This window comes from Schistocerca nitens, chromosome 1 (genome assembly GCF_023898315.1).
Source record: "Schistocerca nitens isolate TAMUIC-IGC-003100 chromosome 1, iqSchNite1.1, whole genome shotgun sequence".
Classification (NCBI taxonomy): Eukaryota; Metazoa; Arthropoda; class Insecta; order Orthoptera; family Acrididae; genus Schistocerca; species Schistocerca nitens.
The window spans coordinates 528561997-528832696 of NC_064614.1; the positions used below are offsets into that span (position 1 = coordinate 528561997).

Below are 270700 nucleotides of genomic sequence, written 5' to 3' on the forward strand. Positions count from 1 at the left end.
GAAAATTGTAGCGAAATGCAGGAAGATCTGCAGCGGATAGGCACTTGGTGCAGGGAGTGGCAACTGTCCCTTAACATAGACAAATGTAATGTATTGCGAATACATAGAAAGAAGGATCCTTTATTGTATGATTATATGATAGCGGAACAAACACTGGTAGCAGTTTCTTCTGTAAAATATCTGGGAGTATGTGTGCGGAACGATTTGAAGTGGAATGATCATATAAAATTAATTGTTGGTAAGGCGGGTACCAGGTTGAGATTCATTGGGAGAGTGCTTAGAAAATGTAGTCCATCAACAAAGGAGGTGGCTTACAAAACACTCGTTCGACCTATACTTGAGTATTGCTCATCAGTGTGGGATCCGTACCAGATCTGGTTGACGGAGGAGATAGAGAAGATCCAAACAAGAGCGGCGCGTTTCGTCACATGGTTATTTGGTAACCGTGATAGCGTTACGGAGATGTTTAATACACTCAAGTGGCAGACTCTGCAAGGGAGGCGCTCTGCATCGCGGTGCAGCTTGCTCGCCAGGTTTCGAGAGGGTGCGTTTCTGGATGAGGTATCGAATATATTGCTTCCCCCTACTTATACCTCCCGAGGAGATCACGAATGTAAAATTAGAGAGATTAGAGCGCGCACGGAGGCTTTCAGACAGTCGTTCTTCCCGCGAACCATACACGACTGGAACAGGAAAGGGGGGTAATGACAGTGGCACGTAAAGTGCCCTCCACCACACACCGTTGGGTGGCTTGCGGTGTATAAATGTAGATGTAGATGTACATGTATTGGTCGCTCAGCCTCATAACGCATCGTGAACGATAGTAAAAGTTGTCGCTTAAATGAAGAATAGCGTTCAATTATTCAAAAAATTGAATTTTTTGTCTCAGTGTCTTACTTTACATGAGGATTATTCAGCATGAGTCATTCAAATGGAAAGGGAATATCAAGTAAATTAGCGAGTCAATTCAGTACCATACGCGGAAGTGATTTCACTGTCACAGTGTTGTCAAATGTTTGTGACGATGTTGCCAATTCTCAACTGTGCTAGGAACAGCTCTGTAGCGCTATAGGAGGAGAATACCGTGCTTGTGTCATAGGATGATATGGTGAGGAGGCGCGGGGTTTGGTTAATATGCTGCGTTTTCTCCTACCAGTTGTGTCAAACATTCAGGTGTGTAATCTTCCATCACGATTACAGTTTCCCACAAAATATGTACCAATAAAACACTTACCTTGTTAGTTTGTGACAAAAGATTATTTCAGTACAATAAAAAGTCTTTGGAGTTCAACTTTGCTCAGCTGTCACGAAAAGTAAGATAACAAATATTTTGCACCTCGAAATCGATTGCATCTATGTGCAGTTTTGTTATCATACAAGTAGAATTTCATGAAATGCACGAGAATGTAGAAAAATGTTGGTGCGAGTGGAAGCTGTTAGAAACACAGTTAACTGATTATTCTATACTACGTAATAATCAATTCATTTGAAAATTCAGAAGAGAAGAAACTAAAAATTATGCCCATTAAGACAGAAACTAAAGTGCAGATGCGGGCACTGTGCAGATCTGGGCTTTTTCATCTTCAGATCTATTCAAATAATGTATACTAACCAGCGTATTCATTGCTTTCGTAATGTTTCCCTCTTGTTTAGTCTTCTAATGATGAACTGGATCCACACCCATGAGTCTGATTGTTTCTTTGTATCCTTCCATCTACTATCTTTGTGTGTTATTGTTCGGTGTTCAAAAAGCAAAACATTAGGCCTGCTCCCACGAGGTATTAAAACGAGATCGCAAGAAGGCTAACTAATTATAATCAGAATACAGTGAGACGCCAATTTGTCTGTCGGCATGGTGTTGAGTCGACAGAAATAGTTGGGTGTTATTGCCTGCATCACCGGCATCCCATTGTCGCCTTCTCTTAATGAGAGTTTCATATTACCCTGAACACAAGACGCCGAGATAAAAGTGTATATTATCCGTGACGAAACATTCCATTTATCCTGATCCATTCGTTACGTGCATCTGCGGTTTTGAGTGATAGGAAAGCTGTTGTGAGGTGACGAATAACAATAACAATGGTAGTAATAACAAATCAATACTCAAGGATGTTTACTGCATTACAGACGATTAACAAAATAACCAAGAAAGGCTGAGTGTTTAATTGGCCCACTGCATAGGTGTTCTTACCACGTTGTTGCTGAATTCTGATCTGGTTGTTTGCAGAGAGAAAAGAAAGAAGCCTGTAGCCATACATATCGCTAGTACAATGAGATATTACCTATCAACTATCCTTGCTTTACATCACGAGACGAAAATGGCGTCACTGAGCTGATATTTGAAATACATTCCTGTTTTCTCTCTCTGTCTCTCTCTCTCTCTCTTTTTATTTTTACTTTTGTTTTTTGAGGAAAGCATCGAGAAGCGCGAATAATAAGCAACTGGGCATATAACCTGTTTACAGTTATTTTCATCAGGATACATGATGCAAAGCCCGCATCTCGTGGTCGTGCGGTAGCGATCTCGCTTCCCACGCCCGGGTTCCCGGGTTCGATTCCCGGCGGGGTCAGGGATTTTCTCTGCCTCGTGATGGCTGGGTGTTGTGTGCTGTCCTTAGGTTAGTTAGGTTTAAGTAGTTCTAAGTTCTAGGGGACTTATGACCACAGCAGTTGAGTCCCATAGTGCTCAGAGCCATTTGAACCATGATGCAAAAATACAACTTTTAAGTGTATTATTGCAAAATACCAGTTGTTGACAGTCTATTCGTGCGTTTGCTCGCATTCAGTGGGGCGAAACCTATCATAGAAGCAAGCAAAAGACAAATATTTATTGCACCATGTGCAACACACAAACGAAATCTCGCTGCACTGACGTGTTGTCCGATATATTGCACGGGAAACATATCTGGTTCATGTTGCTGAATATAGCTCTATCAGATATCAATTTGGATGCGTACCAAGTGTATAAAAGTATATCTTGAAATACGCAGAAAGGCACATAGAGGTATTCGACTGAAACATAGCCATGACCAAGATTGTAACTGGGGTCGACAGCATCGACGTCCACCACCTTGACAACTCGAACGGTGACAGTGCTCGGCCGGTTACCTACGTTCACTGTTATCAAAGCTCAGCATGAAAACACAAAAATGTTAATAACCTGAAGTTCATTAATTTTGGACCTCTTAGAAAGTAAAGCAGTCATCAGTCGGAAGAGTTGTTTGAACACCACAGTGCTTTAATAGACACGGTCTTGTTGGAGGCGGTATGCCGTTGCTTTCCTCCGACCTTTGAGTTGACTTACCTAGCCAGTTAATAGGGGAACCTACAGTTTAACGTGGCTTTCGGACCACAGTGTAACTCGGCATTTTTCACATCAAAAAACACTGCCCGAGGGGAAATAAGTGTAAAATGGCACATAAAAAACGTGGGAGTGACGAGGGATCGAACCTGGGACCTTTATATATGTATTCTTGCTCTTTATCACCTTGCCACCATGCAGCCAACACTGTGGTTTCCGCTTGGCATTAATATTAGGATCTCCGTTTGTGCCTGCGTTGCCACTTGCGTGTCCCTTAGGAGACCTTATTTTTGGGATTACCCTCGTATACGTGTGTGTAAACGCCTTCCAATGCCCGCTCAAGGAAGACAAGGATACACAGTCTATCTTCAATATTACAAATACGCCTCAGTTTGTGGATGAACGCAGACTTAGGTTGATAATCATTCTGAATATTTAGCAGTACTGTACCCATTGGTGTTAAACTCGTTTACAACCAATGATTCCTACAGCTACAGGAACACTACTTGTGATACCTCTCAAACAAAATACTTACACACTGCTGTCAGACGAAAAGATCAACCTGATACTGTGAGAAGTTTGTTTTACAACTTTCGTACCTGGATAAGGAGCTTTTCCTATTTGAGGTATCTGTGAACATAGCTGCATAAGACGACTTAAGAAGAAACTAAATTCCTTCAGCTACGCCAATGTTTTAAAGAAATCGTCTGGTTTGTGAATCGTTTACCGGTCGTACTCTGCCGCATTTCGCTGGTTGGAAGGCCAAAAGCTTACTGACAAATTTCACAGAAGGAAAAGGGGAACGAAATGTCTCCCACTGGAAGGTCATGTTGTTTTAATTAAATGATTACAAAATCAGGTAAAACGAACAGCGAAGTTGTCAGTATAAGCACATTACTGTTGTCAGTATGATGTTGCACCGACCAAGGCCTGTAATGATAAAGGTCCCGTTTAGGTCAGGCTGTGAAATACTTTCCTACATTATAGAAGCGAATATTAAATTTCAACTAATATTTCCAAAATTTTGGATTTGGATAGCTTAGAATGAAAATCGTTCTGTTTATTGCAAAGGGAAACATTCTCTGTTATACACAACATTAAACAGGCCACGTCGACCAAATCATGTCGAAGAACTGACAGCGACGTATGTCGGAAGGCAGTAACATCACTTGGCTTTTGGTTAGGCAGTATTCGACAGCCATTTCTAGGCGCAAGTAAATGAAGAGAGGCAGCGCGTTTTTGTTATCAAGTAACGTCTTCATCAATTACTTTAGTTTTAATGTGATCTACGAGTAATTGCTGATGTTTGATATTAACATGAAAAGGATTCCGTAGACAGGGAAAGAACCTGTTCTTGGGCAACTACTTCTATAATGACCAAAAGGCATTAAATGATCTTCAAGCACATGGGTTAAAGCAGCGGTATGAAGAAAATGATAGTAACAATGACGGTAATAATCGAATTATCCGGTAACTTCACAATTCACAGTGGATTTTCTCGAACTAAGAAATTTCCTGAATTAGTGAAAATTTCCAAATGGCTTCACATCGAGGCTATGATGCCTAGAAGAGTCTTTACATCCTGCTGACATGAGAATAGCGTAATCTCCACGTCAGAAGCTTGCTTGTAATTAACCATTTAATAGAATCGCATTTTTTCCACCGTGACTAATTTCGTAAGCTAAGCACATCATCCGTTTCAGCAAGCGCCTGGGGTTGGGAAATGTGGCCACAATGGTCTGGTGGAACGAACTATCACAAGAAAAATGCGTGAGTTCAGGCATTTACTTTTAAGAGGCACAAACAGATTTACTTTACCTCTGGTAACCTCAAGAGAAAGATGTTATAATCCAGAATACGCATTACACATAACATTCCTTCATTACCAAATGGGCAGAGCCGGTTTACGTTGGGAAATGACCTAGGTGGAGGTCATGATCAACAGAAATACTGTCGCCAGTAAACTTACTTACATTTGAAAATTTTTACTTTATTTGATGAACCGATAGCCATTTAAAGGAACAGGGCTCTTATTTTACTTGTACTTGATTGAACTAGAGACGTTGAAAAATTTGGTGCTGGACTATGATTCGAATTCGTATCTCCTCTTTCGAGGATTTGAATCTCTCGGAAAAGTATAGTTCAATCATTTCGTTCCTTTTCCCAAGACTGCAATATTCTCTGGGTCTTCTCCAAAGGTAACTATGTGGCTCCGAATCCTGATCCAGTACAAAGTTATTCATAATTTCATTTCAAGCCCTAACACGCGCACACCCGCCTGCTAGTGAAAATTAACGTGCATTTTTAATGTCTGTTCATGTGTTGCCAACAATTTCTGGTCAAACACGCACACATCTTACTGTTGGTGAGTAAGCAGTTCATACTTAAGCTATATTCGTGGACGATAAAGAATAACGATAGCAGTGCGGTTCGATTGCGCTCAGGCACAAAAAATTGTATCCTTATTTTAGACCTAGCAGCTGGCATGAAAAACCGATACGTAACATTTGATTTTACTTAGTTAACAATCCGATTACGTGTTGGGTTTGTATCTCCGTCACAGAATTTCATATCATGTGCTTCATCTTTAAGTGCATACACACTTTGTTACTTCTGAATTGAGGTGTATCAGACATCTTTTGTGGATAGTTAACAAGGATGAAAGGGTCTTGATAGGAGTACCAGTTTATAACAAAAACTGTCGTCTTTTATTTTCAAGTTTAGATTTAGTTATTGATATAGGCGAAAATTTCGGTAATTCTTGACTGTTCATGGCTAGTCAGCAATATGATATGATTATATTAGATTAGATTAATACTTGTTCCATAGATCATGAATACGACAGTTCGTAGTGATGTGGAACGTGTCATTTTAATGAAAGATTTCTTTACATACCAGTATTCAATTTCTGTACAACAGTTTTTTATCCTCTCTCTCATTCTTTTATATTTTTATCTCTCTCTCTCTCTCTCTCTCTCTCTCACACACACACACACACACACACACACTCTTTTTATTTTTGTTTGTTGTGCTCGACTATCGGCGAGGCACGAAAACGTCCGTGAATGAGTTTCTTAGTTTTGCGTACAGTTACGAAAGAAACATAAAAACAACAATTAGAGTTACTGATTTATGATAGTTAGCGGTCAGTTCTGAGTATTATTAGTAACTACGCTCTAGTCCCTAAACCTATTTACAGAAATGCGAATCAGACGCATTACAAATTCCAGGCCGCAGCAGCTGCGTCTTTGAGACGCCAGCTATGGTCATTTCCCAGCCCGCTGGAGGATAACATCGGTTCGTCTTCTTCCTGCTGGAACTGTAACTGTGATTTGGCAACAAGGCAAGGCATGTTTCGCAACACTGTGATCGACGAGTTACTTCCTGGTGTGCGCGGAATTAAGCCTCAAAGTTCACTTGATATTTCCTGTCATTTCCATTGAATAATCTGAGTTGTTATCGCTTGTGGTGTAACAGAAGATTGTAAATTTACCGTTTTCAGCCCAGGAAAGTCGTTGCACTTGGAAATCGCAACTAATCTCGTCCTTTAAATAGCGGATTACGAGTTCTAGCCCTTATTGGCCTTGTAAGAGGAAGGCACAACACATACTTCTTCGCTGGCCTTGTGGTGGCGTGCTGACCCGTGGAAAAGCGTCTGTTATGGTTCGCGGTTCCAGTGTCGCTGAATATAACGTTTTTATCCCATCTGTGAAAGAGATACAAGCAGTCAGATCAAACATCGATAAGCAAATTGCAAGAAATACTTTCAGCTCATAGTGCAACAGTGAAAAACTTACAATGCTGCACAACAGGTAACGCCTCTTGCCGCTGCTGACAAGCAAATTTTAGGTTTCTAGAAATACATAACTTTATTTATGAAATGACACATTTGCGTACCTGTTGAGTATGACACAGCATACCAATTAAAAACAGACCCAATCGAAATCTAAGTGTGTAGTATTTTACTAATTCGTGCCGACAGAGTCACACTTGTGTACAGATACTCAGTTTTATTAAAACAGACTTTCGTCATAAGGTTATCGTGGGTAGTTTTGTTTCATTTCTTATAATACAGTGCACAATTTTCGTAAGGTTTCTTTTAGTGTTGTTAAAACAATACTAAACATGAGAGAGAAATTAATCATCAACGATATATGCGAATTCTCTGATGTTATCTACAACAGTCTGACAATGGACATGCAGTTTATTGATTACATGCATGTAGAAAACTTGTTCTGAGTTAAAGCTGTCAAACAAGGTTTGAAGAAGAATAAAATGCCACTACCAGACGACAGCTAATGTAGAAAATACTTTTCTGACTATTTTGGCATGATTCGCTCTCCCCAGACATAATACAATAGCTTCGAGATGCATCTGCTGCCTGGCCGTCTATTAAACCTGAAAAGAACTAAATGTCGCAGAAGTTAGTCCTTTTTCCACATGCGTCTATTTTGGGTTGAGAAGTGAAGGGAATTATGTTCAAAGTTCCATTAAATTGATAACTTCAGCAGGCAGCAGAACTGCGTTTTAAAAAATGTAGCAGCGGCTGTAACAGAACTCGCGACGCTTACCGTTACGCCAGTAGCTAGCAGCTCCAGAATTCGACAACACTTCCTCCAGATCTTACGCATTCCACAGTGCTGTGAGGTAATGCATAAGGCCGGATGCAGAGACTTCTGAGAGGCAGACAGTTACAGCTTTTCTTTTGCACTGCACGAAGGTTTCAACAAACAGATAGTGCAATAGAGTAGCTCAAATGGAAAGAAACACTTCCTGGCAGTTATGTTATTTTATTTCGGTGATTACAAAAGAGAATCGAATGTATGCACTGGATAGCAGAGGCAGCTAGTTCATGGCGATTCGGTCAAGCAAGTAATTGACTGTACTGAACATGCTGCAAACCACTGTGTGTCAGAGTTCTCATCGAGTGTGCCCCATCGGTGTTATGATAGGAAAATGAGTAACGGAGAAGACGATTTGGTGGTCTGTTGGATCGGTGATAGCTTCAAACACTGACGGTCTAAGTTCGATTCCGCGTTCGGCCGATGTTTTTGGTAGGGAGAGACAGATTCTATTCGTTTCGGGCTACGCCAAGTGAAGAAGGTATAATGGAACTGTGGTCTGAAATTCACATTAAACATGATATTCATTCTCTACCAAGTAGCCGTTGCGTTGAACCGCAATAACGTTAGGGCTGGCGAAATGTAGAAACTCTACACTCTACACTCTTTCTTATACTAGTTATTCATTTCTAGTGACGAAACAAACGAAATGTAGGGTCACAGGACACTTATTCCATCGTCTATTTGAGCTTCTGTATGCCGATAAAATTGGTTCTGAACTGGGAATGCAACACAGACTACCCTTAACGTGGAATTTGATCCCTTCGTGACAATACAGCTCGACTACAATTTGTTGTTTGTTCAAAACTGCAGATTCCTTAACATCTCCACATACTGCACGTGAATGGGCTCGAATCTTGGCCGGGCACTAAGGTTTTCATTGTGAATTATCAAGCTCTAGCATGAGAACACCTATCTGCTGGTGGATAATAATTTTGATTTTTAATGCATTTTCATTCGTTGTCAACACTAACGATGTCTGACGTTTTTTACTCCCAGTGAGACATATAAATATTTGCGAAATCACTAAGTTCAAGGATGTTATTCCGAGCTGCTGGTGGAGAAAAATTCGGTAGCTGACGTCTGTTTGTGTGTAGTCAAAACGATATGTGTGGGGTTCGATTCCCAGTCAGCACTGAACTCTTCGTCATATTATTTCTAGTTCAAACATGCTCACATGTCGCTGCTGGTGTAACAGACCCGTATTTAACGTTCGTTTTCTCTAGAATATAACAGCGATAGGTTCCAGGATGGAGTCCTGGAGAGTAAAAAATTAATGTTTCGTCTCGTCATTTCAGTTAAAACATCTAGCTACTGCCGAGAAAATCCGATATGTCACAGTTGATTGTGTTTCGATAACAATCCGATTAGGTTCTGGGTTCGAATCCCTGTCCAACACAAAGCTTTACCTTACGGCATTTCAAGTAAGTTACTTATGAAGAAACAATATTTAGCATCTCTCGTAGTTCTTTAACAGGGACAATAGATGCTGGGTAGGAATTCGCGTCCGTTAAAAATGTTTACGTTATGTTATTTAAAGTTGATATTTGCTAACTGATACTGTCTAAACTCGAGGTATATCCCTCTCTGTATGCCTAGTCAGGAATGACTGTTAGTCACGAGTCTTAGTCTGCATGTCCTGTGCTTGAATCCATATGCAGAACGAGACGGTTCGTCGTGTCATTTGAAGTTCATACATATTCTCAACTAGCTACTCGTGAATAACTTAAAATTTTAATGTCACTTTGTCTTAAATAACAAGTACAGTATGTTACTTTGAAGAGGAAATCATGAATACGACGAACGTACTACGTGCATTACCTATCAGACGTAATAATGAGAGTGGTAACATTTCAGGTATGTCATTTATTGCAATAAATGTGAGTTTACAAGTCATCAGGACAGTCTTATCTGTGATAAGGTGTTCCCTGATATTTCTAGTATCGTGGTATTACTTTACATCTTGAGTTATTGCTATACAGAGCAGTGTTTTCTAGTGGTGACTTGTTGGAACAATTTTCAATAGTCAAACGACTGTACCAAGGAGCGATTAGAGGATCTGCTAGACAGCTGCGTTATGTGGGTTGCATGCGAATCAGGCGAAATGCAATTCAGGTCGTTCGGATACTTTTGAGGATGACTACATTTGACAATTTTATGGTAGAAATTGGGATTCAACAATCCCAAGTTAACAGATATTCCTATGGCAAAAGCAGTGATGATTGTAATACTTGCTTGTTACTGAATGTGGATGATGTTCTAATTTCTGGGAATCATAAAAGCAGAATCATTGATATTAAGAAGAAGTTAAAATCGAAATTTCAATTGCAAAAACTCGGAGAACCAAAATTATTCCAAGGACTAAACTTACAGAGGACCAATGGCAAATCGTTTCTTAGTCAATGTGGTCAGTGTGAAAACTTATTGAAAATAATTAACATGGAAGACTGTAGTCCCCCATAAAACAACAATGGAACTCAAACCTAGTGGAGATGCTTGTGGTGATGTGGTTGGAAATAAATCAACAGAGAATTAATAAGAGTTTTTGATGTATGTAATAATGGCTACAACACCATACAAGTTCATCAGTTAACTATTTTAGTATCATCAAAATAAACCAACAAAATTCTACTGCAAAGGTTTGGAATGAATTCTTCAGTATATTAAAGGAACATCTCATGTTGGTCTGCGTTACCATAAGGGGAATTCAAATGTTCTTGTCTGCTATGTTGATTCTCACTGTGGAAGTGAAGACGACAGAAGACGTAGGTTTACAACAGGATACATACTCGAGGGTTTTGAAAATTCTGTTTGTTGGGCTAAGAGAAGCCCTGTGGCTGAAGTTTAATCTTGTTGAAGAATATAAAATAACAATGAAAACTCAACAGTTTATGAAGATAATCAGTCATGCATATGTGTAATAGTACAAAAGTGGGAACATAATATCAACTTGCTTTTGTTGTCTAAGTAAAATTTCATGTCAGCTGTACAATGAAGGCCATCTGAACATTCAATACATTAGCTTCAAGAAACAAGTGGAAGATATATTGACAAAAGCAATTACGTGTGTACAGTTCAACAAGGTAGGATTTGTGAAATATGCAGATAGTTACTGAAATTATTAAATTACTTTGACTTATTTTTTCTTCCTTTTTATATGTGTATTCTTCCCTTTTGTCAGTATCTTGTCTTTGTGGTTGTAATTACGATAAGAAATAAATTGAAATTACATACCTGAGTGCCTGGTGCTTTCTATTGAAACGCGTATGTATTCATGTATTCAGTACCAGCGATGGCGAGGCATGACAGAATCTCTGACCAGAGAGTTATTTATCGTTGCTAGTCTGCGCTTGACTGTGCGACAGTTGTAGTTGCTAGTAGCACCCAGTCAGTGCTAGTAGCGCGCGCGAGACAGTCGCAGTTGTGTGTGAGGAGTCGGCGGGCGTCGACATGGGCATCTGGTCAAGATTCGGGATAAGGTATATTTTTAAATAAGGTAATGAAGCAGCATTGCGCACATGTGATAATGTAATGTATATTAACTGTAATTAATTTGTTCAAGAATCGCCCCAATAATAATTTTGTTCTCAAAACAATTTTTTTAAAAAAGATAATCATTACAATTGAATGTTCATTTCTCAATTTTTGTATCGAGTTTACATTGGGTCATTATTTTTCAATATTTTTGTAGCGAAGGTACAGTCGCTTTTATTTCAATTTAACGATGTTTTGTGGGAGGTCAACAACATTTGCGTCATTGTTATTCAGTAATCTAGTGGGGAAATAACTTTTGGCACGTTCTCATTATCATAGACTTTTCTTTTATTTTTGCTGGGAGGTTGCGTTGAGCAGGATTCCCATTAACATTTAATTATTGTCATTTTCCAAATTTCTCTGGGAAGGTTACACTATCTTCAACAGCGACACATTTTTCACAAGTTGTGTTGAAGGATGAAAATATACAATTTGCTATAGAATTTCAGCACTCACTATCTGCGGAAGAACAAACAATTAATCGCACAGAGGTCATTTCCGCAACACGTAACATAGACTGTAATTCCACATTGTTCACAGATACGTATGTGCATAACTATAATGCTCCAGACGAAGCTGACTACCACGTAATGCAGATGATTTCTGATAAAGTTAAACAGAGTTGTGCAAATACAGACGACGAACGCACGCAACTACACAAAATTCTCTTACAGCAAGCTCCAGTTTTCGACAACATTCCTGGTACTATGTCCGGCTTTATGTATGAATTTCAAGTCAAACAGCACGACACATTTAAAGCCAAGCATTATCCCATTCCATATATTCATAGAGAACAAGTTAAGAAAGAATTGCAAGATATGCTTGACCAAGGAATTATTGAACCAGCAGTTAGTCCGTACATAAACCCGCTACATATTGTTAAGAAAAAAGATGGCTCACTTCGCCTTGTACTTGATTCGCGTCATATTAATGACATTATTATTAATGAAACAGATCGACCACAGACATTAGAGGAACTCCTACAGAAATTTCATGGTACTGCTATTTATTCTACATTAGATCTAAAATCGGGATTCTGGCAAATTCAACTTCATCCGAATTGCAGAAAGTATACAACCTTTCTCTGTTTTGGTGACTGTTATCAATTTTGCAAATTACCATTCGGCTTAACTATTTCTTCAGCAGCTTTTATTCGCGGTTTGAACACAATACTTCCGATAGAACTTAAAGACAGAATTACGACGTACGTAGACGATATTGTTGTTGCAGAAGCTAACTGGACTGAACACAATCTGATTCTTCAAGAACTGTTACAAACTTTTCATGCACAAGGACTCACAGTTAATCTTAGTAAATCGCACTTTGGCAAAACTTCTATAAAATTTCTTGCTCTACGTGACATTACTGTTCCTACGACAAAAAAACAACTACGCAACTTTTTGGGATTAATTAACTTTTTTCGTAAATTTATTCATCATTCTGCTTTAGACACACCTAGATTATGCCAATTAACAGGTAAAAACACTATTTGGTCTTGGGATAAGCAAGCATATTCTGAATTTATGAACCTGAAACATGCTTTGTTGAATGCACCACTTTTATCGCACCCAGATCTTACCAGAAATTTTTCCATTGCCACCGACAGTTCTAACACCGCTTTAGGCGTACATATTTTCCAGGAAATTGAAGAAGATGGCTCTACAGTAATCAAAAACATCGCATTGGCAAGCCGCATTCTGTCACCTGCTGAACGAAATTATTCCGTGACAGAACTGGAAACGTTATGTGTTGTTTGGGCTTTTACGAGATTTCGGCACTTTCTTTATGAAAGACATACCACCGTTTACACAGACCATAGAGCAATACAATTTTTACTTTCGGCTAAATTTACACACGACAGATTAAGCAGATGGAAACTTTATTTACAGGAATTTAATTTTACAATTGTTCACATTCCCGGCACACAAAATGTTATAGCAGACGCACTATCTCGTTCTCTCAGCAACAATCAGCATGACATCGAAACCAACTTCTGCAAAGCAAATTTCAGCGTTATGTACATTCAACAAGTTGCATTTGAAAATTTTATTTCGTCGTCAGTACAGGACATAGCAAAAGAGCAAAATAAAGACAACGTGTGGAAAGAAATTAAACACCTTTGGCAAGATAAGAATAATGTTACGATTAGAAACCACTACACTGTACGCAATGACATTCTGTTTCGCCGCTCTCATCCTGACAGCAACTCACTTCAAAATTTGTTACCTTCACTCCGTTACGCAAAGCTACTGCTAAAACCGTTTCGAAAGCATTTGTAAAACATTTTCTATTTCATGTAGGGCATGTGATGAAAGTAATTTCCGACAATGGACCACAATTTCGATCTGCTATATGGACACGTATGTTACGAGCTAGAAACATTTCTCCGATATATATATCCAAGTACCATGCTTCTTCGAACCCTTGTGAACGATTAATGAAAGAAATTGGTAAACTGTGTAGAATATACTGCCACATAAGACATATTGACTGGGACACACACATACACTCATTGCAAGATGTAATTAATTCCATACCAAATGAATCCACTATGCTATCTCCGTCTGTTATACTGAAAAATGTCGAACCACCTAACAAAATTAAAGAATTAGTTAACTTTCCTACATCTCGTCGATTACGACACCACGAAATAGTCGACATTGCGCTGAACAACATCAAACGTGCCGCAGAGCGCCGGAGAAGACAGCAAAAACAGGTTTGTACACGCCGAGACTTTCACGTGGGACAGAAGATATTAGTATGTACACACTATTTATCCAACAAAATAAAAGGTAGGTGCAGTAAATTTGAACTTCTATACGCAGGTCCATATCGGATTCGCAGCATTCCTCACCCCAATGTTGTACACGTCGAAACTTTGAGAACCAGGAAAAGTAAGGGCAACCACCATGTGTCGAACATTAAACCCTTTATTGAATGAAACCACTTTATGATTTAACATGCTATGATGCCATTTACTAATTTTTATGACCACTTATGCAATTATATTCACATGACTAATTATTGATGATGATCGTATTTTTTCTTGGCAAGTGCCCGGTAAGGTAAGGTTAGCAGGTCGCTCTTCTTGTCGTTACACATCAGACCGTGCATATTTTTCCAGATGAATTTACACATTTTATGACCACTTATGCAATTATATTCACATGACTAATTATTGATGATTATCGTATTTTTTCTTGGCAAGTGCCCAGCAAGGTAAGGTTAGCAGGTCGCTCTTCTTGTCGTTACATATCAGACTGTGCACATTTTTTTTCCAGAGACACTTACGTATCTTATGAATAATTATGCAATGTTATCTAGTGACATGTTAATTGTGTTACATTTTCTCTCCATTAAAGTCTTTAATTCTCGCCTCTATTAACTACACAACATACAAGCTGAACACAAAGAAGGTCACATTTCTTGTCATCATTTTTTTGTGTATGTACGATTGTTTTCCTGTTTTGTTTGTATGCACTATGAAATGGTTAAGCTATAGCAAACACCAGTTGACTTTAACATTTTTTGCCCTATGATATCTCAACATCGTGACTGTTTTCCATTTTTTTTTTGCTGCTGCTGCATTGTGATATTCTGAGTACATTTTTGCCTTTGAACACTGTCTATGCTTTTGACATATTATGTTTTCTGTCATGTTATGCTGTATGCTTAATTATGTTACCATAAACCAGTCATTATTTAGTGAGTATATGATGTAAATGCAAGACATTAATCTTTGTTCATCATTTTCAGAAAGATATAACGTGTAAAGGAAATAAATTAAACAGAAATGGGAATTTCACCTACGGAATAGACGAAAGAAGATACAAAAACCTTATGAGGAAGAGTAAATGGATCAGAATTAACAAGCGTTAACAAGAATATACTATACACATCCTAGAATAGCAGTCTTAACTAATGTTTTCTTTCAGAATACAAGGCGATTGATGCAGGCTGTCAGACAGAACTACACATCTTAGTTTTAGTGATGAAATATGCTAGAGATAAGCAATAGTTGTGTAATGAGTAATGAAGTGATTTTTTGCAGATGATAATGAATGCTGATGAATAATGATGAAGAATATGCTACTATGGATAATGAAGTTTTCTTTACAGGTGATGATAATAATGGAGTTATGATATGATATAATCCATTATGATAATTATGATAATGAAGTGATGGATAATGAAGTTTTTTTTTCTTTACAGATGAGGATGATGTTGAAGTTTATGTATTGATGCTATGTAGTTATTTAAGTATTTGTTGCAGTTTGTTTTGACAGTATGTTTTATATCGTATGGTATGATGACTGAAGGTTTTGGAAAGGACAGCTAGAGAACACATATTTTTATACACATTTCACTACCTGTTAATTCGAAGTTCACTACTTTTCAGCACAAAATGCATTTCTTCTTTCAGCTTAATAATCCATTTTTATATATTTTTGCAGGAGAAATTATTTATGAAATTAATGTGCTATAAGCAGTTATTCATTAAATCTATGTTATTACATATACTCTACTTGTTTCATAACCTTGTTACCGCTGACTCAGGACGAATGACGTTACAGATTTTCATTTACAGGAACAACCCAGAAGCAAAATTTTTTTTTCTTTTTCTTTTCTTGCTTTCCCTTATAATTACCCAAAGCAATGCATTGCTAACAAAAAAAAAAGTATCACCAGTTCCAAATAATGCTACCCATTTAAGAGAGTTCTGAATAATACTGAATGATGAACAATGTTTTGTACTATTCAATACTTGCTGGCCAATGAGTGCCAATAATTAGTATAACTAAATGAATTATGTTAATACTATGCCATTCATTAGCTCCTGTTTTCAATGATGATTCTGATGTTATGTAACTGGCCAATGAGTGCCAATAATTAGTTTAACTAAATGAATTATGTTAATACTATGCCATTCATTAGCTCCTGTTTTCAATGATGACTTCTGATGTTTTGTAACTGGCCAATGACTGCCAATCATTAAAAATGTTGTACTATTCAATACTTGCTGGCCAATGAGTGCCAATAATTAGTATAACTAAATGAATTATGTTAATGCTATGCCAATAATTGACTCTCCTTTTCAATGATGGCTTCTGATGGTTTATAACTGGCCAATAAGTGCCAATGTTCACTATAATCAGTTAATTTTATGAACATTATTCTGTCATACTAAATATGCTTTGTAACTGGCCAAGGAATGCCACTGTTTATTGTAATACGATTACCCATGATGCCAATAATTGCTATATTCAGTTAATTTTATGAACATTATTCTGTAATACTAAATACATGGTACAGAAATGTTCAATAACTGGGCTATGAATGCCGCAAACTACTAATGTAATTCTCAATGAAGACTGCTATGTGACTTAATGTCCTTCACCTTCTGATCTAACTACCTGGAATTACTGTAATATCCATTTGTCCTGTCTATCCTCATGATCATGGAGCACCATATTTGGTTTTTGCACTGATTCCACGTTGGTGTGCCTTGTAAGAGCGTGGTGTTGACACGACATGCTGTCCACCACCGTGAGCGATGGAGACGTTATTATGGTCCCACTGTTTGGTGTACCTGATGTACTGCCAAATTGATAACATGGAATATTACTACGACATTTCAGTGTCTTGGCTACGCTGATAAATACTTCCAGGAAAAGAACTTCAGATTGTCTCATTTGGTGTTGTACTTCTGTGGAAAGATTTGGACTTTCAGTGCAGCTGCGTGCAACCTAAGTGCTACAACCATGACGCAATCCTTCCTATTCCTTTCCTAATTGTTGTAAAATGAAAAAGTCATATACAGTGCGTGTGCACTTCCTTTCATTTGTTAATAAGACCAGTTGTCCTGAAATTACTAAAGACTCCTATAGTGCATGTGCACCTTATTACACTCCTTGATTTGTTTGTTTGTTGTAAAAAAATACTAGGGAGTATTACAGTGCGTGTGCACTCTATGCCATTTGTTAATATGATTTGTACTCATTTTGTGATTTAGTGATATGTTCTGAACTACAGTGCGTGTGCACTTTTGCCATTTGTTAATATGTTTTGTACTTAACTTGAGTGTGTGTGCACTTTATGCCATTTGTACTCATTAAATATACATTTTGTGATTTGATGATATATTCTGAACTACAGTGCATGTGCATTTTTGTCATTTTGTTAACATGATTTCTACTCATTGTATATATATATTTTGTCATTACCTGATACGTTCTGTACTACTGTGCGTGTGCACTTTTGCCAATTGTGAATATATTTGTATATATTTTGTCTTTGCCTGATATGTTCTGTACTCAGTGCATGTGCACCACATTTAATTCATGTTCTACATCTGATTATTCTGTGAATTGTAAAAGTTAATTAATTAAGAAAAAAATTGTTGCTCATGGCAAGTCCAAATGACTCACCATCGCTGCCAAATTTTTGCTCCCCCCCCCCCTCCCCCCAGTGGAGGGTTATGAAACGCGTATGTATTCATGTATTCAGTACCAGCGATAGCGAGGCATGACAGAATCTCTGACCAGAGAGTTATTTATCGTTGCTAGTCTGCGCTTGACCGCGCCACAGTTGTAGTTGCTAGTAGCACTCAGTCAGTGCTAGTAGCGCGCGCGAGACAGTCGCAGTTGTGTGTGAGGAGTCGGCGGGCGTCGACATGGGCCTCTGGTCAAGATTTGGGATAAGGTATATTTTTAAAGAAGGTAATGAAGCAGTATTGCGCACATGTGATAATGTAATGTATATTAACTGTAATTAATTTGTTCAAGAATCGCCCCAATAATAATTTTGTTCTCAAAACAATTTTTTTAAAAAAGATAATCATTACAATTGAATGTTCATTTCTCAATTTTTGTATCGAGTTTACATTGGGTCATTATTTTTCAATATTTTTGTAGCGAAGGCACAGTCGCTTTTATTTCAATTTAACGATGTTTTGTGGGAGCTCAACAACATTTGCGTCATTGTTATTCAGTAATCTAGTGGGAAAATAACTTTTGGCACGTTCTCATTATCATAGACTTTTCTTTTATTTTTGCTGGGAGGTTGCGTTGAGCAGGATTCCCATTAACATTTAATTATTGTCATTTTCCAAATTTCTCTGGGAAGGTTACACTATCTTCAACAGCAACACATTTTTCACAAGTTGTGTTTATACCGGTAGAACACAGTCAAGTAAGTATGCTTCCGCAATATATTTTTATCATTGCCATTTTAAAATATTTACCGAAGCCACAAAGAGGACAGAAATTCAAAGGTTTCAACAAGGCACACTACAACCACTGTATATCCAAGGTTTTAATAACTTAAACAATAGAAAACCAAAATCAGCCTGCATACACAAAATATTAAATTTCATGGCGAGTCTTAGTCAGAAGCTAATTTCCTGTTGATTTCCACCGAACGTTCTCATTGGTTCATAGTAACCCCATTGTCATTGGTTGACTGCACTGTGCAGACTTTACTTTGGGATGGAATGCATTGTTGATCGAGGAAATAGATGTATGTCCAACAAGCATATCATCCATATGCAGCACCTCATGAGTATAGTGAGAACCGTAATTTCGGAAGCAACTGAAGAAACGGTAACAGAGGCCGGCAGGGGGTACAATCAAAGAAATCGCGGTTCTCAACACTGTAACAACCAGAATGGATGGAACAATGGGTATGGCCTGAACAGCAAGCACAACAAAATTTTGGTAATAGTACTAATCAACCACTGAGTAACTAAATAATGTCAGTTACGAGTAGGGGAGAAATCCAGAACAGGGTCATGCCATCCCCGGTTAAGTACAAGGCCGTATGTGGAACAATTCTAAAGCCACGGCACGCACGATTAACTCCCCAACTCCACCACAGGGAAATAACGATCGGTCGGGCCAAGCCCCTGCCAACGACTGTGAATGGAAATCGGGGCATAAGGCTTTTGAATAGCTGGAAAATGACATGAGGGATGACCTTTAAACAGATCAGAGGACGAAGTACGAGCTATTATAAATGCCAAAATTGGCAACAGACTTACAGGTTCTGCTAGGCTCTGGCGCAGTGGCAAATTTAATTTTGCAAAGTCTGTTTGATGAGCTGTGGAATGAACTCAATTTGTCCACTTTACCAGTACAAAGTTGTCACTTTATAACTGCACTGGGCTATAAATCAAAGGTTGTCAGGCTGTAAACTTGTTTACCTATTAACATAAATGAGAACATGTATTTACTAGCACATTTGTAGTAATCGAAAATTTAATAGTTAACTATCTGTTAGCTTGATATAGGCAAAGCTAAGTGCCATTTGTATATTGACAAAAATCCTATTTCAGTTGATTTGTTGAAAACAAAGGCAAATGTCTACACTCATTTGATAAACAAGGTTAATATATTCAGTTGATGTATCTTGACATTTTATATAGACACGAAACATTTAAAGATGTAAATTTGGAGCAAGTGATCACCCCATTCAATATACATCAAAAAGTTGAAGAGTCATTCCACGGACGTATATAAGATGGGTGGGGGGGGGGGGATTCAGGGGATACGCCCCCCCCCTTTCCTTAGTTTACACCCCCCCATTCCTTAGTCTACACAAAAAACGCCAATATTAGAAGAATACCCGCTTTTGAAAACCCGTGCCACAAAATAGTCGCACTGCACTTGGTTGACGTAGTGACAAGCCATGGACGAATAAGGCTGCAAAAAAATAGCTGTACCCTGCGGCGGGGTGTCTACCCCCACCCTCACTATGTGTGCAACGAAGTGAGTGCAATTTTGCCAACCGTAGCGGAATTCCGCTACGCGTATTGGAGTTTTTTGGCCTTCGTGGCGTAGCGGCGAAATTCTGAAATTGTAAAAAATGTAGCGGAATTCAACTTTCTTTGACGAAATGTAAAACCCACGTAAATTTTCACTGCCAAGTACAAAACATGTAATATATGCACGGGAATGCAGATACCGAACAGTCTTTCTCCATGATGACAGACATTAAAACTAAAAGACTTATTAAGCTAATTGCAGAAACGTTAAGTGACTTGTTGAAGGTATGACTAGACATCCAAAACAAGAACCTTTATTGATCATGATTATATTTCGTACACAATTACGGAGGAACATTTCCGTAAGTTTGAAAAACGTATCAATTATTATCTGAGAACTGAAGGTGATCAAAATATTGCTGCATCAACAAATTCATACATTTCACTGTGATTTTAATAAACATTGAAACGTTTCACACGCACAATGCTAAAAAAAACCTTGTAAATTAATTCCTTACGCCTTAGCCAGTCCAGATTCCATATAAAGAGGAAAATTACCTGTCGCATCAAACTACAATTACTATATTAAAAGCAACTATTTGAATGAAGCACTATATTCAGGTCCATCACTGGACACGGTCGTCCTAGCTGTCGCTGATCGTTAAATGCCCCAGCTGGAAAGATATGGAATATATTTGTTTATAGCTTAAATTATTTATTTAGCCTGTATATCGTCAGGAATTATGTAGACTATATTACATTTGGAACTGTAGTGGAATTTGGATGTGCTCGTAGCAGAATTAACTTATTTTTGGCTGGCAACACTGGACGGAACCAATCCAGTGTGTTCTGTCGCTTCCCTTGGCAGTCACTAGAGATGGGTCGAACTCGTTCATTCCCGTGAACTACTTCATTCATTTCACTCTTTGCCGTGAAGCGTTCAAATGAAGTAGTTCATTCATGAAGGACGGAAGCCTGGCGAAGTTGCCCAGTTCGCCCCTCAGCCGCGGCTACTCTCGCTTCGCCTTGCTCGTACAATAAAGCTTCGTAATACTTCATAATTTTACCAACAGATGACCGAACGTGCACGCAACGTTTTACGCTCTTACAGCGCCTGAGTTAACTTAAATAGAGCATGGTCGAAGGGGACAAAGGAAAGATAAACAGAGAAGCCTGTCACATAGAAAGAAGGTATTACATTTAATCTTGCTCGACATTTTCTCATGAAGCGCCCAAAAAGTCTTTATCTGCCAAGTGAAACCTTATTTGTTGTATTCATGGACTGAAAACTACGGCTACCAACGAAATGCCGTCCAATTTTATGTTCCTTTTAAAATTTAATCCAAAATAGAATGAGTATGTTTATCACTGTCACGAAGTCTATTACCTACGCTAAGTAATTATTCAGAAATTTTCCTGTTGATTTTATTTTTGTTGAGAATAATAACCCTCCAAATTCAAAACGTAAAGTGTCATTGGTACGATTTCAGGTAAAATCCCTCTTTATTTTATTGGGAAAGCAGTTTTTGTGTCTGTTCACTCTTATACAATGGCTAGCAACTCGCGATCGCGTAAAAGTAGTGAAATTTGGGGTTTCTTCGCCGATTTAGGTGATGGGAAAGCAAAGTGCAACTGTTGTTCTATGTGTATTTCATATAAAGGAGGAAATACAATTAATCTAGCTCGTCATGTTCGAGTGCTGGATCCAACAGTGTCATTGTCAGTCAGGCGTTTAGCGCCCCCTGCTCATGCATCTTCCGGTATTTCTTGGACAAATAACCCGACAATCCGGAACCAACATCAGCAATTGCCAGAAGCGAACAGCAGTCGGTGCCAGAAAATAACAGTATCACTTCATTATCAGACAGCAGACATCAATGTCACGGAACATTACCTATGTATTTTCCGAAACCTCTTTCGAACAAAAGAAATCAGGAAATAGATTTCGCACTTCTGCAGACTGTTGTAAAGGATTATTTGCCCTTCAACGTAGTGGAAAGCAAACATTTCCAAAGTTTTGCAGGCGAACTGAATGGTGCTTACAGAACGCCAGCTCGGAAGACCATTTCCAATACACTAATACAACAACATTATGCCACGATGAAAGAAATTGCGGAAGACCATTTCCAATACACTAGTACAACGACAGTACGCTACGATGAAAGAAATTGCGGAAGCGGTTGTGCTGACAATGGATGGGTGGACCTCAACCACAAATGAGAGTTATTTGTCGGTGACAGCACACTACGTTAAAGACCTAGAGCTGGCGTGTTCCCTCCTAGAGTGCTTTAAATACGACGAAAGGCACACGTCAGAAAAACTCTCCGAAGAACTGCGACGTGTCACAAGGGAATGGGGCATTCAAGAAAAAGTCGTGTGTGTTGTTAGCGACAATGCTGCTAATATTGTGGCAGCTATGACTCACAGCCTGTAAACACATCCCCTGCTTTGCACACACACTCAATTTAATTGTTCAGAATGGGCTTCCGCACATCCAACCCATTCTGAATAAAGTAAAAAAAAAATTGTTGAATTTTTTTAAAGAAGTTCGCAGTCCTGCACGAAACTGAAAAACATGCAGGAACAATTAAAAGAGCCAGTTCTGACAATGAAACAGGACACTGTTATAAGATGGAATTCAACCTATGATATGCTGCGAAGAATAATCGAGGTTAAGAATTCCCTAATGAGAGTTATCACTCTGAATTATTCCGGATCTTCCAAATAAGACTGCAGAGGACATTGCAAGTGTAACACAAGCCTGTGACCTGTTGAAAGTTTTCAAAGACTGCACCGAGGAAATGTCAAGAGAAAATGTTGTCACTGCTTCAAAGTTATACTCCTTAGTCGCTCGTTGAAAAAACGGTGTTGCAGATTTGTTAATAACACTGAAATTCATGTAGACGTGCAACAGATGGCAGAAAAGTTAGCTGATGACCTAAAACGACGATTTCGAAATATAGAGTAAAATTCCATTTTCGCAGAAGCAACTTGATTGGACCCCCGGTTCAAATTACATGGTTTTTCTGATAAAAATTCTGCTGAGAAGGTGAGAACTGATACGAAATTAGCAGCTACAAGTGCCATCATTCAACATGAAACTATCAATTCCGCAAAACCTGCAAGCTTTTGTACACAAATGACAAATGTAGTGTTAACACTTCATGCCGAAAGAGCGGCTTCTTCCTCCCGTACCGCCCCTGACACCTCGCTCGGCTAGGAGGTGGTAAGCGGAACTTACTTCCCCTTTTGTTTTCTTTGTGAACAAACTTTATTTTAGGTTCTAAAAAGGAGACCACATGGGTAGTGGATTTTAGAATTTTTTGATATTTATGTACGTGAAGTTCACAACTCAAATAACAATCAGCCAAAGCCATTCGATGCAACCCTCAAAAATTATCGAGGAAATCGACTTTGGAGTTTTGCAATTATATGTAAGTACCAATAATTAACACCGCTCTCTCAGCTTTAAGTGTAGCTGAGGTGGTAGTGTACTGGCCTCACAACCATAGAGTCGGAGTTTCGAATCCTGCTGTGATAGTTTTTTTTCCGTTGTGTTCAAATACTTCAACAATTTTAATATCTAATGGCAAGTTTTACGAAAAATGCACACATTTTTTGGAATGAGATTTTCACTCTGCAGCGGAGTGTGCGCTGATATGAAACTTCCTGGCAGATTAAAACTGTGTGCCCGACCGAGACTAGAACTCGGGACCTTTGCCTTTCGCGGGCAAGTGCTCTACCATCTGAGCTACCGAGATACTGGCAGAAGTAAAGCTGTGAGTACCGGGCGTGAGTCGTGCTTCGGTAGCTCAGATGGTAGTCGGCTCTCAGACGTGGCAGCGTGCGGACGGCCCCGCGCGCCGGCCAGTGCTCCGCTGCAGGCGTTGTTTACTTCCGCGTCGTAGCTTTAAGGCTTGTGTCCGTCCACCGTGAACAACATGTCGAGCGCTTACCGCCGTGCGACCCTTGAAGTTTCCTTCCCGGCTGAACATGCGCGACCTCGTGCACATGAAGTTGAAACGTTCATACGTGAAGAAGTTCGTTTAGATCCTAACCACGTTATCGGAATCCATTTTTCGATCACGAGTAGTGTCGTTCATATTAAAATGACTAACACCGAGGTGTGTGAAGATGTTATTCGCCGCCATGCCAATGGACTTAAGTTCAAATACTCTGATGGTCACGTCGGAGCTGTAACACTTGAACTCGCAGAGTACGGTCAACGCACGATCAGGGTGTTTGAACTACCTTTTGAAGTGCCGAAGGACGAAGTTGTCTCTGCGTTACAACCATACGGTAACGTCATCGGTTAGGTAGAGGAAAAATGGCAAACCTTCACGACCTACCATGTCCTTAATGGTGTGCGTCAGGTCAAAATTGAACTGAAAAAACATATACCATCATACCTGACAATTGACGGGGTGCGAGCCATTGTCATGTACGACGGCCAACCCCGAACATGTGCGGGATGTGGACAAGAAGGCCACGTCAGATCCGCCTGCATGCGACGCCGCCTGATCCAGACGCCGGTCGGCGAGGAAGCATCCCCAGCGGTGATCACTCAGATTCCTGTCACATATGCCAAGGTCGCCCAGGAAGGTAGCACCTCTACACCGGGACTTCCTGCTTCGTTGACGTCGTCTGATCAGGTAGATGCAACCGCTCCTGAAATTCCTTCTGAGGTGCCACCGACACCAGATCCTGGCCTGCCGAATCATCGCAGCACTGTGAATGAAAATGCTACTGAGATGGACATTGATCCGGGAGTGGTACCTACTTCTGCTTTCCTTCAGACTGGTCCGGAGTCAGACGAAAGCCACCCGCAATCGGACACTGAACGACCTGTTCGAAAACAAGGGTCGACACGAATGAGAAAGAAACGTAGCCGTACACCCCCTGATGAATCCTTTCTACAGATGGATACCAGGGATGCAGACCCGAAGATGGACGACAAACCGCACTTTGGTGATCAAAAGTCTGATGCGAAAGACCCGCCACAGGCGACCACTGGCAACGAACACCCCTCCTTACTGGCGCCGTCGCCCCCACAGGTCGACGTTGAAGAGAGCCTATCCGATGAGACGAAAACTACGTCTCCTCTCCACGTGGATGATGTGCACAGCTGATGCCCTACCGCAGTATCAGTCTCCTGGGCAGATGACGTGGAGATCGAAGGGACTGGGGTGGACGGTGCTGATGATGGGGCACCCCCATCGGTTTCGCCCGCGCCCGCAAACTCTCCACAATAGCAGCCTCTTCGGCGGACCGGCAAGATCGACGACCTGTGCCTGTGGGACTCCAACACCAGCATTATCGTGTCGCAACGATTAACCTCGCGACCATTCGTGCAACCCACAAACTAGCGCTGCTCCGCGATATGATCTATGATGCGGACATAGATATTGCGCTTTTTCAGGAAGTGCATGTCGCCGATTTTTCACCACCACATGGCTTCACGGCGCATCTTTCTCCCGCTTCGGACACCGGTAGTGGTGTTGCCATCATCTTACGCGAAGGGCTTCCTGCCGAAGATGTCCTATACCTCCCCAACGGCAGAGGTATGCCCCTTACTCTCTTTGGTGTACGCATCGTCAACATTTATGCACCGTCGGGCTCCAGCTACCGTCGTGAACGCAATGCCTTCTTCGCGAATGAAGTTACACCCCTTTTTATGGGACCACACGATGACTGGGTCATGGGTGGAGACTTCAACTGCACCCAGCGACCTCAGGATCAATTGCCATGTCACTCACCATGCGCAGCTCTCGAAACAGTAGTCACGCGGCTACAATTTGTCGACACGTGGAGACATGTTCACGGTGATCTTTTGGGCTTTACGTACTACACTGCGCACTCCTCTAGCCGACTTGATCGCATCTACATATCGCGATCCCTAATTCAACACACTCGACAGGCTGAAATCTGGCCTGTTGCTTTCTCAGATCATGAGGCTTACTTCTGTGATGTTGTTCTCACAAGACAGGCAGTATGGCACGGACGTGGTTTATGGAAACTGAACACAGCACTTCTTAATTCACCTGACTGTCGACTTCTAATAGAAGACACTTGGATCACATGTAATAGACGCCGACCCACGTATCCGTCTACCATATCCTGGTGGATCCAGTGTGCAAAACCTGCACTTCGAAAAACTTTAATCCGGTATGGCAAAGATGTTGTCGCCTGGAGGAAGAGCACTATGGACTTTTACTACAGGATCCTACGAGAATGCTCCACGATGCCAGCCTCACCGGATCGCCATACAAGGATGAACCATGCTAAGGCCCAACTCTCCAATCTCATGCGAAGGCATTTGGAAGGAGCGATAGTACGATCTCGTACTGCTGATCGCATGCCTCATGAACATCCGTCGATGTACCATATCATCCAAGAACGCCAAAATCGACGCCGAAAATTGATTCACGTCCTAACAGATCAAGAAGGGCGTCGCTACATAACCCAATCTGCAATAGGGAATGTGCTTCACGACCACTACCAGCAGCTATACGCCGCAATTCCACATTCCCCAGAGTTGATCGAGGAAGTCACACAGCTCAACTTCGGTGGTATCCCAGGAGATGCGGCGATTGACTTGATGTCAGAGGTGACTGATGAGGAAGTCCGCGATGCGATCCGGGCAGGAACCATCAATCGCTCCCCAGGACCCGACGGTCTTCCCCTCGAATTTTATCGCACCTTCCGTGATTTGTTAGAGTCCACCTTCACCTCCATATGTCGGGAACTGATGTCTCCGGAAGTACCTGTGCCGGACGCTTTCATGGAAGGAATTATTATTCCTGTACATAAACCGCATGGTGGCAACAATATCAGTGATTATCGGCCCCTCACCCTCCTTAACAGTGATATGAAAATCTTCACTCGCCTTTTGGCAGCACGACTTAAAAATGTTGCCCGATATGCTGTGTCGCCAGACCAAGCATCTTTGGGAGGGGATAATAATATCCGCACGGCTTTATGCCGCTACAGGGATATGATCGCCGTTACCCAGGCACAACGCCTCTCTGGGGCACTTGCGTCTTTGGACTTTAGTCAAGCTTTCGATAGGGTTGACCATTCGTTCCTTACGGCCATTCTCCACCATATGGGTTTCCCAGTCGCCGTTATCACGGTAGTGATGCGCCTTCTGCGGGGTGCCTCATCCAGGATTATGTACAATGGCAGACTCACTCCACCGATAAAAATAGGTCGATCCGTACGTCAAGGTTGCCCTCTATCAGCAATTTTGTACGCCTTTTCCTTGGAATCCTTGCTATGTGGACTAAGACAACGTTTGGTAGGGTTGTCCATAGATCGCTACCGATTCTGTTGCACGGCCTATGCTGATGATGTAGTCATCTGTTTACGTAACGCCGACGAGGTTCGAGCTGTTTTGACGTGGGTAGCGACTTATGGTGAGGCGTCGGGTAGCTCTTTAAACGTACGTAAGTCACAAGTTATGTTCATTGGCATGGGACTTCCCGTGGGGTGCGTTACACCTCTCACCACCGTTGATACCATTCGTTGTTTGGGAATCGATTATTCATCTGATCTCCGGCGTTCAGCCACCATCAACTGCCGACGACTCCTTTTAATGATCCGAGCAGGTCTCATGGACCATCGCCTTCGATCCCTAGATATTCTCCAACGATCTCGATATGTCAATATATATATCGCATCCCGAGTTCCCCATGTAGCACAAGTTCTACCTTTCCCGCTTGCTGTGGCACGTCGCATGTTGGCAGCGAAGGCATCTTTCGTCAGCTCTGGGCTGTTGTTCAAAGTTAACTATGCAACCCTTACTCTTCCCCGTGAACGAGGTGTGATAGGTCTGTTTCACGTGCCGGGTAGAGCTCGTGCCCTGTTTGTCGGCTCCCAGATGACGGTATGGACACGTTGCCCAACGAGCCTCACTGGTCTCCTCCTGTCGGCATATACGTCGGTCTCACTGTCAGCCCCAGTGATGATCTCGGATGTTCCGGCCCAGTTCCATTATATACGATACTTCTTTCTGGAACTCAGTTATCTACGCCTCACCTTACCAAGTCAGCTTTTACTCAAGACAAAGGCAGTATACAATGTCCTCCAATTAGGTCGTCCACCTAACCCGATTGAACAAAAGTTCCCCCAGGTTGATTGGCGTCATGTATGGCGCGCGGTGTTCGCCTGTTACCTTGACACGAATGTTCAATCTGTCTGGTACCTAACTGTCAATGGTAAGCAAATCAACCAATTTCGCCTTCATCGTATCCACCTCGCCCAATCACCTCTATGTTCCACGTGTGGAGTGCCAGACAACGATGAACATCGGTTTGTTTGCGGACCAGCGGCGGAGGTTTGGCACTTGGTTCGACATATTGTGGCTTTTCTAACGCGAGACATTCCGGATCGGATTACTCCCCTTTCATTATTATTTCCGGAACGTGACTATTTTCCTCGGACAAAGACCAATGCTGTGAATTGGATTCGCGGATATGCCATTCACTACTTATTTGGACAAACTGTAAACTCTGTACTCGACTTTTGGACATACCTCAATGACCGTCATTATGTCGTTGTCCGTCACCCAAAATACAGACAATTTTTCTCGAACTTCCTTGGGAGTGCTTTCCACGAGCCGCCTCGCAGCTGGAATGTGTTAAGCCAAGAGAGAAGAACCAATGATCATTTCTGAACAATTGAACGGAACACATCAATTTCGAGAAGACGTGACTCAACATATTATCAGCGGGGCGCAGAAGGCCTCTGATCAATTACACGACAAAACTAAACAAAGAAAATAAAAAAAAGATGGTAGAGCACTTGCCCGCGAAAGGCAAAGGTCCCGAGTTCGAGTCTCGGTCGGGCACACAGTTTTAATCTGCCAGGAAGTTCCACACATTTTTTGTTTATTCGTAACCTTCTATATTTTATAAATTGCCCTCATACGCTTCCAGCATCACAGTCGTTTTTCCTCTTGTCAGAAGGGGATCTAGCGCACGCCTCGTCAAAACACAATCTGCTTCGGGAACGTTCCGTAGAGCGCATAAGCCACCACCTTCTTAAACACACAGGCCTTACAAGAGCCGTGCGACGTCACGCCGTTTGCCGAGTGGCTGGCCGCTATGAGAGCCACCCAACAGCCAGCAGCTACGCGAGTGGCGGCCTAAAGGCGTGACGTGGCACGGCTGGTAGGGAGGCCTGTATATAGGAAACTAAAAATAACCAAAAATATGTGCATTTTTCGTAAAAATTACCATTAGATATTAAAATTGTTGAAGTATTTGAACACAGCGAAAAACATTGAACTATCGCGGCAGAATTCGAAACACCGACTCTATGGCTGTGAGGCCAGTACACTACCACCTCAGCTACACTTAAAGCTGAGAGAACGGTGTTAATTATTGGTACTTACATATAATTGCAAAACTTCAAAGTCGATTTTCTCGAGAATTTTTTAGAGTTGCATCGAATGGCTTTGGCTGATTGTTATTTGAGTTGTGTTCTTCGCGTACCATAAATATCAAAAAATTGTAAAACCCACTACCCTTGTGGTCTCCTTGTAAGACCTGGGCAGACAGAACGCGGCATGGCGACGACTCAAGTCACGGCGTATGGATGCGGCGTTCATTGGCAAGGGACAGCTAGGCCACACAGCAACAACAGCTGGCCGCAACGTCTGCTGTTGCTGAGAAAGGTCAGCTGTCACACAGTGGAAGTAGCCGAACGATACCACAAATCTACTGCCTCACAACCGCCAGTGTCAAAACACAGCAGCAGTCATATGGGCCCGCACAAGTGCAGCGAATTTCTGTTCTGAAACAACCTGCCGATGGTCGCTGCGTCAGAGTCGCCCTCTACTCCGTGTTGTTGTATACCGTACCACTGTATTTGTTTAATCTTAAGCTACATATAAAGAAATCTCACGAATTGGTTAGATGAAGTTGAGTCATTCCATGTCAAATCAACACACCTACTTTACCTCACCCTCTTAGATTTTGCTGAAAGTTTGTATTCCTATAGTGGGCACTGAGACTAAGAAAAATACCAAATTTCAATTTTTATCTGAAACCATTCCTGAAATATGGCTATGTAAACTTTTCAAAAACCAGCCAAAAATGTGTGAACGGACTTTTTTTAAATTGTCCTAGGAGCTGCCCTAATTGAGCTAGAGAACTGGGAAAAGTGTCATTTTGCAGCATTTTACATGATCTTTCCAGGGATATACAACAAAACATAGCTTCTAATTAATAACCTTTTTCAAAATACTAATTAATATTTTGATTTAATTTTATTTTTTTACAAAAAGTACATAACTGAAAATTTTCAAAATATTTCCATAACTATTTCATACTATTGTAAATCACATGGCAAAATATAAATGTGGGATGATGATGGGTTCATTGTTAAAAAAAATTATAATGGCCCTAGTTTGACCAAATTGACCTTTAACATACAGGAATTTCTTTAAAATATACTGAAAGGTAAGTAAAAAAAGTATTAGAAATATCAAAACATCATCTTATTAAACCAAAACTAATCAGCATATTTTATAATTAAGTTGATTGCTTATTTTAATTTCATACAGCTTCACTAACAGTATATTAACTGATATAACAAAAACAAGAAATTGAGCATTTAACTACAAACTGAAATAAAGTATGAATAAGTGCAAGTATTTACATAATAGTTCTGGTCCATGATTTTTGAAATGTAACTATTAAACAAATTAAATACGTAATGCTTGTTTTTGAGTAACAGGTATCTGTACATAGCTAAATTTAACACAATAGGTACTAACAATAATTTTGAAACAACATTAACACTAACCTGAGACAAAAATTAAGTTTTGAGTTGAAAGCAGTTTCCCAATAAATTGTCTTGGAACTTCACATATTACATTTTAATAAAACTGACTGGGTTTGGTTTACATCACTTTCATTAAGGAGCTCCGGAAAGGCTCAAAATCATGAAAAGTTCAATTTTTACTTTTTTGCGTTTTCTGAATCTGCAGACTATTACCTTTTAATAGATATATAATTTATTCAATTCCAAAGACTACAACTATTATTAATTTTTTTTTGAAATGTGTTCTACATGGGCGTGACCCACTGTGGCGCTGTTAAACTGCTGTCAAATGGTGTTATTATTAACGTCCGTGTTCATCAGGTACATTTTAGTGATGTGAGATAAAGTATGTGTTGTGGCTAACCTGTGATGGTTCAATATATATCGCTGGTGTGATTGTCGATTGTTTCATGTTTATTTACTCTGTCGTTATCTCGAAAATATTCGTAATTAATTCTGTTTCTTGAGTCTCTGTTTTGTTGAAGTATAATAATGAGTAAAAGTAAAGTTATTAGAAATCCTCTGAAGGCTTTTAAGAAAAGGAGAAATGTTGGAAAGCCAAAGGTATGTGTTATTACTGTAAACAATAAAGACGATGAAAATCCCCAACATAGCTTGTGTCCCAAAGAAGAAGACAGTTGGTGTAAATATAACAAAGGATTGCTAACTGGTGAAGTGTACACTCATAAGCATAGTCAGCCTCATGCAATAATGGAGGTGATAAAACCTATTTTCAGAGACTTAGCAGCACCTGAACTGTTGAAAAAGTGTATTCACGGAAAAACTCAAAACCCCAATGAAAGTGTAAATAGTGTTATATGGTCGAGAATCCCCAAGACTGTATTTGTTGGAATAGAAACACTTCACTTTGGTGTGTATGATGCTGTTGCGACTTTCAATGATGGCAACATTGTAAGGTGCAAGGTATTTAGAAATATGGGAATGAAGATAGGTTCTAACATGGTACGAGCGATGCTTGCTTTAGACAAGGAACGCCTTCGGGCTGCAGACAGGGCTGTAAAGAGTCTAGAAATACAAGCAAGAGTAAACAGGAGGAGGAACAAGAGGAAGCTGGAGGAGGAGTTTGCAGAGGATGAAGATAATCCATCCTATGGACCTGGAATGCACTAAAAAGTTAATCCAATCTTTGTCGCTCGATTCCCAAAACTTTTATTTTCTCATACTAATTACATGTTTTCTAAGGATCTTCCAAACATATTTGTTTCAAACTTTCAGTAAATGTTACACAGTACCTTCTGCATAATTTAACACAGCCTCTTTCCAAAAAACTGTATATTTTTGAATATATAAATAAAAAATTGCAAAAAAAATGTTGTGAATTTTCATTACAATTGAAAAAAATCATCTTTAATAACTGAACTAAAATTTTGTAAAATCCCTGTGTTAAGTTGTAGCCCATATTCCAATAAATAATCTGTAAAAAGTTCAACTTCCTACCTCAAATACTTTGTGAGGAAAGATGTTATTTATAAGCGTTATTTTAACATTGCAACTATAGGGCGTTCTGGAGCCCCTTAAGAATGTATGTTCTCACTGTTGGAGTAAATGGATTCACTTTTGTGAGAACATCCACAACTGACACCCACAGGACATCTGCATGTGCAGGATAAGAGAATGATTGAGCTGGTCCACATGGATGAAGAAAAGTTATTTTCACTTCATCAAGTTCTTCGTTTTTTTCTAAAATGTACCCAAGCCACCAGTTTCTTCCATATACAGTGGTGACAGCCTGATACATCTTGTAACTTAAGTTTGTCTGGTGATGTAGTTACTTCCCTCTCCCAACTCTGCATATCACCTCAGAAGTATTTGACTATTAATGTTGTGTAGTGTTGGGAATGAAAGTGTGAAATTGCTGTGTTCCTTTGATTGTCAATCTGAACCCCCTACTCCATCACAAGGCCCTTTCCCATGTGCTGCGGCTGAAAAGTGCCACTCAGCTATTATGTTGAAGTCTTCCTCATGAAGGCAAAGGTTCAGGAAGTATTTCTTATTTTTATACTGAGCGGCAGAACCGTCAGAATAATAGTATATCTTTTTTGGAATATTTTGAAATTTATTTGTTAGATATGAAATTAGCTTCTTTTGAAAGGTGTAAACCGCAGTTGTATTGTGCTCCAGGCAATCAGAAACAGTGACAAAGCTCATATGCTCAATTTTGTCTTCCTGTTTGTGATATATAACAAAAGGATGAATGGTAATCTGTTGTCTTGTCCAGTGGAAACTCTGAGCTTCTTCCTGTATAACTATACTATAATTTTCTGAAAAATCACATATGACAACAAATTCAGATTCCATAAGGTTTTCTCTTGTGGAGTTACGGAATGTTCGTTATTGCTTGTCAATGAAGTCATGCCGAATCAAAGTCGACATCTTACTACAAAATAAATCTATGAATTCTTCAGAAGTTTTCTGAACAATTTCCAGATTACATCGGTCAACTGACATTCACTGTCGGAACTGAACTTGTTCAATTAAGTTTTTATGAAAAGAGTCTTAAAATTTTACGTATGGCAGTTTCTCCTGGGCAGTATTCACAGTTTCCCCATGTCGCAATCAACTGATGATGGGTTGCAAAGCATTTTTGCAACGCACTGCTTATAATTGTTTAAGCTGCTGTTTGTTACTGTATTTAGTTTGGCATTTTCTATCATTAATTTTATGTTTTGCTGAATTGTGCATAAGCAGACAGTGTGTGTGCCACTTCGGCCAGCTAATACACAATGTTTTGGTCTCAACTCAGCAAATTTAGAGAAACCTATTTTTATGTTAGGAAACTTGTCTTTAAAATGTTTGTAAGCTTCTTTAAGGTTACACAAAATAAGTCTTTTTGATATTTTTGTTTTATTTCCACTTGTTTCTGTAATTGTCACACAATCTTTCATACCTGGCATTGCCCTGCTAATTTCATCATTTTCATAAAATGAATGTACCGTTTTGACAGTTTCTGTTGGTATACACTTCCCTGGTTTTGGGTTTGGACTGCCGAACAATGTAATTAGGAGCATTAAATTCCCTCATTATTTTCCTGACACTCCACTTTTCAGGTAAACGTGTAAGAATCATTAGTTTTGTTGCTCTACTTATAGAATTTTTAAAGTTTCTTTTAAGATTTTCAAGAACGGATTCATCAGTATCAGTATCTGACGAAGAAGTTTCAGGAGCAACAGAAAGTTTACGTGTCATTGATGAGATTTTCTTCACTTTTGATTTGGTGTAAAACCTAGATGTTAGTTTTCTCTTGTCAATTGGGGACTCACCTAGTTCTTGAAGTGTTGTGTTAAATGTTTCAACAGCTACTGAAGTTGGAGTGAAGTCAGGGTCTTAGTCTCAGATGATTATCTCTGATCCAGAAGATTCTTCTTCAACACTTTCATCACTGATGGGCTCTGGTGTATTTTTCAATTTGGTTACATCTTTCCTACATTTATCACAAATCTTGGCACCACTTGGTATTTGAGGAAATAATTTGGGCATCCATGTTGTGACATTTCTCAGTTTTTTTCTGTCTCTAATAAAATGATTTGACTTCTTCAATGGATTACAATACTGCACTCTTACAGCACTGCACTTTTTCCTTGGTTCCATATTTATACAAAAACCACTTATAAACTGTCCTTCAATGTATTTACTTGAAAATGAACTATTAAATATAATAGATACAGACTGGTCAACACAGAGCTAACAATTGATTTGTACTAAAACCACAGTGCACAACAATGCTGTAGGCACAGAAAGCCTTAGAAGGTAACAATGCAGACTACATCATCTCAACAATGGCTCCAGTCTCTGAATTGTTGTACAGACATCAAGCCCTATGTATACGGTCCTCTACTGACGTACTACCTTAAAGGTCAGTTTGGTCAAACTAGGGCCGTTAGTGAAAAACAAGAGTCCAGAATAATTTTTTTAACAATGAACCCATCATCATCCCACATTTATATTTTGTCAAGTGATTTACAACAGTATGAAGTAGTTATGGAAATATTTTGAAAATTTTCAATTATGTACTTTTTGTAAAAAAATTAAATCAATATATTAATTACCATTTTGAAAAAGGTTATTAATTAGAAGCTATGTTTTTGTCTATCACTGGAAAGAGCAAGGAAAATGCTGCAAAATGACAACTTTCCCAGTTCTCTAACTCAATTAGGGCAGCTCCTAGGGCAATTTAAAAAAGCCCATACACACATTTTTGGCCAGTTTTTGAAAAGTTTACATGACCATATTTCAGGAATGGTTTGAGGTAAAAAATTGAAATTTGGTATTTTTCTTAGTTTCAGCACCCACTATAAGTATACCAACTTTCAGGAAAATCTAAGACGGTGAGGTAAATTTTTTATTTAAAGTGTGTTGATTTGACATGGAATGACTCAGTTGCAAAAATTAAAATATCTTTTTTAACAGAGCCCTTTCACATAATCTTGTTGAAAGCCTTGTACATATTGTAAGTAAGAAAGCAGACTGTCTGCATTGAACAGGAAATTCCAAAAAGTTCCTAGCACTCATTTAAACAAATTGCTTAGATTATTTTGCAGAAAATGGAATACAAATTATATAAAGATGTCAAATAATACTATACATGTACTATAGTACCGCCATCGTTGTTATTTAAGAAGAGCTGTACAGCTATTATTTTGTATTATCAGCTTTGTGGAGGTTATTTTGGGCGATATTATCAATGAAACAGAAATTGCACTAGTGCTGGATGTTAATGGAGGACTTTTATGACTGTCACATTTATAGTCTGTCACAGCTTAATAACAAGCATTAGTTTTGACACTGACCACTATGTAACAGGTATGCACTATCCTGTCACAGGTATTCCAGGAAGTGTGTGGCAAAGACATAACCATGACACGAAAACATCTGCAATAATGTAGCAGGGTGTGATTTATTGTCCATTACTATTTCTAGTTGTACACCAGCGGAAATGGATGCATGTTTTGGTAGTGTTCCATTTTCTTCTTCTCTTTTACAGGTAGGGCGGAACTGTCTCCAGCTAAATACACAGATTATGACATTGGGAGATATGTCGGGCATCCTCCAGCCAATGATGAGGAAAAGCCGCGAGCATTAAAAGAGCCTTGGCCCCTACAGGATACTTTCAAGTTTCCAGTCACTGGCAAGAAGAACCTTTCTTTTCAACGTCATTGGACTACCAGGCACTCATGGCTTGTGTATTCAGACATCATGCAGGGAGCATTTTGCAAAATATGTGTTTTACTTGGAAAAATTCAAGGCGGCTGTGGTCATCAGGAACTTGGAGTCTTTGTTAGTAAGCCATTTACTAACTGGAAGAAAGCCTTAGACAGCTTTAATCACCACGCTGATACAAAATATCATAAATTTGCCGTCATGCAGGCAGCAAATTTTATAAAGGTCATGGAGGGAAAAGCTCTTGATGTTTCAGAGTCCGTCAATGTGGAAAATAGTAAAATTGCTGAAGAGAACAGAAGAAGATGGAAAGCTATTGTAGAAACAGTTCTTCTCTGTGGAAGACAGGAAATTGCCCTAAGAGGATGCCGTGATTCTGGAGAAGTTGGAATAAGCGAACCTGCACATAATGACGGTAATTTTAGAGCGCTACTTCGTTTTCGTGCTCGATCCAGTGATGAAGCACTTAAGAATCACTTACTTACGCAAAACATCCACAGTAGAGCCGTGTATACCTCTTCAGGAATTCAGAATGAAGTTAGTGAACTGTGTGGTAATGCTATTCAAGCACAAGTACTGAAAAGGGTCAAGAAGGCAGGTTTTTTTACTGAACTGACTGACGAAGCAAGAGACATATCACGCCAAGAACAACTAGCATTATGTTTACGATATATAGAATGCTAAGACTGTTGACCATTGTAAACTTGTATATTTATATCTGTGTGTTACACATTAAAAACAATGGTATGGAAGGTGTTGTCAGGGAAGAAATTCATAACTACAACACTAGAAGGAAGGCAGATTATGATATACCAAGACACAGACTAACAAAAAGTAGTAACTCACACAAAGTGAATACCTTAAAAATATTCAACAAACTACCGCAATCTGCTCGGGACATGCCCACAAAAATTCTTAAACAAAATTTGTACAATTGGTTATCTGACAATCCATTTTATTCTATGCAAGAATATTATGATCTGAGTAGCACAGAGATAAACCTGTAATTGCATAATTAACTCAATTAACTACTATATATACTGTTACAAAATATTTCATATCTAATACCTTTGTATTTCAACTGTGTTAGGTAACTACTTTATTTGCCAGTGTTATGATGTGTTACGCAACTACTGTGTTTGCTACTACAATGTAACTCATTTTTGGTACCTTTGTATGTATCTGAAACAAGAATATGTATTAAGCATTGTAGTCACCTGCTTAAGGTTTAGGTTATTTGTAAGTTACTCATATGCTAATTATATCTATGCCTTATATATAGTGTCTGGAATATTAATATTATTTTATGTACTGACGAAGCCTATTTCATCTTGCATGATCAATGGCTAATAAAGAATCTTGAATCTTGAATCTTGAATCTATAGAATGCCCATCTGGAAAATCGAGTATCATGGAGGATTTTCTTGACTTTATTCACGTGGAAGATGTTTCAGCGCAAGCATTGGGAAACACAATCGTAACACATCTCTTATCTTATAACTTGGATATGGACAAATTGGTAGGTCAAGGCTTTGATGGCGCTGCAGTAATGAGCGGCCGGTTACGAGGCGTGAGAACAATGATTGCAGAACAAGATCCGACAGCACAATTTGTACACTGTGTGGCACATGTTCTTAATTTAGTTCTTGCGCATTCGTGTGAAATACCTATGATACGGAACTGTATTGGAACAATAAAAAGTATAGTAAACTTTTTTCGACAATCTCCGCTTCGGGACAACCTTTTGAAGAAAATTTCAGATCAAACTGACTCATCTCATTCAACGCTGATCTCCCTTTGTGAGACGCGATGGACCGAAAAGCATGTGGCTGTTGAGAGATTTGCAGAAATGCTTCCTGTAGTATGCGCAATATTTGAGTCCCTTCAAGACGCTGTTAGTAGGGATGCCGCCACTGAAGCGTACCAACTGCAGACTGCCATGGAAAATAGCCAATTTATCATGTCGCTTGTTATATTACTAAAAGTTTTTTCGTATACAGCGGACCTGAAAAAAGCAATGCAGAAGGTCAATGTTGACCTGATGAATACTTGCAGTTATGCAAAAACAGTTAAAAGTACTCTACAAAATATTCGGAATGAAAGTGAGTTCTTAGTCCTTTTCGAGCAGGCAAAGCAAATGAGCTCAAGTGACATAACTGTTCCAAGAACGACTGGAAGGCAAACCCAGCGCAGCAATGTACCAGGAGAAACTGCTGAAATGTATTATCGTCGACATGTATTTTACCCTTTTATTGAACATGTGATCACAGAACTTGATGCTCGTTTTAAACCACATGAAGCAACAATCGAAGGAATCCAGATGCTTCTGCCTGAGAAAACCAATAATGACTCCAGGACAAAAGAAAATCTTAAGAAGATAGCGCAAATATTTCTTGGTGAGAATGTAGGCACAACAATTCTGAGTGAATACGAGATATGGCACAATCACTGGAAATCTGTAGAGGAAAAACCTGTCACTGCTATAGATGTTATTGGTCAGTGTGATGAACTATTTTTCCCTTCGATAAAAAAGTTTATCATCATATTAGCCACACTCCCAGTGTCAACGCCGACCCCTGAAAGATGTTTCTCGACTATGAAGAGGCTAAAAACTTACATAAGGAATCAAATGGGAGGTGAAAGACTTACTGGTCTTGCTCTAATGAGTGTTCATCGAGATTTGGCGGTGTAACTAGATTGTGAAGAAATTATTAGTAAGTTAGCAGCAAGACGTAAAAGGCTAAATCTAATACTTTAAATTAAATTAATTAATGTTTATTTTTAAATTATCTTACGACCTGAAGTTAGTGCAAAATGCCAAAGAGTCACAATTTAAATACAAAGACTAATATAATAATATTATTGCTTACTATAAATGATTAATAGTGATATTCAAAAATATATAATTACCTCCAATGTTAGCTTACAATTAGTTGCTTTTTCATAAATAAATACTTCAACAGCTACAATACATATGTTTTATTTAAAGACGCTTGGATCAATTAGCGTTTCTCTACAGTTTTACCTGCATGTAATATGGATGCTAACGTATTTGTGTGTTTTTTTTAAATTTCTGCTTGATTGACTCTATTGGCGTTAACAGCAAAACCTTTTTATGTGGTGGGCGAAGACAGGTTTACCTTCCTAAAAGATAGTGTTGCCCCCCCCCCCCCCACCATGCACAAGCTGCAGGTACGTTCCTGAGTCAATCATACTTACACAGAACAGAAGCATGATTTACATGCTATATTGAAATAGTTCTCTCACGTTTTTGGAGAAAAACTATAGTAATAAAAGGATACATGTATCAAATGAAGGTACACCCACATGAAACTCTCTGTCGCACGCTATATGCAATTTCATGAATGAAAAAGAAGGCAATAATCAAACCTGATGGTAGTGTTCGCCTTGTCCTTGAAGCTAGGGTAATAAATAAAATCATCATACCCATAAGAATCAGGCCAGACAATACTGAAGAGCAATTGTTAAAATTGCACGGAGTTAAGTATTTGACCTCAGGGCCTCGTACTGCCAATTTTACTCCAACCTGGAAGACGCCAGTATACTGCCTTCCTGTGCAACGGTAGAAGTTTGCGTTCTGCCTTAATGTGAGTCTCGGCGTATTTATTGCAGCATTAGATACAGTGCTTAGGCCAGAACATTTGAGTCAAATCACTATATGTGGATGACCTTCTTATCGCTACATCCACGTGGGAAGCTCATGTACAAATACTTAGAAAAGTCTTAGAATGGTTCTCTGAATAAGAAGTTACCGCTAACTTGTAAAAATTTGAGTTTGCGCGGGAAGAGAGAAAATTTTTAGGCCGCATCATCTCACCTACAGGTATTAGACCTGATCCCTAAAAGCTAGACGCAATCAAACATTTTCCTTGACCACAGACAAAGAAATACCTAAAGGCATTCCTAGGGTTAGCATCATGTTTTCGAAAATTCGTGCCCAGTCAGTTATTAAATAGCGATGCTCTGCCGAATTTATCAAGGAAAAACACACATGGTTGTGGATGCCCAAGGGCCAAGAATGAAGGCAATGAAACAGGTTTTAATAAACTCACACACATACCCAGTCATCACAAGGACTGGGGACAATATTGTTTCAAACCACATCAGAACAGGGACGTCAACACATGAACATCATCAGTTTCGCAAGTCATACAATTACAGAAAGTGAACGAGCTTATTCAGTCACAGAAACTGAGGCATTGGCAATAATATGGGCTTTTCGAAAATTTCACTATTTTTAATGGGGAAATCACACTTGTAAGATATTCTGTGGTAATCAAGCGCTTTCATTCCTATTAACATGCAAATTATTACACCAACAGGTAGCCTGATGATGCCTATTTTTACAAGAATTCGATTTTGAAGTAATTTATGTCAATGGTGAACAGAATTAAAGTTGAAACAAATAGGCCCTGGTCACAATTTTTAGTCTTAGTAACCAGGTTTCAACATTTATAAGAGTGTTTTCATCAGAATTTAAATGTTTAAAGTTACAAATTATAGGAAAAGAAATTTTTTACAGCCTGCTGTACAGGTATGTCTCGGTCTTGTATTGTTAGTCAGTACTTACACTTTTTTATATATAAAATATTTCTTTTCCCATTAATTTGTAATTATTTTATAAGCCACATTAAACGTTTAAATTCTGATGAAGGCACTCTTAGAAGTGTTGAAACCTGGTTAATAAGACTAAAAATTGTGACCAAGTGCTCATTTGTTTCAAGTTTAATTTATAAACCGTCACCGAAAAAAGCAGCCATGTTTAAAACTTAGTAAACAGAATATTTTGGCAGACGCTTTGTCTAGGATTCCACAAGGATTGAGAGAATATGCGGAATTCAAGGAGCAAACCTCAGATTTCAGACTAGTACTTATGCATGATAATTCTCTTAGACCTTATTATCTTAAAATGGTGTAGGAACATACCTCAGTAACAAGGAGAGGATGAACAGTGGCATAAGCAACAGACAGTTTGTGGATAACCATTCTGAAGTAGGGAAACGACACAAATAGAAGAACGGAGTATGTAGAACACATGAATCTCAGAAGTGGTGTGGCTGCTTGCAGGAAATCGCGTATCTGTTAGAAATCACAGTGACTGAGAAGTCACAGATATCACAGTAGCAACTTTACAGAATCTAACTGCGATTTCAGTCACAGTTAGCAGTCGCAAGTAGTATTTCACATTCAAAGACGTGAGCCATCTATTGGTCGAATTTAGCACTGCTTTCTGCGATTTCAGTGACAAGTCGCAACTAAGAGTCGCAAGTAGCAACTAAAAAGCGTGGTTAACAGTGGTATCTGTTGGCCAAAGTTCGTACTACGTCCATCTCTGCGGTACGCTATGGAGTCCAACTGCGATTTCCGTGACAAGTCGCAACTAAGAGTCGCAAGTAGCAACTAAAAAGCGCAGTTAACAGTGCCATCTGTTGGCCAAAGTTCGTACTACGTCCATCTCTGCGATACGGTATCGAGTCTAACTGCGATTTCCGTGACAAGTCGCAACTAAGAGTCGCAAGTAGCAACTAGAAAGCGCGGTTAACAGTGCCATCTGTTGGCCAAAGTTCGTACTACGTGCATCTCTGCGATACGGTATCGAGTCTAACTGCGATTTCCGAGACAATTCGCAACTAAGAGTCGCAAGTAGCAACTAGAAAGCGCGGTTAACAGTGCCATCTGTGGGTCAAAGTTCGTACTACGCCCATCTCTGCGAAACACTATTGAGTCCAACTGCGATTTCCGTGACAAGTCGCAACTAAGAGTCGCAAGTAGCAACTGAAATGCGCAGTTAGCACTGCCATCTGTTGAGCAAAGTTCATACTACGCTATTCGCTACCGAGTCAAACTGCGATTTCTGTGACAAATCGCAGCTAAGAGTCGCAAGTAGCAACTAAAAAGCGCAGTTAACATACTTTTCCTAGCGTCATCTGTTGACCGACGTACGTACTTCGTTATGAGAGCCGTGTGCCTCACGAGATCGATGTGCTGTGTGTGCATATGAAGGGCTTATTTCAATAGTGGTACAAGTCCATTTTTGTTTATTTTGAGATACAGAGTCGTAAAGTTAAATGAGCGCTGAAAAATCTGCAGTTGAGATACCAGAAATATTCAAGCATATGGCTTCTTGCTAGAGATGAACCTTTATTTATGTTTGTTTGGATCACTAATTTCAGAAGCATTATAGACAGAAAAGTGGAGGTAATGGACTTGTAACACTATTGAAATAAGCCCTTCATATTATATGACAACATGCACATTCAGCATCAGTTATGGTTGGTCAAATACTGCTGTGACTCTGAATGTATTATATTAATAAGAAGCAACATTGCCTTTTTCTCCTGAAAATATCAAGTAACGTAACAAATGTGTTTGATTCTGCTTCCAATATGACAGTTTTGGTTAATACTCCACATGCCTACAGGACTTTGCAATGTTAACACAGCAGAACTCAGACATCTGTATAAGTGTAGAGAAATGAAAACAGTCATATGAATGCCTCACTTTTGTTCCGACACAGTTCAAGACTCGGGAGAAAAGTTTTACACCTGGTGTTCTACATGGCAACTTCACACACAAGAACTTTTTGCCGACACTACTACCACCTACATAAGTAAGCTTTTCCTGTGTTACTTTCAAGTAATGCACTTAAGCTATTCCTGATTTAACTGGAAGATCTGTACTTCCCACTTTCATATCAACAGCCTCAAAATGCATATTGTAGACTTCGGGATATGTTACAGGTCAGTGTCACACCAAGATTGTGGAGAAAGGGTGGGGGGGGGGGGCGGCATGTCACTCTCCAACAAGTGTTTACCAATAAGTAAGTGGCGGAAAATTATGGGTATAGGACGCCTTAAACATGTGGAAAATGAGATTTTTATTATTCACTCACTGTATTTGACATTTATTATTCCTTTAAAATCGCACAACAACTTCAATAAAACACAGTTTAATCATTCACAAACTTATTTCACAATTATTTCACTTTTAAACTGCAAATCCTCCAAGAGCTGTCTTGAATCTTCACGAGTCTCTCTCAACAGCCTTAATGTGGATAGATACGTACAGCAACCAGTAATCAGAGTCAGAACTGTGTCTGCAAAAACACAAGGATTATTAAACAATTGTTGCTGTCATTAATTACTAGCAATATAATTGAGAGAGTAGATTGCTAATATTTGCTATAATGAATATCACATTTGCAAGAACGATCTCACTGAAGTAATTAAGTCCATCGAAACGCTTAGAAACTAACCACTCGTCTGACGAAAACGGTCTAAAGACGCAGGTGCAATTTCTTCAGATCTGTTGACAATGATATTTTGAGTTATCACTTTACTGAGTGACTGAAATGTAGTTCAGGTACCTGTGAACATAACAATATGTTAGAATTCATTTTCTAGATACGAACTATTACGGTACTGTACGGCTACTTACATATTAATTACACTATTAATATTTTCACAGTTGTTTCTTTAATACAAAATTAAAGCCAACGGAAGAAAAAACGTAAAACATACTTGTCAATGACAATTTTGTTGAGATGCAATTTTCTGTGTTGACAGATGTAACTTTTTCATACGGTGGTAAGTCGCAGAAATCGCAGGAATCACAGAAATCGCAAAAGTAGCAGAAGTCACAGAAATCGCAGAAGTAGCAGAAATCGCGGAAGTAGCAGAAATCGCAGAAATAGCAGTGGCGGAGGGATACACGACCTAGGTTCCTTAACTGCGACTCTTAACTGTGACAAATCACAGTTAAGAATAACAGATACTGAAAAGTAGCATTCACAGAAATCACTGATATCGGAAAATCGCAGTTTAGCCCATCACTAATGGGGACATTATGGCATGACAAAGTGTACTAGTAAAATCACATCTTACTGTTCCCAAATATTAGAAAACGGCTACTGCAAGCAATCAATTAATGCATTATATGTCAAAGCGCTAAACAACCAAATAAATCATGTCTGAATGAACTGTCTCCAATTGTACCAACAAAACCCAGAAACCTCGTGTCTATTGACGCGGCGGAACTGTTTCCAACCGCCAGAGGAGGTGCAAAACACGTAATCGCCGTATAATCACAGATTTTCAAATATATTAAAATTGTATGTTGCCAAATCTCTTGTAGCGGGAGCCATAATAAAGAGAATAGTAGGAGGTTATTTTGTTTGAGTCTGCAAGCCGAACGCCATACTCACTGACCATACTATCAATTTTACAGGCTCTAAATGGTAAGAATGTGTTAAATCTCAAGGCATAAAATATATTTTTGCTATCTAAATTACACCCAGAAACAAGCCCCATTGAACAGGTATTTCAAGAATTCAATAGACTCATCAGAACATACATCCCCACTAAACACAGTACACGGATACAGTATGTAACAAATTTCGAGCAAATAATAAACAGCTTGCCTCACTTATCTTCAGGGTACACATCTTCCTAAAATAATGTTTGACAAGCTTTAAAGTGATGATTGGGTCAAGCCTTTACCAAAATCATACTTAAAAACCGTATCTTTAGAAGAATTGGTACGACAAGGATTGATAGCTCTAGAACAAATCACACAGTACAGGAAGGCAGAGTGCTATAAAAAGATTGGTCGTACGACTGCCTTTCATGTTGGGTAAGAAGTGTTGTTACGGTCACATCCACTATCAACAAAACATAGGATACTGTAGGACCTTATGTCATACATAAAATATAATATCCTGGATGTTACTGAGTAATACAAAACTCGGGAAAATGCGTGGATTGTACTCACATAAAGATGTAAAAGTATTTATACGATAAGACGGAGGTCATGGACAGACTACGATTAGGAAAGAGTCATTTCCAAATAACACATCAAAGCGAAATATGGAGGTGGTCATAAAAAGCACGAATTGTTTTTAGGATGATATTTATTCCATACTTTAGCGACTTGTATATAAGGAAAGTAGGTGAAGGAACTAAGTGAAAACACACACTTCTATATAGGTTGGGGTGTAATATAATGTAAAGTAAGGTAAGTAATATGACTAGAAAAAATTAGTTTGTGAGAGAATTTAAATTTGTAACACTCTTCGAAAAGGTAAAAATTATAAACACTACACTGTGTATTATTTCACATTTGCTGGAACCTCATTGGAATTCGTTTCACGTGGAGCGGATGTCAAGCTGCCTCGAGAACAGTCAAGTAAGACAATGGGATATGTTTTATGCTGCGCGTTACGCGTACATACATCGACTCAGATGATACGGGGCAACAGCTTTACAGGCACATTGAACTTGGACAGCACTGGCCAGGAAAGTGATCCAAATAAGCTGCAGTTCTGCGAACAGTTGTAGGAAAGATGTAAAAAGAAACAATACAGCTTTGGATATAAATAAACAATATAGCTTTGGATGTCACTTAATTTTTAAACAGAAGGAAATAATGTGTGGCAAAACTTACAATTCTTAGGTGACCAGTCGAAAAACATAAAATGCTCTCAATCTTAGCTAACATTGTATTGCAATTAGACACAAGAATGAAGAAAATTCCTGACTTTAACAAGGGTAATTTTTTTGCATGAACTGTGTTTGGCGTAAAAGCGCACTTCTCTTTCCCATGTAGTTAAATATTGAAGTCACTGAAGGTATTACACACAGTAGTCTGGTAGCCTCTGAACTCATTTCGTATCGGACTTCGAGGAATATAGTACAAATCAGTACTGTTACGTTGATAACGAGGCGATCAGTTACAGAATCCAAATACATTAAAAATCCACATTTCCTCCTCCTTTTTTATGATGTGTTGTTCTACATTTCGCCATCGTTCGACAGTGACGTGGGTCAAAGCTTCGTACATTAGTTTCAATACCTTTGGCAGGTTAAATGTCTTGGTATTACTCGCGACAAATCCCTTAACTTGGTTCCAGATCAATTCTACTGGATTCAGATTGCAGTTTTACCGCGAAAATGTTTTCCATGTTTTTATGATGTTTAATGAGTCTGGGTCGTGTGAAACCACATCTGTCCACAAAACAATGGGAATATTCAAATAAAGAGTATTTCATTTTCCATTTTTCTCCAAAAATTTAATTGTGTAATGTTTTCTCAACTTCAACAATATTTTATAAAATATTGTCATGTACAAGGCGGTGCAATTAGATGAATGACGAACACTAACTTCACTTAATGAAGGTTTATTCAGGCCTTGCACATACAAGAGCGCGGGGCGAACGGCCTCCGGCCAGAAAACATACAGTATATATATACAGATACAGAACATTCCAGTATAATGATTCTGGACATTTGTGGATACTTCTAGAATGTACTCGAACCGAATATAGAAATTAAAATTGAACAGTCCATGTGAGTTTCGAACTCACGTCCCTCGATACAACAGTTTATTGTCATAACCACTACATCACAGTGCAACTCAGCTTCTTTTGTGACATTGCTCTCTCCTTAAGAGAACAGCGTCTCGGTGTTATGTCCTCCTAGTCTGGCAATGAGTCATCGGTCCTGCATACTCTGACTCCCAATGACTGGCGGTTATCTTCTTAGAACTGCTGCTACGCTCTTCATCGTCTTTCAACTTGTTGCCTGTCGCTGGAGCTTCGAATTTACTCTGGGTTGCAGGACCCTTGTAAGGCTTCATTCGAAGTATGTGGACTGTATCTCTGGTCTTTCATCGATTATCCGAAGTAACTGGGGGACATGGGTGTTTGGAAAACTGGTTCGTTCAGATAATCGAACTGTACAGGTTTATTTGCCAAAAAGAAGTACTGTACAGTAAATTTATTCATAAAAACAGGCATCTCTTTTAGTATTACAAAGTAACATACAAAGGCAACTTCAGTACGAATATATAGTATGTGGCACAGTTTATTAAACAAATATATATATATATATATATATATATATATATATATATATATATATATATATATATATATATTACATACGCAATTTGCTTGAACAATACACACAGTATACAAAATTAACGCTTAAAAAAATCCTTTATTTTGGTCTGTCTAAGCAAGCCTACATGCTTACGAGCAGCTAAGTCACGTACTTTTTTCATTACAGGTATCAGAAGCTGGGCACTTTCATCTTGAGCTTCAAACCATCACAAGGCAATATCTAAACAAGTGAACGCCTCAGAAGCTGTTCATATACTTTCATCTTCACTTTCTGGAGCACTGATTGATGAGATGCTGACCGACGTTTACAATCTCGCTGTCCTGCATGATTTGGTGTCCTGGATCTGCATCATCGATATTCATCCATTCATGAACGTCTTCTTCATCACATTTGTGGCAATCTATTTCTTTTAGCATACCGAGAATTTCGAACATATCATTCTGTTCGTTATTTTCAATCATACCTTGTGAATTTTCTTCTGTGTCCAAAATTTTATTCCAGGCTTTCTTCAAATTCTCTTCCTTTACACTATTCCATGCTGCGCTGATCATGTAGGACGCGTCTTTCAAGTCAATATTCTTATGATTTCTTAAGAGAATTTCTTCTCTATGCTCTTCTCTTTCTAACAATAACTTACGCAACAATTCTTTCCTGTAATATCGCTTGAAAGTCTCAATAACGCCTTGATCCATGGGCTGTAATAAGGAGGTTACGTTAGGTGGAAGAAATATTACCTTTATGAACTCGTCTTTTTCGTTTAAAATGTCACATGACGGATGAGTTGGTGCATTGTCAAGGAGAAGTAGTGTTTTCTTCCTCTTCCCATTCTTTAGCTGATGAGCTTTTACAGAGGGTACGAAAACGTCCAGAAACCACTTCATAAAAATCGAACTATCCATCCAGGCACTCTTTTGTGAGGTGTACACAACAGGCAAGGCTGACATATTAACGTGCTTGAAACACAGCGGTTTTTTACTTTTACCAATGACGAACATAGGCAGTCGGTGACTTCCAGTAGCATTAGCACAAGCCAAAGCTGTAATACGGTCCTTGCTTGTTTAGGACCAGGTGCTGCTAATTTATGACGTGAAACAAGAGTTTTTCTCGGTAAAGCTTTCCAGTAAAGTCCAGCTTCGTCAGCATTGTAAACGTTTTCGAGAGCATAATCTTCTTCCCTTAATACGTCCCTTAGTTTGACTTTGAAAGAATCAGCTGCTGAAGAATCAGTCGACAGTTTTTCTCCCTGTATTGTAAGCTCACGAATGCCGTGTCTTGACTTGAAGCGTTTTAACCAGCCCATGCTCGCTTTAAAGTTCGAAGGCCCTCCAAGTTTTTCGTTGAACTGCATTGCCTTCTCACACAGAATGGGAGCTGAGATAGGTTCTCCTTCCGATCTCTTTTGTGTAAACCACTTGTAAACAGCATCATCTAGATCTGTGTTAGTTGCGAGCTTCATAGTCTTACGGCTTGTTGATCCATCAGTAGAATCAAGCATAGCTATAAAATTTGCTATGCTCGTCTTTTGTTTTTTGATGTCCGTAATTGTCGACTTCCCCACCTTGTACTCTTTGGATAAAGTGGTTGCAGATTCACCTTCTTCTAACCTTTTAATAATCTCGTACTTGTCCCTCATAGAAAGGACAACAAGTTTACGTTTAAGCATTTTGTATCGTCAAGTTCACTTCTTCACGCAGCAGCACATGAGTGGTCGTAACAGAGAACAGAAGGTGACTATTTGCACCGTGAGAAGCTCTTCTTGAGGGCGCGCTATACTTCAAACTGCGCGGAGCGGCACGCCTCATCTCTAAGCTGGCGCAGCTGTTGCTGTGAACAGCTTTGATACTGCCGCTGCTTCTACTGCCAATGCCAAGCCGACAGAAGTGTGCTGATTGTTGAAACACAGTGACTGGCGGCTTGGCGGGTCGACACTCTACTGTAATTTGATTTCTTTTGCTCCAAAGAGACACCTTCTTGGATTAAGTTTCAGTCTGCCTAATTGGAGACACTTAAGAATGGGCCTCAGTCTTTTTATATGTTCATCAAATGTCTCCGAGAACACTATAATGCCATCTAAATAACAAAGACACATCGTCCACTTCAGGTGAAGTAGAAGATTATCCATCAACCGTTCAAAAGTTGATGGTGCATTACATACATACTCATACAGACCCTCAGGGATGATGAATGTAGTTTTCTCATGATCAGCCTCATCTACCTCAATTTGCCAGTATCCCAAGTACATGTCCATGGTTGAGAAAAACTTAGCAGCCTTCAGACAATCTAGTGTATCGTCAATTCATAGAAGAGTGTAAACGTCATTTTTAGTTATCTTATTAAGCTTCCTGCAATCAACACAAAAGCGCCAACTGCCATACTTCTTCCTGACGAGAGCCACTGGTGACGACTGTGGGCTCGGCAAAGGCTGAATGATGTCATTCTTCATCATTTTCTCTATGTAGTCACGAATTATTCGACTTTCTGTTGCTGACACACGGTATGCTCTCTAGCTTATTGTTTGATGGCCTCCAGTGCTAATCCGGTGCCTCACCATCGATTTGCCTAATTTGCTCTTCACCTGTGGATTGAAGCACTCAGAGAACTGGAAGAATGGCAAGTAGCTTCTTCTGTTGTTCCTTAGTGGGATCTGGTGATAGTCGAGCTAGAAGATCTTGTCTCATAGTGGTAGCGCTAATTTCGCCCACAGACTCAGCATGGAAGGTTTCTGTGACACACAGCTGTTCTGCAATTAACGGCTCAGCGTTTGCTGTGCGCATGCGTCTTGGAAGGACATGTTGTTGATAGTGACAGTTAACTATCTGCACTTCACTGAATCCATTATTAAACGAGACGACAGAGGCTGGGATGACCAAGTTATTCTTCAGTGGTATGCTTCTCTTACATTCCAGTACAAGATCCATGGGTTGATGCATGGCATGACACATGACAGTTACCTTCCTAGTGCTGACTACAGGAATGATCACTTCATCCAGCACACAGTCTCCACACACTCGGATGCACATCTTCCTGTCCACAGTATCTCATCTCGTCTAGCATAATCTTTGAACGACCACAATCTATAATTTTCTGAGAAGTTTTCAAAAAGTCCCATCCGAGAATGACGTCATGACTACGCTCTTGTAAGATGATGAATTCTAAGGGCTGTGTGTGGCTACTTATACCCACACGAATGCTACACCTTCCTGTAGGTTTTACATATTTTCCATTAGCCACCTTCAGCAGAGATGTTTTGTTTTCGATGAATATGGTTTTCTGCAACTGGCGACAGTACTTTTTCGAAATGACTGAATATGATGCTCCAGAGTCCACAAGAGCTTGGGTTGGTCGGCCATTCATGAGGATATCGATGTAGTTTCCTATCACTTTTGTAGTGATCGACGGCGAAGGATTTTTCTCCTCTTCGGCCTCACCTCCAAGGAAGGTCGCACCCTTTAGTTTTCCAGGTTGCGGCGGCCAGGTGATCGGCTGGAGCTTCTAAACAGCGATGGAAACCTTGATCGGCGTGTTGAGGAGCGTCCTCTCCAGCAGCTAGCTTGTGGCGATGGTGACCTACGTCGTGCTGCACCCATATCTTATTGTTCATCTTCATCGTACCAGAGTTGCCATCGGCTAAGATCGGTCTGCTGTCTTCTGACGCGGGTGTCATCAAATATCCGCCGCCTTTCTTGACACTGGCGCTCCACATGTCCCCGTTGTCCGCAGTGGAAACATACTGGTTGGTTATCCTGGATGCTCCAGACGTCAGTCTTCCTTGGTACCCAAATAGGTTCCTCATGCGGCATTATGGAAATGTAACTTCGCCTGGGTCTCGACTTTTTTACCGTTTTAAAGAGAAATGAAGGACGAGAGATTGCGTTCAATGTCTGTTCCACTTCCTCCTTTATGACCTCTTGAGGCGTCTCGGTTTTTTGCTCGCCTTGCAATCCAAATGCCTTCTGAACTTCCTCTCTCACTGTCTGATGAAGAACACTTATGAAGTCAGTTGCTTCCTCCATCACAGACATCGATACGACGTTTGGAAGCCATTCAAACTTCTTGCGTGTAATTCTTTATTGATCATTGTCTCGATATAGTGGTACATTTTATGAAGTCGTCTGCTATCGAAACTTCCTTCAGGAGTAGGGCTTGGTACATGTCCTCAGCAACACCCTTCATGAGATGTGCAACCTTGTCTTCCTCCTTCATTCTAGGATCCACTATTTTACACATCTCCAAGATGTCTTGAATGCAGGATGCTGTAGTTTCTCCTGGACGCTGTGCCCTGCACTTTAATTTATCTTCAGTCTTTCACTTCTGTCGTGTGTCGCCGAAATACTTGTGCAGTTCGATCTGGAATACTTCCCAGCTTATGAACTTCTCCTCATTGTTCTCATACCATTGCCGGCCGGAGTGGCCGTGCGGTTCTAGGCGCTGCAGTCTGGAGCCGAGCGACCGCTACGGTCGCAGGTTCGAATCCTGCCTCAGGCATGGATGTGTGTGATGTCCTTAGGTTAGATAGGTTTAATTAGTTCTAAGTTCTAGGCGACTGAAGTTAAGTCGCATAGTGCTCAGAGCCATTTGAACCATTTCTCATACCATTGCTTGGCAGTGCCCTCCAAGTAGAAAAATACGTTGCCCAAACACATGGTGGCACCCTATTTGTTAATTTTGGCTATACGCTAATATACCTTCAGCCACTTGTTTGGATCTTGGCCATCGTCACCAGAGAACCTGGAAGGATGTGTCATGTGGAGGCACACAGTCTCTGGTAGATTGCGATCTGTTGAATATGGTTCGAACTCGGGTTTCTCGCCACGTAAACGGCGGCTCTGTCGTGGCGTGATGGGAGCTGCTGTGTCGTCGATAATGTGCGCTATCACAAGTTCCAATACCCAGCGCCTCCACCGGAATAATGCCACGTAGAAGACGATGTAATTAGATGAATGACGAACACTAACTTCGTTTAACGAAGATTTATTCAGAACTTGCACATACAAGAGTACGGAGCGAACTGCCTGCGGCCTGAACCCATACAGTATATCCCTTTCAGACCAGCACCTAAACTTGAAATGAAAATTTTGAAATAAATGCATTTTTGTAACTAAAAAAATATAGAATCGTGGACCAATTGCTTAGAAAATTTTATTTTTTAATTTTGATACAAATTTTGAACCCACAAGATTGTGTGGGTCGGGATTATCTTACATATTTATATCATTTCTTGCAGTGATATTCACGAAAGCAATTACTGTCTTTTGACAAACACAAATAAATATTACACTTCAGACATCTTGTTCTCGTCCTCTTCTTGCAATTTTTTTGCCTGCAGCAACAAGCTGAAGGCAAATCATCAACAATGGCCAGTGATGATATCTGTCTAGCCGCTTCTCATTACATGGTGTGTTTGCTGGTTTGTACATTTTATTTGGTGGCTCTTCATCGGATTCACTTTCATGTTCCTGTCCTAAAGAAGAAGAAATTGACGCTTGCCCAATCACTTGTCGGAATCCAAGAAGATCTAAAGTGATTTTCTTTTGTACTTTATTGGCTTCACATTCAACTTTGTATTGAAACCAGGAATTGACGCAAGTCAAATCAAGTAAATGAATCAAAACTTTTAAAGTCCACTGTTTTGTCTTCAAGAAAGTCCTTTAGGTCTCCATCATTTGATCACAAAGGTCCACTCCTCCCATACACAGGTTGTACTTCACTACGACTGCAGGACATGGCACTAAGATGTACTTCTTTTCTGGTTTACTCCATCTCTCAACATCGCTTACAGGTTCACATCCTGTACAAGTAGAGGCAAGGGTCACAGCTTTTGAATCTTTCCACTGGACAATGACTATTTTATCATCGGCCCTGCAGAATTCTTCCATATCTCCTCTCTTCAGGCTTTTTTCTTCTGTCAGGTGAACTGGTTTCACTCTGTTTTTCATGATGGTTCCTGTTCCTTCCAGCCCTAGGTCAAGTAACTGTTGCAATAATGGCAAAGCTGTAAAATATCTGTCAAAATATAGCCTTGCACCTTGAGGTAATGTTTGAGCAAGGCGAAGTATTACAGATGGCCCAAGACCAAGGCCAACATCTGGCAGAGGAGTCAATTACCTCGGTAAAATTCAAAATCAAGTACTAAACCTTACGGTGTTGCCAAAACAAAGTTTTTAATTCCCAAATGGCGCGATTTGTTTGGAACATGCTGAGACAATGTACAGCGTCCAGTAAATGGTACCATTTGCTCATCAATGGAATAATCGTTTCCAGAGGGGCGTGGAAGTCTCAAACAAGCACTGCGTACAACATTAATTGCAGGTTGTACTTTCCACAATCTATTAGTTTCTGATTCACATGGAATGTTGGTAGTGTCCACAACATGCAGTGCTGTTCTGAGAGTGAAGAACCTGTCTCTAGACATACAACCTGCAATAGCTGGCATACGCAATGACTTCTGCCAGTACATACGTGTACAAGGATATCTAATGCATCCCATAAGTACATGCATGCCATACAGCTTTTTTATCTCTTGAGGATTTGTATGAAGCAACTTCCCTTTCTTCGAAAAGTAGTAACTGTTAGTTAAGTCAGATGCTAACTGAAAAAAATCTTCTGGGTAGTACTCGCTGAAATAGCTCATTGGAGTTTTAATTTCCTGTCCTACCTCACTCTCTGAGTGCGCAAAAATTTTGGAGGAGAATGGTCTTTTTCTCCAAGTGGACAAACGACGATGTGTTTCCACTGTTTTTTTTTTTTTAGATTTCTTTCTACTGTGTTGACTGGGAAAATTGTCCTGAACTTCTGGAGCAACTGGTGGTATTATTGCAGAAGCTTTGTTACAATTTTCCTCCTCGTCAGAAGATTCAGAGCTTTCTCCAAGTCTAGGTTTGATTGTTGGAAGACTCCAAGTTGTATCTAACAATTCGTCATCACTACTGAAGACTTCCAATTCAGAGTCATCTAATATGGCTAGAATTTCCTTGTCAGTAAGCCCTAAAACGAAACAAACAAACGAACTGTGAAAATAATGCGTAAATACAATAGTAAAATGACTTATCTATTCCGTAATCTGTTCCGAATCGTAGCCACAAACATCGACCGAAAACGACCATATGTCGGTAAAATAGTCCCAACACGCACAATGGTGCGTATGGATGTTACAGTCATTATAGCTATGAAAGTATTCAAATAATTGTGGCGGACATATTTTTATTTACTTCTGTACACCTTTCGGAATCTCAAACACATTTTTTCCAAATGTCAAAACGCAATAAATAAAGCGCAATAAACATTTCCCTCGACAGACATGCTTCCGACCCGCCATCTTGAAAATTACCAAAGATTAAGACACAATATCTCGTGCCTGTAACGAGATATCGATATAAATCGAGTTGTATACGAAACAGCAATTCCTGCACACTCGTGTGACTTGGGACTCAGCTGCATAGCGGAATAATATGATGCTGCAACGGAAATAAACCGCACCCACACAATTGTGCGTATCGAGTCTGAAAGGAATATATACGAATACAGGACATTCCAGTACAATGATTCTTGACATTTGTGGATACTTCTAGAATGTACTCGAACCGAATATAGAAACTAAAATTTTACAGTCCAGGTGAGTTTTGAAATCACAACCCCCCATGCAACAGTTTACTATCATAACCACTACACCACGGTGCTACTCAGCTTCTTCTGAGACAATATCGGTAATAAAGAATGTATATTTGCAATGAAAACCAGACTTTTGCATCCGATATGTAATTAGAAACTGGAAGACGTGCATTTTTATTGAAGAATGATAGTTAAGTATGAGTCAGTTAACATATATTTGATGAATTTAGATATTCTAACTGAACAAAAAATGTTATATAGAACACATCGAGTTTCGAACCGCCGCCCACCACCATACACGAATTTCATTCTACGACAATATCGTTGCCCCACACATAGTAAAATACAATACATTGTATTTATTACATAGTGTTTCTCGAAAAACGTCAGACCTGACTTTTCTCTCTAAAGTTGAGAACGGTGTTCCACATGAGTGGTCTTTGATAGTGCGTGATTTTCTGGATGAACCATTTCTGGATCGGTGGATTGGAAGAAGCAGTCCACCACCCTGGCCACCCCGCTCTCCAGACATTACGCCCCTTGACTTTTTTTTTCTGGGGTATATCAAGGAAAGAGTCTTCGTCACACCAGTTGCTGACGTCAACGAACTGAAGGCTAGGATACAAGCTGCTGTGGGTACTGTGACAGAACACATTTTACGAAACACCTGGGGGGAACTGGAATATCGCCTCGACATTCTCCGAGCTACCAAGGGAGCACACATTGACGTTTACTAACGTAAGTGGTCTTAGTTTCTTTTTTTTAAGAAAAAACCCTATGTAACGGCATCAAATATAAATTATTATGTCAAACGGTTATTCTGTAATAAATTGTTATAATCAGGACAAGACTCTGTGCCCACCCTGTATATACACACGAACTATTTAATAAACATAGAAACACAAAGAGAAGGAAAAACTATGTACAACGAGATTATTAAGCGAACAAAAGAACAGGTTATACGAAAACTAAATACAATTCATATTCTACTAGCTACTCCTATTTAATCTCAGAATGCCACATGCTAAGTTTGCTACGAACTACAACCGATTAAGCTACTCAACTACAAGCTACACGAAACTACAGCTAGCGAAACTTACATCTAATGGATTACTACCACGCTAAAACGCCGAAAGGAATGTTAGCTACACACGTAAATCGATTCGACACAGCACAGTGAGCGGAAGCAAGTTGCAAAGCCAAGTTAAAACGCCACAACACAAAACGTGATCCTGAAAACACATCAGTGCAGGGGAATTCACTGCCAAATATTGAAATAAGAAGGTAAAGAGCGATTTGTTCTCAGGAAAGCAAATAAACAGAGGTGTCTAGCAATCTGCAGAAGTACATAGCTGTAAAATTTGTACATATGTGTGTGTGTATGAGTGCAAAAGTTGTCTATAGCCTCTCGGAGCGACATGTGTACTTAAGGATTTATGTCATAATTAATATTGCATATTAAGTGTAGGCAGCAGGTACCCCAAAAACGGACCCTCCGCCACGTTCTATTACTTTTAGGTATGTATGTTAGTAATTGTGTGCGAGTGGTAACGAGAATTGTCCAAGCCAAGTACACTTGTTCTTTTACACTGCAGCGGTAAGCTTGAACTCTTGCTGCATTGCTTACTAATGAAGAGAACGGATCCTATTCGCACTAATTACAGCCTGCGTGGTGGAATACTGACACAAAAAGTATCAAAAGATCCTTGTTCACGCATTACATTAGATTATGCATAATGCATAAGTGCATTAATTAATATTCTATTACTCTAAGGTACGAGATTACAAGTTCTTAGGAATATGATAAAATATACATCACCACTAATGTTTGTTCAACGCAATGACTTTTGAAGATGAAGGTAGCTATTAAGTCAGAATTTAATAAATAGCTTGACTAATCAGTTGCTTAATGAAGTCCTTTCCTATCCTCACCTCATGTGTGGTCGAAATGTTCGTGTATTTATGATGACAGTAATATTAACGATTTCCGAACTCAGCTCGCAGAAGTTCTCTCTGTTGTCTGAAGGAGAAAGCTATAATAAATAAAAGGAAAAAAAGGAATGGTGTCCAAGGAGGAGTAGCTGGTAAGATGACACTAGAGGAGACCTAATTTAAGTTTCAAAAATACGTAAGATTTAAAAAAACTCCAATCCTTCATAAAACTGTTTGTTTCCAAAAATTGTATATGTATGTTGAGTGTTCTATGTGGAAGTGCAAACATGTCTGATCGAAAAGTGTGAATTAGAGAGGACGGGGGGGGGGGGGGGGGGAATCATGACGCAATGAATTAAGCGTCCCAAAGGAGTTACAAACCAGGCGAAGGAATCAATTTATTAGTGACACCAGGATTTACGATCATAACAATGACGCGTTGTTGGTGAAGACATGCGGTACCCACCTCAGATAGTGGAATAATTTCTTCGGGTGTGGATGTTCTGGTGGGTTCCTAAGGTGATCCACATCCGTGCTGTCGTCGGAGTCTGTGTATTATATAGACAAAATTAAGAAGAACTGGTCTCGGACTCCACGCTGTTACCCTTAAATTGTGAGGTGAATTTTCTGTAACGTATACCATGAAGTGGGGTATCTCGGGCCCCTCTGTTTAAACCAAGGTTTAAGGCAAAAATCATTTGAAATTCTTAATTTATGCTATATAAGTTTTATTTTTACAGTTACTTAAGTGTTGTTTAAATGCTTCTAGTTCATTTTATTGCACTAAGCAAAGCCTGCAGCATTTTATTATTTATCACACAAAGGCACATAATTTTGTGTGGTTCTTTTAAATAGTGCTCATAAATAGTATGATTAACATTGTGAATCTATTACGAAAATGTTGCCTGTAAAAATATATTCAAGACAGTGTTAAAAAGTTATTAATCAGTCCATCAGTTCCAATGTAACAATTTTGGATGATCGTGAGGGTCTGCAAGGTCACCAGTAATAATGGAGGGAAACCCCATGTTACTGCAGTGTTGAAGAGGTATAAAAAGAAAATGATTTCACAAAGAGACACATTACCATAGGGGTAAAAGTCAATAGTTATTGAATATGAAAAAGGTAATGCAGAGGGTGACAACAGATCTGCAACTGTACATGAAGCAAACAAGGGACACACCAAAGGGGGATCTAAAACAGATAGTCACACTTAATTACATTGGATGAGGAATTAACAATGGCCAAATTAGTCCATGACTTAATTAATAGTATAGAGGATGCTAGATTAGAGATTACTCTGTTGCAGGAAGCGATTCACCGTGCTACCCATTGGCAATTATGTATTAGCAAAACAATGGTTGTTAAAGGGTCTGCAACAGGCAGAGAATGATTTTCCAGCTGACCTACAACACAGTCAGAATAGTTAAGTAGCAACATAGAACTCTTTTATCAAGTTTCTATGTTAGGGTTTATACAGATCAAGCCAGACTGTACAGAAATACAGTTTCTTGTAACCAGATTAAATACCCAGTACTACATCTACATCTACATTTATACTCCGCAAGCCACCCAACGGTGTGTGGCGGAGGGCACTTTACGTGCCACTGTCATTACCTCCCTTTCCTGTTCCAGTTGCGTATGGTTCGCGGGAAGAACGACTGTCTGAAAGCCTCCGTGCGCGCTCGAATCTCTCTAATTTTACATTCGTGACCTCCTCGGGAGGTATAAGTAGGGGGGAAGCAATATATTCGATACCTCATCCAGAAACGCACCCTCTCGAAACCTGGCGAGCAAGCTACACCGCGATGCAGAGCGCCTCTCTTGCAGAGTCTGCCACTTGAGTTTATTAAACATCTCCGTAACGCTATCATGGTTACCAAATAACCCTGTGACGAAACGCGCCGCTCTTCTTTGGATCTTCTCTATCTCCTCCGTCAACCCGATCTGGTACGGATCCCACACTGATGAGCAATACTCAAGTATAGGTCAAACGAGTGTTTTGTAAGCCACCTCCTTTGTTGATGGACTACATTTTCTAAGCACTCTCCCAATGAATCTCAACCTGGTACCCGCCTTACCAACAATTAATTTTATATGATCATTCCACTTCAAATCGTTCCGCACGCATACTCCCAGATATTTTACAGAAGTAACTGCTACCAGTGTTTGTTCCGCTATCATATAATCATACAATAAAGGATCCTTCTTTCTATGTATTCGCAATACATTACATTTGTCTATGTCAAGGGACAGTTGCCACTCCCTGCACCAAGTGTCTATCCGCTGCAGATCTTCCTGCATTTCGCTACAATTTTCTAATGCTGCAACTTTTCTGTATACTACAGCATCATCCGCGAAAAGCCACATGGAACTTCTGACACTATCTACTAGGTCATTTATATATATTGTGAAAAGCAATGGTCCCATCACACTCCCCTGTGGCACGCCAGAGGTTACTTTAACGTCTGTAGACGTGTCTCCATTGATAACAACATGCTGTGTTCTGTTTGCTAAAAACTCTTCAATCCAGCCACACAGCTGGTCTGATATTCCGTAGGCTCTTACTTTGTTTATCAGGCGACAGTGCGGAACTGTATCGAACGCCCTCCGGAAGTCAAGAAAAATAGCAACTGCCTGGGAGCCTGTATCTAATATTTTCTGGGTCTCATGAACAAATAAAGCGAGTTGGGTCTCACACGATCGCTGTTTCCGGAATCCATGTTGATTCCTTCATAGTAGATTCTGGGTTTCCAAAAACGACATGATACTCGAGCAAAAAACATGTTCTAAAATTCTACAACAGATCGACGTCAGAGATATAGGTCTATAGTTTTGCGCATCTGCTCGACGACCCTTCTTGAAGACTGGGACTACCTGTGCTCTTTTCCAATCATTTGGAACCCTCCGTTCCTCTAGAGACTTGCGGTACACGGCTGTTAGAAGGGGGGCAAGTTCTTTCGCATACTCTGTGTAGAATCGAATTGGTATCCCGGCAGATCCAGTGGACTTTCCTCTGTTGAGTGATTCCAGTTGCTTTTCTATTCCTTGGACACTTATTTCGATGTCAGCCATTTTTCCATTTTTTCGTTTGTGCGAGGATTTAGAGAAGGAACTGCAGTGCGGTCTTCCTCTGTGAAACAGCTTTGGAAAAAGGTGTTTAGTATTTCAGCTTTACGCGTGTCATCCTCTGTTTCAATGCCATCATCATCCCGGAGTGTCTGGATATGCTGTTTAGAGCCACTTACTGATTTAACGTAAGACCAGAACTTCCTAGGATTTTCTGTCAAGTTGGTACATAGAATTTTACTTTCGAATTCACTGAACGCTTCACGCATAGCCCTCCTTACGCTAACTTTGACATCGTTTAGCTTCTGTTTGTCTGAGAGGTTTTGGCTGCGTTTAAACTTGGAGTGAAACTCTCTTTGCTTTCGCAGTAGTTTCCTAACTTTGTTGTTGTACCACGGTGGGTTTTTCCCGTCCCTCACAGTTTTACTCGGCACGTACCTGTCTAAAACGCATTTTCCGATTGCCTTGAACTTTTTCCATAAACACTCAACATTGTCAGTGTCGGAACAGAAATTTTCGTTTTGATCTGTTAGGTAGTCTGAAATCTGCCTTCTATTGCTCTTGCTAAACAGATAAACCTTCCTCCCTTTTTTTATATTCCTATTAACTTCCATATTCAGGGATGCTGCAACGGCCTTATGATCACTGATTCCCTGTTCTGCACATACAGAGTCGAAAAGTTCGGGTCTGTTTGTTATCAGTAGGTCCAAGATGTTATCTCCACGAGTCGGTTCTCTGTTTAATTGCTCGAGGTAATTTTCGGATAGTGCACTCAGTATAATGTCACTCGATGTTCTGTCCCTACCACCCGTCCTAAACATCTGAGTGTCCCAGTCTATATCTGGTAAATTGAAATCTCCACCTAAGACTATAACATGCTGAGAAAATGTATGTGAAATGTATTGCAAATTTTCTCTCAGTTGTTCTGCCACTAATGCTGCTGAGTCGGGAGGTCGGTAAAAGGAGCCAATTATTAACGTAGCTCGGTTGTTGAGTGTAACCTCCACCCATAATAATTCACAGGAACTATCCACTTCTACTTCACTACAGGATAAACTACTACTAACAGCGATGAACACTCCACCACCGGTTGCATGCAACCTATCCTTTCTAAACACCGTCTGTACCTTTGTAAAAATTTCGGCAGAATTTATCTCTGGCTTCAGCCAGCTTTCTGTACCTATAACGATTTCAGCTTCGGTGCTTTCTATCAGTGCTTGAAGTTCCGGTACTTTACCAACGCAGCTTCGACAGTTGACAATTACAATACTGATTGCTGCTTGGTCCCCGCATGTCCTGACTTTGCCCCGCACCCGTTGAGGCTGTTGCCCTTTCTGTACTTGCCCAAGGCCATCTAACCTAAAAAACCGCCCAGCTCACGCCACACAACCCCTGCTACCCGTGTAGCCGCTTGTTGCGTGTAGTGGACTCCTGACCTATCCAGCGGAACCCGAAACCCCACCACCCTATGGCGCAAGTCGAGGAATCTGTAGCGCACATGGTCACAGAACCGTCTCAGCCTCTGATTCAGACCCTCCACTCGGCTCTGTACTGTAACGTTCCCTGGCAAACTCACACATTAACAAACTGAAATTTATTTGTACCATATACGCCGCTCTGAGCAATCTGTATATAATGTAATTATTTAACGAAAAATATTATTGAATTTTGTGTAAAAGACATTTGTTATTATTGTAATATTTTTGTAGTAATATTCTTTCTGTATTTAGGATGGTAATATTTCTATATTAATAATGTAACTGCGAAATGTGTCAATATCTGAGATAACAGAGATGTGAAATTCAGCCAGAGGGAAATAATGTCGTGAAATTGCAAAGAAATGTTAATAGTCAGCAATACTATAAAAGCACAATGCACTATGTATTCTTTGGTCTTCCTCGTTTAGAGCCGATAGCGGTAGGAAGTTGTATCGATGTAATTGGTGTATGGGTAGATGTCATTTGTCTGTAGCTAGATTTAGCCGCCATTGAAGGAGAAATTACGAACTAATGTGAGTTGAGTATTTGTTGTGGTAAAAATATATTGAAATTTATAAAAAGTGTGTATTATTAATGTAAATTAGCTTGCCCATGTCATCTATAATATTTCTTTAAAGAGTTTTCAGCATTTTTAGCGGTGTTGCTGGGCTGTACCGCGACCGATCGATTTGCAGCGGCGGCACATTTAAAAAATTGTTCCGCTAAAGGAAAATTCAACCAAACCCGTAAATCGGGAACAGATAGATAAAAATTAACAGTGAATTAAGAGAATGTTCTTCTTTTACAGCGATCCAGAGACTGACTGAGATTTTAAAAATAGTTACACATTTGTGCATTCTTAGACGGATAGTTAACGTTGAAATTTAACAATTTTGGTTCTTTCAAATAACTTAAATGTATAGCGAAGTAGGTTTGATCAGTGATAATTAAATGTCGGCTTGGTAATAATTAACCATTTTCTGCAATAGTGATAATCTTGTGTTCAAAAGCTAACGCCGGGAAAAAATTCAGTAAATATTTTAACAAAAAATCCACTGCATTTAGAAAATGTGTGCCAAGGCCGAATAATGTAAAGAATTTAATTTTCAACCAAATATTCTTAATCAGTTAATATGAGTTCACGTAATTTTTAAATGTACGTAATTCTTTTGAAAGTGAAAATTTTTATTACCACACGCAAATAAGAGTGAGGTTCTACAACAAAGTTCGCACGCAAAGTAAGGTAAAATTAATTAATTTAAAAGCAAAAATTTATTATTCTTTAACGAAAAATCATTCATAGCAATTTCGTTAAATTGGCGCCCAACGTGGGGCACGAATATGCAGTGGCCACTAAATACCCATGAGATAACTAGGGAATTATTATAGTCGAACTTTGTTGGAGAACATTTAATAATTTTTCCATGTATTGTATGTATTGCATAACCAATATTGTGTGATAATACCCGTATATGATTTTTTGCCTGAGAACACTATATACCCAGAGGCAAGCTTAAGAAGAGAGCTCATTATTTCGAAAAATTAATTACCTACCACAATATCAGGGGGCAGCTGCACCCAAGATAGATCACCAAAAGGTAAAGCTACAGTGTAGTTGTCCTGTGGGTAGTAAAGTAGCCTCAGTGCAGTGTTCTCGGATCATTAGTGGTGTGCTTGTTGTTAGTGCTTTGTTTTAAAATAACAGGACATTTGAGTAGTTAGTCATTGTAGTATATAATAAGTTTGTTTTAACAAATGACCATTTCTTGTGTGATTATGTCAGTGAAACCTGAGTGTTAGGATATTTAGTTCAGATTTTATTTCTTTTGTTTACTATGGTTAGATTGCGTAGTCAGAAGGATATCAACATGGATAATGAACAACAGTTAGTAAGTAGTGATACCGAGTTAGAAAGTGGGACACAAAGTAATGTTAGTGACGTAGTTCAGGAAGTACAATGTGAGAATCTGGGGGCAGAGGGGCAAGAAATGTTGCCACTGCCACCCAGTGATTCAGTTGATAGCGGAAATATTGTGCCACCCGCAAGCACTGGACACGGACCAGAGAGTGGTGAGGTGTCAGAAGTGCAATCATTAAGAGTTATGTTCGAGCGCATGCTCAATTTCCAAGCTGAATTTGTACGTATGCAAGCAGAACGTGAAAGAGAACGTGATGCCGAACAAGCAGAGCGTGACCAGAGATTGGTAGCTGAATTTGCAAGTATGCAAGCAGAACGCGATAGTGAACGTGATGCTAAACAAGCAGAGCGTGATAGACGCATGCATGAGAGAGACTTGCAGTTAATGCAATCTTTAGAAGCTATGCAAAGTGAAATTGTTAGTATGAAGCAAAAATATGAAACCATACCCAAAGCAGTGAAAGAACTAAGCTAAAGAGTAGATAGTATTCAAGTGGCTAACGCCAGTATCGTAGAGGAAATCAGTGTACTGACCAACAGGGTGGAACAATTAGAGATTGACACAAATCAAGTAATTGAACACAAAGTGTCCGAACAAGTGCACGCCGCGATTGAAGCCAAAGATGCGGGCTCCAATGCGGAAATACGGGACCTTAAAAAGGCGGTGCACACTGACATTCCGCTATGGCAGCGGAATGTCAGTCGTCTTGCCAAGCTAGAAATCAGCTTGCTGCACGGGGACGCGCAGGCGTGTGTCACGCCAGCCAGGTTCAACAATGATAAGCATATAAATACAGCAGTAAAAAATTGCGACTGCGAGACAGAACAGGCAATCAATGTAAGCGAAACAAATAAATGTCATTCCAAAGTAGTGATTGAAGAAAGTCTGATTAGAAAACGACAGTTTCAGATCTTTACAACGGAGAAGAAATCTATTCATCCTGTAGTGTTTATCAAGGGATTTAGAAACATTTTGCCTAGCGTTTGGAGTCATACACAGAAAATACAGTTCGTTATGTCTTACATACAAGGAGATGCTGCATTATGGGCAACCGAAGCAGCTGACAGTTGCGATACATATGAGCAATTTGAAAAGGCATTCTTGGCCAAATATTGGTCAACATGTATTCAGGAGAGATTACGGAAGGAGGTATATAATCCAGAGCCGTATTCTCCACGATTAGGCAATTTGCGAAAATATTTTGAGAAGTACATTAATAAGACCCGTTACTGGGACGAGCAGATTTCATCCCGGGATTTGATCAGACTTTTGAAATCACACTTGCCGATACACGTAAAGGAAAAACTTTTACACGTGCCCGAAAACGATATGGAACATTTCTTGTCTGTTCTGGACTCAATTGACCTGATTCAGGAGGATGTTAAGGCAGCCTCTGAACAGGCTAGAAGTAACGGAAGCGGTTACAGAAATGGTCGAAATAACACGCCTCCACCAAGTAATGGAAACGGCGGAGGTAATAATAGGAGACAAGATTATGTACAAAACGGGAATAGAGGTAGAGACCGGAACGGCAATAGTCCGCCGGTGAATAATGACCGGAAAAGGAGGTCTGATGACCGATATGAAACAGGCCCACCAAGCAATAGTAGATGGAAAAATGCCAGGGGGCCGTGGAACACTAATACTTATAATGATGCAAACCGAACTTGGCCACAGAACCAGAGGCCCAGTCCGGACCGGCAAAACAGTGAAAGATATGACAATAACCGACCGCCACCACAAAATGCGCCAATTGCGCAACCGTGGCGGCCGACGCAACACAACTTACACATAGTGGAGGTCAGTGACACAGAGCAGCCACACCCATCCACCAGCAATAATCCAACAAACTAGATTCAGCCGAGATACGCTCTCCATCGTCGGCTGAGGTTTGGAGTGAGAGCAGCCCGACACAGAACAAAACATCGGGAATCTGTATCCTTAGGTATAATGACGGGGTACCGATGGGACATGAATTAATAACTGAACCATCCACGTGCGTAAAGGAGCACAAAGACAAAGTACAAGCGATAATAGAGATCAAAATTAACAATATTGACGTGCAAGCAATCGTAGATACAGGTGCTACTGTCAGTGTCATGAGTATGGACTTATTCAGAGTACTGGGGAAAGAAAAGCGTATGCTGACTTTTCCCGTGAATAATTGTAAAGTCACTGGAGCCATAAGTGCACAGCGACAAATAATTAAACTCCAAGTGCGGGTAGAGATGTATTTAGGGGAAGAAGCCATAGCGTGCTCATTCCTGGTAGTAAAGGGTTTAAAGGTAGCCTGCATTTTGGGGGTAGATTTTTTGAGAGAAAGGGACGCAATAATCGACCTTTCTCGGGGAAAATTAAGTTTGATGAACGCTGGTAGGAGGATAGAATTGTCCATGCTCAGATCTGAAGAGGTACCTGTGCCTAATTGTAATACTATTAACGTAAAATGTAGGAATCAGTGGGTACTACATTTAGACAATCATTGTCAAGGACAAAATCTCTATTATCCAGACGTACAAAGTGATCAATTAAAAGCAAATGTGGACGCACTTGTGAACAAAGTATCACAGTCCGAAAATTTGAATTCAATGCAACAGCAGGATTTGGTACAGCTTTATCTAATTATGCAGATGTATTTTCAGAACGACCAGGAATTGTTAAGGGATATCAGTACAATATCGAGGTGAAACCTCACAAAACCTACTGTCGAGCCTCATACTCCCCGTTAAACCAAGATCTCTGCTCTGAGTATGGTAAAAAAATGATCCCAATCGAGGAAGTAGTAGCTAAAGAAATAAGAAAACTGATCGAGTGGGGAATAATAGAACCGTCTTCGTCCCCTTATAGTAGTCCTTTGGTGGCGGTAACAAAAGCAGACGGTGAGGTACGGTTAGTATTTGATGCGAGAGACATAAACGAAATTATTGTACCTGTCAGGACTCATCCGGAAAACTTAGATGAGCAAATTCAAAAATTCCCTGGAGTGCAATGTTTGACATCTATTGATATGAAAAGTTCATTCTGGCAAATCCTGCTAACACCCGAGTCGAGGAAATATACTGCATTTATATTTGGGGGAAGGAGCTACCAATTTAGGGTACTACCTTTCGGCTTAAATGTAAGTGCAGGAGTTTTCATAACAGCCCTCGACGCGGTTTTAGGTCCGGATTTGCTGCAAAGGGTAACAGTGTATGTAGACGATCTGGTGATTGCTACTGCCACCTGGGAGGAGCACGTAGAACTACTGGGTAGAGTCTTAGAAAGGTTCAAGCAAGCGGGAGTAACAGCGAATCTTGAGAAATCCAAATTTGGACGTAATCAGATTAAATTTCTAGGTCACATAATAACACCACAAGGCATCAAACCTGACAGCAAAAAACTTGACGCAATTCGTGGGTTTCCTAGTCCGAGAACTAAGAGACAACTCAAAGCGTTTATAGGTCTTGCATCCTTTTTTAGACGGTTTGTTCCAAACCAATTAATGAATAACGAATCTTTATTGAGCTTGTTGTGTAAAAATGCGCACTGGGTGTGGACAGAAGAATGTCAACGCGCATTTGACGCTATCAAAAACGCCTTGGTGAATGCAAACATACTGCGACACCCAGACATGACAAAAGATTTTTGCATAGCGACAGATTCGTGTTCATACGGTCTGGGCGCTTGTTTATTTCAGTGGGACAGGAGCAACGACCCCACAACAATCAATGTAATCGGATTTGCCAGCCGCACACTAAACAGCTGTGAGAGAGCATATTCCGCTACCGAATTAGAGGCTCTTGCAGTGGTTTGGGCGGTAAAGAAATTCAATTATTACATCTATGGTAAAGAAGTCAAAGTATTCAGTGACCACCAGGCTCTGAGCTATTTAATGTCTTGCAAATTATACCATACCCGCTTGCTAAGATGGAGGTTAGCTTGCAGGAATATAAAATTAAGATTATGTACCTAAAAGGACAAGATAATGTTGTAGCTGACGCCTTGTCGAGGCTTCCACTAGGGCAATCCTCAATGTCAAAGATTTTGGAACAATCGGAGGAATATCGAATACTCTTAGTACAAGATAAGGTACATAGGAGGGACTTTTTACATATGTGTAAGAATATGTCTATATTGCAGGAAACTGATCCGATTTGGCGAGATATCATTAGCAAAATTAAAGAAGGAACCAATCTTAAAAGTGTTCAGAATTTCAAAACAGTAGATGATATTCTGTATTATAAAACAGGTGTGTCAAATGACCATGGAGTCGTGTGTATACCGCAACAGGCTATCCCAGCTGTAGTGTGGCACACGCATTTAGCATGGGGTCACGCTGGGATAGGCAAAACAATAAGGATTTTATCCAGATTCTGTTACTTTAAGGGAATAAGCCAGCAGACTCGCACCATTATCAGGACTTGTCCTCTGTGCCAAAAAGCTAAGTTTCAGAATAAGTCCACAAGGTTTGAACTGCATCCTATAGTGCCTCATCGGCCACTTCAGTTAGTATCTATAGACATAGCAGGACCCTACCCACAAGCCAGGGGTGGATTAAAGTACATTTTAGCGGTGTATGACCTTTTCTCTAAATACTTAAAAATATACTGCCTTAAATCAGCCACTGCTCGTGGAATAGTTAAATGGTTAGGGAAAGAATATTTTACGCAAGTGGGTAAGCCTGAAGCGATAATATCGGATAATGCTTCCTATTTTACAGGCCATACCTGGAAAAACTATTTACATGAACAAGATATAAAGCACATACTAATTTCCCGTTTTCACCCACAAGCAAGTTTAGTAGAGAGAATATTTGGAGAGTTAAATAAATTTATCAGGTTATACATTGCATGTAAGCACACAAGATGGCCAGATCTGATACCTAAGTTTTTGGAAATTCACAACGCAACCCCGCATGCTTCTACGGGGTATCGACCAAACGAGATTATAATGAATAACAATAGAGTTCTGAATGAGTGGCTGGCACCTTTGCCTAAGGTCCCAGTCATTCCTGAGCCAAAGGAAGAGAAGATAAGAAAAGCAGGGTGCAACCTTACCAGGTGCGCTCAGAAAAGGAAAGAAAAATATAATCGACATGTGACGAATAACCAAAAATTTAGTGTTGGGGACTTGGTACTCTTACACAATCATCCTAAGTCCTCGGCATCCTTGAAACAGAATAGCAAGTGGCAATTGGTGTACAGTGGACCTTTTAGAGTAGTAAGTGTGCCACATGAGTGTAGCTATCTCTTAGCAGATCCCCACTCAGGGAGAGTATGGGGACTGTATTCGCGTAAGGATGTAAAAATATTCCTACAGTAAAAGACTAATAGTCCTATGTGGACACCATTCTTTTGTAAATAATGAACATTAATGATGTGTGATCTGTAGAGATAATGTACTAGTGTAGAAGTGTTTAGTTATAAGAATATGATTGACTTTCTCTTTTGTGTATGAATAGTTGTGTTATGTCCTTTTTAATTTGTGTTATCTAAAACATGCTCTAAATGTCTGCACAGATGATCTGATTAGTGCAATTATTTGTAGTGTTAAGCTGTGACAGAGTTCAGTGAAGAGGACATTTTAATAATGATTAGTTTGTGTACTGCATAATTTTCTATATGTGTGTCAAATTTGAAATATTTCTTGGCACAATCTTTTCTATTATGTGTATGTATGTATATATGTGTAGCTGTCAGATTGACAGATTCGAACCCAGAATAATATCAGTAATATGAGGCCCTGAGAACTTTATTATCTAACCAATGTTATCAGAGAGAATAATGCACCCAGTAGTGACCCGAGGGCACCATGGGAGGCAAACTTATTGCAAGTTTATGTAACGCAAAGTTACGCACAAAGAAGCTTCAATTGAAGCATGTGCAGATTCAATCAAAAAAAAAAAAAAAAAAAAAAAAAAAAGAGAGAGAGCTAGCCAGATACAGTCCAAGTCAATTTTAGCCTACAGAGACTACACTGTAGTTACGTAGGACCTTGATAGTAAAGTGTGACATGATTTCAAAGGAGTTATTGAACAATATGCCTGAATCCGGCTGGAATGCACAAATAAAATCTACGCGAACACGAATATAGATGATTTTTGGGCAAACTAATACGAAATTTTAATATTTGTTACCATGTACGCAAATATCACACACTTTGGTAAAGAGTTACGAATGTGCTGTTACAAAAATTGCACAGCGAACATTGTAAATAAAAATAAAGGAACCTAAACAAAAAGTGCAGTATTGTGTGGCAGAGACAGACAATGACTGTTAAACCTGCAGCAATACGTCACGAAGTTGTTGTGTATAAACAATAAGAAACTGTATCATCGCCGTGTGTGCAAGTGGACAAGCAACTAGCACGACACGAACAGTGAGCCGATAACGGACGGTGGATCAAGTTAGTGTCAAACTTTAACTCTTTGTGTGTCAAGGGACGCCAGAAAAGCGCATTGACTACAGAGATACAATTTGTCCTAAGGTGAAAACTTGCGTGTGACTAATGACAAGTCATGACATGGTGAAAAATATTGTGTGCCCATAAAACGTGTTACTGTGACAACGAAACATTGTGCAGACCAGACTAGTGAAGGCCTACTGAATAATAACTGCCAATAACTGTGTGCGTTCTTTCCCACAGCAGGAAAAATGCCCATAAGGATAACACTGTTTGTGAACTTGTTGCATGTTTGCTGGAGCACTGCAAGAAGATGTCACACGGGCGAGCTGATATCCAACGCGCATCCGGCTACATCAGCCATGCAGCGGCCGCAGCAGCCTGTAGCAGACCAGACAGCCACGCCCCTCCGCGCCGTAGCTGTCAACACCGGGGGCGGTGACCTACACGGAGCCGACGCGCCGCGCCGAGCGCCGCTCAACAATCACTCCGCACCGCTCACCGACTACAGCATTGTTGTCATTTTACAAAATATTTACACAAACTGCATAACATGTCAATGACTCCATTTTTGATAAACAATGAACATTTATTATGTATACCTGTGAACCGATAAGAGAAAATGAACACTAACAAGTGTGGGAGATGGATTTGTAACACGTAGGTAGTGGGAACATTAGAAAAAGTGATGCTGTGCTAAATGATTTCAAAAAACTAAGTGATTTATCATAGGACAAGTGACCTTGCAGTATATCGTTGAACTGTATGTGACAGTGATATTATGTAACCGTCAATGACAAACTGTTAAATCAATTCAAAAGAATGACTATTAAAGAGACAAGATTAATCATGAACCAACTGGGATGGCTGGGCTCCGGCACAGTTTTGCCCAGGTTTCCTGTCTGCCTTCGCCCAAATGGAGGAGCCATAAACATATATAACCCTGGGACTAATTAAAAGAGCCATTCCATAAAAAATACACAATTGTAAAGAACGTTACTGGCACCATTGTGTCAAAGTATAGAAACTCTTTGCCAAATGCTGCCAGGGGGCAATGTAACGTTCCCTGGCAAATCCACACATTAACAAACTGAAATTTATTTGTACCATATACGCCGCTCTGAGCAATCTGTATATAATGTAATTATTTAACGAAAAATATTATTGAATTTTGTGTAAAAGACATTTGTTATTATTGTAATATTTTTGTAGTAATATTCTTTCTGTATTTAGGATGGTAATATTTCTATATTAGTAATGTAACTGCGAAATGTGTCAATATCTGAGATAACAGAGATGTGAAATTCAGCCAGAGGGAAATAATGTCGTGAAATTACAAAGAAATGTTAATAGTCAGCAATACTATAAAAGCACAATGCACTATGTATTCTTTGGTCTTCCTCGTTTAGAGCCGATAGCGGTAGGAAGTTGTATCGATGTAATTGGTGTATGGGTAGATGTCATTTGTCTGTAGCTAGATTTAGCCGCCATTGAAGGAGAAATTACGAACTAATGTGAGTTGAGTATTTGTTGTGGTAAAAATATATTGAAATTTATAAAAAGTGTGTATTATTAATGTAAATTAGCTTGCCCATGTCATCTATAATATTTCTTTAAAGAGTTTTCAGCATTTTTAGCGGTGTTGCTGGGCTGTACCGCGACCGATCGATTTGCAGCGGCGGCACATTTAAAAAATTGTTCCGCTAAAGGAAAATTCAACCAAACCCGTAAATCGGGAACAGATAGATAAAAATTAACAGTGAATTAAGAGAATGTTCTTCTTTTACAGCGATCCAGAGACTGACTGAGATTTTAAAAATAGTTACACATTTGTGCATTCTTAGACGGATAGTTAACGTTGAAATTTAACAATTTTGGTTCTTTCAAATAACTTAAATGTATAGCAAAGTAGGTTTGATCAGTGATAATTAAATGTCGGCTTGGTAATAATTAACCATTTTCTGCAATAGTGATAATCTTGTGTTCAAAAGCTAACGCCGGGAAAAAATTCAGTAAATATTTTAACAAAAAATCCACTGCATTTAGAAAATGTGTGCCAAGGCCGAATAATGTAAAGAATTTAATTTTCAACCAAATATTCTTAATCAGTTAATATGAGTTCACGTAATTTTTAAATGTACGTAATTCTTTTGAAAGTGAAAATTTTTATTACCACACGCAAATAAGAGTGAGGTTCTACAACAAAGTTCGCACGCAAAGTAAGGTAAAATTAATTAATTTAAAAGCAAAAATTTATTATTCTTTAACGAAAAATCATTCATAGCAATTTCGTTAAAGTACCAAAGGTCCGCAGTCAGTCCTGTCGACGATGCTGCAGATGGTGAGCTCTGCTTTCATCCCGCTAGTGAGACTGGCAGTCTTCACCAATCAGATAGCCGCCGGAAGCCAGAGAGGATATCCTCCGATCCATAGCGACACACATCATTGGTGCCGACATGAGCGACCACCTGCAGATGGGTGCACCCTGTACCCTTCATGGCATCCGGAAGGACCCTTTCCACATCTGGAATGACTACCCCCGGTATGCACACAGAGTGCACATTGGTTTTCTTCCCCTCTCTTGCTGCCATTTCCCTAAGGAGCCCCATTACGCGCCTGACGTTGGAGCTCCCAACTACCAGTAAGCCCACCCTCTGCGACCGCCCGGATCTTGCAGACTGAGGGGCAACCTCTGGAACAGGACAAGCAACCATGTCAGGCCAAAGATCAGTATCAGCCTGAGACAGAGCCTGAAACCGGTTCGTCAGACAAACTGGAGAGGCCTTCCGTTCAGCCCTCCGGAATGTCTTTCGCCCCCTGCCACACCTTGAGACGACCTCCCACTCTACCACAGGTGAGGGATCTGCCTCAATGTGGGCAGTATCCTGGGCAACCACAGTCGTAGTCCGATCGGGGGATGCGTGGGACGAGCTGGCCGTCCCCGACAAACCCCCATCCGGACCCCCACAGTGATGCCCATTGGCAACAGCCTCAAGCTGTGTGACCGAAGCCAACACTGCCTGAAGCTGGGAGCGAAGGGATGCCAACTCAGCCTGCATCCGAACACAGCAGTTGCAGTCCCTATCTATGCTAAAAACTGTTGTGCAAAGAACGTCTGAACTAATCTACAGAGAGCGCAAACAAATCGACAAAATTTAAACGGTTATTAAAATACAAGATTGCCTAGTAAATGCAGTAATGCTGCTACTTGCGCACTGCTGACACACTGCTCGGCGGCGGAAGGAGACTACGCGATTTTACACTATTCAGGTACTAAAACCCGATGCTACAACTCTCACATACTATAAAACGCCCGAAATTTATGAATTAAACAATGCAAGTACCAAAAACACGCAAATAAATTAAGAATTAAACTATGTAACAAATGAGTGAGCTAGGAGTATACGACTTGCTGCTGCAGCTGGTTAATCAACGGCGGCAGGGAGCACACTGACTGTGACCAACCGACACTGGCCGTTCAAAACAAAAACAGAAGACAAACGACTACGCGAATTTACACTATTCAGGTACTAAAACGCGATGCTACAACTCTCAAATACTATAATACGCCCGAAATTTATGAATTAAACAATGCAAGTACCAAAAACACGCAAAGAAATTAAGAATTAAACTATGTAACAAATGAGTGAGCTAGGAGTATACGACTTGCTGCTGCAGCTGGTTATCCAACGGCGGCAGGGAGCACACTGACTGTGACCAGCCGACAAGTTATAATATACATCAGAAACTTTTCAAGTGGGAACATGTCAATAAAGGGGGCAGGTTTGAACTCACGAAATATTGTTAGGTTTGGTGAAGAAGAATACACATGTCGGCAGCAATTTCAGTAAGTGTATCAGGGAGTTAGTCACCATTTTTCCAGCCCAGGTTGTATATACTGTCAGACAATCATGCAACTTTCAGTTGTTGGGTCAGATGGAAGCACCAGAGTGTGAAGGAGTGGTGTCACTGCCTGGGCCGCATTTCAAAAATGTGGGGAATCACTGGATCCATTCTGTTTTCACCAGAAAGTGGCAATAAATTTTGAGACCGAGACTTTCAAGGGTTTAGCAAATCTGAAGTACAGGGGAGGGGGGCTATTGATTAATGGTATGAGATTTGATATGGCTGAAACACAAGTTAACCTTCCTATTACAATTACTGGAACTGCTACGATTATAGATTTATGACCAATGTATTAGCCAGGAACACCTTTCAGTGTAGTACTTACACAAAATTTAACTTTTCTGAATAGCACTTTAGATTTCACATTGCTACCTGATCAAATCAGAAAGAAGACAAGTGTCAATGAGTCGCATGTACAATATGTACAGGAGTATTATATACAACGTAAACTGTACATTGTAACAATTGGTGTATCAACCACTAGTATTACTGTGTTGCTAGCATTTGTTTGTGTTTTATATTCTTAGACAAATAATCAGGAATGCAAATGAGAGACCGATTCATGAAACTCCTGTACAATGAATTAACATAAACAAGTAAAAAGACGGAGAAATGTGCGATTAAGCTGTGTAAATAGGATAAACTCGAGTTAGAAGTTAGTAAGTAGAACTATTATTATAATAACATTGAACAATGTACTAAGGAAATAAACAAAATGTGGGACAAATGTTCTAAGAGGAGGAAGGTGTTGCACAGTGGAACATTTTTGTGTGGGAAGACAAAAAACTAAGGTTATCGGCCGAGCATTGCATCTGCAGTGAAGCCAGTGTGTCAACAGCTGTGGCATTTGCCGTAAGTGAGTACACTTGGCAAATAGGCTGGCAGATACAGCAAGCTTGGCAAGGCAGTGTGTGGCTGCGAGCAATTCAGTAAGAAGTATGCAACAGAGACAGGTGAGTCTCAATGTGCCTCCATAACATTATTTATGGAGCACGATTCACTTTGCAACTCCATTCACCATGGGTTTATCAAGAGGTCTAACTTAACAAAACAAATCGTTAAGCAGATGTAGCAGAGGGGGAGAGTACTGATGGCTAGGAATAATGGTTTGGTCACTAAAATGATGTCTAATAGCAAGACCCCCTTCTCCAACTGTAATAAATACACCAACCGACAGGCCAGTAGTCACTTGATCAGAGGGATCGACAGCGTTCGTCTTGTTCATGCTCAAATCTGTTTGCTGTTAGGTAAAGTTTGTGAAGATTGTTCCAGTTCTCTGGTATATCTCTGCTACACTGATGGGTGAGGATGACTGATATTTGTGAGCTGCCTTCAAGACTGGGAAGACAACTGCCACTGATGAGCTACTCAGGAGGCAATCATCATGACACTGAGATTGGGCGCAAGCTGCTCTAATGTCGCAGCCACCAATCCACCACTGGTTTGCAGAAGGGCGGGTCAGGATCGGTAAACAGCATGACATCACAACACAGTCATGTGCTGGGCAATAGCATCGGTCATCACAATAACCAACAACAATTAAGTGCCTGGTGGGGCATCCGACAACTCTACAACACAGTGTGTGAGGCGAGGGGAGCCGTGGGATGGATTGAGCACTCCTGCTTTCTCTCAGAGGTCCAGTCAGAGAACCACAGCAACCAACAGACATAGTCTCTGCTCCCAGGACCTAACTTAGAAAGGAAGCAGCTCTCTGGATTGTAAAAATTACTAAACAAACATGTCTTACAATTAATTCTTCTGTTACTGCATCTGCTCATGCGTCTAGGAAACTACCACGACCATCCTAAACACACTAGAGCAGGGCTTAACAACTGGCCGGTTTTGAGCGCGAGTACTTGCGTCTGCTCAGGCACGTGCTCGCGAGCAGGTGCAAGGTCGCGGATTAGGGAGGGAGGGGAAATGCGCGCGCACGTTTGAATAGGGTCGCAGCGTGCCTATTGAATTCGCGCCGACTGTGTAACGTTTAAAGTACTACGATCAGCTCTAACAGCCACTTCGCTGGTTATGAATCATGTCAAGTCGCCGTTGTGCAACCCCAACCATGCTTTCGCAGTTCAACCCCCATTGGGAGGAATTGTATCTGTTTACAGAAAAAGATGGTGTTACAAAATGTTTCGCATGTCACAAAACGCTGAATTCTTTTAGGAATTTTAATTTGCAGCGACATTATATGTCGTACCACGCGAAAGACTACGGAAGTGGAAAATGTGATGGACCAGATCGTGCACAGGACGTTATTAAACTTAAAAGGAAGCTATCCGAAGATGATCTGGACGACGAAGAAAAATCAACTGAGGCAGTTCTCAGAGCGAGTTACAAAATTGCTTTGCTTTTAGCAAAATCCCAGCGCCCCTTCACTGATGTCGATTTAGTAAAAGAATGTTTGGTAGTTGCAGCGGAACATTTGTGTCCATCTCAAGTTGAACAGTTTCGGATTGTGCCATTATCTAACACGACCATTATGCGTCGCATACAGGACATGGCAGACGATGTCCAGAGCCAGCTTGCAAATATCTGTAAAGATTTTATGGCGTATTCTCTAGCTCTGAACGAAAGTTTTGATATCACTGGAACACCGCAGCTTGCCATATTTATTAGAGGTGTTAATAGAGATCTTCAAGTGAAGGAGGATCTCCTCGATGTAGTAGCCATGAAGAACACTACAACCGGAGGTGATATTTTAAGTATTGTTGAAGAAAGTATTGAAAATATAGGATTGTCGTGGAATTCTTTAGTTTCAGTGTCTACAGACGGTGAACCAGCGATGACAGGGAAAAAAAAAATCAGGTTTCATTGCGCTGTTGAAGGAGAAAATGCAAAAACCGACCGTGCCGAATGAAATAAGGGGCGTTCACTGTGTGAGCCATCAGGAAAACTTATGTGCAAAGAGTATCACTCTAAAAAATGTGATGAGTGTTGTTCGTACAACCAATTATATAAGGAAGCAAGGGCTACAACACAGGCAATTTAATAGCTTTCTTGAGGAAGTAGAAAGCCAGTATGGTAGCCTGCCTTATTACAGCGAGGTCCGCTGGCATAGTCGTGGCGAATTATTAAATCAACTGAGAACATCAGCACTTGCTCTGTGTGTTTCTGCAGCAGACTATGCAGCGCCAGTATGGGAAGCATCTGCACATGCTAACCAGGTTGATGTAAGTGTAAATGAGACAATGAGAATTGTTACAGGCTGTCTCAGACCCACACCAACGTGTAATTTGTACCTACCTGCTGGAATTGCCTCATCCAAGATCAGAAGGCAGGTGGCAGCAGACGCTGAGAGAACAAAGAAAGAAACAGAATCTCGACACCCACTGAATGGGCACGTCACTCAGGCTCGGAGGCTTGAGTCTAGAAATAGCTTTATTGCAAGAACCAAGATCCTTGACGGTTCACAGGAAGATAATAAGAGTCCGTAAATGGGAGAATGAACAAACCGCACTGCAGATAACACCAAAAGAGCAAATAGCACCTGGAAACAAACTTCCTTATACCGTGTGGAGAACAGTAAATAGGCTGAGGGCTGGTGTACCCAGATGCAAAACTAATCTGTGCAATTGGGGACTGCTAACGACGACGACGTTCTTTGCGGATGCGGAGAGGTACAAGACGAGGCACATCTGCTCATGTGCCGACTACTGCCGGAGCCCTGCAGTTTTGTGACCTGCTACAAGCCAACGACAAAGCCGTAGCGATGGCTAACTATTGGAAAAATAAAATTTGATCTGGACACGGAAAAGTAAAGTAGTAAATCAATTTTTTTGCCTATTAGATGAGGTAGATATGTTCATGGAAATAAATAACATGTGTGTTCCTGAATTTAAAGAGCCGTCATGAAAATGTGATCTCGCGTTCTTAGCAGATTTAACTAGCCATCTGAATGCTTTGAACATTTCACTACAAGGTAAAGATCTGCTAATTACTCATTTCATAGATCGAATACGAGCTTTTAAAATGAAATTGACACTTTGGGTGAGTCAGCTGGAAACAGGAAATATAGCTCATTTTCTTAAATTATCATCCATGCAAGATTTTCACAAAGACTGTGAACGTTATTCGCATAATTTAGTTGCCCTTAAGGAAGAATTTGATCAACGCTTTCAAGATCTGACAGCACTAGACAGTGATTATGATCTGTTCTCCTCTCCATATTCAGCGAATATTGAAGAGATTGGTCCTGAGCTGCAACTAGAAATTATTGACCTGCAGTGTGACAGAATACAGAGAACAAGAAAAATATTTTGGAATTCTACAGACACTTCCCTCAGGATAGATTTCCTCGTTTGCACAAACTGGCGGCTACAATAATATCAATGTTCGGTTCCACGTATGTTTGTGAACAACTGTTCTCTGCAATGAAATGTAACAAGACGCGCCTGAGAAACGCATTGTCTGATCGAAATTTAAACTGCACGCTGGGCCTACAATGCACAAGAACAATTACTCCGAACATAGACGCAGTTGTAAAGGGCAAAAAGTACAAGATAACCGAGAATCCCACACTTCAGTGACACCTTTTACTGTGTAACCATTCACATATTCATACGAACGTAGACGCATACTCTTAGCTAATAAAATTATGTGCCACGTGTACATTCTCCTTTATTTGTTTCATTGGTCGCAGTAATAATTCGTGAGTGATATCCCTGCAGGTGGCCGCGGATTTACATTGACTGGTGGCAACTGTGTGCCCCAGGTGATCTCCCCACTCTCGGCTCTGGTCCGGTAGTGGGGGTAGCGTGCTCGCGCCTTGCTGCTCACAGCTTGCTCCGCGAGCATGTATGTTGTGAAGCACTGCACTAGAGGCACCAGCTGGATGTGCTGGCTTCTACGGTAGTGAGATGTATTAACTGCTATGCCTAAATGTTTCTTCTCATCATCAGCGTTAATTGGCTCTAAACATGTGGTGCCCTTTGTACAGGAATACCCCAGGTGTGATTTATCCACAATTTCGGATCTCATACTCTAATAAAAGGAAGGCAGTCATTCTGGAGTGCCAAGATACGTCTCTCTCATACTTCACATTGACCTGTAACTTTTTTAGTTGTATATCTGATATCAACCTGTTGAGGTCACAGCATATTTATGTTGTCATGTGGATCTATTTTTAAGCTAACCTGTTCCTACAAAACTTCTAGTTTGAAAAATTTCCTGTTTAAGGGAGCTACGGAGCTTCTGACCGATAGTCACAGACGGCTCAACCTGACCATACAGTCTCAAAAGATGGGAGATGAGCTCTCAACAGCTTATCTCTCAAAGCCTGACTTAGTAATTCCAGTAGTGACTTAAGGTTTTTGTTTTGCCTTCTTTTTCCTTTCTGCTTTTTTCACATACTTTTCAACAGCTGTTAATATTTTCCGCCCACTAGACATGGCTATAATATTATAGGAATTAGCTGTGCAGGATGGTGGTCAGAAGCAGCCCGAAAAGCTTGCAAGGGTGTTGTCCAGAATAACTTTCACCGTTTCTGATTTAATTAGCATCAAAGTTAGCCAATCGGGTTGTAACTCGTGAAAATTCAAGCAGCCTGCCAGAGACACTGAGGCCAAATGTGTTCATTCTTCATTTGGTTTCCCAACTTAAATTTATCACTTCCAAAGAAGGAAAATTTTTACTGATAATAAGCATTTGAATAAGAGGTAACTTGGGGACCCACAGGTGTCTGTACCTTACCACATTTTAGTGCATGCAAGTGGTTGAACTTGTTTGCATGGCGACCTGGTTGGCTAACTTCAATGATAAATAAATCAGTAATAACAAATGCACTGAATTTTTTTCCAACAGTTATATCTCAGCTCAACCACCCCTCCAAAAGCCTTACAAGTTTTCAAACTGTTTCTAACCACCCTGTAATAAAGCTCTCAGAAACTGGAAAAGGTTCAAGTCAACACTAGGACAACCTGTCCGAAAGGCACCATGCACTGTAAGCAAGCCGTATGTCCCAAAGCTCGAGATCCTCTGCATTATCCTCCATTTTAAGCTTGCTCTTCAGTTCTCTTAGGAATGTCTTATTAAAATTAGTGCCATCTATGGACACATGAACAACTTGGATTTTCATATATATCTTATATTGAGATGGACTTCCCTCAAATCCTCCAACTAAATCTTTCGCAGGACTTTTTCCAAAAATCATTGGAGCGAGGTACTTGCTCGAAACCTTGCCCAATACAATATTCCAGAAATTAAAAAACAAATCACTCTGCTGGTTTTGGCTAAGCTTATTCAAACTATCCCCAAACCCAATAATGACTATGTCGCAGGCAGCAACAGTATCCTGTAGTTGTTGACCGAGAAGCACTGTTATCAACTGTCTTTTAGTAGCAGTGTATAACACATACACAAGAATTATTAATTTCCCTTAAGTGCCAATGGGGAAAAAAATCTGAACACAATACTATAATTTATTTTTGACTTTACTGTCTGGGAGCAGATTCGGTAAGAGATTAACAAGGCTGCAAGAAGATTGGCATCTCACAGCAGCCAACACACAAACTGATCTCTTTCCTTCATCACTGCATCCCTTGGTACGTAATCCAGCACCATTGGCCATCTACCAGACTTTTCTGCAGTTGGTGCTTGATGCAAATGCTTTGGGTTAGGGCCGTGTTGCCGAGATATCACAACTGCATGACACATTCAGTGCCCGAGCCACAGCAGACTAAATATGCATGGGGACTATTACAAAAGACTTTTTTTTCACTGAAATTTTACTTTCCAGTGCATATACGGAGTCAAGAGTGCTGTCAGAATTGTTCTTTCCAATGTCAGAGTGGATGATTGCATTTCTTCAAAACTTCCTTTCCTTCTGTTCCTCATCTCTATGGATCTTGAAGTATTGGCATCAGCCTATTAAAATACAATGTTAAATATTGTTGCAGCTTGAGACATGTAAACTTCATATGACTGGGATGGCCACACAATGACCACAATTGTTGTTTTTATAAAACATACCAACATTTATCACCTAGGTATGTAACTCACCCTGAAATTTGTATCATTCTTAAAATTCACAGCTAAGGCTGTATTTCTATTCTGATATGCTACTGTTGTCACTGACCAGCCCCATGATTGCTGAACACAATCTGTTCAGTTAACATTTTACAAGCTTCCAGTGCCAGTGGTTTCTTCTTCTGGCAGAAGAGTTGAAGGAGAAGGAAGAGGGGGTGAAGGAAAAGGACTGGAGAGGGGTACAGTTCAGAAAAGTCACCCAGAATCCTGGGTCAGGGGAGACTTACCAGACGGGCCTTCTCATCCCATCCGGTAAGTCTCCCCTGACCCAGGGTTCTGGGAGACTTTTCTGAACTGTACCCCTTTCCCTAAACCTCTCCAGTCCTTTTCCTTCCCCCTTCTTCCTTTCCCTTCAACTCTTCTGCCAGAGGGAGCCACTGGCTCTGAAACCTCAAACAGTTAAATCCGTGTGTGTGTGTTTGTTTTTTTCCCCTGCCGCCACTTTTTCACCTATCTGTTTCTATCATATTATCAACAATTGATCATTTCCATTCCATTTCTGTGGAGTTTGCTATTGGGTCCTACATTTGAATAAACACAGTATTTAATGGTCCACATGTCACCCTTGCTCCGAGAAAGGGCTGTCTGTATATTACTGAACTGACATCACATTTCTGTCTATCGTGATGCTTCTTGGCAGGTACACAGCACTAGGAGCAGGACAACTTACCTGTGCAACATTCACTCCTCCCCCCCCCCCCCCCCTATTTTGCTTCTGTGTGTAACTCAATTATTAAATCAAACACCTCATTACAAAACCTCAGATTATAAGTTCACCCACAACATATTTTGTATTCCTTGAAAAAAATTCATTTGCAACCCATAAATGCTTTCTTGATTTTACATAAAAAAAATTTAGCAGACATGTGACTCCCAATGGTTCACACTAAAATGTCCCTACTGGGTTAACTACAAATGCCAGTGGCCTTTCTTACGTTTGGCACTTAGTTTTCAGATATTCAAGGGAAGATAATGGACGGTCTACCAGTTTTCAAACTACTGTTGGAAAATCACACTATATGCAGTGCAGGCCACCATGCAAATTGTGGTAAGTTCTTTACAAAATCAGAATAGAGCCAATGGTGTAGGGACTTTAATCATGTGCTACCACACAAAAAGTAGAAGCACATACAACAGTTATAACATTTTCCTTTCAATGCCAATGGAACAACTATAGCAATACAAAATGTGCATTACAAAATTCTCATTATAAATTGTCATTTTTTGATGTTATCAACTGTCTTTTAGTAGCAGCATATAACACATGTACAAGAATTATTACATTTCCCTTAAGTGCCAATGGAACAACTAATGCAACAAAAAATTTACAACACAAAATTCTCATCAAAAAGGAATCAGATATTTCTTGAAGTTATCAGTCATCATGGCATCTTTCAATACACATTCTAGTACTTCCTTGCCCCTGTGAGACTGCTCTATCTTTAATTTAGGGCTGCTGAATCCTGCTTCAGTAAACTGAAAGTTTTCATTGTTTATACTGAGTCAGACTGTGTCTGACCCAGGATGATCCATAAGATATGAAGTCACACTCTTTCAATACTGCTTACAAATAGCAACAACATGGTTTATTTTCCTGTGTTGAGTTACAGCCATTACTTCTTGAGGGGTATCTTCCCCATATATTATGCTGCATAATCAGAAGGATAATTCTCTCACTATTTCTCTCTTGTGTACCTTCTAAAGAAAATATAGTTTTAAGAAATTATGTACTTAATTCTGACCAAGCTCAATCTTTGCTATTTTGATTTAGAGGGGAAGGAGAGCAGAAGGAAAGCTGCTTCAAAAATAGAAGAGTATAAAAGAATGGACTCTATACTAAGTGAAAAATTGACTTACAGGAAGATACCCACCAATACTGAGACTGAATTCAGTTTTCTACACACAACTTGCAACATCACACTACCATCCAAACATATATAATAGCTTTACCCTTTATTTTGAGGGGTGTTGTTGACTTTATTACATGGAAAAAAATTATTCAACACTTAAGGACAACAGATGAACTATATTTAAAAAGAAGTTGTTCTATCAGTAAGTCCAGAATCAAAAATGGAACACTGGAGATATATACATGCTCTTCGTGTAAGAACACACATTTAATACACCAAACAGCAATTTTAAGAAGAAACTTAAGGTTTGAAAACAATATATTTTGAACATGTTATGGATACAGATGTAATTTACATGTACAAGCTGTAACATGGAAATTGGATCATTTTCAAGCTGGTATAAATACTGATCAAAAATGAAATAGTATAAACTCTAGAAAAGAATCATACAACAATTCATACTGCTTCAACATTGTCTCTTAGACATACATACACTATACCTGCTAAAATTCTTAAGGAAATTAATGTCACTCAGCACTGTGTCGGAAAAGGAAAACATTTACTGGGCCATAGAATAAAACAAAACGACTTTGAGAGTCTCAGACAGTGGGAACACACTGATATACCACAGAAAAATAATCATAAAGGCACAAATAATTGTATATGTGTGTTTGTCTGTGTTTGTGTGTCTTTAAACATACATATTTATATATTTGTTCACTCATTCATTCATTTATTTATTGGTGCTGAAAATTTCATCTCATATTTTCAACATATTTACACATATTCTGAAGAAACATAAAGTCAACAGGCATAACACATTTGCACACGACATACACATATATATATATTATATAAACAACTATTCAAGATGTCATGTAGAAATGTTTTCTGTTGATATGGAGTCACAACCATCTATGTACAAAACTATCATAAGCATTACAAAATGGTATTCCACAAATATATAATAAGTACCAAGATGAAACTTTCAGCAGTAAATTTAAAAATATGACATTACAATTTAGTACAGTATTTACACACTAAGCAGTCTAACTCCTTACACGCATTTTTTCCATTTTCCTTTTTTTTTTAACCCATAAAAATTGTAACAAAATCATTTATAGATATTCAAAGCACATGTCACTCACTTCATAAATCCACTATGCTGGTGACAGTCATTCTGTACAAACTAAAATAAGCTGTATAACAAATTGGCCAGCGTCATTATTTCTAAAGAGGAATCTTCAAGGAGTGAGCCTGCCTATGCACAAGGCCTGGCCCACTAGAATATCACAGAAATGCTCATTCCCCACAGTTTGTGGCGATTTTGTTTTGGGCCTTGCCAATTTATTCTCTTGTCTTATTTTACCTCAATATTGTGTACACACAGAAGCCTCAAAATAAATTCTATGGACCAGGCCATTATATAGGTTGTGTGTGTGTGTGTGTGTGTGTGTGTGTGTGTGTGTGTGTGTGTGGTTTTTTGTTTACATAAAAAAGGTGTCATTTCACTGCAACTAATATTTATATCATTCTAGTGCAGTAAATGACCTCTACCACTAAGTCATTACATAAATATTCACTAAAACTATGAACATTCTCTTTCATTAAATACATGGCACTTAAATAAGGCCCTGATACAATTTACATTCTTTCAAAATATTAAATTCAATATACATATTGTAGTCCAAATACTCGAGGAATGACAAATGAGGACATAGCCCTCAGATAACTGAGAATGTTCACAGTGTTCTTCTTCTATTAAAAATCCAAAGGAATCTACATGCTCAGTCACAGTAAATGTGCAATCACTATTATGAGTGAATGATGTGACTGAGCAAAGCTCTAAGGAAAGGGATAAGGAATTGAAGAAAACTCCAAACATCACAGAGCCTTAAAACTTAATAACAACATAGTGCACTGCACAGACACCTCAAGCACAACACATTAAAAAGTTGTGCTAAAACGTGAATTATAATCTGTTTGTTGGGTTAATCAATCAAAACTGCAATTTCAATAATGCTTTCAGAATATTAAATTTACAAAATTATTTTACGATAATCATAATGCAGGTAAACTTTGAAAACAGTTCTCAAATGTCTGAGGTAGAACTTTTTCCTTAGGAAATTAATGTGAGCTTCTTTATTACACGAGAACATGAATATGCAAACAAATACAGTGTGAACTAAATTTGCATCAAAACAATTTAACTACCAAAGGCATTAATGCTTCCATCTAGTTTACACAATAATGCTTAGTGCCACTGTAGTGAGCCAATTATAAAGCATTGGCTCTTGCCTGTGTTCTGCGTACTGCCTTTTTAATTCGTCGTTGAGCAGGAGCAGGTGAATTAGCTTCAGCTCTGGAATCAAAATAAATGAATTATTTATCCTCAATAAATAGAAAATTGATATGTCTGGATTACATTTAGTTAAGATCTTTATACTAATTTGCTCAAAGTGCTAAATACAAAAACAAAGAAATTGGTTCAGTGCTATCTGCAAATCTATTCCAGTCGCGTTATGCAAACATCTATGAAGGTGCTAGCAGACAACACAGTTGTTAACTAAATGGTGACATCATTAGGAAATTGTTATGACATGCATATACCTAATCCTCACCACTTAATTGATGTGTTAGCACACTTTACTTATCAGCCACTGTGATAACTGCCAAGCACCTACTAATTATCAAAACTGTCAATTATCTATTAGCGTCTGTCAAAAGTGATTTAAGGCAGAACAACCACTTTAAGGAGGGTAGGATATCAAACAGGCCGACTTGGAGCAGGAGAAGCACCACAGGACACTTTAATTAGACTGTCTATACTTTTACAAATTAATTCATAAAACTTTGTCATCATGACCTGGAAGGATTCAGGATTCACAATTACAGCAGTGGAAGTTCAAAAACATTTCATCATTTTTTCACTTATTATTGGCTGAATTTGTTGCTATAGGTACACTTTTCTTCATAAGTATGAGAGATTCTTCGATGAATTTTGCACTGCTTGCATACCATACTTATAGGTGTATCAAACTCTAGAATTTATTTAATTTATGACTTATCTCAATTTTTACCACAGTTTTTAATAGATTTGGAAAATTCTAGACTTTCATACACCTGTAGGTGTGGTTCATATGCTGTGCAAAATTCACTGAAGAATCTCTTACTTATGAAGAAAAGTGTACCTATAGCAACAAATGCACCCAATAGTAAGAGAAAAAAAAATGATGAAATGTCACATGTAAAAAATTTTATTTCGTTACGTTTAGAACTTCCACTGTTATGAGTGTGAATCCTGAATTCTTTCTGGTCATGCTGATAAAGTTTTATGAATTTATTTTTAAAAGTATAGACAGTGGAAATTAAAATGTTCTGTGGTGCCTCTCATGCTCGAAGTCGGCCAGTTTGACGTCCTACCACCCTTGGTCATAAGGAAACCGCTGCCAGATTCATGAAGTATTGTTAAATTACCAAGTTGGATTTTATAGACTAGCTATATTCTTTACCATGGGTTTAGTCAGCAAAAAAGTGCTATAAAAATATTAAATACATTGTGCTAGTGACAAAAAAGGGTGTTGTGTAAGACTACGAACCTAACTCACAAAATTTCAAGAGACCACATTCCAAAACATAATTCTTCCAACACATATCTTGTTTAGTGATCGAAAGACAGCAAAATTAGAGAAAAACTGTAGCTCGTACAGCGAGACGTTGATACTTTCTTTCCATATAGCATATGCACATAGAATAATGGGAGGGGGCTGTCACTCTGACTGAATATGTATCCTACACCACATATGAGGTATATTCACAAAGTAAGTTCTGTTTGGTTGTATGAAACAAACTTGTACAGATACAGAAAAAATTTTTATGGTACAAAAATCTACAGCGGTTAAACTACTTTTCAACATAGCTTCCGAAATTTTGTAGGCACGTGTCATAGCGTGGCATAAGTTTTTGTATGCCTTCTTCATAGAAGAAATGGTAGACATTACTTTTCGAGGTGTCATAATTTGCTTAGGCTTACCCTTAATTGGGGATGAAGTGTGCCTCCATTCCATTGATTGCTGTTTTGTTTCTGGGGTGTCGTGTATTCAACCATGTGGTAACATGTTCTTTCAGCTCATCATCATCATCATCATCATCGTTGAAGTGTTGACCACCAAGGACAGATTTTAGGTGTAAGAAGAGATGGAAGTCGCTAGAAGCGAGGTCTGAGCTGTTGTTTGGTCACATTCGCCATGTGATGTCAGGCATTATGGGGGGGGGGGGGGGGCAATACCTTTTGACAGCAATCCTCGGCACTTGTCATGTACTGCACGGCGCAATTTCTTAATGGTCTCGCAGTAACCATGTGCATTGATTGTTTGGCCTCATGGTAAGAAATCAATCAGCAAAATGCCTTTTCTGACCCAAAAAACTGTGGACATGACTTTTCGAGGTGTCATAATTTGCTTAGGCTTAACCTTCATTGGGGAGGAAGTGTGCCTCCATTCCACTGATTGCTGTTTTGTTTCAGGGGTGTTGTACTATACCCACGTTTCATCCTCTTGACTATCCGAGAAAGAAACTCATCGCCACCTTCATTGTAATGTGTCAAAAACTGAAGTGCACTGCCCATCCGTTGTTTTTTGTGTTGAAGAATTTTGGGTATCCAACGTGAACAAAGTTTTCGAAATTTCAGTTTTTCAGTAACAATTTCATGAAGTAGTGATTGTGAGATTTGCGGAGCTTCCATAGCAAGGACACAAAGTGTAAACCTACGGTTGTGCTTAATCTTCTCTTCAACTGTGTGAAACAGTTCATCAGTAACCACAGACAGGCGTGTACTTCATTCTTCAACGTGCACTTGATCCCGTCCTTCATTGAACAGTCTGACCCATCTTCTAACCATTGAATCACTCATAGCATTTTGTCCGTAAATCTCGCAGATTTGCCAATTAATTTCCTTTGGTTTAACTTTTTTTGCATTTAGAAAACGAATCACACATGTGACTTCACATGCGGCAGCATTTTCAATTACAGCTGACATTATGAAGAAGCACTACAAAGCACACATCGGCAGCAGTGATCTGGAAATGGCGTACATGTCTTCTCCTTGAGTCAGAGTAACTGCCGTGCATACTCGAAACTGCGATGGTAGCGATGCCACGGATAGAAACGGAACTTACTTTGTGGACGACCCTAGTACAATATGATAGCTTGCAGACTACAGATATAGAGGTACAGGTGCACCACCATTTTCTTTGAATATTGAAGATTGTTTCATTTGAAGACTGTACACATCCTATCATTAACTAACACCCAAATAACTTTTCCTTCTGCCTTGATGCTCTTTGAACACAGTGTGAAAAGTATGTGAGCTAAGCAAAATTCTACTTAAAACTACAGGAGGTTACTTAATGTAAATGAGCTCTGAACAAATAATTTTTATTTAATTTGTTACTCAGAAGTACAATGCTGTCATAGAAAAAATTCAACAGCAACACCTATTTGTTGTGTAGGTGGGTGTCAACAACCCACTAAAGTTTTGATTGTCTGACTACAGAATCTTCCGATTGGCGCCACACCAATTTAGTTTTGCCAAATAATATAGTAATAGCAAGACATAGAAAAGAGTCTGTTTGCTGGATGCTTGTTTTTCCTAAATAAAGGGTGCGTTTCAAGTGGCAAGCACATCAATTGCACTGTTTAGAAAATGAAAATAGTTGAAGCCTTTTGGATTAACAATTATTACCTACTGCTATACAGGTTGTGATGAACACACTCATTTTCTCAGTATGGGGGAGGCTTAATATCATGTAAACAGATATTAGTATATTGTTTTTTCACACACACACACACACACACACACACACACACACACACACACACACACATCCATCCGCACATATACAGACACAAGCAGACATTTGTAAAGGCAAAGAGTTTAGGCCAATATATATTCACCATTGCATTAGCAATAAGAATGAGTTTATGTACTATTTGGATTTATTAATCACACAAGCCATGTATTTACACTCTCTTGTACTATTAAAGAAACACAAAAGAAACCCTGAAAATCGTTCAAAAAAATGTGTGCAGAGAGAAAAAATTCATCCAAATTGGGGATATATATATATATATATATCTCTGCTTGTGTCTGTATATGTGTGGATGGATATGTGTGTGTGTGCGAGTGTATACCTGTCCTTTTTTCCCCCTAAGGTAAGTCTTTCCGCTCCCGGGATTGGAATGACTCCTTACCCTCTCCCTTAAAACCCACATCCTTTCGTCTTTCCCTCTCCTTCCCCTCTTTCCTGATGAGGCAACAGTTTGTTGCGAAAACTTGAATTTTGTGTGTATGTTTGTGTTCGTTTGTGTGTCTGTCGACCTGCCAGCACTTTCTACATCTACATCTACATCTATACTCCGCGAGCCACCTTACGGTGTGTGGCGGAGGGTACTTATTGTACCACTATCTGATCCCCCTTCCCTGTTCCATTCACGAATTGTGCGTGGGAAGAACGACTGCTTGTAAGTCTCCGTATTTGCTCTAATTTCTCGGATCTTTTCGTTGTGATCATTACGCGAGATATATGTGGGCGGTAGTAATATGTTGCCCATCTCTTCCCGGAATGTGCTCTCTCGTAATTTCGATAATAAACCTCTCCGTATTGCGTAACGCCTTTCTTGAAGTGTCCGCCACTGGAGCTTGTTCAGCATCTCCGTAACGCTCTCGCGCTGACTAAATGTCCCCATGACGAATCGCGCTGCTTTTCGCTGGATCATGTCTATCTCTTCTATTAATCCAACCTGGTAAGGGTCCCATACTGATGAGCAATACTCAAGAATCGGACGAACAAGCGTTTTGTAAGCTACTTCTTTCGTCGATGAGTCACATTTTCTTAGAATTCTTCCTATGAATCTCAACCTGGCGCCTGCTTTTCCCACTATTTGTTTTATGTGATCATTCCACTTCAGATCGCTCCGGATAGTAACTCCTAAGTATTTTACGGTCGTTACCGCTTCCAATGATTTACCACCTATGGCATAATCGTACTGGAATGGATTTCTGCCCCTATGTATGCGCATTATATTACATTTATCTACGTTTAGGGAAAGCTGCCAGCTGTCGCACCATTCATTAATCCTCTGCAGGTCTTCCTGGAGTACGTACGAGTCTTCTGATGTTGCTACTTTCTTGTAGACAACCGTGTCATCTGCAAATAGCCTCACGGAGCTACCGATGTTGTCAACTAAGTCATTTATGTATATTGTAAACAATAAAGGTCCTATCACGCTTCCTTGCGGTACTCCCGAAATTACCTCTACATCTGCAGATTTTGAACCGTTAAGAATGACATGTTGTGTTCTTTCTTCTAGGAAATCCTGAATCCAATCACAAACCTGGTCCGATATTCCGTAAGCACGTATTTTTTTCACTAAACGTAAGTGCGGAACCGTATCAAATGCCTTCCTGAAGTCCAGGAATACGGCATCAATCTGCTCGCCAGTGTCTACGGCACTGTGAATTTCTTGGGCAAATAGGGCGAGCTGCGTTTCACATGATCTCTGTTTGCGGAATCCATGTTGGTTATGATGAAGGAGATTTGTATTATCTAAGAACGTCATAATACGAGAACACAAAACATGTTCCATTATTCTACAACAGATTGACGTAAGTGAAATAGGCCTATAATTATTCGCATCTGATTTATGACCCTTCTTGAAAATGGGAACGACCTGTGCTTTCTTCCAGTCGCTAGGTACTTTACGTTCTTCCAGAGATCTACGATAAATTGCTGATAGAAAGGGGGCAAGTTCTTTAGCATAATCACTGTAGAATCTTAAGGGTATCTCGTCTGGTCCGGATGCTTTTCCGCTACTAAGTGATAGCAGTTGTTTTTCAATTCCGATATCGTTTATTTCAATATTTTCCATTTTGGCGTCCGTGCGACGGCTGAAGTCAGGGACCGTGTTACGATTTTCCGCAGTGAAACAGTTTCGGAACACTGAATTCAGTATTTCTGCCTTTCTTCGGTCGTCCTCTGTTTCGGTGCCATCGTGGTCAACGAGTGACTGAATAGGGGATTTAGATCCGCTTACCGATTTTACATATGACCAAAACTTTTTAGGGTTCTTGTTTAGATTGTTTGCCAATGTTTTATGTTCGAATTCGTTGAATGCTTCTCTCATTGCTCTCTTTACGCTCTTTTTCGCTTCGTTCAGCTTTTCCTTATCAGCTATGATTCGACTACTCTTAAACCTATGGTGAAGCTTTCTTTGTTTCCGTAGTACCTTTCGTACATGATTGTTATACCACGGTGGATCTTTCCCCTCGCTTTGGACCTTAGTCGGTACGAACTTATCTAAGGCGTACTGGACGATGTTTCTGAATTTTTTCCATTTTTGTTCCACATCCTCTTCCTCAGAAATGAACGTTTGATGGTGGTCACTCAGATATTCTGCGATTTGTGCCCTATCACTCTTGTTAAGCAAATAGATTTTCCTTCCTTTCTTGGCATTTCTTATTACACTTGTAGTCATTGATGCAACCACTGACTTATGATCACTGATACCCTCTTCTACATTCACGGAGTCGAAAAGTTCCGGTCTATTTGTTGCTATGAGGTCTAAAACGTTAGCTTCACGAGTTGGTTCTCTAACTATCTGCTCGAAGTAATTCTCGGACAAGGCAGTCAGGATAATGTCACAAGAGTCTCTGTCCCTGGCTCCAGTTCTGATTGTGTGACTATCCCATTCTATACCTGGTAGATTGAAGTCTCCCCCTATTACAATAGTATGATCACGAAACTTCTTCACGACGTTCTGCAGGTTCTCTCTGAGGCGCTCAACTACTACGGTTGCTGATGCAGGTGGCCTATAGAAGCATCCGACTATCATATCTGACCCACCTTTGATACTTAACTTAACCCAGATTATTTCACATTCGCATTCGCTAATAACTTCACTGGATATTATTGAATTCTTTACTGCTATAAATACTCCTCCACCATTGGCGTTTATCCTATCCTTGCGGTATATATTCCATTCTGTGTCTAGGATTTCGTTACTGTTCACTTCCGGTTTTAACCAACTTTCCGTTCCTAATACTATATGCGCACTATTTCCTTCAATAAGAGATACTAATTCAGGAACCTTGCCCTGGATACTCCTGCAGTTTACCAATATTACGTTAACTTTTCCTGTTTTTGGTCTCTGAGGACGGACGTTCTTTATCAACGATGATAATGTTCTCTCTGGTAAGCCGTCAGGTATTTTATCGTTTCGCCCAAGGGGGGGTCCCTCTAACCTAAAAAACCCCCGTGTGCACGCCACACGTACTCTGCTACCCTAGTAGCTGCTTCCGGTGTGTAGTGCACGCCTGACCTGTCTAGGGGGGCCCTACAGTTCTCCACCCAATAACGGAGGTCGATGAATTTGCAACCATTATAGTCGCAGAGTCGTCTGAGCCTCTGGTTTAGACCCTCCACACGGCTCCAAACCAGAGGACCGCGATCGACTCTGGGCACTATGCTGCAGATATTAAGCTCAGCTTGCACTCCGCGTGCGATGCTGGTTGTCTTCACCAAATCAGCCAGCCGCCGGAAGGAACCAAGGATGGCCTCAGAACCCAAGCGGCAGGCGTCATTCGTTCCGACATGTGCTACTATCTGCAGCCGGTCACACCCAGTGCGTTCAATAGCTGCCGGAAGGGCCTCCTCCACATTACGGACGAGACCCCCCGGCAAGCACACCGAGTGCACACTGGCATTCTTCCCCGACCTACCCGCTATTTTCCTGAGGGGCTCCATAACCCGCCTAACGTTGGAGCTCCCTATAACTAATAGGCCCGCCCTCTGTGACTGTCGGGACCTTGCCGGAGAATCGGCCACTGGCCCAACAGGCGAGGCATCCTGTGGTGGCTCGGAAACGATGTCATCACCACTAGGAAGCACCCCGTACCTGTTGGAAAGGGGTAAGGCAGCCGCCACGCGGCCAGATCCCACCTTCGCCTTTCGGCCAGGCACGCGCGAGCCCACCACTGTCCGCCATTCACCCTGGAGTGATGGCTGACCGGTAAGATGCTCACTGCCGGAAGACGCAGCGACATCAGGGGTTCCATGTGATTCCAAGGCCACCGAAGTAGGCATAGGTCTCACCACAGTTGCCCCAACGCCACTACGAGCCGACGCCTGCGCCTCGAGCTCGATGAGCCTAACAGACAAAGCCTCCACCTGTCCCCGAAGAGTGGCCAATTCTCCTTGCGTCCGCTCACAACAACCACAGTCCCTACACATGACTATGTTTACCCTACTCTATACGGTGACAAATTCCCAAGATAATCTTCTGATGAGCTACTCTGATAATCAAGAAACACTCACTGAAATACGAGACGCGAAAACTACGCTAGGTTTTCCCAGAAAAACTATTTAAAAGCTAAGCGCAGCAAATAAGTACAAAAACACTGTTATTGAAATAAAAGGTTCTACCTAGTAAGCACTCGAACACGCAAGAAATTACAAAAATAAACTAGTAATTACACAGATAACTGAAAATAAGTCGCTGCTGTTTGTAAAATATGTAAGAAGCAAACGGTGTACTCGCCTTAGTAGTAGCAGGAGCTAGCGATGCGCTCTCGCTGACGGTCTAACTGACACTGACTTTCATTTGGTAAGTCACATCATCTTTGTTATATATATATATATATATATATATATATATATATATATATATATATATATATATATATATATATATATATATATATATATATTGCAACTGTTCAACAGACAGGAGACAGACAAGACAAATATCATCAGAATCTCCTCTCAGAAAACAATACGGAGGAGAATGGGACACATTTCAGCGAATTTTAGTTGTAATTTTTCCCCATGAAACACTATACCAAGTGTACCAGTATGAAATGAGCGTTTTTTTATTTTTTTTTTATTTTTTATTCAAAGTACTGACCACTGCTTTCTATACATTTTGACCACCTTTCTGGCAATTTGTGGACACCACGCCAATAGAAATGTTCGTCTTTTGAAGCAAACCAGACACCCAATTTTCGACTTCTTCGTAGGAATCAAAGTGTTCGTCAGCCAATGCGTGTCCCATTGATGAAAACAAATGGTAGTCGGAAGGGGCCAAGTCTGGTGAATACGGCAGGTGGGGTAGCAGCTCCCAGCCAAGTGTTCTGACTGTATCCTGAACCAGTTTTGCTTTGTGTGCAGGTGCATTGTCGTGTAAAAAAATTACGTTGTCATATCTTCTGGCCCATTCTGGTCTTTTTCTGATCAATGTATAGTTCAAATTGATCATTTGCTGTCTGTAGCGATTAGTATTCACCGTTTCACCGGGTTTTAGAAGCTCACGATACACCACACCTTTCTGATCCCACCAAACACAGAGCATTGTCTTCTTGCCGTAACAATCTGGTTTTGCAGTCGATGTTGATGATTGTCCTGGATTAACCCATGATTTTTCCCGTTTAGGATTCATAAAATAAATAACCCATGATTTTTCCCGTTTAGGATTCTTAAAATAAATCCATTTTTCATCGCCACTAATAGTTTGATGCAAAATTGATTTTCTTTCATGGCTTTAGCTTTCAAACGGTCAGAAATTGTTTGTTGTACAACATTTAGCATTGCTGCCATTTGCTTCTGACTCAAAGTACCATCTTCATCCAATATTGCTTGCAATTCGGCGTCTTCGAACTTTTTTGGTGGTCTTCCACGTTCTTCATTTCTTACATCAAAATCATTATTTTTGAACCGTTGAAACCGTCTTTTGCATGTTGCCTCTGATAAAGCATGATCACCATATGCCTCAACAAGCATTCGATGCGACTCTGCAGCACTTTTTTTCAAATGAAAACAAAAAATTAATGCTTTCCGCAAATCATAATTAATGTTCCCTAGCGAACAATTTCATGTTATGCCTAATGGAAGTACATGGTATTCAAAACTATCTACACTCTTTCAAGTCATTGCAAAACATGTTTGTACTAAGGTTATGTATTATATGTATGGAAGAAACAACTCAAGAAGCTTTCTGCGCTACAGAGCTCTCCAGCAACCAGGTTGCCGGATCCATGGAGAAGGCATTTTGTGCGATGGAGAGTTCTCCAAGAGTGAGTCCACAACCACACTGTCAGAAATTTAGGACCATATTTAACAAAGCTCCACCTACCAGGAAATCCATTTCCAAATGGGTGCAGAAGTTCAAGGAAACAGGATGTCTTTGTAAAGACAAAAGCAGTGTGTGGTCATCAACATCTGAGGAACAAAAACCAAGTTGAGTGGACTGGGGGAACACTTCTCAGTAGTTCACGAAAGTCAAGTTTTTTGTACCTGTCAAGAGCTAGAAATTCTGAAATTGATTGGAGTGTGCTGAGAAACACCTGCAAATGAAACCATACTTGATTCGATTGCTTCAACCCTTTATACATTGTGACAAATTTTTATTGAAACAGTTTTGTTTTCTATGCAAATCGAAGAGGAAACTTTTACCCTCAGGTTTATTTTCAGCAATGAGGCTGCCTTTCACCTGAACACTGCAGTAAACTGGCACAGTGTGGGAATATGGGGAGCAAGAATCCCCCCTGCCCCCAAACGTTATTGAACATGTATAAGAATGCCAAAAGGTTACCATGTTTTGGGCTTTGTCAATAATTACTTTTTTAACACATTGGTGCTCTACTGCATTGCCACAGTGACGGATGTTGAGTTACCATGACGACAGATCGGTCATGCATCAAATGGCATGGGCCCCACATTCACCGGACCTGACACCACACGATTTTCACCTGTGGAGTTACATCAAAGACACCAGCTTCACATCTTCAGTTCCCCATAACATCGCTGACATACAAGGACATATGGTTGCACATACAAGGACATATCATGGCACCTGCAACTGACATCTATGAAGACACTTTGGCCAACTGTGGGCTGAACTGGACTATTGGCTGGATATAGATGGTGCAGCTAATGGTTCACACTCCGAATATATGTGAACATGACACAAAAACCTTCTCAGTTGCCGCTTCCATACATATAATACCTCACTGTAATACAAACATATTTTACAATCACTTGAAAGTGCCTTGATCATTTTGTATAAACCTTTACAAAATTAAACACAAACACTGTCAATAATGACGCACAGCCTGTTTTTTCATGGCATTTCAGATCAGAGCAGATCCAAAGGTTATTTAAAAAGGAAAGCATGTTATCTGGAGCACAGTCTTCTGTCTTAAGACACAAATGGCTGAGTTTAGGGATGTTGAAACTCCAATCTAAAATGCTTGGAGAGTCCCCCAATCTCTACAGTTACTGTTTAACAGACCTCCAAAATCTGCTTAAAATACTCTCCCAGGATTTAAGTCTGAGGCTGTATCCAGGGAAACGAGCTCACCTTTGTGTATCTCAATACATTAGTCTACCAGTTCAATAAAATCAACTTCCCATGTTCATCAAACATATTTCACAGTTTGGACAGAGTCATAGGAAAGCAGCTATATTCACACTTTCACATGTATGTCCAGTAGTGTTCAGGTGTGCCTTCTATATACTAAATGCAATTCAAAGATCACCTTTCTGACAGTCATGACATCTGGCAAAATGAGTTCATATACTTGTGATTTCTTGGCAATTTCAACAATGGGTACATAACAGAATATCCATAGTATCCTGTCATGATCTACATGATTCGAGAATAAGTTTTATTTGCGGACAGCCCAAACTGTTTCCTTACTTTCGACTTTTTGGCAATGCACAGCTACAATACATAATCTGGAGCCTTCCAGTTCTTTTATTATTCTGAGCTCACTAGTCATCATGATGTCAAAGTTGTTATATAGTGGCTGCTTCGATGCTGCAAATAAATTGCACAACACAATCAGTTTAAGTATCACACAAGCAGTTTTAACTTATTCAACTATCAACGTACATTTTATCGATGTGAGAACACAGGCCTCTTCAAAGGTTCTGAATATTTCTCTTCCAGCAGTAATTAAACTCCCTCATACATGTTTGGAGTGTTGAACAACTGGGCAAAGGATACTACTGTCTCCTCAAGTGATTGAATGCATTGGGAGAAAACAACGGATATTGCATGAACTTTCTTTCCAATCAGTTGTGTGTCAAATTGGGTGCCAATTTAACTGGTATTTCATGCTATAACAATGGCAAAGACAGAAGCGAAAACAACTTGCTTCTAAATATTGAGTTCTTTTATTCAGTATGTCCCAGTGAGGATATGGCACTCAGTACACTGAAGTACCTGGCAGGATATGTTGTCTTCAAATGCAGGAACATCACCAGTTCACTGGGCAGTCGAAGAACATATTGTCATTTTAGACTTTACTGGCGTATGATTATTTTTAAATGTTCTTAGTTATTAAGCCAAGTGGCATTGCCCAAATGGTGCGATATTCAGAAAATTGACTTGTTACTATACTGAGGCAGTCGCAATGACTGACTATATCCCACTGCATGCCATAGTGATAGTGATTAGAGTCAAAGGTGCCAATATGTAATTCCACTACTGAAGAGCTGGTAGGAAGTGATCATCAGACAGTGTGTCACCAAGAAGCTCATGTCACACATGGAGTGGAGAGGCTTCTATGCAGTGTGGTTGGGTTGTTTGGGGGAGGAGACCAGACAGCGAAATCGTCGGTCTCACAGGATTAGGGAAGGATGGGGAAGGAAGTCGGCCGTGCCCTTTCAAAGGAACCACCCCGGTATTTGCCTGGAGTGATTTAGGTTAATCACGGAAAACCTAAATCAGGATGGCTGGACGCAGGATTGAACCGCCGTCCTCCCAAATGCGAGTCCAGTTTGCTAGCCACTGCGCCACCTTGCTCGGTGCAGTGTGGTCTCTGCTCTTCAGTCAGAATGGCATACTTGGGTCTTCCTACAGATTGCAGTTGTGATCCAAGCATGATCAAGGCTGGGTCACAGGCCTTAGTTGCCTTTATTTATTAGGCACCAAGTAGTCGGATATCTACAGATTTTTTTTACAAAGAAATGCAATCCCCATTATGCTGGCTGTTTTAGTAACTTAGTGTCATCATAATCCATTTCATTACGTTTGAAGATACAGTTCTCTGTTGTTATTTATCTGTGTGATGCCTGTTCTCTGTGCAGCTTTGTGGCATGGTCTGACCTATGTACAGTCTTAGACAATAAAACTGACCGCCGGCCGGCCGCCACAGAGACTAAGTCCGAGTCATTCACTTAAGGTGGCCAATAAAACTGACCGCCCCTGACAACTCTAAGTCCGGCCATATGCACAATCTGGCAACACTGTAAGATGCGGAAGTGTTAGGAGGAAATATTGTCTACTTCCGAGACGTTGTCGGACTATGTGAGCCCGTGGTCTAGTGGCAAGCGTCGTGCGTTCTAAGCTTATAGTCGCCTGTTCGCGTCCAACAGTTTTCTTTTTTTTTTTTTTTCCCCACAGTCGGTCTGAAGTTATGAGTCTGACTGAACATCAAAGATAATTCGCTTAACATTCTACCCACCAGCAATAACAAGTATTCCAGAAACAATTCCGCAGGACAGCTCGTGGCTGCGTCGCGATCATAACAGCTTACGCTCGAGCGTTTCCTCGCGCTGCAGCGGCTACCGGCCACCGGCCAGGCGCCACCCGCCGCCTGAAATCCGGCACCGCTCAGGTGAACGCGGCGCGACGCTGTCAGTGTATGTATCAAGTCATTTTCTAATTTGAAGCTCTAGTTATCATCTTGCAGTTAAGCATTGGATTTTGCATACTTGAGAATCATGAACTACAGTTAAGCATTGTAAAATTGAGTCGCAAGTGGAAATAGGTGTAACATCTGCAACACAACGTTTACTTTTGGTATAACAGAGGGGTGAATGCAGAGGAGGCAGCTAGAAAGATTTGAATTGTGTGTGGAGCGAGTGCTTTTGGGAAAAATACGCCAGAAAAAGATATTCTTGTTTCAACAAAGATCGTTCTGGCATCAATGATTTTCCACATTAAGCAAGTCTCGACTACTGATATATGTGATAGATTACCATTTTACCATCATGCGACATTTGCATTCAACAGGCAAAGTTCAGAAGTCTGGTGTACGAGTACTACTCGAGACAACAAAAATCAACGGAGTGACTATTATTGAACGTCATCAGGTCGCTCATTGAGCATTCGTATGCAGTACTGTAAGTGGTGACGTGTGATGATGCCTTTATCATTAACTTCCTAAGAAGAAATGAAAGGCTGAGCCCCTCCAAAAGACATAAACTCGAGCAAAGAGTAGTGTGAACATAATATTTTACATCTGATAGCTCCAAAAGTGAGTTTTGGGCTACGAATTCTACCAAAACACAGCTGGAATTTGTTGCCAACAACTGAGACACCTTTCGGTCTCAGCGTAAGAAAATCGAGCAACACAACTACATCACATGTTCTACTGCATGATAACGCACTTCTTGATTTGAGAAACAAAACTATCCAGGAGATTGAAATTAAAGTCGTCTCTAGGCACTTGTATTGATAGAGAAGTCCTCTCTCAAGCACTTGTCCCTCTCGTCATATATTCGTTAAGTTTTACCTTTCCCGCTCTTGATCGATCAACCGTCGACGCAATTCATTTCTAGACGAAAATACTCTTAAAACTACTCTGGTATAATTATATCGTTGAAACCAGTAGGTTTCTACTGGTGTAGAATTTGTAAACAACTTTAGCATTGTCAGATCGTTTTAGATATCGTGAAAGAAAATTCTTTTGCTGATTAATTTCTCATTGATGATTACTGTTGCGTTTAGTAAACTATCGGAAAATCCAATTAAAATATTCACTGTACTAATACAAAAAAAATTCAGCTTACTACAGAAACATCACGACGGCAGACTATCTTAATAAAGCATTAAGTATCTGTGAGACGATTGAGCGTATTTTAACACGAATTAGTAGGACATTACCGACTTTTGACTTCGAAAAGATCCGTATTTACTTCATTTCCTGTATCATCCGCTATTATTATGAAAGGTGGCATTTCATAGATATAATTATGTATTCACAACAACAAAAAATATGTCGTCATTATGAATTTGGCAGTACCGTAAGGTTTTCGCTCTGACACTAAGGGTTACTGAAAGTAGCAAGGCGCGTTGTCTTACGATTCCCTTATTGCGTTTGTATCTGCCTGCTTGTAGCTCTGCTACAAAATAATTAAAAATCTGGCTTTCAGCGAGTCTCGAAAGGCGAACGAAAGCAGCTTGCACCTGGTAGCCAAACATGTTTCTTGGGAACAGGCTACTTCCTAAGTGGGAAGACATTCTTTTGTGGTTGAATTGTTGGCAAATGTCAGTCAGACGTGTGCTGTTGGTCTAAGCGTTTCGGTGTGTTGAATTTGTACCAATGATTTTTCTACAGGTTTTTTCTGTCCCAAATAGAGAGTTGAAGCCTCCAATTAGTATTTTCACGTCATCTTGGTAAATTTTGCTCATAGTATTTTCGTGTGTATTCCACAATTTTTCGACATTTTCGGTGTTTTCCTTATTTTCGATGTTGGTGGGGGCATGTGCATTTATGAGTGTATATTTTTTATAGGGGCTCTGAATGATTGTTGATGGGCGTGATTCCTTCGACAGAGTTGTTGAGTTGTTGTGTTCGAGAAATGCAATGCCGAGGATTGGTGCGAGTTTCGCTACCTTTTGTTGTATTTTGAAGGTGCCATGGTTTCCGTAATGCAAGTTTTAATTGTCAATTAATCGTGGTTCTTGAAGAGCAAGGATGAGAATTTTTTGGCGGACGATTTCTTTTGTGAGATTATTTAGGTTTCTTGTTTGGATCAATGTATCGATGTTTAGTTTTCAAATGAATGTTTTCTGCTTGTCGGGAAATTTACCAGAGATCTTCGATATTCTCTGCCGTGCTAACCTGGACTCCCCAGAGTGCGAAAATCCAACTGCCGCCTATCGGTGGCCAGGTTGTGTACCACATAGGATAAAGTTACCTTTGCTTGCATAGTTCATGTGTTCTTGTGTTTCATTGGTTTGGCCTGGGTGATACCAGGACCGGACAGGACCAGAGGGTGTTGAAGCCTTTGGAAGCAAATATTTTCAGCCAAGCTCATTGAGCTAACAGACGGTGACCAGAGTAGCGGTGATTTTCACTCAGATGTGTCTGGATTTTGGGTTCAACGGATTGAGTAGCCGTTCAGGATGGTGTTAGTATTTGGTTCACCACAAGTATTTGATTTCCACGGTACCATCCATATGGGGGAGGGTTTCCCCTATCGGCCACACGGGATTTTTATTATTATTATTATTGTCATTATGTCATCAGCAAATCCGATATGGTGTATCTTCCCTCCACTGAAATAGATGTGTGTTGTTCGATTCAGTATTTCCATCACATAAACATGGTTTATAATTACGTTACATTGCTGCTAGTAGACATATTTCTCACTTTTTCTTGGACAGTTGCTAGCTGTTACCCCATCATAGGAATTTATGTGCGCAGCATTGTTGCAATACAGACGTTCAAATTATCCGATTTCTGTAATTTCATTTCGATACAAGATCGTCCTAATCGGATTCAGCCAGTCAGTCTTAATGTGGCTATCCGACTACGACGCTCATCATATGATAGACTGGGTGAACCACATTCTTAATCGGACTGTTGAATCCAGATCACTTATCTATGACAGGGAATGAATTCTTAAACACTGTGCTTATTACAAATACGTTATTTAAATATAAATATATGAACTAACGACATAACAATGTATTTACAGGAGCAGAGACCCATCCATCATAGTAGAGCAGTGCGAGATTGGTTTCAGGGCCAAGAGAGGATGAAGCTGTTGCCGTTTGTTCCACGATCACCGAACATCAACCAGATAGAGAATATGTCGGCAGAGGTAACAAGGTCATTGCCATGTGTCCCTACAAATGCAAGCGACCTTTGGACGAATATAGAAAACGTATGGTGGGAAGTAAACCATCACGCTACACTGTCGACGACTTAATGAAATCAATTCCCCTACGCCCTCGAGAAATCTTACGTAATGATCGTGGGTGGGTTGGTTACTAAAAGTATACTCGTCCACAAAGCCCATGTGGACAGTTATCTGATAATCGGTCAAGCTTTGCTTTGTCGCAGCCCTTTAGCATACATCAAGTCCATTTACTTTCAGTCCCCTCCTTACAATTCTTGCAGTGCAAGGTAATTGAAAAATCTCATCCACTCGACGCCAACTGAGGAACTGACTGGTGCATGTGTTGTTCAACACACAGTAGTTGTCACCCTCACAGGAATCAATGACTGGTTGTGTGTGTGTGTGTGTGTGTGTGTGTGTGTGTGTGTGTGTGTTTTCGTGTTAACGCACTATGTGAATCAATACTATTAACATTAGAGAGACAACCAACAATAAATATTGCATCAAATATGACTGTAAAGTATTTTAATGAGATGGGAAGCTACAAACTGAATTTTTACCCATCCCACGTCCTGCGTATTCCGTTAAGTAAGATCTATTAACTCCATAGTATCGTTAGCAGAGACAGTGCGCTCTTGTTGTCGAGGCTCGCGACAAGTGCAGCGATTAGCAGTGCCCAATGCCGCCGCGATTTGTTTATGTTGGCTGAGCGTGGACACTGCAGCAGACGCTTCGCCCTAAACAGAAAGAAATCACCTTGGCTCTGACTCCAGTGAGCGGATATCACTGCCTGCGTGTTCTTATAGTAACCAACGTGAGACTACTCACAGGTGCCATGGAGCAATTGCAACGGGTATCATGTCATTAGTCATCAGAATATTAACCAGTGATGAAACGTCCACTCTATTTGAATCCCAAGACAATAGGAACCTTGTCACAAAGGAATGTGAGGTGATATCAAAACTTATCCAACATACAAAAATTAACTGCAGGGCTTTCATGTTTGCAGTAATAGCACACAAGGAAATATTATGTCTTGGAAGCGTATATTTTATTTCCTCTTCTCATATTAACGCCCTTGTTTTAATATGAAGTGAGAAAATAAACACGAAAAACTAAAGTTCCTGAGAAGCATATAAGTCATTTCCTCGTCTCATATCACAACTTTTGTTTTAGTATGAAGTAAAAAAATAAACAGTTTAGAGTTCTGAAGCATAATATGACACCAGATTCTTATCGTAGGCGCTATCGGAAACGCCAAAAGCAGGGAGCTGTCCATTCTTTCGTCCAACAGTCTGTTTGCTTTCATGTATTTATTCCTCCCGCTAGGAGATTATTATTTAAGGAATTGTGGGCATCAAGTTCTTCACCAGAACAAGCCTTATGTTATTGTGCTAATTACCGTATGGAAAAAATGCAACAAAGACGAGTTCCGCTAGAGCAGTGAGGTTATTTGCACATGTGTGTATTCAGCAATGACTGCCAGCTGCCACAACACTTCACAGAATCCTTGCGGCAGGCAACACAACAGTGCGTGCACTTCAGACTTCATTCAGTGAGACGTCAGGAGATGGATGAAAACGTCAAATTAACGTCGCTTTCCGAGTCGTATTCAATCCAGAATGAGGTGTTATTAAGGTAGTTGGGTGATCTAGCAATTCCACTTTTATGATTCCCATATGAGTATTTCGATAGCCCAAAGAACCCGTTAGTGTGAAACTATCGGGAACTGCATTATATCAAACTGCAAGAACTTCAGACAATACGTGGACTCTACTCTTCGCTGGGTGACCTATTACTGTTATTTAGCATTCTCTCCGTCCTAGTCAAATGGTTCAAATGGTTCTGAGCACTATTGGACTTAACATCTGTGGTCATCAGTCCCCTAGAACTTAGAACTACTTAAACCTAAGTAACCTAAGGACATCACACACATCCATGCCCGAGTCAGGATTCGAACCTGCGACCGTAGCAGTCGCGCGGTTCCGGACTGAGCGCCTAGAACCGCTAGACCACCGCGGCCGGCCACGTGCTAGTCGTAATGCAAATGGAACTTCAGAGGCGCTTTCCGCTATTCTTGACAAACATCAGTAACCTGTAATCACTGAGAGTCACAACTGCGTGATGATAATGGTTCAGGTTGTCAGTAGTTGTGGTGGTGTTACGTTGTCAAACTGCTTACAGTAACGTTAATGGTGGCGCACATACTTTAGCGCTGACTACCTACTTAAGTAAAGATAGTGTTGTGGCGTCGTCGCTTGTCTTTATTTGGCCTCAGCTTGAGTAATCCGATTTAACGAACATGGTACTCCAATCGCGGGCTCCTAATAAAGTATGACTGCAGAGATTATCGTGCGGATATTACATTAATTCTGCAATGAAATGCTTAACAAATCTTACCCTCAGATGTGCAGCTGGAATGACTAATTACACAGGTACTCCATGTTGCACTAAGTGATCAGTTCGCTGCAATCCTGCTTGTACTGTTCGTAAATACTCGTATACTTCAGAAATGGTTCAAATGGCTCTGAGCACTATGGGACTTAACTTCTGAGGTTATCAGTCCGCTAGAACTTAGAACTAATTAAACCTAACTAGCCTAAGGACCTCAGACACACCATGTCCGAGACAGGACTCGAACCTGCGACCGTAGCGGTCGCGCGGTTCCAGACTGTAGCGCCCAGAACCGCACGGCCACTCCGGCCGGCTTGCCATATGAACCATTTGAACTATGTAACACAAAATGACATTAAAAATTTAAGTTATTCACGAGCAGCTAGTTGAAAATATGTATGAACATTAAATGACACGACGAACCGTCTTGTTCTGCATATGGATTCAAACCCAGCTCATGCAGACTAAGCAAAGATTTCGTGACTGACGGAAACTAACAGTCATTCCTGATTAGGCATACAGAGAGTGATATACCTCGATTTTAGACAGTATCAGTTAGCAAATATCAACTTTAAATTGCATAACGCAAACATTTTTAACAGACGCGAATTCCTACCCAGCATCTATTGTCCCTGTTAATGAACTACGAGAGATGTTAAATATTGCTTCTTCACAAGTAACTTACTTGAAATGCCGTGAGGTAAAGCTGTGTGTTGGACACGGATTCGAACCCGGAGCCTAATCAGATTGCTATCGAAGCACAGTCAAATGTGACATATCGGAATTTCGCGGCAGTAGCTAGATGTTTTAACTGAAATGACGAGACGAAACATTAATTTTTTCCTTCCCAGGACTCCAACCCGGCACCTATCGCTGTTATATTCTAGAGAAAACGAACGTTAAATATGGGTTTGTTGCACCAGCAGTGACATGTGAGCATGTTTGAACTGAAATAATATGACGAAGAGTTCAGCGCTCACTGGGAATAGAGCCCCACACATATCGTTGTTGACTACACACAAAGAGACGTCAGCTACCGAATTTTTCTCCACCAGCTGCTCAGAATAGCATCTTGAACTTACAGTCATCTCGCAAATAGTTCTGTGTCTCACCGGGAGTTAAAAACGTCAGATATCGTTAGTGTTGACAGCGAATGAAAATACATTAAAAATCGAAATTATTATCCACCAACAGATAGGTGTTCTCATGCTAGAGCTTGATAATACATAATTAAATCTTTAGTGCCGGGCCAGGATTCGATCCCATTCACGCGTAATATGTGAAGGTGTTGAGGAATCTGCAGTTTTGAACAAACAACAAATTGTAGCCGAGCTGTATTGCCACGAAGGGACCAAATTCCGCGTTAAGGGCGGTCTGAGTTGCATTCCCAGTTCAGAACCAATTTTATCGACATACAGAAGCTCAAATAAAAGATGGAATAAGTGTCCTGTGACCATACATAGCGTTTGTGTCGTCACTTGAAATAAATAACTAGTATAAGAAAGGTTACTGGTGATAGAGTTTCTACATGTCGCCACTCCAGACTTTATTGTGGTTCAACCTACCGTCTACTTGGTAAAGAAGGAATATCATCTTTAATGTGAATTTCCAGACCACGCAGCCATTATAGCTCCTTCACTTGGTGTAGCCAGGAGAGAATGGAATCTGTCTCTCCCTATCTAAAATCATTGACAGAAGTGGGAATCGAACCCAGACCATAGGTATAACAACCTACCATCCGTCCAACAGACCACGAAATCCTCTTCTCTGCGAGTCATTTATCTATCGTAACGCAGTTGCGCCACACTGGATGAAAATTCTGACACACAGGCTCCCTGTAGTAATTTGCAGCATGTTCAGTAAATTCATTTACTTGGTTGACCGAATCACCATGAACTAGCTGCCTCGCCTACCCAGTGCATACATTCGACGATTTTGTAATCATAGAAATAAAATCACGTAACTGCCACCTACACACAACTGCCAACAGTGTAGGATGCAGAAGTTTAAATAGGAAGTGTTCCTTTTCACTTGAGCTATTCTATTGCGCTATCTGTTACTAGAAAACGTCGTTCAGTCCAAAAGAAAAGCTGTAACTGTTTGTCTCTCAGAAGTCAAGACCTGGCCATATGCATAATCTCACAGTGCTGTGGAATCCAAAAGTTCTGGAGGAATAGTTGCCGAGCTCTGGAGCTGTTGTAGCTACATGTCAGCTTGTAGCATAGATAAGATGTCGCGAGCTCGAATACATTCAGTGCTACATTTGTTTAAAACGCAATTCTGCTCTCTGCTGAAGTTATCAATCTAATGGAACTTTGAACATAATTCCCTTCACTTCTCAACCCAAAGTAGTCGCATGTGGAAAAAGGACTAACTACTGTGACATTTTGTTCTATTCAGGTTTAATAGACAGCAGGCAGCAGATGCATCTCGAAGATATGCAGGGAGAGCGCATCGTGCCATAATATGTCAGAAAAGTATTTTCTACATTAGCCGTCGTGTGGTAGTGATATTTTATTCTTCTTCAAACTTTGTTTGACCGCTTTAACTCAGAACAAGTTTTCTACATGCATGTAATCAATAAACTGCATGTGCATTGTCAGACTGTCATAGGTAACATCAGAGAATTCGCATGTATCGTTGATGATTAATGTCTCTCTCATGTTTACTATTGTTTTAACAACACTAAAGGAAACCTTACGAAAATTGTGCACTGTATTATAAGAAATGAAATAAAACTAACCATGATAACCTTACGACGAAAGTATCTGTACACAAGCATGCCTCTATCGACACGAATTAGTAAAATACTACTCACTTAGATTTTGATTGGGTCTGTGTTTAATTGGTATGCTGTGTCATACTCAAGAGGGATGCAAATGTGGTATTTCATAAATATAGTTGCGTATTCCTAGAAACCCAAAATTCGCTTGTCAGCAGTGGAAAGAGGCGTTACCTGTTGTGCAGCATTGTAAGTTTTTCAACATTGCACTATGAGCTGAAAGCATTTTCTTGCAATTTCCTTATTGATGTTTGATCTGACTGCTTGTAGCTCTTTCACAGAAGGGATAAAAACGTTACCAGTCAGTGAGACTGGAACTGCGAACCGTAAAAGACGCTGTTTCACAGGTCAGCACGTTACCACAGGGCTGGCGAGGAGGTATGGGTCTCAGCTTCCTATTACGAGGGCAATAGTAACTAGAACTCGTAAACCGCTATTTAAAGGTCGAGATTAGTTGCGATTTCCACTTGCAACGACTTTCCTGGGCTGAAAACCGTAAATTTTCAATCTTTTGTTACCCTTCAAGCGATGATAACTCAGATTATTCAATGGAAATGACAGGTAAAATCAAGTGAACTTTGAGGCTTAATTCCGTGCACACCAGGAAGTAACTCGTCGATCACAGAGTTGCCAAACATACGTTGCCTTGTTGCCAAATCTCAGTTACAGTACCAGCAGGAAGAAGACGAAGCGATGTGATCCTACAGCGGTCTGGGAAGTGACCATAGCTGGTGTCTCCAAGTCGCGGCTGCTACGGCCTGGAATACGTAATGCGTCTGATTCGCTTTCTGTAACTAGGTTTAGGGACTGGAGCGTAGTTACTAATAATACTCAGAACTGACTGCAAACTGAGCATCATAAATCAGCAACTCTCATTGTTGTTTTTATATTTCTTTCGTAAGTGTACTCAAAACTAAGAAAGTCATTCACAGGCGTTTTCGTGCCTCGCCGATAGTCGAGCACAACATACAAATAAAAATAAAAAAGAATGTGTGTGTGTGTGTGTGTGTGTGTGTGTGTGTGTGTGTGTGTGTGTGTGTGTGTGAGAGAGAGAGAGAGAGAGAGAGAGAGAGAGAGAGAGAGAGAAATAAAAAGCAATGAGAGAGAGTGTAAAAAATTGTTGTAAAGAAATTGAATCATGGTATTTAAAGAAACCTTTCATTAAAATGACACGTTCCACATCATTACGAAATGTCGTATTCATGATCTATGGAACAAGAGATAATCTAATGTAATCTAATGTAATCTTCTCACATCATATTGATGATTAGCCATGAAGAGTCATGAATTACCGAAATTTTTGCCAATACCAGTAACCAAATCTAAACTTGACAATAAAAGACGACAATTTTTGTAATAAACCGTGACTCCTATCACGACCCTTTCGTCCCTGTTATCTAACCACGAAAGATGTCGGATATACCTCCATTCTGAAGTAACAAAGTGTGCATGCATTTAAAGATGAAGTGCATGATGTGAAGTTCTGTGACGGAGATACGAACCCAACACGTAATCCGATTGTTAACTAAGAAAAATCAAATGTTACGTATCGGTTTTTCTTACGAGCCGCTAGGTGTCTGAATCTAAAATAAGGATACAAACTTTTGTGCCTAATCGACAATCGAACTGCACACCTACCGTGCATCCACGAATATAGCTTAAGTATCAGTTGCTTACTCATGAACAGTAAGATGTGTGCGTGTTTGACCAGAAATAACGACACCTGTTGCGATTGTTGGCAACACATGAACAGACATAGAAATTGCGCGTTAATTTTCACTAGCAGGTGGGTGTGCACTTGATAAAGCTAGAAATGAAATTATGAATATTTTTGTACTGGATCAGGTTTCAGACCCACATACTTACCTTTGGAGGAGATCTAGAGAAGATTGCAGTCTTGGGAAAAGGAACGAAATGACTGGACTACTGTTCCGAGAGAGTCAGATCCCCGAAAGAGGAGATACGAATTCGAATCACAGTCCAGCACCAAATTTTTAAACGTCTCTAGTTCAATCAAGTACAAGTAAAATAACAGCCCTGTCCCTTTAAATGGCTATCGGTTCATCAAATAAAATAAAATTTTCTAATGTAAGTAAGCTTACTGGCGACTGTATTTCTGGTTACCATGACGTCCGCTGTGTCATTTCCCAACGTAAACCGGCTCTGCCTAGTTGGTAATGAAGGAACGTGATGTTTAATGCGGATTCTGGATTATAACGTCTTTCTCTTGAGGTTACCAGAGGTAAAATAAATCTGTTTGTGCCTCTTAAAAGTAAATGCCTGAACCCACGCATTGCACCTGTGATAGTTCGTTCCACCAGACCATTGTGGCCACATTACCCAGCCCCAGGAGTGTGCTGTAACGGATGATGTGCTTAGCTTACAAAATTAGTCACCGGTGGAAAAAATGCGAGTCTATTAAATGGTCAAGTAGAAGCAAGCTTCTGACGCAGAGATTATGCTATTCTCATGTCAGCAGGATGTAAAGACTCTTCTAGGCATCATAGGCTGGATGTGAAGCCATTTTGATTTATCACAAATTCAACAAATTTCTTAGTTCGAGAAAATCCACTGTGAAGCGTGAAGTTGCCGGATAATTCGATTATTACTGTTATTATTAATATCATTTTATTCATACCGCCGCTGGAACACGACCGTAGTCTTGAGGTAAAACGCGAGACCAGCTAATATGACGTCTGGCGACCGAAAGCACATATCGAAAAAATTTTTATCGCCTCTTTCCTCTCGGTGCTGAAGCTATGAGTGTAATTCAAGCGAATCTACAATATCATATTAGCTGGTCTCGCGTTTTACCTCAAGACTACGGTCGTAGTCAAGAGTAGTGTACTAAGACCGGAGTCAAGACCTCCACTGGGAAGTGCCGCAGTCTATATGTTGCCAGATCGAGCATATTGCCGGACATAGATTTCTGAGAGGAGCACGACTGTATTGTCCACCTTACGTGAACGACTCGGCGGTCAATTTTTTGGTCTGAGACTGTATCTACAACACATATTGCACACTGAAGACCCAGAAGAATTAAAAAAAAGTAGTTTATGAGAGCAACGTTAACCATAGCGTTCGAAGTATCCATAGTATTGTATACGTGTGTGTAAACGCCTTCCAATGACCACTCAAGGAAGACAAGGATACACAGTCTAGCTTCAATATTACAAATACGCCTCAGTTTGTGGATGAACTCAGACATAGGTTGATAATAATTTTGAAAATTTAGCAGCACTGTACCCATTGGTGTTAAACTCGTTTTCAACCAATGATTCCTAAAGCTACAGGGATACTACTTGTGATACCTCTTAGACAAAATACTTAAGCAGTTTTATCAGACGAAAAGATCAACCTGACACAAACTGTGGGAAGTTTGTTTTACAACCTTCGTACCTGGATATTCAGCTTTTTCCTATTTGAGATATCTGTGAACGTTGCTGCTTAAGACGATTTAAGCAGAAACTAAATTCCCTCAGCTTCGACAATGTTTAAAGAAATCGTCTTATCGGCACTAAATCGTGGTTTGTGAATTGTTTACCGGCCGTACTCTTCCGTATTTTGCCGGTTGGAAGGCGAAAGCATACTGAAAAATTTCACACAGAAATTACTGTTACAGTGTACTTATGGAGCCAAATGAGTGAATTGCGTATTTTCCGGGGAGAAAGAGCACTGGCAAACAGTCTTCGCTACATTAGGTTATTTAAAATGGCGTCACTCTGAGCTAGAATTTATGGTCAGCGACTAAGTGTAAGGTCAACGTTTCGGATGCGAGTTTTGCGACTGTGAAATACTTTCCTACATTATAGAAGCGAATATTAAATTTGAACTAATATTGCCAAAATTTTGTACTTGGACAGCTTAGAATGAAAATACTTCTGTTTATTGCAAAGGGAAACAACAGATTTTCTAAAACACTGTCTGTCATACACAACTTGAAACAGGTCATGTCGACCAAATTATGTGGCAGAACTGACAGCAACGTATATCGGAAGGCAGTAAGATCTCTTGCCTTTTGGTTTGTCAGTACTCGATAGCCATTTCTAGGCGAAAGTAAATGAAGAAAGGCAGTGCGTTTGTGTTACCAAGTAACGTCTTCGTCAATTACTTTAGTTTTATTGTAATCTACGAGTAATTGCAGGTGTTTGATATTAACATGAAAAGGATTCCGTAGACAGGGAAAGAACCTGTTCTTGGGAAACTACTTCTATAGTGACCAAAAGGCATTAAATGATGTTCAAGCCCTTGTGTTCCAGCAGCGGTATGAATAAAATGATATTAATAATAACAATAATAATCGAATTATCCGGCAACTTCACGCTTCACAGTGGATTTTCTCGAACTAAGAAATTTGTTGAATTTGTGATAAATCAAAATGGCTTCACATCCAGCCTATGATGCCTAGAAGAGTCTTTACATCCTGCTGACATGAGAATAGCATAATCTCTGCGTCAGAAGCTTGCTTCTACTTGACCATTTAATAGACTCGCATTTTTTCCACCGGTGACTAATTTTGTAAGCTAAGCACATCATCCGTTACAGCACACTCCTGGGGCTGGGTAATGTGGCCACAATGGTCTGGTGGAACGAACTATCACAGGTGCAATGCGTGGGTTCAGGCATTTACTTTTAAGAGGCACAAACAGATTTATTTTACCTCTGGTAACCTCAAGAGAAAGACGTTATAATCCAGAATCCGCATTAAACATCACGTTCCTTCATTACCAACTAGGCAGAGCCGGTTTACGTTGGGAAATGACACAGCGGACGTCATGGTAACCAGAAATACAGTCGCCAGTAAGCTTACTTACATTAGAAAATTTTATTTTATTTGATGAACCGATAGCCATTTAAAGGGACAGGGCTGTTATTTTACTTGTACTTGATTGAACTAGAGACGTTTAAAAATTTGGTGCTGGACTGTGATTCGAATTCGTATCTCCTCTTTCGGGGATATGACTCTCTCGGAACAGTAGTCCAGTCATTTCGTTCCTTTTCCCAAGACTGCAATCTTCTCTAGGTCTCCTCCAAAGGTAAGTATGTGGGTCTGAAACCTGATCCAGTACAAAAATATTCATAATTTCATTTCTAGCTTTATCAAGTGCACACCCACCTGCTAGTGAAAATTAACGCGCAATTTCAATGTCTGTTCATGTGTTGCCAACAATCGCAACAGGTGTCGTTATTTCTGGTCAAACACGCACACATCTTACTGTTCATGAGTAAGCAACTGATACTTAAGCTATATTCGTGGATGCACGGTAGGTGTGCAGTTCGATTGTCGATTAGGCACAAAAGTTTGTATCCTTATTTTAGATTCAGACACCTAGCGGCTCGTAAGAAAAACCGATACGTAACATTTGATTTTTCTTAGTTAACAATCGGATTACGTGTTGGGTTCGTATCTCCGTCACAGAACTTCACATCATGCACTTCATCTTTAAATGCATGCACACTTTGTAACTTCAGAATGGAGGTATATCCGACATCTTTCGTGGTTAGATAACAGGGACGAAAGGGTCGTGATAGGAGTCACGGTTTATTACAAAAATTGTCGTCTTTTATTGTCAAGTTTAGATTTGGTTACTGGTATTGGCAAAAATTTCGGTAATTCATGACTCTTCATGGCTAATCATCAATATGATGTGAGAAGATTACATTAGATTACATTAGATTATCTCTTGTTCCATAGATCATGAATACGACATTTCGTAATGATGTGGAACGTGTCATTTTAATGAAAGGTTTCTTTAAATACCATGATTCAATTTCTTTACAACAATTTTTTACACTCTCTCTCATTGCTTTTTATTTCTCTCTCTCTCTCTCTCTCTCTCTCTCTCTCTCTCTCTCTCTCTCTCTCTCTCACACACACACACACACACACACACACACACATTCTTTTTTATTTTTATTTGTATGTTGTGCTCGACTATCGGCGAGGCACGAAAACGCCTGTGAATGACTTTCTTAGTTTTGAGTACACTTACGAAAGAAATATAAAAACAACAATGAGAGTTGCTGATTTATGATGCTCAGTTTGCAGTCAGTTCTGAGTATTATTAGTAACTACGCTCCAGTCCCTAAACCTAGTTACAGAAAGCGAATCAGACGCATTACGTATTCCAGGCCGTAGCAGCCGCGACTTGGAGACACCAGCTATGGTCACTTCCCAGACCGCTGTAGGATCACATCGCTTCGTCTTCTTCCTGCTGGTACTGTAACTGAGATTTGGCAACAAGGCAACGTATGTTTGGCAACTCTGTGATCGACGAGTTACTTCCTGGTGTGCACGGAATTAAGCCTCAAAGTTCACTTGATTTTACCTGTCATTTCCATTGAATAATCTGAGTTATCATCGCTTGAAGGGTAACAAAAGATTGAAAATTTACGGTTTTCAGCCCAGGAAAGTCGTTGCAAGTGGAAATCGCAACTAATCTCGACCTTTAAATAGCGGTTTACGAGTTCTAGTTACTATTGCCTTCGTAATAGGAAGCTGAGACCCATACCTCCTCGCCAGCCCTGTGGTAACATGCTGACCTGTGAAACAGCGTCTTTTACGGTTCGCAGTTCCAGTCTCACTGACTGGTAACGTTTTTATCCCTTCTGTGAAAGAGCTACAAGCAGTCAGATCAAACATCAATAAGGAAATCGCAAGAAAATGCTTTCAGCTCATAGTGCAATGTTGAAAAACTTACAATGCTGCACAACAGGTAACGCCTCTTTCCACTGCTGACAAGCGAATTTTGGGTTTCTAGGAATACGCAACTATATTTATGAAATACCACATTTGCATCCCTCTTGAGTATGACACAGCATACCAATTAAACACAGACCCAATCAAAATCTAAGTGAGTAGTATTTTACTAATTCGTGTCGATAGAGGCATGCTTGTGTACAGATACTTTCGTCGTAAGGTTATCATGGTTAGTTTTATTTCATTTCTTATAATACAGTGCACAATTTTCGTAAGGTTTCCTTTAGTGTTGTTAAAACAATAGTAAACATGAGAGAGACATTAATCATCAACGATACATGCGAATTCTCTGATGTTACCTATGACAGTCTGACAATGCACATGCAGTTTATTGATTACATGCATGTAGAAAACTTGTTCTGAGTTAAAGCTGTCAAACAAAGTTTGAAGAAGAATAAAATATCACTACCACACGACGGCTAATGTAGAAAATACTTTTCTGACATATTATGGCACGATGCGCTCTCCCTGCACATCTTCGAGATGCATCCGCTGCCTGCTGTCTATTAAACCTGAATAGAACAAAATGTCACAGTAGTTAGTCCTTTTTCCACATGCGACTACTTTGGGTTGAGAAGTGAAGGGAATTATGTTCAAAGTTCCATTAGACTGATAACTTCAGCAGAGAGCAGAATTGCGTTTTAAACAAATGTAGCACTGAATGTATTCGAGCTCGCGACATCTTATCTATGCTACAAGCTGACATGTAGCTACAACAGCTCCAGAGCTCGGCAACTATTCCTCCAGAACTTTTGGATTCCACAGCACTGTGAGATTATGCATATGGCCAGGTCTTGACTTCTGAGAGACAAACAGTTACAGCTTTTCTTTTGGACTGAACGACGTTTTCTAGTAACAGATAGCGCAATAGAATAGCTCAAGTGAAAAGGAACACTTCCTATTTAAACTTCTGCATCCTACACTGTTGGCAGTTGTGTGTAGGTGGCAGTTACGTGATTTTATTTCTGTGATTACAAAATCGTCGAATGTATGCACTGGGTAGGCGAGGCAGCTAGTTCATGGTGATTCGGTCAACCAAGTAAATGAATTTACTGAACATGCTGCAAATTACTACAGGGAGCCTGTGTGTCAGAATTTTCATCCAGTGTGGCGCAACTGCGTTACGATAGAAAAATGACTCGCAGAGAAGAGGATTTCGTGGTCTGTTGGACGGATGGTAGGTTGTTATACCTATGGTCTGGGTTCGATTCCCACTTCTGTCAATGATTTTAGATAGGGAGAGACAGATTCCATTCTCTCCTGGCTACACCAAGTGAAGGAGCTATAATGGCTGCGTGGTCTGGAAATTCACATTAAAGATGATATTCCTTCTTTACCAAGTAGACGGTAGGTTGAACCACAATAAAGTCTGGAGTGGCGACATGTAGAAACTCTATCACCAGTAACCTTTCTTATACTAGTTATTTATTTCAAGTGACGACACAAACGCTATGTATGGTCACAGGACACTTATTCCATCTTTTATTTGAGCTTCTGTATGTCGATAAAATTGGTTCTGAACTGGGAATGCAACTCAGACCGCCCTTAACGCGGAATTTGGTCCCTTCGTGGCAATACAGCTCGGCTACAATTTGTTGTTTGTTCAAAACTGCAGATTCCTCAACACCTTCACATATTACGCGTGAATGGGATCGAATCCTGGCCCGGCACTAAAGATTTAATTATGTATTATCAAGCTCTAGCATGAGAACACCTATCTGTTGGTGGATAATAATTTCGATTTTTAATGTATTTTCATTCGCTGTCAACACTAACGATATCTGACGTTTTTAACTCCCGGTGAGACACAGAACTATTTGCGAGATGACTGTAAGTTCAAGATGCTATTCTGAGCAGCTGGTGGAGAAAAATTCGGTAGCTGACGTCTCTTTGTGTGTAGTCAACAACGATATGTGTGGGGCTCTATTCCCAGTGAGCGCTGAACTCTTCGTCATATTATTTCAGTTCAAACATGCTCACATGTCACTGCTGGTGCAACAAACCCATATTTAACGTTCGTTTTCTCTAGAATATAACAGCGATAGGTGCCGGGTTGGAGTCCTGGGAAGGAAAAAATTAATGTTTCGTCTCGTCATTTCAGTTAAAACATCTAGCTACTGCCGCGAAATTCCGATATGTCACATTTGACTGTGCTTCGATAGCAATCCGATTAGGTTCCGGGTTCGAATCTGTGTCCAACACACAGCTTTACCTCACGGCATTTCAAGTAAGTTACTTGTGAAGAAGCAATATTTAACATCTCTCGTAGTTCGTTAACAGGGACAATAGATGCTGGGTAGGAATTCGCGTCTGTTAAAAATGTTTGCGTTATGCAATTTAAAGTTGATATTTGCTAACTGATACTGTCTAAAATCGAGGTATATCACTCTCTGTATGCCTAATCAGGAATGACTGTTAGTTTCCGTCAGTCACGAAATCTTTGCTTAGTCTGCATGAGCTGGGTTTGAATCCATATGCAGAACAAGACGGTTCGTCGTGTCATTTAATGTTCATACATATTTTCAACTAGCTGCTCGTGAATAACTTAAATTTTTAATGTCATTTTGTGTTACATAGTTCAAATGGTTCATATGGCAAGCTGGCCGGAGTGGCCGTGCGGTTCTGGGCGCTACAGTCTGGAACCGCGCGACCTCTACGGTCGCAGGTTCGAGTCCTGTCTCGGACATGGTGTGTCTGAGGTCCTTAGGCTAGTTAGGTTTAATTAGTTCTAAGTTCTAGCGGACTGATAACCTCAGAAGTTAAGTCCCATAGTGCTCAGAGCCATTTGAACCATTTCTGAAGTATACGAGTATTTACGAACAGTACAAGCAGGATTGCAGCGAACTGATCACTTAGTGCAACATGGAGTACCTGTGTAATTAGTCATTCCAGCTGCACATCTGAGGGTAAGATTTGTTAAGCATTTCATTGCAGAATTAATGTAATATCCGCACGATAATCTCTGCAGTCATACTTTATTAGGAGCCCGCGATTGGAGTACCATGTTCGTTAAATCGGATTACTCAAGCTGAGGCCAAATAAAGACAAGCGACGACGCCACAACACTATCTTTACTTAAGTAGGTAGTCAGCGCTAAAGTATGTGCGCCACCATTAACGTTACTGTAAGCAGTTTGACAACGTAACACCACCACAACTACTGACAACCTGAACCATTATCATCACGCAGTTGTGACTCTCAGTGATTACAGGTTACTGATGTTTGTCAAGAATAGCGGAAAGCGCCTCTGAAGTTCCATTTGCATTACGACTAGCACGTGGCCGGCCGCGGTGGTCTAGCGGTTCTAGGCGCTCAGTCCGGAACCGCGCGACTGCTACGGTCGCAGGTTCGAATCCTGACTCGGGCATGGATGTGTGTGATGTCCTTAGGTTACTTAGGTTTAAGTAGTTCTAAGTTCTAGGGGACTGATGACCACAGATGTTAAGTCCAATAGTGCTCAGAACCATTTGAACCATTTGACTAGGACGGAGAGAATGCTAAATAACAGTAATAGGTCACCCAGCGAAGAGTAGAGTCCACGTATTGTCTGAAGTTCTTGCAGTTTGATATAATGCAGTTCCCGATAGTTTCACACTAACGGGTTCTTTGGGCTATCGAAATACTCATATGGGAATCATAAAAGTGGAATTGCTAGATCACCCAACTACCTTAATAACACCTCATTCTGGATTGAATACGACTCGGAAAGCGACGTTAATTTGACGTTTTCATCCATCTCCTGACGTCTCACTGAATGAAGTCTGAAGTGCACGCACTGTTGTGTTGCCTGCCGCAAGGATTCTGTGAAGTGTTGTGGCAGCTGGCAGTCATTGCTGAATACACACATGTGCAAATAACCTCACTGCTCTAGCGGAACTCGTCTTTGTTGCATTTTTTCCATACGGTAATTAGCACAATAACATAAGGCTTGTTCTGGTGAAGAACTTGATGCCCACAATTCCTTAAATAATAATCTCCTAGCGGGAGGAATAAATACATGAAAGCAAACAGACTGTTGGACGAAAGAATGGACAGCTCCCTGCTTTTGGCGTTTCCGATAGCGCCTACGATAAGAATCTGGTGTCATATTATGCTTCAGAACTCTAAACTGTTTATTTTTTTACTTCATACTAAAACAAAAGTTGTGATATGAGACGAGGAAATGACTTATATGCTTCTCAGGAACTTTAGTTTTTCGTGTTTATTTTCTCACTTCATATTAAAACAAGGGCGTTAATATGAGAAGAGGAAATAAAATATACGCTTCCAAGACATAATATTTCCTTGTGTGCTATTACTGCAAACATGAAAGCCCTGCAGTTAATTTTTGTATGTTGGATAAGTTTTGATATCACCTCACATTCCTTTGTGACAAGGTTCCTATTGTCTTGGGATTCAAATAGAGTGGACGTTTCATCACTGGTTAATATTCTGATGACTAATGACATGATACCCGTTGCAATTGCTCCATGGCACCTGTGAGTAGAGTCTCACGTTGGTTACTATAAGAACACGCAGGCAGTGATATCCGCTCACTGGAGTCAGAGCCAAGGTGATTTCTTTCTGTTTAGGGCGAAGCGTCTGCTGCAGTGTCCACGCTCAGCCAACATAAACAAATCGCGGCGGCATTGGGCACTGCTAATCGCTGCACTTGTCGCGAGCCTCGACAACAAGAGCGCACTGTCTCTGCTAACGATACTATGGAGTTAATAGATCTTACTTAACGGAATACGCAGGACGTGGGATGGGTAAAAATTCAGTTTGTAGCTTCCCATCTCATTAAAATACTTTACAGTCATATTTGATGCAATATTTATTGTTGGTTGTCTCTCTAATGTTAATAGTATTGATTCACATAGTGCGTTAACACGAAAACGCCGGCCGAAGTGGCCGTGCGGTTAAAGGCGCTGCAGTCTGGAACCGCAAGACCGCTACGGTCGCAGGTTCGAATCCTGCCTGGGGCATGGATGTTTGTGATGTCCTTAGGTTAGTTAGGTTTAACTAGTTCTAAGTTCTAGGGGACTAATGACCTCAGCAGTTGAGTCCCATAGTGCTCAGAGCCATTTGAACCATTTTTAACACGAAAACACACACACACACACACACACACACACAACCAGTCATTGATTCCTGTGAGGGTGACAACTACTGTGTGTTGAACAACACATGCACCAGTCAGTTCCTCAGTTGGCGTCGAGTGGATGAGATTTTTCAATTACCTTGCACTGCAAGAATTGTAAGGAGGGGACTGAAAGTAAATGGACTTGATGTATGCTAAAGGGCTGCGACAAAGCAAAGCTTGACCGATTATCAGATAACTGTCCACATGGGCTTTGTGGACGAGTATACTTTTAGTAACCAACCCACCCACGATCATTACGTAAGATTTCTCGAGGGCGTAGGGGAATTGATTTCATTAAGTCGTCGACAGTGTAGCGTGATGGTTTACTTCCCACCATACGTTTCCTATATTCGTCCAAAGGTCGCTTGCATTTGTAGGGACACATGGCAATGACCTTGTTACCTCTGCCGACATATTCTCTATCTGGTTGATGTTCGGTGATCGTGGAACAAACGGCAACAGCTTCATCCTCTCTTGGCCCTGAAACCAATCTCGCACTGCTCTACTATGATGGATGGGTCTCTGCTCCTGTAAATACATTGTTATGTCGTTAGTTCATATATTTATATTTAAATAACGTATTTGTAATAAGCACAGTGTTTAAGAATTCATTCCCTGTCATAGATAAGTGATCTGGATTCAACAGTCCGATTAAGAATGTGGTTCACCCAGTCTATCATATGATGAGCGTCGTAGTCGGATAGCCACATTAAGACTGACTGGCTGAATCCGATTAGGACGATCTTGTATCGAAATGAAATTACAGAAATCGGATAATTTGAACGTCTGTATTGCAACAATGCTGCGCACATAAATTCCTATGATGGGGTAACAGCTAGCAACTGTCCAAGAAAAAGTGAGAAATATGTCTACTAGCAGCAATGTAACGTAATTATAAACCATGTTTATGTGATGGAAATACTGAATCGAACAACACACATCTATTTCAGTGGAGGGAAGATACACCATATCGGATTTGCTGATGACATAATGACAATAATAATAATAATAAAAATCCCGTGTGGCCGATAGGGGAAACCCTCCCCCATATGGATGGTACCGTGGAAATCAAATACTTGTGGTGAACCAAATACTAACACCATCCTGAACGGCTACTCAATCCGTTGAACCCAAAATCCAGACACATCTGAGTGAAAATCACCGCTACTCTGGTCACCGTCTGTTAGCTCAATGAGCTTGGCTGAAAATATTTGCTTCCAAAGGCTTCAACACCCTCTGGTCCTGTCCGGTCCTGGTATCACCCAGGCCAAACCAATGAAACACAAGAACACATGAACTATGCAAGCAAAGGTAACTTTATCCTATGTGGTACACAACCTGGCCACCGATAGGCGGCAGTTGGATTTTCGCACTCTGGGGAGTCCAGGTTAGCACGGCAGAGAATATCGAAGATCTCTGGTAAATTTCCCGACAAGCAGAAAACATTCATTTGAAAACTAAACATCGATACATTGATCCAAACAAGAAACCTAAATAATCTCACAAAAGAAATCGTCCGCCAAAAAATTCTCATCCTTGCTCTTCAAGAACCACGATTAATTGACAATTAAAACTTGCATTACGGAAACCATGGCACCTTCAAAATACAACAAAAGGTAGCGAAACTCGCACCAATCCTCGGCATTGCATTTCTCGAACACAACAACTCAACAACTCTGTCGAAGGAATCACGCCCATCAACAATCATTCAGAGCCCCTATAAAAAATATACACTCATAAATGCACATGCCCCCACCAACATCGAAAATAAGGAAAACACCGAAAATGTCGAAAAATTGTGGAATACACACGAAAATACTATGAGCAAAATTTACCAAGATGACGTGAAAATACTAATTGGAGGCTTCAACTCTCTATTTGGGACAGAAAAAACCTGTAGAAAAATCATTGGTACAAATTCAACACACCGAAACGCTTAGACCAACAGCACACGTCTGACTGACATTTGCCAACAATTCAACCACAAAAGAATGTCTTCCCACTTAGGAAGTAGCCTGTTCCCAAGAAACATGTTTGGCTACCAGGTGCAAGCTGCTTTCGTTCGCCTTTCGAGACTCGCTGAAAGCCAGATTTTTAATTATTTTGTAGCAGAGCTACAAGCAGGCAGATACAAACGCAATAAGGGAATCGTAAGACAACGCGCCTTGCTACTTTCAGTAACCCTTAGTGTCAGAGCGAAAACCTTACGGTACTGCCAAATTCATAATGACGACATATTTTTTGTTGTTGTGAATACATAATTATATCTATGAAATGCCACCTTTCATAATAATAGCGGATGATACAGGAAATGAAGTAAATACGGATCTTTTCGAAGTCAAAAGTCGGTAATGTCCTACTAATTCGTGTTAAAATACGCTCAATCGTCTCACAGATACTTAATGCTTTATTAAGATAGTCTGCCGTCGTGATGTTTCTGTAGTAAGCTGAATTTTTTTTGTATTAGTACAGTGAATATTTTAATTGGATTTTCCGATAGTTTACTAAACGCAACAGTAATCATCAATGAGAAATTAATCAGCAAAAGAATTTTCTTTCACGATATCTAAAACGATCTGACAATGCTAAAGTTGTTTACAAATTCTACACCAGTAGAAACCTACTGGTTTCAACGATATAATTATACCAGAGTAGTTTTAAGAGTATTTTCGTCTAGAAATGAATTGCGTCGACGGTTGATCGATCAAGAGCGGGAAAGGTAAAACTTAACGAATATATGACGAGAGGGACAAGTGCTTGAGAGAGGACTTCTCTATCAATACAAGTGCCTAGAGACGACTTTAATTTCAATCTCCTGGATAGTTTTGTTTCTCAAATCAAGAAGTGCGTTATCATGCAGTAGAACATGTGATGTAGTTGTGTTGCTCGATTTTCTTACGCTGAGACCGAAAGGTGTCTCAGTTGTTGGCAACAAATTCCAGCTGTGTTTTGGTAGAATTCGTAGCCCAAAACTCACTTTTGGAGCTATCAGATGTAAAATATTATGTTCACACTACTCTTTGCTCAAGTTTATGTCTTTTGGAGGGGCTCAGCCTTTCATTTCTTCTTAGGAAGTTAATGATAAAGGCATCATCACACGTCACCACTTACAGTACTGCATACGAATGCTCAATGAGCGACCTGATGACGTTCAATAATAGTCACTCCGTTGATTTTTGTTGTCTCGAGTAGTACTCGTACACCAGACTTCTGAACTTTGCCTGTTGAATGCAAATGTCGCATGATGGTAAAATGGTAATCTATCACATATATCAGTAGTCGAGACTTGCTTAATGTGGAAAATCATTGATGCCAGAACGATCTTTGTTGAAACAAGAATATCTTTTTCTGGCGTATTTTTCCCAAAAGCACTCGCTCCACACACAATTCAAATCTTTCTACCTGCCTCCTCTGCATTCACCCCTCTGTTATACCAAAAGTAAACGTTGTGTTGCAGATGTTACACCTATTTCCACTTGCGACTCAATTTTACAATGCTTAACTGTAGTTCATGATTCTCAAGTATGCAAAATCCAATGCTTAACTGCAAGATGATAACTAGAGCTTCAAATTAGAAAATGACTTGATACATACACTGACAGCGTCGCGCCGCGTTCACCTGAGCGGTGCCGGATTTCAGGCGGCGGGTGGCGCCTGGCCGGTGGCCGGTAGCCGCTGCAGCGCGAGGAAACGCTCGAGCGTAAGCTGTTATGATCGCGACGCAGCCACGAGCTGTCCTGCGGAATTGTTTCTGGAATACTTGTTATTGCTGGTGGGTAGAATGTTAAGCGAATTATCTTTGATGTTCAGTCAGACTCATAACTTCAGACCGACTGTGGGGAAAAAAAAAAAAAAAAGAAAACTGTTGGACGCGAACAGGCGACTATAAGCTTAGAACGCACGACGCTTGCCACTAGACCACGGGCTCACATAGTCCGACAACGTCTCGGAAGTAGACAATATTTCCTCCTAACACTTCCGCATCTTACAGTGTTGCCAGATTGTGCATATGGCCGGACTTAGAGTTGTCAGGGGCGGTCAGTTTTATTGGCCACCTTAAGTGAATGACTCGGACTTAGTCTCTGTGGCGGCCGGCCGGCGGTCAGTTTTATTGTCTAAGACTGTACATTTTTCAGCACTGGCACAGTATGCAGTAGATTTGTTTTCATAATTCTAAGTCGTCTGTAAACAGACTTCAACAAGGCTTTCATATTTGTGTGGCGGGCAAAATGCATACTTTATGGTATATTGTCACAGTATTCTTCAAATTTCTAACAATGTGTTACAGATGTACGGAATAAACACTTGTTGCAACACACTTTTAACTCTTCCCATCTACTCAGCTACATAAGTATCTTCAGTTTTTTCCATTCTGAATCTGGGGTAGTGGCTGTAACCTTTCTTCCAGAACTTTTGTGTACGTACTGCGGCTCCACTGCCTTCATGAACCCTGTTATTATCAGCAGTACCCAAAATGTTTATGGAGGCATTTAAACAACTTCTGTTATGCAGCACGCAAACCACCATGTTTCTTAAACACATGGACAATTATGTTTGTAACCTGACCAAACGATACACAAGACTTTCTGCATCTAGGAAATTGTTGCACCAAATAATTAGATTCATGACTGAGACAGAGAGAAACAAACACCCTCTGTTTCCTGAGTATGCTATTCAAGCAAAGACCGAATGGCACACTACGACAAAGCACAAACCAGGTGTAGAAGTATGAAAGTGTAATTTCCCCATAGATGGTGCTAGCCGTCAGTGTAGGGCCAGTGAGGCTGCATCTGCAGCACCATCTCCTTCCTATAATGGCTGATGAATGTCAGCACACAGTAACCCAAGTTTCATACATCATCAGTATCCGTTTCAAACCCATAAACATGTCGATTTTTGTGCCTACGAACTACGACTTGCGGACAGCACTGGTTTTCTGTTATTTAAAGAAAACTGGTGCAGAATCACATCGAATGCTTGTCGAAGCTTTTTGCGAACATCCTCTTGGGAAAACAGTGTCTCGAGTGGTTCAAAAAATTCAAAAGTGATGATTTTGAGATGAGAAACGACGAGTGCGGGAAACCACCGAAAAAGTTAGAAGACAACGAATTGCAGGCTTTATTGGGTGAAGAAGATATTCAAACTCAGCAGAAACTCACAGAACAATTGAATGTGATGCAGAAAGCCATTTCTCTTCAGTTGAAAGCTGTGGGGAAAATGGGTTCCACACGAACTGAATGGAAGACAGCAACCAAACTGAAAGACCTCTTGTGAAATGCTGCTCGCTAGATACAAAAGAAAGTCGTTTCTCCATCAAATAGTGACAGACAATGAAAAACGGATATATTTTGAGAATTCTAAGCATCATAAATCATGGGTGAATCCAGGCAAAGCATTGAAATCCACTGCAAAACAAAATCACTTTGGAAAGAAGACAATGCTCTGTGTTTCGTGGGATCAGAAGTATATAATCTATTATGAGCTGCTGAAACTAGTGAAACCATTTTAACACTGATCGCTATCAACAGTAACGATCGATTTAAATCAATTACATGAAAAACAATTGGAATATGGAAAAAGGCAACACAAAGTCATATGTATTGTTCCATGATAACACCCCATCAAACATTAAAAATGGCTCAGGGAAACGATCGAGGCATTCAGTCGGGAAATACTAGGGCATGTGGCTTATTATCCAGACTTGACTCCATCTATTTGCATCACTGGGACACGCTCTGACTGAACAACGCTTCAATTCTTATGAAAATGGCTACTGGTTCGCTTCAAAAGAAGAACTGTCTTTTTGGTGTGTCATTCATAGCCTGCTGGAGAGATGGGAGAAACATATATATAGCACTGGAGATTATTTTGAATAAAATATTGCTTATCAGTTTCAAACAACAGACAAGTAATTATTGCAACCACATTACTGTTTCATACTTCTACATCTGGTACTGCTCACCAACTCACACACATTTATACTTGTATGCCTGCAGCTGTCATGGCCTCTCCCAATGAGAAGGCATCCTCTGTACACAGCACTCTTAAAAACTTGCAACTGAAACATCTTAGCAGCAGGGCTGCATACCAGAAAAGTGAAGAAGCCTAGACCACAATGTGCAGAGGAAGATGAGAAACTTGTTGGGTTGATGTTTATTTCGTATGTCTGTAACATACTTAAGAAAATGGGTGGGGTGGGGTGGGGTGGGGTGGGGGGAGAGATAGTCTGGTAATATAATATCAAGTGTGCGTTTCGCCCCCTCCCAAAGAAAAAGTCCTGTTGGAAGTCTGTTAAGGATGACCCAGACCTCTGAAACAAGGAGTCTTCCACATCCCAGGCCAATGCGCATACGTAAATAGGTCAGATGATCCACATGGTGGAGGAAGCATGTGGAGGATGGGCATCACACAGATAAAAAACAACAAAGTAAGCTGTTGCAGACCAATGCATCTCAAAACAGGCAACAGATTCTGGGAATGTATTTTAAAATATCTATAGAGATCCAATTACACTTTAGACCAATAAATAAAGACAGCAGCTTCCAACTAAGGCCTGTGACCCATCTTTGCACATGCTCAAAGCACAAAGGCAGTCTGTGGGAAGACCCAATCATACCATCCCAACTGAAGAGCTGGGAGCATCACAGAGAACACTCTGCTTCTCCAGCAGTGACATGAACTTGGAAATAATGGTTCACAGGCTGCGGATCACCATTCACGTCAAGTCGTTGCGCTTCCCCACAACCTCAGCAGTGGCACCATGGCCTGGCATTACAGGCCTGTGGCTGACAGGAGGATGGATGGGAGAGGGTATATGAAATGACGCCTAGCAGAAGACAGTCAGTCATCAGGACTGTCTGAAGATGGCAACAAATCAGTCTGACAAAGTATAACACCATTTGCTCGATGACTCTGAGCTGACTGCTCGAGAATATTTTGAAAGGAGTTCTCAGACTGCAAAATAAATATTGTGGACCTGATTGGATTAATGTGACTTCTAAAGGTGATGTCACAGCTTCCATCACCTGCATGGCAGAGTAATCAGTAGAATCTAGCATATTTTTGCGAATGACGTTTTAAATAACATCACATTTAATTGATAAACTTGCATAACATACATGATGTGTCACATTACTATAATTTTATCAGTATGATTATTATTTGACATTTATCCAGGGTGTCCAGTGATTGATCATTTTCAAATTCAAGGTTTTTTCCAAGGCTTTCAAGGCAATTTTTTTCCATCTTTTTTTATTAATTTGAGACTAAAACATCCTTTTTTCAAAACTTTATATTGACAGTTGTTAGAATACGCGTTACTAATTACAAGTCATTTCTTTAGCAGTATAAACCACAGATACAAATTAAAATATTTTTAAAACATCCATCATTAATACTATATTTTGATTTACAGGCAATAAAAAAATATAAAATTTATAGATTTTCTTTATGTCATTAAAGGGGTTTTTTTCCTACCTTTGTTCAACTGGTTAAGAGTGAAAGTACTGCTGAATATATGAATGCATTTGAAGGAAAGTGTTTATTTTATTTAATTTCCCCTGTACTTCATGCTGGTAGGAACTACTGCCCCCAGCAACACAATCCAACAGTGTGTGGCATTGTAGTAAGAAGTCATTATACAGTGAACAGTTGCTCATTTCAACATGATCGATGTTGGTGCATGAACGGACAAATGATGAATAAAGCAACTACTTCTGCCCCATGCATATCTACGCTGCTATGGACGCAGGGTGAAGCAAGAAAAATTATTACAAACATCACACAGTGTTTCAAATGGAAGAAAAAACGAACAGGAGAGTACATTAAAAAAAAGGGGTGTGAATAATTACTTACTAATGATAATTGTATAAAAGCTACAAAATGAGACACAATTACAAATGTCTAAAATTTCATTCATCTCCTCCCGTGTGAATTCAGCCTCGATTCAATTTCTTTTGCTCACAGAAGCAATGTTAAGTTGTTCATACAGTTTGATACCTCATCTCATTTGTAGTCCATCTGTATCATGAAACTTAAAAAAAGAAAAATTTTTTGGCTGTAAAAATGGAGCCTGCAAGTTATCTTGTAGTTGGCATACAAAGTAGAAAGTTCAGCTCAGATGAAAACTACAAAATAACTTTGTCAACAATTGGTCGCCAGCTTGAGTATTTTGAAACTTGTTCGACACTATGATCCATGTCTTTTTTTTGTATCTGCATCAGTAGTTGTTCAGTCTTCATTGCAGATGGTTCACTGATGTTCATCATTATCTATGTTCCATTTTCCTTGTAAAATAACTAGTAATAATAGAAAACTGAGTTACGCAGAACTTTAACAGCTAGCTAACATGAACTAAGGAGAACAGGATGAGTTTATGGATGAATTCTCTTAAGTGAGGATTCCGATGCAAACAGTGAATGGAATGAAGAATGAGCAGTTTGTACAATAGCAGGCACTACGAATAACAGTGATGAATGGAGCGACATTCCTCAAGATCCACCAGTATGTGTATTTAACGAAGATGCTACACTGAAATTAAACTTACATTGGTAAAGACCAATCATGGGTTCAAATGTCAGTTTCTTTATCAGTGATGAAGGGGTGAGCTGAAAAAGTAGAGCAATGAATGAATAAAAACAAATAGTGAAGTATGCGTACTCAAAGTGGTACAGTTACTTAATATAAATCAAAAACAAAGTGTGAAACATGTGTAAAGTGTACTTAAGATTATCTTTTAATAAAAGGTTGATTTGATTCATTTTTTAGACAATGCCCAAATGCAAAAGAGGAGGAGATCTTGCCAGTTCTGACGCAAAACTGCAAAAACAAAAAGAACAGTGAAGAAATGAAATAGCTGAAGAGTGCAAAGCATGTTCAAGTTTCCAATGAATGGGAATGAGCACCACGAGGAGCAGAGAAACGAAATAACAATGAAGAAAAATCAAGAATTGCAACACAAACTTATAATAATAGACAGCAAATTCAAGTCAGCCATAGAAGCTATCATCCTATGAGAAGCATGGACAAGGAAAAGTAAACGGTGCAACCTAACAAATGAAGCATTCCAATACAATCCTACGAAAGAATATAACAAACACAAACACATCATAATCAGAAAAATGGATAACACATGCCAATTTTGCAACACAAAAAAATTCAATAACCACCACTGGAAGCACCTTTGCAACGAATTTTTACATTACATGACTGGGGACAAACTGAGTGTCACTTCGATCAACACTAAACAATAACAGAGATGATATCAATTGTTTTTTCAATCCAACGACAAATCTATCACAGCATGGGTCCATTACTACCAATATCCGATTAAGAGCATAAATTTCTGCAAATATACTTCATCGGAAATGGAGAAAGAGAAATTGATCAATGATGTAAAAATATCAGTGGACTGAGACAATTAGTAGTGCAAGATTTACAGAGGAACTTACAGAAAAACAATAAACTCATTCACATATTCAAAATAGAACTAGACTGAATGATTTTTGATGTCTATAACCATATAATTCGACCTGACAAAAAGACCTGCTGGAGAACACAAATGTTGATTTAACGCACCTCAGATAGATGAAGACGCCATCATAACTCTGGACAACGGAAACACAAGCTGTGACATAATTGTACTACAAAGAAAAGGACTATTACACATTGCAGAGACACACCATTCATATGATGTGCTCCAATATCTATTAATATTTCTGCACAGAGAGGATGAACATCATTTTAATGTGAAACAAATCCAACCTAAAACAGGTGTAGAAACAAACAAAAGAGTCACTTCCAAGGAGTTCAATGCTTACTCCTTGAACATCATTATTTACCTAAATATAGCATCACATTCTCAACACTGACCGTTTATTCCAACAATTCCAGTTAGATATGTATGTAAAAACAGAAGTGGAATGGATGCTTTACATAAGACTGAATCAGAGGAAACTATGCATGGAAGAATACATCCACCTTCGAGACACAATCATAAATACAGAAACAATGACAACACTGGAACAATGATAATCTTACCCGCATCATACATAGGAAGTCTGAGACAAATGCATGAATACACTCAAAATGCCATGACCTACATAAGAAAATACGGACGGCCTGACCTCTTCATAACATTCACATGCAACTCGACATGGCCAGAAATCAAAGAATAACTAAGATACGGACAAGCCCCCATGCATCAACATGACACAATAGCCCGAGTTTACTGACAAAATCAAATGAGATTTGTTGAAGTCCCCACGAAATAAGACATCTTTGGAGCCATTAGATGCTGGATGTACACAATCAAACGGAAAATACGAGGACTGCCTCAATTCTCATGATCTCATATGGCTACATGACAGACACCATCTCATGGGTAAACGGATAAACTACCTGGCAGATTAAAACTGTGTGCGCCGCCCGAGACTCGAACTCGGGACCTTTGCCTTTCGCGGGCAAGCGCTCTACCATCTGAGCTACCGAAGCACGACTCACGCCCGGTCTCACAGCTTCACTTCTGCCAGTATCTCGTGCAAGGTTCGCAGGAGAGCTTCTGTAAAGTTTGGAAGGTAGGAGACGAGATACTGGCAGAAGTGAAGCTGTGAGACCGGGCGTGAGTCGTGCTTCGGTAGCTCAGATGGTAGAGCGCTTGCCCGCGAAAGGCAAAGGTCCCGAGTTCGAGTCTCGGTCGGGCACACAGTTTTAATCTGCCAGGAAGTTTCATATCAGCGCACACTCCGCTGCAGAGTGAAAATCTCATTCTGGATAAACTATCAGTTGCACCACGAGATATTCAGACATCACACATCTGTGAATGGGAGGGAGGGAGGGAGGGAGGAGGGAGGAGGGGGGGAGGGGGGGAGGGAGGGGGAGAAAATTCATGGATGTGCTCATTAATTGTCAACCCTTTATAATGTATTCAAATTGGATAAAATTCTTGGGAACCAAATAACGACACCTCAAATGATTACTTTAAAAAAATTAAAACTGATCAGTGAAATATACATACAAGGTAATTCTGTGATGATGCAATGAACTTTCCGGGACGAAGGAGAAGGGTAAATGTATCAATTTCAGGTGAAGGGCCCTGGCCCAGGAATGACTCGAGTCGAAAATTGTAAGCAAAAATAGTTCTGACACCTCTGACAATGGCGTACATATTCCTGGAACATATTATTCGCCAATGGAGGGGGGTTTCAAAGTAAAGCAGCCCCACCTCACTTTGGACTGAGGGCTTGTGAACATCTGGACTAGACAGTCCCTGAAAATTGGACAGCATGTTCACCTGATCTCACCCTACTTGATTTCTTCTTGGGAGGCCAAGTGAAATGTCTTATGTACGAGACGGCTGTCGAGACCAAAGAGGATCTCCTGGAAATAATTCTTGCTACCTGCAACACTGCTCAAGTGACACTGGGGATATTAAAATGGGTACAACAGAATCTCATGTGATTATGCCACGCCTGCTCTGACACAGAGCGGATGCCATTTTGAACAACTGATGCAAATATAGCATCTTGCTACTGGGTGGGTGAGGGGTTTGGCGCCGGTGTCACAATGATATGTACTTGCCCGCAGTATACCTTTCAAAATTTTCCGATTGTGACTGAAACAATCAAACATATTTTGCAACTTTATTTGAGTTTCACTCAGTCAAGTATTATCTTGCTACCAAAGGTTAGGCTATTTGTAACATTTCTACGCCTGTCTTATACATACTCTTAGATGTTCTACTGGATTTGGGTGTGTAGGACCAAATGTGTTTCCCAATAATGACTGACCACCATCCTCAAGTGGGAATGTGACATGCAGAAAAACACTACCAAAATAGAAAAGTAGTGTTTCTATTCATGCATCTTGCACTTTTGTGTCCACAATATGAACTGTTTTCTATGCTATGCTGTAAAAAGGCTTTCACATGGCTAGTCATATTGAAAGTTATAGAGATGAATACAGGGCAACACTTAAATTAAAAGCCATACTGATGAGATCTTTTACAATACAATTCTATATAGCATTTCATCAAATTTCAAAAACAGGTAGTAGAGTGCAGTTACTGCATTGCCATAGTATATTACCACTTAAAAAGGTGCTGGGCTCTGTAATCTTTTCATACAACATTGGATTTCCCAGCTTGATGAGTGGCTGAGAGTGAGTGAAGAGGTAAGAGGGAGCCAGGGGCAGCAATAATGGGGGTGGGGGACTGCACTGAGGAGTGGCAATAACAATAGAATACTGAGGTCAATTAGAAATTTGCATTAAGCTGATCTGACAGATGTATTACTCGTCCTGTTGGAGAGTTGTGTGTTCTTGCTTTCCTCAAACTTATGAACCAGCTCAACAACATTTTACACGTGAGCACTTGGATACTAGTTAGTACCTGTCACCTTCCCCAATTTTTAAAATTGCATAGCCTACAAGGGCACCTGATGATCCCAGCCATTGGTATGAAGCACTGACATGCTGAACATTCTCAAACATCAACAAAGTCACAACAATCAGATATGAGCTGTTACACTGACTGCTAGTAAGGGTGTTGAGAATGACATCCATACAACAATCTAGTGTCTACTATCTCATTTGTAGCCTTGACACTCACTATATGATTGAAATGTAAATGTCATGCACTCTTCCCCCTAAATTCAAGACCTACTAAATACAGCTGAAAGATGTCCCTTGTTGTTTTGGTGCTCCAATTTTAACATAAACACTCCAAAATATCTATATGGGTGAAAGAATACTTAAAGAAAATAAAAAAAATGGAAAATCCAGGATGGAATAATGACAATATTACGAAACGGATAGATTGCTACTCAAAGTATAGACACAACACTGAGTTGCAGACAGGCATAAGACTGCTACAATCTTTTTTGTTGCAATTGTCTGCAACTCAATGCCTCCTCTACAAGATGAGAAACATTACTTCTAATATTTTTTCTGGTTTGTTGAGATTTTCATGATATGACAGGAAAGTTTTTATTCTCATGCTTTGCATAATATATAACTAATTTATTACCTTATAGCTCGAGGTTAACGATTAGCTGAGGTAAAAGGTACTTACGTGAAAGTTGGTGTATTTCCACCGGTGAAATTGAACGAAGGTTTTGCATTTGGGTTGAATGTTGGTGGACCAGCAGGCTGCGTTGATGAAAAATTAAATCCCGAAGTTGCATTCTGACTTGCTTGTGCACCATTTGCTCCTTGGCTTGAGTTGAATCCAAAAACATTATTGTTTGTCTGCAAATTCTGTCCAAAAAAGGGAGATCCTGTAAATCCTGTATTCCCACTAGCCCCAAAGGCTGATGCAGTTCCAGGTCCAAAAACAGCTGGTCCTCCAGATGATGAAGTTGCTGAGTTGGAGCCAAAATTACCAAATCCAAAGCCGGAACTCTGTCCTGCAGGAGAAGAGGTGTTGCCAGCTCCAAAGCTAAAGTTTGGGGGTTTTACTGCTAGTCCAGAAGCATCTGTAGCACTGTTCTGTGTTGAACCAAATGAAAATGGCAATGAAGGTAATGATGTATTAGAAGAAAAGACAAGTGGTGCAGATCCTTTACTGCCAGTGTCAATTGTTGGTTTTGTAGTAAAAGTTCCAGAAACTGAAGAACTGAAGCTTGGTGCAGGTGTTGTTACATTACCAAAATTCTGAGTACTCGTTGCACCAAATGCTGGCGTTGTTAGAGGAAAGGCTGGTGTAGTTGCCGGTACTCCAAACTGCTGTGAAGTAGTTGATGGTGCACCAAATCCTGACAAGTTTGTAGCAGAAGCACCAAAATTTTGCGCTGAATTAGTACTGAATGTGCTTACTGTTGACACAGGGGTACCAAACCTCTGTTGCAATGATTTCTGATTACCAAAGAGGGTAGTATTTCCTGATGCAGACACTGTTGATGCATTTGCAAATACTGATGTACCACCATTACTTTCTGAAGTAGCAGTTGCAGCTGTGCCAAAATTCAGCACTGGTTTGTCACTACTGAAATTAGTGGTGGCCGTTGTTGGTGTGGAAAAGCTTAGGGCAGCTGATGAACCAAACTGCGGAGTAGTTGTGATAGGGGCTGATGTGAAACTTGATGTAGAGGCAGTACCGGCACCAACACTAGATGTATCACTTGTAGTCACTGCACCAGAATGTTGCACAGATGAGGTCACACTTCCGAAATTCTGAGTAGTCAAGGGCACACTGAAGTTTACTGGTGCTACAGAAACACTTGTTGCAGCTACTGATGTTCCAAAAATTTGTTGCACAGTGTTAGTGGCACCAAAGGCTAATGCTGTTCCTGATGATGAAATCTGTGAAACTGAAACAGGTACACTTGCAGCTGAAGCAACAATACCGACAGGCTTTTGTAGAATGGAGACAGATGAGCCTGAATCCTGAGTTTTGTTTGGAATATTAATTGGCAAACATGAAACTGAATTTGTCTGAGGCCCTTCAGCTAATTTTGTTAAATGCTCCTTATTGGTAAACACTGTGTTTGCAGTAGTTACAGGAACTGATTTGGCAGAGGCTTGTGATGCTCCAAAAACTGAAGCATCTTTCTCGGATTTTGATGTGACCTCATGAGCACTTTCAATCTGGCTGGATTTCATTGATTTCTTTTCACTATCACTTGATTCATTTGTAGACACTGTCCCTCCATTATCTTCAGATGAGGTTCGAACTGCAGCATTTGACACAGTCTTGGTACCAAATGAGAACAACGAAGGTGATACTGTTGAAATACTTTCAGATGAACTACTTGGCATTAAGAATTTGAAATTCACCACTGCAGATTCAGAGGATTGTTTATCACACCCACCAGACAAATGACCAGCCAAAGATACATCAGAACTTTTCTCTTGGTTTTTGGTGTCAGCATATGGTAAATCTGATTTCTGTGTCACTTTTACTATTTTACCCTGCTTCTCACTTAATGATTCATTACTTTCTTTCGTAGCTGCAAGCTTTGCAATGCTGTCATCTGATTTACACACGCCATCTCCAGAAGCTTTGCCTGCTGCTGATGTGTTTGTCTTTATCTCCACAGGAGGAGGAATACCAAAAGTAAACACTGCTTTCTTCTCTGTATTTGTATTTTGAAAGTTGCTTTTCCCATTGTCTCCCATACCAAATGTGAATCCAGATGCTACTGCAACGGCCTCTGTTTTACCGAACGAAAATCCTTTTGGAGCAGAATCAGATAGTGCTGTAGTTTGTGATTTATTTATTCCAAAAGTAAATTTGCTAGCTTCTGCAGGGATATCGACATTAAACTTCAAAGTGGACTTTGCAACAGCTGATCCAGGTTTTAGTTCCTCACAAGCAGCACATTTTTGAGCTTCATTTTTGTTTCTTATCATGCAAGTTGGACACTCCCATGTGTCCGCAGGTTTCAAAAATTTTCCAATAACTGTTGACGTTCCAGTTTTTTCTTTTGGTTTACTTGTTTCACAAGCCTGACATTTGGATAAGGTTTCAGGATTTTTTATCCAACATGTAGCACATTCCCACGTAGATTTTATTGGCTTTGTAACGTCATTAGATACTTTTTTACTTTCGTCTTGTAGAAGTGTTTTCTCTTCAGCCTGTTCCAGTTTTAAACTTTTGTCCAGTTCTTTGGAGGAACTGCTTTTGAGTTGTTCCATGCTGTGAGAATAGGAAGAAGATTTTTTTGGTAATTCACGTGGTTCTGTACATGCAATGCATCTTGATGCACTGGGTTTGTTTCGTATCAGACATGTTCCACACTCCCATGTGTCATCGGAAGTTTTTAAAATACTTCCCCAAGATGTAGTTAAAGTTACATTTTTACCACTTCCTGAAGGTGTCCCCAAAGACTGCAGAACTTCTCCATTTTTAGGACTAGTTTCAGGAACATTTCTGCTAGGACCACTGTCACCTTTTTTCCCTTCTTCTACCTTAGTCTGCGGAGGTGCACTCTTTACTTTATGATCTAATGAGAAAAAAGAAGCCTGCTGGCTACTCCCAGAACCACTAGTCACAGAACCAAAGAAACATGTTTCTTTTACATTGCTGTCAGATAGGTTTGTGTCCATTTTTGGCTTAAGAGGAATGTCCATCACTGGATACCGGCTTTTATCAGTATTTAATGAAACTGTATCAAAACAGTTTTCACTGACACTTAATGGTTCACTAAACATAAAAGGTTTTTCAGATGATGCTGTCCTTGAAAAATCTTGAATTGTAAAAGGAGTTGCAAATTTTAGAGCACCAGCCGATGTAGGCGGTGGGCTGAACTGAGGAGGAACTTCAATATCAAACTTTGGAAGAACTGTGATGGGCAACACAATACTTGGCAGATTAACTTCTTTTACAGTTTCTTCCTCTTCAATGTTTGTTTTTCTTCCAAGTACCTTTCCTGATCTAGAGTCATCTTTGCTCCTATAAAAGAAAAAGAAAATGAAGCACAGATAATACATTTAACACAATTATTGGTCAACACCTCTACTACTGTTAGAAACATCTCACCTCAATTGGTAGCTGTTATCTTTTGTTGACGTAGCTATTAATCTAGCAGACTCCAGGGAATCTTGCAACTTCTCACGACGACGTAATTTTATTATGTCAGGTACAGTAGGAATGGTCAGCTGACGCAAGGAAGATTTTTGTTCAGTTACTGGTGGATCGAACCGCGAACGCTTAGAGGCCAAAGCAGGTAAAGACGGTGAATCTATCATCATTTTTTTTGCATCCTGCACTGGGGATGCAAACTGCTCCAATGCTTCCAAGATACGACGGGTTGTTTGACTCATTGCTGCCATATCACTTGATTTACTTGAGGAGCCACTGTTTACTGGCTGGACCTCTATGCTGGATCTTCTAGATATATGTAGCTGCAAAAATAACAAAGTGATAACATACTTTAAAGGAAAGACTATCTTAACATCAATAAAACAGCTCTAAAAGCAAAGTCATTTACACAAGTATGGAAAAATTCATGATACCCGTGTAAGGACAATTCAACAGTTGAAGAGTCAGAGTAGGACACTTCAACATTTTAATTGCTGTCTGGTTTAAAGATGTACAGCACCATCGTCATCAGCAAACTGATTTTCAAGATCCAAAATCAGAAAAGATCAATTCAATCCCCACTACTACTAACAAATCAGAAAACTGTCTAAATCTATACCCCTTTAACAAACCAACCTGGAATTATTTTTGCAGACTAGCCATAAAAAGTGCAGAACATTTGTTCCTTACTGCCCCTTTCATGTTACTTCACTATCAATAGCAACCTTCGCTGCGATTTTTGCTGTAATTCTGATTTACTTCCTCTCATGAACAATCTTCCTTCAAGATACAAAAAAAGTGCAGAATAGAAACACAAAAAATACAGCACAATTATGCAATTCAAGCAAAGTGGGCTGATCAAAGTTGATCGTTCTTCATAATGAGTGCTCCACTCACTATAATGGAATTATTCTTGGAGATTTAAAAAAAACACCGTCATGTTTTCTATTTTTTACTATAAAATATTTGTCAAACTTACAACACTACTCACAAATCACACACAAGAGCCATAAATATTTACCACGCACGTTTTCTCATCTCATACAGCAATAATTTCACATTTTTATGTCAATAAAAAGCAACCACCTCCTGCTTTATTCCCAGAAGAGAGGATACAGCAACACATTTAGAACTGTGGGGGTTAAGTGAAAATTTTCCATACAATACCTATGGATTAGAACAGGAGAGCATATTATGACTGCTCGCATACAAGTCAGCAGACTAATGACATTTTTAAAAATCTATTATTCAATCACTTCCAAAGAAAGGCACTCATTGAAAATCTCCAGCTTTGTCACCAGACATAGAATAGCTTCAAGCCTGCCTCAGTACTATTAGCCTTATTACCAGTCTGCGTAAACACCACAGGAAAAAAGAAAAATTAAAGAGTTTAACAGTTTCTCAACAATAGTACGGGGTTTTAAAAATTACTAAATACCTAAATCTGCATGAACACACAGGAAATTCATCCTTGCTCCTTCCAAATGCAAGGCCAGTGACTTAATACGAAAAGTGCGACAGACTACTACTTTTGCTGCACTACACCCAGTTACTGCATACATTATACTACTGGTATTAACTACCCAATCACACATACAATAATAAACTGTTGGACACCACTAACTTTTTTAAAATCTCTCTCAAAATTTCTCCAAGCTCAAAAATAATGCTGAAAGGATAATGCTATATAAAAATAGAACAATGTGCCTGAAGATTTATGTGAGGATACTAGGCCTCCAAGTGATAAAGTAGTATTTTATGCTATTTAAAAGCAGAAGACAACAGCAGCAGCCTTACTGGGTGCAATACTTCTGGCCTCAATAAGAAGGTGGGTTTACCCAACACAGTGCTTTACTACACTTGGTCCCATATAAAGTGAAATGCACTAACCTTATTCCAATCTTTGATGGTAGACCACCATTCTTCTATAGGCCTAAAGTTTAACCCTAGAATGACAGAAAACGCTAAAGTGATCTACCTGTCATACTTTTTCCTTTGATGTCATATATAATTTTTGTAAATTGTTCATAAAACCATTTAAACTTTCCCAATTTTTTTGCTTCTTTATAATAATATATTAGGATCTACAAAATAATTATATTTTCTTGCACATTTCATTTGCTATGCCTTGAATGGCAAGAGGGATCAATTTGACACCAATAAAATTGCTCTTCTGAATATTTGTAAATAATCCAACAATAAAGCAGCAACATCTAGAGTTGTTGCTCACTGCTGTGTCACGGCATATGCACATTCCAAGGTGCCACAGTATCATGACATTCACTATTTGTCCATGAAAGACATTTTCAAACATGTCATGAAGTAAAGTTACAAGTCTCAGAGAATTCCAAAACTGAATTGAAAATTGACTGTACTGATTAAAAATGAAGATTTTATACCAGAGATAAGTGAAGACCCAGACACTGTGTTTGAGAGGAGGATTCAGATGCTGATATGCTGATCTATGTCAATCCTCACTTCGTTCATCACATCAGGCCCAATTGAATGTCTCTACAAACACAATCAATAGGGATCGAATCTGGTGGGAGATAGACAATTTTACATCTTCTGGAAGGAGGTCAGCTGTGAACATTCTGTAGAAGAGGAGGTCCCACTATTTATGTTTGTCAATGAGCAGATGACTCTGTTATCAGTGCTTCCCATTTTTGATGAAGCAATGCTACATCTCACGATAAAATACACAGAATGAAATACTTAAGAAAGTACTAAAAAACAATGCATGAGCCATGTCACCTGACAAACTGGAAAAATTGACAGTCATCATATATCCTCAGGGTGTCAATTGTATAAAAGTTATGTCTGCAGATGATCTTTCACTGCAATTCTTTCACTGCAATCTTCAGCGACAACTTTGACTGGAGCTTCTCAAGATTTCTCGGTTTCAATTAAATGTCACCTACAGTTGAATGCCTGCCAGACAACAAATTCACTTCTGTATCTGAAATTGGGGGAAGTTCAGGAAAACAGTATTCATTATTACTGCCCTGGAGAAAATATAACCATAGATGAGCAACTATTACCAAGCAAAGCAAGATGGCAGTTCATTCAATTCAGGCTCAATAAATATGGTATCAAATTCTGGATAGCTGTCGATGTAGCGACAGAGTATATATGTAATGCTTTTCCCATACCTCAGAAAACAGGGCACACATAGTGAGAAGCAACAGTTCAAGAGTATGTCATCATGGCTCTTGGAGCCATTTCTAAATGTAGGAAAATACATGATTACAGACAACTTCAAATCTCTTCAAATAGCCAAGAAGCATACAGAAATGGTAACTTTATTAGTTGGTACAATGAACAAGATCTGTTGTGAAATCCCAGGTGAGATAAAGAGGCCAGATGCTGAAATACACTACACCACCATCCTGCACCAGACTGTATGCCAAGGAGAGTAGAACAAAAATGTCATTCTTCTGAGAACACTGCATGCTGAAACAGCAATGAGGAAAGAAGAAACGTAAAACCACAACATTCTATAATTCAACAAAGTATGAAGTGTACGCCATTGATCAAATATATTACAAAGGTGGTATGCAGACGATGGCTCATGCAAATGTTCTACATCATCTTGGACATGGCAATGAATACATGCATTACCTACAAAATAGTAATAAACAAGAAAATGGAAAGGAAGCTGTTCATGCTTCAGCTGCTGAATGAATTCAAAGGAACGAAAGAGCAAGAAGAAGAACGACAAAAGAGGTAGTAGTGCCAAATCAGACTCTGCAAAGGCAGCAAGACCACCGCCATCTGTGCAAAGTGCTACAGAGCCAGGTGCAGAAAATATGCACATAAAATACTAGTCACTTGTGCTAAATGTGCCTAGCAGATTACACTGACTTCAATAAAAAATACAATAAAGCCCTGTGTCGAATACGTGTGAGTTAATGTGGACCACATACATGGTGTGATCAAAAAGTAAAGGGGAAATTTTCGTTTTTCTTAAAGAATATATTTTTTTAATTGATCAACATGAACTCAAGTCCCACTCAAAGTGACCCCTCTCAGATAATGAATTTGCGCCCGTACTTTTTCCAATCTTGGTAGCACTTCTGGAACTCACTTTTCATTATGGTATACTGGTATTCCTTCAGCAATTCTGTTTTTATCTCATCACTGGTAGCAAAACAACGTTCTTTCACAGTTCTGTTCAGCCTCGGAAACAAAGAGGTCGGAGGGGGGCCATGTCCAGTGAATATGGTGGCTAAGGCATCACAAACAAGCATTGAGGTGTGAGCGGGAGCATTTTTGTGATGCAATTTCCACAAGTTGTTTTGCCACAGTTCTGTTTGTTTTCTTTGGATTGCTTCATGCAAACAGTGCATAACTTCCAGGTAGTATTCCTTATCGACAGTACGACCATAAGGCACGAACTAGTGACGCACTACCCTAGTGCAGCTGAAGAAAGCATTATAAGAAAAACGATCACATATGATCAAACTTGTTGAATTTTTTTTGGTTATGGCTCTTCAAGTAGTTTCCACTGGGCCTTCATTTCATACTCACATACCTATGTTTCTTCACCTGTTATAACCTCCTTAATCGTCAACTTCACTCGGCAAATCACAAGTGATGTCTATGCAACACTGTTTCTGGTCAAAATTCAACAATTTCAGAACCAACTTTACTGCTACACACTTCAGGCCCAAAACACCCGAAAAACTTGCTTGACATAGGCCAAAGGATATGTCGGCACCTTCAGTGATATCTCTGGTGGTGATTTGCCAATTTTCCAGAATCTATTTCGTTACTTCTGCCACACTGACATAAGTAACTGACATGCTAGAGCTTGACCCTCTTTGAAACAACACTTATACCACTCACAAATTCTTGTCTAGTGGAGTTGAATAAAGCCACAATCATAATTTTGAATGTGGTGCTACACTTTATTCAACTTTCAAGTAAAATTTAATGTAAATTCTTTGATCCACTTTTATCAAAAGTAAAAATTAACCGAGCATTCTAAAACCTGTATAACCTTTCAAACTGTCAACAACAAACTAAATATTCATAACAACTGAAAATTTAAACATACTTTAGAAACGTGTCCCGAAAACAACAAAAAAATTTGAAAATCTGAAGTATGGAGCCTGCGAAATATATTTCCTGTTACTTTTTGTTCACACCTCTTATACTGTGTGTTTCAGCTCAGCAATGTCTGGTTCATGTGGCAGAGAAGGATCTACAAATAGTTAATAAACGAAGTCTATAGTTTTGGAAAATTGTTAGGATGAGCAATGATAAATCAATAAGGGGTTTTTTGTTGTTGAAATAAGTCAGTAAAGTAAAATTATTGCGTTAAATAATTGTTGCTGTAACTCGCAAAAAGGAAGGGATTCATATAAACTAAAATTAAGCACTGTTTATGTTAAAAATGAAAATATTTCACACTGGGGAAAATGACCCTTTTCTGCTGTTTTAGAAATATCAGAAATTCTGCCATTTTAGTGTTAATGAATAATCAGCATGAGAATAACAGTAGCTTACCATTTTAGATAAGGACACTGTAACACATTACTGGCTATGTCCACCTATAAATCCTATGCAAATCAGCACTGACTGTTCTTCACTGGTGTAGGGAATCTCAATGGTCTTGAATGTGACTAACACAAATTTTTAAGCAATCTGTCTGCGGTGAACAAGGCTTAACCCAAGAAAAGCACACGTACACAGAAAACTGAGGAACAACCATACAATGCTGTAGGGTCACTCCATGGAAATTTGACAAAAATGGGCATTTTCCTCATCCACTATCTTAGATTTGGATGAAACTTTGTTTACTTGTTCTCTCTACAGAGATAAGTGTTGTTATCATGGTCTTCAGTCCAGACACTGGTTTGATGCAGCTCTCCATGGAGATAAGTAAACATCTTCTGGATTATATCTCCCCTCATTTCCACTTTAAAATCTCAAAGTTGTGTATTCTTTAGTAAAGGATGGTAGCAAAAAATCTAATTCTTCCCGGGAAAACCACCAAGACAGGAAAAAATCTGTAACCTTATGTCGTCCATGTTGGATTGTTTTTCAAGGAAACTGCGACTGTTCAAATAAAACAATTTACCTGTTTCAGTCACTTTTTGTTTTCCCCCAAGATGCGTTTCGAGGGTTTATACGCTCATCTTCAGGTGGAAAACAGTGATATCTTGTTACACATGTACCAGCTGGATGCAGCTAGTTAGTTGGTTTGGTTTCTTTCTGAATCTATTCCAGTGAACATTTATGACAAACTGCAGGATTATGTACAATGGAACAGATTCAGAATGAAACCAAAACAAACAACTAGCTGCATCCAGCTGGTGCACACGTAACAAGATATCACCGTTTTCCACTTGAAAATGACAGTATAAACTCTCAAAACACATCGTAGGAGAAAATAAAAAATGATTGATACAGATAAATTGTTTCTATAGAACTTTTAAAAAATATGTACTTACACTTTTGTACTTTATTGTATACAAAAAAACAATGTTTTTTACATTGAAACCAGTCCCTAACATCCTTTTGCAAAATAATCATCAAAATATGCCTTATGATATGGGAAAATAAAATTAATGTGGTTTCGTTAAGTGATAATGGTTTTATTACAGAATGTACATATAGCCACCTCGGCTACATGCAGTTGAGGTGGCTATACAAACATTCTGTAATTAAATTAACGCACTGTTGCTGAACTTCAGCCTATATAATAGTTCTAAATGTTTTCTTGAGAATAACAATAATAATAAAAAAAAAATTAAACAAAATTTCAAAGGAACTGAACAATATACTTTCGAAATCTGTTAATTTAAGAGATTAAACTCAACCAATGTAACCCTTTTTTTAAAATCATGCTTAAGTTAATTCATTTCTTTTAATGAACACCAGATACGTTATACATAGTTTACAACAGTAATACTTTTTTCTGAATAGAGCACATACACTAAGTTCTTCAGTTGATACTTTAGGACATTCAACAACAAGAACATGAGAAACTGGAAACAGACAAATATCCTCTCATTTTGGTAAAATGACTTAAGTCCTGGAGGATGCATAAATTGTACAGTGACATCATGTTTTGTTGTATTTAATTAAGTGGTTACCCAATAGCACCGCAGATTGGAATCTTTATAAGCTCCATATTCTTATGGGCTCAAATTTTCCCCTCTCAGAAAGGATGTCCAACTTTGTTTAAAGATGGGCTCCACATTACTATTGTCAAACAGTTCACTAAAGAGTTGAATGGCTTAAAATTACGGAAACTCCTGCTGTCAAGAAGTGTTTGAAGTTCTGCAAAGCCAGAATGTGTCTGATATAAAGTGCCTTAAGGAATAAAGTGAAACTTAACTTTGGTGATGTAAATATTACAAAACTTAAACAAATCTACACTAGTATTTGATTTACTATGGGTCTTTGTAAACTTCAATCTTGTGCTAATCTTTTAGGTTCCTCCTATGCCATCACACTCAGTTTTTCCATAGCTACTTGCAAACAATAACCACTCAACACAGATATTAAAATTGTTTTGATAAAGATGTAGATGTATAAAATTAAATTTATTTTTATTATCTTGTGCAGCTACCACTAAAATAATTTTTTAAATATTTGAATGTGTTCTTTGATGAATTCAGTCACAGTTTCTTCAATTTTGTGGACCACAAAGACATCATGTTTCATGCCATCAAATTTAAGACACAGACACTTAATCTTTCATTTTCAGTACATTATGATTAATTATATCAGAATGTACAGCACATGTCGAATGTCCTAGATAGTGAAATAGTGGTTTTCACTTTAGTCCTTTAATACTAGGGTAACATTCACATCAGATGATTTTTTTTCAAGTGTCTTACAGTATTTTAATTGAGGATGTGATATGATGATGGGGACACACAACAGAGAGGTCTTTAGGGCCCATATGAAAATGTAATGAGAGGGTGATGATAAATCAGAATTCAAAGAATTACAAAACTTTAACTACGTAAAAAAAAAACAGCAAAACATTTGTCACACACACACACACACACACACACACACACACACACACAGAAGTATGAAAATCATGAAATATGTCAGGTTTCAAACTTGGACTAAAAAAAGAAAGAAGTTGTTAAAAGAATTAAAACAGCGTGCCAAAGCGCTGTGGTTGACTGATTGATGTCCTTAATTAACGTATTAAAAACATATGCATGAGTGCAACCTCTTCTGTACTGCACTAAAATGAATTACTCTGGCTACCTGTAGGGACCAAGGGGACAAATGGTTAAAACCCTGGATTTGGGAATGTACCTTCTCCACACTAAGTGACTCGGCACACATCACACGCAGATCCGAAACGACCTTGTTGCTCATGGACAATTGGAAAAAAGGTGTTCTAGAAGTGCACAAAGAACGATATGGTATGCAGGTGAATTTGGAGCTCCGATTAACTTACATGCCTGATGCAACATGAGGAGTTGCCATCAGACTGTAAGACGCAGTTCATCAGCCTCAGCACAGAGACTGGACATGGGGCTGGTCGAACGTGCACCGTGGACGGACTAATGGTGAATAGTATCAATAAACTTCAAGTAAGAAGGCCTCTGCGATATATACACTATGCACCCACAGTCTAGCCGTGGATGCACGAAAGTCAAGGACATAGCCAGGATTTTGTCAAAAGGGGAGGGGTCCGATTTAAAAGATGATCTTAAAAGGGCTATGTTTTTCATTTATTCTGTAACTTTTTTTTTTAAACTTTGAGTACATAATTAGCTTTCAGAAGGCTTTCCCACAAATAGCAAGAAAAGCTTTTCTTAAAACAGTATAACATACATTCTCAACAATATGACTTCACTGAAACCAAGTCAGAATCCCTTCAGCACATTAAAGCAGCACAAGTTCCTCAATTCAAACTCAAATTTTATTAAAATATCTCTCATTTCATTAAAATTTTAATTGCCTTACATAATCAAGAAGTTTTTTAAAATTGCTATTTCAAAAGTCAACTTGAAACTATAGCTACCAAATTTATTTATAAAACAAAATGGAAAACACAAATGCTGTGAGCTATAGTTTTTAGAAAAGATGATGTGACTGACCAAATGAAAGCGCTGGCAGGTTGATAGACACACAAACAAGCACAAACATACACACAAAATTCAAGCTTTTGCAACCAACGGTTGCTTCATCAGGAAAGAGGGAAGGAGAGGGAAAGACAAAAGGATGTGGGTTTTAAGGGAGAGGATAAGGAGTCATTCCAATCCCGGGAGTGGGAGGGGGGAAAAAAGGACAGGTATACACTCGCACGCACACACACACACATATCCATCCGCACATACACAGACACAAGCAGACATTTGTAAAGGCAAAGAGTTTGGGTAGAGATGTCAGTCGAGGCGGAAGTACAGAGGCAAAGATGTTGTTGAAAGACAGGTGAGGTATGAGCGGCGGCAACTTGAAATTAGCGGAGGTTGAGGCCTGGCGGATAACGAGAAGAGAGGATATACTGAAGGGCAAGTTCCCATCTCTGGAGTTCTGACAGGTTGGTGTTAATGGGAAGTATCCAGATAACCCGAACAGTGTAACACTGTGCCAAGATGTGCTGGCTGTGCACCAAGGCATGTTTAGCCACAGGGTGATCCTCATTACCAACAAACACTGTCTGCCTGTGTCCATTCATGTGAATGGACAGTTTGTTGCTGGTCATTCCCACATAGAAAGCTTCACAGTGTAGACAGGTCAGTTGGTAAATCACGTGGGTGCTTTCACATGTGGCTCTGCCTTTGATCGTGTACACCTTCCGGGTTACAGGACTGGAGTAGGTGGTGGTGGGAGGGTGCATGGGACAGGTTTTACACCGGGGGCAGTTACAAGGGTGGGAGCCAGAGGGTAGGGAAGGTGGTTTGGGGATTTCATAGGGATGAACTAAGAGGTTACGAAGGTTAGGTGGACGGCGGAAAGACACTCTTGTCCATGATAATATGGTGATACAGTCTTTGATGATCAGAAACTCCTCTACAATGTACAACAAATATTGTTGTTTATATGTCATTTATTTACAAATAAGTACGACTCTCTGCAACAACGATATTATGAACGAGACATTTCACAATAGAACATCAGTCTTGTAGTAAAACTTGAAGACTTGATATATCGCCGTTCCACAAGCGAGCCATCTTTATGCACAGATACGTACCACAAATTAATGATTGCTAGCACATCGAAATAAGTGTCCAAGGAATAGGAAATCAACTGGAATCACTCAACAGAGGAAAGTCCACTGGACCGGACGGGATACCAATTCGATTCTACACAGAGTACGCGAAAGAACTTGCCCCCCTGCTAACAGCCGTGTACCGCAAGTCTCTAGAGGAACGGAAGGTTCTAAATGATTGGAAAAGAGCACAGGTAGTTCCAGTTTTCAAGAAGGGTTGTCGAGCAGATGCGCAAAACTATAGGCCTATATCTCTGACATCGATCTGTTGTAGAATTTTAGAACATGTTTTTTGCTCGCGTATCGTGTCATTTTTGGAAACCCAGAATCTACTCTGTAGAAATCAACATGGATTCCGGAAACAGCGATCATGTGATACCCAACTCGCTTTATTTGTTCATGAGACCCAGAAAATATTAGATACAGGTTCCCAGGTAGTTGCTATTTTCCTTGACTTCCGGAAGGCGTTCGATACAGTTCCGCACTGTCGCCTGATAAACAAAGTAAGAGCCTACGGAATATCAGACCAGCTGTGTGGCTGGATTGAAGAGTTTTTAGCAAACAGAACACAGCATGTTGTTATCAATGGAGACACGTCTACAGACGTTAAAGTAACCTCTGGCGTGCCACAGGGGAGTGTGATGGGACCATTGCTTTTCACAATATATATAAATGACCTAGTAGATAGTGTCGGAAGTTCCATGCGGCTTTTCGCGGATGATGCTGTAGTATACAGAGAAGTTGCAGCATTAGAAAATTGTAGCGAAATGCAGGACGATCTGCGGCGAATAGGCACTTGGTGCAGGGAGTGGCAACTGACCCTTGACATAGACAAATGTAATGTATTGCAAATACATAGAAAGAAGGATCCTTTATTGTATGATTATATGATAGCGGAACAAACACTGGTAGCAGTTACTTCTGTAAAATATCTGGGAGTGTGCGTGCGGAACGATTTGAAGTGGAATGATCATATAAAATTAATTGTTGGTAAGGCGGGTACCAGGTTGAGATTCATTGGGAGAGTGCTTAGAAAATGTAGTCCATCAACAACGGAGGTGGCTTACAAAACACTCGTTCGACCTATACTCGAGTATTGCTCAACAGTGTGGGATCCGTACCAGATCGGGTTGACAGAGGAGATAGAGAAGATCCAAAGAAGAGCGGCGTGTTTCGTCACAGGGTTATTTGGTAACCGTGATAGCGTTACGGAGATGTTTAGCAAACTCAAGTGGCAGACTCTGCAAGAGAGGCGCTCTGCATCGTGGTGTAGCTTGCTCGCCAGGTTTCGAGAGGGTGCGTTTCTGGATGAGGTAACGAATATATTGCTTCCCCCTACTTATACCTCCCGAGGAGATCACGAATGTAAAATTAGAGAGATTCGAGCGCGCACGGAGGCTTTCAGACAGTCGTTCTTCCCGCGAACCATACGCTACTGGAACAGAAAAGGGAGGTAATGACAGTGGCACGTAAAGTGCCCTCCGCCACACACCGTTGGGTGGCTTGCAGAGTATAAATGTAGATGTAGCAAATGTAAATATTGCTGAACTACGCAAATTGCCAAAATGTTACTCAGACCAACATTAAAATTAAATACCGTCTTTCCAAGAAATAAATAACTTAGCCCAAAATCTAGATAAATGCTGTTACAAAACGTAACAAAAGAATTATTTATTTGCCATTGCTTCTACAATGTAAAAACATTACAGTTTGAAGATAATAACAGAACACCTGAAAAAGAATAAAAACTACTAAACAAACGTATGCAAATAAAAATAATTAATTTGAATATATTAAATCAATATTTAATCCACAGTTCAGTCACACAAATTGTTATATGAATGTCTTCTGTATCAGTTATCTTTACACGATAAGAACAGGCAAATTGCAAACTGAGTTAATCAATTTCACTAAAAATATTTTAATGTAGTACAATGAAATGAAAATAATATTGCCTTATGCTATTCATGTCGTATAAAATCAGAATATTCACAGAAGATTAGACAGACCTATAAACTAAACAACTATTTGTTTTACATGAAAGATGAACTTCTTAGATATTTAATTATTTAAAATATGTTTGCTGTAGTTGGCATTTATCACCAGTTTTATTAAATAACATTAAATTTGTTGTTATGCTTGCATAAATACCACAGAGTTTAATTTGATAACTAAAATCTTTGCCCCTTTTTTGCCATGAAATTTTAAAAAATCTTTATTATTGCTGTCAGGGCTTTTGGAATAAATAGACCTGACATTGTTCTGTTTGATAGAGAAGCTAGAACAATTTTTGGTGGCAAAATTGCAAAGGATCTGGAATTATTCTAGCCTACACTTTTCTACATTTCCTTATTTTAACCTCCATCTGTCACTTCTGGCAATGCAGAAAAATCATTTTCTGCATTAAAGAATGTCCTAGTTAAACGCTTGATCCTAAATAGGAGAATTTGGATTACTACTTATTTATTGTATGGCTTTTGGTGCTGAGATTTCCTGAAGAGATATCTGACTTACCTTTGATTTAGCTCTTTTCATTTAATCACAGTGGTTGCATCTTTAAGGGAATCTGAATCTGTCAGTACAGAAAGGAATTCTGAAAGAATTGGCTCCAGCCTATGGTAGAAACCAACCCCAGAATTTGCCTAAAATGAATCGCAGCGTTACCCTGCTAGGTAATTAGGCTATTATACTAGCTATTATACTAATTTTAACTTACCATAATGCTAGTGGACAACTGAAAAATGTTTTCCTCTTCTTTCTTGTTACATACTTATAAATAATTAGAAACCATCATAGCAGCAAGCAATACAAAAAACAGTAAACAACAGCAATTACATTAAATTTAACTGCAAATAAGAACTCAACTGACTAACAACACAACAATTGAGCTCCAGTGAGGCTAACAATTTACTGTAGTTGGTAAGGAAGGAAGAAGGATTGGGTTTAATGTCCTGTTGACACCGAGGTCATTAGAAACTGAGCACAAGCTCAGATTGTGTCAATGATGGGGAAGAAAACTGGCTGTTCCCTTTCACAGGAACCATCCTGGCATTTGCCTCAAATGATTTAGGGAAATCTCGGAATGGCCGGATACGGATTTGACCATCGTCCTCCTGAAAGTCAAACTGGTCTTGGCTAAAGTAGCGATAGGTGATAGCAGATTGTGTTATCAATACATCAACAGATAAGTCTATCGATGGCCTTACTATCAATATTGCATATCCTTTTTCGTCATACCTTTCAATTTCACTACATGGCAAAAGGTTGTGCCTCATTTCATTTGGTGATAGGGGCATCCAGATCTCCTGGACTACTCCTTTGACTACATCCTTCTGAAATCCCTATAAAATTGGAGCAGATGTACCCTGTCTGCTACCCAAGACCTGTGGCTAAGGCCTACAGGGTTCTGGCTTTCATGTTCCTCAGGTGTAGCAACCATGACAATGTGGAGTAAAAAAAAATGATGCCCAGAAATCTCATGAGGTCTTTAAAATGTAGAATGGTATCTCTCATACACAAGCTAGGTAAATTAAAATTACAACAAAATCAACACACACACACACACACACACACACACACACACTTATAGGAAGAAAACTGAAAACCTGTCTTAGCAGCCCACTTCTCTAACCTCCGCACAGCAAGCTGCAACTGACGAGTCACTGTTGCAGCAAAATCATTCATAAATAAGGAGCATTTTAAAGGGCTCTTTACCGCAAACATGATACTGTTTATAGTAAAGAGCGTAATAGTTAAGCTTGTCTCCAATGTGGACCCTAAAGAAAAAAACACTCAGGAAAGACCATATGAAGAAGGTGAGGCGGCCACGAAAGCCCCACTGATGAAGTTACTCTAGAATACCATGTGTCCAAGTAGTGTCATACACTTTACTGATGTCTAAGTAGATACCAGCACAGTAATGTTTATACAGGAAAGCCAGCCACAAGCAGAGTAGCTTGTCGACATGGTTCGAAATCTCCACAATCCACACTGAGAGCAGCTAAGGAATTGTCCGATCTCTAGCAACCAGATCGAATGATGGATAACCATTCGCTCCAGGGTCTTTCCAACACAGATTGTTAAGGCGATACTCCAGTAACAAGTGGGACATGTGCAGTCCTTTCCTCATTTGAGAAAAGGGATCAAAATTGCCTCTCTCCAATGGGTGGGAAGTAAACTGTCTGTCATATCAAATTCAAACATTCAAGGAGGATTTCCTTTGATGCTGTAGGCGAACGTCAAAGCATGTAACACCAGATTTGGTTGTGACAGGGTGCAGTATCACAAGTCTCAGACAATGCCAATTCCAGCTCTCACATGGAGAGATGGTAGTTGTAAGACTCAGAATAGTTGGATCTGATGTCCACGTTGCCCTTCTCTTCAGTAGAACAATAGCAGCAAAACGCTGGATCCTGACTGGCATTAGCAGTAATCTTTGCAAAATGATCCACCAATGTCTGCGTGATGTCTCCAGGCACTGTCTGGAGACACCACTGTTTCAGTTGTCTGGAGACACCACTGTTTCAGCACTGCTGCTATTTGTAAACAATTGTGTTTGCCAGAAAACCTGTTGATGGCCTCACATACTTTTGTAGAACAAGTGAACGGTTGATGGAGTCCAGGAACAAACACTTGCTGTGATATTTTCTTGCTCTTCTTAATCAGGTGTCAAGTCTTAGCTCTTGCGACACAACATGCTGCGACGATGTCTGCTGTTAGGTGGTACTTAAACCATTGAAGAGCGGTACAGCTGTCTGGATTGCTGACTGGCACTCAACAGACTACCAAGGTAAATGTTACCCCTAAGAGGAGCTGACAACTTTGGGATGGATAAGTCTGTGGCATGATGCAATGCGGTCCACACATTCCTGGACACTGCCACAGTGTTCGAAGACAGCCAGCTGGCTGAACAGGGTCCAGTTAGCCCTGCTGAGCATCCATTTCAGTGGCTTCTGTTCAGGTAATGTTCCATCCACAGTGGGAAGTGGTAACTGGAATTAAGGTCATCAGCTGCTTCAAACTGAGAAGTCTGCCTGGGCAGAGCAGAAAGAGAGGTCGATGGCCAAGAACAACCCAGTAGCAGCCCAGAAGTCAGTGGGACTGCACACCTCCTGAGAAATCATAAGATTCTCCAAGACTCAACCACTAGGGTAAATATAGTGTGAGCTCCATAATATATTTGACATCTCTTAGTAAGAGAAATGGTTGGGGAAGTTGTTCCTTAAGATCTACCTCAGAGTCTATTCCATCTTTTTTTTTTTTTTTTTTTTTTTTTTTTTTGTGGTTTTAGGGCACACAACTACAGTGACCGTTAGCGCCCAGACTAAATTATGAATGCACTGCAAGGCACAATGTTAAAACAGCAACTAAAAAGAACAACACTATAAAAGGTACATTAACAGGCAAGGGATTAAAAGAAAACAGCATAATCAAATGTCCTTAGACAGGTTTGTCAAGTGGATAAAACGAAGAAAGCGAGCAGCTGCTCCTGGGTAATCCGCTAAAATTACGTCCAGAGTACATGGCAGGCCAAGATCAATGCGCAGTGTGTTAAAATTCGGACAGGACGTTAAAATGTGGCATACTGTCAGCAACTGCCCACATGGGCAGAACGGCGCTGGCGCAGCTGTCAGTGGCTGAACCGGCAGTGTCCAATCTGTAACCGGGCCAAAACAACCTCCTCCCGCCGAGAAGGGCGTGAAGAGGTCATCCAAGCCGTTGGGAAAGGTCTCAAGGCCCAAAGCTTGTGTTCAGTAATTGTAGACCAATCGGCATGCCACAGCGATAACATGCGCTGACAAATGACCCTGCTAAAATCAGATGAAGGCACACATCAAGAAGCTGTCTGAGGCTGGAGGACCGCAGCCTTGGTCGTGGCATCTGCAGCTTCGTTCCCAGGGATACCGACATGGCCAAGAACCCACATAAAGGTAACCGGAGAACTGTTGTCCACCAGCTGCTGAAGAGAGCGTTGGATCTGGTGCACCAAAGGGTGAACCGGATACGGATCACTGAGGCTCTGGATGGCGCTCAGGGAATCAGAGCGGGTGACATAAGCAGAATGTCGGTGGCGGCAGATGTAAAGAACAGCCTGATAGAGGGCAAATAGCTCAGCTGTGAAGACCGAACAATGGCCATGGAGCCGGTATTTGAAGCTGTGTGCCCCGACAATAAAAGAACACCCGACACTGTCATTGGCCTTAGAGCCATCTGAATAAATGAAGATCGTATTAATGAACTTTGAACGAAGTTTGACAAACCGCGAGCGGTGTACCAAAGCTGGGGTAGAAATCTCCTTTGGGAGCGAGCTGAGGTCAAGGTGTGAACCTGAGCCAAGGTGGCGTTTGGCTCTCTCCCACTCTAAAGGTTGCAGGGAGTGGAAAATAAAGTTGCTGAAGGAGGCGACGAAAGCGAACTCCAGGAGGTAGCAGGGCAGATACATACAACCCGTATTGACGGTCGAGAGAGTCGTCAAAAAAGGAACGATAAGACGGGTGGTCGGGCATTGACAATAGCCGAAAGGAATACCGACAAAGCAGTATATCACGCCGGTAGGTTAGTGGCAATTCACCGGCTTCAGGATGAAGACTCTCGATGGGACTAGTATAGAACGCTCCGATCGCAAGACGTAACCCCCGATGTTGGATAGCATTGAGGCGGGATAAGATCGACGGCCGTGCAGGGCTCCCATAATCCAGCTTTGAGCGGACGATTGACCGATATAGGCGAAGTAGGACGGTTCGATCCGCTCCCCACGACGTACCGCTGAGAACACAGATGAGATTTAGGGAATGGGTACAACGGGCAGCCAAATATGACATGTGGAGACCAGTCAAATGTAAGACCTAAAAATTTTGTTGTCTCCACGAATGGGAGAGCAACGGGACCGAGATGTAAGGACGGTGGGAGAAACTCTTTGTAGTGCCAGAAGTTAATACAGACCATCTTCTCAGCAGAAAAACGGAAGCCATTGGCGACACTCCAGGAGTAAAGACGGTCAAGACAACACTGAAGACAGCACTCCAGGAGACATGTACGCTGCGCGCTGCAGTAAATGGTAAAATCGTCCACAAAAAGGGAGCCTGATACATCAGCCAGGAGGCAATCCATTACTGGATTGGTCGCTGTGGCAAAGAGAGCGACACTCAAAACTGAGCGCTGTGGTACCCCATTCTCCTGGCGAAAGGCGTCGGACAGGACAAAACCCACATGTACCCTGAACTTTCGATCCATTAAAAATGCAAGAATAAAAAGAGGGAGGCGACCGTGAAGGCCCCATGTATGCACGGTGCGGAGAATGCCCGCCCTCCAACATGTGTCGCAAGCCTTCTCCAAATCAAAGAACACTGCCACTGTCTGATGCTTCCGCAAGAAGTTATTCATAATGAAGGTCAACAAAGTAACCAGATGGTCAACAGCAGAGCGGCACCTACGAAATCCACATTGCACATTGTTAAGTAGGCATCGAGATTCGAGCAGCCAAACCAAACAAAGAGTTAACCATTCATTCCATCACCTTACAGACACAGCTGGTAAGGGAAATGGGTCGATAACTGGGAGGCTAGTGCTTGTCCTTCCCTGGCTTAGGAATCAGGACAACAATAGATTCTCGCCAGCATGTGGGAACACGACCCTCAATCCAGATGCGATTATAAATACGAAGAAGAAAACCCTTACCCGCAGGAGAAAGGGTCTTCAGCATCTGAATATGAATAGAATCAGGCCCCGGAACGAAGGACCGTGACCGGGCAAGTGCACTTTCGAGTTCCCGCATGGTGAATGAGGCATTATAACTTTCATGATTCGAGGAGTGGAAGTTAGGTGGCCTTGCCTCCTCTGCCTGTTGTCGGGGGAGGAAGGCAGGGTGATAATGAGCACAGCTCGAAACCTCTGCGAAAAATCAGCTGAAAGCATTGGAGACATCCTCAGGGGCCACAAGGACGTCAATCGCGACCGTCAAGCCAGAAATGGGTGAGTGGACCTTAATGCCAGATAGCCGGCACAGGCTACCCCAGAAAACAGGAGGAGGAGTAAAACTGTTGAAGAAGCTTGTGAAAGCAGCCCAGCTGGCTTTCTTTAATAACACGACGACACTGCGCACGTAATCGTTTATAATTAATACAATTTGCCCTCGTAGGGTGGCGTTTAAAGGTGCGTAAAGCACGTCGACGAGCACGTATAGCGTCTCTACATGCTGCGGTCCACCAGGGGACCGGTATGCGACATGAAGAAGAAGTAGTATGAGGCATGGAATATTCAGCAGCAGTGATAATGACTTCCGTGAGGTGTGAGACCTGACTATCGCAGCTTGCGAAGTTTTGATCCTGAAATGTTGCCCTGGAAGAGAAGAGCCCCCAGTCTGCTTTGGAAATGTTCCAACTAGTTGAGCATGGAGATGGGGTATGATGCAGGAGATGGATAACACAAGGGAAGAGGTCGCTCGAATACGTATCAGAAGGAGCGTACCACTCAAACCGACGTGCGAGTCGGGTAGTACATATAGAGAGGTCTAAATGGGAATAGGTGTGTGTTGTGTCCGAAAGAAAAGTAGGGGCACCAGTATTGAGGCAGACAAGATTGAGGTGGTTGAAAAGGTCTGCTAAAGGTACGTTGTCCAAGACGCAATGCACACTAGCGACTGCGACGGGTCGCTAAGTGACGTCAGAAGTTGCCTACTGGCGCATGTGCAGTTCGAGTTTGGGATGCAACGCGCGTCTGTTGCGGCAGCTGCCGCAGCACTGCACCAGTGGGCAGTGTTGCGACGGAAGTCGGACGACACAAAGACGTACAGCTGCCAGAAAGATGTCGAGCCAGTCAAGGAAAACTGAAATGAGCCACTCACAGGATGTAATGCTCTGTGAGCTGGTCTCGCAACATCCTTGCCTTTATGATTTGAAGAACCCTAAATATAGGTAAACTTTGTTTAGAGACAGAATTTGGGAAGAAATTGGTGCATAGTTGAAACTGGCAGGTGAGTGAAATACATATTACTTTCCCATTAATGCAAATTTTTCAGTCCTGTTATGAAATACAGTATAATCCATGCAGATGTAGAATTAGAATGATGAAAATGAACTTGCAGGTTAATTTTCACATTACTCTTTTTTTTGTGACGATAAAAATTGAAAACGGCAAGTACATTATAAAATGAACAATCTAAAGTACAACGAGAAAGTTACATTTTACAATACCTTCACTTTGAAAGTAAACAGTAGATTGGTGTCTTGATGATACCTTCCAGTTGTGAAAAACCACCACCAGATTGTTGTACAGCTTTCTGTAATCAATAGGTGTTCGTTTTTGAGGAAGGCGTTTCTCAACAAATTGCGCAAACAGTACGCTGCAATAAGTAATTTGTCACATTCACTTCAATTCATTGGTAGAAGATGGTGCTCAAAAAACTTGTGCCAAAAGTGCACAACTGTTTTACAAGGCCCTTCTGGTCTGACACAGTTCACAATTGAAATTCGTCTTTTGTAAATCTTGGGAGTCTTCTTTTGAGAGCAGCTTGGCAAGATTGAATGTTCATGTCATCCATAACGATGTATGCTGTCAGAATATAAGAATATGGAAGGTCATCTGGATGGGAATAAAGAGTCAGTCGGCTATGAAAGTTGCCTTAGCTTGTTCCAAAAGTTTCTGCATGGGAGAAACTGACAAGTATAATTTGGGGAAATTTTGTGAACAAGCATGGACATTATTCCTTCCACATTTCTGCCAGTGTATACTGTAGACGTTCAGAATGAAAATTCTAGAGATGTGTAAGGTGTAACCCTATCTTGTTGTCAAGAACTTGAAACAATGCAATGACGCTAGCATGCACTTATTGTTAATAAACTTATCTTTCATTGGAATTTTAGGTGAAATGTGCAAAAACAGATGGAGGAATATTCGGGACTCGTATCAGAGAAATAAACGAGAAATAAAGCTCGGAACAGGCTCACATGCCTCAGCAAAACCAAGAAAATGGGTTCTGCTTGATCACTTGGCTTTCCTGGAGACAGTTCAACAGGAGAGGCAGTACATATATTTGTTGATTTTAAACACGCTGCTTTCATCTGCACATCTGTTTCGTTTCTTTGCTATTGTAAATAATAATTTTTGCCTCATATGATATATTTAAAGAGCTACAACCAAAAATACTTCATTCCAGATCTATCTCCAATATTTCTCTATCGGAAGAAATGCCCGACAGTATAGTTTCTGACATTATAACTGATTTCGAGGAGAATACAGATGTTGAATCTCCTCAGCCAGAAACGTCTGAAATGACAGAGGTGGAATGCACAGTAGATCTAGGTACAACTTCCAAGCAGTTGAATGAAGAACCTCGTCCCAGCGGCACAAACGTACGTAAAAGGAAGAAGTTGTGTTCTGAGGATAGAATATTTGACCTGCTCGAAAAACGAGAGTGAGCGGGAAATGGCATTTGAAGAAATAAAAAAAAGATGCCTGGAAACAAGTGCAAAGTTAAGATGTCGATTTGTTCTTACACAGCATGGGCCTGACAATGAAATCATTCCATCCTACTACTTTGGCAGAGAGAAAAAAAATCTGCATTCTAGTGATGGACATGCAACTTGAAAATGAAAAGTTTCAGACTACGGCAGAACAGCCTAAAACTATCTGAGACGATTGTGCCGTAAGCGACATGCACTGTATATTTTCTCTTTTCTAAAAATGTTGCTTCATTTATAAAAGTGTGCAGTTCTTTTTAAAATGCATGTTGTTTCATTCAGTTTCACGAATTTTTTTGTCGTTTTAAATCAGTTACAATTATGAAAATAAACTTGCTTATAGAGTTGAAAATTATTCTTTTATTTGTGGCACTACAAACTGAAAAGACAAGTACATTATAAAATTAACTATATTAATAGGAAATATGGCTGTCCTTCATAACAGTAATAATCATTTGTTGTTATTGCCTGGGGTTCAATATCTGTTTTGCCAAGGTACAGAACTTTCATTTGCGAAATAATCTGTAAACTGCTTTCTAACCTGGAAACCTTCAATTTGAGAGAAACCGCCATGAAGTGTGATGGCAACTAAGTTTTGCGTTGATTGCTGCAGTGTTTTATCCTCGGTGTAGTAGGGTTCCCCATTTCTTTCGAGGTAGGCATCTCTCAATAGATTATGCAAACAACATGCTGCAATATCTATTTTGTCACACGTAGTCATTTTAACAGCAATTGGTTGGTAGAATACTCTAAAAACTTGGGCCAGAAGTGCAAAAATGTTTTCCGAGACTTTTCTGTGCATCCTGGCGTGCTTCACTTCTTGTATATGGTTTTATCATGTGTTTGCCAAGACGGAATGCTTCATCATCTACAATGACGTATGGTGTCACAGTATCAGAATCTGGAAGAGCAGATGCAGGAGGATAAAACTCTGTTTGGCTAAGCAATGTCCCTATTTTTGATTTATGTAAGATTCCGCTGTCTCGTTTTCCATATGATCCAACGTCTATCATTACAAACTTATATTTTGCATCGACAATAGCTAAGAGAACAGTAGAGAAATACTCATGGTGATTGTAATAAAGGGATCCAGAATTAGGTGGGCAAATCATTCTAATGTGCTTGCCATCTATAGCACCGACACAGTTTGGAAACTACCATTTGTTACAAAATTCCCTTGCATTTTCCAAAAGTTTCTCTTTTGAAGGTACTGGCACGTAAAGTGGAGAAAGTCTGTTGACAAGTGCTGTGAGTACTTCTTCCACTAGTCTACTGATGTATCCTGTGGAGATTCGGAAGGAGAATGCTAAGGATGCGAAAGATTCTCTTGTTGCCAAGAACCTGAAAATAAGAGAACCCATTAAGCTACTATTTTGAATAGACTTAGCTTCCATGAGATACTAGTGAAATATGCAAGAACAGACGGAACATTTTTGGGACTTCCTTGGAGAAATAAAAGAAAAATAAAGCTTGGAAAAGGACCAGTTTTTTGCTAATGTGGTGTTGGGGATAATAATTGAAGCCTGTGGTTGATAATTTTTTGTTAAGATGACCATGTACATGTGTAATGAAATGCATAACAGTGTTTGCTGAAATAATTTCATTCATACCAATTCAGTCAGTCGGTTTTGTGGTGCACCATTAAAAGTAGCTTAGGTCATGAAGGTAAATGTTGTGATGCTCCTTGTAGATTCATCTGCCTCATGTATGATATAGATGACATGTGTGATAAGTAAAAGAATATTGTTTTCCAATTCCCTGGAATACGGTTTATGAGCGAATCCGATGAATTTACGTAAATTTAAATATTATAGGACACATTCTCACGCATTTTCTTACAACTTTTGTTGATACATTTAACGAGCTATAACAAGAGAGACTTTGTTCCAGATATGTCTGCAATATTTTGCTTTCACAGTTGAATGAAATGATAGACAATACGGTTTCCATCACTGGGACTGATTCCAAAGACAATATGAAAGTTGAATCCATATCAATAAATCTGATAAAAGCCTGAGACAAAAGAAATGCTGCATCAAAAGTTTCAGATGAACGAACAATTGTTCTGATCCCAGCGCCGCAAATGTACATAAGATAATAAAACTACACGTACCTTAACGTCACTGCGAGTTTTTCAGCTGCACTGATAGGTTTCTTGACCCGGTTGCACGATTTTCTCTGTATGTCACTTTCCAAAACATGAGCAAACTGGCTGACACTTAATCTGAAATAATGTCTGAATTTCGTATCATCATTTAAAAGGTGCCTGTTAAACAGCCTTCATCAGCACGTGTCGCAAAAAGACAATGAACCTCCTCCTTCTTCCTTTTGTTGTGGAGCCACAACAACGTTCCTGTGTCATTGTCTTCTTCTTGCTGTAAAATATCTAAGTACTTTAAAGTGAAATCGAATGTGGCTCTACTTCTCTCCATCATGTCAATGACAGACCGCAGCTTGGGAAACACACTCCGCTACTGACAAGTGAAGGTCAGATACAGCTGAGCGACAGATGGCATTCCCATCCATACTTATCGCATGAAGTACTGTGAAGCGACAATGCGATACTCACGGGAAGTAATACTCAAACCCAGTGTCGCTACGATTTACCTACCACGTCATATAAAAAATATAATTGAGGGCAAGGCGATATTAAACTAATTTGAACATTTTTTCGCTCTGTTGAAAAACGTAACTTTTTGACATTTGTTGGTTTTGTTAGGACATCTACTTCTACTTGGGTATCCTCGTCCAGGTTCAGAAGAAAATACTAGAGGTGAGTAATTTATCCTCTTCCCAAGAATGAGAAGAAAATATATTGAAGGCAGCATGTCTTTACTTTTAAGAAACCTACATTTCGTGGCATTTTAAATGAAATTGTCAAGAGCATATGGAGAAATATTAGTAACTCATACCGAGAAATATATGACATAAAATGGTTTCATTAGGTCCAAATGTGTCGGCGAAACAAAACAAATGCACTCTCTATCGTGTGTTGACCACATGATTCACGTTGCGCGTCAACAGAACTGGCGGCTAGTCGTGATGCTCCCGGAGATATATGAGCCCAAATCTCGGAAATGGAGATCGATATCATTCTGATCTCAACTTTAAAAATAATTTCGATATGTTAGCTTCTTTTCATCGGCAACGATGTATGACCTAATGTGAACCATATGCAAAGTAGCCAGCGACCACATTTTTCACTGTACACAATTCAAATTTTGTACTTGTAAATTAAGTATCGGAATAACTGTGACGAATATCGGAAAAATAGACACCCCATTATCAAGCTGTGATGTGAAACTGTAAGATATGCAAACATCAATTTTTTGTGCCTTTTACTTTCCTCGCAATCAATAGAGAAGTAATATACAGCGAAAAAAAAACACGCAAAGCCGGAAGAGATACTTTTCAATTTTTTAAAGTAAAAGGAGAATCTGTATCGAAAAACTAACTCTGGGAGCCGATGTAACTTTGTTCCATTAACATACAGCACTTTTTACAGCAAGGAAATCTGAATTCTTATTTTTCTTATGTATTTTAATCTGCCGCCGCCGACCAGAGCTTGGGAAACAGCGACGACTCCTGTCGTGTTGCGGCCTTGTCGCTGTCTGTCAGGGTGGGAAAAGAGGAGGGGGCAGCGTCGTAGTCGCAGCCAACTGTCGCGTCTTGGACAACATAGCTTAACAGGGAGCCTCTCGGGCAGGATGCTGGAAAGCCCCAAAGGGGATGGTCGGCATTGAAGTCTCCAGTCAACAAAAATGGTGCAGGTAGCTGAGCAATAATTTGCATCATGTCTGCCCTGGTAATGGCAGACGACGATGGTGTGTAAACAGTACAAATGGAATATGTGAAAATGAGGAGAGTAATTCAGACGGCAACTGCCTGCAGATCAGTGTGCAATGTGATGGGATCGTAGTAGATTTCATCCCGGACCAGCAACATAACCCCTCCATGAGCCAGAATACTTGTCACAGGGGGTATGTCAAAACGCACAGAGGTATAGTGTGCCAAGTCAATACGATCGCATGGGCGTAGCTTCGTTTGCTGGAGAGCTACTACGAGCGGACAGTGCAAGCGTAGCAACAACTTTAAGTCCTCTTGGTTTGAGCGAATGCCATGAATATTCCAATGAAGAAGAGCCATCGTGAGAAGAAAAAGGAGAAGCAAGAAGGGGTCACCTTGAAGGCCGCTGAGGGCCTGTCTTCGAGCGAGCACTATTGCCGCTATCAACAGGCGGAGAGTCATTGTCAATTTTTTCAATAGGTTCGTAGGCCACCATGTTAAGAAGGTCGGGAGGGGGAGCGTCCTCCGCCAGTGAACAGCCAGATGTTCGGCTACCAGCAGTGCGGCCAGGCGAAACGGATGACGGCCTGGGGCGACAACCGCTGGGTGGCGCAGGAGAAGAAACGCGCCGAGGCGGGGAAAGAGAACTTTGCTTCCTTCTTGGAAGGTTGTTTAGTCGAAGTACTGGCCGATGGCTGGGAGGTAGGGGTACGTAAGAAGTCTTCATGGGACGGTTCCTTCTTGAATGCCCGTGCATCTGACTTCTGGGTCTTAGTCTTGGCAGAAGCCGATGAAGGTGCTTGTGTCTTAGGGGTGATGGGAGGAAGAGGAGACGTTGACCGGGCGATCTTAGCACTAGCCAAACAGATGACCGTAGCGCTAAAGGTCAGATCACATGTCTGTGTCAATACCTCCCTGGTAGGCCGAGGAGAGGCGATGACGGTACTGTATTTCCCCGCTGTGAGCAGCGTGAGCTTCCTACTAGAAAAAGCTTGCGAGCAGCCGAGGTGAACACTTTCTCTTTGACCCGAATTTCCTGTATACAGCGTTCATCCTTGTAGATGGGACAGTCGCGTGAGAACACTACATGGTCACCCTGACAGTTCACACAACGAGGAGACGGAGGTGGACAGTCACCCTCATGGGCGTCCCTGCCACAAGTGATGCATTTAGCCGCATTAGAACAAGACTGGCAGGTGTGGTTAAAACGCTGACACTGGTAGCAGTGCGTAGGTGTCGGGACATAGGGGGCGAACAGAAACAACCTCATAGCCCACTTTGATGCGCGATAGCAGCTGAACACTATCAAAGGTCAAGAAAAGTGTGTGAGTCGGTACAAGGTCATTGTCGACCTTTTTCATGACCATATGGACAGCCGTCACGCCCTGCTCAGCGAGGAAAGACTGAATCTCCTCATCAGTCAATCCGCCGAGTGATCTAGTATATACCACACCACGCGGCGAATTCAAAGTGCGGTGAGCCTCCACCCGGACAGGGAATGTGTACAGGAGTGTGGCCCGAAGGAGTTTTTGTGTCTGAAAGGCGCTCTCAGTTTCCAACAAGGTAACGTTACGCATCCTGGTACAAGACTTGACAGGTCCAGCTATGGCATCTACGCCCTTCTGAATAACGAAAGGGTTGACAGATGAAAAATCCTTTCCGTCCTCAATCTAGAAACTACGAGGAACTTTGAGGCAGGCGGTAGTACTTTTATCACTGGTGGTTGGTCAAGTTTCCGTTTTTGGGCAGAAGTCGAGAAAGAAGAAGAAGAGAAATCCATTGCAGATGAATCCCCCATGATTGCCAGCGTCTCCGATGGTGCGCTCCTTCCTTGTGAGGAACCTCTCAGAGGGCACTCTTAGGTGAATGTTTACACCTCAGGTCACACCTCCCGAGAAACGGACGGAGGGACCAATCGGAAGGTGTCAGCTTGGGCAATCACCCCTCCCCAGGCCTGGCCTTTACCATGAGGTACGCGCAGGCCCTACTCGTCTACCCAGGGCGGGGAATTACACTTTACCCTGTCACCGGCTACGCGTGTGAACGCGTAGGGCGGGGAATTACACTTTACCCTGTCACCGGCTACGCGTGCGAACGCGTGGGTCAGCCTTCAGGCACGCACAGGGAGAAAAGAAGAATAGGAAAAAAAAGGAGAGGGAGAGAAAGGACAGACTGTCTCAAACGCCGAGGCGGAGACCATAGGGTGGACAAGAAGGCAAGGAGAAGAAGATAAGGTAAAAAGTAAGGAAAACAGTGAGAGAGGGAGAAGGACAAAGAAAGGAAACAAACAAAGGAAGGAAGAAACCAGAATAAGTGAAAAACCAAAATGACCACAAATGTAAGTCGCTGAACCGTCCGTCTCCGGATGCAGGCGCAAACTACCCCCTTGAGGGGGAGGGACTCCTTTTAGTTGCCTCTTACGACAGGCAGGAATACCTCGGGCCTATTCTTACCCCGGACCCGCAGGGGGGATCTTGTGGGAGTAAAAGTGAGCAAACAGTGATCCCCCAACACACGTGACTTTCAACTGTGACTGCTTGCAAGTCAGTAACTATGGGTAGAAAAAGGGAGTGGTGTGCGTTACTGACCAACATAGTGACCCCTCCCTTGGCTCTTTTTCCAGTCAGGTCATCCTTGAAGTGGAGGGTAAACATGTTTCTTGTAAACAAGCACAGGGGGCATTGCCTATGCAAGGAGCTGCAGTTCCTCCATATGAGACCTGAACCCATTCGTGTTCCACTCTAGTATTGGAGCCATTTCAGCACTTTGCACTGGGGAGGTGGGGCACATTTAGAGTGAGGGGGAGTGAAGCAAATGCCTGCGTTCGATGATGAGGTATCTAACACTATGATGTTCTCCTAAGCAGTCAGATGTGCCAGAATAACTTCTGACTACGCCCGGGCAGCTTTTTACCTGAACACTGTGACCCCTTCCATGCTCCTATTCCCTTCGAGGACATGAGGAAAAGGGGGCATTGAGTCACTCTGCTTTCATGTGCCTTCTTGATGCTCCCTGCAGAGCTATTGCTCGTCTCTTCTGTTGTTGCCACCAGGACTGCTATGTCTTCACTCGCTTTGCTTTGCCATATACAAGTACAAGTACAGGTGGATGTGTCCACCTTGGGAACAGGTTTCCACACCATGCAACCATATGAAGTAGCAAAGACAGTGGATTTTGTTGCCTTATATTCTTGTTTTGCTTCGGCGTGGGGAATCCACATGGTCACTTTTAATTTCCTGAATTTTGCATTTCTCAGCAAAAACAGGGTAGTCCCAGCTCCACACTGGGTGGCTCCCAGAGCAGTTGATGCAGATCGACAGAGACGGGCAGTTCACTCCCAGTGTCATTGACTGCTTTTCCACACTTCACAGTGGTCACTTCAGCTCCACAACTCACTGCTGTACAGCCAAAACACTGGAATTTATAACACCACATAGGATCAGGTACGTAAGGCCTAACTGAAGCTGGAGGAATCCTGCCACAATACATTTAGGCAGTGTTGGAAAACTAAAGGTAACAATGAAAGTGGCAGTCTTCTCAGTTTCTCCATTATTCCTTTGCATTCGTTGCTCCACATCCACCATCAAATGTGTGTCCATTCTTGGTTCAGTTCTGCTACGTCCATGTCCGTGGTATAACAGCACATGACCATATGAGTTGAGAGAGGTGTGCATCTCAACGATAGCAGTCACCCAATTTGTGCGATTTCTTAAGAAATTCCACCCACTTTGACCGGTTAGTTTCGACCAACAACGAACCATTACACACTTCTTTAATAGCTTAAAAGGTGCCACCAAGTCCTAATTCTCTATGGATATAGAAGGGGGACACTTTTTCAAATGTCCCCTACTTCCTCTTGATAAAAAAAAAAAAAAATAAAAAAAATAAAAAAAAAAAAACACATTTTGATTTTTGACTCCTTGAGGCCTGTTACTAAAGTCCAACTGATTCTGATAATCAGGAGAGCTAGCCTTCCTCATTTGTTTGGATGAATGGGTGTAACTATTCCCAGGTGGTACACTCATAATACTGGGAGGAGAAGGAGAAGATTTCGGGGGTTTCATCTTGGTTCCACAAACAGCTTTGGAAACAAGGGTCTATCCAGACAGAGCCATGCGTAAGTGAGGAAACTTTATACAACTGAGGTGCGGCAGGTTCCCCAGAAGTTGCCCACTAATGACTGTTCTACCTGAACAGCCATGCATCTCATGACCATGCAGCACACCTTGATACTGAGAGATTTTATCATTTTCACGATATGGGAAGTTAAGCCAAGATACATGTTCCCTGTGATACACAATATTCCATCGCCATCCCCACAGCGGTCGTTGAGACATGCCCAGAGCTTTTGGTAACAACGTCTGGCGGTGACCATCAGTCCCCAGCTTAGGAACCATGGGGTTGTCAAATTTGGTGTGAAATATTAAAAACAGCTACACCCATCTCTAAAATGCAATCCTTCAAGTATTTTCGATAAATGAAAGGTCCTCAATATAGTTAAAAATGTTTCCAGTAGGTGTGAATTTGTGTTGCAAAGGCCAGGTTTTTGCATACTAGCATTCTAGTGATATCTTTATGGCTTTATTAGCTCATTAGTAAATTTATGTTCTGATAAATGGTGTATATAGATAGTAAAAGGTTACAATTAGCATCTGCTATTCTGCTATAAATCATCACTTGGGGCCAAGTGAATATAATGTAGAAAAACTTAATGCATTTTCTAGACATTCTCTTTTAAAACTTGAATTATCATCATGTAAATTGTTTCTGACCAACTGTTTTCTTTCACAATACTTTTCCCTGTGCTTTTAGAATCTTTTATACACTTTAAAAACCTAGACTGTTCATTACTTTGGAAAAAAAATTATTAAAAACCCATTGCTTCAAGATTACGTCCCTTGAGCTTTTTCAGGAATTATTCTGCTATGAATTCTTTTTCTTTAAAAAGAAGAAGAAGAAGAAGAAGAAGAAGATTCTGTGGCTGCCATGCTGAGTACTCAAAAGCTTCGAAAATGTTTTGAATTTTTTTCTGAAGCCAGTTCAGTGATGCAGGTATAGTCAGCAAATGAATTTGTTTGATCTTCATAGTTTGGTGTCAGCTATTCCTTATGTTACAATGCATCAAGTCCATATCCTATTAAAATATGTGGAACTTTGGAGAAACTTAAGTTGAGGCCAGAATGATTTCAGGAGTGGAGAAAGAGTTCTAAGGATAACTCCCATCTGGGCAGTACAGAGAAGCTGGTGGTGAAAGGGAGGATCCTGGTGTTCCAGGTTGTGAAGCAGCCACTGAAACTGAACATTTTTTGTTCAGCTGGCTGTTGGACCACAAGTTGGTCCACTTTGCTCTTAGCTACAGTTTGGCAGTGGCCACATGTCCTGGCGAACAGCTGGATGGTAGCCATACTAATATAAAAAGTTCTGCAATGCGTACCAGGATGTATGGCCACTGCCTAGCTATGGCCCCAAGCAAAAATGACCTCCCTGTGGCACAACATGCGGCTGAACATAATGTGCTTCATTTCAGTGACTGTTTCACAACTTGGGCCGTCTGAAACCCTCTTCCAACACTAGCTTCTCTGGACTGCACAGATGGGACTTGTCTTACAATGTATTCTCCGCTACTGAAATCATCCTGACCTCAACCTGATGCAACCTGCTATTCCCGACCCTCCACCAACAGTTCTGCCCCATCTGTTCTATCACCTCCTCCCAATTCACGTCCTCCACCCTCATTGCGCTCCACTTTGCCAAGATCATCAATCTTTTCCTGTCTCTCTTGTTCTCCATCAGCTTTTTCCACTTTCTGCTATTTTCATTTGCCGCCCCTATTGTCCCCCTCTCCCACAGCCTCCTGATGCCATGTCACGCAATCTTGTTTGGCCATCAACTAGTCCCTGCATGCTCAGTCAGGCAATGCTAATCCTCCCCTCCCCCCGTCCTGCTGTCCCTCGCAGTTGCTCTCCCAGCTCCAAATTTGTGCTTTCACTAGACACAACACCACTGCACTCTGGACACAGCAGCCGGAGAGAGCAGCCATGTATGTGGGAGGTGTGCCAATTTGCGAGAATGTGTGTATTTTCCCTTTTCTTTTCTGAAAAAGGCTTTGGTTGAAATCAAAGTGTGTACCAATCTTTTCACTTGCAACTCAAAGACAACAGTCTTTATGGGGAGTAGCAATTTATCCTTTTCATAATATTGTTGATATTTCAACCTGACCTTTCTATTGTTCAATGTTTTAGCTAGACAAGAAAAAATTACAAGGTGTACAACTTTGCTTCCGCTGTTTGCCAATAGGTGGCGACAATGGTAAGTAGCGGTTGAAAGAAACAGATCGCAAAAGTCAGGCACTTAGCTTGGACCTTGGTCAACATAACCTCATTCAAACATTAGTCGATTTGTGCCTGAATCATAAGTTGTTCTTGATTGAAAACGTCAATTTATGAGCCTAATTCTCGTCATTTGCGGGAGGTGTTACCGTTTTTGTTTCAACATGAAGAAAACAGTAGCTGAGTCTCATCGAATGCTGTCAAGTACATATGGTAAGGATGTTATTAGTGAAAGAACGGGTCGTGAGTGGTTTCAACGGTTCAAGAATGATGATTTTAACATCGTAGACTGGCACAGTGGTGGAAGAGAGATGTTTCTGAAGATGCAGAACTGGAGACATTATTGAGTGAAGACTCGCGTCAAACTCAAGAAGAATTGGCACGATTAGTGGTAGTGACACAGCAAGAGGGAACTTTGGTCCTATGTGAGCTGAAATCAAGAGACGTTGAACGGTGTTTGCATGTTTGTGAATAGTTGCTTCAGAGGCAAAACAGAAGGGATTTCTGCATCGCACTGTGACTGGGGATGAAAAATGGGTTCATTACAATAACCCTAAACGCAAAAAATCATGGGGATATCCCAGCCACGCTTCCACGTCGAAGGCCAAACTGAATATTCACGGCTCCAAGATCATGCTCTGCATTTGGGGGGGATCAGCTTAGCATCGTGTACTACAATGTGTTAAAACTAAGTGAAAAAAATCACAGGTGCTCGTTATCGAACACAATTAATGCGTCTGAGCAGAGCATTAAAAGATAAATGGCCACAATGCAGCGAGAGGCACGATAGAGTGATTTTGCAGCATGACAACGCTCGAACCCACGTTGCAAAAGAGGTCAATACGTACTTGGAAATGTTAAAATGGGAAGTTCTACCCCACCCACCATATTCTCTAGACATTACTCCCTCTGACTATCACCTGTTTAGATCAATTGCGCATGGCCTGGCTGACCAACACTTCCGATCTCTTGAATCAATTTGTGGATCGCTTCAAAAGATGAACAATTTTTTCAATGCAGGAATTGTACACTGCCCGAAAGATGGGAAAAAGTAGTGGCCAGCAATGGAAAATACTTTGAATGATACATGTATAACCAATCTGTTTCATGGCCAGCGATGGAAAATACTTTGAACGATACGTGTGTAACCAATCTGTTTCATTAAAGCCTCAAATGTTGGGGAAAAACGGCGGAAGCAGAGTCGTACTCCTTGTAAAAACAATTATTTGTTACAAAAAGCAAAGAATATCAAAGGAACAAAAACACCATTAATTGTATTTTCCCGCAAATAATGTAACTTTTGAAATGCCTTCCATTCCTATTCTTTAAGATGGTGGCACTGAATATTGTATGATTTTCATACGTTTTCTTTGACGTTAGTAATGAAACACTTCTCAATGGAACAGTATGTTGTCAGAGTGAGAACTGAAAATGTTGTGAACTTGTAGAGAGACTGTCCACAAATTTTGTGGAATGTTTGGTCAATGTAATGCACCAAATAAATCAACTGCCAAATTTCAGAAAACCAGTTTGGATATGGACATTAAACTCTTGGGGCAACCTCATGTTACTTCTTCTGTGAAAAAATCTGTCATGAATGATGAAGTTGTTGTTATTTCCGGTGAAACCTATTTGCTGATTTTTCCAGAACCTGTATGCAACGAGTTCTAATATACACAATACCTTCTGGCCTATAAAATCCAACTGGAAAGAAATGAAGTCAATCATGAAAAGCACCCAGAATGTGGCCCATTAGGTGCTTACGAAACAAAGAGCGGACAATAATATCATCAAGAAAATAATGTTCACTAATTTGGTGCACTTTCTGTTGGAAAGGCTTTATGAACAAGCAAAACTGCAGGATTTGTGACAGAATATCATGAAGTAATTACAAAGAAGTCATTACATCCATAACAAGTACATTGTGGTGTGGCAGTTGGGCTATGAATGTTACAGGGTTGTACTTCTGCCAGAATGGCACCAGAAATGCATTTTACAGTGGATAGCGAATGCTACCGCAACACGTTAAAGTGTGTTTTTTAGGTCTTCAATGCATCATATGAATGTTGAAGGAATTTGGTTTCAAAAAGATGGTGCAGTCTGTCACTCAGTGATTGGAACAATGGACAGTTACCATGACTGGTTGATTTCTTGCAACAGTGGTGTGAAACGGTCACCAACAACTTACTATATGATACCACATGATGCCTTTCTGTTGCACTATACTGGAAACTCATGCATACATAAACATACCACAGTTACTTTCAGCACTTATAATCAAGATGTAGTGTGTAATTTCAAATGTAGAGGTGCAAGTATGCCAAGAAGTTATGGAAAAGTTTCATCAAAAGAACAAGAATGTGCCTGCAGAGTCATGGACGGCATTTAAACAACACATTTCATACATAATCAAATGTAGTCCACATTGCAATAATAAGTGAATTATTTAATTTTGTCAATAAATTTGTTCATTATCATCCACTCAAAAGTTGTGGTCTTTATGGGACACCCTCTCCTGTAATTCAGGTAGTGAAGGGAGACGAAAATTTAAGTCATGGGTGACTGGAATTCGAGAGTAGGAAAAGGGAGAGAAGGAAACATAGTGGGTGAATATGGATTGGGGGAGAGAAATGAAAGAGGAAACCGCCTGGTAGAATTTGCACAGAGCATAACTTAATCATAGCTTGGTTCAAGAATCATAAAAGAAGGTTGTATACATGGGACTGATAAAAACAGTTTTAGAAGGTTATGTAGAAGGGAAAAGGAAGCGAGGAAGGAAGAGATTCCAGATACTGGATGACATGATTGACGGTACAACATACAGCAGCCTTAAGAAGGAAGCAATGGATCGCAGAAAATGGAGAGGCAAAGGACCTGCTAATATAGCAGATAACTGATGATGATGATACATGGGAGAATCCTGGAGATACTAGAAGGTATCAGATAGATTGTATAGTGATAAGACAGAGATTTAGGAACCAGGTTTTAAATTGTAAGACTACACCAGAGGTTGTACAGAGTTTCAGGGAGAGCATAAGGGAACAATTGACAGGAATGGGGGAAAGAAATACAGTAGAAGAAGAATGGTTAGCTCTGAGGGATGAAGTAGTGAAGGCAGCAGAAGATCAAGTAGGTAAAAAGACAAGGGCTAGTAGAAATCCTTGGGTAACAGAAGAAATATTGAATTTAATTGATGAAAGGAGAAAATATAAAAACGCAGTAAATGAAGCAGGCAAAAAGGAATACAAACGTCTCAAAAATGAGATCGATAGGAAGTGCAAAATGGCTAAGCAGGGATGGCTAGAGGACAAATGTAAGGATGTAGAGGCTTATCTCACTAGGGGTAAGATAGATACTGCCTACAGGAAACTTAGAGAGACCTTTGGAGAAAAGAGAGCCACTTGTATGAATATCAAGAACTCAGAAACCCAGTTCTAAGCAAAGAAGGGAAAGCAGAAAGGTGGAAGGAGTATATAGAGGGTCTATACAAGGGCGATGTACTTTAGGACAATATTATGGAAATGGAAGAGGATGTAGATGAAGATGAAATGGGAGATATGATACTGCGCGAAGAGTTTGACAGAGCACTGAAAGACCGGAGTCGAAACAAGGCCCCGGGAGTAGACAACATTCCATTAGAACTACTGACGGCCTTGGGAGAGCCAGGCCTGACAAAACTCTACCATCTGGTGAGCAAGACGTATGAGACAGGCGAAATACCCTCAGACTTCAAGAAGAATATAATAATTCCAATCCCAAAGAAAGCAGGTGTTGACAGATGTGAAAATTAGCGAACTATCAGTTTAATAAGTTACAGATGCAAAATACTAACACGAATTCTTCACAGACGAATGGAAAAACTCATAGAAGCCGACCTCGGGGAAGATCAGTTTGGATTCCGTAGAAATGTTGGAACATGTGAGGCAATACTGACCCTACGACTTGATCTTAGAAAATAGATTAAGGAAAGGCAAACCTACATTTCTAGCATTTGTAGGTTTAGAGAATGCTTTTGACAATGCTGATTGGAATACTCTCTTTCATATTCTGAAGGTCGCAAGGGTAAAATACAGGGAGCGAAAGGCTATTTACAATTTGTACAGAAAGCAGATGGCAGTTATAAGAGTCGAGGGGCATGAAAGGGAAGCAGTGGTTGGGAAAGGAATGAGACAGGGTTGTAGCCTCTCCCCGATGTTATTCAATCTGTATATTGAGCAAGCAGTAAAGGAAACAAAAGAAAAGTTTGGAGTAGGTATTAAAATCCACAGAGAAGAAATAAAACTTTGAGGTTCGCCGATGACATTGTAATTCTGTCAGAGACAGCAAAGGACTTGGAAGAGCAGTTGAACGGAATGGACAGTGTCTTTAAAGGAGATTAAGATGAACAACAACAAAAGCAAAACAAGGATAATGGAATGTAGTCGAATTAAGTCGGGTGATGCTGAGGGAATTAGATTAGGAAATGAGACACTTAAAGTGGTAGAGGAGTTTTGCTATTTGGGGAGCAAAATAACTGATGATGGTCGAAGTAGAGAGGATATAAAATGTAGACTGGCAATGGCAAGGAAAGCGTTTCTGAAGAAGAGAAATTTGTTAACATTGAGTATAGATTTAAGTGTCAGGAAGTCGTTTCTGAAAGTATTTGTATGGAGTGTAGCCATGTATGGAAGTGAAACATGGACGATAAATAGTTTGGACAAGAAGCTTTTGAAATGTGGTGCTACAGAAGAATGCTGAAGATTAGATGAGTAGATCACATAACTAATGAGGAGGTTTTGAATAGAATTGGGGAAAAGAGGAGTTTGTGGCACAACTTGACAAGAAGAAGGGACCGGTTGGTAGGACATGTTCTGAGGCATGAAGGGATCACAAATTTAGCATTGGATGGCAGCGTGGAGGGTAAAAATCTTAGTGGGAGACCAAGAGATGAATACACTAAGCAGATTCAGAAGGATGTAGGTTGCAGTAAGTACTGGGAGATAAAGAAGTTTGCACAGGATAGAGTAGCATGGAGAGCTGCATCAAACCAGTCTCAGGACTGAAGACAACAACAACAACTCTCCTATAAAGTGAACAAGCACCAAATTTAACATACTTTGGACGAAATTAAGAAACTAGTAGTTTATTTTCAAAATGTTGGCTACTGTTGTTTCATTCCATCACAATGATAAAAACGACAAAACTTACAAATTTTGAAGTGCCATAAAATGGATACAGGCAGAGATAAAATGTTACAATTTGATAAGTATATTTATCCGCATAGGGAGAACAAATCATCAAAGTTACATTTAAATTTGAAGTGATGCGTAAATGGCCTGTATGACTTGTCATGGAACGACACTGTAGCAGTCACTGGCTCAAGAATAACTGCTGAGATACAAGTCAATAACAGTTAAAATGACGCACTTTCTGTGAACAATAGGAATTTAGTTGCTGTTGCTATATTACTTTCCACAGTTATTTGTGCAATACCCATTTAATGTGTAACCAATCAAGAAATGCTGGAAGGGACCACATTAATGTGAGAAATTACCGCTTCTGCTAAGTTGGGAGTATGTGTAGATCATCTTCCTCGCCGATGGTCACATTGTGGTTGAATCTGACTTGTTTCTTTTAATTACTGGAACAGTTTTGGTGTGCTTAAGACATATCCTACAGGTGTGCCTGGCATGGTTCAACCATTCAGCTTCCCTAAAGGTTCCCATTGCTTCAATATACGTGATATTCTCTTTCTGAGTGCACAGCCATGAGTTACTGCTACACATTGGTAACTGCTGTCATCTGCATTGCACTATTGCCATACTGGCAACAAAACAGTTCCATCCATAGGGTCAAAATTATTCATTGCAGTGAACTGTGTGTGATACTTTGTGATCACTGTGTAGTTATTAGTGTGTGTCTAAATGTGCTAATGTGATCTGAAAGTAAATATCACAGGTGATGGCAATAAACATGAAGGGCTTCCAAACATATTGAGGAGTACAACTTACCATGTTAACAAATTTTCAAATGTGAATCCGAAAGTGTGTCTCCTACATTCTGAAGACACAAGAACGGACTGCAAAAGCCTGCAGTGTCAGTAGGCGAATTGTATAGCTAATTTTGCATGAAAATATCACAGCTTTAGAAAGGATTCTAGAACTAGATTTTGTGTTGCCTGGAAGCATCCAAACCACAAAGAAAACCTGTAACACTAAAATCTATCATACTCTGCTATGGAGAAGTTGCAGAGCTTAGATGTTTAAGTAAATCCACAATACTTCCAGTTCAGTTTCTGTCAACAAGCAACTGTGAATTACTATTTTATTCATAATACAGTATGTATCACACTGAAATGATATATATAATAAGCGATTTCATCTACTTGGAAAAAATTACACTTAAGAGGAAACAAAAGCCAAAGGCGCCAAAAGATAGATTTTTATATTTCTGCATATTTGAACAGCCCTCTATTCCCTCTGTAAAACCATTTTTGCTTCATATAAAGACCACAATTTGTTCATGAGTTACGGCTGTTTTCCTGATGCTCTGTGTGGTCTGGCATTTAAATGCCATGCCTTCCTTCTTGCACCACACACAGAAAATTGCACCGATTTTGATGTTCCTTATAAGCCATTTGCTGCTGCTATTATTTTATCGTGTCAAGGTTTCCTATCCTGTATCTGATATCAATACCCTTCATTCTAATCATGTTTGTAATTGTTTGTGAACACTGTTGTTTATACTTACTGAAGTTTGTTATGAGTGAAGTAAGTTCTGATTTATGTTTCCTCTGATTTCAACATTTTTATAAATATGCCATGAACAAAGAAATTCTTGCCCAAATTAAAATTCAGTGGCAATAAATAGGCAATGGTAAATTAAATTCATTGGCCAAAGGAGTCAGATGTAAAGAAAATGAGCCCTCAAGAAATTGTGGTATCTTTAAAATCTCTCGTTGCAGTCAGCTAGTGTAGAGAACACTCATTTGAAAATACTGTGGTGAACTTCAGAATGCTCTCCTATTTTACTTCTAAAAACATTGTGTGCAGAATATGTTGTAGTGACATATCTTTGGGAGAGAATCTGTGACTTCATAAAGGGCTTGTGTCCAAACTGACATTGAATTAGGCTAGGCATGAAGCACCTGCTACAACAAAGATATCATAAACGGTAAATAATACTCTGTATGATGATAATAATATAAGGCCAGTTTATGATCTCAGATCAATTGGTAAAAGAATGGAAGCAAGCAAATTCTTTGTGCAATGCTTGACATTCCAAATTCACCTGCAAAATTTGTGACTTTCAATGAAATTACTGGAACTGCTGTTGCTGAAGTCTATAATCTCTCAGTGAAGGAAGCAGCTGAAGAAGCTCTAAAGGAAAGGATGATGGTGAATGTGGTGATATTTGCACACATTATGATGGCAGCTAGCAACAATATGGCCACACTTCACTATATGGTACTGTGGCAGCTACATCATTTAATACTGGCATGATTACAGATGTAGAGATTGTAAGCAACTACTGTATAACTTGTGGCAGTGGAACTGAGAAAGAGGACGAACACAACTGTCAGAAGAATTATGACGGTCCAAGTGGTGAGATGGAAGCAGCAGTAATTCTAAGGACTTTTAATTGATCAGTGGCAAACAGAGATGTTAGATACACACCGTATTTAGGGGATGGTGACAGCAAGGTTTAGGACCCGATATGTGCAGAGAACCCAATGGTCCTAGTGTCACAATTTCCAAATTGGATGTATTGGGCATGTGATGAATGGGGAAAAGTAAAAAATACACTCCTGGAAATGGAAAAAAGAACACATTGACACCGGTGTGTCAGACCCACCATACTTGCTCCGGACACTGCGAGAGGGCTGTACAAGCAATGATCACACGCACGGCACAGCGGACACACCAGGAACCGCGGTGTTGGCCGTCGAATGGCGCTAGCTGCGCAGCATTTGTGCACCGCCGCTGTCAGTGTCAGCCAGTTTGCCGTGGCATACGGAGCTCCATCGCAGTCTTTAACACTGGTAGCATGCTGCGACAGCGTGGACGTGAACCGTATGTGCAGTTGACGGACTTTGAGCGAGGGCGTATAGTGGGCATGCGGGAGGCCGGGTGGACGTACCGCCGAATTGCTCAACACGTGGGGCGTGAGGTCTCCACAGTACATCGATGTTGTCGCCAGTGGTCGGCGGAAGGTGCACGTGCCCGTCGACCTGGGACCGGACCGCAGCGACGCACGGATGCACGCCAAGACCGTAGGATCCTACGCAGTGCCGTAGGGGACCGCACCGCCACTTCCCAGCAAATTAGGGACACTGTTACTCCTGGGGTATCGGCGAGGACCATTCGCAACCGTCTCCATGAAGCTGGGCTACGGTTCCGCACACCGTTAGGCAGTCTTCCGCTCACGCCCCAACATCGTGCAGCCCACCTCCAGTGGTGTCGCGACAGGCGTGAATGGAGGGACGAATGGAGACGTGTCATCTTCAGCGATGAGAGTCGCTTCTGCCTTGGTGCCAATGATGGTCGTATGCGTGTTTGGCGCCGTGCAGGTGAGCGCCACAATCAGGACTGCATACGACCGAGGCACACAGGGCCAACACCGGCATCATGGTGTGGGGAGCGATCTCCTACACTGGCCGTACACCACTGGTGATCGTCGAGGGGACACTGAATAGTGCACGGTACATCCAAACCGTCATCGAACCCATCGTTCTACCATTCCTAGACCGGCAAGGGAACTTGCTGTTCCAACAGGAAAATGCACGTCCGCATGTATCCCGTGCCACCCAACGTGCTCTAGAAGGTGTAAGTCAACTACCCTGGCCGGCAAGATCTCCGGATCTGTCCCCCATTGAGCATGTTTGGGACTGGATGAAGCGTCGTCTCACGCGGTCTGCACATCCAGCACGAACGCTGGTCCAACTGAGGCGCCAGGTGGAAATGGCATGGCAAGCCGTTCCACAGGACTACATCCAGCATCTCTACGATCGTCTCCATGGGAGAATAGCAGCCTGCATTGCTGCGAAAGGTGGATATACACTGTACTAGTGCCGACATTGTGCATGCTCTGTTGCCTGTGTCTATGTGCCTGTGGTTCTGTCAGTGTGATCATGTGATGTATCTGACCCCAGGAATGTGTCAATAAAGTTTCCCCTTCCTGGGACAATGAATTCACGGTGTTCTTATTTCAATTTCCAGGAGTGTAGAACTGGAAGATGGTAAGAAGGTAGTTGGTAAAGATCTCCTGACAAACAATGAAATAGATAAATTATAGAAATAAATTACAGAATTATTATGGCTTGAAGATAAGAAGAAATGTTGGGAATTGAGACAACATGAAGAAAACTGTATGGGCTACCTTTTCCCCCAAAAGGTTTCCACAAACGGTAATTCTCAGAATATTCTTTGCCCAAATGTTCCTGACACTTGGTTCCAGTACAGGAAAACAGCAATGTATGACCACAAACGTTCTTTACCTGCTGCAGTAATGAATGAAATTAAACAGACCTATATTTAGATATCTTGGTAAAGATACTTTGTTGAAAAAATATCGCCATGGGAAAACACAAAATGTAAATAAATGTATAAATTCTGTCACTTGGTCTCTGTTACCAAAATCTGTATTTGTTCAGATCACAAGCCTCAAATTTGGTATTTATGATTCAGTTTTATGCTTCAATGATGGTGTTACAAACAAACCAAACTTTTGGAAGCACTGGCCATAAAATCTAGTGAAAATACTACAAATTCCACAATGCAAATAGATAAAGAGAGAATCCAACCAGCAGAAATTGCCAATTAAAAAAAAAGAAGAAGAGGGACCAAGAGAAGAAAAGAAGACTAGTAAGATTCAGATGATGCTCAGTATGGAACAGGAAAACATTAATTGTACGTAGTTCTCATAATTAACTATTCTAAAATTGCAATACTGAACTTTAAATTGACTTTTCTCAAAACTACATTTATGACTTTTCAGATACCATTATTTTCTGAACTAAATGGTTATGAAATATAAAATTTGGTCAATTTGTACTCAGATGGTAGTAAATTATTATAACCCCAACAGAAACTGTTTTATGATCACTAATGTAAATGAAAGTGAAATTTTATGAGTGAAACATTAAAAAATTTAGTTGAAATCCATAAGAGACATTTTGTTCATTTTACTTATCAATGGAGGCATTTATGTTGCATACATTCAGTAAAAATTTCAGTGTTCTGACACTTATAGTTCTTTTGAAAAGCATACATGTTCACAGGCTGGAATAGCATTGACAGAATTGCGATAAAAAATGCCTTTCATCCCTACTTAACGTCCTCATGAAGCTGTGTCAGGTGTTCAGCATCTTTCATCAGGTTCATTGGAAAATGACTGTGTACAGTTCTGCAGCATCATCAAGACATGAATTTCAATTTTTCTCAAGCAGATGAGAAACTGTTCAAAATCTGGTACAACATTTATTATGTTTCTCGGATATTTGAATGTATAATACGATGTACTGTAGTCAAATGAACCTGAGTGTTGGTTGCAGCAATACAGCTTGGAAATGTGGACACTTCTCTGCCTCTCTTATCATGCATAAGCAAACTTTATCTCTTACTTGCTTCCCTATCAAAGCCTGTACAGGGTCACCTTCCAATGTGCTGCACGCTATACGGTTGATAGATTGTACCCTCAAAATTTTAAATACAGATAGCAGTCTTACTGACCATTATATCAAGACTGGCCGTGTCAGTGTACATTTCACGCCATCTGCTTGTATTAGTGCGGTTTCTGTCTCAATCCCTCAAGATGTATGATTACATTTGGGTTGGGTTTATCTACCCTACAATCCATTACTTCTTACAAACAAAGATTTGCAAATCCTTGCATTCCTGTGGCAGTTATCTCACTTCACGATTGGCTTCATCACTTTCCATATTGTTGTCTCCAAACTAGGGTTTCTTACCTCAAATTTAAACTTCTGCCTTTGTTTAACATCCCTGAAAGTTTGTACTACTTTGAAAGTACAGTGTTATTAAGACATTAGCCAAACCATATTTCTTCCATTCTTTTCTATTATTCTCTGGTAATGATTTTATGATGTACTCCATACTAAAACACTCTTCCCAAGTCTGGATATTACGCAGCCATAATATAATCATATATCCACAAGGTAATCCCACATTTAGATGTTTGGTGACATTTAGGGAATCAAGAGATTCCAGTTTTGTAATCTCCTGAAAGATTACTACTTATGACCTGTCATCTGAAGACTATTTCAGATTTCTAAGTGCTGCATATTTTCTGTTGTCACAAATACTGAATTTTTAATTGGTGGTTTCTCCCTTTCTCCACTTACTCTTAATTATAATAAATTTACCTCTAACAGCTCTTAACTGTTCATAAAAAAACAGTGTTATTACATGGACAAATATTTTTTCCTAATGACTGACTGGTTTACTGCACAAAATTTTAACACACACAAACTAAATGTAAAACCAATGTCTAGTGGTGACCAAAATGATTCAATAGTTTTGCTGTTAAGCCCCAGCTTATTTAGAAAGTTGTTTTGTTGTAGTGGATTGTTACGACAGCGTTTAAATATTATATGGTGCAGCAAAAGAAGATACCAGATAGAGAGTATTGCAAATTCTAACAGGATTTTTTTGAAAGTGTTGCAGCCTAGACTTCAATTGACTGTCATCAAGTTAACATTTGATTAAGAGCAATGGGATGATAAAATGATTACACAACGAAGCTATTTTGCTTAAACAATTTCACTCATTAAGAGCTGACTTATAATGACATCCTGGACCAGCTACAGGAAATGAAATGATTCTCAAACTCTCACTATGCTAGCAATTTTGCCTCTCAAAGTTGGTTTTCATGACCTCCAGGAAATATTAGCTCCTATCCAGTGTAGTACACAATAATCACCACCAACTGATCTTCAAGAATTTTAGTAGCTTAAGGGTGGTATGACGTCAAACGGGACGACTTGGAGCACGAGAGGCACCACAGGACATTTTAATTTCCACTGTCTATACTTTTACCAACAAATTTATAAAACTTTGTCAGCATGACCAGGAAGGATCCAGGATTCACACTCATAGCAGTGGAAGTTCACAAACACGACAAAATAATTTTCTTTTACATGTGAAATTTCATCATTTTTTCAGTTACTGGTGGCAGAATTTGTTACTATAAGTACAATTTTCTTCATAAGTAGGATAGACTCTTCGATGAATTTTGGACAGCATACAAACCATACTTACAGGTGTATGAAACTCTAGAATTTATTTAATTTATGAAAAAATGAATAAGCTGTTACATTTTAAACTTCATGTTTAGAACAAACTCAAATTTTATAGTTAATTATCTCAATTTTTACTACAGTTTTTCATAGATTTGGAAAATTCTAGAGCCCCATACACCTGTAACTATGGTTTGTATGCTGTGCAAAATTCATCAAAGAATCTCTCCTAGTTATGAAGAAAAGTGTACCTATAGGAACAAATGCAGCCAATAAGTGAAAAACTGATGAAATTTCAGATAAAAAAACAAATAAATAAATATTTTGAACTTCCGCTGCTAATCCTGAATCCTTCCTGGCCATGCTGCTAAAGTTTTATGAATTTGTAAAAGTATAGACAGTGGAAATTAAAATGTCCTGTAATGCCTCTCCTGCTCCCATTCGTCCCGTTTGACGTCCTACCCCCCCCCCCCCCCCAACGATGCGATTCAGATAATTAACACCAGATAATTTTGGGAATTGCATATTACCATTTAGCAGTAATGTAATGCTGCAATTCTACTTCCATCTTCCACAAATACAATGTTAAAAGAATTTCACTTGAATAGAGCCAACCCAAGATGGGGAGAAGGTTCTGTTGGCAGCGATCGAGTACAGTGGATCATGGCTAGCATCGGCATGAATGACACATGCTGCCTGGGTACAGAGGCCATCCCTTGTTCGTTCCTACAGGTGACTAGCTGATTTGGTGAAGACAGGTAGCCTTGCTCGCATGGTGGAAGCAGCTAGCTTCACTCGCATGGCAGAAGCAGAGCTATTGTTTTGTAGCAGTTCTCACAACTGGCCGCTGTCCTCTAGTTTGGAGCCATGTGGACAGCTTCAACCAGAGGCTGGGACCATTCTGTGATGATCTTTGACATATATTTCTAGAGCTACCTATCAGGTGAACAAATGTAGGACCCTACAACAATGGCTATGAGGGTAGCGGAGTAAGTGTAGCATGCACACATTGGTTTTTTAGGATAGAGAAATCCATCCACAGGCCTGAGAACATGCATTCTTAGTCCAGACAGAATAGCATTTGTCACAGCAGATCTGCGAAAGGAAATGTTCAGACATCAATTAAATTTCTGGGACCTATGGAAAGACCCCAGAACTAGACTAACTTATAAGCAGTTGCAATGGCCACATAGTACTAGGGACAAAAACTTGGCCAAAATCAGGTGTCAATAGCAATGCAATTCTGAACTCCAACCGCAATGTGTAACGCAAAGATAGGCTGAAGGCTGGTGGTAAAGGCAAGCTTATAGCAATAAAAACGATAACATAATATCTAGTGAGATTACAACAGATTCAGAATGTGAAAATCTGGGTGAAGGTAAGTGTCAAAGGTGGACCAATATGGTCATCAGATGCTTTTATAGACCCCCTGGGCAATGGCAGAACATCTGGGGGGAGAAACTTGGGAGAACATGTGTTGATTTCCTGGTCGTGTTATAATTTTAGGTGGAGACTTCCATTTACTGTTTATAGATTCGGAGACTAGAGTGAGTAGGACAGGTAATAGGGTAAGAGAATCATGTGAAACTGTTTTAAGTGCCTCGTCTGGAAATTACATTGAGCAATTAATTAGAGAACAGACTCATGAAGATGTCTGTGAAGTACTGGATGGTTTAAGCAAAAGCTTTTGAACGCTAGGCGTATTTGTTGATTTAACTAAGGTGTTTGAGTTGATCACAAAATATTACTCCAAAAGTTGAACCATTATGGAATACGGGCAGTAGCTCACAATTGGTTCACCTCTTACTTTAACAACAAACAGAAAAAGGTCATTATTCACAGTGTTGAGAATGGTTGTGATGTGGCGTCCGAGTGGGAGACGGTCAGTCAAATGGGTGGTGACCTAGGGATCAGTGTTGGTGCCATTCCTGTTCCTTATTTACATACATGATATGCAGGTAATGAATTGCAGGTAATAAAGAATAACAGGTAATTCTAAAATTTCCGTTTGCTGATGACTAAAGGGTGTGTGTGCAACATTGGTTTTGTTTCAAATAGTGCAGTTCACGACATAAGTTCATGGCTTGTACAAAATAAAGTAACACCAAATCACAGTGCGCCTCAGTTTTTGTAGTTTCTAACACACACTTCAACAAAACCACACTTTTAATTTCACAGAATGGGCATAGGATTAGTGAAACTGAAGAGTTCAAATTTCTTGGTGTCCCGATAGATAGTAAACTGTCGTGGGAAATCCATACTCAGGATCTTGTTCAAAGACTGAATGCTGCCATTTTTACTACTAGAACGGTCTCTGAAGTAAGTGACAGTTCGACAAGCGTCCCCCCCCCCCCCCCCACACACACACACACAACTTTACTGTCATTTCTTGTTAACAATGTCAGCTTATTCCCAAGAATTAGCAGCTTTCACTCAGTTAATACTACGCAGAAAGCCAATCTGCATTTGGATCACACTTCCTTAACTCTTGTGCAGAAAGGTGTGCAGTATACTGCTGCATCAGTTTTCAATAAGCTACCACAAGAATTCAAAAACCTTAGCAGTAGTCCATGTGCTTTCAAATCGAAACTGGAGAGTTTCCTTATGGGTCACCCTTTCTATTGTTGAGGAGTTACTTGAAAAATTAAGCTGATTCCTATGTTATATTGTTGACTGTGTTTACTTAAAATTATGGCTTGACTTTTTTGGGGTTCATAAACATTGTCCTCATATGTTATTACTTATAAATTGTAATTTCATGTACTGACACATTCCATCACCTTTGAGATTTGTTCCTCAATTTGGTCCTATGGAACTGGACTTGGCTGATGACAAACAGACCACACTTTTTGACTCAGTGTAGAACAGAAAATCAGTGAGCATAAGGATATTATAGCATCACTGAGTAAGGCTGTAAATAGGAATACAAAGAAAGATAGGAAGATCCTTATGTTTAGCAAGAGCAACAGGAGACATATTCCAGGTTACTTGACTTGTCAACATGAAAATTTGATCTCCAGCACTGACAATACTGAGATTCAATGGACAAAGTTCACGAGTCTCATACACTACACTTTAGAGAGGTAAGTGCCAAGCAAAATTTGGAGGGATCGAGAAGACTCTCACTGACCCAACAGCCATGCTAGAAAGATGCTACAAAAGCAAAGGGAGCTTCGCTGCAAATGTGAACATAGCCAAAGCCTCACAAATAAACAAAAACTAACCAAATAAAAAAATGAGCGTAAGGAGCGCTTTCGTGAAGTGTTCAACAAATTCAAAAGTAAAATTCTATCTCCTGACTCACAGAAAATCCCAAGGAGTTTTGGTCTTATATTAATAAATAGATTGAAACGATATGTACAGACACTCTGTGACTACAATGGCACAGAAACAGATGACAATACAGAAAAGGCCAAAATACCAAATGTCATTTTCCAAAACTGTTTCACATAGGAAAAGCACGCTGTAGTTCCTCATTTAAACTGATGCACGAACAGAAAAGTGACATATTAAAATAAGTGAACAAGGGGTAGAAAAACACTGAAAACGTTCAATAGAGAAAAGGTCACTTGATCTGACGGGATACCCATCTGATTCTACACAGAGTATGCAAATGAACTTGCCCCTTTTCTAGCAGTACAATACCCTAAGTCCGTGGGGGAATTAACAGTTCCTAATGATTGGAAAAAAGCACAGGTCATTCCTTTCACTGAACAGACGCATGAATGTACAGGCCCAATCTCTGACACTGATCTGTTGCCAAATTTATGCTTGATTACTGTGACATTTCCGGATACTGAAATGTCTCCTCTCTAGGAACCAACATGGGTTCCTTCAACAACGATCATTTGAAACCCAGTTTGTTCTGCTCATTCAAACCCAGTTTGTTCTGCTCATTCACAAGATATAGAAAGCAGCATGTGCTGGCATCCAGGTTCATGCCGCATTCCTTGACTTCCAGCATTTGATAAAGCTCTGCACTGCCACCTAATGAATAAAATAAGAGCACATGGAACATCAGACAACTGTGCCACTGTACTGAAGAGTTTCTTGCACACAGAACACAGAATAACATTCTGAATGGAGAGAAGTCTTCAACAAATGTATTACTTAGTAGATAACATTGAAGTTCCAGGAGGCTTTTCATTGATGATGCTGTTGTACAGAGAGAAGTCGCAATGTTAAAAAATTGTAGTGAAATGCAGGAAGCCTTGCAGAGGATCAATGCTTTGCACAGGGAGTGACAACTGACACGCAACAAAAACAAATGTAACTGAATATGTAGTAGATCTGCTATTGTGCAATTACACAACTGTGAGATAATCACTGGAAGCAGTTACTTCCATAAAACATCCAGGACTATGCATACAGAGTGATTTGAAGTTGAACAACCACAATAAAATGAAGCGCAGGCAAGGTAGATGCCGGACTGGGATTCATTATTCCTCAGAAAACATAGTCCATCACAAAGGAAGTAGCTTAAGGAACACGCACCTGACCTCCAATACTTGTATATAGCATGTCCATACCAGGTAGGATTAACGGAAGAAACAGAAAAGATGCAAAGAGCAGCATGTTTCATTACAGATTCATTTAGTAAGCGTGAGAGTATCACAGAGATGCTCAGCCAACTCCAGTGGCTGACGTCGCAAGAGAGGCATTGTGCATTGCAGTATGATCTATCAATAACGAGTTCAGAGAGTATATGTTCCTGGAAGAGTTATCCAATATACTGCTTCCACCTCCTATGTATAGCTTGCAAAAAGACCATGAAGATAAAATTAGGGAGATTTGTGTCCACACAGAGGCTTACCAGCAATCGTCCCTTCCGTGAACCATATGTGACTGGAAGAAGAAAAGGGAGAAGTGACACTGGTTCACAAAATATTCTCTGCAACAACCGTAATGGGGCTTGTGGAATATAGACATATATGTAGAATTATGGTAGGTACGTTCTAGCTCAAGAAGCTATTCATTCCAAAAGCTAGAAAGTTTTCTTTTGTTTCTCTGTCTGCACCCCTTGACGACTCACTACTTCTGCTTTTCAGGGAAAGGATGAGGATGTAGAACTACCAATATTTGTGTTACTTGTAAATATAACTGCATTTTTTAAACATTTTCATACTCTTGAGACACTTTTATCCTTTCAGAAAAAAGTCTGCTCACATTCTCCTACACACAAAGCAAGTTTTATACATAATTCACTATTATGAATTTCGATGTTTTATTGCCAAGAATTCAAAAGGTAACAGTAGATTTGAGAAAATTTTCTTCTTTCTGCTACTTTTATTCCCTATAGAGTACACAAAAATATGATAAAATCTGAATTTCTCATAAAAATAAGGTAGTAAGCTCTATCTGCCTATTTGAACTTACTGTGTTTCCTAATAACTGGAGGAAACTCTGCTGTCGCCAGCACTACTATATAATCAATATTACACTTTTACATGCATCAAATTACAGTGTCTCTCTTCAAAGTGACTCATTCCACATAATTTCAATGACAGTTCAAATGATCCAGGGAACAGGCAACTAATGAAGTCACTGTTCAAGCTTACAAGTAGTTAGTTCTGTGGGGTAAAAGAGGAAACGCACATCATGAATTTTCAGATGAACAAACGTAAGTAGAAATATATGTCCACAACTTCCGAGTTTGCCATGTGCCAACTTCATAGCACTCCATGCCACAGCTGATGAATGGATGAGACGGATACAGGGGTTGACTGACTGTCACATGGTCTTCAGGGCTTGACTGCAGGGTTTCCTTTTCCTGATTGTTTGACTACTGACAAACTTGTTTGTTCAAGTACTGACAAAATGTTTTCTTCTCAGAATAAAATCAATTTTAAAAATTCCAAACTGATATGGCACCTACATGCAGAATGTGGAAAAAGAAAGAAAGAAAAAAAAAAAGAAGACCAACATCACCATACACTGAAGCACCAAAGAAACTGGTATAGGCATGCTTCTACAAATACAGATGTACGTAAACAGGCAGAATACGGCATTGTGGTTGGCAACACCTACATAAGACAAAAAGGGACTGGCGCAGTTGTTACATCGGTTACTGCTGCTGCAAGTGGTAGATTATCAAGATTTAAGCAAGTTTGAACGTGATGTTACAGTTGGTGCACGACCGATGGGACACAGCATCTCAGAGGTAGCGATCAAGTGGGGATTTTCCTGTACGACCATTTCACGAGTGTACCATGAATATCAGGAATCTGGTAAAACATCAGATTTCCAACATCACTGCGGTCAGAAAAAGATAGTGCTAGAATGGAACCAACCTGACTCAAGAGAATTGTGACAGAAGTGCAACCCTTCCAAAAATTGTTGCAGGTTTCAATGCTGGGCCATCAACAAGTGTCAGCGTGTGAAACTTTCAGCAAGACATCATCAATACGGGTTTTCAGAGCCGAAGGCCCACTCGTGTACCCTTGATGACCACATGACACAAAGCTTTAAGTCTTGCCTGGGCCCGTCAACACTGACATTGGATTGTTGATGACTGGAAACATGTTGCCCAGGTGCACGAATCTTATTTCAAATTGTATCTGTAACGGTGTGGAACGTGTGAAGTTGGAGTGATATGGGACCCCTGATACATGTAGATACAACACTGACAGGCAACACGTACATAAGCATAATGTCTGATCACTTGCATCCATTCATGTCCATTGTACATTCTGACAGACTTGGGCAATTCCAGTAGGACAATGTGACACCCCACATATCCAGAATTGCTACAGAGTGGCTCCAGGAACACTCTTCTGAGTTTAAACACTTCTGCTACCCACTCCTCGGACATTAACATTATTGAGCTTGTCTGGGATGCCTTGCAACGTGCTGTTCAGAAGAGATCTCCACCCTCTTGCACTCTTACAGATTTATGGACAGCCCTGCAGGATTCATGGTGTCAATTCCCTCTAGCACTACTTCAGACATTAGTAGAGTCCATACCACGGTTGCGGCACTTCTGCATGCTCGTGTGGCCCTACAGGATATTAGGCACGTACATCACTTTCTTTGGCTCTTCAGTGTAAATCCAAATATTTCATGGCATGCCCAGATAACTTGCAGGTATGTTACAAAATGAAAAAAGGAATGTTAGGGTTGAAAATCCTTTGAACAGAAAGATCGTAGCAGCACACACATTCAATATGAAAAGGATACAGAAAGATATTGACCATATACTTTTCGAAAGAATTATATGTGGCTTCTCCTTTATTGATTTATGGGCCCACTGAAAACCTTAACAGATATTTACACTTTCCTGTTCCAAATGTATGTTCAGTGCCTTAACTACTGAGACACATCGCTAGATGTGCAACAAAAAAATTCCAAATCACAGTTACAGGTGACAAAAAAATTTGTTTCGTTTCAGAGTAGCAATGGCAGGAAAATTAGCAATTGATTCCATGATAGCACTGCAAGAACAGAGGCATTGCTCCACTGTTATTGTTCAAATTCATATACCCACACTACTGACATTACAAGATTAAATCATTCCCCCAACCGCTGTGAGATATGTTACATTACTATCATGTTCTGAAATGAAAATGATGTAAGATAGAGTTGACACATAACAAGTTAAGAGCGAGAGAGTCACTGAAGTTGAGAATTTTTTTCCCTTCCTCCTTGCATAAATGATAATTGTATGCCATGCCCTCTGCAAAAAAATATCCACAGAATACCACAATAATAAACATAAACGCCCAAATTAGTTTTTGACATGTTGAGGACTCTACCCAGAAATGGTGAATCACAGTAGATTATAGCAATATCATCCAATCTGAACATAAGCTTAGCAGTGAGTTGCATTGTGTTGCTCCTGCATGTTTTGTAGGGTGAAAGCTGTTAAAGTAACTGGTTATATCATGACTATTTACCTCGGGCGTAAAGTCGTGACTGCGTCTGTATGCTGATGCACCTCCGTAACCAGTTCGCCCGGCATAAAATGGTGAATTAATGACAGCCGATCTTGAAAGTGAGGTATCCGATTCCTTGAATGCAAGGGGAAATCATTACAGCATTGCTTATATAAACAACAAAAATTACAATGTTAAACTATACCAACCAAACTTGGAGACCCAAACGCTGATACATTAAATAAACTTCTCCTCCTGTTCAAAGGAGTGTTCATTCTTGGACTGCGTGTACGATTAAGTAACAGTAATCTCCTGCTGTTCGTGGGAGCTGCAAATAAAATGAATATCATGCCAATAACAAGCTAAACACTAAACACACACTTAAAACGCATCATAACATGAAACAAAATATAAGCTTACTCGTGTTGTCAAAGTTTCTTTTTGTATTTGATGCACTATTATTAACGGATGTCTGATGAGTCACACGGTGTGGGAGAGATGAGCATCCACTTGTCGATTCACTACTCTCCGACACATCATCTCCTACACAAAGGTAAGAAGTACATTACAGAAATGAAAAAAACCTGACAACATGAACACAGCTGAAATTACAGAAGCCTGCAGTCATACCATTTATTTTTCTGTCAACACTTCCTGAGCTGACAGTAGATTGGTTTAAATAAGTTGACAGAGATGGACGTGGCCTGATGTTTCGATGCTCTCTGACAGAACTAATTCCATCAGTTGTAAGGCCTGCTGATGCTACGGCATTTAATTTAATTTGCTGTTTGTTAAGGCCACTAGGGCCAGGTACTGGGTCATCAGTAATCCTTTGAGGAGAATATCTCGATTCAGTCTCTGGTCTTTCTGCCACCAATGCTGTAACAAAGGAGAACACGAAATAAAAGTAAGTTTCCTCAATATTACAACTAAAATAACAATAACATCATGCACACAAACAAAAACTCTCATTTTCAAATGCTGGATGGTATGGCTCAATGCAATTAATGTAGAGAACACGCGCGCGCACACACACACACACACACACACACACACACACACACACACACACACACACACACAGAGAGAGAGAGAGAGAGAGAGAGAGAGAGAGAGAGAGACTGAGTTTGTTGTACATTTTACATAGCAGCATTGCCTTGGACTCAAATCATTTATTTGCCGAATACTGCCATTATTATATGAAAACTAAATGTCAATAACAAGTCTTCATACATGCTCTGATACAACCCAAAAGAAGAGTCAGGAGGGAGGAGTATTTCTGGCACTTACTGCTTTAGCAGCTATTAGATTCGACTGCTGCACACTATGACCATGATCACTTTGACTAAATCCTGAGAAAATTTTATTAAAAATGAAAAAAAATATGGCTAGGAATTACCAATATTAAAGGAATCTTGATGATATAACAGCATTTCCAATAAAAGATTTATTCCTTCTTCAGGACTGGAACTGTGCAGGAGGAAGTAAGGTAGGGAGAGTCTTAGGGGCAACTGACACAGGGTGGTGCTCTTTGACATTTGGCACCTTCCCACACTTTTCATTCGATTTTGTGAACAACCAAAACATTTATTTGAAATCTGTAACTACACTGTTTTCTGCTTCACATTTTCCATTTATATTTTGCTACAACTCATTGGGATACAACTTTTATTTTTAAATTTTTATGTAATACTACTACATAGGTCATAGTCCACACTTACTTCTTTCGTATGTCTATGGTAAATCATCAATACTTTTATTCTCAAAATTTTTCTACAACAATTGCACTGACCACAAAATGCAGGTCACATTAATGGTCTAATTGTACCCCTTTTCTAAGCCACTCCAGTAGTTTTCCTTCACGCCTCTTCCTTCCCCTTCACCTCTTCTACCAGAAGAAGCGCCACTGGCTCTGAAAGCCTGCGTACCGTATTTACTCGAATCTAAGCCGCACTTTTTTTCCGGTTTTTGTAATCCAAAAAACCGCCTGCGGCTTAGAATCGAGTGAAAAGTAAGCGGAAGTTCTGAAAAATGTTGGTAGGTGCCGCCACAACTAACTTCTGTCGTCGAATATATGTAGCGCTTCGCAGGCACAAAGACAAATACTAGCACCAAAACCTCTGCGTCAGTAAAAAAAAGGTGGAAGACGAGCTTTTTTTTCTCCGCCCCGAGTTTCGACCACTGCATTTTCATACATTATCCAACGAAGTAAATACAAATTCCGTATTGTTCCTCTTCGAACGTAGCAGCATTTCAATGTACTACGAAAATCCGACTGGCAAGACTGTTTGGGATATTTGTCAATATGGCCAGCTCTGCTTTCTGAATTTTTTCCTAACTGTGAGAAGAAATGGTTGCTAATAGGAACTTTTATGAATTGTGAATCACATGCAGTATTCTCTTCACCATAAGAATAATACGAATATAAACATTTTGCCATGTATTCTTTCATGTTTGCTGCTATCTCATTTAAATCCTGTCCGCCTAATAAACTACGAAGCTAGAGTGAGACAACAGCAAACGCGGAAGAATATACAAACGGAAAAATTTTTCGCTAAATTCTCGTTCAGAACATCTTCTATCATACGCAGTCTATTATTTGGTTATTGTTGATCATTATCAAAGAAAGCAGCAGTGTAAGTAGCAACGAATAGCAGTCTCTTGCCATTGTTTCGCTAATGAGACGATTCCTCTGTTTTTTTTTTTTTTTTTTAATTGTAAGCGGCGGTAGCTTGCACAAAAGCAAGCCACGCTGCGAGCGGCGACAGGCCGTAAACCCTCATTTTCAGAATGCGACAAACAATGCATGACACAGTACAGTAATACATTTTCAGCTCTGAGTGACGGAAACACCTATAACAAAGAGAACTGCACTTGTCAGATTAAAGAAAAATAAGCAATCAATTCAAACCAGACGAAGCACGTGAAAAAGGAAGGGTACCCATATAAATACGGACTGAGCGCCTGACGCATAACAACGGCTACCTCGTAAAGCTTAACTGCTAAGCTTACGACTCCAACCAAACTACTACAGCTGTATCATCATTCATTTAACCTAAATTGTGTCTCATATTACAATGGACCAACTTTGTTTCGATTTGGAAGTGCGGCCTAAAACTTTTCTCTCCCCTTGAATTTCGAGTCTCAGATTTCAGGTGCGGCTTAGATTCGGGAAAATTTTTTTTCCTCGATTTCGAATCTCATTTTTCAGGTGCGGCTTAGATTCGAGTGCGGCTTAAATTCGAGTAAATATGGTAAGTTAAGCCTGTGTGTGTGTGTGTGTGTGTGTGTGTGTGTGTGTGTGTGTGTGTGCGCGCTCCCATTGCTGCCTGATGAGTAGCTCCTTTTTATCTATCCAATCATATTATATGCTACACATCAGTAGGTCATCATCACAGTTTAGATTTGATAATAAGATTCACTGGCCTTCCCAACCCGACCGTCATCGTCCGACATAACCTAGACCTCACGCTAAATCTAAAGTCCAAAAAATAATACAGACCAAAAAGAAATATTGTCAGCATTCTATTCTCACTCTATTTGACTACATATTATGTCATGCACCACATCATTGAGTTACAGGATGAAGCTGACATCCAGTACTGGTAGGTTCAGTTGACCTCATTGACATAACTGATAATGCCATTTCCTATTAAGAATAAAACTGAACTATGCTGGGTCCATGAACCATGGAACTTGCCATTGGTGGGGAGGCTTGAGTGCCTCAGCGATAAAGATAGCTGTACCGTAGGTGCAACCACAACGGAGGGCTATCTGTTGAGAGGCCAGATAAACGTGTGGTTCCTGAAGAGGGGCAGCAGCCTTTTCAGTAGTTGCAAGGGCAACTGTCTGGATGATTGACTGATCTGGCCTAGTAACACTAACCAAAACGGCCTTGCTGTGCTGGTACTGGGAACGGCTGAAAGCAAGGGGGAAACTACAGCCGTAATTTTTCCCTAGGGCATGCAGTTTTACTATATGGTTAAATGATGATGGCGTCCTCTTTGGTAAAATATTCCGAAGGTAAAATAGTCCCCCATTCGGATCTCCGGTTGGGGACTACTCAGGAGGACGTTGTTATCAGGAGAAAGAAAACTGTCATTCTACGGAACGGAGCGTGGAATGTCAGATCCCTTAATCGGGCAGGTAGGTTAGAAAATTTAAAAAGGGAAATGGATAGGTTAAAGTTACATATAGTGAGAATTAGTGAAGTTCGGTGGCAGGATGAACGAGACTTCTGGTCAGGAGAATACAGGGTCATAAACACAAAATCAAATAGGGGTAAAGCAGGAGTAGGTTTAATAATGAATAGGAAAATAGGAATGCTGGTAAACTAGTACAAACAGCATAGTGAACACATTATTGGGGCCAAATAGATACGAAGCCCACGCCTACCACAGTAGTACATGTTTATGTGCCAACTAGATTCGCAGATGATGAAGAGATTTATGAAATGTATGATGAAATAAAAGAAATTATTCAGACAGTGAAGGGAGACGAAAATTTAATAGTTGTGGGTGACTGGAACTTGATAGTAGGAAAAGGAAGAGAAGGAAATGTAGTAGGTGAATATGGAATGGGAGTAAGGAATGAAAGAGGAAGCCACCTGGTAGAATTTTGCGCAGAGCATAATTTAATCATAGCTAACACTTGGTTCAAGAATCATGAAAGAAGGCTGTATACATGGAAGAAGCCTGGAGATACTGGAAGGTCTCAGATATATTATATAATGGTAAGACAGAGATTCAGGAACCAGGTTTTAAATTGTAATACATTTCCAGGGGCAGATGTGGACTCTGACCACAATGTACTGGTTGTGAACTGTAGATCGAAGCTGAAGAAACTGCAAAAAGGTGGGAATTTGAGGAGATGGGACCTGGATAAAATGACTAAACCAGAGTTTGTGGAGAGCTTCAGGGACAGCATTAGGGAGCGACTGAAAAGAATGGGGGAAGAAATACACTAGAAGAAGAATGGGTAGCTTTGAGAGATGAAATAGTGAAGGTAGCAGAGGATCAAGTAGGTAAAAAGACGAGGGCTAATAGAAATCCTTGGGTAACAGAAGAGATACTGAATTTAATTGATGAAAGGAGAAAATACAAAAATGCTGTAAATGAAGCAGGCGAAAATGAATACAAACATCTCAAAAATGAGATCGACAGGAAGTACAAAATGGCTAAGCAGGGATGGCTAGAGGACAGATGTAAGGAATAGCTCAGCAGGGATGGCTAGAGGGCGAATGTAAGGATGTAGAGGCCCATATCACTAGGGGTAAGATAGATACTGCCTACAGGAAAATTAAAGAGACCTTTGGAGAAAAGAGAACTACTTCCATGAATATCTAAGAGCTCAGATGGAAACCTAGTTCTATGCAAAGAAGGGAAAGCAGAAAGGTGGAAGGAGTATATAGAGGGTCTATGCAAGGGCGTCGTTCTTGAGGACAATATTATTGAAATGGAAGAGAATGTAGGTGAGGATGAAATAGGAGATAAGATACTGCGTGTAGAGTTTGACAGAGCAGTGAAAGACGTAAGTCGAAACAAGGCACCAGGAATAGACAAAATTCCATTAGAACTACTGACAGCATTGGGAGAGCCAGTCCTGACAAAACTCTACCATCTGGTGAGCAAGATGTATGAGACAGGCAAAATACCCTCAGACTTCAAGAAGAATATAATAATTCCAATCCCAAAGAAAGTAGGTGTTGACAGATGTGAAAATTACTGAACTGTCAGTTTAATAAGCTACGGCTGCAAAATACTAACACGAATTCTTTAGAGACAAATGGAAAAACTGGTAGAAGCTGACCTCGGGGTACATCAGTTTGGATTTCGTTGAAATGTTAGAACAAGTGAGGCAATACTGACCCTACGACTTATCTTATAAAATAGATTAAGGGAAGGCAAACCTACGTTTCTAGCATTTCACAATGTTGATTGGAATACCCTCTTTGAAATTCTGAAGGTGGCAGGGGTAAAATACAGGGAGAGAAAGGCTATTTCCAATTTGTACAGAAACCACATGGCAGTTATAGGAGTCGAGGGGCATGAAAGGGAAGTAGTGGTTGGGAAGGGAGTGACACAGGGTTGTAGCCTATCCCTGATGTTATTCAATCTGTATATTGAGCAAGCAGTAAAGGAAACAAAAGAAAAATTCGGAGTAGGTATTAAAATCCATGGAGAAGAAATGAAAACTTTGAGGTTCGCCGATGACATTGTAATTCTGTCAGAGACAGCAAAGGACTTGTAAGAGCAGTTAAACGGAATGGATAGTGCCTTGAAAGGAGGGTACAAGATGAACATCAACAAAAGCTAAACGAGGATAATGGAATGTAGTCGAATTAAATCGGTTGCTGATGAGGGAATTAGATTAGGAAATGAGACACTTAAAGTAGTAAAGGAGTTTTGTTATTTGGGGAGCAAAATAACTAATGATGGTCGAAGTAGAGAGGATATAAAATGTAGACTGGCTACGGCAAGGAAAGCGTTTCTGAAGAAGAGAAATTTGTTAACATCGGGTATAGATTTTAATGTCAGGAAGTCATTTCTGAAAGTATTTGTATGGAGTGTAGCCATGTATGGAAGTGAAACATGGACGATAAATAGTTTGGGCAAGAAGAGTATAGAAGCTTTTGAAATGTGGTGCTACAGAAGAATGCTGAAGATTAGATGGGTAGATCACATAACTAATGAGGTGGTACTGAATAGAATTGTGGAGAAGAAAAATTTGTGGTACAATGTGACTAAAAGAAGAGGTTGGTTGGTAGGACACAGTCTGAGGCATCAATGGATCACCAATTTAGTATTGGAGGGCAGCGTGGAGGGTAAAAATCATAGAGGGAGACCAAGAGATGAATACACTAAGCAGATTCTGAAGGACGTAGGTTGCAGTAGGTACTGTGAGATGATGAAGCTTGCACAGGATAGAGTAGCATGGAGAGCTGCATCAAACCAGTCTCTGGACTGAAGATCACAACAACAACAACAACAACAACAACATGCTGGGTCCAAGGGGTACGAAAGGTTTTGCAGAACTTGAAATTACAACAAAACCTTCAAATATAAAATTTGAGTGGCGCAGGTCTTCAGGACAAATTTAAGATCCAGGATGAAAATATTATGGGCTGATGAATGCAGAAGGTTAAAAATTGTGACAATGAAATACAGTCAGAACAAAATCATATTCATGCTACAAAATACTATGTCGATAAAGGAGATGCCAGACTGAGATTCATTGGAGGAATCCTAAGGAAACGCAGTCCGAAAACAAAGGAAGTAGGTTACAGTACACTTGTTCGCCCACTGCTTGAATACTGCTCACCGGTGTGGGATGCGTAGCGCGTTTCGTTACAGGATCATTTAGTTATTGCGAAAGCGTTACAGAGATGATAGATAAACTCCAGTGGAAGACTCTGCGACAGAGACACTCAGTAGCTCAGTACGGGCTTTTGTTGAGGTTTCAAGAACATACCTTCACCGAGGAGTCAAGCAGTATATGGCTCCCTCCTACGTATATCTCGCAAAGAGACCATGAGGATAAAATCAGAGAGATTAGAGCCCACACAGAGGCATACTGACACACTTTATTTCCACAAACAATACGAGACTGGAATAGAAGGTAGAACCGATAGAGGTACTTAAGGTACCCTCCGCCACACACAGTTAGGTGGCTTGCGGAGTATGGATGTAGATCATCATACATTTGTCAAGTATAAAATCTGACAGTTCCTTCATATTCTCTAATACTGTTCACAGTGAAGAGGGCACCCGCGTTAGCACAGATGTCAGACAGATACGGAATCAACAACTACGTAGATGAAGTTGGCCAACTTTTTTCTCCATAAATAAACAACACAATTTAGATTTTCAGTGCAACAGTTATTTTTTTACCTATTTTAAGGTCACTGAAATACATCACCACCACACAGGACCACAAATTCAATTCTACTCCTCATGAATTCTTGAAAGAAGCTTATTCAACCATTTATGGATAAAAATAGGATTATTTAAAGTTATGCTAGGAGCAATACATCTTTCACAGCTCTTCTCCATAGTGTTTGGATATATATTTTGCAATGAAATTTATGAGGGCATGCCTTACTATATTCTTTATATGCTGAAATTCATTATGCTGGCTGGTAATATCTTTATGCAACATCAATTCCTCCTTGACAGATTAATTCCAAAGAAACAAGCTTTGCTGTGACTAAATTATATTAACACTTGAGGTTTAACACATCTGTCCTTAAAGAAGATGAAAGAAGAATGTGACATTTAATGAATATTTTTATTAGTGAAGTTAAGTTTCGGATAAAATACTGTCAGATAAACAGTATATTATTATTGCAGGCAATGCAAGCTACATCACAATAGGAAAGCATAGCCCCCACAAATACACATATGATAACAGACACAGAGATGTTCAATTTGCACTAGCACATAATACGGCTGAAGGTAGCACTATGTTCCCACACAAAAGGATCTATGAAGCAAATGACGTAGCCCTAATCAGCATATCTTCAACCGAAATGATCAATAATTATTGACGGCAGGCATTTCTCAAACTTACTAGATGTACATACCTACAGAGGAATAATGAGGATTCAGACCACCCTTATGTAATTACTAAACTACATGCTCAAATATCTAATGCAAGAAAAGTGAAAGGAACACCTCGAAGAAAATATATGCTGTCAAAGCTAAAAAATAAAGAGATTGTTAAGACATACTCTATGAGAACGTTACTGAAAATCTTGCACTAAACGCTTCTAGTGTAAGTGATACTCTGAATCAGAAATGAAGTGCTTGCAGGGACACGGTCATTAAGGCAGCAGAAGTAGTGCTAGGGAAAGAAGGAAAACAACCACAGAATTCCTGATTTGATGAGAGAAGAGAATAAGTTATGAGAAAAAACCTGGCTTATAGGAAAACGCTTGAGAAATCTTATACACATTTAGCGTCAAGAAATTATCAAAAGGAAAGAAGAGAATGAACTGCATCGGAAGAAGAAAAGGGAATGGGAAAGAAAGCTGACTGAAGAATTGGAGTTAACTGGAAAACAAATGATGTCATAAAATCCTATCAGAAAACTGATAGAAAGAACAACATTTAAGCTGCATATTAATACATGTAAAAGTAAAAATGGGGATTTACTAACTGACAACCAAGAGAAACTGTAACGTTGGGTAGAGTATTTTAGTGAATGGTTGGATGCTCTAGAGCCCTCTATTGAAGAAATCCTAATACACTTCGAAGAAGTTGATGATGCCGTAGTCCCCACCCCTCAAGAAGTAGACAAAGCAAATGCCTGACTGAAGAACAACAAAGCACCAGGGACTGACAACATCGGCAGCTATTCAAAGCCAGGAGTTGAGTTTAAATTGCAGGGTATTCAAAATTTTGTGTCTCATCTCGGAAAAGAAAGAGTTGCCAGAAGAATGGAATATAGGGATAGCGTGTTTGATACACACAAGAAAGGAGATATATTTACATGTGGTGACAACAGAGGCATATCACTCCTAAATATTACATGTATTGTCAAATATCTTGTGTAGCAGACTCCCGCCCATAGAGAAAAACATCAATGGAAGTTATCGATGTGCTCAGAGCAGGAAAGTCAACTGTGAACCAGATATTTACTTTCCGGAGGGGGGGGGGGGGGGGGGGGGGGGGGAACAAAGAATTTAATGTTGGTGTGCACCATCTTTTCATTGATTTCAAATCTGAGTATGAAACAATAAATCACGCTAAACTTTATGAGGCAATGCGGGAACTTCGGGTGCCTGGGAAGTTGATGCGTTTGATAGAGGCTACCCTAAGGCACCCCCAGTGTACTGTGTGAGCGCAGTCTACGCTATCACCCCAATTTTCCATACGAAATGGGCTAAGACAAGGGGATGGGCTTTCTTGCCTACTCTGGCACTCAAAAAAAGTGGCACGTGAATCAAGTATCCAGACAAGAGGTACTACCTACTATAAGTCTGTACAACTGCTGGGACATGCAGGTGATTTGGACCTAATGAGCAGAATGTTTAGATATCTACAAAATGCATTCTCAGCTCTAAAACTGAATGCACGGAAGATGGGCTTGAAAATTAGTGAAGGAAAGACCAAGTACATGTATAATGGTACAAACCAACCCTTACAGCCCACATTAACCTATAAAATTACTGTTGAACGAGTGGAATGTTTCACTTATCTGGGCGCAAAGATAGGAGCCAAGTGGCAGCACTTGGACCGAAATTACAGCCCACAAAAATGGTTCTAATCAATGTTATTTTGGAATACTACAACATTTAAAATCCAAGCTTCTACACGAGAGACTAAGTGCCGACTATAAAATGCAGATAGGCCCAGAACTTACATATGGCTCAGAAACATGGACAATTACAAAGCAGAGTGAAAGCAGATTGAGATCAGACAAAAGAAGTATACTGACAAGAGTCTGTGTGCGCAAATGGGAGTTGGAGTAGGTGAAGGAATGACGAGCTTTACGAGTGCTATAAGGACGATGATGTGGTCCAGTTCATTAAGTTGCGTTGATTGAGATGAGAATGTAATACAACTCTGAGACAGATCATGTAACGAAAGCCTGCTGCAGTGAACCTAGAGGAAGAAGCACAAGAGGATGACTGAAGTTGAGAGGAAGTGACGAGGTTGGAGAAGACACCGCCCGAGTCGGTTGCCAGAACTGGAGGCCTGCAGTAAAGTCCAGGGGGAAATGGAGGAAAATTAATGAGGAGGCCAAGTCCCGTCCTGGGATGTAGTGCCAATGGAAGAAGAAGAAGAAGAATGCAAGGTACATGGACACAACAAATATGTGCACGATGGGTCATCAAGCTTAGAGTGTCTACATGCTGTGGGCCGCTTGTTCCTACATATCGCGGCTTGGAGGTGTGTTGCAGCCATGGAAGTATGGAGCTCACAATAACAATAGTGATGCCATAGAAGAAAGAACAAAAGAAAAGTTTTAATACTGTTACTTCTTTGTCTGAAAATGGAGAGAGAAAGAGTGTGTGTGTGTGTGTGTGTGTGTGTGTGTGTGTGTGTGTGTGTGTGTGTGTGTGTGTAAAAATAAAAAATGACAACTCAATGTATAAAGAAGTTTAAACAGATTCGTGTTGAAGAAGAAATACTGTTGGGCAATATGTAAAATTGAGGATCCAGCTCTCTTTCAGCCTATACCACTGAAAACTGCAACGAGAAGTCCACTAGCAAGAGCAGAACATGGTTATTTGGATTTTGATCAACTGGGGCGGACAGTGAAATAAGTGACCACAGAGAAAATATATTACACAACAACACAGAGTAAACCCAAAAATAAATTACACTCAATTTTGTCTCAATTCCCTGACAGGGCTGAGAAATAAAACTGACACACCACACTAGACATCACTTGAAGTAGTAACAGCAATGTATTTCAGTTCACAAAATTCATATATTCCTCTGACAGGACAGGACAGGACAGGACAGTACAGTACAGTACAGTACAGTACATCAAAGACTGAAATAAAACAGCTTGACATTGATGGAATTTCATCTTCCACTAGCATCCAAAGTTATCCTATTCATGTTAGAGTGTCTTCCTCATCTTTGTTCTTGTGACAAGTAACAAAGGTTTCAGCCGAATGTTACATTTCTAATGAGCATTCCCTCACAATAGACTCAGTACATATTTCAAAATGAAGAATTACTTATGTGGAAAAAATATATCTAAAAAGAAAGATGATGAGACTTACCAAACAAAAGCGCTGGCAGGTCGATAGACACACAAACAAACACAAATATACACACAAAATTCAAGCTTTCGCAACAAACGGTTGCCTCATCAGGAAAGAGGGAAGGAGAGGGAAAGACGAAAGGATGTGGGTTTTAAGGGAGAGGGTAAGGAGTCATTCCAATCCCGGGAGCGGAAAGACTTACCTTAGGGGGAAAAAAGGACAGGTATACACTCGCACACACACACACACACACACACACACACATATCCATCCACACATACAGACACAAGCAGACATATGTCTGCTTGTGTCTGTATGTGTGGATGGATATGTGTGTGTGTGTGTGTGTGCGCGCGAGTGTATACCTGTCCTTTTTTCCCCCTAAGGTAAGTCTTTCCGCTCCCGGGATTGGAATGACTCCTTACCCTCTCCCTTAAAACCCACATCCTTTCGTCTTTCCCTCTCCTTCCCTCTTTCCTGATGAGGCAACAGTTTGTTGCGAAAGCTTGAATTTTGTGTGTATATTTGTGTTTGTTTGTGTGTCTATCGACCTGCCAGCGCTTTTGTTTGGTAAGTCTCATCATCTTTCTTTTTAGATATATGAAGAATTACTTAGATTTACTGTGCTGTAGAGACAAATAAAAACAAATGTAGGTCACAGAAACCGCAGTCAGAATCATTGAGGGAGAAAGTTATGTAGGACTTTGAACGAAAATAATATGTAAAAGATGAAGCTGAAGGCCAATTCTGTATTGGCTTTTAAAAGACATTTACTGTGCATGTATTTATTACTGCAAGTGAATAAATGCCTATATTTAGTACACCAATATTTTATTATTTCAGTTCCCAGGAAAGTAATGAATTTACCATATTTATTTTGTCAATAAAGAGCATTTTTAACTTTGTTATAATACAATCATTTACTACCACTCCTAGTTCCATAACACAAATACTATAAATACACCTTTCTGTAAGATAGGCAGTCCCTTTGTAAGATAGGTAGTCCCTTATAAGTTTATTTACAGTGTTCAGTTCTGAACTGTGTGAAGTGATAATGATCACTTTTTGACAGACATGACATTGCACCGACATCCGGAGTAATTTGGTCTCTACTTTTGCAATATTCTTGAACGTTTTCATATTTTTAATCAATGTGGTGGTGTGGTCTTCTGTCCAAGGACTGGTTTCAGGCAGCTCTCCATGCTAATCTATTCCATGCAAGCCCCTTCATCTTCGAGTAACTACTGCAACCTACATTCCTCTGAATCCGCTTAATGTATTTATCTCTTGACCTCCCTCGACGATTTTTACTCCCCACGCTTCCCTTAAGTTCTAAATTGGTGATCCTTTGATGCCTCAGACTGTGTCCTACCAACCAACCTCCTCTTTTAGTCAGATTGTACCACAAATTTTTCTTCTCCACAATTCTATTCAGTACCACCTCATTAGTTATGCGATCTACCCAACTAATCTTCAGCATTCTCCTGTAGCACCACATTTCAAAAGCTACTATTCTGTTCTTGTCTAAACTGTTTATCGTTCATGTTTCACTTACATACACGGCTACATTCCATACAAATACTTTCAGAAACCACTTCCTGACACTTAACTCTATACTCGATGTTAACAAATTTCTCTTCTTCGGCAACACTTTTCGTGCCACTGCCAGTCTAAATTTTATGTCCTCTCTACTACATCCATCATCAGTTATTTTGCTCACCAAAAATCAAAACTCTTCTACTACTTTTAAGTGTCTCATTGCCTAATCTAATTCCCTCAGCATCATCCGATTCCATTCTACTATATTCCATTATCCTCACTTTGCTTTTGTTGATGTTCATCTTATATACTCCTTTCAAGGCACTGTCCATTCAACTGCCCTTCCAGGTCCTTTGCTGTCTCTGACAGAATTACAATGTCATCGGCAAACTTCAAAGTCTTTGTTTCTTCTTTCTGGACTTTAATTCTTACTCCAAATTTTTCTTCAGTTTCCTTTACTGCTTACTCAATATCCAGACTGAATAACATTGGGGGTAGGCTACAACGCTAACTCACTCTGTTCTCAACCAACGCTTCTCTTTCATGCCCCTTGACTCATAACTGCCATCTGGTTCCCATACAAGTTGTAAATAGCCTTTTGCTCCTTATATTTTACCCCTGCCACCTTTATAATCTGAAAGAGAGTATTCCAGTCAACACTGTCAAAAGTCTACAAATGCTACATACATAGGTTTGCTTTCCCTTAACCTATCATCTACTGGAAGTCGTAGGGGCAGTACTGCCTTGCATGTTCCTACCTTTCTCCAGAACCCAAACTGATCTTACCCAAGTTCAGCTTCTACCATTTTTTTCATTCTTCTGTAAAGGATTCGTGTTGGTATCTTGCAGCTGAGACTTATTAAATAGATAGTTGAGTAATTTTCAGATCTGTCAATGCCTTCTTTCTTTGGAATTGGTTTTACTATATTCTTCCTGAGATCTGAGGGTATTTCACCTGTCTCATACATATTGCTCACCAATGCTATCAGTAGCTCTAAAAGAGGCGGTCTACTCCCAAGGCCTTGTTTCAACTAACGTCTTTCAGTGCTTTATCAAATTCTTCATGCAGTATCATATGTACCCTTATCTTCCTTTATATCTTCCATTTCCATAACACTGCCCACAAGTACATTCCCTTGTATAGACTCTAAATTACCCCTTCCACCTTTCTTCTTTCCCTTCTTTGCTTAGGAATGGTTTTCCATCGGAGCTCTTGACATTCATACAGGTGGTTCTCTCTTCTCCAAAAGTCTCTCTGATTTTCCAGTAAGCAGTAACTGTCTTACACCTAGTGACATATGCTTCCACACCCTTACATTTGTCCTCTAGTCTTCCTGCTTAACCATTTTACACTTCCTGTCAATTTAATTTTTCAAAAGTTTGTGTTTCCTTTTGCCTGCTTAATTTATTGCAGTTTTGTATTTTCTCCTTTCCTCAATTAAATTCAATGTCTCTTTTGTTACCGAAGGATTTCTACAAGCCCTCGTCCTTCTACCTACTCAATTCTCAGCTGCATTCACTATTTCATGTCTCAAAGCTACCCATTATTCTTCTATTGTATTCCTTTCCCCTGTTCTTATCAATTGTTCCACAATGCTCCCTCTGAAACTCTCTACAACCTCTGGTTCTTTCAGTTTATTCAGATACCATCTTCTCAAATTCCTGCATATTTACTGTTTCTTCAGTTTTAATCTGCAGTTCATAACCAGTAACTTGTGGAAATATAAAAAATAGAGGGAAACATTCCACGTGGGAAAAATATATCTAAAAATACAGATGATGTGACTTACCGAACGAAAGTGCTGGCAGGTCGATACACACACAAACATACACACGAAATTAAAGCTTTCGCAACAAACTGTTGCCTCATCAGGAAAGAGGGAAGGAGAGGGAAAGACGAAAGGATGTGGGTTTTACGGGAGAGGGTAAGGAGTCATTCCAATCCCGGGAGCGGAAAGACTTACCTTAGGGGGAAAAAAGGACAGGTATACACTCGCGCACACACACACATATCCATCCGCACATACACAGACACAAGCAAACATTTGTAAAAGCAAAGAGTTTAAAACCCACATCCTTTCGTCTTTCCCTCTTTCCTGATGAAGCAACCGTTTGTTGCGAAAGCTTGAATTTTGTGTGTATGTTTGTGTTTCTATCGACCTGCCAGCACTTTCGTTCGGTAAGTCACATCATCTTTGTTTTATATATATATCTGTGGCTCTGTCACTGGCCAGCCATATTCTAAAAAACAGTAATTAGTTCCATAGGTTTAGTGTTGTGTGTGTTCGGTTTTCATTTGACTGCCCTGAAGAATTTATCTAAAAACAAAAATGATGTGACTTACCGAACGAAAGCGCTGGCAGGTCGATAGACACACAAACAAACACAAACACACACACACACACACACACACACACACACAAAATTCAAGCTTTCGCAACAAACTGTTGCCTCATCAGGAAAGAGGGAAGGAGAGGGAAAGACGAAAGGATGCGGGCTCTAAGGGAGAGGGCAAGGAGCCACTCCAATCCCGGGAGTGGAAAGACCCACCCTAGGGGGAAAAAAGGACAGGTACACACCCCCACCCACCCACCCACACACACACACACACACACACACACACACACACACACATATATATATATATATACAGACACAATCAGACATATTTAAAGACAAAGAGTTCGGGCAGAGATGTCAGTCGAGGCGGAAGTGAAGAGGCAAAGATGATGTTGAATGACAGGTGAGGTATGAGTGGCGGCAACTTGAAATTAGCGGAGATTGAGGCCTGGTGGGTAATGGGAAGAGAGGATATATTGAAGAGCAAGTTTCCATCTCCGGAGTTCGGATAGGTTGGTGTTGGTGGGAAGTATCCAGATAACCCGGACGGTGTAACACTGTGCCAAGATGTGCTGGCCGTGCACCAAGGCATGTTTAGCCACAGGGTGATCCTCATTACCAACAAACACTGTCTGCCTGTGTCCATTCATGCGAATGGACAGTTTGTTGCTGGTCATTCCCACATAGAATGCATCGCAGTGTAGGCAGGTCAGTTGGTAAATCACGTGGGTGCTTTCACATGTGGCTTTGCCTTTGATCGTGTACACCTTCCGGGTTACAGGACTGGAGTAGGTGGTGGTAGGAGAGTGCATGGGACAGGTTTTACACCGGGGGCGGTTACAAGGATAGGAGCCAGAGGGTAGGGAAGGTGGTTTGGGGATTTCATAGGGATGAACTAACAGGTTACGAAGGTTAGGTGGACGGCGGAAAGACACTCTTGGTGGAGTGGGGAGGATTTCATGAAGGATGGATCTCATTTCAGGGCAGGATTTGAGGAAGTCGTATCCCTGCTGGAGAGCCACATTCAGAATCTGATCCAGTCCCGGAAAGTATCCTGTCACAAGTGGGGCACTTTTGTGGTTCTTCTGTGGGGGATTTTGGGTTCGAGGGGATGAGGAAGTGGCTAGGTTATTTGCTTCTGTACCAGGTCGGGAGGGTAGTTGCGAGATGCGAAAGCTGTTGTCAGGTTGTTGGTGTAATGGTTCAGGGATTCCGGACTGGAGCAGATTCGTTTGCCACGAAGACCTAGGCTGTAGGGAAGGGACCGTTTGATGTGGAATGGGTGGCAGCTGTCATAATGGAGGTACTGTTGCTTGTTGGTGGGTTTGATGTGGACGGACGTGCGAAGCTGGCCATTGGACAGGTGGAGGTCAACGTCAAGGAAAGTGGCATGGGATTTGGAGTAGGACCAGGTGAATCTGATGGAACCAAAGGAGTTGAGGTTGGAGAGGAAATTCTGGAGTTCTTCTTCACTGTGAGTCCAGATCATGAAGATGTCATCAATAAATCTGTACCAAACTTTGGGTTGGCAGGCCTGGGTAACCAAGAAGGCTTCCTCTAAGCGACCCATGAATAGGTTGGCGTATGAGGGGGCCATCCTGGTACCCATGGCTGTTCCCTTTAATTGTTGGTATGTCTGGCCTTCAAAAGTGAAGAAGTTGTGGGTCAGGATGAAGCTGGCTAAGGTAATGAGGAAAGAGGCTTTAGGTAGGGTGGCACGTGATCGGCATGAAAGGAAATGCTCCATCGCAGCGAGGCCCTGGACGTGTGGAATATTTGTGTATAAGGAAGTGGCATCAATGGTTACAAGGATGGTTTCCGGGGGTAACAGATTGGGTAAGGATTCCAGGTGTTCGAGAAAGTGGTTGGTGTCTTTGATGAAGGATGGGAGACTGCATGTAATGGGTTGAAGGTGTTGATCTATGTAGGCAGAGATACGTTCTGTGGGGGCTTGGTAACCAGCTACAATGGGGCGGCCGGGATGATTGGGTTTGTGGATTTTAGGAAGAAGGTAGAAGGTAGGGGTGCGGGGTGTCGGTGGGGTCAGGAGGTTGATGGAGTCAGGTGAAAGGTTTTGCAGGGGGCCTAAGGTTCTGAGGATTCCTTGAAGCTCCGCCTGGACATCGGGAATGGGGTTACCTTGGCAAACTTTGTATGTGGTGTTGTCTGAAAGCTGACGCAGTCCCTCAGCCACATACTCCCGACGATCAACTACCACTGTCGTAGAACCCTTGTCCGCTGGAAGAATGACGATGGATCGGTCAGCCTTCAGATCACGGATAGCCTGGGCTTCAGCAGTGGTGATGTTGGGAGTAGGATTAAGGTTTTTTAAGAAGGATTGAGATGCAAGGCTGGAAGTCATCTCAAATTCTTCAGGGCAGTCAAATGAAAACTGAACACACACAACACTAAACCTATGGAACTAATTACTGTTTTGTAGAATATGGCTGGCCACCGACAGAGCCACAGATTCCGCCCGACAGAATTTCAGGGCACTTATGACTAAAGCGCGTTGCAGCTTCTGCAAAGTGTCTTCTTAGTGGTGTGCAATGATTATGGTTCCAGGTTTGAGGAACTCAACGCGCAGAGGAACCCTGCAGCCGAAGAGGGAAGTCATTATGGCCTTAAAGAAACTTGTATGAACAGCCGGGATCCTCTGCCAGGGGAGATGTGGGATGTTTGCACTTTGGCCGCCGTTTGCAACTGGGCTTGAATTAGTGGCACCACATTTCGTCCCCAGTTACAATAGAGGACAGAAAGTCATGTCCATCAAAGTACTGCAGATGACTCATTCTGTCCATCTTTTGTTCCTCTGTCAGGTGATGCGAGACCCTCTGCGTAGAAATGCTGCAGTAATGCATGTGGTTTTTGATGATGGCATGCAGGGAGCCATGGCTTATTCAGACCTTAACATGAATTTCATCCTCCAAAGTTTCCTACTGAAAATTTAGAAAATTCACTTTTTAAAGCCAAAAATAACAACTAAGCAATGATTTTTCAGAGTATTTTTTTATGTAGTTAGATATTATAAACTACTAGCCTTATATACAGCTAGAACAATGACAAATGTTTCCTTAACTTTCAATATATTTTTGAAATTTTAAAATCTTTATTTTTTGTAAAGTTTGGGGCTAGTTATCACTGGTGGGACTGAATATAAAAATTTGATTTTTGCATATTTTGTACACCTATAAAATAGCAAAGTACTGTAAAAATCTCAATATTGATATTTGACTGTGAACAAAGGTATGAATTTTTGAAAACAAGGAAATAATTCACATTACACTACAACAGATTTTATAGTTGTTGCCTAATTAAATCGTTTATTGTTTCGCTGTAACAAAAGTTAGTAGTAACCTATATTGAGTTAGCCCTATCACCCTATATTTAATTATTATTATTTATTTTAATAATAGAGTATCAAATAATAGGAGTTTCTGCTTTAGTTCTACGTCAAAAATTTCTCATTTAATCTAGGTTTACCCTCAATTAAGTAGCACATTATTACAAGTTCAAAATGATAAAAGCAAAACAATAAACATTTCAAATTTCTCTATTGTTGAGAAGGCTACAGTTTTCTGCACGAGTTTAGTCCTCAAGACAAGTGTGTACAAGAGCTCAGTGGGCAGAGTAGCAAGTCTGCACAGGAGCCTGCAGTCATTGACAAGTTGGTACATGAACTGGGTCCCCCATGAAATTCGTTGTGGTCTATTCAGGAACTTCTGTTAGAGTGGATGTACATACTTCATTGAGAATGTAGGATATTTTATGTGCGATTGTCGTGAGTGTGATTTTTAACTAACTAAAATAAGTTGAAAACTTAATAGTAAATAAATTTGAAAGACTAATTGGAACGCAATAAAATGAACGAATAGTGCTCTATTTGACAGATCGTGAGGTGTGTCACAAATCAGTTTATGGTTACGTTTCAAAAAACTTAAAAAATGTTAATGACTTTGATGGAAATAGACAAACTTTGTTTAAATTATGAGAAAGTTCTTCTGTATCACCAGTTTGTGAGTACCAGAGAAAAAATACCTTCTGAAGTACACTCACATTTTTGGAAAAAAATGCCCTGATACACTCAAAATTCATAAAAAAAACCAGTTATTAATGGTTTGAGGGAAATAAAACTTGAACATCTGCCCTGTTAAGTGTGAAGTAAACAGCTTCCCGAGCAACAATGTGAATTCTGGAAATTCCCTGTGCCCAAATTGTTACTCAAAAATATTTCACTTGAATTCAGAACCAGAGTCATGTAACCTTATTAATGACATTGTATTACTAATGAGGAAGTGATTAGCAAATGGAAATTTGCTTGTTCTAATTTAGAAGTATCTCCTGCTTTGAAAATACAAAAACTGAGTAGCAGAAAAAGAAAAGCAGTTATCGAAAGCAAGATACAAGGAATTTAAGACAAAATTAGAAAAGACTTAGGATCACGCTTTAATAATGCATACACCCATACACCAACAGCACTTCTAAAAAAGAAGAAAACCCATCTCTAGAATCATCTGACACTGAATTTTTGAGCTTAATCAAGAAATGAAAAGTATGTGTTTAGTGACACCGAAAGAGGAAAAAAATAAAATTTTAAGTTTGTTGCCTGACTCATGGTTAAGAGCAAAAATAGTTCACGAGTTCATTGTTTCTGATTGTTTGGTTAGACTAACATAAAAATTGGTGAAAGAGCAAGGCATTTTAACAGTTTTAGGAAAGAAGGAAGGAAGGGGTAGGTATAAATGAAGAAACAAATGATAAGATCCAGCATTTTCCTGAAGATGATGAAAATAGCATAATGTGCCTGGAAAGCAAATACATTATAAAGCGTTGTTATATATCAAGTTAAAGTAACAAAGGAGAAGCGACTAGTGGTGTCAAATTTAGATGAACTTTATGTAGCTTTCATAAATGCTCATCCTGAATGTAAAATTGGAACGTCAAAGTTTTGTGATCTTGACACTAAGTGGTGTGTTTAGGCTGGCTCCTCAGGAACACACTCCATATGTGTTTGTTTATATCATCAATCTGAAGAGAAAATGCCCAACACTGTTACCTTCAAACAGTAGGTCGCAACCAACAGGGCTGAAATGGCAACAGTGGTTAAATCTCAGGTAGAGTACTTTGTACCTTTAATTGACATCTTAGAAAATCTCGAAGTCACCACTATGTTTCTGACATCTAAAGCAACTTTCTGAAGAACAAAAAAGCACAACTTTTTGATACTGAATGCCTACTCCTAGCTGATTTTGCAGAAAACTACATTTGTGGTTCAGGATGAAACACTAGGATACCATTAGGTCAATGAGCAGGTACCAGTGCCTAAGTGAGAAAGATAAAGTTTACAGTTCAAATGGCTCTGAGCACTATGGGACTTAACTTCTGAGGTCATCAGCTAAGGACATCACACACATCCATGCCCGAGGCAGGATTTGAACCTGTGACAGTAGCGGTCGCGCGGTTCCAGACTGTAGCGCCTAGAACCGGCCGGCGAAGTTTACAGTTCTTAAATTTGCATTCAAAGCAACTACTTTGAGCACAACATTTTGGTTGTCCATGTGTGGATTAGACAAAAGACAAGGTTGAGAAGCTCATATACTTTTCAGATGGATGTAGTAGTCAATACAACATCAAAAAGAATTTTTCAAATCTTTGCAACCACTCAGTAGATTTCAGGTTGGAGGCCAAATGGCATTTTTTGCCTCCTGCCATGGTAAAAATGCATGCAATGGCGTAGGGGATACAACAAAGTGTGACATGAGTATAGCCAGTCAACAAAGAATGACCACAGACCAAATTCTTACAATAGAGGATATGTATGCCGCTTGGCAAGGATATTAAAAGTATCACCTATTTTTTCATTAAGAAAGAAGGGGTAGTTCATTATCTCAAAACAACACTGCAAACTAGATTTGAAAACTGTATAGCAATAAATGGAACAAGGCAACTCCACGAATTCCCTGGCACTAAAGGAAGCAATTAGATACTATGTAATACCAGAAAGGCCGCACTTGGCATCTTGTCGTCAGTCTTGTGACTCACTCTGAGGATGGCTGGACGATACGCAGCTGAAATTTTATTTGTGCGGCTGCATGCCCAAAATTTAATGAACTACCAGAAACAGAAATTTACTAGGGCCATTGTGTAACACTGAATGACAGTGGCATGGGTGTATGATGGACAATGGTGGCTGCATAGGTTAAAATAATAAGTTTGGAAAACAATTATGTTTTTGTGCATTTTTACCATCCTGCTTGCCCCAGAATGTTTCATTAAAGAAATCTACTAGTGACATGTTTCATTCAAGAAATCTACTAGTGACAAAGTTTGGATACCAAAGAAAAATTTATTAAGAAAACTTTCAGTGCTTGAACTTACAACAGCAACTGGGATGTCTTATTCTATATCACAAAAGCTGCCTGAAGAAATGTGTTCTTAACAATCACCACTAGGATTAGGAAGCACCACATCCCTTAAGTATGTTAATTGAAAATATTTATTTTAAATTTGTCAAGACAATATAAATGTTTAGTTCAGTAACTTTTCTAGTATTTTCATTTAATTCAGTACCTTAACTTCAGTAATAACTGATTACATCTAGCCAATATCATGCATGAATTAGGCAACAGTCATAAGATCAATTGTAACTTGAACTATTTCCTCATTTTCAAAAATTCATAGGCCTATATTTGTTCACAGTCAAATAACAATGTTGAATTTTTTTACAGTACTCTGCTATCTTATAGGTGTACAAAATGTACAAAACTCAAATTTTTATATTCAGACCCACCAGAGCTCACTAGCCCCAAACTTTACAAAAAATAAAGTTTTTCAAATTTCAAAAATTTATAGAAAATTAAGGAAACATTTGTCATTGTTCTTACTCTATATAAGGCCAGTAGTTTGTGAAACAAAAACAAAATACACTCTAAGAAATAATGAGTTATTTTTGAGTTTAAAAAGTGGATTTTCTAAATTTTCAAAACCAAACTTTGGAGATAATTTTCACCAGTTATTTTTGAATTCAAGGTATTTTGGGTATTAAACAATGTTGTGAAGCAGACTGGTATTTTGGGTATTAAACAATGTTGTAAAGCAGACTTTTCTAAAGACAAACATGTCAATTGCAATGCTGTTGCTAAACCCAGTGCAGAAATATTCAAATTAACACACATATCTCAAAATTGAAAAACCATCGTGCACTTAAAAATAAAAATGGCCCCCATATAGCGAGGTAAAATCTTTTTAAAAAGCGTTTTTAACTTCTCAATTATAGGACAATTAAAGAGAGAGAGATTTTAAAATGGTCAAGCAACCAACTTAAAAATGGAATGACTTTACTTGGATTGACCCATCTGTTATGTGGCACGATGCCATTGCCCTACCGCAGCAATGACAGTATCATAATGAAACAACTGTGGGGCCACCTGTCGAACAGATTGTGTATTATGACAGTTTTCATTTGACTGCCTCTTACATACTCAACACCTCAGCCAACCAAAACCACTGGATCCATTTCCACCAAACTTGGTACACACATCACTTGCTGTCTGGAAAGAACTATTGTGGGGTTAACAACAACCTACCTCTCAATGGCATGGGGCTGAAAAATAAGTGTGGCTCACAACATGGAAATAGCCAGCCTCTACTCATCCAGTATTTGAGACAGAGTACTTTGTGACTTTAACAAACTTCACACATAATATCAAACATGTATGAGACACCTTCTCACTGACACTACCACAATACGACGAAAAGACTAAAGTTTATTGCTTATTACTTTTTCCTGGTCATGCAGTAAAATTGCTGTATCAGACATGACCTTTTACTAAATTACTAACTCTACTAGCAACACATTTCCCAGTCAGTATCTACATAAATCACTGGATGCTCCTGCTCAAGCATGTAGTTCATAAGATACGGCACCATGGACACTGAGTAACACACAAATGAAACGGCAGGATGAAATTCACTGAAGATAGCTGTGAAATATGTATGAAACTTATGTGGCATGCATACATGGGCAAAGCTGTGTGTGAAAAGCTCCTAAAATCTGAAGTGATTTTGACCAAATTTGGTATATGTATTACTCACTATCTGGAATGAAATTCTGTAGGGGCGAGAACCAGCAACCTCCTCTTGAGGTGGGGGTGTTAATGTGGAGAGAGATGAGGGGGAAAAGAGGATGGACAGGAGTGGGGGAGGGGGGGGGGGAGGATCAGATTGATTTTATAGGTTTGGAATATAAACATATACCTGGGCAACACTGGGTACTCAGCTAGTCATTTCATAATATTTTAAAATTGAAAGTCAAAACAGAGTACACAATGGCTGACAGGATACTAGGCAGATACTCTTGAGAGAGGTGTTTAGCATCCATATTCCAGTGGCATTTTTTCCTCCTCCACCCCCAATCGTCAATGATCTTTTAATGTAGAGGGACTTCCACTGCCATATGCAAGACCGTGACGCCTTAAACCACGCGACACATCAAAATACGAGAGAAAAAATATGGAGTTAATATCACGTTTGGAACAGAAAGCTTCTTATGCTGGTAAATCCTTTAACACACCGCAATCAAACTTCCACTGCAAACCTCACTTGACAACACGCAGCAACAGTGGCTCATAAAGCGGTTTAACTGAAGTGTCCGATACCGCGTCATCAACTCTCAACTTACACTACCCATCCTAACCTAGACATCGGTCTATATTAGAAATTAGTGTGCCACCACGAACTACATAATAAAAAATAATACAGACGAAAAGAGTATTGTCAGTGTTGTGTTCTCTTTCTGTTGGGGCACGCACGATATCACATCGTCATTATGTTGTGGGAAGAAGCCGTCATCCAGTATCGGTAGATTTAGTTGATCCCATAACGCCTTGCACTTTTTCCTTATGATTACTGCATAGCTCTTCAGCAACCCAGGATTCAGTTTTTTGTAATATTTGATGAATATGTATAACACACTAGTGAGCGAACCAATCTGAACAAATTATAATTAAATTAACTTATAAGCTCTTAATTTTACCGACGTTCTTAAAAAGCACGTTATTACCACAATCTATTACACAACTGTACCATAACAAAAGCCGTGACCACTTCTTCCACGTGATGCAATTATCTTCCTAACCGATTCATTTGTTACATAACATTAAAAGAAAACAGTTACAATGAAAACGTTGGCACTCTCAGCTCTTAGACAACCATGTGATATTTATCTCGGTATGTGTTAATACATTAATCCATATTTATAAAAAGTAATTATAAAAAGCCCTTCTATGTTAAAAAAGAAATTTAAGACGCATGACAAATCCTGACACAGTTGCAATCTTAATCGAACAAAGGGATTTGACAGTTCATGAAAACCAAAGAGCAATAACAGAAACACACGAACACGGCAAAAAAGTCTTGTAAGTTAAAAGGTGTGCACATCAAACCAAAGACATACAACTTGTCAATTGTTGGCATGATAAAATGCCAGTAGGTGAATAACACTTTCTCCAAGATTTGCTGTTTCATTGGCTCATAACACACATGTTTGTATTTATTACTACCACAGGGTACAATAAGTGATATCCTACAGCTACTCTCAGGAATAGTTACATTCATATGCACCAGTTGTTCAACAATTTCAATTACACATTAACCTACCAATCGTATAAAGGTATGTCACACACACACACACACACTCACAAAGCAGAAAAGTAAACAAGGCAGCTAACACGCACATAATAAACAGTGATTGGGAAACATACCTTCATTATCAGATGGTGGTGCAACTCTGAAGCTGTTAACTGGGAATGATCGCTGGAGATCGATTTTCGGTCGTTTACTTGAACGGTATTCACTAACTGTCTCTGTGTCAGAGTCTTGATCATCCGAGTTTGCTTTATCATCTTCATTTGATGAAACAAACCACTTACTTAACCAAGAAGACTGGGGAATGAAGCTTGTAACACGTGATGCTACTTTTCTCACAAAAGACTGAAATGATGAAAAACATATTAATGGGTTTTTGATAGAGTACACAGCTAGCACTACCAATTATAAACACTGGACATTCATTCACAAATTTAAATAATTAACACAGTAGCTACTTATTACGGTATAATCCTAAACCGGAGACTGAACTTAAGCGAATAACACCAATCTATATTCAAACGACGCACTGGTACCAGTTCATAACAGCATGTTGCATAACAAAATCGCACCAAGTATTGCCTCAAGCGCTGAACACCATACTGTTGTTGTATGCTTACACAACAAAGAAATAGACACACTAGTTACTCCCACATTTAGCTCGGAGACGTACGAAATCATGTAGTTATTCACTATCCTGCGCTGTTTCCCCCTGAATATAAATTCCTGAATATTCCATGTCGTACACATTCCTATTTCAGCATTAGGCGCGAACTCCAGTAACAAGTATGTACTTACGTTAGATACATCATACGGCTTGGAAGAATGTGACTTCTTGCTCCTTGCGCTATTGCCTCCTTTCGCCATACTTTGTTTCTTGAAAACAAAAACATTTACTCTACTTATTACTTCATACCATCGAATTTCCTGTCAACTAACCCAACAACGACAATGAATATGGCGGCACCTGCGTAACTAGCCGTTGGTTGGTCTTTACACGTGATACTCCATGGAATTAGAATGCAATTGACGAACAAATGACAATCAACAACTATCATCGCCTTCTTTATTTCAAATTTTTTTAGTGGAGAAGAAAATGAAGACATGAACACTAACGGCAAAATTGAATGAGTTTTATGAAGAGTAACGCGCTTCTCTTTGTGATGAAATACCTCAGTATATTCCATCGAAATACACAAATTAAAAAAAATCAGCTAAGCTAGTTACTTTACGCAAACGCAATTTTTGTAAACGTTCACTCATCGCGCTTTAACATCTTGGCTGCCTATAAATAACGAAATCGTATTGTGAACAAGCATATCACTCTTCAAAAACAGTAATTGTAGACATCAGCTACCTGGACCGGAATTCAAATGCAGTTGAGGAACTTGGCTTCAATTTACAGGCATAGGATCTTCTGACCGTAAAAATAGCTAGTTAGTTGTGAAGTGGGGAATCAAGTTGAACATTCTAAAAGCCAATGTCCCATTCGAAGCATTAAACAGCACAGTTCCATCAGATCCCAGCCGCCCGCTTATTCGATTGCCTTGTCTCTCCTACACAAGTACCTTGTTGTGCGACTATGCTGGTGCCTGGTAATATAGGTCATTTTCTTGGGCAGTTCTTAATTTTTTTCTCATGTAGCTCGTTATTTGTTTTATACTATTGATGCCCACTTAGGCCTATAAAAACACAACTTACCACGATTTTAGCTGAAGCAATAATGAAGGAACAGCTATGGGCTCGCAATTGAAAACAACAGTGGAATGGTACAAGACAAGGATATTTGCGGTTGGCGCAATTTATACATAGGCGCGCCTGCTTGAAGTTAATGTACGTTAATTTTATCGCTGTTAAAATAAACTGGGATTAAACTGTGTTTTGCTCATAACTGTTTACGTTGGTAAAATGAAAACAGCTATTACATTACATTACATTAACACTTCTTCCATAGACCTTAAACGCGACTTTTCTTATTAATGTGGAATGTCTCAGTTTAACATAAGCTTTTATTACACAATATATATTTTTTTCCAATTACTACCTCATGTCTAAAAATTCATCTATTGAGTAGAAGTTGTTGTCATTCAGAAATTCTTTTAATTTGTTTTCAGATGTTGATTGGCTCTCTGTCAGACTTTGGATGTCATTTGGCAAATAACCAAAGATTTTTGTGGTAGCATATTCACCCCTTTCTGTTCCAAAGCGAGATTTAACCCAGGATAGTGAAGATAATCTTTTCTTCTAGTGTTCTAGCTATGCACTTTGCTGTTATTTTTTAATTGGGATGCGTAATTCATACCAAATTTAGTAATATCTATTTCGAAGGTACGGTGACTACCGAGAGTTTCTTAAATAAATGTCCGCAAGATGATATTGGGTGGGCTCCAGCTATTATTCTGATTACACGCTTTTGTGCAATAAGTACGTTTTATCTTATTGATGAATTACCCTAAAATTTGGTGCCATATGAAAGCAATGAATAAAATTAGGCATAGTAGGCTAATTTACTGATATGCAATCACCAAAATTTGCAACTAACAATTTCAGCAGAACATCAATCTCTTTCTTCCAGTTCAATTACTCATCAATTCACACACCCAGAAATTTTGAATACTATACCTTAGCAACAGTCTTCTTTTCAAAGTCTATAGCTACCAACGGTGTTATGTCATTTACTGTACAGAACTGTATATACTGCGTTTTCTCAAAATTTAGTGGGAGCCCATTTTCAGAGAACAAATTAATAATTTTCTGAAATGCATTGTTTACTATTCCCTCAGGCAATTCTTGTTTGCTGGGTGTGATTACTATACTTGTATCACCAGCAAAAAGAACTACCTTCACATCTTCATGAATACAGAGTGGCAAGTTATTAATATATATTAAGACCAATAAGGGACTCCCCCCATGAACTATGGACCTTGCCGTTGGTGGGGAGGCTTGCGTGCCTCAGCGATACAGATGGCCGTACCGTAGGTGCAACCACAACGAAGGGGTATCTGTTGAGAGGCCAGACAAACATGTGGTTCCTGAAGAGGGGCAGCAGCCTTTTCAGTAGTTGCAGGGGCAACAGTCTGGATGATTGACTGATCTGGCCTTGTAACATTAACCAAAACGGCCTTGCTGTGCTGGTACTGCGAACGGCTGAAAGCAAGGGGAAACTACAGCCGTAATTTTTCCCGAGGACATGCAGCTCTACTGTATGATTAAATGATGATGGCGTCCTCTTGGGTAAAATATTCCGGAGGTAAAATAGTCCCCCATTCGGATCTCCGGGCGGGGACTACTCAAGAGGAAGTCGTTATCAGGAGAAAGAAAACTGGCGTTCTGCGGATCGGAGCGTGGAATGTCAGATCACTTAATCGGGCAGGTAGGTTAGAAAATTTGAAAAGGGAAATGGATAGGTTAAAGTTAGATATAGTGGGAATTAGTGAAGTTCGGTGGCAGGAGGAACAAGACTTTTGGTCAGGTGATTACAGGGTTATAAATACAAAATCAAATAGGGGTAATGCAGGAGTAGGTTTAATAATGAATAAAAAAATAGGAGTGCGGGTTAGCTACTACAAACAGCATAGTGAACGCATTATTGTGGCCAAGATAGACACAAAGCCCATGCCTACTACAGTAGTACAAGTTTATATGCCAACTAGCTCTGCAGATGATGAAGAAATAGATGAAATGTATGACGAGATAAAAGAAATTATTCAGGTAGTGAAGGGAGACGAAAATTTAATAGTCATGGGTGACTGGAATTCATCAGTAGGAAAAGGGAGAGAAGGAAACATAGTAGGTGAATATGGATTGGGGGGAAGAAATGAAAGAGGAAGCCGCCTTGTAGAATTTTGCACAGAGCATAGCTTAATCATAGCTAACACTTGGTTCAAGAATCATGAAAGGAGGCTGTATACATGGAAGAAGCCTGGAGATACTGACAGGTTTCAGATAGATTATATAATGGTAAGACAGAGATTTAGGAACCAGGTTTTAAATTGTAAGACATTTCCTGGGGCAGATGTGGATTCTGACCACAATCTATTGGTTATGAACTGCAGATTGAAACTGAAGAAACTGCAAAAAGGTGGGAATTTAAGGAGATGGGACCTGGATAAACTGAAAGAACCAGAGGTTGTAGAGAGTTTCAGGGAGAGCATAAGGGAACAATTGACAGGAATGGGGGAAATAAATACAGTAGAAGAAGAATGGGTAGCTCTGAGGGATGAAGTGGTGAAGGCAGCAGACGATCAAGTAGGTAAAAAGACGAGGGCTAATAGAAATCCTTGGGTAACAGAAGAAATATTGAATTTAATTGATGAAAGGAGAAAATATAAAAATGCAGTAAATGAAGCAGGCAAAAAGGAATACAAACGTCTCAAAAATGAAATCGACAGGAAGTGCAAAATGGCTAAGCAGGGATGGCTAGAGGACAAATGTAAGGATGTAGAGGCTTGTCTCACTAGGGGTAAGATAGATACTGCCTACAGGAAAATTAAAGAGACATTTGGAGAGAAGAGAACCACTTGTATGAATATCAAGAGCTCAGATGGCAACCCAGTTCTAAGCAAAGAAGGGAAGGCAGAAAGGTGGAAGGAGTATATAGAGGGTTTATACAAGGGCGATGTACTTGAGGACAATATTATGGAAATGGAAGAGGATGTAGATGAAGACGAAATGGGAGATAAGATACTGCGTGAAGAGTTTGACAGAGCACTGAAAGACCTGAGTCGAAACAAGGCCCCGGGAGTAGACAACATTCCATTAGAACTACTGATGGCCTTGGGAGAGCCAGTCATGACAAAACTCTACCATCTGGTGAGCAAGATGTATGAGACAGGCGAAATACCCTCAGACTTCAAGAAGAATATAATAATTCCAATCCCAAAGAAAGCAGGTGTTGACAGATGTGAAAATTACCGAATTATCAGTTTAATAAGTCACAGCTGCAAAACACTAACGCGAATTATTTACAGACGAATGGAAAAACTGGTAGAAGCCGACCTCGGGGAAGATCAGTTTGGATTCCGTAGAAATGTTGGAACATGTGAGGCAATACTGACCTTACGACTTATCTTAGAAGAAAGATTAAGAAAAGGCAAACCTACGTTTCTAGCATTTGTAGACTTAGAGAAAGCTTTTGACAATGTCGACTGGAATACTCTCTTTCAAATTCTGAAGGTGGCAGGGGTAAAATACAGGGAGCGAAAGGCTATTTACAATTTGTACAGAAACCAGATGGCAGTTATAAGAGTCGAGGGGCATGAAAGGGAAGCAGTGGTTGGGAAAGGAGTGAGACAGGGTTGTAGCCTCTCCCCGATGTTATTCAATCTGTATATTGAGCAAGCAGTAAAGGAAACAAAAGAAAAATTCGGAGTAGGTATTAAAATTCATGGAGAAGAAGTAAAAACTTTGAGGTTCGCCGATGACATTGTAATTCTGTCAGAGACAGCAAAGGACTTGGAAGAGCAGTTGAACGGAATGGACAGTGTCTTGAAAGGAGGATATAAGATGAACATCAACAAAAGCAAAACAAGGATAATGGAATGTGGTCGAATTAAGTCGGGTGATGCTGAGGGAATTAGATTAGGAAATGAGACACTTAAAGTAGTAAAGGAGTTTTGCTATTTAGGGAGTAAAATAACCGATGATGGTCGAAGTAGAGAGGATATAAAATGTAGACTGGCAATGGCAAGGAAAGCGTTTCTGAAGAAGAGAAATTTGTTAACATCGAGTATAGATTTAGGTGTCAGGAAGTCGTTTCTGAAAGTATTTGTATGGAGTGTAGCCATGTATGGAAGTGAGACATGGACGATAACTAGTTTGGACAAGAAGAGAATAGAAGCTTTCGAAATGTGGTGCTACAGAAGAATACTGAAGATAAGGTGGGTAGATCACGTAACTAATGAGGAGGTATTGAATAGGATTGGGGAGAAGAGAAGTTTGTGGCACAACTTGACTAGAAGAAGGGATCGGTTGGTAGGACATGTTTTGAGGCATCAAGGGATCACCAATTTAGTTTTGGAGGGCAGCGTGGAGGGTAAAAATCGTAGAGGGAGACCAAGAGATGAATACACTAAGCAGATTCAGAAGGATGTAGGTTGCAGTAGGTACTGGGAGATGAAGAAGCTTGCACAGGATAGAGTAACATGGAGAGCTGCATCAAACCAGTCTCAGGACTGAAGACCACAACAACAACAAGGGACCTAAGACTGAATACTGTGGGACACCATTCTTGATACCTCCCCAGATAGTGGACTGGGCTGATTTTTGCAGACTATCTGTACTGTTCAGTTCAACCTTCCACAATCTTCCAACTAAATATGAATGAAACACCCTATTGTTTACTCGTGTACAAAGTACACCTTGCACCCACTTGTGTACGAAAAACGGCACATTCGCTTGTGGGTTAAAGGAGCATCAGTTGTTATATAACATCATCACAGTTTATCGCTTATAAACGAAGTTTAAATGTTGGAAGGCTTACTTGAGTATTAAGCAATTGTTTATAAAATTTGCACCACTGCAAATTTAATATGAAACGATAAAAGAAAATTATTTTCAATGGCATTGTATGGATAAGAGAGCTACATTAGCAGTAAATACTGAACAAATTGAGTTTCTGTTCCACCTGGAAAAGAGCAGATAAATTCCTCTTAGGTTAATATATGAAATATATTTCCAGCAGAAGAAGAGTGTAATTATTTTCTGTAACCAAATTACCAGAAACAAACTTTATACAATTATCAACATACACAGAACACCACTTGTTGATGAAACTGTTTATGTGGTCAAGTTGGAACTCTCTGGTTCAAGTTTAATGAATTTTAAGATTAGGGATTTATATAATTCTGATTGTTATATACAGCATATAAAACTTAAGTAATATAAATGATATGGTTAAGCTATAGATATTTTGGTAAACATGAAAAAAGATTCCCAAAAACCGTTTCCAATATTTGCCATAAACGTGTTAAAATTAGTTACGTATCACATATCCCATTGAGAAAAAGCTGTGAGATGTGGAAAGAATTCTAAGACATAGATTTTGTGTAATTTAAGTGCAACATAGCGAAATGATTTAAAATTACAAAATAATATCCTATTACAGTAGCAATTCCAATTCTAATTTCAGAATGACCTAAACCATCAACATTAAAAGTTCATTTGATATAAATCATCAATGGTTAAAAATTGGTTCTTTATTTATTTCATCAATTTGATCATACCAGCAATGCAAATGTATAACATGTCATTGGACTACATGGAAAACTACAATACATAATTAAAAATATATTTAGGTACACTGTAGTACACATCTGGTTTTGAAACCTCTGAGCAGCACCACAACAGAATAAAAGAATAAATCATTTTAAATGTAAGGATATTTTTCTGTGGAATGCAATTTGGATTGAAACTTAATATACAGTGCAGTGGAAATATTGTTTACCTCTTAATAAATAATATTTTTCAAGCTATTGTAGTAAGAGGTAAGAGTATTTATAATATGATGACGGTATTACACTAGTATGTCTACATGAGAGAAGGAGGTACATATTGTTGTTCGTTATGCTACATCATATACGTTAGTGGACAGAATTGGTGTCAGTCTAACGACTATTCTGACGAATTGTAGGATTGTGGGACAAGTAGAGTATATATATATATATATATATATATATATATATATATATATATATATATATATATATTAAAAATATTTCCAAGTGTGGTGTCTATTGGGAACATGGGAGTGGAAGAGTAATGGAGGACTCTAAATGGTTAAAGAAAGTATTGAGAAATGAGTGTAAGGAGTGAAGCAGGATGTTAATTTCTCTAAGATGTATTCGAATTCCAGGGTACATAAAGATGTATGCTAGGGCAATGGACTATGAAGCCTACTCAGGAAGGAGAAGGAGGGCGCTCCCAGCATTGACTGGATCGAAAAGGGCAGGTAGGCAGACTCAAGAAAGGCTGACCTATAATGTACGGGCAGTACGGGCAAGGGCACCAAGCAGGGGATTGACCTGTACCATAGTATATTAGGAATTTGTTTAAAGGGGCGTACCTACAAAAACGAAAGGAGGAAGTGCTTTCATAGTATCAACCTGTATGTAAGGTACAGGTACTGTGCCTAAAGGAAAAGGGCAGTATCGTGACAAAAGTTACACATTTAAGTAGAGATTATTCTGGTAAGTTTGAATTCTCGTTTCCATTTGCGTTGTTATGTTTGTGTGAAGTTATATGCGTTGAAAAGAACATCTTTATTTACCCAGAGTTCCTCCAGATTGTAAAAGGTATTGAATAAATCAATACTTAGAAAAAGTAGTACATGAAGTAAGGGCAAATAACAGCATACGTTTTTGTAATGTACATGGAGTTTACGATTGGAAAGAGACCAGAAAGATTCTTGTCTTTACAAAGTTTACATTGATCAAAAGGTTCATGATTATAATGGTATTAATATGGAAAGGAAAGAGAGCTATATATGAAGTACTCGATGGCTCAAAAAAAACATGTTATATAAATTGATGGATACGTAAAGAATATTAAATGAATACAATATTGAAGTACATAACGAACATGTACAAAATATCGCACGTTCGAGCTAAAGGGAGGGATATGTAGTGCTTCGAGAATTTCGAGGTAAATTATAGAGACCCTCGTATTTCTACTGTCTCAAACACACGTTATTTTACATATGAGTGTGGTAAAGTAGAACTGTGTCTACTGCACCACAGTTATGTGTGTGCAGGACGGACGTGTATCGGACGCGTGATCGGAGTGGGCAGGTAGTCGTTGAGCCCGCCTAAGAAGTTACACATCCAGCTCAAGGAATAAACGCGCTGTACTCTGTGCGACATCAAATATTTTTGTGTGGACATTTGAATGTTCTTGAAAGAAGAGAAGAGACAATTACTTATTCATTCATTCTCTTACTTTCGTAAGGTCCAGACAGTTGTCTTGTTAAACTTGGAGAGATTTGTAGACTGTATTTATGGAAAATTGAATGTGAAAGTTTCTGACGGACCAGAACGTGTCGAGCTGTTATGTATGATGAAAATACAGTGAGATTGAGTTCAAAGTATTCTCGAGTATAAGGAGTTATTTTAAAAATATAAAAAATTTCCTCCAAAGTAGCATCATATCTTCAGAGAAGAAGTTGAGCAGGACATTGCAGCTGGCTACCCTGAAAAGAAGATCGGCAGTGCAACTACAAGTAAGTTCGATAGCCAAGGGGGAGTGTGAGTCTTGCACACCAGTACCACACTGCCACCCTTAATCACCAGAAACCACCAGACTGTAGTAAATAGTACACAATACATGTACTCTATAACAGAGTAAAAACAGTGGTGCATCATATTTGTTCTATGTGGCTTATGAAATAATTATGCTGGCAGGAGTGGCCGTGCGGTTCTAGGCGATACAGTCTGGAACCAGGCGGCCGTTAGGGTCGCAGGTTCGAATCTTGCCTCGGGCATGGATGTGTGTGATGTCCTTACGTTAGTTAGTGTAAGAGGCATGCGCTGCCTGCAATAGGCAAGGCATAGGAGAGTCTCTGACCCTCGAATCATGAAACGACGCGACGCAGTCATGTTTCGATTCATGAGGGTCAGCAACTGATAAAAAAAAGGGGCCCCCTGGGTCCCAAGGTCGCGATGGCGGCGTCACTGTCCCGCCGAGATAATTTGTCCTTTTAGGACAATTATCTGAGCAAGCACCCACGCCAGCAAAAGGTTGGCGCGTGTAAACTTGCCTTTTAGGAGTGACAGCCCAACACGTGTTGTTCAATAACGTAATGTATATAAAAGGCGGCAATTATTTATTTATTTTAGTCAGCAAAATGTAGGATTAATGCCTACATGTAGGCTCGGTTGAACATTTGTATCGTGAAGTCCAATATTATATCCAGCAGAAGCAATATCAGCTTTTTCTATTAAATTATTATATCCTGATACTTCTGCATTTGTGACGGGAGTAACAGCTCCCACTAATTGTTCTTCCATTCTTGCCGGTTCAAAGGGTGTTAAAGAAAAACTATCACATGACATAAAAGGATTACAGTGCTTATCAGCATTAATGTTATACCTTTGAATTACATTTTGAGAAGTAGTTGTAATAGGAAACATATCAACGTTAGCTACTTTTGGAATTTTCAGAAAACCTAATGTTGGTGTATACGTATAGTCGACAATAACGCTTCCTGTTCGTGCATCTGCATCTACTTCAGAAATACAAGACTGTACACATTTCCAACCCCAATTATGTAAACCCTTATCTTTTGAGCTAGAAACACACGCATAATAATATTTCAAATTAACTGGTTGTCCAAACTGATGTGCAGGCACTTTAGTAAGAAAGTCTGCTTCATCATTTCTATAACCATACCATGACTTCCAAATGGAATCAAACTGTCGTTTATGATCTATGGTAGTTGTTTCCATAGGTGCATTTGCAGTAAATGCTGTAGGCTTTACATTAATACCAGGTATTTTCAAACTAATACCAACACTTGTAATCATATTCTTATTTTGATTTAATGTTGCAAGTTCTGTATCACTTGAATTAGTCGGAAAAGCAATTCTAGGATTACGTGCAATTACTTTTACAGAACAATGAACAATTCTACTACCATCAGGTAACAAATCGAATTCAGACGGCGTCATATACAAAAATGGCCGATCAACGGGAATTCCTGCTAAAGGAGTAATCATACATACTGCTTTTTCATGTTCAATCACTTTGTATGCTAAACCGTATGTGAAAAATCTATGAACTTTGCGATATCTTGTAATATTACCAGTATCTAATATAGAAGGAGCAGGTAATGGATCAACACGAGTATTAGGTGAATCACCCAGTACATTAGCAGATGGTGCTGCAGTGCCTGGTAACGTTTTTTTTCTTAGATCCACCAGATTGACCTGCTGCAGCCTGTCGTTTACCTGAATCTACCTGCATTGGCGAACTCATACCTTCGTCACTGTCAGAATATGGTACTAAACGTTGTGGTTCAGAATGTTGTTGTGGTTCTTCTGGTCCTTCTTCGTCTTCGTCTTCTTCGCTATCTGATACTTCGTCGTCGACGTGATGTTCGTCTACAGAACTAGTTCCATTGGCTGAACCAGATGTTGATGGGCGATCGTGATCTATAGGCAAACCACGGCGAACACGAGACATTAGCCATTGTTCATAGGCATACCGTTTCTGGCTTCATGCATAAACTCCCAATTAGACCGTTCCCACGGTGGAATTTCATAATTCTGAAGGCAAGAAAGTTTACAATTAAAAAATGTAACCAAAAAATTATCATAAACAACAAAAGTTATATTTACATACCTGTTTTTTCGGCATTCGGTTGTTTCGGGTACAAAGTTTTTCCAATACGTTGTTCAACAGCTGTCTTCAATTTCAGGCCGTACTTTCCCACAAATGAATGCTGACCCTCATGAATCGAAACATGACTGCGTCGCGTCGTTTCATGATTCGAGGGTCAGCAACTGATAAAAAAAAAGGGGCCCCCCGGGTCCCAAGGTCGCGATGGCGGCGTCACTGTCCCGCCGAGATAATTTGTCCTTTTAGGACAATTATCTGAGCAAGCACCCACGCCAGCAAAAGGTTGGCGCGTGTAAACTTGTCTTTTAGGAGTGACAGCCCAACACGTGCTGTTCAATAACGTAATGTATATAAAAGGCGGCAATTATTTATTTATTTTAGTCAGCAAAATGTCTTGGGTAAATCTCAGATAATTGTCCTAAAAGGACAAATTATCTCGGCGGGACAGTGACGCCGCCATCGCGACCTTGGAACCCGGGGGGCCCCTTTTTTTTATCAGTTGCTGACGCAGTCATGTTTCGATTCATGAGAGTCAGCAACTGATAAAAAAATGGGGCCCCCCAAGGTCGCGATGGCGGCGTCACTGTCCCGCCGAGATAATTTGTCCTTTTAGGACAATTATCTGAGCAAGCACCCACGCCAGCAAAAGGTTGCCCGACACGTGCTGTTCGATAACGTAATGTAAAACGGACTCGGAACAGAAAGAAAGGATGTGTCATGCTGATATGATCAACTGTATAATCTAGGGATAAGAATCCAAATTAGAATGTAAAATTTGAAAATTTTTATATGGCAAGGTATCAGAATATTAATTTTTCAGCAGCTTTTTTGTGATTATATATACAGCCTGTCTCATTTATCTTGACCACCCTAAATAACTGTTGGTCCGGATGCAAATTACAAAATTTTTCAAGCAAATGTTCTTTAGCTGTCAGCGGGACATCAATCATCAATCAGCGTGATTGCTTTTGTTGTAGCTTTTTTTCAAAGATATGAACAGCGGTATGACTTTTTTAAATGGGACCCAGCATTTTTTATTCGGTAATTCATTTCCTGTCCTAAAGACCTATTCAAAAATGTATCACAGTGTACCATTCATTGGAACAAAACGTTTTAATTACATAGCACACCATTGACTTTGAGCCCGGGATCACAAACTCGTCCACTTGCTGGAGTTGTCAGAAAATAAATGAAAGCCAAGTTAAAACATAACACAAAATTGAATTTGACTCTCCTGTACCATTGCCCAGGAGTAGAATATTCAAAGGTGTTCAAAGTGGTGACCCTGGACACCGATACACTGGTGCACTCGTTGAATGCTGCATTATGGCCATACCGTATAAGATTAGCAGCATCCTCTCTTTGCACTGTTCGAATATCATTAGTACTACGAGAACGATTTACATTTGTTAATGGAATTCTTTCCCCCATTTCAATGTCTTCCTCAGGTCCCGGATATAAAACACCTCCGTCGTATTGTATAGAGCCATGGTTGCCCGTGCTTAAATACCGATTTACCCAAGACATTTTGCTGACTAAAATAAATAAATAATTGCCGCCTTTTATATACATTAGATTATCGAACAGCACGTGTCGGGCAACCTTTTGCTGGCGTGGGTGCTTGCTCAGATAATTGTCCTAAAAGGACAAATTATCTCGGCGGGACAGTGACGCCGCCATCGCGACCTTGGGGGGCCCCATTTTTTTATCAGTTGCTGACCCTCGAATCATGAAACGACGCGACGCAGTCATGTTTCGATTCATGAGGGTCAGCAACTGATAAAAAAAAGGGGCCCCCCTGGGTCCCAAGGTCGCGATGGCTGCGTCACTGTCCCGCCGAGATAATTTGTCCTTTTAGGACAATTATCTGAGCAAGCACCCACGCCAGCAAAAGGTTGCCCGACACGTGCTGTTCGATAATCTAATGTATATAAAAGGCGGCAATTATTTATTTATTTTAGTCAGCAAAATGTCTTGGGTAAATCAGTATTTAAGCACGGGCAACCATGGCTCTATACAATACGACGGAGGTGTTTTATATCCGGGACCTGAGGAAGACATTGAAATGGGGGAAAGAATTCCATTAACAAATGTAAATCGTTCTCGTAGTACTAATGATATTCGAACAGTGCAAAGAGAGGATGCTGCTAATCGTATACGGTATGGCCATAATGCAGCATTCAACGAGTGCACCAGTGTATCGGTGTCCAGGGTCACCACTTTGAGCACCTTTGAATATTCTACTCCTGGGCAATGGTACAGGAGAGTCAAATTCAATTTTGTGTTATGTTTTAACTTGGCTTTCATTTATTTTCTGACAACTCCAGCAAGTGGACGAGTTTGTGATCCCGGGCTCAAAGTCAGTGTTGTGCTATGTAATTAAAACGTTGTGTTCCAATGAATGGTACACTGTGATACATTTTTGAATAGGTCTTTAGGACAGGAAATGAATTACCGAATCAAAATTGCTGGGAGCCATTTAAAAAAGTCATACCGCTGTTCATATCTTTGAAAAAAAGCTACAACGAAAGCACGCTGATTGATGATTGATGTCCCGCTGACAGCTAAAGAACATTTGCTTGAAAAATTTTGTAATTTGCATCCGGACCAACAGTTATTTAGGGTGGTCAAGATAAATGAGACAGGCTGTATATATAATCACAAAAAAGCTGCTGGAAAATTAATATTCTGATACCTTGCCATATAAAAATTTTCAAATTTTACATTCTAATTTGGATTCTTATCCCTAGATTATACAGTTGATCATATCAGCATGACACATCCTTTCTTTCTGTTCCGAGTCCGTTTTACATTACGTTATCGAACAGCACGTGTCGGGCAACCTTTTGCTGGCGTGGGTGCTTGCTCAGATAATTGTCCTAAAAGGACAAATTATCTCGGCGGGACAGTGACGCCGCCATCGCGACCTTGGGACCTGGGGGGCCCCTTTTTTTTATCAGTTGCTGACCCTCGAATCATGAAACGACGCGACGCAGTCATGTTTCGATTCATGAGGGTCAGCGCTTGTCTGCAGTCTGCTCTGGTTGGGACTCTGGAGGATGAGTATTATTGTATAAGGTAAAGAAGCAGCCTTGCGCATATCTAGTAATGTATGTGAACTGTCATCCAATTTTTTTAGAAAATGCCCTAATAATAATTTTTATAATATAAAGTATTTTTTTTAAAAAAAGCATTCATTTCAATTTAAAGAATTTATCCAATGCATGATCATTCCTTTCACGAATCACAAATATATAGGCCAGCATTGCACGGAACTGTGCCAAAAATTTTTTAGGTAAGAGCAGATATATTCGCCATTTTTATTGAGGTAAGAATTTTTGTTTTTTTATTCAGAATACAGTGCCGTGGCCCAGCGCAGCTGTCGTCCTAAAATTTACCAGGTTACGGAATTTTTGTTTATTTCGGGGTTTAGGAATTTTTCTGTTTCGAACTTAACATTAAATGAGAAAAGAATTTTGTGGGTACACCAAATGTGAATGCATTTCTGCACGGAGATTATAAATGGGAACCAATTTTGTTCAGAGGTTACATTAAATAAGAATCACATTCATTATTCTTATTTCTATTATTACGTGTGGGGAAGTTACACTTGGCGACATCCGGCCAGGATCGTATTTCTTTGTGAATCTCTGAAAAATAGTCATATATCTGCTCTTATTTACTTAAATGTAGTTTGCATCTGGCGCAACGCATTTACTAATTTGTCAATCTATCATTCACAGATCATCGGCAATTTGTTGCTCTTTGTTTTAATTGTGTTTGTTGCATTTTTGCATTGTCCTTGTTTCATTTTGTGCTTAATTTTGATTAGTGAAAATGCCGTGAAAAACTGTTAACAGTACTTCACGATGTGCAATGAGTGAAATAGCCGACTCTAATAATTTGACCGATAATACTTGCGACACTCAGTGTCTTAATTATGGTCCTCCATTTCCTGACAATCAGTGCGTACCGACCACTAGTAATGATTTTAATGCTAATGATGAACAAACAAATTCAATTGTGTCCTCTGTTAATTTAACGACAATTGATGACACGGCACGTTCCTTTACAATGAACGCTGCTCAGTTTGACATACCCGGTTTGCAAAATTTGCATAGTGAACAGATAAATTTTTCTCACGAAGATGAACAATGTAGTCAAAATACGTCAGATTTATTTGATTCCGATGTAGTGACCAACAGTGCACATCCAATTGGCGAACCTTTTCAAGAATCAGAAAATGACCAAATGGTTACATAAAACATGACAAATTCAGATACACCACCACATAGCTCAGAGAAAAGAGTCGCTAATTTTGGCTTTGATCAAATTATGGCATTATTGCTACAAATTAATGAAAACAATAAAAAACAAGACGACAATTACAAACGACTCAATGAATCGAACAAACAAATTCATGAAAGTCTCAAACAGCGGAATGAAATACTAGATAACCATCTCAAACAACTTACTGAATCGCGCAAACAACTTAATGAAAGTTTCAAACTGTCGAATGAAAAACACGACAACCTTAACGAACAGAACAAACAACTTAGTGAACAGATTACAGCTGTTACCGTGCAACGTCATGATACTAAAGAACAATTACATGACAAAATTGAGGCTTGTGCTAGGAACAGTAGTGAAGAAATTAGATCTGTTGCACATGAATTAAATAATACACATGCAGCCACAACAGAATCACTTAGAGATGAAATTAATGCAGTCACTGAACAATGTTCAGAAAACGCAACACAGATACGCGACGAGTTTAAATTAATGTCATCAGAAGTTTCACACACTCTGGATATGGAAATCGATAAGAAATTTGAACAACAGATTAGCCAAATTGACGAACGTATTAAAGTGACAGAAATGAAAAATGTTTCAGTCACTAACACGTCACACATATGCCACGTTCCGAACATTTGTCACACTCACACAGCCAGTGTAATTTAGGTAATTTACAGAGAGTACGTGACTTAGATGCCGAACAGTCACAGACAAACAGATTATCATACAATCCTGAACCTGTTCAGACATACAGAGACGATAATTTTGATTACAAGGAGTTTCTATCCGTAAAAAAATCTAAGGTATTTAAAAATGACAGAGCACAGGTACACGCTTTGAACTGGATACGACAATGTATTTTTGTACTTTCACCAGCTTGGCCTGTAACACAGAAACTAGCTTTGGACTGGATACGACAACTTGCTTTTGAATTTTCACAGACATTGCCTGCAACGCAGAAACTAAAATGTATTTGTAGCGCGTAATGTACCTCAGGGGATTCATTACGCTTCGATGAATATGTGGCGTAGCGTGCACAGGGCCCCGAGCCGTAGTAGTGCTATTTCATCTTTAGTTTTCTGCACTGCTGCCTTCTCTTCTACTATCCTTTATATCTATCAAAACAGCTCTTCAACTATCGATCTATCTAGGATTAAGAATGAGTAAATAAAACCTGATAAGAAAGTTTTACCGAAAGTGACAATTTTTTATTAGACACTCCAGAAATGGCAAGAACTACCAGCGTAATTTTAATATCAGACAAAATTTTAATCATCAGTATGTACAAAAATTTTCAGCAGTCGTAAACACATTTTGGTAACAATAGAGGCTTTTCTCCGCAACAGCAACAAAACCAACCGGTTAGCATACCTAACCAACAATGTAATGTACAAGGTCAACCAAGCTCTAATGTTTCGCCGCCTACGCGTATAGCGTCGGCCCTAACAAATAGTAACGCACAGCAACAAGGAAATAACTACGTACAGAAAACACACCATTTCAATTCCTATCGCAATGCACTGTATAGAAATGACTATCATGACAGACGTAAAAGTAATGAGCACAATTTTCAGCGTACGTTTAATAACAGTCGGTCTTACCAGCAGCAGAATCATCCGCAACAACAAATTATTATGAATGAACCAGACAGTAGATATCATTCCGAACGTAATACGTCAGGACGAAATAACAGAACAGTTCAAATAGTCGAAATGCCACAGCATCCTCCCGCAAATAATAGCACATCAGATAGAATTTGACTAGATACAGTACAGGTTGCATCTTCCAGCAACGTAAGCGATACTTTTGACACAGAGAATCATGATCACGAAAATGTTATTACTTTTGACGACATCCGAGACTCTCTTTTGCAGGAAAGACCAGTTATTGAAAAAACCATTTCACACCCTGTCATTGAAGTAACAATTGGATCATCCAAATTTTCAGCAGTAATCGATTCTGGATCTCCTATGTCACTCATAAATGAGGAAACTTTCAACGAATGTAACAAAGAGAATACCTATCCTACGTTACCATTAGGCAAAACTAAAGTAAAAGGAGCAGTATCTGGTAAAGGAGTAGATGTAAAATTACAGACACATTTATCATTTTGTATTGCAGGTCATACATTTCACTCAAATTTTTGGATTGTTCCCTTATTGACGACAGACGTTATTTTAGGTACGAATTTTCTGGTGCAACACGACGCAATTATTGACTTTCAAAACTCCTATTTAATGTTAAAGGATGAAAATGTACAACTGGATTTAGAATTTCAGCACTCTTTATCTGCAGAAGAACAAACAATTGATCGTACAGAGGTCATTTCCGCATCACGTAACATAGACTGTCATTCCACATTGTTCACAGATACGTACGTACACAACTATAATACTCCAGACGAAGCCGACTATGACGTTATACAGATGATTTCTGATAAAGTTAAACGGAGCAGTGCAAATACAGACGACGAACGCACGCAACAACGCAAAATTCTTTTACAGCAAGCTCCAGTTTTTGACAACGTTCCTGGTAGTATGTTCGGTTTTATGTATGAATTTCAAGTTAAACAGCACGACACATTTAAAGCCAAACATTATCCCATTCCGTATATTCACAGAGAACAAGTTAAGAAAGAATTGCAACTTGCAAGCTATGCTTGACCAAGGAATTATTGAACCGGCAGTTAGTCCGTACATAAACCCGCTCCATATTGTTAAGAAAAAGGATGGTTCACTTCGCCTCGTACTTGATTCGCGTCACATCAACGACATTATTATTAATGAAACAGATCGCCCACAGACACTAGAAGAACTTATACAGAAATTTCATGGTACTGCTATTTACTCCACATTAGATTTGAAATCGGGATTTTGGCAAATTCAACTCCATCCGGACTGCAGAAAGTACACGGCTTTTCTCTGTTTTGGTGACTGTTATCAATTTTGTAAATTACCATTCGGTTTAACTATTTCTTCAGCAGCATTTATTCGCGGTTTGAATACAATACTTCCGACGGAACTTAAAGACAGAATCACAACGTATGTAGACGACATTCTTATTGCAGAAGCTAACCGGTGTGAACACAATCTGATTCTTGAACAACTGTTACGAACTTTTCGTGCACAAGGACTCACAGTTAATCTCAGTAAATCGCAATTTGGGAAAACTTCTATAAAATTTCTTGGACATGTAATTTCAGCAGAGGGCGTTGCGCCTGACCCGGAAAAACTTCAAGCTTTACGTGATATTACTGTTCCTACGACGAAGACACAACTACGCAGCTTTTTGGGTTTAATTAACTTTTTTCGTAAATTTATTCATTACTATGCTTTAGACACCCCTAGATTATGTCAATTGACAGGTAAAAACACTATTTGTTCCTGGGATAGCCAAGCACATTCTGAATTTGTGAACCTGAAAGGAGCTTTGTTGAATACACCACTTTTATCACATCCAGATCTTACTAGAAATTTTTCCATTGCCACCGACAGTTCTAACACCGCTTTAGGCGTACACATTTTTCAGGAAATTGAAGAAGTTGGTTGTACAGTATGCGAGTCGCATTCTGTCACCTGCTGAACGCAATTATTCTGTTACAGAACTTGAAACATTATGTGTTGTATGGGCATTTACGAGATTTCGGCATTTTCTTTATGGAAGACATACCACCGTTTACACAGATCATAGAACGATACAGTTTTTACTTTCCGCTAAATTTACACACGACAGATTAAGCAGATGGAAACTTTATTTGCAAGAATTTAATTTTACAATTGTTTATATTCCCGGTACACAAAATATTGTAGCAGACGCACTATCCTGTTCTCTCAGCAACAATCAGCAAGACATCGCAACCAACTTCTGCAAAGCAAATTTCAGCGTCATGTACATTCAAGTTGCATTTGAAAATTTCATTTCGTCGTCATTACAAGACATAGCACAAGAGCAGAGTAAAGACAACGTATGGAAAGAAATTAAACACCTTTGGCAAGATAGGAATAATGTTACCATTAGAAACCATTACACTGTACGCAATAACATTCTGTTTCGCCGCTCTCACCCTGACAGCAACAATTGGTTATTATGTATTCCTGACGAACTTGTTAACAAATTAATTTGGTATACTCATTTAAGTTACGCACATTACGGAGCCAGAAAATGTTTTCTTATACTGAAACAGAACTGTTATTTTACCAACATGGAGAAACGTATACGACGAGTTTTAACGTCATGTAAAATCTGCCAGAAAGCTAAGTCAGATACGACTTCACATATTCCTCCATTACATCCCATTGTACCTGTTAAATTGAGACACATAGCCGCTGTAGACATTTTTGGTCCGATTCCCAGAACTAATAGAGGTTTTTGCTACATCTTTGTCACTGTTGAACTCACTTCGAAATTTGTTACCTTCACTCCATTACGCAAAGCTACGGCTAAAACTGTTTCGAAAGCATTTGTAAAACATTTTCTATTCCATGTAGGGCATGTATTGAAAGTAATTTCCGACAATGGATCACAGTTTCGATCTGCTATATGGACACGTATTTACGAGCTAGAAACATTTCTCCGATCTATATATCCAGGTACCATGCTTCTTCGAACCCTTGTGAACGATTAATGAAAGAAATTGGTAAACTGTGTAGAATATACTGCCATAAAAAACATATTGATTGGGACACACACATACTCTCATTCCAAGATGTAATTAATTCCATACCAAATGAATCTACTATGATATCTCCGACTGTTATACTGAAAAATGTTGAACCACCTAACAAAATTAAAGAATTAGTAACCCTTCCTACATCTCGTCGACTACGACACCATGAAATAATTGACATTGGACTCAACAACATCAAACGTGCCGCAGAGCGCCGGAGAAGACAGCAAAAACAGGTTTGTACATGCCGTGACTTTCACACTGGACAGAAGATATTAGTACGCACACATTATTTATCTAACAGAGGAAAAAGTAGATGTAGTAAATTTGAGCTTCTATATGCAGGTCCATATCGAATTCGCAGCATTCCTCACCCCAATGTAGTACATGTCGAAACTCTGAGAACCAGAAAAAGTAAAGGCAATCACCATGTCTCCAATATTAAACCCTTTATTGAATGAACATACTTTATGATTTATCACACTTTAATGCCATTTCCTGATTTTTTATATAACCACTTATGCAATTATATTTACATGAACATTTACTGATGATTATCGTATTTTTTCTTGGCAAGTGCCCGGCAAGGTTAGGTTAGCAGGTCGCTTTTCTTGTCGTTACACATCAGACCGTGCACATTTTTCCAGATAAACTTACACATTTTATGACCACTTATGCAATTATATTTATGTGACTACTTACTGATAAGTATCGCATTTTTTCTTGGCTAGTGCCCGGCAAGGTAAGATTAGCAGGTCGCTTTTCTTGTCGTTACACATCAGACCGTGCACATTTTTCATGTATGTGTGATTGTTTTACTGTTTTGTTTGTATGCATGATGAAATATTTAATATATAACAAACACCAGTTGACTTTGACATTTTGCCTTATGATATCTCAACATCGTGATTATTTTACTTTTTTTTTTCCCTTGCTGCTGCATTGTGATTCTGTGTGTACATTTTTGCACCTGCACACTGTCTATGTTTTTGACATATTACGTTTTCTGTCATGCTATGCTGTATGCTCAATTATACCACTAGAAACCAGTTTTTATTTAATGGGTATATGATTTAAATGCAAGACATTAATCTTTGTTCATCAATTTCAGAAAGCAATAACGTGTCAAAGAAATGAATTAAACAAACCACAGTGGATTACTGTGAAATGGGAATTTCACCTTCGGAATGAACGAAAGAAGATGCAATACCTCGTCACAAAGAGTAAATGGATCAGAATTAACAAGCATTAACAAGAATATACTATACACATCATATGATAGCGGTCTTAACTAATTTTTTCTTTCAGAATACGAGGCGATTGATGCAGGCTCTCAGACAGAACTACACATCTTAATTTTAGTGATGAAATATGCTAGAAATAAGGAACTCTATACTATGAGTAGTTGTATGATGAAGTGTCTTTTTGCAGATGATAATGAATGGTGATGAATAGTGATGAAGAATATAGTAATATGAATAATAAAGTTTTTCTTTACAGGTGATGATAATAATGGAGTTATGGTGATATGAATAATGAAGTTTTTGTTTACAGGTGTTGATAGTGATAAACTTTATGTGGCCACTAAATGCACCACTTTTAAGTGTTTCTTTGCAGATGGGGATAATGTTGAAGTTTATGTATTTATGCTATGTAGTTATTTAAGTATTTGTTGCAGTTCATCTTGACAGTATGTCTTATGTCGCATGGTATGATGACTGAAGGTTTTGGAAAGGACAGCTAGAGAACATATGTATTTAATACGCATTTCATTACCTGTTAATTCGAAGTTCACTATTTTTCAGCATAATATGCGTTTCTTCTTTCAGCTTAATAGTCCATTTTGTATTTTTTTCCAGGAGAAGCTATTCATGAAATTAATGTGCTATGAGCGGTTGTTCATTAAACCTGTTCTAGTACTTGCATTTTTTTTACCCATTTGTGTGTGTCATTCATGAATGTGATCACATATACTTTATTTGTTACATAACCTTGCTATAGCTGACTCATGACGAATGACGTTACCTATCCTCATTTGCAGCAATAAGTCAAAAGCAAATACTGTTATGCCCCAGCAATTAATTATCGATCCCAATGCAATGCATTGCTACCACAAAAACATGTATTAATAGTCCCAAATAATGCTACCAGTTTAAGAGAGTTCTAAGTAATACTGAATGATGTTTTCTAACCACAGACTTGAGTAATAGTTGCAGTATGTTACATTTTAAATATGTCTTATATCACTTGAATGATGCGTTCTGAGTAATAGTGAATGATATAATGCATGCATGCTCTACACTCTTTAACTCCTGTTTTGAAGGATGACTTCTGATGATTTGTAACTGATCAATGAGTGCCAATAATTATTTTAAATATGTCGTATGTCACTTGAATGATGAAAAATGTTTTGTAATATTCAATACTTGCTGGCCAACGAATGCCACTGTTTCTGATATTTTAAATTTATATTATGTCACTTACATGCTATATATATATGAATACCAGTAGCTTGATGCTACACTCATTAGCTCCTGTTTTGAATGATGACTTCTGATGGTTTGTAACTGGTCAATGAGTGCCAATGTTCTTCGTAATCAGATGACTTATGAACATTATTCTGTAATACTTCATACATGGTACAGAAATGTTTAGTAACTGGGCGATGAGTGCCACCAATTACTCAAATCAGTTGATAGACTAGTGTAATTATCAATGATGACTGGCATAAGACTTAGTGTCCTTCACCTTCTGACCTAATTACCAGAAATTACTGCAATATCCGTTTGTCCTGTCTATCCTCATGATCATGGAGTACTATATTTGGTTTTTGCACTAATTCGACGTTGGTGTACCTTACAAGAACGTGGTGTTGACACGACATGCTGTCCACCACCTTGAGCGATGGAGATATTATTATGGTCCCACTGTTTGGTGTACCTAATGTACTACCAAAATGATAACATGGAATATTAATACGACATTTCAGTGTCTTGGCCATGGCGCAGCGCTGCTGTCGTCCTAAAATTTACCAGGTTACGGAATTTTTTTTATTTCGGGGTTTAGGAATTTTTCTGTTTCGAGCTTAACATTAAATGGGAAAAGAATTTTGTGGGTACACCAAATGTGAATGCATTTCTGCACGGAGATTATAAATGGGAACCAATTTTGTTCAGAGGTTACATTCATTATTCATATTTTTATTACTACGTGTGGGGAGGTTACACTAGGTTTAATTAGTTCTAAGTTCTAGGCGACTGATGACCTCAGAAGTTAAGTCGCATAGTGGTTAGAGCCACTTGAACCACTTGAAATAATTATGAATCATCACATGTGCAAGTAAATGATGAAACAGCTTAATTTCCAACTTCAAAGTTCCTGTCTGGTGAACCTGCTAGTAATAACTGTAGAATGTCTTTGATTCATGTGTTTTTTTATGGATACCGCAATTATTTTGCATTGTGGCATCACTACCCCCAACACTACTTTCAAGAAATCTCAACATTGCAGAAATATTGGGCAAGGTAACCATATTTCTAGTTTTCTAAACAGAAGCCTTCAAGATATTCTATTTTTTGCCAGATAGTTTTGTAATAGCTCTATTTTGTATTTTGAAAGTATTTAACACTGCTGGTGAGCTTTCCCAGAAGCTGGGTCCATATGCCAGATGACTATGGAAACAAACATAGAACACACCCTTTACAGTAATCTTTTTTCTTTAGGGTTCTTAATGTGTAGCATGTTTTGTTCACTTTTGAATTTGTGAATTTAATGTGTTTATTTCATTCTGGATCCACATACCCAAGAGATTACTCTCTTAGAAGTCCTCAATATTTTGCTGATTGATGCTGAGATTAGGATTATACACATTCATATTAAGTGAATGACAGAACTTTTGTTACTGTCAATTAGCAGTTGGTTGCTATAAACCAGGCTACTTAGTTGATTTACAACAATATTAATATTTACTGATTATTGCAATTATCCCAGTTTTTACCCTTGATTGTTACTGTTGTGTCAACTGTGGTCATTATTATTTTATATGCTGCTGTATTCGTATCTAGATCAAGTATGTATATAAGAAAGGTTACAGGTCCTGATACAGAACCATGAGCGACACAATACCTTACTGAACTTCCTTCAGACAGATTTTCCATCATTATTTTTCATGCCTTAACTGTGAATTCCCAGAAATCGCCCTATATCTGATTACTCAAGGGAGGACTGACCCTTTCCTTAAGTATTTCTCATATATCACAGTTTTCCAAATTAATCAAAAACCTTTGTGATTCACTATGTAAAATGTCTTACTTAAGGCCATTAATATTCCCATTATAGCGTTGTTTATCGTCTAATAGTTTTAAGAAATTGTTTAAGCATTAATAAACAGCAGTCTATGTCAATGTTTGGCTTCTAACATTGTCTTGAGAGATGCTTAATAGATTATTATTAGCAAAAAAAAAAAATTATTAACCTGTCATACATAATTTTTTTAATACTTTTGATAGGACGGATGTTACTGAAATGGGACAGTAGTTCTTAATTTTATCCCTCAAAGCTGTTTTGTGTGCTGGTGTTACTTCAACAATTTTTGGTATGTCTGGAAAGTTCTATAATATAGAGAGCAGTTACAAAGGTGCTTACCAGTTCAACGCTATTCTGGAGACTTTTTTTGTCAGTAGGAAGAGTATTTCGTCTATCGCTGTTGATTGCGTATTTCTCAGTTCAGCTGTTGTAATTTTTCAGTTATAAACACTCTAATGAATGTGGATTTATTTGTCACAAATATTGAATTTGTCTTTTCACTCAGAGTGTTGGCTTTGCAATACTGTTTTCCCATATCCCTAGTTATTCTAGTGAAAGGTTTACATGTTTGCTGTTTCTTTTGAATTTGTAACAGTTCTGCTTTTTTATGTCAAAATGATATTATCACACTTTAGCTCAATATGGCCAGTTTCCTTCTTTATCAAATTTCACACTGCTTTCTGGTGATTTATCTATATATCTTGCATTACCCATTCTTTTTGCTAGCTTGAAACATTCGTCCCTCCATAAATCATGGATCTTACTGAGGTGGGGCGACTTGGACGCTTTAGTAATACAGACAGCCATACCATAAGTGCAGCTACCATGTAACGGTATCTGTGGAGAGGCTAGACAAACCTGTGTTATCCAGCAGATGGACAATACCATTTTCATTAATTGCCGGGGCTACAGTCTGGATGATTGACTGATCTGGCCTCGTAACATTGACTAACATGACCTTGCTGTGCTGGTACTGTGAATGGCTAAAAGCAACGGCAAAATGTAGGCATTATTTTTTTACTGGAGGGCATGCAGTTGTACTGTATGGCTTATTGACGATGGAATCCTCTTGTGTAAAAAATTCTAGAGAAAATAGACCCCTATTTGGATATCTGGGCATAGATTACTCAGAAAAACGTCGTTATCACGAAAACAACGACTGGCATTCTATGGGTCATGGCAAGGACTGTTAGAGCCCTTAATCAGCTAGACAGATTGTAAAATTAAAAAGGGCAATGGACAGATTGACATTAGATATAGTGGAATTAGTGAAGTGTTGAGCTAGACGAATAAGACATTTGAGTACACGATTGCCAACAAAATATCAAATAGGGCTAATGTAGGATTAGACACAGTAATGAATAAGAAAATATAAATATGGCTAAGCTATTATAAATAGAAAAGTAAATGTAATGTCTCATATCACAAATGTACATTTTTTTGTCACCTTCACTTACTGATTCAGCATCTAGAAATATGTTTCATGTCCAAGCAAATGTGAAAAAACTGCTTGTAAAAATTTTCATATATATGTATGTCATACTTGTGTTGTAGATGCCATAAATTGAAGATGCAGCATACCAATGTTCAGTAACTGCCACGGTGCGCTACAGCCTGTTACAGTGGAGTCGAGAGATGTTACTGTCTACCCTTGGGGCTGGCTGTTGAGAATGCAGCTGAAAGCTTTCATCAACAATATCCAAAAAGTTAAAAAGATTAGTGGCACTATACATTTGCCCAAATTAATTTGTCCATTCAGTTATATCATGCTCAGGTAGACAGTACTATCTTAGCCAAACTAGTACTCTGATTCAGGCTAGAAATGAAATAGTCTTGGTAACGATCATTGTTGGGAGCGTGCTACTGGCTGTGATAGGTCATAAAAGGAAGAGACTACCGATGGTACTTAAAGCTTCACATGACCTTGCAAGATAAACTTTTGTAGGAGCAGGTTCCTACTTTCGTTGTTGACAAAGTTAGAATCCACCTAATGATTCATGTGGTAAAGGGAGATTTTATGTAACAAGTTATATTTAATGTATCTGAGTACTTATTTAAGGTTATAATAGTATGTTTAAGAGCTATAAGGAACAAGTGTTAATGATTTTAACTGTGAGTTGTTGATTTGTGATAACAAACTCGTATTCATATTCTTCCATGTGATATTGCTAGAGCATCTGATAACACATTTTAACTTGTTACTATTTAGTGCTTGTGTTTGGATGGAATTTTGGCCTTGATCAAGGTAATGCCTCAAGTGCACTGTATTTAAGGTGACAGACCCAAGCACTGGGCAGTGGATACTTTGAGAATATCTGCCACACTCTAATTAAAGAGAGTTCACACTTTTGAGGCACCATTATTAAAGGCATTTGTACAGCTAGACTATTATTTCTGATTTACCGATGTCGAGTGAACTTCTCAGTTAGGATTTTTTAGTGAGTTGCATTTCATCAACACCTGAAGAGGACTGAAATTTTTTCAAATTGGTCCATTTCATGGGCCAATGTGGTTGTGGCACATACGATTTTTGTTTGTTGTTATTTGTAATTACAGTCTGTTAGTGGGGACTAAGAGAAACTGCTGGCACTGATACCCTCTTAATGTACTGGCTGAATCCAATATTAAAAATAAAAGAAAAACGTTAAAGCTTCAGTACTTGAAGAAAAGTATTGGCTTCCCGACTTATAATTAAAATAAATTACCCTTACTGTCTTCTACCAGTCCAAGACTAAAGGTATACAAGAAATGATAGTTCAAAAGGATTTTAAATGAAAATAAATATTCTTAATATTCTATAGGTAATTATAATGCAAAGAGCTATTAGCTACATTACGACTATCTACTTTAAAAAAATATGTTTATAATGGAGGGAAAAAAATCGAAACATCAGGAATGCGTGTTTCTACATAGAATGATGATATATATTCAAATTTCGTATCAGTGGCATAAGAACGGCGCTAGTAGCGCCACAATGAGGATAAAAATCAGGTTCACTTTAAATACACCCTTATAACGTAGCAGATTATTAACTGCATCGAAAACATAGCTTGGTGTCGAGCCAGTAGGAGAACGGGTTTTGGTTCACACACTCGCACATCTGACGCCAGTTACTGGGACTGCGAGGAGTGTAGCTGCCTAACGCTGCATGAAATATGTTACATATGTTGTCTATGAATCTGAAGAAGTACTATTAAATATTAATCGGTCTTTTTCATACTTGGTGTATCAGATTCTGTGGATTACACAAATTATAAAATCAATAACTTCCAATATTTTCGGAGATATAAATTTTTACCTAATACATAATAACTGTGCTGGCACTGCGGAACCAAGTAGGGAGTATAATGTATTCATCTATAGTATCGATTCAAACTACAGTCAAGAGAATAGGTTCATATAATCTAATTTTCTGAAATTTTCTGCAGTTTGCCACATATTTCTTATGTAATTAACAGTGAATTGAAAAATTATTATTTCATTGTGTTTTGGAGAGACTGAGAGAGTGAATGGAGGACATACGTAAAGTGAGAATGTGATATTTTATCAAAACTATGTAAATGTAAGTGCGAGAAAGTTATTGTGTAATAGGGGAATTTGTGATGTATGCCCCAGTGAGCTTGATTCTGTAAAGGGCAGCGGCCAGCCAGAAGGGGCGCTGAGTATTAAATTTATTAGTTATCTATTTTGGGGAAAGAAATCTTATTTTGGTTTCATTAAATTTTGTCTAGTTTCGGAATTACGAGATTTCTAGTCTAAATTACATGTGCTTATCTGATTGGCTGACATTGTAAATAATGCAAGTACAGAAGTGCTCGAGATAATTTGATTTGCTGCTTAACATACTAGCTGATAGGAATTCAGCATTTCCTGCACATCGAGTAGGGCTTTGTGCCTCAGATCTATGACCAGATATAGTTGCTCAGGAGCTGTGTTCTGGTAAAGTCATATGTTAAATTGTGCTGATCTAATTTGTACAAATATGTATATTTAATAAGGAATTGACAGCCATTGTCTGTGTTTTAAAGACAATAAACTACCATACAGGAAATTTTAGATATTTTCGAAACGGCTCATACAAGAATCCCAAACGCCCAATAGTTTAACTAACTTTCAGATGCTGCCCATGGACTGGAGTTATGTGGCCTTTGCATGTTAGGTATTTAGTTGATTTTCCGTCAACGCTACTTGTATCGGCTAAACCAGTATCTACCATAGCAGACTGAAGTGGCAGACAAGTTGAAACCTATCCAGGTAGGTGGACTGATTGTTTAAAGGAGAGAGGGAGACCGACTCACCCCGCTGCACGCTGTAACAGTCGTGCGCGTTGGTTACCTGTGAGTGGATTTGATGAGTTGATTTAAGTCAAAAATGTCTTTAAAGCGACAAAGACGCCATTATCACCTCTTCACTGAGTTTGAATGAGGCTGTGTAAAAGGGCCACAAGAAGCTGAATGTTACTTCTGCGATATCGCCGGAAGACTTGGTAGGAATTTGTGGTCACTGTACATTATTGCAGGCAGCGGTGGTTACGAGCATGTACGATCTCAAGGAGACCGGGCTCCAGACAGCCCCATGACACTACGAAAGAGAAGACCATCGTATATAGTCCACTGTACTGCGTCTGCAGTATCTATTCGAGTTCAGTTGGTATCACAATCACATAAAGATTGGTACCACAATCACACAACTAACTGTTACAAACCTGTTACGTCAAGGACAGCTCTGAGCCAGACGCCCTGTTGCGTGCACTCCACTGACCGTGAACCACCGCCATTTGCAACTTCATTGGTGTCAAGCAAGAGGTAACCAGAGGGCAGGGAAGAAGTCTGTTATGTTTTCTGATGAAATCTGTTTCTGTCTTAGTGTTAGAGAAGATAGTGTGTTGCTTAGAAAGTGGCCAGTTGAGGGCCTGCAATCAACCTGTCGGCTTGCTACACATACTAGACCTACGTGTGGAGTTACAATCTGGCATGTGATTTCGTATGACAGCAGGAGCATTCTCGTGGTTATTCTACTCATCCTGACTGCAATTTTTTTACGTTAGTCTGGTGATTCGACCTGTTGTAGTGCCATTCGTGAACAGCATTCGAGGTGGTCTTTCCCAACAGGATAAACTCTCTCTGTTGTAACTCAACATGCTTTAGAGACTGTCGACATATTGCCTTAGCCTGTTTGATAACGAGATTGGTCTCCAATCAAAAACATATGAGACATCATCAGACATCAACTCCAGCGTTATCCACAAACAGCATTAACCGTTCCTACATTGAGCCCCAAGGGGCAACAGGTATGGAACTTCATACCAAAAACTGATATCTGGCATTTGTGCAACACAATGCATGCACATTTGCATGTCTGCATTCAACATTCTGGCAGTTACACTGATTATTAATGAACCAGTATTTCACATTTACGATGGCTTATCTCATGCTTACATTAACCTATGATCTTGCAATGTTAATAACTTAAATATGACATCTAGACAAATGTGTTCGCGAAATCTCATTACTCTACATTAATCATTTTTTTTGGTGTTGCGACTTTTTCCATCACCCTATATATCTATATGAGATTTACTTGATATTCAAAGATATATTCTGATGAAATTATAAATAACATGTAATACAAAGTTAATTGCATTTTGCAAGAGATAAGAAGCAACGAAGGAAATCAGATACTCTTATAAAATAAAATAAAGGCAAACCATTGAAGATAGTAATATAGATCACTGACTTAGCTCCTAGCTTAATCTTTGTGTGCTGGTGATAAATTTTATTGAACGAAAGAAAGTAATTTTCCCTTGATGGAAATATTATGTTTGAAGTTTTCACTACAACTATTCATTTAATATCACTGAGAGAAAGGTATTGCTATTAATATTCCTCGTTTTAAAATTTTGAACAGATGTAGTCAGAGCACTTTATTCAGTTTTAAACTCTTACACTGTGTGAGAAGTTTAAAAGCGTTTGGTTAACTTTTCACAGCAAAAGCAAACTAGACAGATCTGTGAAAGAAGTTGTATGCAGATAATTTATTTTAACTGTATTTACCTGAAGAGATAGTTGAATGTGTATATTACCAAATGCCACTAACAAACGGCAGGTGGCAGCACCAGCAGTGAAGGATACATTAAGTGAATTGGGGGATGCAGAAAACAGTGCAGTCATTATCGTAATGCAGAAACGGAGTGGTTTATCTAATGTCCATAAGGGCATCATCATTGGGTTTTGGGGAATGGGTGGAAGTATCTCCAAAATGACTAAGTTTGTAAACTGTTCACATTCTGTCATGGTTAAAGTATACTGTGCATTGAAAAATAGTGCTATCCCAAATCGGCACAGACGCAGCTGTTATGCAACATGGGCTATAGATGCCAGGGATAAAAGATTGCTACAGAGGTGCATTAGGGCGAATAGATGTGCAACTGTTGAGCAACTTCCTGCATAGGTGAACAAAAGGGCTACCAACAGTGTCCCTTCAATGACTGTACAGCAAAAGTTGCTGCTTATGGGTGTCTACAGCAGGTTCCCAGTTCATACTCCTTTGCTGTCTAATGTTCATCAGCGATGAAGGCTGGAATTTATATGGCAATACCGCAACTGGACGTCCACTAAGTGGCGATAGGTGGCCTTTCCAGATGAATCATGTTTTATGCACCATCAGACAACTAGCTGTTGGCAAGTACAGTGTGAAATATCAGTTCCCATTGTGTGCTGAGTTCAAATGCATTTAAGTAACTTTTCACAGTAAAAGAAACCTAGATAGGTCTGTAATAAAATTTATAGATATATGATTTCTTTCAACAGTATTTACATAAAAAGAGAGTTTATTGTGCTTATTACTGAATACTATCATCACTTTCAAAGGGTTCACTAATATGTATGCTATCGAACTGAGGAATGTCCATTAGAGTGCAATAAATTAGATGTGCTGAAACCATAATTGGTTGTAATTATTCTAATAATATTGTGCTGGAAAGCTATATGCAAGTGCTAACACAAAAGGGGCCAATTCGTCTTTAGGATAAGGCAAACAGACATGTAAAGGGTCGACCATGTAGTGATATAGTGACAATCAGACTAATTGTACTTGCATATACAGTGACACAGTGCAAAATAAATTGTCGACCCTGTATGTCAAGAATGTGTTATGTCACCAGACACATTACTTGTTGACACAGTGGTTCTAGGATGTTTGAAAAATGTCACATTCTGAGAAGTGAACTTTGAATATTAAGGGATACATAGTTGAGAAATTTATTTATTTGTTAATTGTAAGTCACTCACACTGTGGTTGCACATACTGTGTATGTCTGTCAATATTACTGTCAGTCTTAGGCAGTGGTTGACTTCTTAAGCAGGCGGACCTGTGTCCTGAGTAAGCTGATTTACAAACCAATTTAAAGTCAAGCTATGGTCGCAACAGTCGAGATAACAAACTGAAGGAGGCAGCTGATGAAAGACTCAAGAACATAAAATACTGTTTTGTGTTAGGTGCTGTTATAGAAATTTAACTGTCTGAGGCAGTATGAAATTGTGATTATTAAGTAACTGAATTTCTTATGTTGTTTGATGAAGTTGATCGTGATTACTGATAGTTGGTGTGAAGACTAATTAAAGTGCTTAATACCAATTTGTGAGATTTTATTGTAATTTAGAAAACCTATGACGAACTTAAAGCTTACACAGAACAGATTATCAAAAAGGGACAGGAATATGAAAAGAAAGAAACAGAAAACACAGAGAAAGATAAAGAAAAGGCAAAGAAGAACAGAGAAAAATGCAAAAAATGGGCAGAAACTTAAAAGTGTACGGAACCAGTAAAGGAAAATGCCATAGAATTGAAAAGCTAAAAAAATAAAATAATACAATTTTGGTAAACATTTTTGGAATACATTGATCAATAGATTATTATATTTTAACTACAGTTTAGTCTTGATCACAACACTTACGTCTCCACTAACATAGGTGACCGGTTTTGGTTATATTTATATAACCATCTCCAGACCCATGGCTTCCTTGGAGGATGGTAGGCGGAGCTCTCCTCAGCCACTACGAAGTCAACTGGGCAGGAACTTAAAAGTGTATGGAACCAGCAAAGGAAAATGCCATAGAGTTGAAAAGCTAAAAAATGATATAATAGAATTAAAACTAAAATGTAACAAAGTATGATGAAGTTAATACGAAGGCAATAGATGCAGAAAAATCATTATATTAACTATTGACACATCCTGATGAACTAGGAAAAGCTAAGGTGACCAAGGAAATATTAATCAATCTTTTGCTGCAGGTGTAACAGACCAGACAAGTGAAAATAAGAATCGACTAAAAAGGAGATTCAGGGTTTAAGTAACCTGTATATTATAAAATAGGTAAAACACAGAAAGGGGTATGGAGAATGTACCTTTGTCAGAAGTAAGTTATTAGAAGGAGTATGTAGAGCTGCACGTGAGCCTGGATAATGTAACATCAACTCCATCTAACAGAAATGTTAGTAGGTCAAATTACAGCAGCCTCAAGAATTGAATAGTCCCTAGGTCATTGAACTCTAATGTAGACCCTAAATAATGAGTATAGGTGCATGTTTGGTTATAATAGATGGGATTTAGTAGATGTTTTAAAATTAGGTGTAAGGAATAGTAGGAGTCACATCCCACAGTTTAAGTCTTGAGGGTACATGTACCAGTAATTTGTCTGAAATGATTCCAGGGAGCCTCACAGCCATCCTGGTAGAGTCAAAAGAGTATCAGATTTATTGTTAGTCATCGAGAGGGAGACATGTTATAATGGAAAACGTTAAATCTGAGCCGATTTGCTACAGTTTATGATTTTTCTGGTGCACTTGAAGTGCAGTATTGATCAGGTTGCACAGAGAGGAAAATCAGATTAGAGTTATTTGGGCCTCAAAGGCACAATGATAATTGGGGTGTATACAGGAACTTTGTTGAAAACCATCTAAATCAGCCTTTGTGTCTGCATGAACCCATATATGAAGTACATTTAATAGAAGTACTAGTCACTTGATGCCATACAAAGGAAGGGAAATATTACTTGGGGAAAGATTGGCCAAAAGCTCAACCATTTTTAGGATTGTTAGATCAGTTAGAATACTTGAATAAAGTAAAAGACAAACCAGAAACAAAAATGCCAAAAGTTGGTTGGTGTAAGTGACAACCAGACTGGATTAATTAGTGGTGAAAATACATTTTGAGGGGATAACAGGAACATTCATAATGATTGTGAGAGTAATTATAACCATAGTAATCCGAAACGCAGTAACAGAGATAGAAGGAACTATTGGGGATGGAATGATTCGAATACATGTAATACACATCTGCAGAATAACTGTAATTAGTAATTTCAGTGATAAAGCAAGTATTTCGAAAAGAGAAAACGATACTAATCATGTCCAAACTATCAGTGGTACTAGTCAAAAGCACAATTCGCTAGTAATACAGTTGTAATACAGGAAGTTACCAGCAATAATCAGGGACTTCACGCTATAAAAGTCAAGAATATAAAAAATGCCTTGTTGAGATACCAATGGTCAGCAACCTTTGAATGAAGAGTTATTCTTAGAAACAGAGAAACATAAGAAGAGTGTGTCAATTTGATAAAACAGGGAGTAGTTGGAATCAGGCAGTCGTTTTTATGTTAGACACAAGAAGTCATGTTTGTCTATTATCCAAAGAAATTTGGAAAAGAAACAAATGTAGATGGAAATGTGCATACATACCTGCAATCAATGTGAAAGTAGTCGGTTTATCTGGTGCAAAAGGTAAAAAGATGGAAGAAGATGTGTTGTTAATGTTTACAATTTTGTCATAATATTGCAACAGTCTATGGAAATAGCTGATATTAAATCACCAGTGCTATTGGTTATGAATTGGCTGGCGAACATCGAGTATTTTTAGATTTGCCAAATGAAATGATGAGAACAAATATATAAAATCACCAGCAGTGGGTAAAATGGAACAAAAGTAATTTACCAAACGATCGTGAGAGGAATTTTAATAGTTGGAATATTAAATTAGACAAAGGAAGGTAAGTAAAGAAAGAGGAAGATTTATTGACAAAGGACAGTAGCATTGCCGATAACGACTGGGAAAGGCATGTCATGGAGAAGTGCTTAGCGCCATCTGGGCTGACATTGAAAGAAAAGAGCCAATTAAAAAAGTTATTGGTTAGGAATAATTTAGCATTCAGCGACAAACCAAGAGTTATTCAGGGATATGAATGCAAAGAGAAAATAAAAGAACATATACCATTTTTCTTATCTTCCTATCCCATTGCCTGGAGTATATGTAAAGCAGTTAAAATGAAATAAACAGGATGGTCAGCTGGGATATAATGGAAAGATCAAAAAGCCCATACAATAATCTGATTCCTGCTGTCAAGAAATCTAATGGAGATATTAAATTTTTATTGGACGCTAGAACAGTGAATAAAATAATAGAAATTGAGAGAGATAGGCCACCTCCCATGTAAGAAATGTTAGTTTGTTTTCACAAAGCAAAATGCTTAAGTTCAGTCGATTTGACCACTTGTTAGCGGCAGGTTTGAAGAATCTAGAAAATATTTCACTTTTCTATTTAGGCAATTACAATGAAATGAACACCCTTAGCTGCTTACAGGCGTTGACATATTTCCATTTAGGTCTTACTAATTTAAAGTTCCGCCATTTGTCAACATATCTGTAGTTAAATTGGTCCAAGCTCTTGATCTAGCTTTAGCAATGATTTGTTAGATAAGATTTTTGAATGTATGGACAATGTATTAATAGTTTCCAAAACATAAGAGAAACACTTTACATTTATAAAAGTAGGGTTAGAAAGATTAAGTAAGAAAGAAGTAACTGCTAAGTATGCTAAAAATTATTTAGGCATCTAGTAAGCGAATAGGTTGTTCGACCTGATCCAAAGAAAGCAAAGGCTGTAAGAGACTGTTCTCTACCCACAAACAAGAAACAGCTTAAATCTTGCCATGGTCTCGGAGTTAACCTAAATGCCTTGTTGAAACTTAAATCTCAGTGATAGTGGAGTGGTAATGCGAGGCTGAGCAGGAAATTATACAAAAGGAATCATGTAATGGACAGATAATAGGACATCCTGATCTGAATAGAGAGTTTTTGTAGCAGTTGATGTTTCAGAATATGGTACTGGGTATCAGGTGTTTCTGGAATATTATGATAATGGAGTCAAACACCATGTATTACTTGCTTTCACTAACAGAGTGCTTACTGTTAGCCAAAGAAATTATTCTACATAAGTTATGCTTAAAAAAGTGGACTCTGGTAGAAGTAGGGAAGTATCATTTAAATGGCTAAGGTACTTTATACTGAAACTTGTTGCTGAAAGTGGGTTGTTCTAAGAATGATAGTGGTGCGATAGATAATGTGGGATTTGAAACAATTTTTTCAATATCAGAGGCTAGTTTATCCTATGAAAGAAAGGTAATGGTACAGTGTTTGGAAAAGGGGCAAGAAATAAATGAAGGACTATCCTCTATAGTAATTGAGGAGTTAAACCTAATTATGATGAAGATAGCTTTTTACTTGTGCTCCAGGCAACCAAATAGACAGAAAGTATTTCATAGTCTGAAATATAAGAACAAGAAGAGTAGGACAAGAGGTTTAAGAAAACAACAAAGATATTTCAGTCATATTTGTGTAAAGAGAGTGAAAACGATGGAAATGAGATGAATCTGAAATTGAAGGCAGGAGGCCTACAGCCTATCAAAAGAGTTAGATTGGATGATGTTACAAAGACTGTGGAGTACTAGATGCTATAATAAAACTGTGATGGAATGAGTTTTGTTGTCTTGTAGTTACATAAGTGGTTTGTTTAATATAGTTATAGCTGGTAAGAAATAATTCAATATTATCTGGTTAAGTTAAATGAAGCATGAATTTGAACAGACATTAAATCAGAAATCAGAGAGGAACTCTTATTTTGTCACACTATAGTTTATGAGTTTTAATTGAAAAATAGAAAAGCAAATTAAGGTAAAAAAGGTTATGTATATATAAGAGGTGTAGCATTTAATAATTAATAGTTATATCTTATAAGGATGTTCATTCAATGCTTCCAATAAGTTAATCTGAGGAGTCAAGTTACAAATGAACGTTTCTTATTTATTTATTTATTTATTTTGTTGGTCGGCTTCACTCACTGATTGAACATTTGATCTGGAAACATGAAAACAAACGTGAAAAAATACTAGTAGAAGTTTTCATATATACATGTTATACTTGTGTTGTAGGTGCCGTAAATTCGAGATACGGAATACTAATGTTTGAGAATTTGGAGGAATTGGTTTCTATTTTTATGGTTAACCAAGTTAGGATTCACCTAAGTATTCGAGTAGTAAAGGAAGATTTTTATGCAACAAGTTAATGTTTAATGTATCTGAGTAATTATTTAGATTATAATAGTATGTTTAAGAGCTATAAGGAACAGTTGTTAATCATTGTAATTGTGAGTTGTTGATTTGTGGTAGCAGACTGGTATCCGTATTCTTCCATGCAATATTGCTAGAGGTTCTGGTAGCACATTCTAACTTGTTACTATTTAGTGGTTGTGTATAGATGGAATTTTGGCCATTGTTGAGGTATGGCTCCAGTGCAATATATTTAAGGTGACAGTCTGTAGCACTGGATAGTGTTAACTTATCTTCCACTTGCAGTGAAAATTCACCTGCAAGCCTGAGAATATCCGTCCCACTATAGTTAAGAAGAGTTCACACTTTTAAGGTGCCATTTTTGAAGGCATTTGTACAACTATACTATTATTTATGACCTACCAATGTCGAGTGACCTTTTCAGATAGGATTCTTTAGTTAATCGTGTTTTGTCAACACCTGAAAAGGACTGAAATTTTTTTAAATTGTTTAATTTCTGAGGTCAAAGTGGTTGTGGCATATAGGATTTTTGTTTGTTGTTATTAGAATCTGTTAGTGGGGGCTAAGAGAAAGGCCGAGCAGAGTGGCCATGCAGTTTGAGGCACCATGTCAAGGATTGCGCGACCCCCCCCCCCTGCCGGAGGTTCGAGTCCTCTCTCAGGTATGGGTGTGTGTGTGTGTGTGTAGTTCTTAGTGTAAGTTGGTGTAAATGGTGTGTAAGTCTAGGGACAGATGACCTCAGCAGTGTGATCCCTTAGGAACACACACATTTGAACATTTTTGGCTAAGAGAAACTACTGGAACTGATAAACTTGTGATGTATTGGCTGAAGCCAACATGAGATATAATAGAAAACCGTTAAAGCTTTGGTACCTACAAAAAATATTGGTTTCCCGACTTATAATAAAAATAAATTTCCCTTCATTGACTTCTGTCAATCTATGAGTAAAGATAAATGAGAAATAATAGTTCAAAAGATTTTTAAATGAAAGTAAAGATTCTTTTTATGCTGTAGGTAGTCACAATCAAATTAAATAAAATGCAAAGAGTTCTTAGTTACATTACAGTTATCTAGTTTAAAGTTACTTAAAATTTTGCAAGAGATATAAGTACAATGTTAATCAGATATTCTTATAAAAGAAAAAGAAGATAAAGCTTTTGTAGGTAGTAAAATATATATAATAATGGATTTCGAAAACATCGCTCATGTAAAATCCAACTCGCACTTTTCTCCCATTAAATACTGAAAGCTTTAGATCGAGGCAGTCAGGCAGAAGCTGTATTTCTTGATTTCCAAAAAATATTTGACTCCGTACTACACCTATACTTAATGCCAAAAGTACAATCATATGGGATATCAAGTGAAATTTAAGAATGAATCGACGACTTTTTGGTAAGTAGGATGCAGCCTGTTATCTTAGATGGAGAGTCATCTTTGGGTGTGCCTCAGGAAAGTGTGTTGGGGGCCTTGCTGTTCATGTTGCATATTAATGACTGTACAGACCGTATTAATAGTAAAAATCAGGCTTTTTGCAGATGATGCAGTCGTTTATAATGAAGAACTATATGAAAGAAGTTGCATAAGTACTCATTCAGATCTTGATAAGATTTGAAAGTGGTACAGAGATTGGCATGTTGCTTTAAATATTCAGAAATGTAAAATTTTGCACTTCACAAAACGAAAAAATGTGGTATCCTACGACTACAATATCGATAAGTCACTGCTGTAATCGGCCAACTCATACAAATATTTGACTGCAGCGCTTTGTAGGGATGTGAAATGGAATGATCACATAGATTCAGTTGTGGGTAAAGGAGGTGGTAAACTTCCAACAATGGAGATTGCTTACAAATCACTTGTGTGAACAGTTCAAGAATACTGCTCAAGTGTGTGGGCCCCGTACCAGACAGGACTAACATGGGATATTGAACATATACAGAGAAGGACAGCACGAATGGTCACAGGTTTGTTTAATCTGTGGGAGAGAGTCACAGAGATATTGAAGGAACTGAACTGGAAGCCTCTGGAACATAGACATAAAATATCCCCAGAAAGTCTCTTAACAATGTTTCAAGAACCAGCTTTAATGATTACTCTGAGAATATATTACAACCCCATATGTGTTGCTCAAATAGGGATCATGAGGATAAGATCAGAATAATTACTGCATTCACAGAGGCATTCAAACAACCATTCTTCCCACACTCCATACGTGTATGGAACAGGAATAAACCCTAATAACTGATACAATGGGTTGTTCCCTCTGCCATGCACCTCCCGGTGGTTTGCAGAGTACAGACGTAGATGAAGATATCGCTGACTTGGCTTGTAGTTTAATCTCTGTGAGGCAGTGATTAATTATACTGAACAAAAGAAAGTAATTTTAGCTTAATGGAAATATTGTTGATAAATTCTTATGTAAGTAATTTTCTCTACTGGTACTGATTCAGTATCATTGAGAGGCAGGTTGTTCTCTGATATTCAGTTTTTAAAATTGTGAACAGATGTAGTTGGGCTGGATTTTTGATGATAAACCACTACAAGTCTGTGATATGTAGGTCACACAGAGCGATAAGTAGCGTTTGGTTAACTTTTCACAGCAAAGAAACCTAGACAGACCTATGAAAGAATTTGTATGCGGATAATTTCTGTTAACTGTTTTTACGTAATGAGAGAATTGACTGTGGTTATTACTGAATAATACGTAGTCCTGTCACATAAATGTGACCACCACCTATGTTCATCAACGTGCAATAACTACTCACAGACGGCAGGTGGCAGTATTATCAGTGGAGGGTACGTAAAGTGTGTAAGGGAATGTGGAAAACAGTGCAGTCGTCGTCATAAGGAGGAAATGGAATGATTTATCTGACATCCAAAAGGCCATGATCATTGGGTTTTGTACCAAGGGCTAAAGCGTTTCTGAAATAGCTAAGTCTGTAAAGAGTTCTAGTGCCACGATGTTGAAGTATACCATGGTTGGCGACATGATACTGTCCAAATCCGGCCCCATGGCATCTGTGGTGCAACATAGGCCCTAGATGGAAAAATGGAAATGAGCGTTTTGCGTCATTGGTTGGGAGGCCCCTTGCGGGGGCAGGTCCGGCCACCTAGATGCAGGTGTTATTACATTCGACGCCACATTGGGCGACCTGCGGGCCAGATGGGGATGAAATGACGATGAAGACAGCACAACACCCAGGCCCTGAGCGAAGAAAGTCCCTGACCCAACTGGGAATCTAACCTGGGACTGTAGGACAGCAATCCATCACGCTGACCACTCAGCTATTGGAGCAGATGACCCTAGATGACAGGGGTGAATGAGGCTGCAGAGACATATTAGGGCGAATCGACGTGCACTGTTGTGCAGTTTACAGCCCAGATGAATCAAGGGGCTACCAACAGCGTCTCCTCGACCATTCATTGAACACTGCTGCTTATGGGCGACCACAGCAGGTGCCTGTTACATGAACCCATGCTGACTGCTATTCATCGGCTATGAAGGCTGGAATTTGCACGCCAATAGCGCAGTTGGGCGTCCACTGGGTCGCGACAGGTGGGCTTTTCGGATGAATCACGTTTTATCCGCCATAGGACAGACGGCTGTTGGCGAGTACGATGTGAAACACCTCAATGCAAGCACCCTACAACAATCGTCGACTGGAGGAGGGAGGTTATGGTCTGGGAATATTTTAGTGTATTCCCTCGGTGATCTCGTCACTCTGGAAGGCACCCTGGATCAACACACGTAGATTGCAAGCTGTGGAACATGCTGCACGTCTTGTTGATAGAAGCTATCACGCCGAGCAAAAACAAACTGCATGTAAGGGTGCACATTGTCGCCAAAGATAGATAGCCATTTCATGTGCTGATTTTTACAGAGTTGTATTATCAATATGATATATTACGTATAATGAGCGTAAAACAATGTATACATAAGTAACAAATATGTATAAAAATTTCAATGTAATTCAGTTGTTTCAGCTTTCATGGGTAGTCGATGCTCACAGTAGTTAGGTTTCAACCCCTTGATTATTTGGCAGTACTCAACCTTAGTTCAGCCTCGTGATATGTGACGTACTGCAACTATTTTCTTCTTTGCATACTTTCACACAACTTCATTCATACATAAACTTTCAACTATATTTACTTGCGGTGCGCATCATTCCCTGGACGAAAAAACTTAATACTAACTTAAAATTAAATCTTCGTAGATAAGCTATAGTGGATCGATGGCCACCAATACTTCCTTCATATATTCAACCATGCATTCATTCAGATCAGTGTGCAATCGTGTTATCATAAAACTTATTTCATGTCATGTGTGCATCTCTACTTATAAATCTGAAAGATAAAGTGCATTAAAGGCGTGATGCGACCTCTTATTCAGTTTGCCACTTATACTGCACTTGTTGTTTACCTTCAGCAAAGCTTTTTTCATCTATCAAATATGATTAGTGCGTGCACTTTCAATACTTAAATTTGTAAATATTCTACATATATAGATATAATGTATATGGTAGCGTAGCTTAAGTAAATATCTTGTTTAGCGTCCCTTTACTGTGTATATAATTCTTTAGCTTATCTTTGTGTGTGTGTATTGTGTAGATAGTCGTAGTTGTAGTAGAGACTCTTAATTTTCTCTGTGTCTGTTTATTCAATAGGCTTTACAAATGCTAGTGCAGGCTGTAGCTGATCAAGTTTGTTTGTTTTGGGTGCTCCAGCACTTGCAGCTGTGCCTCTTTGGCGCGCAAACGCTTGTGGTTTGATGACTAGCTGGCCCCCTGATGCACATGCGCTGTGTCTCTCTGATTCCACTTGTGTCACGGCGAGTTGTGTATTGCATTGCACGCTACCGTTAGTTTCACAACTTCATTTATTTGTTTACAACTAGGCTATGCACAAGGCAGAGCATTGTATTTAGGGTATAGTCGTCTCTAGACACATAAAAATAAAATTCCACTTGTTACAACCACTCATCTTATCGTTTACACATTTGCTGTATAAGGAAAAATACAAACAAATTTTTCCTTTAGAATTAACAACATAAATTCTGGAATCCGACTTTCCAGCAGCCTAAATCTAATATTATTATACATATATACAACTTAGAGGTTATACAGCCCTTCTTTCACTATGTAAATGTTTTCAAGTCTTTACCTGTGTTCGTGTGTAGTAATCTGTATGCTCCCAGGTAGGGGATTTTAGTAATTATGTATGGTCCGGTGTATAGTAGTTGCCACTTATGGTTCAGTTTTCCAATTTTTCTGGATTTAGGATGTATTCTAAATAATACCTTTTCCCTATATAAAATTGTACTGTATGTTTCAGCTTTCTGTTCAGTGATAATTCCTGTATCAGTATCTTGGGCAAAGGTTTATCCCACTCATCTACTTGTTTACAATTGAACATCAGATCATCTGGTGTAAATCTAGTTGATGTATGGGGAAGTCTGTTAACAACTTATAAGAAGGGAGTGACATATTCAATCCACATAGTATGTTTACGAGGTATATAGGTCCTTACAAACCTGATTAATCCCTTATACACCCTTTCTATGTGGGATGCTTCGGGATGAAATTTGGATACTAAAATGTGTTTCATTTGGTTAAAATCTACAATCTCTTTCCATTTACATCCAACAAAATATGAGGCATTATCTGTTAATATGACTTCTGGTTTTCCTACTCTTGCAAAATAATCCTCTTTGGTTTGTCTTATAATTGAACTGGCTGTAGTGTTCTGTACAGTGTACAATTTTATGTATTTGGTGATAATATCATACAGACTTGATGTCACCCTTACCTTTGGAATATGGTCCAGCAACATCCAAGCATACCTTCTCTAGAGGTTTTTTAGCCACAGTGGGATGTAATTCAAATTGTTTGGAGATGTTAGAATGTTTTGTTTTCTGGCAGACAATTCTCTTTATTACCACCTGTAGTACTCTTCATCTAAGGTTGGGGAAATAAGAATGTTTACCTATTTTTTCAGTGCACTTTTCAGTGCCATAATGGCGCCAAGTATTGTGTGTATACAAGATGAAATCATCCACACATTCCTCTGGCAAACATGCGTGCCCTTGTTCTTGTTTGGGATGGTTCCTATGGAACAAAACACCTTTGTGAATGATGAAACAAATTTTTCACTTTTCAGCAGCGTTTTGCATAAGTTTCGCTCTTATCTTACTCCAGCATGCGTCTTCCTGCTGTAATTTCTCCATGTGTTTACACATGTGGACACAGTATGGTCAGAGTGTTTTTGTCTTCCATCGACATAGCACTTATTTCACCTTCCTGCTCTAAAATATCGTTAAATTTCTCCAAGCCTTGTGGTAATCGAGAAAGAACATCAGCTGTTATGTTCTGGTTTCTTTTTATGTACACTATTTCAAAACAGAATTCTTGAAGGTGTATACACCACCTGACTATCCGTTGGTGTAGCAATTTACAAGTTAACAAAAACGGTAGGGACTGATGATCACAGTATACTTTTGTGTGTTTAACCCAAAGGAAATATTCAAACTTTTTAAAATATGTACTCCAAATCCGTAATTGAATATGAACTTTCAGCTTCAGATAAGGTGCAGCTGGCGAAGCTAAATTACTTTAGGGATGAGTTTTCCCTCTTCTTCTACCATTTTAAAAAGGCGGGCACCCAAACCTTGAGAAGATGTGTCGGTGCATAAGCAAAAGTCCTTCTTCATGTCCAGTTGAGATAAAATATTAGCATTTAATAAGGCATGCTTGATGTTCTCGAAATCGGTTTGACATTGCTTGTCCCATAACGAAGGACCATTTTTCTGGAGAAGATTGAGTAAAGCAGTACTGTTCATAATTAGGTTAGGGGTGAATTTCCTGAAAAATGAGGCTAGGTCTAAGATTGGCTTTAATTGGCCCTCGTTTTGAGAAACAGGACAGTTTCTAATGACATCTAGTTTTTTAGTTTTCTGAAGAGATTATGTGTCCTAAAAATTTTATCTTTTTTGTCCGAAATTAGATTTCTTGAGGTCTGCTGTTACTCCATATTCAGAAAAGCGGTTCAATACTTGCACTATTAATCTTAAGTGTTCTACCCAGGTGGGTGTGGCTACTAAAATGTTGTCCACGTATAATGTTACCTTACTCAAAAACTTGGGTCCTAGCACTTTGTCCAGAGCAGAGATAAATACACCTGCACTTACATTCAATCCAAATGGTAATACTTGAAATTCGTAGCTCGTGCCCCCACATACAAAGCCGGTATACATCCGACTTTCTTCATGTAGCTTTATTTGCGAATGAGAGGACTGTACATCGATTATAGTAAGAAATTTAGCATTGTGGAATTTCATAAGCTGTTCCTCTAAATTGTCTGGACCTGGTCATACTGGTACAATGATCTTGTTAATGTTACTTGCGTCGAGGAACAAGAACACTTTGCCATCTGGCCTACTCATGCCCAAAATAGGACTACAATAAGGGGAAAATGATGGTTGTATTATGTCCCATTGAAGCATCCTGTTAATCTCTTTTCTTACTGCTTCCCTCTTTGTCCAGGATACAGAGTACGAAGTAGAACAAAAAGTTTTGGGAGGATATATTCCCATTTTGTACAAAAAATCCTTAATGATACTTGGTCTTTTTTCAAATACATGGGTATAAGCAAGTATCAATTCCGTAAGTTCCGCTTGCTGTTCTTGGGGCAAGCACTTTGATTCACTTACCTTCGTGTTTATTGTGTCGACTGTTCGTTGTTGTATGTGTTGATAAGCATAACTATGGGATTTACCAATTGAACCTCAAAGTCGTGAGTAACTTCAGTTTTACGTCTATCAGTACTTCCCCTGATTGAAATGGCATTGGCCCTTGCCTACATCCATTTGTACTGGTATGTCCTAAATGTACCCATACCGATAAACAGTCTACTGTTAATTTCTCTACTATCAAATAATTGCATTGTACAGAAAACTGTCCTAATTGGATGGGAATTAAAGGTTGTATTTTGACTCCTTTCGATTTCTGATCAGTCTCAGTTTGTACCTTGCAATTTTGCGTGGGCAGTGTGGGTATACACCCACATTTCTTCAGTTCTTGAAAGAATACCTGTGACATCAAATTAGTCGTAGCACCTGTGTCAAGCAAAAAGGGTACATCAAGGTCAAATATTTTGGCTTTAATAGTAGCTAGTACCTTGCCCTCTTTCAAGTTTTCCTGTGGTTCCTCATTACTTTGATACAGATGGTATTTCACGTCATTACCTTGTTCGTATCTGATGAAGCAAGTGTCGATCAAGCTCGTGCCCCAACTCTTCTCCCAGGTCACAGACTGGAGGGCTATCGTGACCGGTTCAAGTTTTACAGCGTCGCTTTGGCATTGGTCTCTGAGTTAGGCGTAACTTCTACTATATGGACTCTTGGTGTTTGATTACGCCAGTATCCTGTGAGCTCTCGAGTCAAATTCTCTTTGCCTTTGCGTGTTATTTGGCACATGTGCGTTAGTTTGCTGGCCGAATTCCGCTGTCTGTGGATTATTCGGCTGTCTGGATTGTTTTGTGTTTGCCAAGTGATCGGCTGATTACTGGCGGCAGCTTGTGTCTGTATGTATTGTACAGGCTGGCCATACGCTTCTTGCCCGTTGTAGTTGTTTTTGTTAAAGTTTTGCCCATTTCTTTTATGTCCGCCCTTGGCTTTTGCCATTGCCGTTGTGATTACCGTTAGCGTTAGCATAGTTCTGTGTGGGGTAAGGTTGCCATCCGTGTAGTACTACGAATCCGTTGTTCACTTCTTGGTCCGTAAATCCCTGTGGCACTATCTGCGTATTAACAAGCTTGGGTTGTACTGGTCTTTATTCGTATACCAAATCGATTGAGTCCAGTACAGACAGAAAGTACTCGGTATCGTTTACCGGTAAGGTAATGAGTTTTTCCCCAATGTGGGCAGGTAGACGGCTACTTGAGATACAGGGTTCGTCCAGTCCCTGGTTTTATTCAGATATTTTTGAAAATAGCCCCTTAAGCTTTCATGTCTGCTATTGAATGGAGCTGGGGTGAATACTTCACGTCTGAGCCCCTCTCGTACGGCCTCAGACCAATATTTATCCAGAAAGGCTCTCTCAAACTGTTCATAGTAGTGGCAACGTTCCGCCATGTTCGTAGCCCATAGCAGAACTGCACCCTGTGTGTATCCAACGACAAATCTAATTTTCTGGGCCTTGGTCCAGGTGCGAGGAAAACATTACGAAATGCTCCGAAAAGACCACGGGGTTTGTTCTTTTTCCTTCAGAGGTAAATACCGGAAATTGTCGATGCCTAAGTAATCCTTCACCTGCAAGTAATGTTGACAAACACGCCGCGTTGTCAGTGACAGGAGTGTTTATGTTCGTTTGTGGCGTAGCGCATGGCAACTACACTTGGTAGACAGGTACAGCTGCCGGCAAACGTTGTTCCATTCTGCAATCTTCGCTATTTTCCTTCACGGGCTAGTCATGTATTGTGGGTAACGAGTGAAAGTATACATATAACTTCTCTAAAAGCATGCATTCGTTTACTGCCAAATGTTGTTCTGGAATGTCAGTAATTTTAGTGATACTGCCTTGTAACCTTTCCTCTGCTTCCTTTAAACCTGGGTCTATTTTAGCTAGGAATTGAGTTTCTTTCTCTTTTAGAGCTTCTTCTATTGTATCTACATATACATTGCCCTCTGATACTATCTTTTCAGTAAGGGTGCTCTCCTTATATAGCATCCCGGCTTCAGCTTTTACAGTTATTTCCTTTACATCTGCACATATCTTATCTCTGTCTTTTGGCAACTTTTGACTCTAAACTTAACTCGTCCACTCTTAGACTTAACTTTTGTACTTCTGTAGGTAAGTTTTTGCACACGTCTTGCAGCTGACTGACTGTGTCCGTCACATTTTTTACCGACGCATCCACTTGGGATTGCGTGCCCTGAATTTGAGAATGTGCTTCACTAAGGTTTTGTAGCTCACCTGCAAGTTGTTCCTGTTTATCGTCTACAGATGATACTATTTCCGTTAAGTATTTATATTGCGGGATATGTCGTAATTATTTCTTGTTTTAGTTGTGTACGTAGTTCTTGTCAACTTCCCGGATAGTTCATCAGATAACTCAGCGCGTATAGTTTTGCTCACCTCACTGAACTGTTGACTATTACTATTCTTGGAATCGATAAATGCCTGATTTTGCTGTGTAAACTGTTGTCCTATATTTTCCTGATGTTTTGTGAACAGCTGTGTCATACCCTTAAGTTACATTTTCCTGAAATTTCTGTTGTTTTGTAAACTGTTGTGTTATTCGTTGCATGAGTTGTGTCAAAGTGTGTGTCTCACTAGTATTTACATTGTTTTTAAGAACGATGCCGTGAGCAAGTAATCAAAGGAATATTCCCTGTCCCGCCCATCAGTTTCACTATTTGAAAAAATGTTTGCTGGTGAGAGCTGAGAAATTGCCTCATCGATCGTCATAAAAGTGGCATCATGGTTAGTTATATTACCAGTGTCATCATTTGTTGATAGTGGAATGCCAACCTCGTATTTTTGGTTGCCATTGACCAGTTCACGATTTGGCGCGTTACCTTCCAACTGTTGTCAAGCTCGGATTTCCGACATATTGGCATACTGCATTTTGTAATAAATTTTCAAGAATGGCCATTTCCTATTTTTTAACATAATTATGGATAAAATTTTTCAAAAATTAATTTTTGTCTGTATCGGTACTTTTCAATCAAAGTAGGTTTACTGCGTATTCACTAATGAACCTGGTTATTATCTGACCCAGTCTTATGGAATCTAAATGACTTATCTTGCACTTTAATGATAACTTTGAACAAATTTTCGTCTTTTCTGCAGAAATGCATTTTCCGTAAAGGATATCAATTGGAAGGAGATTGTCTACTACCAGAGAGACGGAGCCAAGCGCGGCCATATAAGCATAACAGCGTAGCAGCTTCCTACCATTACCGCTGAAACCAGCATTCCCGGCTCTGCTCGTTTGTTGGCAGAATTTAATTTTAATTTGCTTCTTCAATGGTTTTATCATTCCCATGCATTCTCGTGGACATGTAACAAATACAATGAAAGTTTCATTAGTTCCTTGTAAGAATAATATGAATCACTTATATCAAAAATTTGTACCTCAACAATTGAAAGGTCTGTTCATATTTCGCTCGGCGCCGTCCTTTAAACGGCCGCCAATGAGTGGGCACGTGGAAACGGATTAATAATTGTTTGAATAATTGTAAAAATTGATTGGAAAGAACAATTGAGAAAATTTTGAAGGTAATTAATGGATCTGTGCACAATCTTGGGTGAACTTTAACTGATATCAATGTCAACATACCTCGAATATCATTACATTCAAGGCCAATAAACATAATTTGATTACGTACTGCTGCTTCCAAAAGTGTACGGTACCAAATAATCACCGCAACCACTGAAATTGTTGATCTGTCTACGAGTTCTTAAACATACGAAGCACAATATTTTTAGTGTAAGTAAACCAAGTCCAATAGGTGCCTATCAAGTCTGATTCATTACCTTCACATTAATTCCATTGTGTTTAGTCTTGAGTGTGACAATGTCGATGCAGGAACAGTCCTCCATCTACGGAGTTAATTATTCTAGTCTACACCGAACCTCTTGATGCAGGATCTCGGCGGCGAGTGAAATGATGAACAGATAGGAGTTGAACTTATGACCGTGCGAATAAATATCCCTTTCCTAAAAACTTTTTATAATACTTGTAATGAACGTTTGAAATACACATTTTTAACAATGCTGGTACGACGGATCCAAGCACACGTCCGTACGCTACCACTTCACGAAACAAAAGGGTGAAAATACACGAATTAACAAATTACAGAGCATATTTCTTATTTTGTTTCATACAGATATTTAACGGTGTATGAAGACATTATGCTTGCCACAAAATAACTCGTTAATGTACTTTTTAGCGGCATCTTTGGTTTATAGCTCATTTAATTTACATACAGTTTATATACGGGGTGTTCAAAAAGTCTCTCCGCAGTACCGTATGATTGTTAGCCGCGCGTGCCGTATGATTATTCGCCTGCCTGGGTTTTTCAACGAAACAATAAACGCACAACGATACTGCAGTGATATTCTGTACACATTCGTAGGAGAACTTGTGTTAAGTGAAATACTGAACGGTTATTTTCGACGAGATGGCTTAGTTCAAATGGCTCTGAGCACTATGGGACTTAACTTCTGAGGTCATCAGTCCCCTAGAACTCAGAACTACTTAAACCTAACTAACCTAAGGACATCACACACATCCATACCCGAGGCAGGATTCGAACCTGCGACCGTAGCGGTCGCCTTCGACGAAATGGTGCAACCGCGCATAGAGCTGACGTTTTTGGTGATCGTATAATTTCACAGGGACTCTGGCCTCCACGATCGCCTGACCTAACACCACCTGACTTTTTCTTCTGGGGTGCAGTGAAAGCAACCGTCTATAAAAACCGTCCAAGATCCATCGATGAATTGAAAACTGCGATATCCACTTTCACTGCTTCTGTTACAGAAGAAGTGTTACAGCTTAGACGAATTGAATCGTGTATTCAACAACAGGGGGGACACTTTCAACATTTAATGTGAAAAATTGTAAGTAAAAATGAATATTCAATAAATTAATGACTTGTATTTCACTGAGTTTCATTTCGGTATATTCACTGCGGCATACGACACGCGCGGTTAACAATCATACGGCACTTCGGAGAGACTTTTTGAACACCCCGTATAATGAAAAAAATAAAAGAACGAAAATAATATGATTCAATACACTGAAAGAAGGTTGTATATACCGGGTGATCAAAAAGTCAGTATAAATTTGAATAATGTAGATAGAGAGGTAAAAATTGACACACATGCTTGGAATGACATGGGGTTTTATTAGAACCACCCCATGTTGCTAGACGCGTGAAAGATCTCTTGCGCTCGTCGTTTGGTGATGATCGTGTGCCCAGCCGCCACTTTCGTCATGCTTGGTCTCCCAGGTCCCCAGACCTCAGTCCGTGCGATTATTGGCTTTGGGGTTACCTGAAGTAAGTGTATCCTGATCGATCGACACCTCTAGGGATGCTGAAAGACAACATCCGACGCCAATGCCTCACCATAACTCCGGACATGCTTTACAGTGCTGTTCACAACATTATTCCTCGACTACAGCTATTGTTGAGGAATGATGGTGGACATATTGAGCATTTCCTGTAAAGAACATCATCTTTGCTTTGTCTTACTTTGTTATGCTAATTATTGCTGTTCTGATCAGATGAAGCGCCATCTGTCAGACATTTTTTTGAACTTTTGTATTTTTTTAATTCTAATAAAACCCCATGTCATTCCAAGCATGTGTGTCAATTTGTACCTGTCTATCTACATTATTCCGTGATTTATTCAATTTTCAAATTTATACTGACTTTTTGATCACCCAGTATTGTAGAGACCTGGAGATACCGGGAGGTAGCACATTGATTATGGAGGGTGAACATTAATAAAACCGTCAAACTGCAGGGACGGAGCCCTGACTGGAAACGGAGGACAAAATGTCCTACGAATATGTCTCCAGAAATGGACGGAATGTTTGCAACGACAACACATCGTCCCAGAACACAGAACAGAGCTGTATCCCATCCATATCACAACAGATACTCAAAGTTGCCTCCATGGGATTGCAGGGGATAGGGACAGTAGCGGTTGTCATGCAGGATACACATAATCGCACTCTGGCTTACACCATGTTGGTGGGCCACTTGCATGGAGTTTGTACTAAGGTTCCTGTGGAAATTCGTCCTCCAAATCTGGTGTACGCATAGTCCGCTGCCTCCGTGCACGTTCGTCCGTCTGAAAGGACACATGAACGCCCAAACGTCCAAAAAGAACTTTAAATGTTGTGTGACATGGTTGGCGTCTGTGAGGGTACTCGTTTTGGTATAGCTGTGCTGCCTCTCGACCGTTTCCATCTGCTTGGCCGTACACAAACACCATCTCGGCATTTTCCCCACATGAATGCCGGACCATTCTGCTGCTTACAGCGCGCTGTGTCAGCCACACAGGCTGCAACACACAAGGGACACACGCACGTGATGAGAGGAACCGTCACTCGTGAGCTGCATCTACTGTGGCAACGATGCATTCCCGGACACACATTCATGGGACGACTTTTCCTCCATTTCCAGTCGGGAATCCGTCCCTGCAGATTGTCAGTTTTATTAATGTTAGCCCTGACAATAGTAAATCACAGATTTCGAAAGGAGGTTTGTAACTGTAAGACATTTCTAGGGGTGTACGTAGACTCTGTCATTGGACTTGTTATGAACTGCGGACTGAAATTGTAGAAACTGGAAAAATGTAGGAAAATAAGGCGGCTGGACTAAGATAAATTGAAGCAATCAGGTATGGAGATTTCAGAGAGGGCATCAGGCAGCAATGGTCTGAAACAAGGGAAAGGAATGCAATAGAAGATTAATGGGTAGCAACTTAGGTCTGGTCTGTGACGTGCAACTACGAGTAGTAGGGCAACAAGGACACCACCCACCGTTGCATTGCTGCCAAATTTATTTAAGACGGGGAATCCAAGGAGGCGGCCATAGGTGTGGCAATGTCACAGTGGCTTCATGGCAGGAGGTACAAATTTTGGCGGGAAAATAGGTCAATTGGGCTACCTCAACTATACTAATGCCCCTCCCCTTGACTCTCCCCTCCCCTCATCTGAAAATTGGCGGGAAAAGGTGCTGAGATGCCGGAAAGGACGAATGTAAGTCTTTATTTTGCATGCATCGCTTCCCTCCCCTTGTCTCCCCCAATCTGGAAATTGACGGGAAAAGCACTCCGTCGGTGCTGGGCTGCTGGATAGGGCAAACATAAGTCTTTGTTTTGTGTGTAGATCCAGCCAGCGTGTCCACCACGAGTTCCAGAGCCCAACTGACCTAGTTCACAACACCACCAGTAGAGAGCGCTATCGGCCCTCCTTCCCTCCCTCCTGTGACGTAATGCAAGTTGGCGGTCTGGGGGAAAAATGGCGGGAAAAGGACTCGGTGTCTAGCTGTTGTACTGGAAGGATGGATGTAATTCTTTACTGTATTCAACAGATGAGATGTCCGCGCAGGAGAAGGAGTGTGTTAGGTGTAACTATGCATCTGAGGACTGTGTGAAGACGAAGACGAATACGCTTCATGAAATAATGATGATGCAGCAGGATACAGCTAATTTATGATTCGCAGCTCATACTGATAAATATGTGTTCTGTAACTTTAAATCATTCGATAGAAGTCCAATCAATGTTCCAAAGTGCAAGACGCAAGACGTTCACTCCAGTGATCACACTGCCTGCCCCCAGAGGTCACGTCCTGGCTTATGTACGGCCACGCAGTAGCCGCAGGAGATGCCACGTACTTCCTGCCGCGCTGGCAATACCCGTGGTCTTCCTCCTCCTCCCCATCCCTGGCGCACAGATACCCTTTGTCATTGAACACGAACTGCTTCGGGAGTTATTACATCTGGTGTTAGAAAATATTGTCACATACATAACTTGAAGATGTCACAGAAACTAAATGTACCACTGCACAAAGAGAGAGAGAGAGAGAGAGAGAGAGAGACAGCTTTGAGGACGACGCGGAAATGTTTAGACAATTACACATTTTATTCCCAGGAATACCACAACAGACCCTAATAAAAAGATCGCGAGACACTTTTGAAACCATCCCACAGATACTTCGTGCGCTTTTGTGGGATATCCCCTTGTGTCTGAGCACAAGCTGCTTCAGGCGTTACTAAATTCAATTGAATATGTCACTAAATGCACATTCAAAAAGATCGCTGCACATTAGTTTGCTTCAGTTTTGCGATGTATACCGCCACACACGAACATGGACTCTAAAAAATGATCGCAGCACACTTGCGAAACTTCTCAGCCTTCCCCCACTATTCTGGAACATTTGCGTGCATAAATAAATTAGGTAACGTGTTTAACGTCCCAATACATTTGCAGATGTTGCTTTAAACAACTTGTTTCAAATACTCTCGCACACAAAACACTGGTGTACGTCGAACAGAAATACATTACAGCAAAATAGACTTGAAACAAATACATTCCTAAATTAATGAGCGCAAATAGACCGTGCCGAAACTCTGAAGACGATCCTACATGACGTAAAAATCTGTTAAATACACTATTACATTAGTTAGCTACACGAGGCACGGTTATAACTGGGGGCTCGCAAAGTGGCGGCGCTCCGTCAGCGGCCGCTGGTCGCCACAGACTGTAATGCAGATCGGAAGCGGGGGTTTTCCGGCTGTATCCACGAGAGCGCGAAAACCGTAGCCGTCCAGACCAGCACAACCTGCGAGTTCAGACCAGCATTCATCAGCAGGTGGGGTAGAATGTCACACTCCTATTGGTTACTGAAAACACTGTCTAGGACTTCCTATCAACCACTCTTCCTGATTGGTTCCCGCCAAATCGGTGAGTCTATGTAAACCCTCCCTTCCACTTCCGGTCTCACTCAGCCGTCATCAGTTCATCTGTATAGTTGTGTGTCTGTGTGTGTCTCTCTCTGTCTCTAATCAATCAGTCATGAAGCGCAGCAGCAGAGCCACCACCACCACCACCACCACCACCAGCGTCAGCGGCAGTAGCAAGAGCTGTAGAATGGCTTAAGAAGAGGGAGAAGATGAACTACCACACGTAAGTGAATAACTTACATATATGGTTATGGTATTTAAACCGGAAAAAAATGTAGTGTGCTAAAAAGTTCCCGCCGGTAATTCACTTTCTTTTCCTTGTTTAACAGCGCAGCTCCAGGACTTTATCCTGGATTACGAGGGTAAATGGGAGGCGGAGGTGGACGAGGGTGGGCTGCAGCAAGTTCCTTCTCATGTGGAAAGCCAGCGTGTTGGACTGCCACGTGAGGATAAAAAGAAATGTATTAGTAGTGTTAGCAGCGTGATTAGCTTTTTCGTGCATCGATCCTTCATTTCTAGTTCTGGTTGTACACTGAAGAGCCAAAGAAATTGGTACACGTACCTAATATCGCGCACAGCCCCCGCGAGCACCCAGAAGTACTGCAACACGACAGGGCATGGACTCGACTAGTGTCTGAAATAGTGCTAGAGGGAACTGACACCATGAATCCTGCAGGGCTGTCCATAAATCCGTAAGAGTACTCTCTTCTGAACAGCACTCTGCAAGGCATTCCAGATATGCTCAATACTGTTCATGTCTGCGGAGTTTAGTGGCCAGCGGAAGTGTATAAACTCATAAGAGTGTTCCTGGAGCCACTCTGTAGCACTTCTGGACTTGCGGGGTGTCGCACTGTCCTGCTGGAATTGCCCAAGTCCGTCGGGATGCACAATGGACATGAATGGATGCAGGTGATCAGACAGGATGCTTACGAATGTGTCACCTGTCAGAGTCGTATCTAGACGTATTGTAAGTAGGCTGTTTAGGTTTTTTTATTGGTAACGTCACCTCTGTATGAAAATCACTGGCTGTGCTGTGTGCAGTCTGTGGCTGCTTTGCATTGTTGTAATACTCGCCATTGTAGTGTTAGGCAGCTGGCTGTGAACAGCGCGTAGGGTTGCGCAGTTGGAGGTGAGCCGCCAGCAGAGGTGGATGTGGGGAGAGAGATGGCGGAGTTTTGAAATTTGTCATGAACTGCTATATATATTATGACTATTGAGGTAAATACATTGGTTGTTCTCTATCAAAATCTTTCATTTGCTAACTATGCCTATCAGTAGTTAGTGCCTTCAGTACTTTGAATCTTTTATTTAGCTGGCAGTAGTGGCGCTCGCTGTATTGCAGTAGCTTGAGTAGCGAAGATTTTTGTGAGGTAAGTGATTTGTGAAAGGTATAGTTTAATGTTAGTCAGGGCCTTTCTTTTGTAGGGATTTTTGAAAGTCAGATTGCGTTGCTCTAAAAATATTATGTGTCAGTTTAAGGACAGTAGTGTATAATTGTAAAGAGGGGACGTTTCATATGTCGACCCTTAGCCGAGGATACCTCACTGGAATCTTCTGATTTTTTTACTTGTAGTTTGTGTAATTAGTGTAGCTTTTGCTTATTGCTAGCGCGTAATTGTAGAGAAAATCTCCTTTGTAGTTGCAGTCTTTCATTGTTGTACAGTAAAACAGTTGTGGCATGCATGTAGATTTGCACCAAGTATTTCGCAGCTGCAATTAACTAGATATTATTTTCAGTGTTATGTTAATGTGTTCTCTTATTTTTGCTCTTCAAATTGTGTTTTTCTGTGTTGTCGTGTGAAATACTGTGACAATAATGGCGTGTGAAAAACGTAATACTAGGCTCGAAAGTAAACTGAGAAATGACAGTGAAAACGAAAGCAGTGTGTTAGCGCCACCGAGTAATGAATTAACTGATGTTCAAAGTAGTAATTTGGTAATTGTGCATAGGGAAATGGAGCGGACGGCAAACAATGGCGTTGACAGTGAAACAATTAGTGAAGAGGGAGGCATTATCGATCGATTGGTCGGCAACAGCTCGCCTCAGGAATCGGGAATGACAGGACACAATTTTGCAAATATTACAGATTCAGGTTTTGGGTCCTCACCGTTTTCTCAAATGAGTCAAGACACATTTTCCACTTGTCAAAATGTGAATGTTGCCGGTGCAAATTCACTGCCGAAAAGCACTGAGGAACATGTTCCAGACACCAGTGCATTGTTATTACAATTAATACAACAAATGGGACAAACACAGCAAAAGCTTCAAAAGTTAGACACAATGGAACAAAATCTTCGAAAGTTAGACACAGTGGAACAAAATCTTAAAAAGTTAGACCCAATGGAACAAAATCTTCAAAAGTTAGACACAATGGAACAACACCAGAGACAAACACAGCAACAGTTAGGCACAATGGAACAACACCAGAGACAAACACAGCAACAGTTAGACGCAATGGAACAAAATCTTCAAAAGTTAGACACCACGCTTGAACAAACACGTGAAGATTTAACTACTGAGTTACATAACATTGAATCGAAATGTCAAAAAGTCTGTAATGACGTAAAAACACAAATCTGTGAGCATTTTCAGCCTATTTTTTCGCGGCATGAAAATGCATTACAGAATCACGAAGCAGCCATAAAAGAACTGCAAATTATTGTTCATGAAAATCATGAGACCTTGCAAGCTAAAATTGACTCAGTTGCATCTACCGATACGGTTATGCAACTTGCAAAAACTCAGGAAAACTTAAAGGACACAGTAGATACCATTTCAACACAAATGGACACTCTGAAACTTGGTTCAGAAAAACATACAGAGGAAATAATTTCACTATCGGATAAAGTAGCCGAACTTTCAGATCAGTTCACTAACTTATCTACAAAGGTAGATGATGATCTGAATGACACAACACCTGTAGCCTTCACTGACAATGAAGAGTATGAACAAATTAGAAAATTCAAACAAAATCAAAATCAAATCAATACACAGTACAAAAGAGAAATCCGGGAAGTGCAAGATCAGTTGGCACAAGTAGTACAAGAATTACGTATTTCAGAGGACACTCGCGCCCCAATACGGGAAGAGGGACTTAGAAATACGGAACAGCCACAAAATAATAACACAGGACACTTCGGAAATTATGAAAGAAATTGGCAAGGTGCACCGAATTTTGAGATGGAACCGCCGACACGACGTAACAATGACAGATATGCTACTCGCCGACACGATGATTTTGACTATAAGCTGTTTATTACTACACGTAAATTCAAAACATTTAAGAATTCTGGCAACGACATTCATCCACAAGCGTGGCTCCATCAATTCTCTCATTGTTTTCCTCCCAACTGGTCATTGGAGCACAGATTAGAATTTCTGTGTGGCTACTTGGAGAATGAACCAGCTGTAAGAATGCGATCGGTCATTCACGATTGCCACAATGAAGGAGATTTTTATCATGCCTTCCTCTCAGCATATTGGTCTGAAACTACACAAGACCGAGTAAAACATAGCATCATGATGATGAAACACTTTGAACAATCTGAATTTTCCAGTCTTGTCAAATATTTTGAAGACATGTTGCATAAGAATCAGTATCTTTCAAACCCATACAGCCCCTCAGAACTCATCCGCATTTGCTTAATCAAATTGCCTGAACATTTACGACATATTATTTTAGCAGGACGTTGCAAAGACGACATTGAAGCTTTTCAGGGACTGTTACAAGAACTGGAAATTGACACTGACAATCGGGGAACGCGAAAACAGGAAAACAATCACTACAGGTCACATACGTCACAATTCCGTGACGACAGAAACAATAACTGGACATGACAAGGCTATTCTCACAACACAAATCGTGACCAAAACAGACACCACCCATATGACAACCGTTGGCAGAGTAAAAATAATTACAGAGAAAGATTGCATTTCCATAGTAATGACTATCACAGAGACAGCCAGAGATACAGACGATATGGAAACCAAAACAATTATTATCAAGGGAGGCAGAATAACTTCAGACGCAACAGTTCGGCGCACAGTTACGATTCAGGGAGAAATTCTCCACCACGTGACGGACAAGGAAGACACTACGGAATCTACCGACATAACGACAGACGATATATTCGTAACGACAGACCTGAATTGCATCAGAACTGGCGGGATTCTAACAGAACTGGGCCCTCTCGGCAAGGCGAATTTGTAGACGTTAGGTCTCGTAATCCCAATAACGACGCGCGCCAACAAAGGAACAGACAATGACTCGCACTGCAGGCAGCCACCTGCGCCGGCTGGCTCAGAGAAAAATAACACAGACGCTAACCTTGAGAAAAGATTTAGCATTCCTTACCGACGTATAAAACATGACAATTGCTTTTCAGTTGAAAGTCTGCGTACTAGGAAGAGTAAAGGTTTACACCACATTTCACATGTAAAACCATTTATTGAGAGATAATCTGCTTTTTAACTTTGTCTTTGCCATAAAATTTTTCACTTTACATTACTAGTATGCTTTGTCAGACTTAAGAAACTGTTAACATGCAACAATGTTTTAAGTTAAATATCCAGTCAAGAACCAAGAGAACTTATTGAAACAGAAATTACGAATGCATTGTTATTATGATCAGACGACGCAGTGTTATTGTGTGTGTACATTCTTGCTTGTTAGTTGCACGATTACGTAACGACTATCAAGCTCACATACTTAGAACATTTGCCAGTACTGCTAATGAGATTTTAATGCAACATTTTGGTTTACTTGAAAATACATTCTGGATTTAAAGTACTTTCAGTGAGATACCAGATGACATAGTGGTTAGTTTATGTGACAACTACACGGTTTTATCACGACGCTACTAATGAGTGACAATTTACAATGTTGTTTTTGCGTTGTATCTGTTTTATATCTGTACAGTTTTTCTGAATTCTCCTGGAAAGTAAAACAAGTTTTAGTAGTAACTTAGGTTTTAGTAGTAACTTTTGTGGTATAGCTACAATGAGACTGCCTTTTCCGTAGCACAACAATACTTTACAGCACAGTACTTTCCTCATCACGGCAATAAGCGTAATAACTAAGATATCTATACGCAAAGCATTTCACTTTTGTGTATCATGAGGTAAGTACATTGACTTCTGCAGAACTTAGCTTTCGGAGGATGATAACTACGACACTTCCACAGAGATTATGTTGCAACAAGATGCACATTTAGCGCTATAGGACACGTATTTGAGTGATTAATTTTGTACTTAAAATATTCATTTTTAAAGATATTTGGAGTACAATGATACAAAAGTTTTCCATGATACATTTCATTCCATTGCTGTAATCTGTAACACCTGAGGGTATAATTACATTAATCCTCAGGGGAGTACACGCTTACTTTGTGTACCTTGTGTTTGGCAAGCACAAGGAGCCCTAGCTAATATGGTATTTGCTTATACAACTTTACACATCGGTACCATATTTCTCTAACACACAAATTACACAGCTATCTGATCACGTAACTGAGAGATAAACATTTTTTTTACTACATCAGTGACAGATGTTGGATAACTTCACACTTATGAAATTATATTTTGTCTGTACTTTGTGAAATGCTCATATTTTTTCGGAACCATTGTGATACTATGAGAGCTTTGAATGTCGTATTTCTTATGGGATCATGATTTTTAAAGTACATATGAGGTAGATGACACTTTTGACATGAGCAGAGAATTTTTTTAGGTTTTGAAATTATTGAAGGAAGCTACGACGATTTTGAGATTTGGCTGAGGTTTTATGATGTTATGATAACGATGTGTATTACGCTGTTGCGGTATGTTTATGATCAATAAGCTGATGCTGTATGAGTTATTTGATTATGCTACGTATCTGTGATGATGAAATATTGAAGAAGTGTCGACGAATAAGGTAAGAAATAATGAGTAGTGGTTAGGGACGCTGATTTGTGAAAAAGGTTGTTGGTAACCAAGAATCGTACTTTAAGAGTTATGAAATGTGTGTAAATGCATGAATGTATCACAATGCCGACGAAAACGTTTTGAACACTGTTATATTCATAGGATTTTGTATCTACACATTTGCAACGAAAATTCCCGACCTCTGAAATTTTTTATATGAGACTGCCACTGTAGCGGAAACTGCTGTCATAAATATTTCGGTAAGAAAGTTGAGTGACCACCTGCACATAATGCGTCGTGGGCACCCAGCTGGGCGACAGTCGCCTGAAAAAAAAAAAAAAGCCATTAGCGTGTGCCTTTCAGAGGTACAGGTGGAGAAAAAAAAAGGGAGGCCATTATCCT

General features: G+C 39.8%; 2 protein-coding genes across 2 annotated transcripts; one reads left to right on the top strand and one right to left on the bottom strand.

The window, feature by feature from the left end:
* The first annotated feature begins 37634 nt into the window (after positions 1-37634).
* Positions 37635-38915, top strand: LOC126259271 (52 kDa repressor of the inhibitor of the protein kinase-like). The gene has a single exon (XM_049955949.1). It carries the CDS (start codon positions 37635-37637, stop codon positions 38913-38915), a length of 1281 nt encoding a protein of 426 aa, XP_049811906.1.
* Positions 38916-82611: 43696 nt separating this feature from the next.
* Positions 82612-211892, bottom strand: LOC126253495 (nuclear pore complex protein Nup153). Its single transcript, XM_049954877.1, has 9 exons — positions 211711-211892; positions 211029-211257; positions 186300-186548; positions 186090-186212; positions 185879-185997; positions 185691-185804; positions 134755-135119; positions 131347-134667; positions 82612-84673 (listed from the first exon to the last, which is right to left on the bottom strand). The coding sequence occupies exons 1-9, from the start codon at positions 211777-211779 to the stop codon at positions 84589-84591; spliced, it is 4674 nt and encodes a 1557-aa protein (XP_049810834.1). The 5' UTR covers positions 211780-211892; the 3' UTR covers positions 82612-84588.
* Positions 211893-270700: the final 58808 nt, after the last annotated feature.

Bases quoted from the DNA above. Each gene is read 5' to 3' on its own strand.
- LOC126259271 (XM_049955949.1), top strand. From the start codon at position 37,635: ATGGAGGATTTTCTTGACTTTATTCACGTGGAAGATGTTTCAGCGCAA.
- LOC126253495 (XM_049954877.1), bottom strand. From the start codon at position 211,779: ATGGCGAAAGGAGGCAATAGCGCAAGGAGCAAGAAGTCACATTCTTCC. The intron at 186,213-186,299 runs GTATGACTGCAG...ACCTTTGTGTAG, and splicing joins TGTTGACAGAAAAATAAATG to GAGATGATGTGTCGGAGAGT. The intron at 185,998-186,089 runs GTAAGCTTATAT...TTTTATTTGCAG, and splicing joins AAGAAACTTTGACAACACGA to CTCCCACGAACAGCAGGAGA.